Genomic DNA, 288,358 nt, shown 5'->3' on the forward strand with positions numbered 1-288,358 from the left:
CAGGGAGACCAGGCTCTTAACTGAGGAGGTGGAGCTTGCACTGGGGATATTCTGACGTACCCTAAAAGCAGAGGAAAGTCATTATGTGACTTTAATCAAGAGAGTCTAAGATGATTGTGGTTGAAGGCAGCTTTAAAACAATACCAAGGTACCAAGTGGGCTTAGAGGTCAGATTTTATATTATTTTGTATTTTATTTTATTATTTTATTTTGTGTTACTGGGGATTGAACTCAGGGGCATTCTACTTCTGAGCTATATCCCCAAGCCCTATTTTTTATTTTTTATTTTTTATTTTGAAACAGGGTCTCACCAAATTGCAGAGGGTCTCACTAAGTAGCTGAGGCTGGCCGTGAACCCTGATCCTTCTGTCTCAGCCTCCCAAGTACTGGAATTACAAGCATGTGTTACCACACCCAGCTTATTTTATTTTATTTTAATCCTCCTGTCTCTGCCTCCTAAATCCTAGGATTACAGTTGTGAGCCACCATGCCCAACTGTGATCAGATTTTAACACTTAAGACTTTTGTGTGTGTGTTTGTGTGATGTTGGGATGGAACCTACATTTTCTATTCCATTTTAGCCGAGAGCCTGTAACTTTTATTTCTAACAATTACATTCCAAGTGTACTGAACTTACATACTTTAGGTATAAGGGTTGGCCATCTGATAATGGTTGTGCATCTAAGCATGATTTCTACCACTGAGCTACACCCTCAGATACATATCTTAAAACTGTATTTTGAGATCAGACTTAACCATTTTGGTTAGGGGGATTAATTTCACTCTGCCACTTGGTTCCTGGGCTCTTGGATCCTTAAAAGTGTCTTTATTTTGGCTTAACTTTTTTTTCTAGTTTTAAAAGAAATTTTTTTTGTCTGTGTGTGTGGGTCTGGGGATGGAACCCAGGGGCATTTGACCTCTGAGCTACACCTCCTGCCCTATTTTTATTCTTTATTTTGAAACAGGGTCTCACTGAGTTGCAGAGGGCCTCACAGAGTAGCTCAGGCTGTCCGCGAGCCACAATCCTTCAGTCTCAGCCTCCCAAATGCTGGGATTACAAGCGTGCGCCACCATGCCCAGCTTAAAGGAAAGTTTAAATGATCAAGTTAATAAGCTTTTGGGGAAAACTATCATTCAGAAATCAGGGATTTTCTAATTTGTGGCAATAGATAATAATTTTATTTGAAGGCTATTTGTAATGTCTGTATATTTATATATGTACCTAATTAGTTTAAAAAGAAACCTGAAGGAATGCTCTGTGCATTCAATTAAAGAAAGATGCTTCCTTTGCTCTGTCTTAATTGTTGGTGACAGGTTGGCAGAAGCATTTGTTTGGTGTCTTGTGTTCAGAACCAGGATCTGTATAGTGGATTCAGAAACGTGTCAGATGCGGCGTCTCATCAGGTGTCCATGTGTGGGCTCTAGGTGGACAGGTCCTCTGCTCCTTCCTGGCATTGCTTCTCCTCCGATTCCTCTTCATCCATCCCTTGGCCTTTCCTCTCTGGTTGTGCAGGTATATGCGTTTCTTCTGAAGTGAGCCTTCCTGTGTCCCGAGGCCTTTCCCTCTCTTCTCCACATCAGTGTCTGAATGTGGTTTGTGTGCTCAGCTCACACACAGTGCCTTGAAGAATACACAAACTATCCCAAGTGCCCAACACTGGGGCTACATCTGGTAGAATATATGTGCTTTTCACTTTGTATAAGTTTTTTTTTTTTTTTTAAGAATGCTTACCAATCATATAAGTTGTTGATTTTAAAAGACAATTTTGGAAAAGAGGACCACAAAAGAAAGACTATTGTTTGTGGGGGAGTTATTTGAGGCTAAAAGATAAAAGTTACTTTGTCCATCAGTGATTCAAGGGTAATAGTTTTTAGTTTCTGGTTTCTGCTGTCTCGACCACCCATGCTATGGTAACCATGGCACCTTCTATTGTTCTGTGTGAATGTGTTTTATTTGCTTTGCTGTCTGGATCTAAATACATTAGTTTATTAATTTAATTTACTTTTAGTAATTTTGTTGTGGATGTGTCTTACCCAGTTCTAACTTGGTCACTTCTTGTTCTTTTAAGAGGTTTGCTGGTTCATATGCTCATTTTTCACACTTTTTGGTGATGGTGCGATAGGAGGACAAAAAGTCCAGCTGCCGTGTTTTATTTACTACTCTAGTACAGTGTCTTCAAAGGGAGTGAAGGTGAAGTCCATATTAAATTATGGTAGCATGCGCTTGTTTTGGGCATCTCTCCTGAACAGAGACATTATGAGATAATCATAATTATATTTCATTGTAATAGACATTCTGTTGATTTATCATTAATTTTTGTTCTATGTGTTAACGTATGTATACATGCATGCTGCAGATAAAACCCAGGGCCTTTTTCTTGCTAGATGTGCACTTTGCCACTGAGATACACTCTCAGCCCCTTATCAGTTACTTTTTCTATTCCATTTTAGCTGAGAGCCTGTGACTTTTATTTCTAACAATTACATTTCAAGTGTACTGAGCTTATGTGTTTTAAGGATAAGGATTGGTCAGATCTCTACCTTCAAGAAGCAAAGGTCTAGCTGGGCGTAGTGGCACACCCTTGTAATCCCAGCATTTGGGAGGCTGAGACAGGAGGATCTCGGTTCTCGGTTCTCAGACAGCTTCAGCTACTTAGTAAGGCTCTTTGCAACTCAGTGAGACCTTGTTTCAAAGTAAAAAATAAAAAATTGGGGCTGGGAGTGTAGCTCAGAGGTAGAATGCCCCTGGGTTCCATCCCCAGCATGCCCCCCCCACATACAAAAAAAACTACAAAAGGTGTGAATAGTGAGAAAAATCTCCACACATGTTTAGGTAGCCATAGCATTTCAATAAGTAGCAAAAGAGGGAGGTATTTTTAGAAAAGAGGGTGCCCTGGTGCAGAGAACATGGCCTAGGGTCAGACATAGTGGCCTAGAGCTGCCAGTGGCCCAGCCTCTTCTGGCTGCAGGGTCTCCTTTGTGGTCGTAGTGGGCACCTCCCTGTAGAGTGCACAGGGAGTGACTGAGATAGTGTGAGCCTGTGCACAGCTATGGTCCTGTCTGGTTACCACACACAGTGTGTCCTGCAGGCCAGCCTGGTGTCACAGACTAAGGACGTCAGGAATGAGGAAATCTGGTGTCACTTGTGAGCTTTCAACTTTTTTTTGGGGGGGGGGATTTATTTCTGGCCCCAAGATAATGCATGTGGAAAATAATAGGTTCCGACGAGGTCTTCTTTATAGCAGTTCCCAGTTTGAACCTCTGAGTGTTGGACTCTAGGCTCAGTCTCAGTGGTCTGGTAGAGCCTTATGGAAAGGCGGCTTGCAAGGCCGGCCTGTTTCCTTTTGTTGCGGCCAGACGGAAAGAGTTAGGAGGCAGGTCAGTTCAGATTCCTAAGAGACTGTAATCAGGTGGCAGTGGAGGGCACTTTTTAAAAATTAGTTGCCAGTTAATATTTTTCTCCCACAGGATGCCTTCCCTCTAGGTGTAGATATTGATGCCTGTGTTGAACTTCAGAAAAGATGCTCAACTGAGCACAGAGGTGCACACTTGTAATCCCGGCGACTCGGGAGGCTGAAGCAGCAGGATTGCAAGTTTGAGGTCAGCTTTGTCAACTTAGCAACACCCTGTTTCAAAAAAATAAGCCGGGCATGGTGGCACACGCTTGTAACCCCAGCATCCAGGAGGCTGAGACCAGAGGATCGTGGTTTGCAGACAGCCTCCGCTACTTAGTGAGACCCTGTTTCAAAATAATTTTTAAAAAAATTGGACAGGGGGTATAGCTCAGAGGTCAAATGCCCCCCCCAATTAAATAAATAATAAAAATAAAAATGAATATGTAAAATAAAATAAAAAAAAAACATAAGGGACTGGGGATATAGCTTGGGGGCAGAGTGTTTCTGGGCTCAATCCCCAGTACCAAAAAAATAAAAAAAAATGCTCAGGCTGTAAAGGGAGGTCTCATCTCTATAATATATTTTCAGAGTAGTTTTCTGCCATGAATTCTTTAATAATTGACTGAGAAAGAGCCCACTAATAGTGAGCGCTTTGTCATCCACAGTCTGTTTCACTCACTGTTATTTTATGTTATTTTATTTTATTTGCTCATAGGGATGCTCAGAGGATTTGAAAGACTGAGCCTATGTCCAAGAATGGCATGGGTGGCAGAGTCGTCAGGTTTATGCTTGGAAATAATGGTCTGATGAAACAGACAAACCATCTGCAGTGTGTTTTTCAGGAAATGCTAAGGCGCGGGGTGGGGGTGGGGCTATAGTCTATTTCCTTTCAGTTCTTGGGTAGTATTTTAAAATCTCATAAGTGGGATGCAGTTACTATCAATATTAGTCATGATTGCTTATGGTTTGGCTATTCGAGTTGTGATGGTAGCAACTTTATGCTTATCTCTTGTTCTAACTCAGGCTTTTGTCTGCTCTTTCTCTAAGCTAAATTCAGTGTTTTTTCAAGTGTGCTTTAAAATTTTTTTTTGGAACATAAATATTCAAATGAGGAAGCCATGATATCCTTAATAACACAGTTCGTCATGTTCCATCTCACTGGGCCCTCTGATTTCCCGCCGCCCCTCTTGTGAGTTTGCGTTGAGGGGGGGAAGCGTGTGCTCCCCGCGGCCGACGGGGACCCACTTTAGCCCCCTCTGGTGTGGTTGACCCTCCATCTGAGCAGGGCCAAGTCTCCGTGGTTTCTACAGAGCTCTGAGAATGCAGCTCAGTGGCAAGTTCATGCCTTAGTCTGAGCATATTTCTTCTTCTGCCCTCAGAGGAAAGTCAGTACCTGACTCTCCCTCCCAGCTTACACATGCAGTTTCCAGCCTCAGAGCCACATGACCTTGGGTTCTTAATCAAGTAAAGCTGGTCTAAGTCCAGAGTTCACTTTAATTTCTGCAGAAGGATGATTGTGAAGAGGATAGAATGTTTGTGGGAAAGTAGACACATCCAAGGAACGGGAACCAATAATGGCCTTACCTGGTTGTCTATGTTTTTTTGGTTTTTTGTTTGTTTTTTTGCGCAGATTTAGGGATGGAACCCAGGGGCATTTGACCTCCAAGCTACATCCCCTGGCCTATTTTTTTATTCTTTATTTTGAAACAGGGTCTCACTAAGTAGTGGAGGGCCTCCCTAAGTAGCTGAGGCTGTTCGAGAACCACGATCCTCCTGTCTCAGCCTCCCAAATGCTGGTATTACAAGCGTGCACCACCACACCCGCCTCTCCATGGTTATTGAAGCCTCAACAGGGGACAGAAGGCTGCTGGGCTCAGGTACTCTAAGGTCAACATTAAACACACGCTGGGTGTGGTAGCATACACCTGTAATCCCACTATTTAGGGGACTGAGACAGAAGGATCTTGGGTTCACAGCCAGCCTCAGCAATGTAGTGAAGCTCTCAGCAACTAGTAAGATACAGTTTCAAAATAAATAAAATAAATAAAATAGGACTGGTGGTGTAGCTCAGAGGTGGAATGTCCTTGGGTTCAATCCCCAGTATGGCTCTGTCTCTCTCCGTCTCTGTCTTTCTATCTCATACACACACACGCGCACACACACGCGCGCGCGCACACACACATACACACACCCAAAAAAATTAAATAGAAAGCATCTGTGAGGAAAAATAAGCAATGCTAATCACCTATATGAAGTCATTATTCAAGTACTACAAATACGTAAGTACTGCTAATCTTACAACCTTCAGTGCTCTCTATATATTCCTCTTTGATTTCATTTTAATTCAGGGATTTAGCAAGAGAACCTCGCACTGGAAGGGCCTGACACCTGCTAAACTGTGACTTGTTTGGTGATTTGAATGTGGGAGTTTAACATAGTAGACTATTTTATAATTATTATTCAAAGGCCTGTTCATCATATCACATTTCCACAATAGGTTTTGTTTTTGGCAACAAAATGGTGTTTTTTTCTCTTTAATTTTTGGTTTTGATTATGAAGGTAATATGTTCACTTAGGAAATAAGAAAATATAGACAGATACAAAAAATCTATCAGAAATTACTCCATGATACAACTATGTGAAGACAGATACTGTAAATCCTTTGGAGAACTTGTTTTGCCTACATGTATATATAAATAACTTTTTATAAAACAGCTAACTTGATAATGTATATACATTTTTGTGTATGTGTGTGTAATACTGAGGATTGAACCCAGAGGAATTCTTCCTCTGAGTTACACTCTCAGCCCTATTTTATTTATTTTATTTTTTACTTTATTATTATTATTATTATTATTATTATTATTATTATTTTTTTTTTTTTTTGGTGGTACTGGGGGTGGAACCCAGAGGCTTTCTACCTCCGGGATAGACTCTCAGACCCATCTTTATATTTTATTTGGAAACAGGGTCTCATTAAGTTTCCGAGAGCCTGAGTAGCTGAGGCTGGCTTGGAACCTGTGCGATCCTCCTGTCTCAGCCTCCCAAGAGCGGGGATAACAAGTGGGCACTACCATGCCTGGCCTTACTTTTAATTTGAAACAGAATCTTGCTAAGTTGCTGAGGCTGGCATCGAACCTATAATCCTCCTGTCTTAGTCTCCCAAGTACTAGGATTACAGGCCTGCACCACTATGTCTAGCTTACAGTTATGTTTATATCCTTCATTTTTCTCATACATGGACCTTGTTCTTAATGTTTAACAGGGTACATGGTATGAAGATGCTCCATTAAAAAAAAAGGGCGGGGGGAGACTAGGGTCAAGTCAGTTAAGAAATTTCTTAGTTTAGTCAAATTAGTTGTGGTGATGATTTTTAAACTGTGAGTTTTCATGCAGCTTTCACATACTAACATGTATTATGATATACTGAGAAACTGGTGGTTAGTGAGTCTGTGCATTACGGAATTATGGAACTCTGTTTTGTGGGTAAATAACTAGAAAATTTTGAGCATAGTTTGCCATTTCCTCCTGAGTATGATTTTGCTGTTGATTGGTTTGTTCTCCTGATGTTTGTTTTTTACATCCCATTCTAACTAGATTATATTTGGTAACAAGCTATTTAGTTCTGGATTGTATTTGACCATCAGCTCTTCAGTACATAAAGTTAGCAATATTGGTAGTTTTTCAAATGTATTTTGAGCTGAGTGTGGTGGCACACACTTGTAATCCTCGCATTTGGGAGGATGAGACCAGAGGATCGTGGTTCGTGGACAGCCTCAGCTACTTAAGCCCTCTGCAACTTAGAGACCCTGTTTCAAAATAAAGAATAAAAAATGGGTCAGGGGTATAGCTTGGAGGTCTAATGCCCCTGGGTTCCACCCCCAGACCTGCAAATAAATAAATAAATAAATAAATAAATAAATAAATAAGAAAAGACTAAAAAATAGGGCTGGAGGTGTAGCTTGGAGGTACCCTGGGCCCTGGGTTCCATCCCCTGTACCACAAAAAAATATATCTTGAGTGACTATTAAAGTATAAATTAGTACATTTAAAACACTCATTTTCTTTTCTAGTCTGGTCTGATTTAGTGATAACCTGATGTCAGCCATGTTAACTTTCAATGCTCTTGGTAATTGAACCAACCATCCCTTCCTTCCTTCCCTCCCTTCCTTCCTTCCTTCCTTCCTTCCTTCCTTCCTTCCTTCCTTCCTTCCTTCCTTCCTTCCTTCTGCTGGAACCCAAGGGTATTCTGCCCCTGAGTTATACCCCCTAGCCCTACTTTATTTTTTATTTTGAAATAGGGTCTTGCTAGGTTGCTGAGGCTGACCTTGGACCTGCAATCATCCTGTCTTAGCCATCATGCCCGGCTTGGTTTCTTTTCTTCAAAGTGTTCATTTTTTTGTACTCTGAACTCTTACTGTTTGCTCTAATTGATTCATGTTTACCTTTTACTTCTACTCTTTGCCCTTTTACTTTTAAACTTCTCAAGTCTAGGTATTTGGTATTTTATCGGTTGCTTATTTTATAAGTTTAGAAATATTTAAATGTAAGAAGTAGATATGCAGGTGTCTTTCTAGTCTCCTTTGTTTCTCCAGTCAACCATCCTGCATACTCATTAATAATTCCACCTGTAGCTTGCATCGTACCGTCTATTCTTTCTTCCCTCTTCTACCATTAAGCGTTCTGCCAAATTTTTATTTTCTTTATTTCACTCTATGCAAAGTATGTGCAAGCTTCGCTAAGCTTTTGACATGTAGCCTGCTTCACTGAACTTTAGTTAGGAGGATGGGAGGCCAGGAGGGAATCTCCCCCTAGATCCATTCTGTGGCCACGCTGGCACACGTTGAATTACTTCTTATCTCTGAATTCAAGTGTAGCTTTATCCTGTTATAAGTTTTGTACCCATAACTCCTTTGTTCACTTTGTCTCCATGATACCTTCTTTTTCTGATAGCGAGTACTCAGAGAGCAGGAACTAGATTTATCAACTGTTATTCTGAGTCCTTCCTGCTTTTTGCTGAAAGGAGAGAATGAAAAGAAGGAGGAAATTCCACTCTAAAAAGTTATGTGCTGATTCATTAATCTTAAGTTATCCATGTCTTGGACTGAGATATTTCATGTTTCAGGTCAATTTGAAGGAGGGAGAAGTCTTTTCTGTCTGAGATGTTACTTTTATGGAATGTGAGCAAAGTTCAGGAAATCAAGAAGGAATGTAAAGGAAAGAGTTTGCCTTTTTGAGTATTTTAGCTAATCTACTACTGAAGCACCGTGAACTTATGTTTCGGTTTTAAAATAAAGTGTCCTATAACATTCCCACATAACAATATTAGCTGGTAATTTCAGTCTATGTGTACAAGCTCAAAAGCTGTTTACACAGAAAATTTAAAAATAACTTTAATGATGACTATCTGTGGGTTATTAGGGTATTCACATCACCAGCAAAGGTCCTTTTACTGCCTTGAAACAGTGTGAGCTAGTCTTGTCTTTGGAACCGCATTATAATAATGAGTATCAGGAGACTGGATAACTCTAAGGAGACTGGGATCACCACAGTTGAGGATGAATTAGAGTAGGCAAGAAATTATTACAATTTTAGGAATAATCACTAATAATTTAAAACTTAAGAAACCTACAACATCTCATTTTGGAGTATAGAAGTAGAGTGTTTGCTGAGGAATGCTGCTGCGTCTTTTCGGTGAGTCCTCCACATGGCACTATGATTTTCTCAGGACAAGAGCTATGCCCTTGCCCCAGCCCCTTCCACATCTTGTTGTATAACCTTTAAACGGCTCTTTATGCCCTTGGCACAGAGAAAGTTTCCTGTGTTGTTCCTTTCATTCAGTTCCTTGAATTATTTATTGTACTCGCTCTGCTCATTCATTTTTTGAAAAGAAATTGATTTTTTCATTTTCCTTTCCAATTGTGTGCTAATTCATTGTAAGAAACTGATAAATAAGGATGGTATTAAATATGCACCTGCATGGACTTTACCAGGATTTAGGGGGGAGGGTTGTGAGCAGAGATTTGGAGGTAACAGCACAGAGATGGCATTTAAGGCTACAGGTGAGCCAGCTACCCTACCTGATAGGATGTTGCCAGAGCACTAGTTACCATGCAGATACCCGCTGCCCGGCAATGTCATTATTCTCCCTTTGTTTACTTGTAGGGAGGAATATGAACCAATGAAGTTAGGACCTGCTTTCCATAGTAAAATTTCAGTACTGTTGCACCCGTGTCTGCTGCCCCATCCTCAGGCACACAGTGCCCAAGCACATCTTAGTAGCAGTGCCCTTCACATTCTCTTCCAGAAACAGGAAAGTGGCAAGAGAAGTGGTCCAGGGCACAGCCTCTGGCACCTCTGCTTTTTTTTAATTTTTTAATTTTTTATTGGTGTGTTGTATTCATACATCTTAATGGGATGTAAGATGGTGGAGACATACATGTACACATCACCCATTTAGCCCTTACCCAGTTCCCACCCCATTTCCTCCCTCTCCCTCCTTCTCATGTTTGGCTTAGTACATTGATACGTTTGTTAAGGTACATCATGTGCATTGGAGAATTTCCTTCTTCCCTCCTCTGATCCCCTCAGTTACATTGCCTTATTTGCTCATCTATAGAATCTTCTTCTTCGTCCAGTTCCTCCTATGACCGATTTTCTCCCTAGCTTTTGCATATGAGGGGAAACATCCGATTTCTTATTTTTTGTGACTAACTAATCACACTTGGCATAATGTTTTCCAGTTCCATCCATTTCCCTGTAAATGATGTAATTGTGTTTTTTTTATGACTGAGTAAAATTCCATTGTGTACATATCCCACAGTTTTGTAATCTCTTCATCTGTTGATGGACATCTTGGCTGGTTCCATAGTTTGACAGTGGTGAACTGTGCAGCTATGAACATAGATACACATACATTAGTTTGGTAGTTTGGTTTCCATTCTTTTGGGTAGATACCCAGAGGTGGTATCGCTGGATCATATGGTATGTTTGTTCCCATTCTTGTGAGGATTCTCTATAGTTTTTTTAAAGGTGGTTGCACTAATTTGCAATCCCACCAACAATGTATTAGAGTTCCCAATTCGCCACACCCTCGTCAGCATTTGTTGTTGTGTTTTGAATGATTGGTATTCTAGATGAAATTAGGTGAAATCTCAGGGTAGTTTTGATTTGCATCTCTCTGATTGCTAATGATGTTGAACATTTTTTCATTTGAATTTCTTAGTGAGTTGTCTGTTTAGTTCACTTGCCCATTTTTTGATTGGGTTATTTGTTTTCTTAGTGCTAATTTTGGTAATTTAATGGGTATTGCATTGAATCTATAGATCACTTTTGGACGTGTGGTCATTTTGTTGAACATGGAAGATCTTTCCATCTTCTAAGGTCTTCTTCAATTTCTTTTTTCAATGTTTTATAATTTTCTTTGTAGAGGTATTTTACCTCCTTGGTTAAGTCTATTCTGAAGTATTTTATGTTTTTGTGGAAACTCCTGAGTAGAAGTGTTTCCTGAATATTTTTTTCAGTGGATTTATGATTGGCATACAGAAAACCTTCTGATTTTTTAAGATTGATTTTTGTATCCAGACACTGCTGAATTTGTTGATCAGTTCTATAAGCCTTTTGCTTGAGTTTATTAGGCATTCTAAGTATAGTATCATGTCTTCTGCAGATAGTAAAAGTTTGAGTTCTTTTCCTTTCTGTATTTTTTTATTTCCTTTTCTTGCTTTATTGATCTGGCTAGAGTCTCAAGTACTATATTGTAAAGAAGTGGTGATAATGGACATCCTTGTCTTGTTCCTCTTTTGAGGGAAAATTATCCAAGTTTTTCCTCATTTAATATGATGTTGGCTATGGGCCCATTGTAGATTGCCTTTATGATATTGAGATATGTTCCTTCTATTCCAATTCTCTGAAGTGCTTTTAGCATAAATGGATGTTAGATTTTGTCAAATGCTTTTTCAGCATTTATTGAAATGTTAGTGTGATTCTTGTCTTTGGTTCTGTTTATATGATGAATAACATGGAATGATTTTTATATTTTGAACCAGTCTTGCATCCCTGGGATTAACCCTACCTGGTCATGGTGTATGATTTTCTTGATGTGATTTTGAATGTGTATTGCTAGTATTTTGGTTAGCAGTTTTACATCCAAGTTCATCAAAGATATAGGCCTATAGTTTTTCTTCCTTGAGCTGTCTTTATTTGGTTTTGGTATTAATGTGATGTTGGCTTCATAGAATTTATTTGGGAGTCCCATTTTTTTTTCTATTTCACAAAATAGATTGAGGAATATTGGGATTAACTCTTCTATAACAGTTTTATAAAATTCACTTGGAAAACCTCTGTTCCTAGGCTTTTCTTTGATGGTAGGCTCTTTAAATTGCTGTTTCAATCTCTTTGATTGCTAATGGTTGGTTTAAATTTTCTATATCTTCTTGACTCAGTTTAGATAGGTTGTATTTATCTAGAAAGTTGTCGGGTTTTTTTTTTCCAGATTTTCCATTTTGTGGGAGTATAGTTTTTCAAAGCTGTTTCTGATAGTCCTCTGGAATCCTACACTGCCAGTAATATCTTATTTTTCATCTTTTATCCTCGTAATTTGGGTTAATTCTTTTTTTGGTTAGGTTGGCTAGTGGTTTATCTATCTTAATTTTTTTGAGAAACCAGCCTTTGGTTTTGTTGATTTTCTGTATTTTTTTCTCTACTTAATTGATTTCTGCTCTGATTTTAATAATTTTCTGTTCTTTTCCTGGCTTTGGGGTTAGATTGTTCCTGTTTTTCAAGGGCTTTGAGGTGTGTCATTAGGTTATTTATTTGGTGGTTTTTTTGTTCTTCTTATGTGAGCACTAAGTGCTATGAATTTTCCTCTTAATACTGCCTTGAAAGTGTTCCAGAGGTTTTGATATGTTGTATCTCTATTTTTTGTTTGTTTCTAGAAATTTCTTGATTTCACCCCTTACTTCTATGACCCATTCTTCATTCAGCAGTGTGGTGTTCAGTCTCCACATGTTTATGTGGTTTCTCTGGATCTTCTTAGAGTTGATTTCTAGTTTCATTCCATTATGGTCTGAAAAGACACGGGGAAGTATGTCACATTATTTCAATTTGCTAGTGCTCACTTTGTGGCCCAGGATGTGGTCTATTTTAGAGAAGGTTCTGTGAGCAGCTGAGCACCTCTGCTCTTAAATGGAGCCAGGTGAGAGTGAGTAGTGGGTAGAAAGAGGCAGGGGCACGTGGTGACCACAGGGGGCAAGAGAAGAGCTTTTGGGTGTGGGGTCAAAGTGCAAATGCCTTGAACAGTCAGAGCCACTAGGGCTGGTTTTGGCACAGAAAGGATCTCTAGAAGCTCTACTTTGGGCACTATCTGGACTTGGTATTTTGAGTGGCTGGCCTGAGAAAGTCCCTCTAGGACATCATGCCTGTTGTCCTTAGAGTCAGATTGGGAGGTGTTCAGGAAGGAGGCATGCGTACCCTGTCCCGACCTTCACCGCACTTCACCTTTACACCTGCCTATCTCTACCTGCTCCGTACCTGGGCTCCCTGCAAGGTATTCCCAGCTGCAGCTGTATGGCCCACACTTAGAATGTCTAGATATGGGGAGTGAAGGAAAAAAGAGGATGAAACACTTGCCCCAGAAGAATGGCATGGCATGAAGAAGGTGCTGGGGTAGGTTGGTCAACTGTGAATCCTGAGAGACTTTATTTAACTCACAGAATTGAACTCACTGAACAGAACTGTGGTTTCTCTCGAGAGGATTAGTGTTCTAGTTGCATGGATTCACTATGGGCTTCGATAGTATCTAGAGCTGTAAAATTAAACATAGAATAAAGATTTTTATGTAGCCTGCGCTTTCAACAGATGGAGGTGACATGCTGTAAGTTAATGCTGCTTTTCTGTTCAATTCTATTGCTTTTTGCCATTGTTAATGATGCTTAGGCAGATTTCCTGATATTTAAGGAGAATCGCTCATAATTGTCAACATATGTCTGCTATTTTCAATCAGCTCTAAGAAATAAGTTTTAAGGTGTTGTTGGTCTACCATCACATGGCACACTCAGATAGACATCTTACATTTTAGCTGCTGTTTTAATTAAGTGAAAAGCCTGTATATTTCTATATATGGTCGTTGGTGCCCAAAGTTGATATTGTAACTCAAAGGGGTCTGATGCTATAAATAAGGGTGGGGAAAGAGAGTGAGAGGGAACAGAAGGGGAGAAAGAAACGAAACACAGCAAAGAAAATCCTCTTGACTAAAAAGTGATCCAGGTATTTAACTTAGTCATTCACAAGTTTCAAACCTCTTTAGTTTTTACAGGTCATTAAATCTGATTTCTCTCTCTCCATATTTCCTCATCTGTATTTTAAAATGAAAAAAACATCCCCAACCCCACAAAATAAGAAAAAACAGAAAACATTGAGTTGTTATATTGAAAATGTTATAGGATTCGACATTTATTTTAAATTGCCTAAGAGACTTTTGTGTATAAAAATAAGGTTTTTGTTTTCTTTCTTTCTTTCTTTCTTTCTTTCTTTCTTTCTTTCTTTCTTTCTTTCTTTCTTTCTTTCTTTTGGTACTGGGGTTCCTGGAAGCCCTTCTACCTCCGGGCTATACTCCCAGACCTATTATATATATATATATATATATATATATATATATATATATATATATATATATATATATATATATATATAGGAAACAGGGTCTCTTAAGCCAGCGAGGCTGGCTTCGAACCAGCGCGATCCTCCTGTCCCCGCTTCCCCAAGCACGGGATTACAAGCGTGCACCACCATGCCCGGCATAAAAAATAAGGTTTTAAGAACCCATTAAAAATTAAGAGAAAGTTGCTGGGTATGGTGGTACACTTCTATGGTGGTACACTTGGAAGGCTGAAACAGGAGGATTACAGATTTGGGTTCAGCTCAACAATTTAGTAAGGTTCTCAGCACTTAGTGGACCTGTTTCCAAATAAAAAATAAAAGAAGAATGGGACCATAGCTTAATTATAGAGTGCCTCTGGATTCATTTCCCAGCACACCACACACACACACACACACACACACACACACACACACACACACACACACAGCAAACCAACTAAACAAAAAAAGTAAATAAAAAAAGTAAATAAGATGGTTTGGAAGAGAAATACAGAGTGAGGATTGGTATTATGTCTTAGTGCTGGCTTTCCCTTTTCACCGACAATGGATATAACTGATGCCTCCTACGATAAGGGAGTTCTACAGTAAGCCATTTTCCAAAGCAAATGAAATATGGCAAGATTGAGTTTTTACCATGATGGGGTTGGTGTGTTGGTCTCCTAAACAATGAATGTTCTGGTAATAAATAATTTGTTTGGATTTCTGTGAGGTTGTGGGATGTGTTGAAATCATCTGATTTCTCTAAGCATCTGCTTTGCTGACTCTTTATGCTATTTTATTCTTTCTTTGAAAGGTGGTTTATTGAAACAATCGGCTTTTGTTGTTGTTGAGATGGGCAGATGTTTGCGTTTTTTGCCCCGTTGATTGGTTTTCCTTCGGTGAGCACTTGCACCTAGCTTTGGCCACAAGTGCTGCTCCTCACTTCCACTGGTAGCAACAGTTAGCATGTTATTCCATCCAAGAGCTTGCAGTTGAAAGAGGAGTATGTAAAGTTCTGGAATGTAAAGGAAGTCATATCAGATCTGATGGTAGTAAGCTCAGAAGACAAGTTTAATTAGGTAGCAGTGCAAAACCATGATCTCTTTCCCAAAAGGAGGGGAAGAGGCTTGAGAGGAAAAACAATAGCATTTATCTGACTGGCTGCCCAGACCCGTCCAGTGCAGGCTCTGCGTTCTGCAGGCAGAGTGCATTTCTCTGAAACACCCCTAAATGTTCCAGCTTTAAATAGCAGCGAGTCTTCTAAAATGATGCTGCGTGCTGCAGGAGAAATGAAAGCGGCTGCCTTGGAGGCAGGAAGCCGACTGGCGAGATGCTTAATTACCGTGGAAGTAAGTGCTTGTTACCGTTGAGTGCAGCATGCAGTGAGCGGGTCCTCCTCTGTGTCAGAGCGTGATCTGTAGACAATGCTGCCCTGTCAGCTCAGTGCTGCTTCAGCAGCATCTTTCCAAACATGTATCTGGCAAGAATTTAAAGGCCACCTCTTGTGTAATTTGCAGAGTCTTGGAAAAGGATCCTCTGCCTTTCTTTTCAGGATGTACGCAACCGTGCAGGATTCTGTCCTTGGAATCCGTGCCTCCTGCCTCCTGCCTGACGTGTTCATGAGGAAGTTCGCTTTCCTGCCCGTCACCTGGAAGGACGCGGACGGTTCTCTGTGATCTGCTGGGGGCTGTGGAGAGGGCTGCCCGGAGCAGCATTTTGTTTCTGCCGTCGTCATAAATGAATGCCGATCGGGTGGAGTAGGTTGCACTGCTTAAGGAGATGTAGGCATTTTGTTAATTAGCAAAAGACTTCCAGCTTTAAGAATAGATGAAACTAAGGAGAGCTTGGGAAGAGGTCTCAGTGACTGCCGGATTCCTTCTGCAATATCCCTCGCCTGGGTAAGTAGTAAAGTAGAGGAAAATACAGAAGAGTGCTAATGGATATAATGGCTCCGGGAAAACCCTGTTTATTTTCTCTCTGCTGTATTTGCCCTTGCCAACTATGCTAAGCCTTTGTAAGGAAACAAGTGTCGATTTTGAAATGTAGGAGTTAAAAAGTGAGCATTGTGGCATATTTCATAACGTCATTTTTCAATTTTTAATTTTGTCAAAAACTGCGTTGCTCAGATTATCTGATTCGGTCTCAAACTTCTGGTCAGCACAGTAGCTTATGATGGTCTACATTATTACAGGTCACTGGAGCAAAAGTCTGTACTTGGGGTAGGAGCCCGGATGCCGTAGAAGATGATGTTACCCCTACCCCCAGTTTCAGTGTAGTCTTTTTAATATAAATGATGAATTTCATTAACAATTCTACTTTATTCTTTCTTTTAAACCTGCTTTACTAAAAATATATAGATCATGGAACTGTGGATCATAATCCAGTACTGAGTCTTTTATTTTCTTGTGCCTGATTTTGGCCACTGCATATTTATTTTTAGATGTGTTTATCAAACGCTAATTCAATTTTTTCTCTCTCCTTTAGAGAAAGCATGGGATTATGGCAACCACTGAGTCTCAGTAATACAAGTTCCATTCAGTTTTTCCTGAAAGAAAGCCGTGTATTGAAGTGAAGCAAAGGAACTATTGTGGATTACAATGTTTTGAAGATCGAGATGTTCAGTGATTTGAAAATAAGGCATCACTTATCGTTTTAAATGAAAAAGCTTAAGATCTTATGCGACTCTTGTGTTTTCTGGAAGCCATTCTCCAAAAGGGAGGTACACATTTAAAACCGATATGATGGTCCTTGCTGCAAGGATTTAAGTCCAATTGCTTTTACATCATGACCAGCTTGAAACGGTCGCAGACAGAAAGGCCTGTTGCCACTGACAGGTCCTCTGTTGTTGGCACAGATGGCACTCCCAAAGTCCACACTGATGACTTCTACATGCGCCGCTTCCGGTCCCAAAATGGCAGCTTAGGATCATCAGTCATGGCACCCGTAGGACCTCCTCGAAGTGAAGGTTCTCACCATATAACCTCAACCCCCGGTGTTCCCAAAATGGGGGTTAGGGCAAGGATTGCAGATTGGCCCCCAAGAAAGGAAAACATAAAGGAATCTAGTCGTTCGAGCCAGGAAATAGAAACCTCAAGTTGCCTTGAGAGCCTGTCCTCCAAAAGCAGTCCTGTGAGTCAGGGAAGTTCTGTTAGCCTCAATTCCAATGACTCAGCCATGCTGAAGAGCATACAGAACACGCTGAAAAACAAGACCAGACCCTCGGAGAACATGGACTCCAGATTTCTCATGCCTGAAGCCTATCCCAGCTCCCCCAGGAAAGCTCTGCGCAGAATACGGCAGCGGAGCAACAGCGATATCACCATAAGTGAACTTGACGCGGATAGTTTTGATGAATGTATCTCACCCACATACAAGACTGGGCCATCACTGCACAGGGAATATGGTAGCACATCCTCAATTGATAAGCAGGGAACGTCCGGAGAAAGCTTTTTCGATTTGCTAAAGGGCTACAAAGATGACAAATCGGACCGAGGTCCAACGCCGACCAAGCTCAGCGACTTTCTCATCTCCAGTGGGGGCAAGGGTTCTGGTTTCTCTTTGGACGTTATTGACGGGCCCATCTCACAGCGAGAGAGCCTCAGGCTTTTTAAGGAAAGGGAGAAACCACTGAAGCGACGCTCCAAGTCTGAAACTGGAGACTCATCCATTTTTCGGAAATTACGCAATGCCAAAGGTGAAGAGCTTGGGAAGTCATCCGACCTAGAAGACAACCGATCCGAAGACTCAGTCAGGCCCTGGACATGTCCAAAGTGCTTTGCTCACTACGATGTCCAGAGTATACTATTTGACTTGAACGAGGCGATTATGAACAGGCACAACGTCATTAAGAGGAGAAACACCACCACGGGAGCCTCGGCCGCTGCTGTGGCATCCTTGGTCTCTGGACCTTTGTCCCATTCAGCCAGTTTCAGCTCCCCAATGGGCAGCACAGAGGACCTGAACTCCAAAGGAAGCCTCGGCATGGACCAGGGAGATGATAAGAGCAACGAGCTGGTAATGAGCTGCCCGTATTTTCGGAATGAGATCGGTGGTGAAGGTGAGAGGAAAATCAGCCTGTCAAAATCAAATTCTGGCTCCTTGAGCGGCTGTGAAAGCGCCTCGTTGGAGTCCACCCTGAGCTCCCACTGCACAAACGCGGGGGTGGCAGTGCTCGAGGTGCCCAAGGAGAACTTGGTGCTGCATCTAGACAGAGTGAAGAGGTACATTGTGGAGCATGTGGACCTGGGCGCATACTATTACAGGAAGTTTTTCTACCAGAAGGGTGAGTCGAGATCCCTTATGTTTTAAACTTTCCTTTTGCTGTAGTCTCTGGGGAAAAAAAATATTGTATATTATATTTTTTTTAGCATTGTGACATAAGATTCACATGAATTCCTTATCTTTCTGAATGATAAACTATTTTATCATTATCATTTTATCCTTGTTGCAGTTTTTCATCTTTTGAGTTAATTTTGGGGCGTTGGTTTACAGATATCTTTATATATTGGATATTAGTTTTTTAAATTAACAGACTTTTTTGATGTAGAGGATGAAATTAGTCTTTGCTGTGTAGAACACTTGGCTGTGTCACCTTTAGGGATAATTGTATAAAGATGAAATTTTTTTTTTTTTGGTGTTATTGGGGTTCCTGGAAGTCCTTCTACCTCTGGGCTATACTCCCAGACCTATTTTTATATTTTTATTTGGAAACAGGGTCTCCTAAGCTAGCGCGCGCTGCTGGCTTCGAACCTGCGCGATCCTCCTGTCTCTGCCTCCTAAGCATGGGGATTACAAGCGTGCGCCACCATGCCCGGCCAAGATGAAAATATTTTAAATACACCTTTTTTCATTATAAAAAGTGGGATTTCTCTCTAGAGGTAGTTTTTCCTCTCAGGAGGCAGAATTGCAAAAGCAACTTTATAGTTCCTTTTCTTTTTTCCTTTCTAACACTTTTGCAGTTAGTACATGACTATTTCTTCATTGTCAGTGTTCTTATTAAGTAAATGGGAAATTTAATGTATTTCTATCCATTTTATAGGAACTTGGGTGAAAATTTTGACAAAAGTCACAAAGCTAATAACCCTCAGAGCCAAGAATTAAATTGGGCTTTCAATTTGATTAGAAATGTCACTGAAGAAAGAATTATCCCTAACATGTGGCTAGCTTCCTCTCTAGTCTTTTCAAGAGTGGTGGTGGCAAAAAAAAAAAAAAAAAAAAAATCATACACACACACACACACACACACACACACACACACATCCCCTCGTTATTTCCTACCATTAAGAATGGCATTCTAAAGTATTGAAAAGTAGTTCAGTGAATTCTTATGAAGTTTCTAGTAAAATTTGTTGAGTAGCAGTAGAGTGATCCAGTTACCCAAGCTAGAAACAGGATGTTGCCGAGGACATCAGGCCCCTGTGTCAGGTCAGAGCCCTTGGGGAGGGCCCCCTGTCTGCAAACTGAGTCAGCAATGGTTTAATGGTTTGACTTTCCACCTACTGCTACAGGATTTTGAATGTTATTTAGGTTTATTCTTCTGAATATGATTTAGCCTCAACTCTCATACTTGTAATAGTTTTATAGCATTGCTCACTTTGGGATAAAATTCATTGTACTTCTAATCCCAGTGCTTGGGAGGCTGAGATAGGAGGAGCTCAGTTTTGTGGACAAACCTCAGTTACTTAGGCCCTCCACAACTTAGTGAAACTCTGTCTCAAATTAAAGAATGAGAAATAGGCCTTGGAGTGCAGCTCAGAGGTAGAATGTCACTGAGTTTAATTCTCAGTAACAACACACACAACACACACACACACACACACACACAATTATTACATGTTGTATCCTATTCAAGAAGGTTTATTGACAGGAGGAACCTTGTTTCCTTACTAAATATCTATGTTATGGATTTTGAATCAATGAATGAAAATCCCAGTTTCATTTTTATACTATATTAGTTTTCTCAGGACAATTTTCCAGAATTCAGGTTTGGAAATCATATCCTTCTTTGACCTCTAGGATACAGAGTTTCTCAGCCTCACCTCCTTGGCCTTTGGGACTGGGTGCGTCTTTATCCAGGTGGGGATATCCTGTAATTTGTAGGGTTTTAGCAGCATCCTTGTCCACTATAATGTGGATGCCAAGAAATGTCTCCTCTCTCCCTGCTTGTGACATCATAAAGTATCTCAGGTGTTGCCAAATGTTCCTTAGAAGGTAAAATTGCCTCTAGAGAGAACTCCCACTTTATTCTGCCTGGGACATTTTTACAAGGACTCTGATTTGCTCAAATGGTTCTGAGGAGCCATCTCACCTCCATTTAGAATGGATACTGACACTGAGATAAACATAAAGAGAGAATGCATTGTTTTTATCTTATCTGTATAGCTGCTAGGCAATACGATATTAATAATGAAAATTTTTGAGCACCTAACTTTCTGTACATGATATATACTTCATTTCTCTGGATGTCCTTGAATTAGGTACTAATGTTAATCCCAGCATCCACATGAGAAAACTGGGGCTTAAATGATAAGCTGTCATGGAGCTAATATATGTTAGAGCCAGGATCCCACCGGTGTTATCTCTGAGCAGAGTCATGTTCTTAATCACTAGTCCTAGATATCTACTATGTTGGAATAAAGTGTGCAAATGGGGGGGGTCTTATTTAAAGTATTTTCTTTTTCTTTTTTTAAAATTTTTTATTGGAGCATTGTAGTCATACATCTTAATGGGATACAAGATGGTGGAGACATACATGCACACATCACCCAATTCCCGCCCCATTCCATCCCCCTCCCTCCTTTTCATGTTTGGCTTAGTGATTGACTTTGATATGTATGTTAAAGTACATCGTGTGCATTAGAGAATTTTCCTCTTCTTCCCTCCCATTCCCTCAGTTAGGTCACATTATTTGCTCATGTATAGATTTTCTTCATCTAGAGTTCCTCCTATGACCCATTTTCTCCCTAGCTTCCACATATTAGGGAGAGCATCCAATTTCTTATTAAGTATTTTATTTTTCAAAAGTGTGGAATAAAATTTTGTTTTGTTTTGTTTTTTTGTTTTTTTGTTTTTTATTTTTTATTTTTTATTGGTGGACAGTATTCATACATCATAGTGGGATACAAACTTTTGTAGACATACATGCACACATCGCCCAGTCAGCCCCCACCCGATCCCCACCCCATTCTCTCCCCATCCCTCCCTCCCATGCTTGGCTTAGTGGTTGACATCTAGTATTATAGCAATTTATCCAAAATTAAAAATGATAATCTCACATAATAGTTTTATTTGTCTGATACCAAGCTTTTGATGACTTAAAGATAACATTTCAATATTTCTTTTTTCTTTCTTACCAGAGAATATTTTTTTCTATATTTTTTTTTGGGTGAAACTATCATATATTTATATATTTATTTTTCAGGGAAAAAAAAATCTATCCTAGTATGGAATATGGACTCTAGATACCCAAAACGATCTTGAAAAAGAACAAAGCTAGAAGATATATATTTTCTGATTTCAAACCATATAAAGCTACAATAATTGAAACAGTGTAGTACTATTCTAAAGGCAAATATATAAACCATTGGAGTTAAATACAAGCCTAGAGCTAAATTCTTCCCTATATTGTCAAGTTATTTTTGACAAGGTTTCCACGAACATTTGGTGGTGGAAATAATCATCTTTTAACTAAATATTGTTGAAACATAATAATTACATGGAAAAGAATAAAGTTGGACCCTTACCTAATCCCATATACAAATATTAACTCAAAATAGATAAAAGACCTAAATATAAATCTTAAGACTATAAACTTTTAGGAGAAAATCTGGGTCATAAAACCTCACAACATTGAAATTGGCAGTGATTTCTTGGATATAATTTCAATGGCACAGGCAACAGAAGAGTATACAAGCTCCCTAAAAAATAAAAAAGATATTGTATATCCAAAGACAATGTAAACAGAGTTAACAGTTACTAATAGAATGGTATAAAATATTTCCAAATGCTATATCTGAAGGTATATTAATATTCCAACTAGAAATCCTAAAAATTAACAACAATAAAGGCAAATAATACCATTTAGAGATAGGTAAAAGACTAACATAAATAATGAATCTCCACAGATAATCAATCTTAATTGTCTGTTGGATGGAAACTCTTGTTTCTCTGGTTCTGGTGTGTGTTACCTATTTCTTCTTTGTAGTTAATCTGAGTATTTTCTTTAGTGCTGGTTTTGAAGACATAAATTCCTTCAGTTTCTGTTTGTCATGGAAGCTTCTTATTTCCCCATCTAATTTGATAGAAAGTTTTGCTGGGTAGGAAATTTTTGGCTGGAAGTTGTTTTCTTTCAGAGTTTGGAATATGTTACTCCAAGCCCTTCTGGCTCTCATGACTTGGTTTGGGAAGTCTGGAGTGATTCTAATTGGTTTGCCTCTGAATGTCACTTGGCATTTTGCTTTTGTTGCCTTTAAGATTCTCTGCTTGGCTTCCACATTGGTCATTTTGACAATTATGTGGCGTGGGGATCCTCTTCTCCGATCCTGTCTAAAGAGAGTTCTATACGTTTCCTGGACCTGTGTATGAACCTCTTGCTCTATGTTTGGAAAATTTTCTGCTATTACTTCCTTGAAGAGATTGTTGATCCCTTTGGTTTCACTTTCTTTTCCCTCCTCTATTCCAATTATTCTTAAGTTAGCTCTCTTAAAATGGGCCCATATGTCTTCAATATCAGATTCCTGCTGTCGGATATTTTTTCCTAGATTAGAAACTATGCGTTCATTTTTGGAATGATCATCTTCTAAGAGCGAGATTCTGTTCTCTATGTGGTCTAATCGGTTGTTCGTGCTTTGAATTGAGGCCTTTACTTCATTAATTGCATCTTTTATCTCTTTTTGGCTCTCTCTGAATTCTTTTCGAAGCACCTCTATTATTTCTACAGTTATTTTCCTGATTTGATCTTATAGAAATCTCTGATTTTCTGATTTATCGGGTTCTGATGTTGTGGGGTTGTGGGCATTCATTGCTCCAGTATTATTCCTCTTTCCCATGATTTCGGAAGTTTGTGCCTTCTCTGGGTTCTTCCCTTGGGTCACTATGACTTCACTTAAGGTGCTCTGGATCTCGAGTCAGTAGTATCTCAGACCCCACTACTCCTTTACTGGGTTTTATCACAGAGTCTCCGACCCAGAGAGTCGATAGAGGCTGCTTTAGACTGTGGGGGGTGCCAGGTTGCACGTTCTCCTATGGTGTGATATCTCTGCCACCGCCCCCCCCCACTGGGTCAAGTCCCAGGGAGTACAGTACTGGGATTTCTCCTCTGTGGCCCGCAATTTGACTCACTGTTCTTGAGAATGCAGATGTAGCTGTACTGGATTCGGTGAATTCGGTGCTGTTGCCGCCAGTGGCAATATGGCGCCGCTGCTACGCCCTCAGCCGTGATGCTGGCGTATTTCTTCTTGGTTTTGATTTCCACTCTGAATCCCTGCAGCGTGTGCTGAGCTCAGCCACTGGGAGCTTTAGATTTTACCTGTGGCGAGAAATCCCGCCTGGCTGTTCCGCAGCGGCTCACCTCGGCTTGCTGTAGCCGCCCGGTGAACTCGCCGCTGCCGCCGGCAGTATGGCGCTGCTGTCGCGTCCTCGGGTGTGAGTCCCGTGTATCTCCTCTGTGGCTCTGAGCTCTGTTCTCAGTCCTCTTTCTCTCTGGAGCGTGGTGATTTTTTTGTTTCTCTGGTGTTGGTGTTTTCTGGCTATGAAAGGCGCTGATTTTGTGGTAATGGAGATTGGTTGTTAGCAGGGCTCTTAAGCCCCGCTTTTCTTGGTCGCCATCTTCCCGGAAGTTGGAATAAAATTTTAAACACACATACTTCAGAACTATTCTGCTTACTCATTAATGCCTCATAAATTTAAAAGCAGTAAGCTAAATTAGAACTGCTTAGTTAAAGGTATTAGTTAAAAAACAGGAAATTTTGCATTCGGGAGGCTGAGACTGGAGGATCACGGTTTGAGGAGAGTCTCAGCTACTTAAGTAGTGAGGTCCTGTGCAACTCAATGAGACCCTGTTTAAAAAGACTAAAAAAATAGGGTTTGGGGTATGGTTCGGAGGTACAGTGCCCCTGGGTTCCATCCCTAGTTCCACCAAAAAAAAAAAAAAAAAAAAAAAAAATTTTAATAGGGAGGGGGAAAAGAATGGGGTAGAAAATGGGGAAGGGCTAAACGAGTGATGTGTGCGTCTACCATCATGTACCCCATTAAGTTGTATGACTACAATGCACCAATACAAAAAAGAAAAAAAGAGTATTCATATCTGAAATGTTTTATTTTTATTAAGACAAAAATATGTTTGCTAAACTCTTGAGAGTCCAGTGGCTTTTCTGTGACAACTATTCTGCTCTTCTGAACTGTATATTAACAGTATACACAAGAGCACGACCATACACCAGGAACGCCATCTCAAACAGAACCTGCTTCAGAGTTTTTCCCTTGTTTCTATAGTTCTTTCCCACATCTAACCCAACAGTTCTGTTTGCAGTGACTGCCTCTTAGTAAGTCTTCCCAAAGCCTTCAACTTGGCTTTTATAGAAACAATACTTATCTTTTGTACTCATATTTCATTAGCTTTCATAATAATTAAGTTTCATGAAGAAAATACCAAGTCAACTGCTATCGGGGGGTCTAGGAAGATGAATCCAACTTTGTTACATTGAGTCCAGCCGGTGGGAGCAGTATGTGTGTGCTGTGGTGGGGATGACCTCTGGTGCCACTCGGATTGCATCCAGCATGGTGTCCAGTGCCGTGAGCAGTGGTGCATCCAGGAGGCCGGTCCAGTGGGAGCAGTCACAGAGACCACTTGCCAAAACAGCTCTGCTTGGGCCACACAGCATAGGAACTTCTAGTCCTGAGCCTGGCATGGTGGCACACACCTCTTACCCCAGGATTTGGAGGCTGAGACAGGAGGATCACAGATTTGAGACCAGACTGAGCAACTCAGGGAAGCTTGCATCAACTTAGTGAGACCCTGTTTCAAAAAAAAAAAAAAAAAAAAAAAAAATATATATATATATATATATATATATATATATATGGCTGGGGGTATAGCTTGGAGGTAGAGTGCCTCTGGGATCAATCCCTAGCACCACGAGAGAGAGAGAGAAATTTCTAGTCAGATCATTCCTCACACAGTAATTAAGTTCTTTAATGTATAATAGTACATTAAGAGTTTATATGTTATCTATGCTTTTATTACAGTATCAAATAGTTAAACATTTTCTCATAGGTTTTATTATCCAGCTTTGACTCACTGAAATTGTGCGCCCACCCTCCCCATGAGAACCTTAAAGCAAGAGCTTTTGTGAGATGGCAGCGGCCAAGTGTACTGCACCACCCACAGGGCTGGGCCGCCTCCCCAGCCTCGCCCTCATCTCTGCTGGCCAGTGCTTTGTGGACTTCCTCATGGCCAAGTCTCAGGGAGAACCTCTTACTGAAGTACACTCGATAGCCAGCATCGTGTGTAAAATTGATCACACCCACTTGATGATCACTGTAGCAGAGTATCACTGTTGTGCACATGTAAACTTTTACAGGATATTTGACTCCAACATATAAACCAAGTCCACTGCTGGAAAAAGGCAGGACCAGTAGAGGAGCCTCGTTGTTTGGGCTTACTGAAATGAGGTCCTTCTCCTGCCATTTTTCCATCTTGCTCGCGTGCCTGTGGTTCTATAGACACTCACCCAAGATGAAATGATAGTAACAGTATAGCTAGCATTTATCATGTTCCTGCTCTGTGCCTTTGTAGACCTCAATCGGTGCTTGTAAGACACCAAATCGAACCTGTTCTTGTGACCAAAGTTCAAGTGCTGTGACCACGACCTTAGAGAGGCTCAGATCAGGCAGTAAGGGTAGCCTTCAGAATGATGTGGTTATCTTTTTTTGAGTATGTACATATTCTCTCTCTAGCTTTTATTTAATCGCCATGATTAAAGTAAGGAGATTTTTAAGTGGAAAATAATAAGTTTAAGAATAATCAAGCCGGGCGTGGTGGCGCACACTTGTAATCCCCGCGCTTGGGAGGTGGAGACAGGAGGATCGCGCTGGTTTGAAGCCAGCCTCGCTGGCTTAAGAGACTCTGTTTCCACATAAAAATGTTAAAAAATAGGTCTGGGAGTGTAGCCCGTGGGAGTGTATCCCGGAGGTAGAAGGGCTTCCAGGAACCCCAGTACCACCAAAAAAATAAACCAAAACAAAACAAAAAAAAAGAATAATCAAAAGTTGACTGTAAATCCAAGCATTTAGGAGGCAGAGACCAGAGGATCGCGGTTCGTGGACAGCCTCGGCTACTTAGCAAGGCCCTTCGCAACTCAGTGAGACCCTGTTAAATTAAAAAAAAAACAAAAACAAAAACAAAAAAAAAACGCTTTTAATCCCAGCATTTGGGAGGCTGAGACAGGAGGATGGTGTAGGTTCGAGGTCAGCCTCAGTTACTTAGTGAGGCCTTTGCAACTCAGTGAGACCCTGTTTCAAAATAAAGAATAAAAAATAGGGCTGGAGGTGTTGCTTGGAGGTAGAATGCCCCTGAGTTCCATGCCCAGTACCACACACACAAAAAAAAAATTAAAAAATAAAATGAATTATTAAAAAGACTAAAAAATATAGGGCTTGGGTTGTAGCTCAGAGGTACGGTGCTCCTGGATTCTATCTCCAGTACTACCCCCCCCCCCCAAAAAAAAAGTTGACTGTAGCTAGCGTGGCTTATTGAGGAAGCAGCTTTTTCTAGCCATTACTCACCTCCTTTTCCGTGGCTCCACTGCACTTTTCCAGTTGTTTACCGAGTGCAGTTGTCTGTGAAGCATAAGCTTGAACACCATTTGGAGGATGTCTTCCTCTGAAGAGAGCCCATTGCTGATAGGCCATCTGTGTCAGGGTGGGTGTGGCTCTCAAAGGCAGATGATTAAAGATGCTGTGGTTGGAAGGGCCTCACTGCTAGGGCAGACAGGGGCAAAGAAAACGTGGCCCCGCAGCAGGGAATGGGCTTTACTTAGGAATAAAACCTGGAAGGAGACATCTGACCAGGTACAGAGCCACAAGAGTCAGAAAGCCCGCCACTTTACAGGCTAGGGGCTTTTTATGTGGCAAGGGAGTGGGGGGAGGGTCAGGGATAGTCTCCTTGGTGTGCTACTGATCAGGTCGTCTTGGGGCAGGGCAGTAGTCGGGGGAGTTTCTCTTTATTTTTTCTTTGTTCTTAGTCTTCCTCTGGCATGACTTTATGGCCAGACCTCACAATGCCCACACTCACCCTGTTGCCCAGTGGCTGGGAGAAATCACAGTTATAATAAGTCCAAAACTCATCTAAGAATGTGTTTCTTTTTTTTTTTTTTTTTGGTGGTACTGGGGTTCCTGGAAGCCCTTCTACCTCCGGGCTACACTCCCAGACCTAATATATATATATATTAATTTGGAAACAGGGTCTCTTAAGCCAACGAGGCTGGCTCCGAACCAGCGCGATCCTCCCCTTGCCGCCTCCCAAGCATGGGGATTATAAGTGTGTGCCACCACGCCCAGCATGAAAGTGTTTCACTCTTAAAAAAAAAGAGGGGAAGCTAGCCAGGTATGGAATCATTCAGGTGGCTGAGACAGGAGGACTGCAGGTTTGAGACCAGCCTCAGCAACTTAGGGATACTCTCAGCAATCCATTAAGACGAAGGGCTGGGGGTGTAGCTAGGAGGTAGCCCCTGGGTTCAAGCTCCAGTACCAAAAATATTTTAAGAACACATACCTAAATAAATAATCATTGACGTTGACTTCATTTGGAGGTAATTCTCTATTCCTTCCCAGGGAGTTTTGGAACACTACATATGTTGTTGAGAAGTTAGCCTAGGAGTGTGTTTTCTGTCATCTTTTCATCTGCCAGGGCCTCAATAGCAAGGCGGCCCTTAGTAATTAAGGTTTTGTGTGTTTGCTGTGTCTTGGCTGTGATCTCCCTGTCCTAGCATTCTTCAGCCGCTCCCAAGACGCAGGCATTCGGGCTTTCCTGGCGCCTGAGCCAGTCTCAGTCAGAGGTTGTGGGAGGGGGCAAAAGGGGCACCTGCTTCAGCTGCCCCCCCATGTGCTTCATTCCAGAGTCCCACACCAGCTCCACTGCTTGATTTTATTCAAGGTTATATTCTTAAGATCTAGTTACAGAAAAAAAGAGAGTTGGTTTTATAATAAGACTGGTAATGAAGACATTGCCCTTGTAGAAAGTGCCATGTGAGAAATTTATTTTAGAATTTGGTGCCAGAAATTGTCTCTGGCAGCTACCAGACACCCACCTTTCCGATGACAGATGTATCTTTGTGTCTTTTGTTTTACTGAGTCTACCATTTGACCCAACTCCCAGGACCATATGTGATGATCAGTTATAGGACCTTCATTAGAGCACATTTTCTTCCTCATTCATCTTTTATTTTCCTGTTCTGCTTTATTAGCATGACTTGCATATGTCCTTTATAATAATTACCTCAGAAATTCTCTTTGAAAGAAGATGTGCAGTGTCTTCTTTTGCCTCAGTTCCAGCTGCATTTCCCTCCAGCTGTCACTTGCCTCCACCTGGATGGCTGTCAAACTGTCATCTCCAAGGCCTGGGCAGAAGCTGCAGGCTCACTATTTTTTTTTTTTTTCCCTCCTCTTTGCTCTCCTTCTCTAAGTACCACCGTTACCATCAGTTGCTGAGATTTGAACCGTCAAAGCTTCACTCACAGTTTCCCCTTCCGTGGGCAAGGCCTCTAGAGTCTTACTGTGAATTGCAGCCAACTTTTGTTTTTATTCCCTATTCCCAATTCTCTGTATAACTTCAGTTCCTTATTGCCTCTTTCCCAAATTCTAGCAACAGATTTTTCAGTCTCTCCGTCAGAGATCCAACCTCTTGTGTTCAACAGATAGTCTTTTATTTAGGCATATTAATGGATGCGGCATTGGGGCCCTCTCCGAAGCAGATGTTAAGACAGTGTAGGCCTGAACGTGATTGGCTGGGGTGTGGGGCAGCGCCTGTGAAGGATAAAAAGAGGAGGGAGCAGAATTCAGTGGAGAAAGACTTCAGCCCACCATGCAGATCTGACGGCAGAGGGAAAGGTGGGAAGGGAACAAGAATGGGCAGGGAGCGCCTCACACCAGGATCCTGATCTGACAACACCCTCAGCAGCTTGATGGAGCACCAGGAATGAGCATTGGTGGCCAGGCCCTACTAAACACCGCCCCCCATCCTTCCTGCTTACTTGTTGGTTCTGGGTTGCCAGGAACTTGTAGCTCAGCATAAAATCTGCAGCATATCCCAAAAGTGCTGCATCCAGAAACTTTTGACTAATTGTGCTGCTTGTGGCTGGACTGGTTCAGGGTGTTGAGCTTCCATGGCTCCCATATACAGACGAGTGCTCAACGTGCCTGTGTGGTTTGGGGCACTGGCAACCAAGACAGACAACCCTTGTTGAGCGAGCATTAAAGTGGGGAAACTGCAGAAAGAAAGCCCACTGTCTGTGACTGCAATATATCTTTTCTTATACATGCATGCAAATTTATTTTCCAATTTCCTTTTCTTTCTTTCTTTCTTTTTTTTTATTTTTGCGGTGCTGGAGATGGAACCCATGGGCATTGTATCTCTGAGCTATACCCCCAGCCCTATTTTTTTTTTTGGTCTTTTTATTTTTGAAGCAGGGTCTCACTGAGTTGCAAAGGGCTTTGCTAAGTAGCTGAGGCTGTCTGCAAACCAAGATCTTCTGGTCTCCACCTCCTGAATGCTGGGATTACAAGCACGCACCACCACACCCAGCAATTGTCTAATTTTCTGTTGATAAAGAATACCCTGAAAAGTTTTGCAATAGTTTTAAAAATTAAAATAACTGCATAGTCATTCAATTATGCATTTATGTAATCTTTCAAATAATATCTAGCATCTACTTTGTGCCAGGTATAGGGCCTAGGGAAAAACAAACGCTGATGCACCTCTATCTACCTTCATGGTACTTAGGCTGCAGTTAGTGCTATTAAGATGAAATAGAGGGCTGGAGTGCATTTTAGTGGTAGAATGCTTGCCTAGCTGGCCCAAGGCCCTGGATTCTGTTCCTAGTACCAACTTCCCTCCATCTCAAAAAAAGATAATTTTTTCTGATTAAAAATTGTTTTTCATCTACTATCTCTTTATTTCCTCTGCCTGGAACTTTATTTAGATAGATGGTAGAATTCTTGGATTTATCCTCTGCCTTTTCTGCTTGTAATTTCAATTTCTTAATTTCTTCTATTTGTGTTTTATAATCATTATTTTTATCTTCTGGACAAACAGTTGGTACATAGCTCAGCAGTGTTTTATTATTCTGTCTTTTCTCTAGATTTTAGCAGTCATGATTTTATTCCCCAAGAATTTGTTATTTTTGTTTTCTTGTAGTTGCTTTGTATAATAGCTTTTCCTTACTGCATAAACTCTCTGTTTATCCGTATTAATTTAGAAAACACCTTTTGCAATTCTCTTCCTAAAATGGTCTGCTTCTTTTTAGTTGTATGTTCTGCTTTTATCTTTTGTCCTCTGTGCTGTTGGTTTCCCCTGTATGTTGCGAGATTGGTCACATGTATAACTAGAGGCCTGGGTGGATGACACAGAGATGCCTTCCCTAGGTTAGGGGCTAATGCGAGGTGTCGCTGTGGAGTGAGGGAGCTTTGAGCAGGTGCACCATTTTGTCAGATGTGTGGGGCCTGACACGCTCCACTCAGGCTGCACTCCTGCACAGGGCTGTGCTTCCTTCCTGAGCCCGCCGTGTGCATTGGAACAAGTTAGTCCTCTTCCTGTGTTACACACCACAGCCTTTGCAGCCCTCCCCTTCTCAAAGGCCAGGCACTCTCCCTTCAGTTATTCCCAGTTGCTCCAACACACTCTCTAGGACATGTTAGTTCCCAGCACACCTGAGGGTTAGGAAATGAAGTAAACCTTTTACAAATGCATGAAATTTGGTGCTGATACAAAGTATAAGATTTATTGAGTTGAGGAGCCAGTGTGTACATATATCACCAGGTAGCAGCAGCAAGGGCGCTCTGTGTATTGGCCTTACTGATGCAAATCCTTTTCTGCTCTCTTCAGAAAATGAGACCACAGACAAGTTTGTATGTGGTCATGGTGGTTTTGTGGCTATTAACCAAGGCCACCAATTGATCCCTACAGACACAAAATGCCATTATTGGGACTAATTTTTACCATTGTAAACTTTAGAAGACACAACTGATACATGTTTAAGACTGTGTAGTCTAGCATTCTCTTGACTACTTTGAATATTTAAACTTTATTTTTGAACATTTGTTTTAGGTTCCCCAAAAAGATAGTTATTAGCCATTTGTCAAAGGCCATTATCAGTCTGCTAAAAATCTCTTAGGATTCTGCTATTTTTTATTTCCATTTATTTCAAATAAGGGTTACTTCGGGGATTTTTGGTTGTTTCGTTGTTTTTGCAATACTGGAGACTGAACCCAAGACTTCACACAAGCTAGGCAAGTGCTCTTCCACTGAGCCGCACCGCAGGTCTTTCCTTTGAGATACTGTTTTCATAAGTTGCTCATGCTGGTCTCCAACTTGCAGTCCTCCTGCTAGAGTTACAGGTGTGTGCTATTGTGCCAGGCTTCGTATTTTTTTTTTCTTTAACCATTTTAATGCAATTTATTATTGTCAACCTAATCTCATAATAAAATTTCCTTTTTCTTGGCAAGTTAGAAGCCTATTATGGACTGCTTAAGCAAATGTTGTGTTAAATCCTCAAACTTCATACAAGTTTACAAGTAGACAATCCCACTTTTTAAGAAAGAATTTGAACTTGAGTCCTGAGCACTTTGTAAGTATAGGCAGTTACTTTTATGCAACAGTAATTACAAGCTTCACTAAGTGCTTTGGGACAGGATTCTGGCATGTGGCCAATCCTGTGCAAATGTCCCCATCCATTACTCTGACTTGCTTTTGACTCTGATGCAAAGTCTTAGACTATTCAATTCTCATGAAACCTCTGACCTTATAATTAGGATGAGCCCTTTGGGGACCAGAGACTGAGAGTCCCTGAACGGTGCTGTTTCCCGAAACAAAGAATGTCTTTAAATGCTTGGTCCTTCTTACCTCCGCTTTGGCAAATCTAGGTTTCGTTTTAAAAACAGAATGTCTCTTACTCTGTGTGTGTGTGTGTGTGTGTGTGTGTGTGTGTGTGTGTGTGTGTTGCTAGGGATGGAACCCAGGGGCATTCTACCTCCGAGCTACACCCCCAGCCCTAGTTTTTACTCTTTATTTTGAAACAGGGCCTCACTGAGTTGCAAAGGGCATCACTAAGTAATAGCTGAGGCTGTCTGCGAACCTCGATCCTCCAGTCTCAGCCTCCCAAATGCTGGGATTACAAGCGTGCGCGACCACTCCTGAGCTGTCTCTTACTTTTTGTTATTTGTTTATTTAATTCTCTTAACTTTAAGTTTTATCATAGGGGGTGGTATTGGGGTTTGAACCAGGGGCATTCTACTTCTGAGATCTACCCCCGGCCCTTATTTTTTATTTTGCAACAGGATCTCACTAAATTTCTAAGGCTGGCCTTAAACTTGTGATCCTCCTGTCTCCTCCTCCCAAGTACTGGGATTAGAGATGTGTGCCACCACGCCTGGCTACATTTTAACTTCTCTAACATAGTTAATAGTCACAATGAGATGTAATAAGTTGTACAAAAGAACAAAATATCTGAACAGCCTAAACTCAATAGGCAGATAGTTTAATTGAAACCCATGATATAGTAAGTAGTCTTGTAGGTTTACTCAGATTACCTATTTACTGAAAATGTTTGGGGCCAGAGTTCCTATCTATGAACTAACAGTGACATACTTGTAGCTCAGCAAGCAGACTGTTGTACTAAAACTGAAATAGTAAAAATGGTGAAACAATTTTGATTCAAGGTAGTAAAGTCACTGGTCAGTATTTTGGTCTGCTGATAATGTAATGAGGCTCAAGGATATCTGTATACTCATTTAGCATTTTTAAAGAAAATTGAAGATCATTTATTTTTTCCTTCTGTACAGTCAGTTAAGATAATGCTAAAATTAGAAAGTGAATATTTTTGTGACTTTCAAATATATTACCATACTTCATTCTAAAATGGCTGAAATCAATCTGTAGTTCCGCCAGCAGTGTATGGATATGTTATAGCTCCACCAAGGCTGCTATTTATTTATTTATTTATTTATTTATTTCCTATTTTGGAAAAGTTGTTTCTAATTGTGTTAGGCATGAAAGATAGTAGCTAAGTGCTTCTTGGATTTGTGTTTATAATGTTTATTTTTTCAATTTAGAATTTTAAGTTAACAATTGTAAAGAATTGTCTTAAGCCGTAAATCATAATTGTATAAACTATTTATAGTCAATCTAGATTAGGCTGATGTTCCTAGAGAAATGTACAGCTAAAATATTAATACATGGTCTGTAGATGAGATGGAAACCAATATGAGCAATTCAAAATTTGCTGGCTGAAGCCTATAATGCTGTTACTGTATTTTTCTTTTCTCCTTTACAATTAAAATATTAGGATTGACTTTTTTTGCCTGTATATATGTGCCTGTGCACAGCTTATGAGCAGGTAATTTGATTGTATCTGATCTAATCATGTGGCACTTTGAACTACTCACTGTTTCTTTTAAGAATGTGAAGTTATTGTTATGAGTGCACCCACCCAAAATATGGCTATTTATGCAGAATGGTTTAGTGGCAGCAGAACTATTTATCACACTCTTTGTACCGTCCTTGTTAAAACTCAAAAAGCATAACTAATTAAAAAAAAAAAAAAGACTCGGTCTAAGTATGCTCAGTATTAGTTGTGAGCAAGGTCGGTAGAGGTGGTATTCGTGGATACAGCATTGGTATCTCTCCCTCTCTACCCGGAAGAACCGTGGCCATAGAGCACATGAGTGAAGAGAGCGTTCTGTGTGATCTGAGTGGATAAACAGGGTATCTCTTTAGGCACCACATTTTATTTAGCCAAGTTTTATTCTAAGATTTTAGAAACATCTGAGAACATAACATTATATGTAATTGCTAAGAAAATAAACTGTGAAGATAGTAGTTAATGTGTTTGAATTCTAGTTCTGCTATATACTACTTCTGACTTGGATTTTCTAAGTTATAGGTGCTTCATCTGTTACGACAGCATCTCTCTTTCTCGTGGCTGATGTGAATAGTAGAGTCCTTGCACGTTGGTTTTTGGTATTCCGGTGTGTCAGCTCTCAAATGTTATATCTGGTGGTATAATACCTATATTTCAGTTCACCTGTCAGCTTCATACCCTACTTGAATCTCAGTCTCTCTCACCTTCCCTTTGTATCCTCTGACTTTACTCAGCCCAAATTCCCTCATTAGAATCTTCCTTGCTTTTCTTTAACAGTCCTCATCTGTCATACCCTCTTCTTGTGTCCCTTTCCCTCTGGCCTTCTCACCCCAAAAGAAAGGCAGAGCTGATCTGGGGTCTATCTCCACTACCCAAGAATGGAGACAGATGGATGGTAGGGGAAAAATAAAACACGCTGCATCTAGGAGGGCCATGGGGCCGAGAGGAGGGACTGCTCTCAGTGAAGCTGAAGGGCAGGAGGGCCAAGTCACCAAAGGACCAGGCTGAGCACATAAAGTCCAGTGCATTCATCCTGAGACCAGAAGAATTCTCAAATTCAGCTGGGCAACTCAAACTGTGAACCCTCTATTGGAGGGTTTTGTACTGCATGAAGAGTTTTGAATTGTGTAAATTCATTTTCATGGGCAACACCCCCCCCCAATCTCTCTATAATCCTTGAGCAGAAAAAAATGAGCAGTGAACAAAATCATGACTTTTATCGTAAGAACAATTCTTAGTTGAAAGACTTTCTGGACAACTGGAGTCTTAATCATGGTAATAGTTTAACATTGGAAACTGGATCAGAATCTCCATTCATAACAGTGGAGCTGACATGAATGAAGACTGCCTGGAAATGCTCATTTGGAAACAGTAACTACCTCTCTTCAGTTAAAAATGGGGGGATGTTTATGTACAAACAGGCACATACATTCAAAAAGATTTTTCTAGTGTTATCAAACCAGAGATAGGTTTGTTTGAAGATAGAGTCTGATTAATGTGTTTGAAGTTAGTTTATAAGTTTATAATTATCTCATTACCATTCCCCAACTCAGAAATATACTACTTTACTGGAAAAATTAGACAAAAATATAGTCAGATTTTGATGATAACACCAAAGGGGAACAAACCCCTAAAATAATTTTAGAGTTTATATTATCAATATAGTATTCTTCATTTTTAGCCTTTAATTTTACTTCATTGTTTTATATATCCTATATAAAACCTTTTTAAAACCAATTTAAAACCTTTTTTAAATTGCAGTTTCAATTTTATATGCTAAGTTACACTAAAATGATTGTGTCTAATATTTATATTTTTATAAATTTATAATTTTGTAGTGTTTCTAATTTTTTATATTTGAAATATATTAAAATGCTTGGTCTCATTAATTTGTATTATGGATTCTTAACACTTCAGAATAAAGTCTAAGTAATATTATGCAAGGTAAACACTTTCCTATCGCTCTCGATATTTAGTTGCCCTTCTAGAAGATGCCTAAGGGGCACTTCAGATAAGACCTAAAAGATAGGAGGATATAGTCAAATGAAGAGGAGTTGTAGAAAGAATGTTCTAGGCAGTGTTTTTCAGATGGCAAAGAGTATAATGAATTTGCAAGCTCAAAGAGAAGTTGATTATGGTTGGTTCTCAGATTCTGAAAGGATGAGAGAAATGTCTGTTAAGGATGGAGTGATGAGCTGGTGACGGGTTATAAGGACCTTTAGGAAGCCATGAAGAGTGTTGAAGACCCTTTGGGAATCCAGAGGTGGGTGTTGAGTGTAGTGGTGGCCGGTCTCGTGAGCATTTTAGAGGGACCATTGGACTGTTGTGTGAAGGAGTTGAATAGAGGTAAACCAGTTATTATACTCAGGCAAAGAGTGAGCAGGGTAAGTAAGAGCAGTGCGATGAGGGGAGGTTGGTAGATTTGAGAGTTCCTTAGGCAGTAGCGTTCAGAGGCACTGCAGGAGAGATGTCCAGTATGGGTTTCTGTAGAAAGGCAGTGGGTTCACTTCTACAGATGCTCCTGGGACCGGCAGTTCATTAGGTAGACGCAGAGACAGGACTTGGATAAGTCCGGAGTGGACATACAGACTTTTTAATGTTGTGGGTACTGAGATGGCAGTTGAAGCTGAGCGTGGAGGAAATAGTCGAAGAAGAAAGAAAACTGAGCAAGGGCAACCAGAGTGGTAGAAGGAAAGTCAGAAGAGGGCGATGTCACAGAAACCAGGAAGTAAGCATGTTTCTAGGGGGAAAAAAATGCTGTCTGTGCTAGATGTCATGGAAAGTTGGAACAAGGTAAGGACCCAAAGTACCATTTGTTTTAACTTAAAGGCAGTTGTTGGCGACCCTTCCGGTTAGAGTAATTCTGAGGTGAGTGCGGAGGCGGCTCTCTCACAAGTGTCCAGTGGCGGCAGGAGGGACTCCTAAGTGAGGGGCATGATAAGGCCCCCACTGGAGCCTGGCGCTGTGGAGAGGACCAAGCTCAAGACAAAGGAGCATACCTAAGGCGCGCCTGGAGTGAGCCGAGGCCCGATGTAGGGAGATTAGGTTTGGGATTGGAGGGGAAAAGAGGAGTCTGGCCACAGGTAAATGTGTGTGCGTGATGGTAAATGATGAGGAAGTTTACTTGTGAAATGGCGTCTGTGTTTTCTTTGTGATGTTGACAGCATCGCCATTTGCCGAGACCGAGGAGGTGGGTGATGGGATGGCGACATTAAGGAGAGTGGAGGATGTTTGAAATGTTAGCCCTGCAGAAGCAGAGAGCAAGCTGACCGGGGAAAGCCTGAGGTCTGGGACGAGTGGAGGTCACTGGTGATGAACTGGCGGTGGCTGTGTGTGTGCGAGTTTCTCCAGCAGCAGAGAATAGCACTTACCCTTCCTGCAATGTGTGGGGCGTATTTAAAGGGTTTCTAGAGTCAGGTTTTGGCCGCATCTGCGAAGTGCAAGGAACAGACTAGAATGAAGACATGACTCCTACTCATCTTTTGACGCATCCACTGTTGTTGGGTGCTGCGCTATTAAGATGTCCTCTGAGATTATTGAGGTGTATTAATTGAAGCTCTCGGCTCCCTCAGGAAGTGGCCCCACACTGCTGTTGTGTTGTTCTTGAAGTTTTTGGTCCGCTTTTTTATACTGTTTCTGTCTCCTCCCTTTCTGTTTTCTTCCTTGTTGTCAGTTGTCTATCACATTGCTGTCTGCATGCAAGTTTCTATCCACCCTACACCCTGGACTTTGTCAACCTCTGGAATTATCACACCTCTGAAATAAAGCGGTGGGCTTGAAGACCAGACAACTACGCTTGTTAGAATTATGTGCAAAGTAAGAGTAAACAACCTCTGAGTGTGATTCTCTTGTGCTGTGACTTGAGGGTTTTGTACATGAATTTTGTGACATCTATCGGGTTGTTTCTCAGCTGTCCATAATATATGAGGTGTCTGTTGCCTGTATTTCCATTGTGATTTTCCTAATTTTGAATTTCCATGGATTATAATATTCCTAGAAAGCCCTTAGTATTTATGATCATATTTTTTGTAATTGTGCTTTAAAGTACTTGCAAAGTATTTCTGTGTTACCTAAATTTTAAGGCTAAATAATTAGATATCCAATGCTCTTGTTTCTTATTATTCTCATGGATTTTCAAATACTTATATACTTTTATGGCAAGAACACACATTTTTAAATATGTATGCATTTTTTGTATGCAAATAACTAATGCCATGTTACAACTTGGTCATTTCGCCATGGCACATGTAATAAAGTAGAAAAATGTAAAGCAAATATTTTGGAATTTTGAGCAAGTTATCTCCTCACACTTTTCATATACACCTGTGTTGTATGGACTTCCTCATCTGTGCACATCTCATATACATACCAACAATTTCCATTTTTAAAAGAAGCATGTAGTTAGATGCCCAGTAAAGTTCAGCATAGCGTTTTTCTATAAAATAACTTAATTTTGACCTCCATGGTCTCCACCTCTCTGGTCAGGAAGGTCAATTCCCCACCAGTCACCTGGAGACTCCCCCTGCCACCCAGGGCTGCGCTGAGGTGAGGCCCTGGCACTGAGCGCAGCGGAGGCCAGCCCCTGACCCACCAGCCCCTGCGGTGCCGGCCACACACCCTCCAGGTGCCGGCCTCACTGGGCACTGCCCCGCTTTGTGTTCACTGCATGGGAACCACTGGGACGCCCCAGAGCCCTGTGTTACACAGGCCCTGCCTCGGGACGCTCAGCAGCTCTTTCCTAGGAGTGCCTCTCTGCAACACAGCTACCTGGGAGCAGAAAACAGCTCAGGTCCTCCATCAGGAACCTCACTCCTCTTCAAAGAAAGCTTTTTAATTTGGAAGAATTCCCTTTCTTCTCAAACTCCTTTCTCGATAGGTTTAAGATGTATCTTTTTAAACAAAAACTAAAACATCCTGGCACAAACCTCCCCTTAAGCGGTGAAGTACATCCAAGGTAGTGTAGCCTATCAAAATGGTGAACAGAGGGAGGAAACACAAATTTCTTTAAAGAAATTACAATAGCGTATCTAGCCGGAGGGTAGCAAAAAACTCAAAGGCCATCTCTCTGTTCCATGTTTTCTCCTCTGGAAAGAAACCTAGGTAGCTTTTGTTTTTATGACTCGTTGAAAGATACTAAAATTTGTTAAATGTGCTTACATTTTAGTAATGAGAATAATTTCCCAAGGGGTGATCTTAAATGCCAAGTAGAATCTACCATTTTCAAGTGTTCCATGAAGTTTCTGATTTCCTTTTGTCTTATTTTACCTAAGAACACTGGAACTATTTTGGGGCTGATGAGAATCTTGGTCCGGTGGCTGTGAGCATTCGAAGGGAAAAACCAGAAGAAATGAAAGAAAATGGATCTCCATACAACTACCGAATAATTTTTAGAACTAGTGAGGTAAGTTCCAAGTGAGAGAAATGTGAGTCTTTAATTGAAGTGGGGGGAAATGAAGTAGTAGCAGTAGCAAAACGGTGTAGATTCAACAGCACATGGTCACAAATGTCCTTGGAATAAACTAAGCTCCTGTCTCTGTTCTGGTGGTGGTCGAGGTGTACAAGATGGTTGGGTCTGGATCCTTTCTTTCATTTTGACTTTAGGTAGATACATAAATGAATGGGAATTTGGATTCTGAGAAAGTTCTGTTCATGAAGTGTGGCATAAGAAATTGGAGCCCTCAGAATCCCAAATGGGATCTTGCATATCCTCCACAGGATAGCTGGAAATCACCCTCCCAGCTTGAGCGGTCAGCGTGCACCTGGATGAGAGGGGCCATGTACGGTGTAGCTCCAACCTACTGCTGAGAATTTTTTTTTTTTTTTGAGTCAAGAAAAGAGAAATTGATTTTGTTTCGCCTACCCTTGCTTTGCTGGTTTTTATTTTAGCAAAGAGTTTTGATGAATTTATCATTCCTGTGTGTAGACGGTTGAAATGTAAATGATGTTCACCAGTGAAGTACACTGTCATGTTGACTTTTGTATAAAAAGATGGCCCGCTGTTTCTGAATTTCTTAAAGTTGACTACTCCCGTTGTGTAATAGTCTTTTACTGTCTTCATTTATTCTTGGGCATTGGCAATATAGACATCTATTGACCTCTCCCACTTCTGATACTTTGTTTTTCTAATCTCTTTTTTTAATTGGTGCATTATAGTCTCACATTTTGAAATAAGGTTTTGATAAATTGCTGAGGCTGCCCTGAAACCTGTGCTCTTCCTGTCTCAGCCTCCCAAGTACTGGGGTTACAGGTGTGTGCCACGAGGCCCCACTAAGATTTTATTTTAAAATGAAGCTCAAGTTAAAAAAGACTAGCTGACAAAGCCTGGCATTGTGGTGCACGCTTGTGATCCCAGCATTCAGGAGGAGGAGACCAGAGATCACAAATAGCGTTTGCAGCCAGCCCCAGCTACTTAGCGAGGCCCTTTGGAACTCAGTGAGACCCTGTTTAAAAAAAAAAACACTAAAAAATAGGGCTGGGAGTGTAGCCTGGAGGTAGAATGCCCCTGGGTTCCATTTCCTGAACCATACACGCGTGCACACACACAAGCTGACCAAGCAATTTTTAAAAATTGTGACCATGTTTGAGACTATGGGATTCCTTTTTGTTTTCTTTCTAAACATATGTGTAATTGTTCTATCTATCAACTTACTGCTTCTCCGCTCCTAATTCACTTTAGAATTGTTCTTAGGCATTAATGATTTATGTCCCTTTGAGGTCTCTAGAAACACTGGGTTTGAAACTAGTTTAAATCGGGCATTTGGCTTCATATCCCCCGTTAATGCCAGGCAAGTTTAGGAGTTGGCTTCACTTAGTCATTGTTCCTAAGCTTGAAATCAGGGGAAATTAAAAATAGGATTTTTAAAGGCAACACGTTAATGTTGAATAATGTGCTGTCCAGGGAGACGTGAAGAGCTTACATGCTCTCCTGTGGTTCTGCATGTGCGCCCCTTCCTGGCTATGAGGGAGTGCACAGAGCATCGGGGTGGGGGGGGCAGGTGCTATCCCTCCAGATCACCAGGCTTCTGTGAGCACCTCACTTCCAGGTGTTTCTGTCTTTTTGTTCTTATCTTTTCCCCCTGCCAGGGCTACTCCAACTAAAACCCTGTTTTGCTCTTCCTTTTCCACATTGTCTTATCCATGTGCCCTGATCTTGCCTCTGTCCCAGCCTGTCCTTCCTGCCAGGGTGGGAGCTTCCTAGGTGGGCCTTTTCCTCCAATCCTGCCACTCTTCCTGTGAGCCATCCTGCCCCACTTGCCTGGCGGGCCCTCCTGGCTCCCAGGTTTGCTCTGTCCTGAGCTCTGCTGTGGTCTGAGCCCCTCTCCTGGTCACAGCAGCTCCTCAGGTGCTCCCCTCATCCCTGCCTGCACTGCTCTGGCCAGAGGCTCAGCCCTTTTCCTGCTGGCCCATGTAAGTGAGTTCTACCCCTTGGCTCCTTCCCCTTAGGCTTTGGTTAAAAGATCTAATGCTGTTCAAGAAACCATTTTCAGGCAGCTGTGATGCTGCACGCCTGTAATCACCTTACTTGGGAAGCTGAGGCAGGAGGATGGCAGGTTTGATGCCAGCCTCTGCAACCTAGCAAGACTTTGTTTCAAAATAACATGTAGTTCATAAGTAGAATGCCTCTGGGTTCAATCCTCAGTACCAAAAACAGAAGCAACAAAACATTGCACCCTGTTGCTTAAGTTCAAATTCATGTTCAGTTCCTGGCAACTTGGATTCCAGATGTTCAGGCCAGAACTTTGAAGTTACGATTTGACTCTTCTCTTCTCCTTCCTCCTATCCCCAACTGCCTTTCAGCAGCTGTGTCCATGTGTCTTCACAGTACGGTATGTCCATGTCTCATCCCCTTCTCCTCATCCTGGGCTGGGTCCCAGAGCCCTGCATCCTGCCTGCCCAGCAAGGACCTCTTGAGGGTAACACAGAGCTTCTTCCTTCTCTCCACACCCTTCTGAGTAAGCCAGGCCTTTGCAGCTTAGAGACCTCGCTCTTCTGCCTGCCTGGTCCCTTCCTGCCACCCAGCCATCTTTTGTTCTAGGTGGTCTTGGGACATCCTCTGGGGACTCTGCCCTCCCAGTTGTTCTCTATGGCAGCATCTTCCTGCCCCCTCCTGGTGCTCAGCACTTGTATTTCCAACCTGTGCTCACAAATCACAGGAGCACTGGGTGGGGTGGCTTATGCCTATTATCCCAGTACTTGGGAGGATCACAGGTTCAAGGACAGCCTCAGCAACACAGACTCTGGCAACCTAGCAAGACCTTGTTTCAAAACAAAAAATACAAGGGCTGGGGGCTTAACTCAGAGGTAGAATGCCCCTGGGTTCAATCCCCAGTACCACAAAAAAATCAATTGGCCAGTTGTTCACAGGGACCTGTCTTGGTCACTGGACCTAAAAGTTCTGCTCTCTCCTCGTGTTTTGTTTTGTTTCTGGGGGTGCTGAGGCTCTAGCCCAGGGGCTCCCACATGCTGGGCAGATGCTCCACCACTGAGCTACACTTATTTTATATAAAATTCCATGCTTTATTTTTTATTAATACTTATACTATCTTACCTATCATGCTTAGTTATTTTGTTTGCTTTCTTTTATTCCTGCTTGAATATAAGCCCCATAAGGGTGGAGACTTTTATATGAGTCGTTCATTACCTAATGCCTAAAATAGTCCCTTCCTGGGGCCAGAAGTGTAGTTCAATGGTCAGCGCTTTTCCAGCATGTTAAGGCCTTGAGTTACGTCCCCGGTGCCACAAGAAAAGAAAAAATAAAATAGTTTTGAGGCCGGGCGTGGTGGTGCACGCTTGTAATCCCCGCGCTTGCGAGGCGGAGACAGGAGGATCGCGCAGGTTCGAAGCCAGCCGTGCTGGCGTAAGAGACCCTGTTTCAAAAATATAAAATAGGTCTGGGAGTGTAGCCCGGAGGAAGAAGGGCTTCCAGGAACCCCAGTACCACCACCAAAAAAAAAATAATAATAATAATAATAATAAAATAGTTTTGTTTTTCTTCCTTTCTTCTCTATCCCTCTTCTCTTCCTCTTTCCTTCCCTTTTTCTCTCCTTGCTCATTTTCTTCTAACATTTATTCAGTTAATTGCCACTAGCTTTTGTGTAATTCTTTTCAACATAATAACCCTTAAATATGATTTGCTTATAATATCTTTATAAGATTTTTTTCTAGAAGTAAGGTGACTAAGGTCCTTTGGTAGATATATTTTTAAGTATTGATTCCTGTCCATACTTCTAGACTTTGTGGGACAGTCAGATCAATTGTATCATTGATGCAGCTTTGCTAGACCTGTAATGCCACTTAACTTGTATTAGGGACTTCTCATATTACTACTGTATCATGCCAGTAGATGTATCAAGGAAAAAAAGAGAACAAGGTCCTCGCCATGATGCCTGGTGGCTCAGTAAATGGCACCAAGATAATAGAACTGTGGGCTAATCTCTTTCCTCTGAGTAGACATCAGTCATGCAAAACAAAAACGGCCTTCTACATATACATACGCTCCCTGTTTATGAACAATCCTGTGGCATGTGTGTATTTTTAACATAGAAGTACAAGGGTTTATGAGGACTCTCTCCTTTTGTCTGGAAGTCATTAAGGAAAATATCAGTGCATAATGCTGGTGATTTGGATGTAAAAAATGAGTCATTCTTCCCTCGTCTGCTTTGATTTTAAAGTTAGCTGTTGTCTTTCTATGGTGCAGGGTGAATTGACGTGCATTTCTGTTCTCGGCTTCTAAACTGAAAATCTCCACGCGTTGTGGTCCCCCATCCAGGCACATATTGCCTAATGAAAGGAAGAACCCAGTAGTTACTGAGTTATCCAGCCATTTTTATATGCTTTAAAAACAAAGCAAAACAACAAAAGCGCTTCTTGTCAAGTTAGACATTAAGTAATGAGAAAATGATGATGTTGGTATGTGTTACTTGAAAAGAAGCCATTTATAAATGAAAGCAAAAAGGTACTCATCAAATGAATAGACTGTAGTACCGCTAGGATTTTTTAGGAGGGTTTGAGAATAAGATGTTGATAAATCTTGCGTTTCCTTCCCTCCGTCTCTTGCCTCTGTCATGTCCCCTTTTTAATGCCACCTCTTCTGCGAGGGCCGTGGCTTCTGCCTGAGCCTCTCTGGTGCCTTCTGCCTGTGGACCATCCCAAGACCTGCTCACTACACCTTTCTTAGTAAATTCATCTTTCCTGGATCCCACTGGCTGCTCTTCATACCTTCCCTCTTACATGCCACACCGATATCTTGACACATATGTTCTATTCCTATTGCTTGCAACCTACATGTTTTATGGGTATTTGTTTAGTTTGGTACTTTTTTTCTTAGGTCACCAAATAGTATTTAAATATGTTACCAGCTTTGTCACATGAACATTTTTAGATATTAAGTCTACTTTAGGCTTTATATCTGGTTAGCTTTTCCCCAACAAATCATTATTATGTAGAGAAATATCTTTGCTTATGTTTATATTGTATAGTTTGAAAGGTGTTTTAAGAAATAAGGGGAAATATAATTTCCGAAGCTGGGATTATATTGCTGTACTGTCATCCTTGATCTATGGTAGGAGCATTTGGGGATATGCACAGTTTATGCTTGCCAGTCATACCTTGTAAAAGCAAAGCTTTATATTACCTCTTACTTTTACAATTAAAAAATGTGTAATAGCCAGGCATGGTATTAGACACCTGTAATCCCAATACTTCGGAGTCTGAGACAAGAGGGTCACAGGTTTGAGGTCATCCTCAGCTACTTAGTGAGGCCTTGTTTCAAAATAAAAATTAAAACAGGGCTGTTAATGTAGCTTAGAGGTAGAATACCCCGAGTTCCATCCTCAGTACCAAAAGAAAAAAAGTAGCGTAACACCCAAATTCTAATATTTATTCTCAGGGTGTCTTCCTTGATTTCTTGGTTGTGTGTTTAGTGGCATTATATATCTGTATAGAAATCTTGATCTTAATGATCTCCTGAAGGGAACACTACATTTGGTGCCTAAGTAAGTATCCCCAGTATCATGAGTTCCTTTCAGCCTGCGTGGGTCCTGTTGAAAGTAGTGGTCTCAGTTTTCCTGTGTAAAGCATATCACATCCCTTTTCTCCTGCCTGCTCCCTCCCTGGCTTGCCCAGCCTCTGGGAGCCTACAGTCTAGTCCTCAGTGCATATGATGATTCCGCCATCGCCTTGCCCAGCGAGGCCTCACTACAGCACTCATCTCTCTTTCAGCTCATGACCCTGAGAGGTTCTGTCCTGGAAGATGCCATTCCCTCAACGGCCAAGCACTCAACAGCCAGGGGACTGCCGCTGAAGGAAGTGCTGGAGCACGTGGTCCCCGAGCTCAACGTGCAGTGCCTGCGCTTGGCCTTCAACACTCCCAAGGTCACAGAGCAGCTCATGAAGCTGGATGAGCAGGGGGTGAGTGGCTTTCAGGAGAGCACATTCCTGCCGCTTCAATTTCTTGGATTCCAGAATGTAGCCTATTTCGTTTTTGATGGGGAAAACTATACTATTTATTGAGAAGGATTATTTTTCTGTGATTACTCATTTTCTTTTTTCTTAAGTTTATAAACTGAATATTTCTTATCTGTTGAAATTCTCTATGCCAGAACTGAAACTGGGGTGTGTGTGTGTGTGTGTGTGTGTGTGTGTGTGTGTGTGTGTGTTGCTAGGGATTGAGCCCAGGGCATTCTGCCTCTGAGTTATACCCCAGCCCTATTTTATTTCTTGCTTTGAAACAGAGTCTCACTACGTTGTCGAGGGCCTCACGAGTTTGCTGAGGCTGGCTGCAAACCTGCCATCCTCCTGTCTCAGCCTCCCAGGTACTGGGAGGACAAGCGTGTCCCACCACACCCAGCTCGAAACTATGTTCTTAAGCTGCATTCAGCTTTTTGAATAGTCTTCTATATATGCAGTGAATGTTTAATGCCTTGAAATAAGTAATAATGGTAATAACAAGTATAATAATAGTATTACATTAATAATGATGAATGCAGTAATAATGATGGCTAACATTAATGAGCATTTTAAGCAGGCTGTGTTCTAAGTGCATTAAGGATGTTATCCTATTTCCTTTCCCAACCCTAAGAGAATGGTATGTCATCCCATCTTAGCGATGAGCAGTCTGGGGCACAGAGAGATTACATAACGAATCTACTTGCACACAGTTAATCAGCTCTGGAGCCAGAGTATGAACGCAGTTTGCCTCACAGTCTGTGCTGCTAGCCAGTGTTCATCTTTCTTGGATTCAAATGTCTATTAGAACCATGAAAGATGCATTTTAGCCACAATTTTTAAGTATATAACATTTTAAAATTTGGGTCCTAATCAGTAACAAAATTAAAATGTTCCTGATTTTTCTTCCTCCATACTTTCCATCCCTAAGTTTGGAGGCCCTTTGGTCAGGGTGCAAATGCATAATAGAATAATCCAGATAGAGGGTGAGAAGGGACCAGAAGGAGTCATGATCTGAAACCATCACTAACCAGAGAATGTTATCCACATTCTGCTTTTGTGGATAGAGTAATTTCAGCACAGGGTTAATTCTTTAGCTGTTGCATTTCTGGCCTTTCAGCCCTATCGTACCCCAGCAGCAGATAAAAGTAGTTTTAACATCATATTAAAAAAAATTCTTGAAAAGTATAATTGGACCAAATAATGTCAATTTGTAAGCAAATTTTGATATTTCTTTAATCTAAAATATTTTATTAAACAAAAATAAAGCTTCAGTGCCTATTTATTCCTTTAATTTATCCAGTGAGAATATAAAATGAGCCAGTAGTAGAATTTAGCTCTTAAACTTCTTGCTTTTTCTGCTTATTTCACTTTCATAATGCATAGCTAATGTCTATTCCATGTATGTATTTAGAAAGTATCCATGTTTAAAGCATGTAAAGTTGAAGCACTTTGAATATGTTAGAAGATAACTGGTACATATAACTTAACTATTATGAGCTCTGTTTTTCAGTAAATATTCTGGCCATTTATTCTAACAAAGAGTAGAAAAATGCTGATTAGATTCAACTTCATTGATTCCATTATTTCAGTTGCTATGCTTAGCAAGGAGAACAAACCTATTTACTCATTGATAATATAGCCACATACTTCATATTCTAAATTTATATTAGAACAGAATATTTTCTATAAAGAAGGTATTTATTATAATTTTCCCTTGTTTTAGTGGTTATACTAACTATAGATGTTTGGATTTCTGGCACATTTTGTGTCCTGCATTAGCAATGGCAAAATGTTGGACTGCAGATGGTGCTGATCTGTGATGAACATTTCTTCAATGCAGAGAAGATATGAACAGTATAATGAGTAAACTCAAATTTATTTAATTCACAAAATTGGCTGTCATTCTGTAATTGTGGCCATCCTATTCTTAGAGATATTAAAAATCCCTTCATAAGCTATAATGATAATATATGACAATTGTTTTTGCTTAATTAAAAATTAAAATTGAGCAATCAGTGATTCTTTCCAATTCTATTTGGGAGGGGAAAACAGTGCCTTAAATATGTTATCCCACTGAACAGGACTTTACTACCATGTAGTAGTTTTTGCCAGTTAGTAGGATCTAGAATTTTAATGTGCCATTATGTATAAGCAGCTCTTTCTCTGGACTAAAGGGCAGCACCATCTGGCCTGTCTTGTCTCTTCTGTCTCCATTCATAGGGTTCCCAGCCAGGATTGTCCTGGCATGTGGCAGACGACAGGTACACTTCAACTGGGAGCCCTGTCTTTCATAGGAAATCTCATTAATGCCTTGGAATGATTTTGAGAAACTGAATGTTTTAGTAGCTTTAGAAATACATATTTCAAAAAGAACTACATCTAAGTCAGTAGATTACACACATGAATCATTGCAGAACATTTTTATTTTCCACCTGTGTTGTCAGTGTTGGTGTAAAAAAATTAAGCTTTGTATATATCCTTGTATTTAAAGCAATTTATAGTATGATGATACCAGGAAAATACTCAAAGGAACTTTTAAGCCTTCCATTCATTTATTTATTTATTTATTTATTTATTTATTTATTTATTTATTTATTTAGCGGTACTGGGGATTGAACCCAGTTTACCTCTGAGCTACAGCCCTAGCTCTACTTTTATTCTTTATTTTGAAACAAGGTCTCACTAAGTTTTGGAGGGCCTCACTAAGTAGCTGAGACTGGCCTCGAACTTGTGATTCTCCTTTCTCAGCCTTCCAAGTACTGGGATTACAAGCTTGCACCATCACGCCTAGCTCCTTCCTTTATTTTGTTTGTTTGTTTGTTTGTTTGTTTGTTTGTTTGTTGCGACACTGGGAATGGAACGCAGGGGCATTCTACCTCTGAGCTACAACCCATTTTTTATTCATTTTTATTTTTGAAACAGGGTCTCACTGAGTTGCGAGTGGAAGTGGGCTTTTCATTCAGTGGTAAAAAATATCGTTTTAGAAAATGATGTGCTTTATGGCTTAAGTTTTCACATTCTCCTCTCAGGTACCTTCCTGGACCTTGTACTGTCCATTCTCATCATGCTATAAAATGAAAATAAGATAAAACTAATGTGGCAGTGTTTTTACCCTGGCTAGAGTTTTGAACACTTTGTGCATTATGTTCTTAGGTCTTCATTTTTTAGAAAGTAGGGAGCAGCTCATGATTTAAAAAAAAAAAATTATATAACCTGGGTATGGTGGCGCAGGCTTGCAGTCCCAGCATTCGGGATGCTGAGACCGGAAGATCGCGGTTCATGGACAGCCTCAGCTACTTAGTGAGGCCCTGTTTAAAAGTAAAGAATAAAAAATAAGGCAGGGGTGTAGCTCAGAGATAGAATACCCCTGGGTTCCATCCCCAGACTGGCAAAAAAAAAAAAAAGCTATAAATATGTGTTTCATTAGTACCACGTCCTTACGACATCTCATGCATTATCTGCGTTAGTCTGCACAGACCCTGAGCGGTTGGGCGCAGTGACAGGCCTGTCTCAAAGTCAAGGAGTCTGAGGCTTCCTCAGGCTGCTCTTCTTTGCTCTCATCCTTTAATGATCCAGAACACTGGATGCAAATTCATACAGTAGTACCTTTCATTAGTAAAATTAGCAGCTTTTCCTATTTTTTTTAATATTTTGAATTATTTTGGTCCTTAAAAATACTCCATAGCCAGGCGTAGTGGTGCATGGTTTTAATCCTAGCTACTTAGTGAGGACCTTCACAACTTAGTGAGACCCCGTTTCAAAATAAAGAATTAAAAAAAAATAAGGCTGGGGTGTAGCTCAGAGGTAGAACACCCCTGGGTTCAATTTCTACTAACACACACACACACACACACACACACACACACACACACACACACACTATAAATTATAAACTTAAGAATTATAAACTTTGATCGTGCTTGGCGTGGTGGCGCATGCTTGTAATCCCTGTGCTTGGGAGGCAGAGACAGGAGGATCGCACAGGTTCAAAGCCAGCCATGTTGGCTTAAGAGACCCTGTTTCCAAATTAAAAAAAAAAAAAAAAAACTATAAAAATAAGTCTGGGAGTGTAGCCCGGAGGTAGAAGGGCTTCCAAGAACCCCAGTACCACCAAAAAAAGAAAGAAAAAAAAAAAACACATACACAAAAAGAATTTCATTGTTAAAATCAGCTATTTTAATTATATGGCTAATTCATTTACTTTTTAAGTTTGAATTTACCATATTAGATTCATTTTTTCAGTTGTCATAAAAAAAATAATCTACTCAGTGCAAGAAAAATAAAAGCTTGACCTACCAAGCCCTGTTATAAGGAGTTTGCATGTGTGTAATACTTAAAACAATGCTGGGCACATAGTGAACATTTAAGACATTTTAGCTCTTGCTGATAAGTGACTAGCAACAACTTGCTAGTCAACCTTTACATGCATTATCTTATTTAATCTTCATAAACATCCTAGGAGCAAACTCCTATGATAGGTAATGTATTAGACTTTTACAAGTAAGCACGACTATTTCTTAAGTGTTTCTTAGGTACCACTGTTTGTAGCCTGTTAAATACTGCAGAGAATGAATAGGCTAGTAAGACACAGACCTCATCCATGAAGGAGACAAAGTGGTAAATTACTGTAATGAGTGTTGGGTTAATATAATGACTGTTGGTCTTAGCGTCACCAGAGAGCAGTGGGGACAGGATGTTGCAATTAGTTCAGTGGATCAGAACGAGATGCACCTTGGAGTCATCAGGCCAGAGAATAAACGAGGGTGGCTCAGACTCAGAACAGTAAGAGCAAAGCACCCTGGAACAAAAGCATGAGGTGTTCCTGGCATGCTCCAAACCAGGTGAGCAGGAGGCTGAGGCACCTGCAAGAAGTAATAAGAATAGATACTTTTGATTGAGCAATGACTAAGCCCAGTACGTCTGAGGCAATTTGCCTGAGTTATTTTAATTATTCCTCGGGACCCTTTTTGGAGGTGCTGTTCCTTTTCCTGCTTTATAGACGAGTGCACCGGGGCACAGAGAAGCCAATCACAGTTAGTCTGTGGGAGGCTGGGCTTGGGTGCAGACACACACCCTCCAGAGCCACATTACTTAACAATGCATTGTGCACCCATTTCCTTTTCCCTCCCATGAGTTGGGAAGAAACTGGAACAGAGGCTCCTTATTTCAGCAGGCTTTGATGCCCAATATTGGTTTTTGTGTGTGTGGTACTAGGGTAGAACACAAGAGCCTTGTACCTCCGAGCTATACCCCCAGCCCTATTTTTAAAATTTTTATTTTGATTCAGAGTCTGTCTGGGTTGATAGCAGTCTCACTACTTGCTGAGGTCCATGAACTTGCAATCCTTCTGTCTCAGTCTCCCAAGTACTAGGATTACAACCGTGTGCCACCATGCCCAGCACTTTCAATGCCCAATATTAAGTGCAATATGTTAAACCCAAGTAAAATTGGAGTACGCTGTCTTATAAATATTTAAAGCATAGTTGTTAGTTTGTAGTGAAGAAATTAGTAGGCCTGTTTTCATTAGGGAGGAAATGTCAGGTTTCATGTACATGATTGTGATTTTGTCTACATGACTACTTCCCTTGTTTGTCTAGATATTTATTAAAAATGCATCAAAATAAAAACATTTATTGAGTTCTCGGTGTTCTAAGTTACCCTTTAAATTACTGAAGTTAGACTAAAAGGAAAAGTAAGCATATTTAAGTCTGCAATTTATATCAAGAATGGATATAAGGAAAGAAGGAATATTTATTCCATAATAATTAATACTGATCTTTTGATTAAGGACATGAGTGAATTCTCTGCTGACTCAGTGTATTCATCGCCATGTTGTATTATTTCATTGTAAAGGTAAATAAATGTGACCAGCCACTTTTCTTTTTTGATTTGAGCAGCTGGTTTCGAAAATGACCCAGAGGGAAAACATTCTTTCCAAAGCCAATTTTCTGTGAGTGACACTATAGCAGAACAGTTGTCGGCCCTACAGTTTAAATCTTCTCCTAGACTGCCTCAATAGCTGATGTGTGCTTAACGAACATCCAGGTGACTACCAGATCATGTCCTGACAGCTCATGGACTTGTACGTGCAGCCTCAGGAAGGGAGCGGACCTGTGAGCCGTCAGGCCGGGGGAAGAAGGCAGAGGCAGCTGCAGCTTTCTTTGTCCCTTCTGTGTACAAGTAGTGGTGACTGTGTGCTGGCCTTCCTTGTTCCTATCCCTGTCAGGCTGGATTGGTTGACAGGATGGAGACCTTCTTAATGAAAAGACCCCCTGACTGGCTGACTGACAGCTGTAGCATGTGGGAGACGGGGGCAGTGTTACTCCTCGCAGAGATGGAGTGCAGCAAGCCTAAGAGGGACAGTGCACTTGAAGATAGAACAATAGAAATCACTAAATTTGAACAACAAAGAATAGATTGAAAATAAAAGGGATACTCAGGATTTGTGGGACTAAAACTTGTATCATGGAAGTCTTGGAAGTAGAAGAGAAGGAAGGTAGGCTGTGTAAGAGTATTCTAAAAAGTGATAGCTAAGCCGGGCGTGGTGGCGCACACTTGTAATCCCAACATTCGGGAGGCTGAGACCGGAGGATCGTGGTTCGCGGACAGCCTCAGCTACTTAGTGAGGCCCTCTGCAACTCGGTGAGACCCGGCTTCAAAATAAAGAATAAAAAATAGGTCAGGGGGTGTAGCTCGGAGGTCGAATGCCCCTGAGTTCCATCCCCAGACCCACAAAAAAAAAAAAAAAAAAAAAAAAGTGATAGCTAAAATTTTCCCAACTTCCATGAAAGAACTAAATCCACAGTTTGAAGAAGCCAAGTAAAAGCCGAACAGGGTAACTCAAAGAAGCCCATGGCAGGACATATCATAGTCAAGATTTGAACAGTAAAGACCATCCTGGAAGAAGCAAAAGAAAAATTCCACCATAGTTATAAGGAAAAACTATTTAAATGAGCAGTTTTTTATCAGGAACCATGGGGGATGGCAGGAAATGGCACAGCATTTTTAAATGCTGGAAGAAAAGAACTGTCAACCCTGAGATCTATATTCAGGGAAAATATCCTTCAAGAATGAAGATCACATAAAGATGTTGTCAGCTAAGGAAAACTAGGAATTTGTCACTAGCAGTTCTACCATAAAAATGTGAGTAAAAGAGAAGATCTGGAACTTCAGGAAGGAGGAAATAAAGTAAAATTACTAGTGCTTTTGCTTTTGAGTGAGTCTCTCCTACATTATTTTGGCAGTTGAAGCAAAAACAATAACAATGCCTAGGGTGTTTATCAATCAGCATGCAGAAATTAAGACATTATTTTATATAATGGGGAAAGTAAGGAGTCTAAACAGCAGACTCAAATCTCATTGGGTTTCTTCCAGAGATGCAAGACGGGTTCAGTGTTCGCAATAGGACAGAGTATGACCCACCGCACTAGCATGGAAATTATAGTAACCAGAGGAAGAAGGGCAGGCACACGATTGACAAAACTCAGACCAATCCATCATTGAACAGAAAAGAACTTCCCCTTGATTAAAAAAAAGTCTGCAGAAGTCTACAGTTTATTTGATAACATGGCAAAAGACTAACAGTAACAAAGGAAAAGTGTATTCTGTCACCACTATTAAGTCAGTATTGTGCTGGGAGTATTAGTTATTCCAGTCAGAAAAGGGAAAGAAAAGAAAGAAATGTAAAAATGGGAAAGGAAAGAATAAAGTGTCCCTATTTCAGGTAACAAAATAGTCTATATAAAACACAAAGAACTTACAAAAATTTCTAAGAACAGAAATGTGTGTTCAGCTAGATGTATGATTCAGAGTCAAATTACAAAAAGTTAAGTGCATTTATTCTATGAATATTTGTAACTGAAGATAAAATAGCTGTGGTGTGTGTGTGTGTGTGTGTGTGTGTGTGTGTGTACTGGGGCTTGAATCTAGGGCCATTCTCTGAACTACATCCTGAGCCCTATTTTATTTATTTACTTATTTATTTTGGGGCAAAGGGTCACACTTACTTGCTGAGACTGGCCACAAACCTGCTACCCTTCTGTCTCAGCCTCCCAAGTACTAAGTTTACAAGTGTGAGCCACCACACTTTTTAAAAATAAATCCACTTTTTAAAAAGAGAGAATCTCTGTCAAAAATTTTTAACTTACCTAGCATCTGTATGCCGTTTTGTTAGTAATTCCCAATGAAGATATAGCTAGCATTTTTTGCTCTTAATATTTCCCCCAGTATCTTGTCTTTTTTTTTTTTTTTTTTTGGAGGATAGCACAGAGACTTAGCTTTGGGAAGTAGTTAAGAGAGTTTTGTTTATGAAAACCAAACCAAAGTGGATGCTACTTCTGGTTAAGATTAAGTAAGAAGGGTTGGAATTTTTCTTCCATATGAAACAGCCTTGAAAATGAGACAAAACTAGGAAACAGTGGTTCTTATGAAATAGAACCTTAGCAACAAAGGTCAGTGAAATCTAAGAGTTTTGCAACAATTGAGGTGAATCCTAAAATCCTCGAGCAGTAGACTGCCTCTTTGCTGAGAGGTGAGTCCCCGGAGGCCAGAGGGCTGCAGCTTGCAGAACAGAGCCGCAGACGCCTCTCCTGTCTCCCTCAAGTTGGACACTTTTTGTTCTCCCGCCAACCAGACTCCGTACCTCATTAATTCACAGGGCATTCGGTGGAATCTCAGAATGCTTTTGCCTCAATAGTCAGGCCAGATTATCATTATATTAAATCCTGCCCAAGTACTACTACACAGTTTAAAGAAAGCACTTGAAAGGATCATACTATTTCTAAGTAATTTAACACATTCCAGAACAAAACTCAAGAGTACTCATAGGAAGAGAATGGCATCAGAAATGCTCCCTTCCAAATAGAATACTTGAGGAACACAACTATATCCAGCACCCAGAAAGATAATATTCACAATGGAAGACAGATGGTTCATGAATGGATCAAAAATTACAAGCAGAAAAATATGGCCCTTAGTAACGGAGAATCGGCTCACATCAAAACCAACTACAACAGTAACACAGATTTCTCTTCATATATTCAGGAACCTGGAGCAAAGTTTGGACTCGTTAGAGATCTGAGAGACTGTGTGTGGGGGGGGGGGGGCTATACTCCCAGCCATTTTTTTTATGTTCTTTGGAAACAGGGTCTCTCAAAGTTGCTGAGAGCCTCACTAAGTAACTGAGGCTGGCTTCCAACCTGTGAGATCCTCCTGTCTCAGCCTCCCAAGCTCAGGGATTAAAGTTACAAGTGGAATTATAGGTTCGAAAAGTACAACTCTAGATAGTAGTTTTCAACAAATTAGACATTGTGCAAGAATGGATTAGTGAACTTGAAGACAAAGCAGTAGGAATAATTAAATACAGAGCAATGAAGCAAAGCAACAAAAGAAGAGCATGAATGTGTTGTGAGACCACTTCACCTGGCCTGGCCACGCACAATAGAGTCCTCGGAGGAGCTACAGAGTGCCTAGAAATTATTGAGAAATAATATTTCTATATATAAAAAGAAATTAAAAACTCAGATTTAAGAATAAGAAATATGCAGAAAACTGTACCAAGATACACAATCAAATTATTTAAAATCAGTGACAAGCCAGGCACTCTTGTAATCTCAGTACTTGGGAGACTGAGACAGGAGGGTCACAAGTTCAAGGCAAGCCTCAGCTACTTAGTGAGGCCCTCCACAACTTACAACTTAGACCCTGTTTCAAAATAAAGAATAAAAAAAAAAATGCTGGGGGTGTAGCTCAGAGGTAGAATGCTCCTGGGTTCTATCCTCAATACCACCCCCCCACCAAAAAAAAAAAAAACCAGAAAAAGAAAAAAAAAATCACTGATAAAGAGAAACCCTTTTCTTTTTTCTTTTATTAGTAGTACCAGGAATAAACCCAGGGCTTTGTCATGCTAGGCAGTACTCTACCACTAAACTATATCCCTAACCTATTTTATTTGATTTTGAGGCAGCATCTCACTAAATTGCCCAGGTTGGCCTTAAACTTGTGATCCTCCTTTATTAGCCTCCTGTATAGCCAGATTACATACATGGGGTATGGACCCCAGGTAAAAGACTATCATAACTGTGGCCAAAGGGAAAATCTTAAATGGATCTTCAGAAAAGAGGATATCCAATAACCCAATAAATGTAGGGAAAGATACCCCACTTTCTCATTCAATAGAACAATAATCCAAAATAAAGTACAGTGATAACTTCCCAAAAATATTTTATCTTTATCCTTTTTATTGTTCTCAAACTTTTCAGTCTCAGAGTCCCCTTACTGTCTTAAAAGTTAGCAAGGAACTTGTGTTCATTTACCACACTAAAATCTAAGTAGATGTTTTAAAGTATTGAGCTATTATTCATTTAAAAATAGTAATGGTAAACCTATTACATATTAACATAAACATTTTTGAGAAAAAATCTAAAAAGAGAAATCCGTGAAAGAAGAGTACTGTTGCACATTTTTTGCAGATCCTGTACGGTGGCCTGAATTGAAGGCCGTTGGGCTCACATCTGCTCCCGCCATCACTGTTGCAGTCAGTTGTTTTAGTTGGAGTGGATGAAGAAAATCTGGCCTCACACAGATATGTACTCAGGAAAGGAAGGAAGGAGTAGCCAGGCGCAGGGGCACATGCTGTAATCCCAGCTACTCAGGAGGCCGAGGCAGGGAGGATTCACGGCCAGTCTGGGCAATTTAGCATGACCCTATCTCAAAAGAAGAAAATAAGGGCTGGTTATATAACTCAGTCCCCAGTATGGGAAGGAGTGTTTAATGGCCTTTCAGATCATTGTGGATTTTTTTTTTTAATGTAACACCAAAACAGCACAAATGGTAATTTCGTAAAGATAAATAACAATGTAAAAGCTGAAACCATAAACATACTGTGCACTTTGAACAAATCTTTCACTCATGCATGATTTTATAACTTCACATGTCAGTCGTTTGAAGAATATGGTTATCTTATGCAGATTTTTAAGTGTTAACTAAGTTTGCCATAATGAAAATATCCCACTTCAGCATAAACATTGATCTAGAAAAGTCTTCAAGAGTTGGTAATCTCTCAAGCTCTCCATAATAAGTACAAGTTTTCCAAAATTTAGTTTTTGCTATAAAGCTTGAATTTTATAATTGGTAAGAAGTATCATTAGTTGTTTCCCCTGAAGTAATAGGCTCCCTTTATTTTATTTTCAGGAAAGTATCTGCCAGATAGGCAAGTCTAAATAATCATAGTCTGTCTTTTGGAAGTTCTTTTGAATAAAAAACTTTTAATTATTTTGTTATTGCTGCTATAATAATTTATCCCCCATTAGTGCTTAAGAGGGAAGTCTGTGTTCTTGTTTTGTTGTTGGTGTTTTTTATAGCGCTGGGGAATGAACCCAGGGCATTTTACTTCTGAGATATACCCCAGCCTTATTTATTTATTTATTTATTTATTTATTTATTTATTTATTTATTTTGGTGGTGCTGGGGGTAGAACCTAAGGGCTTTTCTACCTCTGGGCTATACTCCAAGCCCTATTTTATACTTGATTTGGAAACAGGGTCTCACTAAGTTACTGAGAGCCTCACTCAGTAGCTGAGGCTGGCTTTGAAACTGTGCGAGCCTCCTGTCTCAGCCTCCCAAGCATTGGGATTACAAGCGTGCGCCACCATGCCCGGCTCTTTTATTTATTTTTGAAACATACTCTGAGTTGAAGAGGGCTTTGATAAATTGCCCAGGCTGGCATTGGACCTGCAATCCTCCTGTTCTCAGCCTCCCAAGCACTGGGATTACAGGCATGCAGCTCCACATCCAGCTGAGCCTTCATCTTTTTGCGGCTTCTAGATGCTTTCCACAGTTCTCTGTGTTTTGTTGTTTTTGTTTCATTTTGTTTGTGTGAGTGTTGTTTGCTTATTTGTTTGTTTTTTTCTTTTGGTACTGGGGGTCGAACCCAGAAAGAAGTGTTCTACCTCCAAGATACACCTCCAGCCCTTTTTATTTTTTATTTTGAAAGTGAGTCTCTAAGTTGTTGCATAGTTCTCTGCTCACAGCACCTCTCTCCCTTTACAAAACTGTAAATGCTGCATCCTGTGTACCCTGCTTCCGTTGTTACATCTCTTTTGTTAATAATCATCTATCATCTTCTGCCTCTGTCTTCCACTTAAAAGAACCTTTTTGTTACTGAGCCCACCTGGAGGATCCAGAATACACTCTCTAATCTGCTGATAAACAATCTTATTTACATCCTTAAACATAGTTCTCCTTTGCCAGGTAGCATTACCTAGTCACAGGATACAGGGATGATGATAGAGGTATCTTTAGCAGATGGTCATTCTGCCTGCACTGACTTCTCTAGTGAAGCTTGCAGCTCATTCAGAGGTGCTCCCTGCTTCAGAGGTGCTTCAGAGGTGTCCTACTTCATTGGGAACAAGTGCTTTTTATGTATACTCCCCATTTTATCATAGAATCTTAAAGAGAGTGTCACATGTCTGAGTTTAGTAAAAGCAGCATGTTATTGCTTCATCCTTAAGGAATGTTTGGGGGTGATGGTGAACAAGAATGCAGTGATCACTGGCATGATGAGGTTCTGCTGGCTCGACCCCTGTGTAGTGCCTGCAGCATGACGTGACTCACCATCAGTGAAAAGGCTAGGGGCCTCTTGATATTCCTAGGAAGAACGTTGGGGTATCACGGGCCTCCCCGTTGGAGTCTCAGAGGCCCCCAAGTCCATGGGCTGCACTTGGAGAACTGTTGCACGAGGCAGCACCTCTGGTGTTGCACACCTCTTACAGTTCTTAAACATTTAGTATTAGAGGGTTTGTAACAGGATTGTTCTCATGATCTGTATGGCCCACTGTCCTCCGCATGGTCATGCCACAGGTGAAGACAGGATCATGCAAGTCTTTTTGAGAGATCTCTGAGATCTTGGTTATTCAATTTTGTTCCAATCAATAAAAGGCTCTGACGTTTGCCATCTCTCTAGGAATTTCTGACTGTACAAGTCAGATTGCAAGTATAGGTCGACTGTCCCTTAATCAGAACACTTGGGACCTAGAAGTGTCTATAATTTCAGGGTCTTCACATATTGGAATGTTTGCAAATATTAATAAACATCACTAACCCACAAATTTGAAAATTGATTTGTCCAGAGATCTAAGACATTTTACATTCTACCTGACACTCAGAAACATTTCAGATTTTGCACAATTAGAGATGTTCAGATTAGGGATTCTTAATTTATACCTGCTTTGATTCTATATTGAAGAAAGAGCCACTTTATACAGTTGGTTTGCACTTGTGGTCATGCACATCGCTTTTGGTAGGTGTTTGCTGAGATTCAAGACCCTTAGATACAGCCTCTGTTCTATTGGACCGGCCACCATCATTTTTCACAAACAGAAATGTTCGGTTAGTGTCCAGACACTTATATTAGGCCTTCATAACAACAGCTGATCTCAAGCATGAGATTATAGTCACATTATTAAACGATCCAGAGATTATCCAGAGCACAGCCCAGCCTATTCCCACTGTTACTTTATTTTTAGCACCCCTTTAAGTATTCTTTATTCATATATACAAACCCACACAGACATACTTGTGTTTCTCCAAGAAAAAAATTACCATTTTACATATAAAGCCCCAGATCCCCTCCCAAGCCATGGCTGTCCTCCACTGGCATTCCCTCCTGGGCCTTGAATGCTTCTTGTGACATTTACAGGACTCCCCCTTCCCAATGTCTCCTGCTCTGGCAGGGAGTATGGTTACTAACGAAGGACTAAGGAGCCTGAGTTCAGAGAATGCCACCTATATTTGATTTAATTGGAGTGGAAATCAAGAATATAGTCATGTTGTCAGCCTAGGAGGACAGAGCAGGCGACATTTGGCACAGTTTCAAACTGGAAGAAGAAATGTGACATTCTAGCAAATTTCCTAATTTCCTTAAAAAGAAACATTCCTTTCAAACTAGCAGAACCAGTTTTTTTTTTTTTTTTTTTTTTTTTTTTTTCTTATCTGCAGGAGGAGCTCCACAGGGATGGGATAGTACAAACAAGGGCACAGTGTTTCCATGGCCTTGGAGTCTGCTGGTCCAGGCTCTGGGGAGGCTCCTTATCTTCTTTCTACTGTGAACTGTATTTTTTAATAGATTAATGGATCCTTTTGAATGTTGCACAGTGAAATCTTAGACCTTTATCTAAGGAGTTTTTAGAAGGCATCCACAAATCCAGTGTCACTGTAAGTCTTCCCACGGAGCTAGTTGTTGCCTGCACATCTGATCTGGAAGGCAGAGCCACACAGCATAGACCTCGAGCCCCGCCTCCTCCAGCTTTCTTTCTTTCTTTGATAGTTCTCCCTGCAGGGAGAAAGTCAGATGCTGCTTGGTCCTGAGATCTGTCTGCATTAAGACTTCCTTTGTAACAGACTTGCAGCCTACTGCTACCTCTTTGTTTGGAAAGCCTGAATAGGGTACTCAGCTGACTCTTAAGCCCAGAAAAAACCTTTACCTGTGGGAGTACCCCTCCCCCGGCCCCGAGCAGTACCCACATCCAGGCATTAGAAACAGGTTTTACTTGGCTTCCCTGTCCCTTAAGTGTAGTATCCAGAAATGTCCCAAATGTTTTCTCTTAATAATTAAAACGAAGTTGCAGTGATATCAATTTGTATGCTCATTTGATACCACTATATCCAGCTTTTTGCAAGTTCCAAAGACTAAACCCTACCCTTCACCCACAGAAGCAGGTAGAGAACAGTCAGTTCTCTGCCCTTATAGAACTCCCGGGAACTCCGGGCCCCGAAGGCTGAGTTGGGAAGGAAGGAGGGGACACAAGCGAAGGATCACCCCCGTGACATTTTCTGTGTGAGCACTATGCTGAACCATTGATTCAGAAAGGTGAAAAGGGAGTTTAAGTTCATTGTCCCTCCCTGTAAAATGACAGGGTCTGGGTATGTTTTAGAATTCGAATTTTTTTAAATTTTAGATGGGCAATAAAAGGTCATGTGCTCTTTTATTAATATTCCTAGTAGCATCTGAATAGCACCTCATAGAAAACACAGTAATATTTATGCAAGGGGAAATATGAATATTCTCACAAAGAAATAAAAAGGACTAACCCCAGCCCTTATCAAGTTTTGCTACCAAGTATGTTGGTTTAGATTTGCTTAAATTTACCTTCCAGCTTCAGAATTGCAAAGAAAGGCTCATGGACCTCCGTGTGCCCTGATAGAAGTAGATCAGGGCAACGGTGTTCTGGGTCTGCTGTTCTCTGACCTGCCCTTTGCTTATCTGTCGAACATGTAGCATCTGCTTGTGGGCTGTTGTGAGACAAGAAGGTAATGTGTATTGGACGCTGTTCATGGTATTTGGCACATAGTAGATAATCAGTAAACACCAGTTATTAAGATGTCATGTCATTAGATACAATGGTGTGCACCTACAATCGGAGCTACTTGGGAGACTGAGGGAAACCTCTTGAGTCCAAGAGTTTGGAACCAGTCTTGGCAAGCCAGTGAGACCTTGTTTCTTGAAAAAGAAAAAAATTCTAATTCTATCTTTTCCTTGTCCCCTTTCTTTTTACTAGATAAAAACATTGATGGAATAGTTGCAGTGCAACACTGAAAATAGGATTAAGTGCTAAGAATTCTCGATGCCACTAGAGAATCAAAAATCTAAAGTTTCATATTACAAACTAATTTCTTGTTAAATGCTTCGTGTGTGTGTGTGTGTGTGTGTGTGTGTGTGTGTGTGTGTGTTACAAGGTGAACCCTGAACTTCCAGCATTCTGAGCAACTATACTCTACCACTGAGCTATAGAGCCAGCCTTCCATGCTTCCCTTCCTTCTGTCTTTTCTTGTTAAACATTCTCTAAGCAATCCCCCCAGCAATTTTTATTTTGAAACAGATCTTGCTAGGTTCCCATGCACTGGCTTAGACCAGGCAATCTTCCTCTGTCAGCCTCCTAAGTACTGGTATTGTAGGAATACTCCAGTGCCTGGCAGCCCAATTGGTTAAATGTTATTTTATAACAGGGTCTTGGAGCCAGGCATGGTGGCTCATGCTTGTAATCCCAGTATTTGGGAGACTAAGATAGTACGATAGCAGGTTTGAAGCCAGCCTCAGCAGCTTAGTGAGGCTTTCAGCAACTTAGTGAGACCCTGTTTCCAAATAAAATATAAAGCAGGTCTGGAGGTGTAGCATGGAGGTAGAAGGCCCCTGGTTTCCATCTCCAGTACCACAAATAAATAAATAAAATTTAAGATTAAGTAAAATATTTAATTAAGGTATTTTAATTAAATATAATATTATAATTAAAATATATTTAATTAAAATAATTAAATAATTAAAACATATTAAATTAATTTAATTTAATTAATTTAATTAAATTAAAAATAATTAAAACATAGTCTTGAAAGTTGACTATGCTGGCCTCATATTTGCAGTCCTCCTGCCTCAGACTCCTGAGTATCTAGGATTATAGATGTGTGTCACCATGCCCAGTGTGACTAGACTTTTTGTGATGAGTAATTGTCTTGATTCATGATATATTTAAATCTCTTGCATGCTGAATTTTAACTGTATTTGAGCAAAAACTATTTACCACCAGTTCATTTGGCACTATGAAACCCCTTTCTCTCCAGGTATTTAGCTTTTAGAAAGATATCTGGGAAAGAAGTATCTCTAAGTACATTCTTTATGGTGCTAGTGTTCTAAAAGAGATATACCATGGCTTATAATTTAATATATTGGACAAATGATATCAGGTGACAAATCTAATATTACCAAAAAATCAAAACGAAGAAAGGGTATTAATGTACTTGTTAGTAGAAAACACTTTGTTTTATATTATGTTTTGTAAGCTTGGCATGGTGGCACATACCTATGATCCTAGTACTTGGGAAACTTAGACAGGAGGATCCTGGGTTAGAGGCCAACCTCAACAACTTAGTGAGACCCTGTTTCAAAGTAAAAAATTAAAAGGCTTGGGGTAATCTAGAGGTCAAATGCGTGTGTGTGTGTGTGTGTGTGTGTGTGTGTGTGTGTGTGTGTGTTTTATAAAGTATATCTCTGCTTTTAAATTCATAAAGGATTCATTTCTCATAAGGAAGAGATCACTGAAAAAGATTTTTTTGTTGTCAGCTTGTTTTTGCAGAGCCTCATTTTGTACTTTGTAATAATACATTAAACATCCTCAAATATCAACGTCTGTTCTCATGAAGTATAATCCTGACACACAGGGTATTATAATTTTGGGGGCCTTTTTTTTTAATTCATGAGGGCTATGCTTGCTCCATTATAATTTTGGAATCAGAAACAGAATTAAAATAAAAGTATTTCAAGAGAAGAAAGATGTTTGCTATTTGCTGGCCATGTGCCCTACAGGACTTATTAGCACCTCAGTGGGACAGAGCGTATCAGCCTGGATTTAAGTGTATTGTATTGTCGCCTCCACAGCTGAACTATCAGCAGAAAGTTGGCATCATGTACTGCAAAGCAGGACAGAGCACTGAGGAAGAGATGTACAACAATGAATCAGCAGGTCCTGCCTTCGAGGAGTTCCTTCAGCTCTTGGGAGAACGGGTTCGGCTAAAAGGATTTGAGAAATACCGCGCACAGCTTGACACCAAAAGTAAGAACTACTTATACCCTCCTTCCAACCTTGTTTCCTCCTGTCGTGCTGATGTGCGTCTGTAAAAATGTCCATAAAACGACATTGCCATTTATTTCAGGAAACTTGTCAATGGGGGAGAAAAAGCCAGAGTGGAAGGACACTGCAGCAGACTAGTTGAAGAACATAAGCAAAGTGGCTAGGATTGAACTCTGCAAACTCATGTCATCAGGCCTGTGCAGGGAATAAGGCAGTGGGCACACAGTCGCTGCAGGGTAACACTGCAGAGATTCATTACAGTTAGCTGAATGGTGGGGTGACTGAAAACCATAGAAATTTACAGCCATCTGTGGGAGCCCTAGAATTTCACTTTCAATAATTCATCTCATAATTTTCACGCTTAATCTGTATAGTCAGCTTTTATATGTTTCTATTTGTTTTTATATTCTTTTAATACCTAGGAGGTTCTCTGTTGTTTCATTGTTATTGTTGTTCATTGTCTGTATCTTCAAGAAAATAGGCTTTTTAGCTTTGCTCTTAATTTGGCTTCTAAAATATGTTGATTAAAAGCACAGTGATGAAGCAGTCTACTTCATACTGTGCGGGAGCTGATACACTTGTGCGCTCTGTTCCCCAGGTTGTCAGTAAAATAGTTAAATCCTCAGATATCTGTTTTGGTTAAAGTATGTTGACTTCTGCTTCATGTCTACGTTGAGGTTGTTTTAAATTTTATCTCAGAATCCATCCACAGACACCTGTGACCTGTTTTTCTTTGAAAGGGTCTTTGGATTAGGACATCTGTATCGCAGTCTATAGTAATCTCTCTGATTTTTTTGTACAGGAAATTAAATAAGGAGTTGAGTCATGAAAACAGAAAAGCATTCATAAACTCCACTGCAGGGAAGAATTTCCTGTTGCCATGGTTTTGCTGTTGCCAACTTGGAAACGACATGCAGGAGAGACTATTAAAACCCATAAATAGCCTACCCTCTTAAATATTATTTTAATGTTCTATACTCTGCTTGCAACTGCATAAAATGTTAAATCTCTATAGACCCTTTTATCTAAAATATTCTGATATTTACCCTGTACAGTTCATTCATATTGTCCCAATTTGTTGTGTGATATAAATTATCATCACAAAGACCAATTGGAAAGATCTGAGATAAAAAATATAAGCTTCCTGATTCTAAAACAAATGGTTAGATTGGGAGTTGATAAAAATGTGTATTATTAAGCTGGGTATGGTGGTGCACACTTGTAATCCCAGCATTTAGGAGGCTGAGACAGGAGGATCGAGGTTTGATGATAGCCTCAGCTACTTAGTGAGGCCCTTTGCAACTCAGTGAGACCCTGTTTCAAAATAAAAAAAAACAGGACTGGTGGTGTAGCTCGGAGGTAGAATGCCCTGGATTCCATTCTCAGTACCGAAAAGAAAAGAAAAGAAAAAAGGAATGTTTTTTTTTTTTTTTTTTGGTGGTGGTACTGGGGTTCCTGGAAGCCCTGCTACCTCTGGGCTACACTCTCAGACCTATTTTTACATTTTTATTTGGAAACAGGGTCTATTAAGCCAGTGCGCGCAGCTGGCTTCGAACCTGCGCGATCCTCCTGTCTCTGCCTCCCAAGCGCGGGGATTACAAGCGTGCGCCACCATGCCCGGCGTAAAAAAGGAATGTTTATTATTGTACATTTATTCATTCTCAGCCACCTCTTCTTGACGAAGGGAAATATAAGAAATGTATTGCTGGGATATAGTTAAGCAGTGTGGCATCTAGTAAGGTAGTGAAATAAGCAAAATAAGCACTTTGGACATATTCTGCCCCAGTATCCCAGTAACTCTGAAAGCTAAAAGGAGCTAAGCCTGGATTGGCGAACTGCCAGGAGCAGCACGATTTTAGAATTATATAATACATTCAGCAAAGAAGTGTTCTTTTTTTTTCTTTGAACCACTCTTTCTGGAAATTACTTCAGCTTTTCAAGACATATCTACTGAGGAGCTGTTTCCTTTCCTGCCCTTTCAGAGTATGTGTTAGTCCATTTACATACTCTATACAAAATACCTGAGGATGGATAACTACAAAGAAAAGAGGTTGCGTTAGGTCACAGTTCTGAAGGTCTGAGAGCGTAGTGTTGAGAGTGTGTGTGCAGCAGGTCACTTGATGAGACAGGAGGCCGGAGATGGGAGGTGCCAACCTTGCTTTTTTTTATAATAACCCGTTTTTGTGGAAACTAATTCACTCTACAAGACCAGCGCTTGTAGAGTGAATTACCTCCCAAGAACAGGGCCTCCGCTGAGCTCACCACCTTCCACTAGGTCCCATGTTTTAAAGGTCCACCACTACTTAATATTTTTTAAATTGTATTTATTTATTTATTTATTTATTTATTTTTATAGTACTGGGAAATGGAACCAGGGGCATTCTACCTCTGAGCTGCAACCCCAGCCCTATTTTTTATTCTTTATTTTGAAACCGGGTCTCCCTGAGTTGCAGAGGGCCTCACTAAGTAGCCGAGGCTGTCCATGAACCGCGATCCTCCAGTCTCAGCCTCCCGAATGCTGGGATTACAAGCGTGCACCACCACAAATGGCTTCCACCATTCCTTAATACATTTTAATTAAATAATTAAAACACTGGGACTAAGCCTCCAGCACAGGAACCCTTCAGGGACACACCCAAAACAAATCCAAACCAGAGCAGGTAACAAATTTCCTAAAGTGAACATACATGAGGAACTGTTTTTGCTTGGAAGTCCTACAGAAGTCAATACGCAAAATATCTCTCTTACTCCAGGCTTTAGGGATAAAAACTAGGGAGTCCAATGGTCTCACCCTTTAAACCTATGCTAAATGATAGTAGATCACCAGAGTAGGCGAAAGCCAGCCTCCACACCTCACAGCTTCTTGCTGGCTGCGATACCCCCGAAGATAAGACCTTGCTCTGCGTGCTTTGCGGCAGTCTCACATTTGGTCTAACTTTAAATTTTGTGTCCAAAAATTTTCTCCCACTATGATCTTTACACAGAAAAAATGCTTTCAAGAACAAATGCTCTTTTTTCCTTTTTTTTTTTTTTTGCGTGTCTGGGGATAGAACCCAGAGGCATTTGACCTCCGAGCTACACCCCCTGCCCTATTTTTTTACTCTTTATTTTGAAACCGGGTCTCACTGAGTTGCAGAGGGCCTCAGTAAGTAGCTGAGGCTGTCTGTGAACCGCGATCCTTCAGTCTCAGCCTCCTGAATGCTGGGATTACAAACGTGCGCCACCAAGCCTGGCTTGAACAAATGCTCTTAAAGAATTATTCCCACTGTAGATCTCACTTGAATCTTTAGAATTGTAATTTTCATCTAATTAAAATATTACTTGTCAGTATTTACTTATTTTTTGTTCTCCCTTCTTTTCTCTGAGTCTTCAGCTTGTGTTGTGTCCCACCAGTGTACCCCAGAGTAATTAGACCCTGTTTATTTGTTTTTTAACCTTTTCTTTCCCTCTGTGCTTCAGTGAATTTGGAAAATTCTATTAATGCATCTTCAAGCTCATTGTATTTTTTATATTGTCTTAATTTATTGTTAATTTACTATAATGAAATTTCTATTAAAATATTCTAATTATAGCCAGACGTAGTGGCGCATGCTGCAGGCTGAGACAGGAGGATCCGAGTTCATGGACAGCCTCAGCTACTTAGTGAGGCCCTTTGTAACCCAGTGAGACCCTGTTTCAAAATAAAGAATTTTTAAAAAGGGCTGGGGGTGTAGCTCAGAGATAGAATGCCTCTGGGTTTCATCCCCAGTTTTGAAAAAAGGAAAAAAAAGATATTCTAATTAGCAAAGCCAGAAGTTGCAATGTTTATCACACATTGGCCTTCCATTCTCTCCTCATTATATTCACTTTCTTTCTGTCTGTCTGTCTTTCTGTCTGTCTGTCTGTCTGTATGTGGTTGGAACCCAGTGGCACTCTACCTCCGAGCTATACCCCAACCCTATTTTTTATTCTTTATTTTGAGACAGGGTCTCACTGAGTTGCAAAGGGCCTCCCTAAGTAGCTGAGGCTGTCCACAAGCCAGGAGCCTCCTGTCTCAGTCTCCCAAATGCTCAGATTACAAGCGTGCACCACCAGGCTGGGGCTTTTTTCTTTTAATGAATGTTCTCTTGCTTTGGAGTACATTGTACTACTTCATATGTTTGGTTATTTGCTATTACGTATTGTGAATGTTTCATCATTTAGTGGGTGGATTTTGTCATTTTCTTGAAAGAGTCTAGTTTTAAAAATAAAAGGTAGGCAGTTAACTTATAGAACAGCTTAATCTTCATGAGTTTGTTTTTAAGTTTAGTTAACACATTACCAAGAGTAACCTTTAGTGTCTGGCTAATTTAGTATGAGGTCCAACTCTTTTTACATCTGGTTTGCTGTATAGTCAGTTAGGTGTCTCTACTGTGGCTGGTCAGAGAACAGATGTCTTTCAACTCTGTGAACCAGAATTGTTTGGATTGCAATTCTTTGATAGTTCCTTCCCTGATAGTTGTTGTCGTTTTTGTTGTTACTGTTATTGTCTCAGTGCTGGAGATTGAACACGCCCAGCCCTTTTAATTTTTTTTTTGAACCAGCATTGTTAGGTTACTGAGAGTTTCATCCATTGCTGCGTCAGGCCCGATCCTCATGTCTGAGCCCCCACGTACTGGGATTGCAGACACGGCCATCGTGTTCAGCTGCCCTAACAGTTCTTCTTTGCGCAGTTTGCCATTCATTTCGAGACTCAAGGGGCCTCTTAGTCAGTGTTCTGCACCTTTTTCACTCTGTGGTTTCCTCTGGATACTCTGCCTAGCAGGTCTCAGCCACCTCACACTTCCTCAGCTCCAGCCTGCCATAGCTTTCCCCTTCAAAGAAAGCCCTGCTCTGTACCATTGGCCTGGGTAGAAAACTGGGGGCATCATGGGCATCATCTTCTTTTCATTGTTTACTATCAAAGGCTGATTGAAAATAGTTTCCTTGGGTATTTTATCAAGGTTTTTGATTATTTACAATGAAAGAGCACGTCCTATGTCAAGCATTCTGTATGTCTGAAAGCAGAAATCCCAGTTGTTTGATATCCATATGTGTAATTATTTAATTCCCACATACTGCTAGCTACCAGTTATCCCCGTTACAGAATTGACTTCTTTTTGCTAACATGCCTGTGATTGGAAAGCTAGTAAGCTAGTAAGCATTAGGAAAGTACAGCAGGTCCTGGTGGTTTTTTAATGAAATGTTCAGTAAGAGCACAACAGTGACCCCCAGGCCTGGCCTTTTGGCTCTGTCTTCCCCAGCCTCAAGCCCTTAAACTAAAGGTACCCAAACCATCTCATGAGAGAGCTCAGCCTGTCATGTGTTATGATTATGTTTGGATTTTAGGACTTCTGTGGAAGAGGGAGAAGCCAAAAGAGTGAAGAGTTGGTGCGACTATTGAACCCTTTTTTTTCTTTTTCATAATTATCTGTACAAAGTCCATATCTTGCATCAGAAATGAGGACTTGTAGCAGATAAATAAGGTATTAATAAACATGTCACAGACTGGAACAGTTCTGCTCTGAAGAGATTTTCAGTCGTGGATTTTTTGCCTCCTATCTTATTTTCTAATTTGGATGGAATCTCTAGGTAATCAGCGTTCCCTCACACTACAGTAAATACAGAAATAAGCTTCTCCTCAAGCAGTGGATTATTGGCAGTCTGGAGGCCACCCTCATTTAAGCCGCGCACACGGACTCTTGTTTGGGGAGTCGTGTCCGCACTGAGTTTTGTCTGTCAGGTCAGCACTGCAGAGACATCCAAGCCTCTTACAAAATGCGCCCTCAGAGCCCGGTCCTCATTCACTTGCGGCTAAGCGCTGTTGTCCCCGCCCTTTTTCAGCAATGTTGTAAAGGCAGTTGGGATTCAGGGTCTTGGAATAGATTTAGTCAGTCTTTCATAAAGGAAATAAACTCTTCTTTATTAGGAATATTTAAAATCTGCTAGGGAAGGGATAACACCAGCACGGCTTAAATGCTTTACACATGTAAAGGGTTATTCAGCATTTTAAAGATTGCCAGTCAAAGAAAAGGATTCTTTCTTTGGAAACTACACTTGTAACTTTAACTGAGAAAAATTTTAAATTCTCTTTAGCATATTTACTTAGCTAATACTCCCAGATACTTTATTTCACTTAATCCTCACAACAGTGAGACTATTAAGGAGCATAGAAGTAAAGCGACTCGTTTCTGGTCATTTGACAAGGGTTACTGTTGGCATTCCAGTTCAGATCTTCCTGCTTCCAAGTGAAGGAGTCCATGTCATTGCAGGCATCTTGCAACATGGGCAGTGGGTAGGTGATAGCAGTAGCTGACTCTGAAGTACTAGCCCCAAGCCAGCTCTGTCCTTGCGTCCTGTCAACATTATCACTGCTGTATTCAAAAATCCTAGCCACACAACATAGAGAAAAGAAGATTGATTTGCTCATGGTTTTTTGGAGATTCCGAGTTCAGTCCATGTGGATCTCGGCATGGCAGCAATCAGCAGAGAGTTAGAGAGCAAGGCGTGCTCTCACGTCATGGAGGTCAGAAGCAAGAGGAAGCCAGCAAGCAAGGGGATTCAAAAACAAAAGCACAGTCCCTAAGGCCACACTCCCAAGGACCCCCTTTCTCCCACCTGCCTAGGTTACTGCCCTGTAACCCCCTGGATTTACATGAGATTATAGCCTTTGTGACTTAATTGTAATGACCTTGAATATACATGAGTTCTTCAGGGAACATCATATATCTAACCATAACACCCTGTCTCTTGACATGTTAGTCATCTTGAGAAGCCTTGAGTCCCAGGTAGCTTTCTCGAACTAGCAGGATGAATTGGCCTGCTGTAAGAAAGAGTAGTACTGCAAACTCTTCTTGATTCTGTCCTCCCTGAAGTAACCTATCTCCTGACAGGGCTAAAGATACGTTTTTAAAAATCAGTAAATATAGCCGGGCGTGGTGGTGCATGCTTGTAATCCCAGCATTCAGGAGGCTGAGACCAGAGGATCACGGTTCGTGGACAGCCTCAGCTACTTAGTGAGGCCCTCTGCAACTCAGGGAGACCCGGTTTCAAAATAAAGAATAAAAACTAGGGCAGGGGGTGTAGCTTGGAGGTCAAATGCCCCTGAGTTCTATCCCCAGACCCACAAAAAAAAAAAAAGAAAAAAAGAAAAATCAGCAAATATGTCAGATGCCAGGTGGAATTCTTGGCTTCCCCCAGATACATTATTCATAAGTTAGTGAAATAGTAGCCCAGGGACTGAAATATAAAACATGCCTCAAATACACGCCAGTGTTCCAGAAGTACTTACCTGGCTCCTGTTGTTCGTGTGCACATTGGCTTCTCTATCTCCATATCCTAAAGCAAGGTCTCACAGATGTGCGATCTGACACACCATAGGGTTCCTAAGTGAATGGGCCCCAACAGCCAGCTAACAGTTTACAGTTGTTTAAACCATGGATAACAGGCAGTCCCACTACCTAGCTGTGATTTTTGTCTTGTGTTTGTGTTCTCCTTTTCTCCTTGTGTTCTTACATATGTATGTATATATGTATTGTGCTGAGATTGAACCCAGAGTCTCATGCATGCTAGGCAAATGATCTACCACTGAGCTATACCTCCACTTCCATAGATTTAAAGCTAGGAACTTTCAAAACATCAGGTTACATAATCTTATTTTCCTTCATCTCGCTTTTCTTGTTTTGTTTTATTTTGCAGGTCTGGGGATGGAACTCAGAGGCATTTGACCTCTGAGCTACATCCTCTGCCCTATTTTTTATTCTTTATTTTGAAACAGGGTCTCACTAAGTTACAGAGAGCCTCACTAAGTAGCTGAGGCTGTCTGTAAACCCGGATCCTCCAGTCTCAGCCTCCCGAATGCTGGGATTACAAGCGTGCACCACCACGCCCGGCTTGCTTTTCTTAAACATATCCTTTAGTGACCAAGAAAGAGTTACATGAAAGTCTGCATACTTTTTCCTGATTCAGATTCATGCACATGTACCTTTATCATCCAGGCATTCAACTACCTAAAAGCAAAAGAGTCAAAAGAGAGTCAAGGATAGTTAGGACATAGACTGTACCTTAAAATTGCTATTAGAAGCTTGCTAATGTGTTTAATCCCATCTTCAAGTAGGAATGCTTAATGTATGACATGATCGCTTACCTCTCTCCTTCCCCCTTTGTGTGTGTGTGGTCCTGGGCATTGAACCCATGGCTTTTCTACCCTTGAGGTATAGCCCTTACTGTTTTTACTTTGAAGTAGGATTTTATTGTTTTAACCCTTGTTTCATCTGGAAAACTTTTTAACCTATTTCCAAAATGTTGGAAATTATTAGTAAAATACTAGGATTTCCAAAGATCCCCAGAAAAGGCTGGTCAGGTAGCATACTTTGTATGAAATGAGACATTAAGAAAAAAAACAGGACTAGAAACAGAAAAACAAATTATCTTCAGGGTTGTCTTTTATATTAGTTTTCCTCACTGGTAGTATTCCTTTTCAAATTAGACATAAAGCAAACAGTTATAAATGAATACTAGTGACAGTCTTTTTTTCTAGTTCGTTAATTTTGCTTAAAAATCCCCTTGAAACACATGTGAGTACACATCAAAACTGACACATTTGCCTCAAAGTTTTAAAGTGTACTGATCAGTTCTGCAGATATTTATAGCAGGGGGGTCCTTAGCAATAGGTTATTTCATCCTCAAGACTAATCTTAAGCAGTTCAGTTGAATGCTTTATTCTAGTAACATGCCTTTTTTTTTTTTTTTGGTTTTTTTTTTTTGTGATGGTGACTGTTAACATTTATAACTACTTTACTTAGGTAGTTATATGTTGGTTCATATTTTTTCATTGCTTTGAAAAGTAGTCTTTGTTCTATTTTTAGGTCGTTTTTAAGCCTTTGCCTTTTATACCAGCTTCAAAATTGAGATCCTCCAGTAAGTTCAACCTTGAAGCTCAAGACTCAAGAATGTGTTGCTAAAGCTGCCTGAAAGCCACAGCTGTAGCCTGCTTGGAGCACTACCTAGGATCAGTGGATCTACTGCAGTAGAATTACCTGGGTGTTAGTTAAAAATGGGCTCTTCTTTGAAGCGCCACGCCTACTCTGTGATGCTTCTGAGATGGGGGCCTGGGATTCTCCCATTCAGACTAGCTTCCCGGCTAATGCTGTGTGTGCCACCTATTGGGATCTACTGCCTTTGGTGTCTCCAACAGGCTATGTCTTACAGCACCATTTTCCAAATGCAAAAAAGTGCTTTGGTCCTCAAAAATACAGTCAGTGGAGGCTTGAGTTTGCCCAGAATGAATGAACTTCTGTTCCCTTTTTGGCCTGTTAAGTCCAGGTCTTTTGAGTTAAACAGATATTCCCTTTTAGTTGGGCTGTTAATAACTTTCATCAGAAGTTTCCAAGCATTTTTACATTGACTTTGAAACTCTAGTTTTGTTTAGGCAGTAGAAATTTCCTTTCTTTTTTTTTTTCTCCTAAAGAAAGAGTATAACACATAGTTATGTCTGTCTGTCTGTCTGTCTGTCTGTCTGTCTCTCTCTCTCTCTTTATTCTTTATTTTGAAACCAGGTCTCACTGAGTTGCATAGGGCCTCACTAAGTAGCTGAGGCTGTCCTTGAACCTCGATCTTCCAGGTCTCAGCCTCCTGAATGCTGGGATTACAAGCGTGCGCCACCACGCCCAGCTCATAGTTATGTCTTTTAAAAATTGTTGGACATTGCTATAATCCCTTTGTTTTTCCTTGTTTTGTTCTTCTTAAATTATTATGTGTTAAAAACAAAAGTTTTCTTGCTTGAATTAGAAGTATTAGAAAAAATTTTCTGAACTTGATATCTTTGGACAGAATTAAGGAGTAGGCGAACTTGGATGGGAAATAATTTTGTCTTTATTTTCACTAACCTTCGATTGAAATTTAGTGCTTCTTTCAATTATGAACCTAGGCACAAAATTTAGTAGAATAAACTCTACCTGTGGTTTCATTGACAATAGAAAACAGGTATTTCCAGATTACATTATTTGTTATCTCACATGTCTTAAAATATTACTTGTGCTCATCACTTCCTGAGAAATATATTAAATATTAGACCGATTGCTAAATCTTATATGAATTTTGTACATACTGTATTTTAAAATTATTTGATAATTTTATTTTTTTGTATACTTGATCTCTCTTTGAAATTATATACATTTTATTTTATGCATTCACAGGTATTATTCTGGAAGAATGTGTTTTTTGGGGGAGGAACAGCACCTCTAGTAGATTTTATTTAGGATCTTTTCTTTCCAAATAATTTTCTCCCTCCCTCCTTTCTTCTTTTTTTTTTTTGAGATTTTTTTAAAAATTATTTTTCCTATTCTTACAATCTTTTCATCATTGTGTTTTTGTTTTAACTCAGCTGACTCCACTGGAACCCATTCTCTGTACACAACATACAAAGACTATGAAATTATGTTCCATGTTTCTACCATGCTGCCATACACGCCTAATAACAAGCAACAGGTAAGAGCCTTGTGTCATCTCTGCCCCCACTTTATTTTGTTTCCCCCAGCAGCCTCAGTAGCAAGTTTGTAAAATCTGAAACCAGAATTTAGTGACGCACCTGTCACAGCAGCAGGAGGCTCTGGGCTTTGTGGAAGTAAGGAATAGCAAATGAGCTGAAAACAAATGAAGAGACACAAATTCTAGGTTAACAACCAGCTGGGTGGCTTTGTGAATTAATCATTTGCTTTTCAGCCACAGGGACGGAGTTTTTCATGAAATCTGAAGAGAACAAGTTGAAATCATGGTGATTAAATGACTCTACAGGGTTGCAAAGAACATACAGGAGTGGGTGAAGTTCCCTCTTGAGAGGCCAGTGCAGAACACAGGAAAGGGCTGGTGTGTCATTTAGACCTCAGAGGCGATCTAGTATACTGACCTTGAGCCAAAATAAGTGTCAGTGGAATCTCAGAGTAGTTTTGTCTTAATTTGTTCATCAGGAGATGGCAAAGGACATGAAGAACAATTGCACAGGTGATATGTCATATACAGCATCTCTTTTACAAAGCTCTAAAAGCATTCTCTTATTACTAAACTGTGAGAGAGCAAAATGCAGAAACTAGGAAGTGACAGATCGTTACAAAACAAAATAGAAATGGGCAGTGTTGCTTTTTAGAATATATGGTAGTCATGGGATGTTTTGTTGTTGTTTTCTGTGGAGGGTGTACTGGGAATTGAATTCAGGGGCATTCTACCTCTGAGTTACACTCTCAGCTCTGTTTTATTGTTTGTTGTGAAGTAGGATCTCATTAGGTTTCTGAGAGTCTCACTACTTGCTGAGGCTGTCCTTGAACCTGTAATCCCTCCTATTTTTGCCTCTCTTGAGTACTGCAACTACAAGCAATGCCACCATGCCCACCTGTAATGGTTGCTTTTTAAAAAGATATCTATAAGAGTCATCTCAAGATGGATCAAATATCTGGAAATTAGACCAGAGACTTTTTAAGTTACTAGAAGAGGGTATAGGTCCAACACTCCAGTACATAGGCAATAAGACCCCCAAAGTTCACAAAATTAAAATAAGGATTAATAAATTTGATGGCATTAAACTAAAAAGTTTTTGCTCATCTAAGGAAATAATGTAAGAATCTAGAAAGAGCCTACAGAATGGGAGAAGATCTTTGCCAGCTATTCCTCAGATGGAGGATTAATATTTAGAATTATACAAAGAACTTAAAAGACTTAATAGTTTTTTTAAAAACCAATCAAGAAATGGACAGTTGAACTAAATAAACACTTCACAAAAGAAAGATACAAATGGCCAATAAAGACATGAAAAGATGTTTATCATTATCATTAACCATCAGGGAGATGCAAATCAAAACTAAGATTCCATATAACTCCAATTAGAATGACAATCATCAAAAAGTTAAACAACAATAAATTCTGACAACGATGTGGGGAAATAGGAACTCTTCTACACTGTTGGTGGGATGGCAAATTAGTAAAGCGACTATGGATATCAGTGTTGAGATTCCTTAGAAAATTGGAAATGCATCTACCATATGACCTAGCTATACCACTCCTGAGACTGAAATCAGAATATTATAATAATATATGCATATTCATGTTTATAGCGGCACAGGTCACAATAGCCAAATTATGGAACCAACCCAGGTGTCCCAACAACAGATGAATGGATTACAAAATTGTGGTATATACACACAATAGAATTCTACTTAGTAATAAAGAAGAACAAAATTATGTTATTTGCAGGAAAACTGGTTATACATGGAGAGCATAATGTTAAGTGAGATTAGCCAGTTACAGAAAATGGTCATATGGTTTGTCTTATATGTGAAAGCTAGGCAATAGTTGGGATTCCAGAAGGACTTCAGATAATGCAGGAGAAACTCCAGTGGAGTGAGGGAGGAGGTCTAGGGAAAGGGGGCGGAGAGAGAGAGTTAGTTAAGGAAACACTTCCATGATGTTGTGAACATACATGAGAACACCAGTGCCAATCTCAATGCCCTGTATAGGGAAGGAGGGTAGGGGAGGGAGTCAGGGAAAGCTTCCAAGTTCTGTGCTGTGTCCATGTAGGTCACTGTCACTGAGCTACATTATCAGTGCGACTATAATGCACCAGTAAAAGTATTTAAAATTTATTTGAAAGAAATGATACAAACTAAAATTTAGAGGAACCAAAAGCTTTTATTTTCGTGGCCATTACAAACAGGAGCAGTCTGGTTTTACTTCTGACTTTAAAGTGGATGTAGGTTTTTATTATTGTCAGTTGTCTTACTAACATAGGCCAGCTGCAGATTGAACCACATTTTCTATCACAAATTTTAACCAAACACTGATTTAATCTAACATCTCACCGCTTTAGTTTTGATTAAGTCACAAATCTAAGTAATGAGATTTTACTTTTCATAATTACCAGAGAAATTAAAAATAGGAAGCAAAGCAATGAATCAACTATAAATCTGAAATAAACCTGTTTTAAGATAAACTCCTTGATCTGGGCATTGATGACAATTTGTTTTACAAGACCTCCAAGTTCTAGATTGCACCAAGGTAAACACACCATGCTAAAAAAGATACTAAGGTTCTTCTTTTGGGGGGTTGCGGCGGGTTCTGGGGATTGAACCCAGGGACATTCTACTTCTCAGCTCCATTTTTTAACTTATTTTGAAATAGGGTTTTGCCTCACACATTGGTCTCAAATTCAAATCTGTGACCCTCCTGTCTCAGCCTCTCAAGGACTGGGATTACAGGTGTGCACCACAGTGCCTGGCTGATAACTAGAGTTCTTATTCTGGCCAGTCAGTGGATTAAAAAATTTAAGAATATTAACAAATGGCCTTTTGTGTGTGTGTGGGGGGGGGTACTGGGGTTCCTGGAAGCCCTTCTACCTCCGGGCTACACTCCCAGGCCTATTTTACATTTTTATTTGGAAACAGGGTCTCCTAAGCCAGCGTGCGCAGCTGGCTTTGAACCTGCGCAATCCTCCTGTCTCTGCCTCCCAAGCGTGGGGATTACAAGCATGCGCCACCACGGCCAGCACAAATGACCTTTTAAGAAGAGGTAAAGGTTTACTCAGAAAGATGAGATTTGTGAGGGGGTAAAATAATTAATATTAGATTCAGTTATTTCTAAGTAAATGAGGTACAGAGTAGAATGAGTTGCCATATAAATGGGCAACTATCTTAATTATGTAATTTGAAATCTAATCAATACAAAAATATTATGGTCCTAAATCAGAATGAGAAGGTAATTGGTACTGCTACATATTAAAATGTTTTCAGAACCAGGTATGGTGGTACATGCCTGTAATCCCAGTACTTGGGAGGCTGATACAGGAGGATTGCAGGTTTGAGGTCAGCTTCAGCAATTTAGTGAGACCTTTAGCAGCTTAGTGAGACTGTTTCAAAATAAAAAATAACAAAAGGGATGGGGTGTAGCTCAGAGGTGGAATGCCCCTGGGTCCAATCCCAAGTACCAAAATAAATTTTATTAATTTTTATTTTCTAGCTAATAAATTCTTCTATGTAGATAACTATGCTCAGGAAAAAATAGGAAGAACCTATTTTGAAAAATTTCTGTTACTTTTTTATGAATATAATCTTTCATTATATAGAACATAAAAGGGATAAACAAGTTTGCTTCTGCTTGGGTTCTTTATTATGATACCAATTCCAGGTAACAAGACACATGTTAAAGAATGTCATTGCATGGAAAAATACAATATTTATGCAGGAAAGGTTTTAATAAACAGATAAATAGTATTTTGGTACTATAAGTTCTGGAGTGTATGAATTTTTTCTGTACTAGAGATTGAACCCCACCGTTAGAGAGAGAAAGAAAGAGAGAGAGAGGGAGGGAGGGAGGGAGGGAGATTGAGATTGAACCCAGGAGTGTTCTACCTCCAAGATACTCTTCAGGCCCTTTTTATTTTATTTATTTATTTATTTATTTATTTATTTATTTATTTATTTATTTATTTATGGGTCTGCAGATGGAACCCAGGGGCATTTGACCTCCGAGCTCCAACCCTTGCCCTACTTTTTATTCTTTATTTTGAAACCGGGTCTAACTGAGTTGCAGAGGGCCTCACTAAGTAGCTGAGGCTGTCTGAGAACCGCGATCTTCCAGGTCTCAGCCTCCCGAATGCTGGGATTACAAGTGTGTGCCACCACGCCTGGCTTATTTTTTATTTTGAAACAGACTCTCTCCTTAAGTTGCTGAGGCTGGCCATGAACCTGCAATCCTCCTGTCTCAGTCCTTCAAGTGCTGTGATTACAGGCATCCACCACCATGCCTAGCCTATATTAATAATTTTTAATTAATGATATATTTTGTGTAGCATTCAGTTTAGGCCTGTCTTTATTTCCATTACATCTGATTAAATATTTGTTTAGAAATTATGTAAATTGCCTCAATTGAAGCTAATTTGGGTTGTTTTCAAATTACTAAAGTTTTAACTTTAAGTACATTTTAATGTACTTTTAAGTACATTTTTTTTTCAAGAATTCTAATAACGCCCCTATTCTCAATCCTAATATAAAAGACTACTGTTTCTCCCACTTGTCAGCCAATACTAGATCATTTATTTTGCGGCATGTAATTTGTGTGCTCTAATATCACTAAAATTTTTTTAAAAGAACAAGTGTAAAATTTCACACTTAGTTGTTTTTCTCTCTAAGCGCTTCCATAAAATAAATATGAGCCGGGCGTGGTGGCACATGCTTGTAATCCCCGCACTTGGGGGGCGGAGACAGGAGGATCACGCAGGTTCAAAGCCAGCCTCACCGGCTTGAGGCCCTGTTTCCAAATAAAAATATAAAATAGGTCTGGGAGTGTAGCCCGGATGTAGAAGTGTTCTATCCCCAGTACTGCCAAAAATAAAAATAAAATTAAATAAATAAATAAATAAGTAAGAAAAATAGAAATTGAACTATGTTATAAACCTTCTAAAAACAGGCAGTAGCCTAGAATGATTTGGGCTGCCTGAATTTGAAAATCACATACATGCCGTGCGATTTAATGTACAACAGAAGGTGATCTGAAGCAGCTTTTACTGTAAGTAAGGAAGCTGTTTAAGCCTGAAGTTTAACCTGCCTTCAAACCGTCACTCCATTGTGGAATAGAATAGCATTCATTTCTGCACTCCCAGCCTGTGACACAAAAAGCCCATCTGAAAACACCTTGGCCACATTTTCTTCAAGTGCAGCCGATTAAACCAGGAAGTAAATTGCATTGTAATTACTTCAGCCATTCTCATGTCTCAAAATCTTCCCCATAGCAGGTTTCTTTTTTATATGAAAATGAATCAAAACTGTTGTTATAGAAACCGAGGATTTGTAATTGCTGGCACTTGGCATAATATGCCAGATCTTGGTTGGATATATATGACTGGCTGTGCCTTTTATGCAAATTTCAGAATATGCAGTTCCATATTCTTTAGAAGGAATGACAAGTGACAGGCTAAAATGCTGGCAATAACTGCATAGATTAGCTATCCTAGTCCATACTGATTAGTAATGAGTATTATAAATATGGTTACACAAGCGTATTAGAGAGGGAGGATCAGAGAGTTGTATTTTACGTGTTTTACGTTGGATGCTTGTTTTCTTGTAGCTCCTACGCAAGCGGCACATTGGAAATGACATCGTAACGATCGTTTTCCAAGAGCCTGGAGCACAGCCATTCAGTCCGAAAAACATCAGGTCCCACTTCCAGCATGTCTTCGTCGTTGTCAGGGCTCACAACCCCTGCACCGACAGTGTCTGTTACAGGTGGGTCTCAGTGCTACAGGGCTGCTGGTGGTCCTGCAGAGCCCCCGTCCGGCTCTGCTTCTGAAGTGGCAGTGGGAAGATTGTTGCTGTTTATTTTTTTCTTTAAATTGTGTGTGCAGTTGGCTGAATTCACATGATAGCATAACCTGTAGCATTAACATTCCCCGGACTTGGTAGACACCTGCTGTTTATATTTGCACCTCCTTCTTGGGCAGTGTCTTTCCTCCCATATCATCTGGTCACTAAATAACTAATTAATCATTTCTGCTAATTTTTATATACATGTATTGGCATGGCAAAAGCTGAGGAGAATGATAATAAATAAAAGAGAAAAGAGAAAAGATCATTTTTCAAAAATTGTTATTATTAAAAAACAAACTCTTGCTTAGGACTTCCTTGATTCATTCAAACATTTCTGTTTGTTTGTTTGTTTGGGATTTGTTGTTATTATTTGATACCGGGGATTGAACTTAGAGACATTTTACCTTCAAGCTACACCCCCAGCTCTTTTTTAACATTATGTTTTAAAACTGGGTCTCAGTAGTTTGCTAAGAGTCTTGGTACATGATGAGGCTGGCCTTGAACCTGTGATTCTTCTGTCTCTGCCTCCCAAGTACTGGGATTGCAGGTGTGCGCCACTGTGCTTGGCTTCACCCTAACTTCGCTAAGTATACTCTTAGGGGCATTTCTTTGTTTTCTTAAGCATCTGTTGAAATTGTCTCACTGTCGATTGTTGACTCACTTTCCTGAGTATCTGGGTCCAGGCAGCTGCCTGCGAAGGCCTTTACTGGAGGGATTGGGTGCTGAAGGGAATAGGAACCTCTGGTGCTGTCTTGATGTGGACAAAGTGCAGAGATCTCCTAGCAGTTTTATGATGTATCGTATGCATCACGTCTTTCACAATATAAAAGTTCAGCATATCTTCCCATCCCCTAAAATTTGGATTGCTAGGCTTTGTAATTTGGGGATTTATTTTGAAGTACTGTAACTACCTGCACAGAAAGTGACCAACACAGACAGTTGACTTATGAGATCTGCTGCTGTCTAATTCTAGCAGTTATTCAGGTTAATTCCAGGAGTAAATAGTTAAAGCAACAAAGCAGGTAAAGCTTACTCTGGGCAACTGCTGACTGTTGCCATCCTTGCTGATATTGTGGTAACTGTGCAAGTTGACTCTTGTTCTTGGCTCAGCACTATTCTATCTGCTTTATGTGTGTTACATCATTTCATCCTTAAAACCTGTGAGGGTACTTTATTTATCTTCATTTTCGGATGATGAAGTTTAAGCATACAGTGGCCAGATAACTCTACCTGAGGTCAGCTGGCAGAATTAGTAACTGTTTGTTTGTTTGTTTGTTTTTGACAGTGCTAGGGATTGCACCTAGGACCTCACACATTGTAGATAAGTGTTCTACCATTGAGCTACATCCTAACCCTTTTTATTTTAATTTTTTTTATTGGTGCATTATAGTCATACATTTTCATGGGGTAAAAGATGGTGGAGACAGACATGCACACATCATCCAATTAGCCCTTACCCAATTCTTGCCCGATTCCCTCCTCCTCCTTCCTCTTCATGTTTGACTTAATGGTTGGTTTTGATATGTTTGTTAATGTACTTCATGTACATTAGGAAATCTCCCTCTTCCCCACTTCTCTTCTCCTCAGGTCACCTTATTTGCTCATCTCTAGTATCTCCTTCTTTGTCTAGAGTTCCTCCTATGACCCATTTTCTTCCTAGCTTCCACATATTAGGGTGAGCATCCGATTTCTTATTTTTTGTAACTGACTAATCTCACTTGGCTTAATGTTCTCCAGCTCTATCCATTTATCTGTAAATGACGTAATTATGATTTTCTTTATGCCTGAGTAAAATTCCATTGTGTACATATTCCATGTTTTGTAATCAGTTCATCTGTTGATGGACATCTTTGCTGGTTCCATAGTCTGGCAATTGTGAATTGTGCAGCTATGAACATAGATACACATGGATTAGTTTAGCAATTTGTTTTCCATTCTTTTGGGTAGATACCCAGAAGTGGTATTGCTGGATTGTATGGTAATCCTATTCTTCAAATATCCTCCATACTGTTTTCCAAAGTGATTGCACTAATTTGCAATCTCACCAACAGTGTATTAGAGTTCCCACTTCTCCATATTTGTTGTTTTTTGCATTTTGAATGATTGCCATTCTAGTTGGAGTTAGGTGAAATCTCAGGGTAGTTTTGATTTGTATCTCTCTGATTGCTAATGATGTTGAACATTTTTTCTTACATTTATTGGCCATTTGAATTTCTTCTTTTGTTAAGTGTCTATTTAGTTCACTTGTCCATTTTGATTGGATTATTTGTTTTCTTAGTGCTGAGTTTCTTGAGTTCTCTGTATATTCTAGATATTAATCCTCTATCAAAGGAGTAGGTGGCAAAAATCTCCCATTCTGTTGGCTCTTGGTTGCTGTTCTTGATAATTTCCTTTGCTGTACAGAAGCTCTTCCATTTAATGCAATCCCACGTATTGATTCACCTTTTAGTTTCTTATAATCTTACGTCTTATTGGAATTCAGGGTGATAGAAGCATACGTGCACACAGTATTCATTGAGCCTTCCTCCAGTTCCCATCCTGTTCCCCCCTCTTCCCCTGCTCAGCAGTGATTGACTTTGATAAGTTTGTGTATCTACATCGTGTCCATAGAGGTGTTACCCTCTTCCCCCTCATCTTCCTCATTAGGTCCCCTTCTTTTTTTTTCCTTGTAATTTATTTTTTATTCTTTTTAAAAATGTTTTTATTGGTGCATTGTATTTATACATCATAATGGGGTAAAAAACTTATGTAGACATACATGCACACATCACCCAGCCAGTCCCCTCCCCATCCCTCCCTCCCATGCTTGTCTTAGTGGTTGATGGTCCCCTTCTTTACTCAACTAAAATTTCTCCTCCTTTGTCTGGAGTCCCTCTTATGTCCCATTTTCTCCCTAACTTCCTCATATGAGGGAGAACATCTAACCTTTCACCTTTTGTGACTGACTGATCTCACTTAGCATAATGTTCTCCAGTTCCATCCATTTTCCTAAAAATTAAATAATTTTGTTCTTCTTTATGGCTGAGTAGAATTCTATTGTGTATATATCCCGTAGTTTTTTTTTTTTTTTTAATCCATTGATCTGTTGATAGACATCTTGGCTGGTTTCATAGTCTGGCAATTGTGAATTGTGCCGCTATAAACATAGATATGCACGCATTATTTTGGTAGTTTGGTTTCCATTGTTTTGGATAGATGCCTGGGAGTGATAGATAGATGCCTAGGACATACCAGTTGGCTCATACAGTAGATTCACTCCCATTCTTCTGAGGATCCTCCATACCGCTTTCCAAAGTGGTTGCACTAATCTGCAGTTTCACCAACAGTCTATCAGAGTTCCTACTCCACATCTTTGCCAGTGTTGGTTGTTATTTGTGTTTTTAATGATTGCCATTTTAATTGGAGTTAGGTAAAATCTCAGGGGAGTTTTGATTAGAACCTCTCTGATTGCTAATGATGAAAATTTTTCACACATTTATTGGCTATTTGTATTTTTTTGTGAAGTGTCTATTTAATTTACTTGCCCATTTTTTATTGGGTTATTTATTTTTTTGGCAGTGAGTTTTTGAGTTCTCTTTATATTCTAGATACTAATCCTCTGTCAAAGGAGTAGCCCCCAAAAATCTTCTGTCATTCTATCTTCTCTCTCTTCAGGTCCTTGATAGTTTCCTTTGCTACATAGAAGCTCTTCAGTTTATTGCAATCCCCCCCTCAACAAGATCCCAAAGGCACAAGAAATTAAAATAAGGATTAATATGTGGGATTGCACTAACCTTTTATCTTATTTTGAAAAACGGCCTCATTAAGTTGCCTAGGCTGGCCTTGAACTGGAGATCCTCTTGCCTGAGCCTTCAAGTACCTGCAATTACAGGGGTGTGACACTGTGCCCAGCCAGAGTAGACTGGAGTGCACTCCATCTGCTAGAGCCCAGCCTGTTAACCACATTGCTGCTGCCCCTCTTGCATGCCATGGAAGCTGGGCCTCCATAGCAGCTTTGCAGGTACTTTTGCCTATGTGAATACCCAAGACCAGAGAGGTCGATTGTTTCCAAGGCTCCCAGGAGTGGAAACCCTGAAAGTGGAGAGCTGCATCTGAAGCCTCTTGGCAGGGGTCCAATCTTTGGGAGCCACTTGAGTAATCATAGAATAAACATGGATAAGCACAGAACATCAGCTATCACTGAGATGGATAACTTTTTATTTAGCAAATGCCCAAGCATTTGGAACATGCTATCTTCTGGATTCATGCAAAGGATTTCATATTACCTTGAGGTCGAAAGCTAAGCCTTTTTTGAATGGGCATGAGAAGTGGAAAAGTGTATAATTTATTTTAAAGAAAGTTTCTTCTTTTCAAGCCTTTGTTGTTAGTACTGTCCACTATAGATACAAAATAAGAGCCATATATTAATTCTATATATTTTTATTTTATTTATTTAGTGCTAGTGGAAATTAAACTTAAGGGCATTCTATCATTGAGCTCCATCCTGACTCTTGTTATTTTATTTTATTGTATTTATTTTATTTTATTTGAGACAAGGTATTGCTACATTACTGAGGTTGGCCTTAAACTTGAGGTCCTCCTGCCTCAGCCTCCTGAGTAGTTAGGATTACAGGTATGTGCCTTTTTACTTGGCTAATTTCAATTTATTTATCTTGCAGTACTAGGGATGAACCTAAGGATGCTCTACCCCTGAGCTGTATCACCTGCCTTTTCCAGTTTTATTCTGAGATGGGGTGTAGCTAAGTTGCCCAGGCTGGCCTCAAATTTGTACTCCTCCTGCCTCAGCTTCCTGAGTGACTTGGATTACAGACACAAGTCACAAGGAATTGATGGCATTAACTTTAACACAATGTTTTTGACTCTGTATTTTATTTACCAAATATATCTAAGTATTATCATTTCAACATTAGTTAAGAAGATTTTTAAATTTAAAAAATGATGGTAATGCTGGGCATGGTGGCACACACTTGAAGATCCAATACCTTAATTTGACCATAAATGGTCAAAATTCACAGCTATAAAGTAAGGTATTGGATCTTCAAAAGTGTGTGCCACCATGCCCAGCATTACAAGAGAACATACCAGTTGTAACATCACTGAAAGAAATCACAGACATTAGTGGGTAGAATGATAGAATAGTGGCCTTTTCCCACTGTAAACTTTAGGTATCACATTTTTCTACCGCCTTCTCAAATGAGATAGGCTATTAGGAGGTGTTTGGATGCCCAGAATAAATAAGGCATCTGTCTTACAACCTTTAATGTTGGAAGAGAGGATGAGGAAAAGCTTATTATTTTCAGGAAAATAAATGTATTATAAAGTAAAAAGGAATATTTGTATCAATTTTAAATAAAAACAGTCTTCAAAGCATTTCCACAGCTGTGGGTTGTCCCTAAACCCCAACCACTCCCAGACCACGAAGGATATGAATTTATAGGGCCTCTTTCACTGGAGGAACATTGGTGGAAGCATTTTCTGTTTTCATCTAATTTAATTTTATCTCTACATGATAGAGCTAGAGTAATTAAAATGCTTATCATTTAAAACCTCTTTACCCCAACACTCTCTGCTAAGAATGCTCCTGTACTGACTTCTCTGCTCCTGCAGCCTGAGGTGGGAAGGCAGAAACATCCTGTGCTTTGTGATAATGATGTAGAGAAATTCAGGGTCCATAAAGGCCAGTGTTATCACAAGATTTACGAAAATGGGACTCAGTGTGTGCACAGGTCGAGGGAATTCAGTGGGAACAAGAATAAAATCTAGGCATGGGGGGTATATATGCAAAAGTACAGAGCTAGGGAGGAAACACAGTCAGGTGGCTCTTGGCGAAGGATGGAGAGCTGGCAGCGAGGCCTTTGCGTTGCCGGCAGACAGAGCAACCCCGTGAGTGGAGTTAGGACAAGGTATCCAGTGTCACCAGGCACAGGAAAAAAAGCTTGGAGGTTGTGGTCATCCATTTATTTTTCACATTTCTTTTATCCAGGACTTACTCTGTGTGTGTTAAAGTAAACTATTCGAACCAAGAGAACAAAGAAAAATTTAGAGATTAGATCCTAAAATAATGTGACATCATTGTTAATAATGTGGCATAACCTTCCTGGAGAGTGTAAAGTTCAGGAAAAACTGGCTCATTCTAGAAGCTACCTAACCTTGATTTGCCATGACATAACCAAGGATCAGATATCATTAAGTTTGGATGTTAAACTTACTCTATAACTGACCAGAGTGCCCTCAAGTCTTTGTGATTTTATTTGTATCATGACAGTGATCTTAATTGCTTGGTCCCAGCTGATAGGGAAGATTAAAAACAACAAACTGATTATATGATGAGGGCATTAAAGGCAAGTATATCAATATGTGATTGTTATTAGAGGGGATGCAGGAAAACTGTTCACATCAAAGATACAAATTCAACAAGCACAGCAGTCTGGGGTCATTTGATTCAAAGGCAAACAATCAAATACACTTCACTCACCCCTGAGGGGTTGTTTTGCTTTTTTTTTTTTCTCTCTCTTTTTTGTGAAACACAGTGTAGAGTATCACCATTTTTCAACATCTAATGAATTAATGAATCTAGCATCATTCATCAAAGGCTGTAAAACATCACAAAAAAGCCTCATGAGGGAAGAATACTACAGCCTCATCTCTGAGTTAGTCTTGTCACTTCTCTCCCCACATCAAGTCTGAATTGGATCAAGTCTCTAGATAAGCCAGTTTATAGGAAATAAAGAGAAAGAAGAATATGTTTATAGTTGAGAAAATTCACTCTGGACACCCCTAGACAGCAAGTGGCCTGATTGCTCCAACAGATAAATTTAAGAAATAAAAGAGTGTAGGCAAATCTATCAATTCATATATATACATGTTTTTACATATAGGTATTTTATATATATGGATCTATCAATAACATGCATATATACATGTTATACATATGTATATAATATACATTATATACACACACATAACTTTAGAAATAAGTTCATTAATTGCAAGTATGCACTTTATTTGAATCCAAATTTAGACAAAAAGATTGTAAATAAAATCTTAAGACATCTTAAACACTTGGAAACAGGACCATTGACACCCTATTTTATGAAATTAAAGAATCATTAATTTAAATACTAGCATAGTAATAAGTAGTTACAAAAATGACCCTGAGTCTTCCAAATAAATGTTATTTGTGGTTCATGGCTACTTTTAGTAAGGCAGAAATATGTTACTCTCTCAAAAGTCTTCTATTTTTAGTGGTTACACTGTAATAAATGTTGAAGAGGCAGTATGAGGTATCTCAGAAGTACTTGCATTTAGACCAGATAGTGAGACCTCTTATTGCTTCCATGCAGTAGGAGATTGCTTGACATCTCTTTAAAATCCAGTGAGTATTGAGCATAGGCAAAGGAGCTTGGTATGCACACCTTCAATGCACTGTGTGTTCTCTTCTCTTAAAAAAAGTTTGCAAGGTTCACCTAAGAAGAAGAAAAAGCTAAAGTGGATCAAGTAGTTGAAATTTCTTTCTTAATCAGTTCACATCCTTATTGTCTAATGTAGTTAGGATCAGACCATTGGCTGGCCTTTCCCTCCCTCCCTTCCTCCTGAAATGGGGTTTCTTGAGAAGAAACCTGGCGTTTCCTTACCGGATTCTTGTCTGCAAGTGAGTGAAGAATGACACCCACAGACTGCAAGAAGGGGAGTAAAAGGTTTATTGGAAGCAGCAGGGAATAGGGAAAAGTGGCCAAACACTCCTAAGGGCTGTCGGAACTTTTGATGTCCAGCAGCTGCCTTCAGGTCACTACCCAAGTGTAGCCCGGGCCAAGTGCCTGCAGTTGCAAGCTGCTTTCTCCCAAAGTCTACGTGATCTGCCAGAAAGGAATAGGGAAAGTGGCAGAATATCCCTAAGGGCTATCGGAACTTTTGATGTCCAGCAGCTGCCTTCAGGTCACTACCTGAGTGTATCCCGGGCCAAATGCCTTCAGTTGCAAGCTGCTTTCTCCCAAAGTCCACGAGATCTGCCAGAAAGGAAGTGCAGGTCACTCCTAGAGGCCCTGGTCGGCCTTGATGTCCAGCAGAGGCCTTCAGGTCACTACCCAAGTGTAGCCTGGGCCAAGTGCCTTCAGTAGCACTCCTCCTTCTCTCAAAGCTAAAGTGACCTGCAAGAGAGAGAGAAGCTCCCCAACGGGGAGGGGTTCCCAGAGTAGGTAACCATCCTGGTGACTGTTCTCGGGGTTTATATATATCTGCATGTCTTCTATTGCTTGGAGTTTGGGAGTCAGTTCTTAAAATTTGCATAGGGTATTTGCATGTCCTTTGAGGGGTCTCCTTTCAGTAGGGGTGTTATTTGCATGTCCTTTGAGGAGTCTCCTTTCAGTAGGGGTGTCAGACTTGCTCCAGTGATATCTCCTGGGTTTGTTGATTAGTAAACAGATGGTTTTGTGAAGCTTTGGTTGTTCTTATCTCTGAACCTTGGAAGAGCTGGTCTCTTTTAGGAGCCTTGGAAGTTAAATAGTATTCATCACCCCTCAGGAAATTAAGTTTTTTTCTACTGAGGCCTCTTCCCTATCTGCCTACTTCCTTTCTACCTCCTCACTCCCTCCTTCCTTGCTTTCTTGCTCTGCCACTGAGCTACACCCCCATCTCTTTTTATCAGTGTGTGTGTGTGTGTGTGTGTGTGTGAGAGTGAGAGAGAGAGAGAGAGAGAGAGAGAGAGAGAGAGAGAGAGAGAGAGAGAGAGACTGGGGATTGAACCCAGGAGCATTCTACCTCTGAGCTATGTCCTCAGTCCTATTTTTATTTTTTAGTTCGAAATCAAGTCTTGCTGAGTTGCTAAAGCTGGCTTTGAACCTGTGATACTCCTGTCTCAGCCTCCCAAGTATGGGGATTGCAAGTGTGTGCCACCATGCCAGTGTCCTTTTTATCTTTGAAGACAGTATCTCACTAAGTTGTCAGGCAGGCCCGAAACCTGTGATCCTCCTTCCTTAACATCCCTAGTAGCTGGGATTGTAGGTGTGCGCCACCTTACCTGGCTTTGCAGCTGACCTTTCTAAGACAAAAATCTGAACATGTTATTCTTTCTTTGGGCATAAAACCATTAGGGAAAAGTTCAACCTCTTTGGCATAGCCTATTGCATGGGGCCCTTCAAGTGTGGCCTCACCTGCAACTAGTCAAGCCCTCTCCCACAGGTATCTCACTCATGTTGAGCTACTTAAATTCCCCAAAATGTATGTGCTGTGTCCCCTCCCGCACACAGACCTTCCTTTCCTTCATCTGATGAGCTCTTTTGCTTTTCACTGGAAGGCTCTCCTGCCCTCTGGGAGCTAAAGTGCTTTTTTACTGGGTACTGACAGTAGCACACTGCATTTCCCCAGCCTAGAATGCAAATCACTGGAAGTAGGCCCCAGCAGACTCTGGGTTTCTGGAAGACTCAGCCTACGACATACTCACCCTTGGTCCTCAGCATGAGTGTGGTGCCTCATGTGTGGGAGGAGCTCGGCGAGGTGCTGGGTGGAGGGCATCACTAGAAACCAGAAGCTTGCCAGAGAATGAGAGGCCTGTGTTTGTTCTGCCCCCCACCCCTGTCTTTTCTGTGTTGTGCCCACGCTCTGGGAGCCTCCCTCTACCATTTCCACGTGTCCTCTGTCACCTTCCTTTTACAGTTGGGTTGGCAATGTTCATTTGCTGTTTTTCTGCTTCCAAAGTTCAAATGTCTTATTCTTCTCTTTTTTTCATTAAGAGTTCTATTCAATGTCCCTAGAGCATTCCCATGTATCAACTTGAAATTGACTTCGGGTATCAAGACCTATTACTTCATCTAAAGGTCTGTGATGTCAGCATATTTTACATGGTCCCATTCAACTAGACACAGCCACATGGTGGTCTTGGGCCATGAGACTCATGTAAACCGTCCCCAAGCTTTTAGCAAGCACCTTGGGCAGGGAGGGGTGTCATTTCCTCAGAGGGAATCCTGAGGGCTGCTGAGAGCTTATCTTGCACCCTGAGGCACTCTGAGAAGTCTGTGTGAACTGTGTCAATTCTCTGCATCTGTTCCTAGAAGTGGAGAAATTGTAACAGCTATTCACATGGAGATAAACACAGGGCACCTTCCTGGTCTTTCTGTTGTTGGCAGAATATAAAATAGAGGTAAATTTTAAGATGAAACTCAGTATTTTTTTTTTTAAGAGTTTGAGGACTACTGACTTCTCCAAGTTTCCTCCCAGTGCTAACTTCCCCATCTGCTTCAGCATCTGAGCCGTCTGCCCATCATCTAGATAATTCTCTTGGGTAGAACACACTAGGCCTCAACAATTCTGAGTGAATAAGACATGGCCATAATTTTTAAAGAATGCATTATTTCTAGGATGCAAACTAGGCTAACAGAATTCCAAGCCAAGCAGAGACCCTTTGAAATCTGCTTTTAAAAGCAGCAAGACCATTTGTAATTAATGTCTTTAGTATCTATAAATAGCATACTGAAATTCTAGAACAGACTTCCTTTTATTGAGGCACAATATTCTGTTTAGCTTACACCAGGCCTTATTATCAAGAGTTCAGAATTTGTGGCATCTAAATGAATGAGCTTTTAACCTTCCAGAAACCTTGAAAGTTGGATGTATCTAAAACAAAACTATTTGAAAGGAGCATTCTAGGGTATCATCTTCCTCATCTTATAAGGATTCTGTTTCTAATAATGCAAAGCTGATTTTAGTATCTGTATCAGTTACTTTCTTACCATGGTGAATCATTGATAATTACATGTTAAGGATTCAGTACTTTTCCTCACAGTTCATTCCAGAGGCTCCTAATTATGGTGGGTCTTCAGTATGTGTTTGTCTAAAGTTCTGTCACTTAATAAATAGATTTGTAGAAAGCCTGTAAGTTTAGAGGGCAAGTCGATGGGTGGTGCTCATAATCACACTCCCTGCTAAGCATCTTCCTCTCCTTATTTAAAATAAAATCACAGCTGTTTCCTGAGAAAGAATGACTATTGGAGTGAAATTAGCAAGAGAAATAGTTGCCAGTTTTAAAATGCTTTCATTTTAAATATTAAATATTTCTGGATCCTTATAGGATTCCTCTTAGAAAATCTAGCAAATCTGGATTTCAGCATCCTTTGCTTGGCTTCAGAAGAAAAAAAAGCATGATCAAATTAAGTATACAGCTGTCAGCATTCAAGCCAGACAGTTCACAATAGACAAAAAAAAAAAAAAATGCCTTTCTAATACTAGGATAATTGGGCCATAATGCTTGCACACAGAGGGTTCTGTGAATCGCAACTCCAGTAAAAATAGAGTCCTTCTCCCCACCTTTCTCTGTCATAAAGTGAACAAGGTATTTTTTTTTATTGTGAAAAACAATAGGCAGACAATTCCATGTCATCTTCTAACAGTATAGCTTTCCCTTTCACCAAAATATAATTAGTATCCTAAGATTGCTGATTTTTATTTATTTATATGTTTTCACATGATGTGATCATTTTTCAAAAAGTAAAGTGGAATATCTTAAAGCAGGCTCTTAAAATCTGAAACAGATTTCTTCAGTTTTATTCGTAAGGTTGTATACTATGATTATGTCCTTTCTATTCTGGGAATTCAGATGAAACCAATTTCTGTATTGCTTTCCTAATACTCAGTGCAATTCCATACTTGACTCACTTTTAAGTAACTTGGAAAGAGTGCTGTTTGATGTGTCAAAATTCCAGCCATCTCAGACCTGGCTGGTGATGGCGTGCACAGTCTTAAACATGATATAACCATAGAATCTCTGTTTCTTTCCATTTCTTTTGTTCTCTTAGGAGAAATTTAAAATTTTCCCTTTTGAGACTAATGTTGATGGTTATTGTTAAGAATGTTTACAGGGTTTTTTCTAAGGCCCATTTTTAGCAATGCACATACAGAAAAACTTGACCAGAACAGGCTTGCTACATAAATCTTGCCTAAAGGAGTGGGGGAAATGAAGATGCATTCTTCACAAATAGATTGTGAGCATCACATACCAAAAGTAGAGAGTGTGGACCAAAGAATAGCTCAGCTTAAAAATATGGTTTTAAAGCACCATTGCTATTATATAAAGATCATAATCATGCTATTACTCATCATTTTTATTTTAAAATTACATTTTTAATCTGGTTGCATAATGCTTCACACATAGGCCAAAAGAATATTTATCTAATTTTATTAAAAATCTAATTTATTTCTTCTATGTCTTGCATCTTCTGACATTTTCGTTATAAGCTATCTGCTTATGCGCATCATACCTGAAATGGAGAATACATTTGTGTTCTTATGGAATCTATGCTTGTTCTAAACAGTTTTGTGATTTTCTTTTTTTTTTTTTTAATTTTTTTTGGTGGTACTGGAGATAGAACCCATCTACATCTGGGCTACACTCCAGACCTATTTTATATTTTATTTGGAAACAGGGGCTCTTAAATCAGTGAGGCTGACTTTGAACCTGTGTGATCCTCCTGTCTCCGCCTCCCAACTGCGGGGATTACAAGCGTGCGCCACCACACCTGGCAGTTTTGTGATTTTAATAGCAAGCCCCCATAACAGTCTGTTAAATTAGGTTTTATTATTTTTGCAGAATATTATAGTAATTTTTTTCATGGAGTTATGTGTAGTCTCCTATCATTAAAAAAATGAAAGTTTTTGCAGGGCGTGGTGGCGCATGCTTGTAATCCCCATACTAGGTAGGTAGAGACAGGAGGATCGCGCAGGTTCGAAGCCAGCCTCACTGGCTTAAGAGACTCTGTTTCCAAATAAAAGGATTAAAAAAAAAAAAAAGGTCTGGGAGTGTAGCCCGGAGGTAGAAGGGCTTCCAGGAACCCCAGTACCACCAAAAAAAAAAGATAAAGTTTTTAACTTTTAAGTTCTCGGGGGTTTTTGTTTTATTCTGGCCTAGGGGAAAAAATGTTTTATGATCTTTGAAGCCTAGATGTTGTTGAATGAAAAAGTATGCTCTATTGAACAGAATTGTGTATTGTTTCTTGTGGGCAAATGAACAATTATTTTGCTTTTGAGATGTGTCATTTTGTTGTGCTGGGGTCACAGCCAGGGCCTTGCACATGGTAGGCAAGTGTTCTGTCACTTACATACTCCTCTACCTCTGACCCGGTGAAATGTATTTCATTCTCATGTGAGACTGAGAAGTATTAACACATCTCTTTCCTTTTGATCTTTATCTCAGTGTGGCTGTCACCAGATCCAGAGACGTGCCTTCCTTTGGACCTCCCATCCCTAAAGGGGTAACTTTCCCCAAATCAAATGTATTCAGGGACTTCCTTTTGGCCAAAGTGATTAATGCAGAAAATGCTGCTCATAAATCAGAAAAGTTCCGGGCTATGGCAACTCGGACCCGCCAGGAATACCTGAAAGATCTGGCAGAAAAGAATGTCACCAACACCCCTATCGACCCTTCTGGCAAGTTTCCATTCATCTCTCTGGCCTCTAAGAAGAAGGAGAAGTCTAAGCCATATCCAGGAGCTGAGCTCAGCAGCATGGGGGCCATCGTGTGGGTAGTGCAGGCCAAGGACTACAACAAGGCTCTGGAGATAGACTGCCTTCTGGGGATCTCCAATGAGTTCATCGTCCTCATTGAGCAGGAAACCAAGAGCGTGGTTTTCAATTGTTCCTGCAGAGATGTGATAGGGTGGACGTCCACTGACACTAGCCTCAAAATCTTCTACGAGCGAGGGGAGTGTGTCTCAGTGGAGAGCTTCATTAGCACTGAAGAGATCAAAGAGATCGTCAGAAGGTTGCAGGTGAGTCTTTTCTTCTCCCCCACTCACTGTCTCGACAGTCACGCTGCTGTATCCTGGGAAACCTGACTACACAACTTAGAAGAAGGAAAATTTATTTGCTCATAGTTTTTTGGAGATTCCGGTTTCAGTCCCCACAAGGCCGGAGTCTTTGGATCTGAGGGCATGGTGACAGGAAGCTGAGAGAGGAGAGAGCAAGCAAGCAGGGACTCAATTCAGAGACTCAAGCACAGTCCCCAAGGCCACACCCCCGGGCCTCGCCTCCTCCAGTCACACCCCCAGCAGCCCAGGTCACACCCAGATAAATCTGTTACAGCTCATTTACCTACAGATGAGATTACAACCCCCACAACAGAACCCTATCAACCCTGAACATTAATACATGAGCTCTTCAGGGGGCACCCTGTATCTGACAGCAACACTCGCTCACATGCAATATCTCCTTAGTAAAGTTTTCAATATAGACTGGAGCCAGGTTACTTAAGCTTGTCCTGCTTCATTAGCTCCTCTAGAAATGCCTTGATGATGAGAAGCCACACAGAGTTAATCTCAGGCTTGTCTTTTCCATCACTTATTCAAAAAAGTAGCAGACCAAGAGGGGGAGGACACGTTTACTGTGTATTTGTGTTGGGAGCTCCTTTGCATGGGACCTGATCGCCCTTCCTTGGTGACTGATGTTGCACCCCAGCCAATTGGATGCAGTAGTCAAAAAAAGATTTGGTTGTTGATTATCTGTTGCCCTGAGTCTTATAAGGGCAAGTCCAATAGCAGAATAGTTTCCCTTTGCTGCCAACTCTCTGGAGGTATCTCTTCGAGGTTTTCTTGTCACTTCAGGGAGGCCATGGAGCTCTTTGGATGCAAGCTTGTTCCTCTTAGCCTGATGAATAGAGACAAGTGAAGGGGAAATCATCAGCCTGCTCTTCAGCTGGCAGAGGGGATTCAGAAATAATCCTGCTTGCATTGTTCTTCCAGTTCCATATCCATCACTTAATACCATGTGGCATTAAACCCCTGTGCCTTTGATTTTCTTGTATAGTTTGTTTCCAAAGGTTGTGAATCGGTGGAAATGACTCTGCGAAGAAATGGGCTAGGCCAGCTCGGCTTCCATGTCAACTACGAGGGCATTGTGGCAGATGTGGAGCCCTACGGTTATGCCTGGCAGGCGGGGCTGAGGCAGGGCAGCCGCCTGGTGGAGATCTGCAAGGTGGCGGTGGCCACCCTGAGCCATGAGCAGATGATCGATCTCCTAAGAACATCTGTCACTGTGAAAGTTGTCATCATTCCCCCCCATGACGACTGCACCCCGCGGAGGTAGGTCTGAGTTGGCAGCAGAGCCCAGGACTTGAGGGCAGGGTTTGTGTACCCTGTGAACACTTCAGGGCGGGTAGGGGAATAGAGTGTTACGAAAAGCAGTAGACTGCACGCCATGCTGAAAGTTCCTCCCATGGAAAGCCTGGCTCAAGACATGGCTCTGAGTTTTCAGCATGTGGTAGTAGCAGCTAGAAAGAGTACCTGGGGCCATCGCAGGGTTTACTTCTCTAGATTTATAAAGTTGCTGCTACAGACAGAGCAGTCTGGTAAGAGCTATCTTAAGCATCTTGGACCAGTAGCCAAGAAACACTGGGCACTGGATGTTAAAGGATGCTCCACATCTCAGATTGTCAGATGTTTTTCTTTCATGTTCTGTGATGCTCGTATTTTCTCTGTCCCATTTGTACCCAGTTGCTATTCAAAACTCAAAAGTATTGTTTGAATCGTGAGGAGCCTGGACAGCTGAACTTGACTTTCGGGTTTTCCCTGGCTGCATCTGCATGTGCTGGGATCTGGCTTCGGATGCATTGGTCCTGCTCATGGTGCTTTAGCAGTTTGGTCTCTAGCCCATTCCCAAAGGGAAAGCCTGGAGCTCCTGCTGCCAGCTCCTGCCAGGCCAGAAATGCTGAGAACATTTAATTTCTCCACCTCTGGGGACGTTCCTTGATGGAACAAATTTAATCAACTGTTTCTTTTTTCCTTTGAGCTTGCACATGTTATTTTTGCTGGTTTTTAAGAATCTGTTATTTATTTAGCCATTATTTTACAAGAATTTCTCATAAGCTTTGACAATTAATTCTTAGGCCTTCTAAAGCCAAGAAGTTTTTTACCCTATCTCCCCACCCCACAAATTACCAGTCCTGCACTTGAGCCCTCATCAATTTATGATTACTAGACAGTAGAATATAAACAGTTATGACGGATTATTTGTGTCCTTTAAAAAGTAAGCTACAGTGACAACCTAAATATACTTCAGTTACAACCAGACTTTGCTGAGAATACTGTTTCCTAATACTGCTTATCCCTCAGATGGCCCAGAGAATTTAGTGCCTTGTCAAAATATAATGAAATCCCTAAGTGTAAAAGTTTAAGAAATACTTTTTTGGATGACTAGCTTTCCCAAAACACCAAAACAAATATATGCATAAATATGAAATTGTCCTGCAAGCATGTTCTGTCTTGATTAACCAGGTGCCACAAACCCTGTTAGCCTGTTCTGGTTTCTTCAAGTACATTGTCATTAACATTAAATATATTCTTGGACGGAGGTTACAGAGCACTTGATTAGCATTCACGAAGCCCTGGCTTTGATACCCAGCACGCGCACACACACACACACACACACACACACACACACACACACAGGAAGATATAAGCGTTCTCTCAGCTAAGATTCAGAAGATCGCGGTGGCTCCAGGAGGCACTTGGCCTTTCCTCTGCGCTCCTCTGCTTGTTACCTCTTTGCTGTCCCTTGGTTTCTCAAAACAGGCTGTTACAAAATAGAGAAAATAACCAAGCTGTGAATTGTCAGCCTCAATTACACACAGTTAAGAGCCGTAGACACGAGCCTAAGGACTGTGTTCAAACAAGTGAAGCCCATAGACACTGTGACATCGCCTTGTATGCTCAGAGGCGTTTACTTTCTCTAGGCTCCCAGGTTTATATGGAAGGATGAACGATGGGAATAGGTTGTCATGTGATGGACAGAATGGGGCAGTGATATGGACACTGAAATCACATGTAGTCAATACTAGAAAGATGGATAGAACCGTGATAAGAGGTAGTTGATGTAAAGTAATGGACTAAATTAGATTTATCTTCCCTAATGTGTTGGTACAAATGACATTTATTAACTTGAGAAAAGAACCATTGTATGGATTAATCCATAAAGTCCTTAAAACAACGATGAGGTACTACTAATAATAATAATGTTGTTGTTTTGTTTTGTTTTAAAGGAAATTGATACTCAGAAAGGTTAGTAACTTTCTGAGCTCATTGGGTAAGGTTAGGTCTAACTGCAGAGGCTAAACTTTTAACTGCTGTTCTGTGTGCAATACAAACTTTTGTCTTCTTACACACTAGTTTAAGCAGTGATGTGCTGGTTAATTGGCTTTCTTTGTTGTTGTTGTTTTTTAATCATACTTTTTAATTGGGTTTCTATTGGGAAAAAATCTTCACTTGTAGTAGTACCCATTCCAGTGATATAAATATCCCCACTCTGGCCAGCATCAGGACATCTCTGAAAGCAGAGTTGGGGTGAGTGGGGCAAGCCATGCCTGCAAACCAGCGCTGTCTGGCTCCGGGGCACACTGAGCCAAGAGCCGTGCTTGCCTCCTTCGTGAAGCCTTGTGCTGTCCTCATAGCCAGCCCTCAGCCAGCACACATTGCCAGGGTGCTGGGCCCCGACGTGGGGTGAAGGATTGGCACTGCATAGACCTGCGACCACAGCCGTTTCCTAGCCTCTTGACTGTGGCTGCCATCAGAAGAGCCACTGTCAGATCCGCTGGGCAGGTGGGAAGCAGTGCAGGATGGCTTCAGAGCCTGGGAAGCCTGCTCCTCCTCTTTCCTTTAGGAAGGCTACAGAGGGAATGCTGAAGCATTAACACCTCGTTATAGTTTTCAACAAAATAAGATAATGCCCTTCTACTACTACTCCTCCACACTATACACTCCCACTGCTGTTTTCCTAGTAACTAATGACTGTTCTTTGACTAGTCACTGTCCTTCCTCTATCTTCATTCTTTTAAGGCAGCTCCAGAGAGGGGTGGCATAGGCCCCTGGAGGCTTCAGCCCAAAGATATCATCTTCTGGAGGACCCGAGGGGTCACAGGCACTGCAAGACAGCTGTAATCCAAACCCCTGAGCTTGTGTGTTCACTAGCGAGCTGTTTTTAAAAATATATAAAAACCAGCTGGGCATGGTGGTGCACCCTTGTAATCCCCATGCTTGGGAGGCGGAGACAGGAGGATTGCACAGGTTCAAAGCCAGCCTTACTGGCTTAAGAGACCCTGTTTCATATATATATATATATATATATATATATATATATATATATATATATATATATATATATATATATATATATATATATATTTAGGTGTCTGGGAATGTAGCCCAGAGGTAGAAGGGTTTCCAGGAACCCCAGTACCAACAACAACAACTCTGTGTGTGTGTGTGTGTGTGTGTGTGTGTGTGCATAAACAAAAAAAGATGGCTAAATAGCAAATTTAAAATAGGGTACTTTTCTCTGTCCTTAGAAAATTAGCAGACCCCTCTATGAATTGCTTCCAAACTGCCTTTTTTTTTTTTTTAAGAGGAAAAGGGACACAGAGAGTAAAGCTGAATTTCTGAGCTCCCTACTCTGTGCTGGACAATTTTGAAGCCCCTAGGGCAGCTTGATTTCCATTAAAATGATAGGGAGGAGGCTCGAGTGTGCAGTAGCCATCTAAAGAGTGCCCGGGTCCACCGGAAGGACAGCGGATGAGAATCCTGCAGGACTTTGCAAAGGCCCTCTCCCACCTGCAGCCCATGACCATCAGTGTCTATAACCTCCAAGTATTCAAAAACATTCTTTTGACAAGGGAAAATACTTGGCTAACAGATTAAGCTGAGATATCCTCAATAGTACTGCATGATCATAAGTGAGAAACCACCTTCGTTCTGCGAGGCCACTACCCTGCAGTTTTTAAAGAAAGCAATCAAGAGCCATTCAGGAGCTAAAAACAAACAACTTATATAAAAGACCAAATTACCTTTTTTTTTCCTTTATGGTGCTGTGGGTTTGAGAATCAAATTACTTTTTAAATAAGAATAGGTCTAGAGGGTTTTTATTTTGTTTGTTTGGAAGGACAGACGCATACTGCTTTAGAGCTAGCAGGGCTATTAGAATTCAATGTGCTCAAATTTTATTTTTCAGATGGAGATCTTTGGGCATAGAGAAGCCACATGTTTTGCCCAACTGAAGTCACGTGGCTTCTGGAGACCAAGCTGTCTTCAAAGCCTAAGAATTTTCTGATTCAAGAGTTCAGTGTTGAGATTTCTGTTCAGTATACTGCACAGCCAGTTTTTCATATTTCATTGTGCCTAGGGAAAAAAAGAGAGTAGTGAGAAATAATGAAAAGAGAAAGAATAAAAAGGCTGAAAAGAAATAAGGTAGAGTGGCTTTTCAATTAATTCATGGTTTCAGTGAATCACTGAACTTAAATTTCTGCTGGCCACAGCTCTTCCGTTTTAGTTTATAAAAGTTGTTGACTTTTCCATTTTGGCATAGACTGGACCTTGTTTAAGATGCGAGTCTATGCAGCAGTCAGTGTAGGTGAAGAGTATGTGGGAGCTGGAGTGACTACAGTAAGATTAGCCCACAGAGGGACTGATTCTGTGGGTTCAAAATCCCCCCCACCTCCTGAGTGTGTAAACTGAGGCAGGTTGGTCTCTCCAGGCCTCCTTACATTTCCTCATCTATGAAGTGAAAGTAAGGGCAGTGTCCACTAAAGGGAGTTGCTCTAATGTGGCTGGATTACTGCCCAGGCCGTTGTAAGTTACTTGTATTAGTACAGTCGCCATGCTTTCACAGTACATTTTACTTCTGATAATACGATGAAAATCCTTTCATGAACATGCATGCATGACATTAAAAACCAGCTTTCTGTCTTTTTTATTCAGTGCACTGACCACTTCCATATATCATTCTTACATTTTGCAGAGATAACTAAGAGACCAGGAAGCCAGTGGGTGGCTACCCTTGCCATGAAAGGAAATCAGAAATGCTCAGTGGGAAACGCATATCAGATTTAGAAGAACATACAATATCTCGATTTTTTTTTTTTTTTGCAGTACTGGAAATGGAACCCAGGGGCACTGTACCTCTTAACTACACCCCAGCCCTATATACTTTTAGTCTTTTTTTATTTTTGAAACAGGTCTCACTGAGTTGTGAAGGGCTTCACTAAGTAGCTGAGGCTGTCCACACTCTTCGGTCTCTGCCTCCAGAATGCTGGGATTACAAGCCTGCGCCACCACGCCTGGCCAGATATCTCAACTTTTCAGTAGTGATTACATGTTAAAATGATTCCATGTTGGAAAAATGAGGCTAATAAAACACATTAGTGCCGGGTGTGGTGGCGCACGCTTGTAATCCCTGCACTTGGGAGGCAGAGACAGGAGGATCGCGCAGGTTCATAGCCAGCCACGCACGCTGGCTTAGGAGACCCTATTTCCGAATAAAAATGTAAAAATAGGTCTGGGAGTGTGGCCCGGAGGTAGAAGGGCTTCTAGGAACCCCAGTACCACCAAAAAAAAAAAAAAAAAAAACGCATTAGTAAATAACTTTACCAATTTTGTTTTACTTTCCAACATGGCTCCTAGAAACTTAAATTACTTTTGTGGCCTGTGCTTGTAGCTCGCCTTCTGCTTGTCATGGATAGTGATGTTTGGGACTCTATTACCTCTGAGGTGCCTCATGAAGGGCTGTGTCATAACTGCTCCATTAACTCCTCCTGTCCAAGTCTTCCTTCCTACCTATTTTCTGCCCCCTGTGATTCCTTTAAGAAAGGAAATTCTGTTTGTACTTAGTGATGAAATTCACACATACAATTTGAGTTATTGCCTGAATGGGAATAGAATATGTCAGTCAAGTTGATAAGTGATAGTAGTTCCCCTCGTCGTTTGGATAAAGAATGGAGAGTGGGTTCTCAACTCCTTGAGGTTTCAGTTGGGAGCACAAAATAGGACTAAAGCAATAAAACATTTGTGTATGCCATTAATTTCACTCGGGCTGATGCTTGGGGACAGCCTTGCCATGAGACAGTTTTTCCTTAAAAAAAAAAAAACAATATCTAGACATGGTGGTACACACCTGTAATCCCAGTACTTGGGAGGCTGAAAGAGGATGGTTTCAGATTCAAGGACAGCCTCAGCAAGTAGCGAGACTCCCATCATCCTAGCAAGACATTGTTTCAAAAGAAAAATAGGGCTGGGGTGTAGCTTGGAGGTGGGTAGCCCTGGGTTTGATTCCCAGTACCACCCAAAGATAGGTCAATAAAGTCTGATTTCAGGTCATGCTTTGTCCTAATCACAGTGCGCCTATAATTGGAAGTTTGTCCTTCCTGTTCCTAAGCTAAATTTGGCTCTTGGTTTGGATTTTAAGATTTCTTCCCAACTAAGTTTCTTGACTCTGTGATCCCGACAAATTAAAATAGTGCTACCTGTTTGATCCCTGGTTTGAATGTGCCGTGGGGAGTGTGCAAAGCTGACTGCCCGCTTTCTTCCAGGCTGCATGCTTAGGGGCCTGCCTCCCTCCCTGGCTCCCCTTCCCTCCTCAGGTCTCCTGCAGCTCTGCCCTATGCATCTTTTTGGTTTTTAGACACTCAACTCCACACCTAAGAGTGGGCAGTCAGGACTGAGTTAAGGAAAGCACAGTTGTAATGCTGCCTGGGGCTCTGGCTTTTAAGAGGAAAATAATTACAGGACCCAAAGATTGAAAGAGAGTTAGAAATAGAAGATAGCATTTTTGGATCCATTTTAAGCGTTAATGGGAATCAGTATGGTTCCACCAACAGGAAGAAGCACTATTAATTGTTTTTCTCTCTATGACTTCTCCCCAATAGGGGTTGCTCAGAAACCTACCGCATGCCAGTGATGGAGTACAAAATGAATGAAGGCGTTTCATACGAGTTCAAGTTTCCCTTCCGAAATAATAACAAATGGCAGCGGAATGCCAACAAGGGGCCTCATGCACCTCAAGTCCCGTCCCAGGTGCAGAGTCCCATGACCTCACGGCTAAATGCTGGCAAAGGAGACGGGAAGATGCCTCCTCCGGAAAGAGCCGCCAACATTCCTCGCAGCATCTCCAGTGACGGGCGCCCGCTAGAAAGGCGGTGAGTGCACTTTCAAGGGTTTGCTCAAAATCTCTTGCCCCATAAGCAACAGCTTTTACGCTTTCTCTATTCTGTGAGAGATCAGGAATTAAAGCCAAGATGCATGTAGAAGTGACTTGCAAACCATGGTTGCATTCCAAAGCCATAAGGGTAGGGACGGGTTCCAGCTGAGAAATTGGCCCTGTGCGATGGTGTTGACTTTATGTTTTGCTATGTAATCATCAACAGAAGTCATCATTATGTACTGACTGGCCATATGGGTTAGAATTTAGCAGACTCCTGGGGTGTCTATAGTATCATCTTTGACAGTCTTCGTTCTTTGGGGCAGGAGATACAGTAGGAGCAACAGAAAGAAAGTTTTTGGTTCAATATCTGTGTTTCTGGCACTTCATTAATTAAGAATTCTTAGAAATGAAAATGGGAATTAGCATAGCATATTTTGCTCTGCTCTGGAAGTACAATAAAATAGTGGGAGAGGGGATAAGAATGGGTTAGAACACACATCCCTGAGTTACATAAGCAGAAGGGAGAGGGACTGGCCATCCTGGAATGTCGGGGCCAAGTTTTAGTGTTAAGTTAGAAGTCACAGTTGATTCCCTCAGAAAATGCTGTTTTTGCTTTCCCCAGGCACTTTTATCTGCAGTTAACTATAGGATGTAGCATCTTGAAGTAGACTCAAGGCCTAAAATTAAACAAGATTAAGTACTTTTAAAAAATGTGAATAACAGCTATAAAATTTGAAACAATTGCTCTGTAAGCTTAGTTAGCTGGAATATGTACACTAAGAAAAGGGAGAGTTTATCTGAATCATGCAGCCAGCTGCTGCTTCCTGCTCTTCCGCCATCCTCTCCCGATACTTCTTGCCTTGATCACTTCTCAGGAAGTTCTGTGGAAACTCTTAGAGCTGGGGAGAAGTCTGTGTCCCAGGAACTGTGCTGCATAGAACAGTGAGTCCCCGAAGAGGCCAAACCGTGATCCTGACCCATCCCAGCAGCCAGGTTCCTTGAGCAAGCACAGGGTGCTAAGGAGAATGTCCCCAGATGTACACAGATAGTCACTGGACCACCTCCAGAGCAGGAAGGCAGAATAAAACCACACCGTGAAGTCGTTTTTCTTAGTCTAGCTTTTCAGCTATTGCATGAAACATTGTCAGTTAATCATTTCAAAATATTAGGATACCATGTAGGTTTAATTTATAAACACATGCACACACACGCATAAACACATATATACAACTTGTCTTTAAAAAATTCTTCATTTAATCCTGGAGACTTATTTAAAGAGCCTTGCTATTTATCTCAGTAAAAGATTTCTCACCCAAAGTAGCCTTGTTGCCATCTCGACTCCTCCTGCTTTCATATTTTGAGGAGCAAGAGCATCCAAGAGGTCTCTGAATTGATTCTTTGTTCTAAGCATTTCGGACTTGGCTCTTTCTGAGGTGTGTGTTTACCGTAACTCACGATTTGCCCCATGTTTCAAACGATGAACCCAGAAAGCCATTGTTTCAAGAAGGACCTCTTTTTCCCTGTCAGTGCTGTTTTCTTCCTCTGCAGAATGAACTAGAAGCTTTCACAAGTGAAATTGAGTCATTTCTTTTATGCACTAGTCCATATGATAAAATAGTGGAATGCATTTTGGTCCCGTGTTGAATTTAATTTCTGCAACAGAAGATAAAAGCTGAACAGATGTTCAGCAAACTGACCTCCAGAAGTGAAAATAGGTTTTGTAGCTAATGGTCATCTCACGGCACAAGCAGCATTCAGGGCCAGGGAGCCCATGACTCTTTTTTTTTTTTTTTTTTTTCCAGTTGAGTTCCGTGATTCCTGCTGTGCGTGTATCTCTCTCGTTCATCTTTTCTCCATCCAGAGGTGTCTCCACCCAGAGGAAAGCGCATCTCAGTGAGCGCTCAAAGACTTTGAAGTAGCCCTGTGACTCTGGGTGGCAGATGTGAGTGTGGCCAAATTGAGGCCACCATTGGTCTGCGATATTTAACCACTCACTACTCACTGTTTCTGAAACGTGTTAGTTTCGCGTGCCCTTTGAGCCCACCAGACAGGATTTAGAGCTTAGAGTGGGGTCTTAGAGATGACTTATAGAATCTCAGCCCTACATTTTTAGGTTATTAGGGTTGTTTGAGTCATCTTCATTTTGAAGCATCTGGTAATTAGATGGATAGGCTGCTTCTGTGAAAATTTAGACTTCAGTTTCCTACTTCTTCATTCCAGTTTTTAGTAATTCTTTTACAACTTTAAACTCAGGATATAAATAGAAGGAAGAGTTTGAGAAAGTGTTTTGCTCTTATGCCAGAAGTATTGGGCTTAGAGTAGACTCATGGCATTCATTGGAGGGACTTCCTGAGTCCATGAATCCCCAGGTTCATAAAGTTCAATCCAGAGTATAATTTTCTATGGAATATAATAAAATATAACTGAAAAAATTTAAGTAGCCTTTTTATAGTCTTAAAAAAAAATACCTCACCTAAAATGTGGAGATGCGGCCCCTGGCTGGGGCATACTTTGTCTCTTTGATTCCCTGTAAGACATGCTTGCGCGTGCATTCTCATTCATTCTCTCTCTCTCTCTCTCTCTCTCTCTCTCTCTCTCTCTCTCTCTCTCTCTCTCACACACACACACACACACACACACACACACCAGTGCTGCCCTGCCATGGCTGGCTGCCATTTATATTTGTACCTGGGACATTTATGCAATATGATGTGGACATTTCAGATGAATACTGAATAGTGAAAACAAAGCCACTGTTCTGCCATACTGTGAATCTTGCCTTATAGTTGGTCCATCTATCCCCCCCCCCAAGAAAGTCATGTTTAGCTATAGAGAAACCCACTGTACTTAAGCTAAAGGCAACAGCTGTCTCAGGCCACCTGTGTTCAGCCATACTGCCTACCTGCTTCATTCACTTTGGCTGCATCCAGCACTATCCATTTTGGATGAAAATGTTCATTTACTGCTTGTTCAAAGCAGTTTTTTTTTTTTTTTTTTCATGGCATGCAAAATTTCAGACCTAAAGTTCAGTAGAAACTGTTTTGTTTTTTAAACTTGTTGATTATTTTCTTTTAATAATAAGGCCAATATTTTTATGGCAATATGATGGTGTTTTGAGTTTTTACTAAGAAATTTTCAGTTGGACTTTGTCCTCTGTTTTTAAGAGAAACTAATACATCAGTACCAATGGCCCATTTGCCATCTAAATTTAATTCTGTTTGTTTGAATACAAGACATTTATAAAAGCTCCTCGGGTGGCCTTCTGGTTTCAGAATTTTATAGTACTTTTAACATAATTAACATTTATTCAACAGAAATAGGTAATGTGATATGATTGCTGTTTTGGCCTCAAGCTTATATAGAGTTTAAGGGTAGGATTGGAATAGAAATAACTGCCTATAGTACACTGACCTTGATACATTACTGTGCTTAAACATAATGTGGATTAGTGATAAAGTCCTGATTTGTGTTAAAATCCCCAGAAAGTATAACCATTTTACTGTCTTGTGGTAAACTGCAGGAATCTTAGCATACAGAAGAATTTTCCTTTCTCCTTTTTCTTATTTTTTTACTATCTATTTTTTGTAGTACTGAGCATTGAACCCAAGAACATTCTAACTTCAAACTGTACTCCAGCCCTTTTTTATTTTTTGTTCTGAAACAAAGTCTTGCTAGTTTGCTTAGAATCTTGCTAATTTGCTAAGACTGTTCTCAAACCTGTTATCCTCCCATTTCAGCCTCCCTAATTCTGGAATTACAGGTGTGTGCCACCATGCTGGGCTTTTCCTTTTTTTTATTTAAATATTGGATGCTAGGTCTCATTGAACCATTGATACCTCAAACAATGCCTACTGGCATGCCAACTATATGACTTGGCTTGAGGATCATAAATCATGGAACTTGAGAGCTTTCTGGGTTTGCTCCAGCTAGGTCCACATTGACATCCATATTTTTTAATTTACTGGGTATTTTTCAGTATAGTTTATTTGATATCATTCTCTATCCCCTCTTTCTTCAGACTCTGTTTCCTTATTGTTATGGTTTGGATGAGTATCTCCCAAAGGCCCATTTGTAAAATCTTGGTTCCCAGAGTAGTGATAGCAGAGGGTGGGGTCTAGTGGGAGGTCCTTCTTTGACTGGGGCATGCCTTCAAAGGGAATCAGCTGTGGGACCTGCCTGTCCCTCCTGTCTTCCTTCTTTCTGGCCTGAGATGTGAGCACTGGCTCTGGCATGGGCTGCTGCCATGATATGCCATGCTCACCCTCAAACCAGTGGAGCTACCTGACCTTGGACTTGAAACTCCAGAACTGTGAGTTAAACAGAACTTTTCTTCATAAGTAGCCTATCTCAAGTATTACATTGCAGTAATGCAAAACTGAAAAATACACTTCCAAAATTTATTTCAGTTATTTTGTGTCTTCAGCTATTTGTATGTGTCTCATCACCCTGAAATCTTACATTATCTGTGATTCTTTTCTGTTTTCTTTGAATATCTCACTGTATAGTATCTTGGTCACCTGCTTCAGTGACCTCGGCCACCTTTAGTCTCTTTTTTTGTCTTGGCCTCTTTTCACTGTTTGCTATAGACCAGCTCAGTCGGCACTGAATCTGCTTGGGACCAGCGATCCTGGAAGGTGGGCAAAAGGCGTCAGCTGTCTCCTGCAGAGGCTTCTCTGCAGCGATTTTTCTCTTTTTATGAAATAAACTCCTTCAAGTTTCTGTTTAAGACGCTAAAAGCGGAGATTCCTCTCCGGGAAAAATCTGAAATGACTGACACGGACAATTGCCTCCTTCTCATGCATCTGACGGGTTTATTTCCAAAAACCAGCAAATTTGTAATTTTTCCCCAATGCTTCCCTAGTGGAAAAGTGTAAACACCAAAAAACAATAGTGAAGTATAGAGTGAAGGACATGTAAATCACCAAACATAAACAAGACAAATGTAAGGCCTGTGACAACACAGGTCTTTTGTGATTGAGATCAGCCCCCTGACCTTGCAGGTGGGTCTTTATTAGGATTAGCCCCCTAACCCTGCAGGTGGGTCTTAGGGGACAAATTCTGGGAAAGAATAAGGGTTACACCCAGGGTTTTTGGAGAATCTGGCTTTTAGAAACTCCTTTAACCCTTTCCATTTCTTAGGCTCTGTCCATCCTCCTCTATCTAGTAACTTCTTTGATCTGGATGGGGGACGAAGTTGGAGGCTCCAGCTTTCATACATGTAGTTGGCATGGGGGAATCCGTGTCCTGTACGTCTATGATGATCCAGAGGATTGCGATGAATGTCTGCCGGATTTTGTCTGCAATACCATCTGATGTCTGAACGCTTCAACCCTATTAAACACTTAAAATATATTTTAGCAAACAGGGCCCAAAAAGCAACATGAAGTTTTTAGATTTAATTGTCAGATGTACTCCTTTAGCCTCTGCCATCCTTTTAGGATAAACTTTACTTCATACAAAATGCTTTCTTATTCTCACAAGATTTCCTTTCTTTATAACCACCAAAACTTCATACCTGCACGTTTATTATATCTGTCTTTTGTTCTGTCATAACTATTTCTTAACCAGGTGGTGCCTTGCTGTCTCCGGGCAGCGCACATACTAAGTGCAAGGGTCAAGATTCTTCCTGGCCCTCGGCTCTATTGTAATGATTAGAATGAAGGTCAAAGATAGGGAGGAACTTTGCACCCCCTTCCGTACCTAAATTCTTTCACAGCACCTAAGTTCTGACTATACCAGCATGTTACTGACACATTTTCCCTTCTGTCTTTTTTAGTCAATTTTATTATAGCTTGGAGCAAGGCAGGGAAAGTCTGAGGGCTCAGACACATTTTACCAGAAAATTTATCCCAAAGTTCTGGTTTTTGAACTCGTTTTACGCCATTGGAGCCATAAGTATAGAATCATTACCAAAAGAACAATAGCTTATAATAGAATATCTAAGAGCAAGGAGTACTATGGCCAGGGACAACGCCCCCTCGGGGCTGCTTCCTTTAAGCATTGCCACATCATGCGTGCAGGGTGACACACGCAGACGCCGAGGAAGACAAGGCAGTGGCAACTTTTCACATGCACTGGCCTGCCTGTCTACACTGCACTTGAATGTCACCCAGGTTCACACTCACAAGTCCAGACCGCCTTCGCCTTCACCCAGCCCTCCTTCCACCTCTCATTCTCACGTGTTTCCCGCCTTGGTGAATGGCTCCACCAGTATCTAGGGTTTCTACTCAATTTCCGCTGCGCTCTCACTCTCATCTCCACGCCCCACACCCAGGAACCTTCCAGGTCCCAGCTTCTATTGAGCTCCTCTTTTCAAGCTTCCACCTCATCCTGGCCTCAGAAGCTCTCATTTCACAGTAAGAATTTTCTCTTACCTGAACTGTTGCTGAAAGCCTCCGGATAATGATGAGCAGCCTCCTCCTGAAAGGGTGACCTAAGGGAAGTGGAGATGATCCTCACACTTTGCCTTCCCTAAGCCCTCCAGGATTCTGCATGGCATGAGGCCAAGTCCACCTCCTTGGCTGTGATGTAGTGACCCTGCGAGGCCTTCCCTTCCGTTTTCCCACACACGTCCCCGTCTGGAGGCATGTGAGTGACTGATCTCCAGAAGCCCACGTTGTCCTCAGTGCCTTCCAGTGCCGTGGCCTTCGTCCCTCTCCCACTCTCTCTCTCCGCAGCTGAACTCCCGAGCCGCCTCTGAGGAGTCACTTCTAATTTCTTCAAAACAGTCTCCTCCCATCTCTACCTCAGTTGCCCCTCTGGGAATGCTGACCTCCATCCAACTTCTTCATTCACAGAATTTATTGTACTTCATTTTTATCCTATTTGTTCATTTTTCCAACTCAGCCTGTCTTACTTATCTTTGGATTCCAAGAGCCAAGTACTCTGGCCTTTAATCAGCTCCTAATGAATAACTAAGGGCAGAAATTAATCAATTCAGGAACAAATAAATGGGTTTTTTTGATAAAAATTAAAGCATAGTTAAATGCTTTGTAGCTTGATAAAACTATAATACTAAAGCTAGGTTTAAGTAGAACCTCTTTAATTCTTTATTGGTTAATAGTATGTAGCTGGTAAAGCTTGTTAAAATTGACTCCACATGAAATGCAAATTCTTGGTTGAATCTTCTGTGTAAGCTTTTATATGGAACTGAATTACAATGTTTGTTATCAAGTAAGGTAGAAAAGCAGAGGGCCATCTTGACATGGCGTCACCAAGTTCTGATACATCCTCCCCCTCTTCCTGGGAGCTCTGGTACTCTGGCATTCAAATTGGGACAGGAACTGTTAGATGACTTTCCCAACTAGATCTGACTGCTGACCTGCCAGGGGCCTTTGCAGTCCACTTGTACTTCTTTGTGTCTGTTACATTTTACTCTTACTTTTACTCTTACTTTTCGGCAGCTATTACAGAGTTCATATTCTGTGCCAGGCTCTGTTCAAAGTCTTTTGTGTGAGCTTTCATAGTTAATGTGATGGCCCATTAAGTTGGCTGTTGTTCACTCCCTTTATGGATAAGGACACCCAGGAATTTCTGATTTTGTACAAAATCATTGCTTGTTAGTGGTGGAGTTGAGGTTAGCATCAGACGATCTGACTCCTAAGCTCCCATCGCAGTCAGCACACTTCGTGAACACACAGACAGCGCCCAGTAAATGCTAGCAAGCTGGCCATGGGGCGCATTATGGCCTGTAATCCCAGTACTTGGGAGAGTGAGTCGGGAGGATTGTAAGTTTGAGGCCAGCCTCAGCAACTTAGCAAGACCTTGTTTCAAAACAAAAAGGTAAAAATGGGTATAGCTTAGAGGTAGAATGTCTCTGGGATCACTGCCTAGTACCAAAATAAATAATAAATTCACATATTTTAGCAGAGTGAGCATGTGCATATTTGTATGCCGAGGGGCCTGCAGCCTGAGTGGGGCAGGCCTCGCACTTCGGAGGCCTCGTGCTTGGCATAAAGCTCTGCCACCATCTTGGAATTTGGAGCGTTGTTCAAATAAGGGACCCACATTTTCATTATGTACTGAGTTCTGAAGTGAAGTAGCTGGTCTGGCCTCCAGTCAGTTTGTTATCCATCCTTCAGAATCCCCCTTAGGTGTGAACTTGAGTCAGGACGTGCATTCTCAAAAGGGTCCATTATCTCATGGTGAGAAGCATCTCTCTGTATCATCGCATTGATCCAGAGCATTCTTCCTGTTGTGAATCCAGCCCTGTTGTTGTAAGAAGCTTGTCAAAACAGGACTTCAGATCCAGGCTGAGCATCTGATACATGGTGGGGTCAGAAGGTTTGCGACGGCTCTGTTCACAGAGCGTACACAGGAAGACATGAAGGTGGGGGGGGAGGCGCTGCCTGAACACAACATGCTTAAACACTAGTCTAGATAGAGCACTCACGTTCCATGGCACTGAATCACTTTAGAGTGAGAAAATTCAACGTAATTCTGGTTGACAAACCTTGAGGAAGATAGAGCTGTAGCTTGTCCCATTCCCCAGGCGGATAGTGTCTTAATTGCTAGGTTGTGCTGGGATGCTGTGCCTAACCGTGGACTTGGGCATCTCATTTGTCCGTCACTGCTGCCCTTTGAGACCCTGGATTGACTTTGCTCTCACCCACCATTGACGCCACATCCATGTCACACACATCCACGCAAAATTGTCGCCTTGGTGTAAAAAGTAGGAAACAAGTGTAATTAAGCCTAAATACTTAGGAAACGGTTTTGCCATGTACCCTGAGCATTCCTTACCCATTGATTAATAAATTGTAATCTGTCGCAGTCTGGAGCCGTGGGTTTTAGTAAGTCTACTACTGTGAATTCTATCTCTGGAATCCTGTGGATTGATTCATGGGCGGGCTGGAGGGGCCAGGGTTATTTTAGTACAAATATGAGATATTTTTGGCCGTTCTCTTTTTTGTCCTGGTGTGAGAATACTTGTGGGAAAATGAGCTGACATTGTTCTTGGACCTGCCCTTTGTAATGTCCAGTGCCTTCGACTCTGCGTTCGTGACATTGACATGCGTCACCTGTGATTGAAAAGCTGGCACCCAAGTGCGGTCCCCCAGCCAGCGGACGGGTTGTCTTCAGTGCTGAAGACTGTAACGCTTTCCGTTGCTTCCTTCCTGGTTCAGTCAAAAGTCCTGGTGTTTATTTCTGCAGAGGAAAGTAATAGGGAGCCCCAGAGGATGTATAAATATCAGTTATTTTAAAACCATCTCCCCATATCTTAACTGAAAATTTGAGAATGTAGGGAAGAAACTCATCTGAAATTAATGCTAAAAGGTTTTAAAAATTCCTTTGCGACAGCCACTAGAGTATTCTTTAAAAAGTTGGAGTTTTTTTGTTTTGTTTTGTTTTTGTTGTTGTTTTCGCTGGTACTAAAGCTTGAACCCAGGGTATTCTACCTCTGAGCTATACCCCCAGCCCTGTTTTACTTTTTATTTGGATCTTAGGGTCTTGCTAGGTTGCTAAGGCTGGCCTCAAGCCTGCTGTTTCCTGTCTCAGCCTCCCCAGTGCTGGGTTTACCATCACACCCAGCTCAAAAAGCAGCATTTCTCATATTCCACAGAGTTGAAAGATCTCATAGAAATTGAAAGAGGAATTAATCTTCATTCTCTAAACTTGCTTGGGGTTTAGAGAAACATCTAAACATAAGATGTTTGGGGCCCTTTAAGACTAAAGCTGAGATCTTGATTTACCTCAAAAGAAAAGACTCTTGACCTTTCTCTAAATTCACCGGATACAGAAACCCTTAGAACAGATTACACTTGGGAGGTGGGAGGAGTGGGGCAGACAGGTTCAGGAGGTCAGTGGCCTCCTGTGGAGCCAGTGACTGGAATGCTCCCGGCTCTCACCTCTTGCATGTGGCAGGGTAGCAGCCAGTCCAGCTTCCAGCAATAGCTGACCTCTACAGAGGAGCTTAGAAGTGGACTGGCAGCGCCCAGGTAGGTGGTGCCTCTTCTCCCTGATTAGGTCCATTCGCACATCTTGTGTGATGGCATCAATTTCAGAGTATTTGGAGAGAATAGTAAAGTAGTAAGTCACAAGAATAAGAGTTAATTCTGAGTTTTTCTTTGTCCACCCTACATGCACGTAAAGCAGTAAGAACATTTGGGTGGCATTCCATCAATTGTATGTGTGTTCTGTGTGTGTGAACAGTCAGGAAACAAAGACACTGTTGAGTTATACAAATGCAAAAAAGGGGTGGGAATGAATGTGGGCCTTCTGGAAATGCTATTTTTTCACTTTGGGACAATTCCAGTAACCAAATAGAATTTTCTGATACATTTGCCAAATAAAAGAGCTGAGGTTGAGAATTAGCATGAGATAGCTTAGCATAATGGATGCTCTGGAGACAAGCAACCTAAAAGACAAATATAAGAATCCCACCTTGACTTTTCCTAAGGAACCAGGTTGTCACTTCCTCATGGAGGCATAACCATCTTACCATGCGCTGTAAATATCATTCGTTGGCATTACTTGTTTACCTGGAAGAGACTAAAGATCACCAGGCCCCAAACGTCCTCACATTACTGCCGTCTACCCCTGCCCCCACTAGTCCTAATAAATACCTCCTCCTCTTTGTAGTAGGAAATCAAAACAGCTAGAAAATGGAACTCTATCTGAAGGTTTTCTCTATTAGGTGCATATGAAAGGCAAATCCTTAGGCCAGAAAGGAGTGTCATATCTTGTTACATCTGGATTTATGCCATTCCTCAGTCCTTAGTCTCCTTTTTTTGTAATTTGCTTTCCCATCCTCCTCCGCTCCAATCTCCTTCCAGTTACTTTAGAATAAATTGTGAGAAATTTGGGGAATTTCTTAGAGGAGTATAAGGATATTCATCTTGTGGTGCCCAGATAATGTCTTGATGTTTTTCTCATCAAAACATGTTAGCCAAAGCCGGGATGAGCCAGCGTCCCACTAGTCTTTGACACACACACCTCCTACCCTGCCTCAGGGCCTGGCCTCCCAGGCCCTCACTAGCAGGCTCAGCACTTCTCAGGGTCTGCGCAGCAGGATCAAGATTGGTGGAGATGAAAGAAGCAGAGAGACACAGTGTAGAACACTCTGCTCACACGAGTGAAGGGACACACACGTGAGTATCTCACGGACATATGTGACCATTAGCGCTTCCCCACTGCACAAGAATAACTAGAAACGAACTACAAAAAGATGATTGGTGGCATGGTGGTTCTCGAGAAGCCTAGAAGCTCTGCCTCTTCTAGCTTCTCACCACATTCCCCGAAGGCCAGTATCCCAAAGGGTTCTTGCTTGTCCTGCTTCACAGCACGCAGTGCAGGCATTGTCAGGAAGTTCTCTCACCATAGTCCTACCACCTGTAACTCTATCTTGACTCTTTTTTCTTTTCTTTTTTTTTTTTTTTTTAATTTATTTTCTACTGGCTATTGAACCCTGGGGCATTTGACCTCTGAGTTATACCCCCAGCCCTATTTTATTTCTTAGATTGAAACAGGGTCTTACTAAGTTGCTGAGGCTGACCTCGGAAGTATAATCCTCCTGTTTCAGCCTCCCAAGTACTGGGATTTTAAGCATGTGCTACCACACCTGGCTCTATCTTTTATTCTTACAATTACAAAAGCATATTTAAGTTGTTGTAATTGTTATTAGCAAATTACAAATTTTAAAACTTTATTATTAATGACCAACCATTATTTTTAAACTGCTCTAAGACTCACCATAGTTGAGAATCCCTGGTTTGGGGTATCTGATATAATTATGGCCCTGTCCTCAACCCCTTTCTCTGCCTCATTTTATATACTGTGGATAGAGCTGCTCCTTCATTCAGAAAGTATGGGTGAAGTACCCAAAGATGTCAAGATGAACAAGGCTCAGTCCTCTCTCTTTATAAAGTCCAGAATCTCCTGGGGAGAGAGAGAGACAGACAGACAGACAGACAGACAGACAGACACATTCTGTTGGATGTGCTGTGGTAGTACAAAGGACAGTCTTAGAGTTGGGCCTTGGAAAAAAAGGGTTTTTGTGTGAGTAGGAAAGGGGGAAAGGGGAGGGCATTCCAGGAGGAGGCAATGACACTGTTACACCCTCAGCCTGTCCAGCATGCAGAGCGTATATGTCTGTCAAAGGAGTTGGGGCCAGGTCAGTGGCTCAAGGCCTTAAAGAGGGTGCTAAGGATTTGTCCTCTACTCTGTAAACACAGGGAAGCTTTGGGGAAACATTTAGCCGTTGGATGACTTGGAGGAGGAATGGCAGGGTGTTGGGAGAATGAAGAGAGCCTGGAAGTCAGGAGACTGTGGTTCTGAGCCTGGAAGCCAAGAGACCAGTAAGCGGACTGTTGACAGGATGGAGGGAGAGAGCTTGAACTTAATTAGGCCAGCTGACTCTGGAAGATGAAGGGTAAAATGGCTTCAGTGTATTTATCTTGATATAATAAGTATAGGAGGTATGGGTTTTGGTTATTAGGGCACTAGAATAAGAGGAAACAGAAAAAAATGTTAGCTTTTAAGAGATTTGAATTACTTTTGTATGTGTTTGGTGGAGATACAGAGGGAGAAGCTGGAGAGAACTCTGGCTCTCAATTCAGATTTGCCTCTTGGGCATAGAGGAGCTCGGGGATTATACTTAGAATCTATCCTTACTCCGTTTCTTTCAGAATAGCTTCTGAATGTGGTTCCTTTATCCCACCCATCTGCTTCCTATGCCTAAACCTGGCCTTGCCTCCCCCTGTTGAGCCAAGGTCTGTCCCAAGGTTCCCAGCCTGGCTTTACCTTAAGATAGATTTATGGGCAAAGTCACCTGACTCTGCAGACCCACAGCAACCAATTTTACTAAGAAAAAGAAACTCACCGGGCATGGTGGCACGCTTGTAATCCCCGCACTTGGGAGGCTGAGACAGGAGGATCGCACAGGTTTGAAGCCAGCCTCAGCTACTTAGTGAGAATCTAAGCAACTTAGTGTGACCCTGTTTCCAAATAAAGTATAAAATAAATCTAGGAGTATGGCCCAGAGGTAGAAAAACCCCTGGGTTCCACCCCCAGTACCACAAAAAAGAAAAAGAAACTCAGCCTCTCTAAGAGACAGCAGTAGTTCAGCATAGAATAGAGTGAACTTAGAAGAAACAAGAAACTTGGCTTTTGGTGACCAGCTATCAAATGGAGCTGAGCTGCCCTGCCCTGCCTGAGAGTAAAGGGCTTTGTGCCGGCATTTGCATTTGTAATGAAGAGCCTTTGTTACCGAGGGTTGGTTTCACTTGGCCACAACTGTCAGCCTCGCTTACTGATGATATCCCTGGAGTTGCTTGGTTGCCTACAGGAACAGAGAAAGGAAAAGGAGAAAAATCTGTTCCCTAATCACAAAGCCCCATTTTCTGCCACTTGGCGGGGCAAGTGATTCTTAACTTTAGAAAATATTTATTAGGGACAAGGGTGCAGCACTTATTCTACTGTGAAATGATATAAGTTCAGCAATTCTAATTCAAAAACTACAATTCAAGGCTTTTTTTTTTTTCATGGAACTTCTTATGTGGTCATGCCACTATAAACCCAAAATTATAAATACTAAATAACAAATATTCTCTCCAGATTTTGAGTAGCAAAATTGGAAAACAAAGAAGCATACAAAGAATGTGCTGGTCTCTGCGGTCATACACTCCGGGAGGACTGTTTGAGAAATTGGAATTGATTGCTGTGTGAATGTCACTTGGGTTCAATTATCCTATGCTCTGTCATACCAGAGACTGCAGAAGGGGCTGAGCCAATTGAATTCTGGCAGCTTTTGGAAGCATACATGTTTTGTGCTTCTTTTTCCCTCATTGTCTTTTGACACCACCCCCCTCCCCCCAGGCAGTTTTCCAGCTGTTCCTGAGGGAGTAGCTTTATGGGGAATTTTTTTTTTTTTTTTTTTTTTTTGTAAGCTTCCAGCTGGCTTCATTTCCACTATCTTCATGAAGTTGTTGCCTTTGTTGCATTTATATAATATTATCCGTCATGCGTGGCCTCGCAATTTTTCCCTTTGAATTGTTGACTTCATGTTTTTGGTTTGCACATGCAGGTTGTCTCCTGGTTCAGACATCTATGTGACAGTCTCATCCATGGCCTTAGCAAGATCCCAGTGTCGTAACTCCCCTAGCAACCTGTCTTCATCCAGCGAGACTGGCTCTGGGGGGGGCACTTACAGACAAAAATCCATGCCCGAAGGGTAGGTATACCATTTGTCCCATTGTGCATGGTATTCATCAACAGCACTGTCTTTCATCTTTTCTCACATGTAAAATGATTCTTATTCAGCCAGCCATATCAATTTGCAAACAATAAGGAAAATATAGCTAATGTTTGAGTTTTTTATATGTGGTATTAAGGATTGAACCCATGAGCATTCTTCCTCTGAGCTATACCCCCCCTGCGCAACATTTATTTATTTATTTATTCATTTATTTATTCATTCATTCATTTATTGTAACAAGGTATTACTAAGTTGCTGAAGCTGGCTTTGAACCTGTGATCTTCCTGTCTCAACCTCCCAAGTACTGGGATTACAGTATTACCAAGAGGAAAATATTATACATATTTTAATGTCTGGGTCAAAGCACTTTCACTCTGTCTCAGTGGCAGAGAAATCAGATTGTATCAGTCTCTTCATTACCTATAGTGTTTAGTGCCAGAGTGAGGATTTTGTCAACTCAGCAGAACACTTACGTATACTGGAGTTGATATCCTTGTTCAAAGTAGGGAAAATGCTAATCACATCAAAGCTTAAAATTATTTGTCCCAGATTTTAAGTCTTTTGTCATTGTGTTCTATACTTCTTTTTCTAAAACAACCATTTGCTTTGGACAAAAACTTAACAAAGTGTCCTGGGAATATAGCTCAGTGGTTAGACCACTTGTCTATCATGAGCAAGCCCTGGGTCAGTGATACCCAACACTCTCAAAAAAGAAAAGAAAAATGTGCTAAGTAAAAAGTGAAATTATATGATTTTAGAGATTTTTAAAGGACACTATAAGGGAAAAAAGTTTGGAATATCTGAAGCTGGAAAGTAATTAGCAGCAAAACAGGACACAGCACACATAAACTGCCTTTGCCCAGAGGAAGAATGAAAAAACATCAAAGACTTCCTGCTGGGCGGCCTCCCTGGGGAACTTGACAAAGAACTTGAACCACTGAAAAATCAAATGTGAGGTGTTTATAAAACCTGGTGTTTCCAGTCTACATTTTCCCAAAATATATCTTTAACAGATAGACACATGATTTGGTTACTTTCTTGAGATTTTTCCATATCTAGAAATAAGCATGCTTAAATAAAATGCTTACAATGGGTATTTCTCATGTATGATATTTTGTTGGTTTACAGCCATTAAGTATGGTTTTGTTGTTGCTAAATGTTTATGTTAGCAGAAAGTATGTAATAAAACCGCTATTAAATACACTTTCTACGTCCCGTTTTCTCCCCCATGAGTCCTTTAGTAACTTGTATAAAATGCACATTTTTAATTGTTTCGGTGACAATTAGAAAAAATTCAGCTTTTATTCATGACCCTGCAAAAGGTTTATGAAATACATATTATTGTACTGCTCCTTAAGCCCAACTAGTTATTTCTTGTTTTAACTAGATTTTAAACACTCTGGTTTGTCTTCAAAACTAAGAATTCACCACAACTTCAGCACTAAAATATAAATAAGACAACAAAAAAGAGTATTCCTGGAATTCTTTAAGTGTATGCCAAAAGCCTCACATGAATGTTTGGTGCACTTCGATGTTGACAGCGAGGCACCCAGTGCCCATGCTCCTCAGATGTTTGTTAAATAAGCTGGTGGTTTTTCAGTTGGATGTTTAATAACAAAACCTCTGCTGTAGCTGGTATTAAGGGCTTTCCTGTTGTTGGTGCGATCACCTGGCATGGGTGACTATGCTGCCTGTTTTCCCCAGATCCCAAACAATTTTTGTCTGTCATTGAGGCCAGAGATAGCGCTTCTCAGTCAGATCATCCTCTTTGTGGCTCCTGGGTTAGATTTGATCCTAAAATTAACCCTTAACATCTACTCTGAAACTTACCAGTAAGATATGTACAAGGTGAAGCAAAGATGGAGTGTATGCACTCTGACAGATTCATTTATGTTAAACTTGCAGAATGTCCTAACAGTAAGCCAGTACAGCACACATCAGATGTCCATAAACGTAGTATGCTACCTGCATGTGCAGGACATGTGCCCACCTCTTCCCTGGTGCACACATGTTGAGGATATCCAACTTAGTTGAGACATACAGTTTAGTAGGAGATGAATAATACCTGCTCTGTTTGAATGGAGAGGAGATACCTGGACACGGTTGGGATAGGAATGACAGGTAGTGAAAAGCAATAGTGTTTAAGGACATCCCGCCTGTCCTCCCCTCCTTGAGCTCTGTTTCTGGGCCACACACAGAGAGGCACTGAGGAGGCAGGGCCTGGCCATAGGGAGCCTTGCCGAGGTGGGCTTTGAAAACCTGGTGTGAGCAGCATCACTGGGCTGTATAAGCTGAAGATGAGGATGGCCGAGGCGAGGGCCCATGACAGCCTTCTCCCAACGCTCCTAGAAGAGGAAACAGACCGGTCTGTGAGGGAAACTGAGGCCAGTAAGTGAAAGCAAGAGAAACTGTTTCTAGCCCCTGGCGAGGAGGACATCTCAGCCAGCTGTCAGCCCTCCTGGAGAGGAGGGAACTGTCTCATGAGGCCCAGCGCTTTGGCCAGGAACATGTGTCGGCCACACAACAGCTTTAAACCTCATTCCTATCTGGCCTGTGACCCTTAAACTATCAAGGGCCCCTCCAAACAGAGGCATAATTAAGCCTTCAAAAAGAGATGCATTGTAAGCTGGTCCTGGTGGTCTACACTTGTAATCCCAGTACTTGGAGGCTGAGATAAGAGGATCAAGATTCGCTACTTAGCCTCAGCTACTTAGTGAGGACCTTCCCAACTTAGTGAGACTCTGTTTAAAAATAAAGAATAAAAAATAGGGCTGGGGGTATAGCTCAGAGGTAGAATGCCCCTCCTTTCAATTTTCAATACCACATACAAAAAAGGACACAATATCAAGTTTAGAACAAATTTTGTCTGAACTCAAGATCAAGATCGATGTATCCTTAATGCCCCAGCACACAAACAGGCCATGCATGTGAAATTAAAAGGTCATGGGTGAACATGTTTTATAAGGCGATGTTTAGTGCCAGCCTTCCCCTGTCATTTATTTAAAAGCTGCTAGAAAAATGTTTAGCTTTAAATTCTGATTCAATTTTAGTTTCCACTGCTACAAAAAAGTAAAAGTAAGATTAGAATCCATCTTTAACCCAAATTTCCATGCCTTTTTCAAAGTCTTCACTTAGTGCAGATTTAGGTCTTATAATCATTCCAAGGATATTTGTTTTTCTAAACTTAATAATAACTCTACTAAGGGAGAGAAGAAAGCATGATTGTAAGTCCTCCCCCTCTACACCTCTCTCTCTCTCTCTCTCTCTCAGCACTTACACTGAAATCTGTAGATCAAGGTTTTGTTTTTAATAATGGCTATGTCCATATGTAAGGTAACTTTGTGAGCCTCATGATTGGGCATGTAAATGTGCAGCATTTATGCTAAAGCAACTGGGGAGGTGATAAAATAAGTATTTTACTGAAGTAAATATTTGAGTAGCTTTCTCTGCTTTGCATGGAGCCTTGTAATGGAATTGCCATGTTCAGCGACTTTGTTCATTTGCACTGGGTGGTAAAAGTTGGAACTTGGCTCCAAGTCTTTCTCCTCCTAATCTCCCACTCTTCCCAGTGGTCCTGTGCGTGTGACTATCAGTTTATAGCAAGCAAGACACCCATCACATGATCAACTGGCACAGGCTCTGTTTTGTCTTGTACTATGTAAGTTACTTAGAAGTTCATTAGTAACCACAAATGCATTGGTGAGTTTCCATAATGAATGTTTGCATTCTGCACGCTGGCCCTTTTCTGGGTCCAGTATCTACTTTGCTGCTATTGCTCTATCGAGGCATATGCTTTAATTAAGCATATATTATTATTTTACCCCTGGGAAAATAAAACTGGCTCGCCAAATAGCAGAATTGCTTTTCAGAAATAGTTGCCTTTATACATTGCCAGTTTACCTACTTCCAAATTGCCTTTATCAACGGCAACTTAAAATTTATACATTTGGAGAGTGGATTCTATATAACATAAATGATAGCAATCTTTGTCTTTCAGGCCACAGAGCAAGTACTCAGAAAATACTTGTTCCAAGAATGAGTATCTTAATAATTTAGTAAATTACTGAGTTAAGAGAAGACAACCCCTAAAATGTGCCATTTGGAAGATATATATAGATATTTAGATTGTGAACTTTAGGCTGTGAGTTTGGCTGGAGGAGGGCTGAAAGATTTTTGGTTTCTTACCACACATATTTTACATTAGCTCAGTCACAATGGCTCCTACCCTTGTTAACCATTGAAGATACGTAGTTTACATACCTTTCTGAGCTATGATATATACTGACCACAGTCTATACGTTTCTGGGCCTGTGCACACATGACCAAGTATGTGTATACACATGTACATATATTTAAGCCTGCCCTTAGACTGAAGTTCATCATCTGAGGGCCACCTTCCCCTCCTGATGAGGTCCCTGACGTCGCTTTGCCCTTTCTTGGGGGGATCACCACAGGTTTGGAGTGAGCCGCAGATCCCCAGCCTCCATGGACAGGCAGAACACCCAGTCTGATATCGGAGGCAGTGGAAAGTCCACCCCCAGCTGGCAGAGGAGCGAGGATGGCATCGCCGACCAGATGGGTGAGTATTGATTTCTACAAAAACAAATGCTTTTGCAACAAGGTGACTCTGACCATCTCTTGATGTTATAAAATCATTGCATTCTAAAAGACAGCCCTAGTTAATACATGTGCATTAGAATTAAGTTGCTGTTAGACTGTGTATAAGTGAAAATAACAAAGAGGATCTAAGAGAAGTCAAGGAACTCTAAGTGACCTCAAATTTAGACATGAAAAGGACTTAGGAATTATATTCAGCACCAAGATTGAAAGACCAGGCTAACAAGCCACATGAAGCCCAAGAACCTACTTCTCATTGTGTGTTTGTGTGCGCATGCGCTCACGTGTGTTTGCCTGATGTCTTGAGAGAATTCCTTGGTATTCCTAATGTCAAAACCATAACAAAAAACTATTTGTGGGGAGTGGGAAGAAATACAATGATTTAGTCACATCTGTAGCTTGGGGAGAAGCCTTTTTCCCTTTTTTATGTGCATTCCTTTTTAATTCTTTCCACTCCGCTCTTAAGTTGCCAGCCAAGAAGATGTCTTAGCAGTATAAAACAACTAGATGGAAAGGATTTATATTAGCGATCCCTCATTTGAATTTCTGGTGCATAGGCTTCTGTGTGTGTGTTCTTGTTGTTCTACAATGACGCCATATCACCAGTTAATGCAATAAAATTTTGCCATGAAACAAGATCATTTCAACACAGTAGCATCTATGATTTGGGATCAGCATAGTTGATACTTCAAAGACTTGAATCTAGACTACTAGGTGGTTATTTTGTTTTTGTTTTTTTCTCATGTCTAGAAGCATTACCATCAATATGAGATCAAGAGATTTAAATTTCAGGGCCAAAAAAATAATTGTGTGTGTGTGGAGGGGTACTGGAAATGGAACCTAGGAGCACTGTGCCATGGAGCCGCATGTTAGCCTTTTTAATATTATTTTGAGACAGGGTCTCACTGTTACCTCAGGTGATTCTCAAACTTGAGACTCTCTTGCCTTAGCCCCCAGTAGCTAGGATTGAAGACATGCACCACCACACCCAACTGAAAAATATAAACTCTGAAGCACATTCATGCTTTTGTTCTATTTTACTGGCCGTGCCCAAGTAAATGTATTAACCATGAACATAGAAAAGAAGAGAAACATCTTCAGCTAAGACAGGAATTGAGGAAGTATAATTTTCCGGTTCTGAAGATATGCTTTGTAGCAGTAACTTCAGTGAGATGTGCCTTGTTATTGAAGCCATCTGTCATTCCCACTCTTATCCCACCCACCCCAACACAAAAACCTGAGCATATTCTGATCAGCATCTCTGCTTTTGACAGAATGTTTTTAATCCCATATGTTTTGATCTTGTTGGGACAGTAACGACATACATGGAAAGGATCCCTTCTTCAGCATCCCTTTCTTAGACTCATAGTACAGGATTTGAACAAGGCCAACAGCAAGCCCTCTCTGAGCACAATGTAATAATCCCCACTCATGGGAAGGCACATGGGATGAGCCAGTATCCTGGGACTAGAAAGGGTACTTGTAAGGTTCATCCTAGACCCACATTCATTCTCTAACACAAACCTCCTCTCACCTTTCTCCTTTCCATCTACTTTAGTTTAGAAGCATTCCACTTGTAGTAAGACTCTTAAGATTAATATGGACACATCTTTTTAATACATTGTTCATCCTTTAATGTACCTCTTGTTTTTTAATAATAAGATACTCCTAGAACCTGCCAGGGAAGCCTTTTTCACTACAGATTGTGAGGCCTGTGGGTGGCCTTTCTCTATTTGAAATTCAAGGCTTTGAATAAAATTTTTAAGAATTTCATTGTCCCTGAATTCCAAGAGAATAACCAGCCTTTCATAATTGGACATCAGAAAGAATCCAGGGCTTAATTGTTGTAAGTCATTCTAGGGAGAATTCCAGGAAAGTGATTTTTATACTTTTATTACTCAGTATATGACATTGAATGTATACAGGGCTGACCTTCCTGCAATGACTTCCTTCTTTAATGACTTGCACTTTAATGACTTGAACAAATAATTTCTTTAATGACTTGCACTGATGCTTAGGAGATGTGATTCAGTCAGGCACGTGCACATATCTTTGTATATCGCTGAGTTATAAATTGGTACCCCACTGCCAGTGCAGACAGGAATTTAGCTGGTTGAATTGGCTCACTCATCTTCATCGCAGTTTGTTTTTCTGCCTCTCTGCCCTTGGAAATAAGGTTGTGAGACCCAAAGAGTAGGGAGGCTGCCTGGACCTCTGTCAGGAACTGTTGAGAAGTCAAGAGTTCCTGCTGTTAGCTATAGGAGTATTAGAGGATAAATCCCTTATCTCTCACTTTGGAACCCCGTTTTGAACACCAGCTTGGAGTCCAAAAGGAAGCAATTGTTATAAGTAAACTAGTTGCTGTGTGTCTTTTCTGTTGTGCTCAGCTTACAGTTATAGAGGATCTCAGGATTTCAATTCTTATGTCCTCGAGCAGCATGAATATACAGGTAAAATATTTCCAAAGTGTCATGGTAAGTAATACGTGATTGCATCCATGCCTGTCTAGGTAATGTAGACTGAGCTAGGTTAGCCACACTTTGCAATGAATGAATTTCATAAATTTAATCCTCCATATATTTTAAACTTCCTCCCAAACCAAAAGTTAATTTCGAACTTTGCTGCATCGTTCATGGCCTTTGGTTTGGTGGTACTTGGCTATGCTAATGTGTATGATGTGACACGTTGTCACCAGCTGCAAGCTTTATCCATCAGTCACCTAGTTCCTGACATGCTGTTTATTGTGTAGACTCCTAACAAGCTTCCCGCTGAGGTTCAGAGTTGGCTGGTCAGTGAACTGAAAGATGCAATGGCAAGCCGTCTCCATGTGTCAACACGTGCTCATATATGTTTAGTACCTGCACCGTAATGTTCTATGCTGTATTCCAGAGCCTACATGTCATCTCCCAGCAGTATCAAAGGTACTGCCAGCATTCCGAGAGAGCCCCAGCGGGAGACTGATGCGGCAGGATCCGGTGGTCCATTTGTCTCCAAACAAACAAGGGCATGTAAGTTAACTATTGCCTTAGAGAAACAGGAGAGCCCTAGCCGTCTACCCCCCAGCAGTGTGAAAGTGGAACAAGTCTCTCCTTTGCCCCCTATGGTCTAAGAGGAAGTCATGGGGGGAGGAGAGGGGAAGCATTTGCTGCCTGGCCTTGGGATTTCTGCTGCTGTGAGGTAAACACAATGTCATTGGTATGCCCTGCAGCCTCCAGGTCTGAGTGCAAGATCTCCTGGTTCAATCATAAGCAGTCCTCAAATGTTAGGAACAGAAATGTGTAATGAAGAGATTCTCTTTGCTTACACCGTTGCAGGAGATGTACTTGGAGCATCAGTCAAGGGCTCAGACAGCTGCCCTCCCAAGTCCCCTGCTCCTCTTATCTTCCACAGCTGCACACAGCGTCCTTCTACTATAGTAACACATAATTTCTTTGTCACTTATCGATACACTTAGGAACAGAGGTAATCAGGGTCTCTTCCCCTTGGTAATACAGTTGACTTTCTTGGTCTGTCTCTTCACTGAAATGTGTGTTTATGTTCATGTCATATGATAGGATGGGAAAATAGCCCATTTCATGCTCAATAAATTATAAGATGCTCGAAGACTTTTAATGATAAAGCTCACTTAATGATAAAGCTTTGTTCTGAGAAATGAGTATTGAATCTAGGAAAACGAGAGGACACACTGCCCACTGCTCTGTGGGGAGAGATTTACTGAGGAAGTGTGGTATCACTGTTGTGCTTAGAAGTGATAGACTACCCCAATAGATCTGTGGATTTCCTTTCCTCTCTAATAATTTTTATACAGACCACATAGGTATATCTTGGACAGATTTGGTTAGATAAACTATATTACTAAAATTAATTCCACCTGTTTCTTTTTACATTTTGGGTACTGGAGAATTTGAATTACCTTAGTGGTTCACTTTCTATCTCCACAGAAGTCCCCACCTTTCTTTGCATTCTCCATCTGTCTCTATTTGGACCAGCCACATTTAAAGCACTCAGTAGCCACACGTGGCTGGAGGCACCAAATTGACAGCATGTGGGCAGAACTGGAGAAGTTCAGCCCTGTTGGAAGTGAAGAGGGCTTCGTAAGACCACTTTATAAATTGTTCCTGAGAAAAATTAGTTACAGCAATAAAGTGACTGGGTCTGATTGTTTTATTAGGGGATGTTTCCCCCTATATATAAAAGAATGTTTCACTTTGAGGTGAAACTGTTGAACCCTCCTCCTGCCCCTAGTGTGGCCAGTGAGGAACCGGGTCCCTTCCTCTCCACCAGAGGGTGTGCCTGCTACATGCCTTCTCTTCATAGCCAGCAAGTGTCTGGGCTGCCTGCCTCCCTCTAATTTAAAATTGTACTCTAGATGCCTTCTAAAATACTACTTTTTTTTGTTAACTCTGAAATGTTCTAAGCAGTAAACCACTGTATAGAAAAGGATTTTGTGTGCATTTTTCTTCTTGAGATATAAGTCACATACCATAATACCCATTTAAAGTGTATAATTTAGTGGGTGTTAGTATTTCCACAGAATTTTACATTCAGCACCACAATCTAATTCCAGAATATTTTCTTTACCCCTAAAAAAAAAAAAAATCTATATATCCTGTAGCAGGTACCTCTGACTCTTCCTAAGACCTGTACAGCTACTACTGTACTTTATGTCTCAGGTTGTGCCTGTTCTACACATTTTACATGAATGAAATCATGCAACTTGGTGACCTTTTGTGTCTGGCCTCTGTCACCAAACATGTTTTCAAGAATTATCCACATTATAGGATGCAACTGTAACACGTCTCCTTTTTGTGCCTGAATAATATTTCATCACATGGATACCCTATTTTTAATCATTTCATCAGTTGATGGTTATTTGGCTTGTTCCACTTTGGGGTTGTTGTGGTTGATGCTGCTATACACGTTGATGTACACGTTTTTGTGTGAACATATGCATTAGTTTTTTCAGTTCTATACTAACAGTAGAATTGCACATGTTTTTCCATAGTGGCTGCCCCTGGTACATTCCCAACTATGATGACCCTCTTCTTTGTATACCATTTTGCTTTAGCCATTCTGGTTTATATCAAGTGGCATTTCATGGTGGTTTTCATTTAGATTTTTTCGAATGACTAATGATACTGAACATCTTTTTGTTGGAAATTTGTATATCTTCTTTAAAGAAAAGTCTATTCAGATCTATGGCTATTTTTAATTAGTTTATTTGAAACACAAACCTTTTTAATTTTGATAAGGTCCAATTTGTTTTTTGTCTTTAGTTTCTTGTGCTTTTGATGTTATATCTAAGAAGCCATTTTATAACCCAAGGTCACCTTACATCTATATTTTTGCTGAGAGTTTTAGATCTTCCATATAATTATTCTTTGGTTCTTTTTGAGTTTATTTTTCTATATAGTACAGATCCAAATTCATTCTTTTTTACATGTGAATATCCTGTTATCTCAGCACCATTTGTTAAGAGTAATTTTTCCCCACTGAATTATCTTGGCACTGCGGTGTAAATTTTCCCTCTGAGCACTCCTTGAAAGCTGTCTCCTAAGTAGATGCTAATTGTGGAAGGAAAGGAGAGTCTTCAGACTTGATATGTCTTATATTCAGCCCTCCCTCTCCCCTGAGCAGTATGGCTTTTAGAATCAAGGATGCTTTCTAATTTTAAGCCCTTTAGAAATGTCATTTCCTTTCTATTTTAAGGCACTAAAGACTTCTATGACAATTTAGTTTTTTTTTCTGATGAAAATGATCCTCAATACTATTGGTATTTCATGAGTCAAATAATGAAAAATGGGATGTTCTAAAATAGTTTCCAGCTCTCTCTGCCTGGACACTGCTGGATGGCCAGGGTCACAGAGGTTCCCCGGGCCCCTCTTACTGTGCCTTTAGAACTCTAACGAGAACACGAGTTGCAGTGTGCTGCTCCCTGTCGTCTGTCTGGTGTTCAGGAAGCAGAACCGTGCACTGACGCCGAGCATGCTTGCCTTGCAGTCTGACAACCACTACTCCAGCCACTCCAGCAGCAATACCCTCTCCAGCAATGCGTCCAGCGCCCACAGCGATGACAAGTGGTACGACGGGGACCGCACGGAATCGGAGCTCAACAGCTACAACTACCTGCAGGGCACCTCCGCCGACAGCGGCATCGACACCACCTCCTATGGCCCCAGCCACGGCAGCACGGCCTCCCTGGGGGCCGCCACCTCGTCACCTCGCTCGGGGCCAGGCAAGGAGAAGGTGGCCCCCCTGTGGCACAGCTCCAGCGAGGTGCTCTCCTTGGCAGATCGGAGTTTAGAGACAGAGAGCCATGGCATGGACCGGAAAGCAGAGTCCTCCCTGAGCCTGGATCTCCACAGCAAGGCCCAGGGTGGCTCGAGCCCTCTGACGAGGGAGAACAGCACCTTCAGCATAAATGAAGCTGCTTCCCACACCAGGTACCTGCCCTCCACGCGGCCCTCTGGCCTGCTCTGGTGTCCTGGCGCGGCCCGCTTTGCTCAGCTGCGTGCACAGGACGATGTGTGGATGGTGATGTCCTCAGATGGAGAGATGGTGAATTTTACATAGTTCTTTAAAGCACTGTATTTTTACACATTTTATGCCATTTATTTGCCAGCAAAGTACTTTAATCCTACAATCCTAATGCATTGTTTTAAACTGAGGGAAAAATTGCATTTTTTTTTTTTTGTACTGTGAATTGAACCCAGGGACAGTCTATCTTCAAGCTGCACTCCCAGCCCTATTTTGTTTTTCATTTTGAAATAGAGCCTCACTGTTACTAAGGGTGTTGATAATTTGCTAAGGCTGTCCTTGAACCTGTCATCCTACTGTCTCACCCTCCCAGGTATTGGCATTACAGGCATGTGCCACCATGCCTGGCTCAGATCTGTTCTTTATAAAGTTGGATTTTTCTTATTTATTTTTCCTGACCACAGTTCAGAAGTAGCAAAGAATTTTTTGTTGTTTTTGGTTTTGCTTTGTTTTACGGTGCTAACAATTAGAACCTAGGGACATTTTACCTCCGAACTGTATGCCCAGCCCTCTTTTAGTTTTATTTAAAACCTTGGTTTATTTGGAAACAGAGTCTCACTGAGTTGAGAGCCTCGATAAGTTGCTACAGCTGACTTTGAACCTGTGATCCTCCTGTCTCATGGATTCCTTTGGTCTTAGCCTGTCAAGTACTGGAATTAAAGATGTGCACCACCATGCCTGCTTGTGAGGAGTTTTGTGCTTTGTAATTTTCATTTCAGCAAGCAATAGAGAATATAGACTGGGACAGCCTTTTGAAGATTTTTTTTTTTTTTAATATTGACCACATTTGTAAAAGAAAGGGGTCTTTTCTAAGACTAACAGAACTTTTTTTTTTCTTTGTTTGAACAATGTTAAGCACATCCTTTCCAAAGCCTCTGTCTGAGAACATCACTTACCTGGTGCTCACATGGTAATTTTTTCAGTAATTGGCTCTGACAGTGATGTGTTGAGGGTGGGAGGTGTCCAATCGAAAAGTATAGCTAAAATTAGACACATTCCCGTCTAGCTCTCAGAACAGAAAGGTGCACATTCCCCAGTTTTCTTGGCAATCACTCCACTAAGGAAAATAAATACTATTTTTTAATTTTCTCTAAACCCCAAAATATGACAACACTCTTTCTTTCAGGGGGAGAGCATCCTTTGCTACCTTTTCAGGCCTCTTCCTTGCTCTTGTGGTTTCTCCTACTCTCCTAGTTCTCAGTCACTCATCATCTGGTGTGACAGCATCTCTCTAATCTCGCTGTCTCCTGGGTCTCTTTTGTTCCTGTGCTCTATAGAAAAATGTTAGAGAAGCTTAATTTAGTTTCTTATTTTTCAAGTGGGAAGCCAGGTACATACTGTATGAGTTAACCCCAGATAACCTTAATGAGAGAAGACATCCTCTGCTTGGTTTGGCTTTAACTTGGTCAGTTGAATATTCAGTTTTATCTTTATGTCTCTATTCTTACTGATAAAATGTTTAAGCTTTCATTCTCTTAAAATTCCAGACACGATGATAGGAGGCATTTCACAGGTTCTCTTTCTGTTTATCACACCCACATTCTAGATTTTAAAATGATTTTGTTTGATCTGGAAACTCCATGGCCTCCAGGCAGTAATGAAGTTGGGAAAGTGTTCTCAGTATCTAGAATACCCAGCATTCCAAACACCTTTCCACGGTTTAGAAAGTAGAGTGTGACTCAAATGGATAAGGGTTGATTCAGTCAGCATTCTCACTGCTGAGACCAAAAAACACCTGACCACCGCATCTTAGAGGAAGGAAGATTTATTGTCTCACTATTGTGGAGATTTCAGGAGTTCAGTTCATGTTGGGCCAGGTTACATTGACAGAGCTTAGGGCATGGTGCAGGAGCAGAGAAAGAGACCAAAAGAGCTCTGCTTTTACATGGCAGCCCTAAGCAGAGAGGAGCAAGTGGATTTAAGGAAACAAGCACAGTCCCCAATGACACACCCCCAGTGACTACCTCCTTCAGCCATACCCACCTTTCTAGGTTACCACCCAATAAACCCATTACAATGGATTTATTCACTGATAAGATTACAACCCTCAGTATATCAACACTGAACATCAGAACATGAACTTTTCAGGACACATTCTATATGTAAACTGTAACAGTGGAATTGAAGGCTGGACATCAAATGCCTTAATACTCTAGATGTATAATCACGGACAAATAATTATGACACTCACCATTTTGACACATCCATCATCTCTTTACCATAGACTGTGCACACAACATTGTTCATATCAGTGATCTCTCTGTTATATGTAGGTTTAGCTGGACCTCTCTCTTTGGTTCTCAGTTCTTCAGTCTGAAAAGAAGGCACCTTTTCTGAAGAATAGGATACCATCTCAAGAAGTATCCTGCCCTAATGTGACAGCAGCAGAAACTCAGTTATAGGGGTCTTGTCTAGAATAGTGTCACTGTGGAGGAAGGCATGGAGCCATGTCATTATCTGACAAATCCAGAGGATCTACAAAGCCTCCCAAATGGTAGGCACCTGGGTTTGCTTTGTTCTAATGTGCCGACTGGAGCTGCCCAAGGGCCTCAAAGGATTATCCAAATTTTCTGCTTCAAATGGATCATGCAGAATCATTGAATCATCACTTAGAAGTAATCCTTCTATTGAAAGTCAAACTTACTAGAGAAGAGAAGAATGTGGCCTTTCAGGGAGGGTGGCAGGGCCTCCCACCCACCGAAGGGTTGAGTCACATTCCTCTAGACTCTGGTAAACAGGGGTGCTTTGTAGCTAAGTCTGTTGATCTTGGCAGAATGAGTTGGATAATCAGAGCCTTAGCAACCCTCCTTTTCTGGAGGAAAAGGGGACTTAGCTACCCAATGCACATGGCTAGAGACACTAAAATCACAGCAAATTAGAGTGTCTGTGTCCTCAGAAGACAGGAACAGCAATTAATGTGCAGATCTCTTGACAGTACATAAAAGCTTGTACCTGGGACTCGGTGACAAAAATCTAAATTACAGTGATTAAGTCCTACTGCATATTTCTGGCTGGGCTGTTTCTACCCTCTCTGTCCTCCAGTCTCCCTGTTGATGACTGTGCAAGTTTTTTGTGGTACCTTGTGAGAACTGCATTAAAGCAGGTTGGTAATTACATAGGGTTGTTGTATTTGACTGTCATTAAGAGAAGCCATACATACTGATAACTTTCTGCAATTAAAAAGTCTATTGATTACTATAAGGTGTTGGTGCCTAGACTATTGTGTATTTTCTATGAGGCTTGGGAATCCAGGGGGAGATTTTAACTTTTTTTATTTTTGTAATGGCTATTTCACTTTTGGGTCTTGAACTACTTAAAAAAGGTTTGTATGGAGCATAAGAGAGATGAAGATAATTCTAATTGTAATATATTCATAATAGCTAATTTTTTCCTCCTTTTCTTTCTCCTCCTCCTCCTTCCTCCATAGACAAGGCCAGTTTACATGGCAACCACGCCCTCTCTTCAGTTAGTATAAAGTGTAGCCGTCCTATGGGGAGCCTGATGCTGGAACTAGACTGCAGCTAACCCCCTTGTACTTTCACATTCCCATCTCTTTCATAACATGCTGACCTGACTTGGGGTGTCCGGACCTCTGTGTCCACCCCGGTTAGCCAGCCATTCTGTGTGTCTCAAAACTCTTTCTTTTCTTCTCTTAGGCCCCCTCAGAACCCTGAAGCCAGCTAGTACCATTTATGTCCATGTTCACTGCCATTTCGTGGGGGTAGGTTTCTCAGCCTCTCTGTGCATCCTGAGTGCCTTTGTATCACACACACCACCAGGATATAATTGGCAGGTGTTCCTGATGAGCAAACAGGAGTATTTCCCCTTAAATTTCCCACTCTACCTGATAACTCAAGGTCCCTACTAATAAATCAGTTCAAAAGTCACATAAGTCCTCAACACCTGACCCTTCTGAAAAGCCATTTCTACGTTACAAAGCTTGACACATCAGTTTGTACAGATCTATGATGCTTTTATGATAGGGTTTGTATAAAAGTGTACTTAAGTCCTTCATGTGGAGCACGAACCCTTAGATAAGTCATTTCTACTTAAGTTTTGAAAATCTGCAAAATAGAACAATGAAGAATTTTATACTACTTGCATGCAGGTGTCAATCAATCAAAATATCCATGAATACTGGTTAATAAATGATATACTACAGAGGCTAAAGGCCAAGAGAAATGTCTGCCTGTGGTTTGTCAGTGCAGTCAATTTCATGAGTCAGCATTTTCTGGTTGACCTAACAAGTTAACTGCTCATGCCAGAAAAGCTGTATGTTTCTTGGCAGTAGAAGAAGGGCTTCTAGTGTGTGGCTTACACTGAGGGTTGAGGAATGCCTCGGGCTTAGCACACTGGGCTGCCTGCGTGTGTATTAGAGCTGCTGTGTTTATATGTTGTTCTCTCTTCCCTCTTTGGCATCTTATGTACACTAAAAATATGCCTTCCTTCTTTATTTAGAAATTATTTAGTTGTCTTTATCTGTAACATTTCCCTTCTGAGTTTTTTCTGCCTGGATTTTTTTTTTCAATTATTAACAATTAATTGCCTCAATGCCACATTTTTGTTAAGAGGATATTATTTTTCTAAGTATTATAAACTAATTCAGAATCTAAGAGGGCAGCCTCTAAAATTCCAAACCTGGAACTTCTCTTAAAAGATGTAATTATGTCTGTTGCTTCAACCTAGTTGCTAATTTATTTTGTTTTTATACAACAAAACTCCAGATGATTTGGCTTACGCTGTGTTTCTGAATTTCCTCCAAGTTTACAGGGGTGGGTGGGTTGTTACTTCATCTGAAACTTTAGTTACTATTAGTGACCACCAAGTGCTGTTCAATCAGAAAGCCAAAAGAAATTCACAAAAGCAGGTCCATTCTTTGTCATAATTAAAGTGTCCTACTGCATGAGAATTTATCCAGTTGCTTTGGGAAAGGAGGGAAGCGGGAGGGGGGAAGGAGAAAGGTGAGTCGTTTCAGGAAGGGAGTCTCTACATCCTTTTCTGTGACTTCAGTTTATGGTAGAGTTAGTCCTCTCCCTGCCTTCTGTCCCATACCTCCAGGTGCAACTGAAACATGTAATTAAGAATCAATGGATTTTCCTGAACTGAGTCTTTTTAAACATGATTCTTGTCCTCTAAGGTTATGAAAAGATGTGATTGATTCGATTCCTACTGTCTTAACCTAATTGTTGGATATGGATCTATGACTATGAGGTGGTCATTTATATATATATTTTTTCGGGTCTGGGGTTAGAACCCATGGGCATTCGACCTCCGATCTACACCCCCAGCCCTATTTTTTATTCTTTATTTTGAAACAGGGTTTCACCATGTTGCAGAGGGCATCACTAAATAGCTGAGGCTGTCCACGAACCGCGATCCTCCAGTCACAGCCTCCCAAATGCTGGGATTACAAGCGTGCCCCACCACGCCCGGCTTGAGGTGGTCATTTAAAGGAAAGGAAAGTCATCAATTCAATATTGTTATACTCCTTAACCTCCAGGCAAGATCATAGAAAAGCTTATGAAAAGTAGATTTGCGCCTGGGATCGTTTCAGGTCTTGGTTCTCCTGGTGACTGCCTGTGACCTTAGGCCAGTCACCAGTTTCACCAGACTGGTCGGTCCCTTACCTGCAATCTGATACCTGCTCCACTTGCTACGTGGCTGTTTCTCCGTGTTTTTGTTGTTGTTGTTGTTTTGAGAGTGAAGGTTGTCAAGTGCATCGCAGGCTCGTTTCCTGCTTGAAGCTCTCCATCACTGTTGGCAGGTGTCTGGCCTCCTCCATCCCAAGCCTGTGTCTCTCACCTCCTTTCCCTGCCCTCCGTGTGTTATGCTGTCATCGTGTGTGTGTGTGTGTGTGTGTGTGTGTGTGTGTGTGTGTGTGTGTTTAAGCTTCCTGCTTTGTTTTCTTTATCCTTGGTAGACACCAGGCATGGGTATGACACTTGTCTCCGCTGTGCCAAATAAAATGAAAATATTCATGGTGTTTTGGTAGCTCCTTATTTTAAATAGCTTGATGTTACAAATTCACTCATCTCGTGGTCCACAGTGGTCCCTCAGGCTGCTGCTTCTGCACACGCCTGGCCGCTCTTTTCCTGTGCCTGGGTATGAGTATACCTTTATACTTACTAAATACCTGCTCCTTGTTGATGGGGCGCTTTCCTTACTGTGATCACATGAGTGTGGATATCCCCATGCTAATGCAGTCATCCCTACTTCACTTGGTTTCCCCTGGTGCTTTGGAAGTAGTGTCTTCTGAAGCCCTCCTACATTGTGGAGCCTGTGTTGGATATAGGACAGAATTGGCTAGTGCTGAGCACAGTGGGAGGAGACCTCCTTAATCATTGTCCTCTACATTATCTGTCACCAAAAACCTTGTTATTTGTACAAGCAGTCATAGGAAACCCGATTAGGCCCCCCCCCTTGGTATTAAGCCAACATTCAGCCTTTGCCCACATTTTGCCAGACATTTGACAGGTGACTAATTGCTGCTTTCCCCCTCCGGAAAATACCATCCTTAGCAGGCCCAGCCTGTCTCAAACCCATCCTTCGTGCCATGCCTGAATAGCCGTTGACTCCAAGTGTTCCCTTTGGCAGCTTTCAACAGCACAGTGGCCAGCAGCTGTTTTTCCATAGGAAGGGGTGGTCCCAGTTGTGAGGCACAAATTAACAACAGTTTCCCAGCTCTCATAGGGCTGGTATTTGCGGCTTTGATGGGTGACAGTCATGCTTCCCTGTCCCCGGTGGTTCATCTCTTTGCCTAGGGTCAGCAGGCTGATGTGGCCAGTGCCCACTTGGAACAGCATGCTTTCTGCAGATAGGTCATCCCCTTCTGTAAAGTGCCACCACAGCCAGGAATGAAAAATAGCCAGGCTGCAGCACACGAGGCTCACGGTTTCCTTTGAGCATCAGGTCAAGGTGAGACGTTTGGGTAGATTCAGACTGTCCCAAATTCTCAGCTACCCTGTCTCCCCCTTCCCTTTTATATGTAGTATTATGTGTACATGTATGTCCTGTCTTCTCTTGCAAAATTCATGTCCTAAGATGGCCAAACAAAATTCATGGTTGTTCCATTTTTAGGAAAGAGGATGTATCTTTAGCATTTATATAAAAAGTGATGTTGTGGTCTCTTCATGTACTATATCCAGAGATACCCCACTGAATTCTTAGTGATCTGGTTTGGCCATAGTCACAGTTAAACTCACCTTTAGGGGGAGGGATTGGACAGGAGTGTTCTCCCTCCAAGCCTATACTCCAAGCCCTATTTTACATTTTACTTAGAAACAGGGTCTCACTAGGTTGTTGAGACTGTCCTAGAACCTCTTGCCTCAGCCTCCCAAGTACTGGGATTACAAGTGTGTGCCACCATGCCCAGATAAACTCATTCTGTATACAGCAAGAAAAGGGACTGATGTTGCTGTTCTCTCTTCCAGTATACCTACTGCTCTGTTCACTCCATGTTACTATCTCAATCTCTTACACAATTCCATGAAAGCCACCATGGGTAAAAGAGAAGTGTAGCATATTGAGTTAACATGAAATCTCCAGGTAATGAAACAGCCCAGTCACATAGGCACCTTAAAAAGCATGAAGCTGTCCACTTCATGCTAGCTGTAGAGTAATTGAACCCATATCAGAGGTTCTTAGGTGAAGTACGCGGGTACACATGCTCAGGGTTGTTGGCTTCAAGGAGCCCACCCACAGCCAGCCTCTGATGGAACCACAAAAGGAGAAGACAGACCTGATGTAGAGTGTGAGAGGTTTATAGGATAATGGAGTCTTTTTTGGGGGGTGGGAGGTTGTTCATTTGTTTGTATATTAGGTGTTGAACCCAGGGGCATTCTACCTCCAAGCTGTACCATTGTCTGCGGGGGGGGGGGGGGTACTGGGGGTGGAACCCAGGGGCTTTTCTACCTCCGGGCTGTACTCCCAGACCTATTTTATACTTTATTTGGAAACAGGGTCTCACTAAGTTGCTGAGAGCCTCACTAAGTAGCTGAGGCTGGCTTCAAACCTGTGCGATCCTCCTGTCTCAGCCTCCCAAATGCTGGAATTACAAGCGTGCGTCACCACGCCCAACTCACCATTTTTTTTTTTTTTTAAACAGGGTCTTGCTAGGTTGCTGAGTCTCACTACTTGCTGAGGCTAAGGCTGTCTTCAAACCTATAATCCCCCTGTCTTAGCCTCCAAAGTATTGGGATTACAGGTGTGTGCCACCATTCCCAGCATAGTAGTTCTTAAATGCTAGGAAACATGAGAATCCTTCAGAAATGTTGTCAAATACAGATTTCTGGGGCTGTAGACAATCTGTTATGAACCCAGGACTCTGTTGGCTCCACCTTCTGGGCTGGGCAGATCAGAAGCTAGACTTTGACCCATTCCTAACAGAATGAAGAGTCCAGTTGGTCTGAGCAGTAGTCTGGGTTGGTGCATACCTGGGGAGAGATTGCTTAATCTGCAGGCACCCTCGCTGGCTCTTGAAGTGAGCATCTTTGGGGTTAGGACACACAAGTGTGTGGTTTAGAACCCCCAGGTGCTGCTCACCCACCACTGAACACCCATATCAGCTGAATCGCGTGCCTTCAAGAAGAAGGCATGCCAGTGAACTCTTTTTCCATGTACCTCTTGTTTCCAAATTTAACCATTTCTTACATAGTGCTTTCTGATTATAAACATCAGTGAACAAAAATGTGCTGGCAGTCAATACCTAGGAGCTGGTATCAGCCATCATGTTCACAGATAAAAACAATAATCAAGTTCATTGGTCTTATTTAAGCAATTATCCTTATGAGGATACTCTTGTAAACAAAAGCATCACTTGTAGATTTAGTCATTTCTTTCCATAAAAATAAAGCATCGTCTAGTTTTAAACATAGTTAGGAGTAAAATATACACGTGTACTTAGTTTTGCCATCATATATATTGAATGCCTACAATTGCCAGGGGCCTCTCTAGGCATGGGGTAAAAAAAATCTCAGCCCTCATGAAACTTACATTTAAACAAGAGAGAAAGATTGTAAACAAGATAAAGAAATTAAACCTATGATGTGTTATGTAATGACAGTGCTGGGGAGAATCACATAGCTCAACAAATATTTCAGCAGGACTCTCTTGTATTCCTGGCATTGTTAGTTATACAATGATAAATTCCTTCTAAGAGTTTATAATCAAGTACAAATACATCTTGGATGCCTTTTAGGGAAATAATGGTAATAATTAAACTTATATAGAACAGAAAAAGCTCCCCCAAAGTGTAGAATAAGTTCCTGGCTCTTTTGGCACGTTTAAGTCTCTTAACTTTCCCTTTGTGTGTTACATATGAACATGGAGAAAATATTTGTAAATTAATGGACTATGCAATTGACTTTCAATTCTCCAGGCTAATTGTTTCTGCTTTAACCAACCATTTTATCTTTGAAAGCCTCAAGGTTTTTGAACAAGATTTTTGATTCAGTATATCAAGATACTGAATGTTGATAAATATAAAATGTGGCAATTCAGATGTAGCCAAAGTATGGATCATGGGCTACAGCACTCCCTGGGGGTGAATTAGAAGTGTGGATCCTTATGCCACCCAATCCCATCCCACCTACTAAATAGGAGTCTCTGGGGAGGGAGTACTGGTCTGTATTTTAAGATGCTATAAAGTTTAAGGACTGGCTCCCATAATTCAAACACACCTGCACTCCCGGATAGGCAGTGAGTGTATCAAGCACATGATTATCCAGGCTGAGCGATGTGAAAGGTCCAGAGTCACTGTCTTTCGGTTTAGCAGGATCTGCTTCAAACGCCAACCAGGGTTGAGGCTGGAGACATCTCATCATATATAAGAATATGTGAAGTGGAGATAGTAAAGAGAAAACATAACTTTGAGCCAAAGGCTAGATTTTGTCTCTTAAGTAATGACAAAGAGCCACGGCCAGCCGTGCTGTTTGAAAGCTTGCCAAAGGCTGCGCTCCTGTCTTGGAAGCAGCTCTCGGTCTACACTCCCTCGTTGGTGTGTGCTGCTGGGAGTCTGCTCAGCAGCACCGCGCTCTGCGAGCTTGTCAGCCCCTGCCTTTCCTCACTGCCTGTTTGCTTTTTGTTCACCTTTTTACTTTAATCTCTTGTCCATAACAGAGATCTAGTCTTACTTTGTTCAACTTAATGTACTGCACTTATGAAAGTTCTGCATTTTCTCTTCTAAATTTTTTTCTTTTCTTTTTTTTCTTTTTTTGTGGTACTGGGGATGGAACCCAGGGGCATCCTACCTCCGAGCTATACCCCCAGCCTCATTTTTTATTCTTTGTGGGGGGATACTGGAGGTGGAACCCAGGGGCTTTTCTACCTCTGGGCTATCCTCCCAGACCTATTTTATATTTTATTTGGAAACAGGGTCTCACTAAGTTGCTGAGCGCCTGAGTAGATGAGGCTGGCTTTGAACCTGTGCACTCCTCCTCTCAGCCTACCGAGTGCTGGCATTGCAAGTATGTGCCACCGTGGCCAGCTTTTTTTTTTTTTTAAGATTTAAAGAAGTTTATTAAAAAGATAGAAATACAGAAGACAGTTAAAGCCCCATGCCATTCAGAAGTAACGAAGAGAGGGGGTGGTTCAAACGAATTCACCCTGGCCGGCTTTTTTTATTCTTTATTTTGAAACAGGGTCTTGCTGAGTTGCAAAGAGCCACACTAAGTAGCTGAGGCTGTCCTCAAAACACAATCCTTTCGTCTCAGCCTCCCAAACTCTGGAATTACAAGCGTGTGCTTGTTTGTTAGCAAAAGGTAATGTTGCACTGCTCTTCGATTTACATTTCTCTTGAGGTTTTGTAAAGGTTTCTTCTATTCTATAGCTGGAAAAATATTTAGGGGGATTGTTAGAAGTGCTAGAGTGAGACTAGTTTCTATTATATTTTTGCAAAGTTTGAGCCCATTTCGTTCTTGTTAGTTATAAAGAGATGGTTATATTTGGTCTGAAATACTAAGATCCAGCGAGTAGACAAAGCCCTCTAGGGGTATCAGTATGTGTCCCAATCTTTCCCTCGCATCTTGTCCCCCTCTGTTGGCTTTTGTGTGTGTATATGTGTGGGTATATTTTCATGGAAGGATTACATTCATACAGAAAAGGACGGGGCATAGGTATATATCCAGTTGAATTTTTATAACGTGTACATACCCACGTAGTCACTGCACACATCAAAAACAAGAACTTCACCAACTTCCACTGGCCACGTTCTGCCCCCATTCCTTCCTAGTTCCTCTCAAGCAAGGTAAACAGAATCCTGAATCAGAAACCACAGACTCATTGGCCTTTTCTTTTTTTTTTTTTGGACTTGACCCAAATAGAATATTACCAGATATATTGTTCTGTGTCTGGTGTCTTGGCGCTGACATTATGTTGATGATGTTTGCCCCTGTGTCTCAGGCATCATTAGTGTATTTCCTTTTGCTTTTTTAAAATTTTCATTATGAGGGCATTCTGCAACTCATCCATTCTACTGCTGATGAATATCTGAACCGTTTCCAGGTTGATGGCATTGCGCTTGAGTTTGTGGTAGAACAATCGCTTTGTTACAGGCTATACATACTTTTAGCTTTAGCAGAGGCTGTGAACCGGTTTGCCAAAGTGTCTGTAGCAAGGAGCATTCCATCCAACAGCAGAGAAGAGTCTACTCACCTCACATTATAGCCCTCTGTAATCTGGCCACTCTCCTGGGTGTGTTGTGGGCCCTCATGATTTTAATTCACATCTCTCTGTAAGTGATGTTACACAGGATTTGCAGGTCTTTTAGATAGCCTTTCTTGACGTTGCTATTCAAGTTGTTGCCCGTTTTTCTCCTAGCTTGTCTTGTTGCTTCTTAGGAGAGTAGTTATGTATTTTGGATAGGATCCTATTGTTGGATATGTTTTGCATAGATTCTCCTCTTTTGTGTCTTTTGATGAATAGAAGTTTTTTATTTTAATGGGCTTGTCTTTCCCTTTATGATTCTATTTAAAGAAACCTCTGTCTATCCTAAAGATGTTCTTATGAATTATAGTTCAGAATCTTTAGATCTACATTTTAAATATACAATGCAGCTGGAATTGAATTTTTGTAAAGTTAGAGGTGGGAGTATCAAGATTCACCTTAACCAAAATACATTCTCAGGACCTTTAGGATCTAGGGTTGGTGTTTTTTTTTTTTTGTTTTTTTTGTTTGTTTGTTTGTTTGTTTTTACAATGAACTTTTAAATATTAGAATAGCATCAGGTTTGCAGAAAAGTTGCAAAGACAACATGGAGTTCCCAGGCACCTCTCATGCGGCTGACCTTTGTGGTCCTCTCACATCACTGTCAGTGCGATGCAACACTAAGGTCATATTTAGTCAGGCTGGGAACATCAGCCTTTGACAACTGAAAGTGCCACAGAGGAAGGCTGTGTGACCTCGGGCTGAAAATTCAGCCTGGAGCAGCTGAGAGTCCATTGTAGTGAAGGTCACCTTTCCTGGGTCTCCTAAGCTGGAGAACTTGGCATGGCTCAAATAGTATAAACCGGGGTCCTGTGAGACTGCTGGGAAGGAAGTGTGGGAATCCTACAGGTAACAGCCCTGCAACTTATATCCCCAGTATTGAACATTCTGCCTTGAAATTCAGTTTTGAAGCTCCTTTGGAAGTTCTCGTTTTGGGACGGCTTTATTCCTGTAGATTTTAGTTTTGTAAGGTTAACCGGTTTTTAAATCCATTGGTGAAGAGCAGCTTTTTGCAGGCGAGGTTAACATCCGATACCTGGGCAGGAGAGCCCAGTGTGCCCAGGCCGAGCCCCTGGTTCGTTCCCCTTCTCCTCCTCAGCCTGGCACTGGGAGCAGCACCACAGCCCTGTTCCAAGGCAGGCAAGACAGACAGCGCTGAGATTGTGCGGCCTTCGCTGCTGCTCCTCTTGCTGGCCACTTCTGGACCTTACTGTGACAACACGTGGTGCTGATGTGTGTGACAGTGTCCCCGATGGTCCTGACTATTTTTATTAAGTACATACCAAGCCCCAGTAACCATTTGTCATTTTGAGAGCAGACATCTAAATTCCAATGAGAAAGAAGGCCAGCCAGCCATCCTTTCTATTGTATGAAATACTCGCTGTTGTTGAATGCGGCCATCACCCCTCCCCCGACAGCACCTCTGTGGCTGACGTGTGACCCTGGGTGGCATAGTGCCCATGAGCCGTTTGTCTCTGTCCTGCTCCTCAGTACCATGAGCTCCCGACACTCTGCCAGCCCAGTCGTCTTCTCCAGCGCCCGAAGTTCCCCGAAGGAGGAGCTCCATCCCACCACCGCACAGCTGGCGCCTTCCTTCTCTTCGTCCTCCTCGTCCTCCTCGGGTCCCAGGACGTTCTACCCTCGCCAGGGTGCTACCAGCAAGTACTTGATTGGATGGAAAAAACCCGAAGGAACCATTAACTCCGTGGGATTCATGGACACAAGAAAGTAAGACCTGGTTAGACTTGTTTTGCTTCTCTTGCTGAATGGTTTACTTTCCACAAGGCAGAGAACAGAAAAGGTTGGCTTGGTTTCTCACATCTGAGGAGTCCCAGCTGCGGAGTTCAGAGAGCTTAGTTTGGTGGGGGATTTTTTTTCCTAAGTAAAGTATTTCTCAAATTATTTTTCTGTCTTACTCCTTTTTTTTTTTTTTTTTTTTTTTTTTGGTGGTACTGGGGTTCCTGGAAGCCCTTCTACCTCCGGGCTACACTCCCAGACCTATTTTATATTTTTGAAACAGGGTCTCTTAGGCCAGCGCCAGCGCGGCTGGCTTCGAACCTGCGCGATCCTCCTGTCTCCGCCTCCCAAGCGTGGGGATTACAAGCGTGCGCCACCACGCCCGGCCTGTCTTACTCCTTGAATAAGGTGTGCCACAGAACATTCTCTGGATTCGAGAATCTTAATCCTCCTAGGAAAGAGTGCGTCTGTGGGATAGGTTTCCGGTCAGCTGTGTCTGGTGCTAAGGCCACTCCTGACCTTAGTGGTTCCTGTGACATTTCTCACAGCTGGGCAGAGCGTGTCCTAGAGAGTGAGCGAGCACCCTGAGAGGAAAGGAGTTTTTGACTCGGTAGCACAGCAAAAAAATCAAATGGTTCCTTCAGTGTTGTCATGTTCGTGTAAAGATTACATCTGGGATTCACGCCCTGCGGCCTTTCAGTGAGTCGATCGCTAATTTCCACATAGTAGAACTAATAGGTTCCTGTAAAAGTGTGATTTATTCATCAGACTTGAATTTGTGTTTCAAATTGGTTTTGCACTTATCTGAGCAGATTGTGGTGTCAACAGGCTGGAGAGTCTGTTCCCTTTCGTCTCCTTTAATCTTCCTCCGTTGATGCTCATCGGGGCCGGCGCTGCCTGAGGCCCCCTCACCGCCTCGGTTGCCACCATCTCTTCCTTTCTCCCCAGGCGTCATCAGAGTGACGGCAGCGAGATAGCCCACACCAGGCTGCGCGCCTCCACCAGGGACCTCCGGGCGTCCCCCAAGCCCACCTCCAAGTCCACCATTGAGGAGGACCTGAAGAAACTGATCGACCTTGAAAGCCCAACTCCAGAATCACAGAAGAATTTCAAGGTACAAGTGGGCAGCAGCTAGGGGGAGCTGGACGCGAGGGGGCTGTGAGCCATGGGCCCCCTTCCAGAAAGTCTCAGTCACAGGCTCCACTCGCTATCAGTGCCCGGGTTTCCCTGGGGGTCATCCCAGTTCTCTACTGTGCTGTCCTCATGGCAGCATCTCTTCAGTGGTGTTGCTGTTAGCCTGTCCCTGCCCCACAGCTGTTTCTTCTGCTGCGTCCCACTCATGACTCCATGGTCCTCATGTGATGCCTCTTCATAGAACTATGTGGATACCCAGGGCTCCCTTGTCAGCTAGAAAGTTCTCCACAGGACTTCAGTGCCTCTGCCTGGGGGTTTCTCCTCCACTCCCTGGTGCCCCCACTATCCAGCTGGCCACGCACAGTGCCAGGGGAACCCGGGGGCACTCCCTGGGCCTCTTTCATCACCCCCCAAAAGTGAACACCAGCCACCTCTTGAGTCCAGCAAATGCAGTCTACACTCAGAACTTTGCAGAGTAAGAGTTTAGTAAACTCTTACTTCTCTCTCAGAGTTCCAGACTCCTCATGCCTCCCCCAGTGCACAGTCTCCCTCTCCGCCAGCCCCGAGGACTCTCCCAGCTTGTATGTTTATGCCAGTGGGCCAGGACAGGCAGGGGTCCTCTGCTCCTTGTCCTCTGAAGCCTGCAGACTCATTCTCTGTAGTTCAGAGCTGGCGCGTCAGGAAGCCCCTAGCCCCCAGGTTGTGGCAGTAAACTTTGAAATTTTTGTTTTGGGTGTGTGTATGTATGGTACTAGGGATCGACTAAAGGACATTCTACCTCTGAGCCACACCCTCAGCCTTTTTTAATTTTTGAAACAGGATCTCACTAACTTGCTGAGGGTCTGGCTAAGTTGCTGAGGCTGTCCTTGAACCTGTAATCCTCTTGTCTCATCCTCCCAAGTACTAGGATGATAGGCGTGGACTACCAGCAGCCAGCAAGGTGTCTATTCTTGATGTTCCAGTTCCATGACTTGTAGCCAGTTTGGAGTGACTAGAACACTCTTGTTTCAGAAGAACTTAGAGAATGGGTTGAGATGAAAGCTAGACTATATCCCTACCCACTCACCAGCTCCGCACAGTGAGCCAAGTGCAGGAGGCGGGAGGGGGGGGGCATGCTCTCTACCACCTCCAGCCTTGCCCATCACTGCCGTGTGTGTGTGTGTGTGTGTGTGTGTGTGTGTGTGTGTGTGTGTGTGTAGACACCTGCATACATTTCTCCCCAGATAGGCTAGAGAGACCTTTTAATATAAAGATCAGCATGTATAGGAATTAAGTGTACCCCAAAGACCACTCAAGTTCTGCAGAGAAGTGATTTATTAACGTGATTTATCCTGCTAATAAGTTGTTCCATAGATGTAACCATTTTGACTTCTGTCATTTATGTTTCAGAAATCAGCACTTAGCAATTCTGACTCATCATCCAGGGTACAAATGGTTTCCTTAGCAACCTTGCAAAAGATAGTGCTTGAAACTTCCTTCTTTATCCATCAAAACCCAAAGAAGTATGTTAAAATTTTTAAGTACCAGTTTCAAAATAAGAAGTGTTTCAGAATTTTTCTTTGAGGGCAGAAGAAAATAAAACCTGCTTTGAAAGGACTCATTCCTCTAATTCCTAGTTTTCCATTTGGGGCAGGGAGTAAGCTCAGAGAATTCATTCTTTTTATTTACTCCTGCAGTGGAAATAATTGAAGGCAAATGTCTCTTTTGCCCTTATTCCAGGTCTTGGCTTTTACTTCCAAAATAAATTACTTTAACATTCCTATTGGAGACAGGGGTGCACTTTCTTTGTGTTGGTACAGTGTTAATGTGAGACCCTTTGCACAGGAAGTCTTTCTGCTGGTCCTAACGCAGCCAGGAGAGGGCTGGGCAGGAACTGGGGGGTCTGCTGAGTTCTCTCCCAGTTCATGCTCTGTGAGCTGGCTTGGCTGAGATTTCAGCTAAGGGGTTCCATGTATCTTCACATGGAGAAGAGAGTCATTGTCTGAATGGCTGTGGCCCTGCTTTACCAGTGAGGCCAGCATGCCCTGGACAAGTCTTCCAAGGCTCTGAGCCCTGCGCAGGCCTCGGGAGCCTAGAAGAGGCCAGCTCTGGGCCATGAGCTATGCTGGGCTCCTCCTCCTGCAGAGCAGGGGGACGCCTACTGTGGGCTGTGACAGCGCTCTGCCAGGCAGGCTGCTGCTGAGAGCTCCCACGCAGCTCCCCAGCTTTCTCCTCAAAAGCAGTGAGCTCCTGCTTAAGAACAATGGCAGAGCTGCAGCAGTCTAGCAGACCTCACCTGCAAGCCAGGGTGGGACAGACTTACCTTTCTGGGGGTGCCTCGTGGTCTGCCATGTGAACGGACAGCAGTGCAAGCCACCAGTCCCACTTTACAGCCAGCGCTCAGGTGTAGACCAAAGTGAGGGGCTTCGTGTGGAGCCAATATGTAGGGTGAGTTTATTGTGAGTACAGATGGCCCGTGTCACTGACAACCAGGGGGACAGGAAAGAGAGAGAGAGGGGAGACCTGGAGGCTGATAGGAGGCCAGATGCTATGGAATAGGGGACCAGATTTGGGGATCCGTGGTCTCCAAATGGTTTTTAAACTCAGGAGCTTCTTTTAAATTGAAGCCACATAGGGAAGGCCAGTGTGTAGTTGTGAGTTTCTGGTAGGAGAGGTGGCTTGGGAACCCCTCTGAAATCCCTTCCATCTCTCACCGCATCTCCTCTGGGATTCTTTCCCAGGGGCTGGCAGCGACAGGCAGAGGCCCTGGGCCGTCCTGGGTATCGCCCACAAAAGCAGGTAGGGCACTCCTGGAAACTGGTCCATAGGTTTATACACCACTAAGAGGGAGCCGAAGAGGAATGGGCTAAGGGACCATCCTAACATTTTTGGACAAAACTAGGTACCACTACCTTTTTGTTTTGTTTGTGGTGCTGGGATTCAAACTCAGGGGCAGTCTACCTCCAGGCTTAGCACACCCTTAGCACTGTTTTCTTTTGTAATTTGCAAACAGGTCTTGCTAAATTGTTGAGGCTGGCTTTGAACCTGCAAGCCTCCTATCTCAGCCTCCCAAGTGCTGAGATCACAGGTGTGCACCTCCATGCCCAGCTGGTTCTGTTCCCTTTCAGAACAGAGAGCATCTTCCCTGGTTGCTAGTTGTTTTCTTCCTTTTCCTGCCCTGATTCCCTTGGTTCAGGACACTATAACTTTTAATAAAGTGTGCTGCCTGGAGGACCTTGGAGTATATTGATTTTTCCCAAAGAGACTAAAACTAGAATTGGTGGAGAAATTCTCTCCTTTAAAAACCCTCAGGGTGGAGACAGTAGCTAGAAAAGGAAATTCTTTTGCTAAAAGGGCTAAAAAAGATTAGAGCAGTGACTTTTGAATACTGAGGTCTGAGGTCTGGCCTGGTAGGCAAAGACCTTATGTAACAGTCCTACATCCTTGAAGACAGAGACATGATTTGATTTTTAAAAGAACAAAAAAAAAAATAGCCAACCATTAACCTCTAAGGCCGCCTCTTCCCCCTGAAGAGGGAGAGGAGCTGTCCCCATGCCTCTCATTTTCCTAGGCAAGTGTCAAGGTACCTTGAATATTTTTAAAGTGAACACCACTTTTCCCCAATTGGTCGCATCTTGGGCTTTTTCAGTGTGTTTGATTACCTGATTTATCTGGCAGCTGCTCATGGTACACTGGAGTAGCTTCAATGAGATGAGCCCTTGGCCTATTGAACAGAAGTATGCTAGGCCCCAGAGCACACGAATAAGCCTGAGAGTCCACTCTGTGTTCCCAGGTCTGTAATATCAGCCGCTTAGGTGGAACTGTGGCTGAATCATTCTCTCTGCCCTCTCCAAGTGTAACAGAGAGTCCCAGGATGGCTTCTGTCAGCAGTGGCTCGGCCCTGCCCCTCACAGCTCTACTCCATGTTGTCCCTTGTCGAGGTGAACAGCGTCCCAGGAGGAACTGTCAAGGATGGCTTGATGTTAGCCGGCCAAGTGTGCCCTTGGCTCCTGGGCTGCTGGAATCTGAATGTTGTTCATGAGCAAGCTGTTTCTCAGTAGAGAGGATTCTCAGAATTGTTGCTGTTAGGAGGAAAATCTCAAGTAAAATCAAATGTGGTTACTAAAGCAAAAGGCACCCATAAGAGACACATCCATGGAACTCTTTGTCATTTATGTATAAATATTTGTTATTATAAAGCCAACATCCCCTATTATTTCATAAACAGAAACACGTCTTTAAAAAGGAATATCTAAAACTCATGAAATCCATCTACTTTGGGAGATTCAACTAGTGTAACTTGTTAATGTTTATTTCAAGTAATATTTAAAATTTTGGTGATTGTGTCAATAGACAAGCTTCTGCCACTGCACTTCCTGGCAGTGTCTCTGTTCCTGAGAGACCTTACCATCCTTTCATAACACCGCGGATTTGTACCACTGCGATCCGCCCAGTGCCTTGTCCAGTGCTTACCGTCATCCTGGCAGGTGCTGTGCTCCGTGTTAGAGATGAGGGACGGGGCTCAGGAGAATACGTGATGATCAGAGAAACAGGATGCAAGTAAAGTTCTATCTTATGTCTGATCCTAAAGTCTTGTTTTTATCCACCACACGACATTGGTAAATCTACTTAGTCACAGGTGCAAGGTATATTTTGAATGCTCATGTGCTGCAGGCAGCATTCTGGGCTATGAGAAAAAAACAACTGGGAACTCTTTTTACCTTCTTGAGGACGTATAAATCAGTGGGGCTCCGGGACTGGATGAGAGCACATCCAGAGCAGTGACCTCATCACCTCACCCGCCCTGCCTGAACCCGGGGTGACTTACCCTGTCTTGACTGTCTTGCAGTTCCACGCGCTGTCCTCCCCCCAGTCTCCTTTCCCCACCACCCCCACCTCGCGGCGGGCCTTGCACAGAACACTGTCAGACGAGAGCATTTACAGTGGCCAGAGGGAGCACTTTTTCACCTCAAGGGTGTCGCTTCTGGACCAAGCCCTGCCCAACGACGTCCTCTTCAGCAGCACGTACCCTTCTCTCCCCAAGTCTCTCCCGCTGCGGAGGCCTTCTTACACCTTAGGAATGAAGTCGCTGCATGGTAAGTGCTCCTCCAGCGGCAGCTGGACAGCCTTGGGGGGATGGCCAGGGTCCAGGGCACAGCTACCACTGCTTGGTGTGCCGGGGACGGTCACTGGAGGACATCCTGCCGCCACGCTCAGCTTCTCACCGTCTTCTATATCCCAGACCACAAGAATCAGAGGATGCTTGCTAAAAGCACAGGTTCCTAGGCTTTCCCCAAGACCCCATGGATCTGAATCTGCAGAGGAGTAGGCTCACATTAGATTAGTTACTTGTTGAGAGTTGTATTCCCTGCTTCCTGCAGCCACCACAAGAACCCAGCCTTGCGGCGGCGGCCCTCTGTCTTTCACAGGCTGTAAGGGCCTGTGATGTCAGCCACCCATTTGCTGACGTGGTCCCGCACCCCCATGCAGCGAGTGAGGATTACTAATGAAAAGGACACTGCCCGTGGGCACCTCCACGTCCCTGCCCTCGGTTCCTGTAAGCCATGTTTGCTCGGCAGCCTGACCAGATCCCAGTTTTATTAAGGGCAATATTCTGGATTATTGGATTTAAATGCAGTCCTTTCCTTTCCCCTCTCTGTCCAAATCCACTCCAGAGCTCTGTGCCTTCCCTGACAGTCATGGGTCAGCCTAGCACACACCTGTCACGGGCCCCTGTGCTCCGGACTGTGTGTGGTGCACACTGCTGCAACCCCAAGCCCCTCGTTTCCTTTCCTCCTTCAGCTTTTATATCTCTGGCGCATTCGTGCCACATTTCTTCTGCATTGGAGCTATGTTCTGAGCTGCTTGCCCTGCATCATTCCATACTCACTCGAATGCTCCTCCTGTCTCTGTCCTGCTCAGCGACTCATTCCTGCTCTCCCCCGTAGCATGGCAGACAAAGACTGTGCCCACTCCCCTGCTCCCTCCTTTACCCACCTGCAGCATTTAAAATGTGGTTTTTCTGTGCTCAGGAAGTCACCCCCAGTGAACCAAAGCTGACGCGTGAAATGATCCCTTTCTGCCGTCAGACTCTAGGATGGAGCTCTTGGTAGTAACTTAACACACCCCTCACCTTTCTTGCTTCTTCTCTCCCCATGTTGGGGCAACTCTCCCCTGAGCTACATTAATCCTGCAATTTCCTGCCCACCTTAAATGCTTCTTTTACTTCCCTACACTTCTTTTCTGACCATTGCAGTAATAAAAAGAGCCTTCCACACGCCCTGTTTGCACGTGCATGGCAAAGTAGGCCCTCCTTCCAGAGAAGCCCAGGAATCTGGCCCCCGCACGTGGCCATTGCCCAGGCGAGGCAGCCTGGTGGTCAAGGCCAAGCCCACGGCAGTGTCAAGGGCAGGGGAGACACAGGCTGCCTTCTGCGCACCTCCCTGTCAGCCCTTCTGCTTTTGTGACAGTCAGGCAGCTGTGGTGATCTCACATCCTGAACCCAGCGGCACGTGTCGGGCCGACCCCTCAGCCCGCGCCGCATGCAGCATCTACCACCACGTGTTTGGGAGACAGAGAAGGGGTGTCCCCTGCACGGAAGCTTGAGCCTCAGATAGAAGGGCAGAAGGGTTGTGAGTGACACAGACTCTCCTTCCCACCTGCGTAGCAAGCTTTTTAAGATCTCGCAGTTTTGTTGACTTCATTTACTCATAATTTTGCTAATTTTAAGCACATTAATAACTAGCAGCTGCGCTTCAGAGCAGTTCTTTACGTAATTTGAAAGGAAAACAAGCACTAAATATACTCTGGCTTACCAGGCTAACATCATAGGCGAAACTTTTTAACCCCTTGTAAGCAGGCATTTCTAGAGTTACATAGATTTTTTTTTTTTTTTCATGGTACCAGGGATGGAACCCAGGGGCTTTCTACCTCTGGGCTATACTCCCAGACCTACTTTATACTTTATTTGGAAACAAGGTCTCACTAAGTTGCTGAGAGCCTCACTAAGTAGCTGAGGCTGGCTTAGAACCTGTGCGATCCTCCTGTCTCAGCCTCCCAAGCGCAGGGATTACAAGCGTGCGCCACCACGCCCCGCTCTAGAGTTACAACAATTTTTAAGGGAGAGGTTTACCTTCGCTCTGCATGAGTGTGGACTCTGCTGCAGTCACACTCTGAGGTGCACTGCCCCGTTCACTCCTGTGCTCTCCCCACTCCGCCTGCCCTCCTATTCTCTTGTCCGCCTCTGGGAACTTGAGCAGGAGGGCTGCTCTCAGTGGCACCGAGTGGCTTATGGTGCTCGTCCCTCCTGCCCCAGACTCAGCAAGGCTGAAGATGTCAGCTCTTAACAGTGGTTCAGTAGTTGTATTCCACAAATTGTCATCATAGAAAGAGCTGGATATTAGATGGCACTAGCCAAAGCTGATCAGAGGAACCACCCCCGTGATGACCTGGGTCTGCAGGAAGGAGAATACCGCACAGGCTGGCTCCCTGTGCGTGACCCTGCAGCCTCACATTATCTGATCTGCTTCTCAAACGACTGGTCACATCCACCTGGGGTTCTCTGGGATGCCTCTGCCCTTTACCAGTCCCAGGAATGGAGTGCAGATCTCATCTTCTAGTCCAAATGAAACGATATTTCCTCTAACAGAAATAAACCTCCCTGGGCCATCCTCACAGTCTAGCTCTCCGTTGAGTAGGCCTCTCCTTCACAGCCTGAGTCGTCTGACTCCAGAGGGAAACTGAACCCAGAGCCACCTGGGCCAACTGTAGACAGCGGCTCCCCAAAAGCAGACCTATTGCCTCAGTACACAACAAACTGTTCTGTGACTCACACTGCTAAGAGAGCAATAGTGGGACGTTATTTAGAAAATGCAGAGCTGGGAGTAGTGGCATGTGCCTGTAATTCCAAGCTGAGGATGGAGGAACACAAGTACAAGACCAGCCTGGGAAACTTAGCAAGAGACTCTCACAATAAAGTAGAGCAGGATGGGATAGGATGGGATAGGATAGGATAGGATAGGATAGCCTGGGATTAGCTCAGTAGCAGGGTGCCCCTGCATCCAGTCCCCAGGTCTGCAGAAAAAAAGAGAAAGAAAATGAAGAAAGCCAGTTTCTGTTTGATGTCCGCTTTAGAATGGTCCCCTGTAGCCTGTGAGGCTAGAAATTGATTCTGGCAAGGAATACCTTCCGTATTTATTGTGGTGACAGGAAACGGGTGAGTTTGTGAGTGACAGCACTGCCTTGTCCCGTGCCCCTCCTGCAGGAGAGTTCTCGGCCTCAGACAGCTCCCTCACTGACATCCAGGAGACCCGAAGGCAGCCCATGCCCGACCCTGGCCTGATGCCCCTGCCGGACACTGCTGCGGATCTAGACTGGTCCAACTTGGTAGATGCTGCCAAAGCCTATGAGGGTGAGTCCACCGGTGATCCAAGCAGGACAGCTCAGGGTCCTGCAGGACCACACCACACCATGCGTGTGGGACCAGGTCTCTCCACTTGGCTGTCCTAGACACGGGCACTCCTCCTGCACGGCCGCTGCCCAGGCAGCTCGCGGTTATTGAGCACCAAGGATGCATGGCGACCGGCCATGCCTGGTCCCCTCCAGTGCCGGTGCTCCTCTGCCTGCGGTGCCCTGCAGTGTCACACCTGTGGTCCTGCTTTTCCTTGCTGGCTACGTGCTTGCTCTAGGCTGGTGGGTCTTAAATGCAGCTCCTCGTGCACGGACTGCTCTGGTGAGAAAACAGAAGTGATACAGTGGATGTTGGCAAAAGATCGTCAACTGTTCTTTTTTTGAGGAAAGACTGGTTTTATTTTAAAAATATCACTCCAAAGTTTTGGGTACTAAAACATTCTTTATAAAATTATGATAGCAAATGATTGCTCTTTGTTTTTATTGATCTTATTTGGGAGAATTGAAAGTTGCTATTCCCTCAAGTTTCAGTTTGGAGAAGAAAGTTACTAGGCTCAGAATTCAGAAGCCAAGCCACTGCGGAGCAGTCAACAGCTAATTCCCGTTGCCACCTTTGTGTTTATTTAGCAGCTGGAAATTCCCCAGTACTTTCAATTTATTGGTTAATCTTTTTCATATAAATTTTTAATTTGGGATATTTTAAAAAATGGGTGGTGTGGATTTAAGTTAATGACCCCCCCCCCCAATAGCCAGGCATCTTATGGAAAACATACTTCAGGACGTTTCAAAAATCTTAACTGTGTGGTGGCGCACGCTTGTAATCCCTGCACTTGGGAGACAGAGACAGGAGGACCGTGCAGGTTCGAAGCCAGCCTCACTGGCTTAAGAGACCCTGTTTCCAAATTAAAACATAAAAATATAGGTCTGGGAGTGTAGACCGGAGAAAGCCAGGGTCTGGAAATTTGGCGCAGGTCCTCTTGCCACAGGAACACTTAATTGAATACTACTTTGATGAGCAGGAAAAGGAGGGACCAGAAATTGGTCCATAGCTGCTGTTTCTATTTTTCATTGTGATAATAAGACATCGTGTGCGTTCCTGTGCATTGATTGATTGGGCCTGACTGCCCTTGCGGGCCATCTGTTAATTTGCTAGACGGCCCAGGCACGTGGTCCACAATACTCAATGATTTCTCATCTCCCTCCAGTCCAGAGAGCCTCATTCTTTGCTGCTAGTGATGAAAACCATCGCCCCTTGAGTGCGGCATCCAACAGCGAGCAGCTGGAGGAGCAGGCCCTGGCCCAGATGAAGTCATACAGCAGGTTGGTCACCAGTGGCAAGGACAACACCTGCACCACGCGTCACCCCTCAGAGTGCCAGGTGTGGCGAAGGAAAGGAGGAGACCGCGGGGATCAGCTGAAGGAAGCTCATCACTACGGTGCTAGACATCTCTTAGCTAGGACACTTTATAACTAAGTGCTGGAAACACAATTAAACTTCTTGATTGCTCAAGGTCCCAATTATGAATGTTCATTATTATATAATACTACATACATGTATGCCCCAAGGACTTGGTAGACAAGAGAAATCAGTAGCATTAACCATCCCAGGCCTGTGCTACTTAGCCCTGGAGTCTGGCTTTTCAGTCCCTTCCCTGGCTGTCACGGTGTTGTACGAGTGTCTCAACCACTCCTGAGGCGCTGCCTTGGGGATCCTGTGTTAGGGAGCCAGATGAGCAGGTGGTTAAGAAAATGAGGAGTACAAAAGCCCAGGTCCAGAGGGTCTCTTCTGAGGCGAAAGCATAGAGTTTATGACTTCTGTTTAACTGTGTTCCTCTTGGGTTCAAAGGGTGAGGTTGTTGGGTAGATGTGTGGTCTTTCTACACATTAAGGCCCCTATCAGTCAGCTATAGAACACGCAGTAAGCACTTCCTGAGGCAGAATAATCTCATCAGTTTGAAATCGCTTTCCGTAAAATCTTTTGAGGATGATTAAGAATCTGAGTGTCTGGGAAACGCAGTCAGAGTGGACAGTCTCAAGAAGAGTGAGGCCAGTGGGGCACTGGGTGTTGGGACCTGCTCTCAGCAGACAAAGCAGAGTGAGCGGTCCTGCGTGTGACATGCCACTGTCCCTCCTCTCGTTGGGACAGCTGGGGTAAGCTGAGCAGCTACTGAGAACTTTTATTTAAAACAGTTGAAGGAGAACCCAAAGTGGGCCTTCTTAGCATGAAGTCTCCAACTAAGAGAAACCTATTAGTCTGTTTGCCCAAAAAGATCACTGTCATAGACTCAGAGGTGGAGGGTTAGGATTGGCTTGCGCTTTGTTTAGCATGGACTGAACGAATGCAGATAGAGGTGAATATTTAGTATTAATCTGAGTGTTTAATATTATCAATGTACTCATAGACACATAAATGCACTTTAAAGACTCTTTAGAGCCGGGCATGGTGGCGCATGCTTATAATCCTAGTGCTTGGGAGGCTGAAACAGGAGGATTGCATGGGTTCAAAGCCAGCCTCAGCTACTCAGGCTTTCAGCAACTTAGTGAGACCCTGTTTCCAAATAAAATATAAAATAGGTCTGGGAGTATAGCCCGGAGGTAGAAAGCCTCTGGATTTCATCCCCAGCACCACAAAAAACAAAAAAACTCTTTAGCTGTCAAGATGGGCTCCTGAGAGCTGTGTCCATCCTGACAGCTTGTGGTGGCTTCATGAAGGACACCACACCCTTCCCCCAGCCTAGTTGTTTCTTCTTGACACCACCCCACTCTGCCTCATCTGTGGCCTCGGTCCATCCCAGTCTGGCGCGCCTGTTGTACCACACTGCCGTGGTGGATCACAGCTGGCCACTTACCTTTAAAGTCCACTCACGGTCGGCCTTGGTTGGTTGTCCTGGCCTGGAGGACATCACGCCCTTTCATCAGCAGCCCTGCCACCCCCCATGCAGCCCTGGGCTTGCCTCCAAGCCTGTCCTAGACCTAGAATGAGAAGAACACACCAACGCCGTTCATTTTAGGTCAGGAATGCGAACTTTAACTTTGATTTCTGTCTTAAATACCTTCTACGTACATATATATATATATATATATATATATATATGTATATATTTTATTGGTACATTGTAATTATGTATTGTAGTGAGATTCAGAGTGGTACATTAATACATACATACATCAGAATAGCTTTTATTACTGGGCACAATGGCAGACACTTACAATCCCAGCAAGTCAGGAGGCTGAGATAGGAGGGTCACAGCCAGCATGGGCAACTTAATGAGATAGTCTCAAGAGGGGATGTATCTCAGTGATAGAAAACTCCTGGGTTCTGTTCCCAGTACCGTGGGTGGTATGGGGGGGAGAATGCCTTTTATTTTGTGACTAAGAAAATTCAGTCACTACCTCTTCCTTCTTGGCCTCTGGAAAGAGGAGCTGCGTGTCTTCACAGCCTGCTTCAGGTTCAGGTTCTGGCAGGTGACTCTGAGGTTGGCCACCTTGGCTAGAATCCACCTAGGAACCTGGGAAGCTTGGATTGAGGGGGAGAGCAATGGACAGAGGTCCTCTGATCATAATGGTACAGAAGCTGAGGAATTAAAGTTAGACTGACAAGCGTTTGCAAACACGTAGTCTTATTTTTTAAATATCTTAAGGCAGGTAGATTAGTGTTGAAGACGTGGGCACATTAACTTATGGAGCTGCACAAATGTCTACAGCCCATGTCCTTGGCAACCAGAGGACTCACCCGACCTGGTGGCCCCAGACAGGTCCTGCACCGCTGCCCCCCCCACACACACACACATACACAGGAGCAGCTCTCCTCTTTAGGCTGTTCTTGTGCTGCCAAACACCTGTCTCAGTTGTCCTCACGTACATCTCTAACAAAGCAAGCTGCTGATTGACTGAAATTCAATCCTGCATCACTTTTTGTTAAGATCACCGTTTTTGCCAGGTGTGGTGGCACATACCTGTAATCTCTGTACTTGGGAGGCTGAGACAGGAGGATCACAGGTTCTAAGACAGCCTCAGCAAGTAGTAAGACTCATCAATCTAGTGAAACCCTGTTTCCAAATAAACAAAATCGAGATGGGGTATAGTAGAATGCCTCTGGGTTCAATCCCCAGTACTAAAGAAAAAGATCATTTTTTAAAGTCAAAATACACACTGGGTTGCCATACTGAGTAATTTGACATTAGAAACCATCTTTATTTTTGTGTGTGTGTGGTACCAGGGATTGAACCCAGAGGCATTTTATCTCTTGTGCTAAACCCTCAGCCCATTTTTATTATTTGGAAACAGGATCTCACTACATTGTAAAGGGCCTTGCTAAGTTTTTGAGGCTGGTTTTGAACCTGCAGTCCTCCTGTCTCAGCCTCCCAAATACTGGGATTACAAGTGTGTACCACCATGCCCGGCTTGAAACCATCTTTTTTTCCCTACAAATACAGCCTTCTCAGATTTGGTGAGGCCAACCTCCCCGGCCCCGGAGGTTCCTGCCAATGTGGCCTTTTGTTTCTTGTTCCCAGCAGTAAGGATTCCTCTCCCACTCTGGCTTCTAAAGTGGACCAGCTGGAAGGCATGCTGAAGATGCTTCGTGAAGACTTGAAGAAGGTAAACATACTCTCAGCAAATCGCCCAGTCTGTGAGAGCAGACTGCCTTTCAACTGGGAGAGCCCCTACCTGGTATTAGTGGAAGCTTAGTTCCCACTGACACACATAGTACATGAGGTCCTTCATTATCACATGTACAGAAAAATGGTTACCTTTTGGGGGAAAGCCTCTGAACTTTAGCCAGGCCCCCTGGGCCCTCTCCCAGCCTCCCCACTGGTTGTATAATGAGTCAATAACCCAGACCCTCATGGAGTCCTTGTTGTAAGGGCTTTTACACTAGGAGAACTAAATGTTGTTTAGCTTCTTGGCTTTAACTTTATTAAGGCAGTAGCCACAACAACAGTGGCCTAAACTTCAAGACACTCCTTATTAAGGACTATAAAATAAACATTAATACATTTGCATTCCAACCTAATCTGGTAGAGTTGAGTCTCCAGAAACCCTGTTCCCCAGGCTTAGCATGTCCTCATCCCAGAACTAGGCCATGAATACAGGTGATTAGTGGAATGAAAAACAGAAATGGGCCAATCACAAGGGGGCCCTAGCCACTCCTCCTCCCAGGCCCCGGCCAGCAGGCCGCCCCTCCTAGTTCTTCTGTGCTTGCTCGACCTCCAGGAAAAGGAAGACAAGGCGCACCTGCAGGCAGAGGTTCAGCACTTACGAGAGGACAACCTGCGGCTGCAGGAGGAGTCCCAGCACGCCTCGGATAAGCTGAAGAAGTTCACCGAGTGGGTCTTCAACACCATAGACATGAGCTAGGGGCTCACGCCACTCGGAGCGTTCACAGAGCATCTTCCGGCCCCCACGACGTCCCCCTTCAGAGAGTGCACAACAGTTGCAGATCAGCAATCATTATCTGCCTTTTGTAGAAAAGAAAAAACAAGTAAATAAAAATTTTAAAAAGTAAAAGTTTAACTGCTAAAATGTGAATGTCTTTATTTTTTTGCACAATATCTATCTGTTATGTATTTAAAAAGAAACTGGGCTTCGGGCCAGGGTGCTCCCTAGCCCATCTGCCTCTCTTTCCATCAGCTTTCTTATCTCTTCAGGTAACCCAAGCTCTCCCTGTTATCCTAAGAAATGTCATTGTTCCTAGGAAAATAGTTCTTTTAACTTGTTTATTTGGGGAGTGGAGAGGGGTATTTCCTTACCTATTTTCCTAAACTGCCTGGAGAAGGAGCTTTGAGAAAAGGCCCACCTCCGGGGAACTATCTTCCAGAGACCAGCAGGATGGGGTCACTCTACAACAGCAAGCCAGGAAACCAAGACCGCCAGGCCTGCAGGCTCGCCCTGTCCCGGCCCTGCAGTGTGAAGTCCCTTCCTCCCCCTTCCCTTCCCCAGGGAGATGGTCCCAGGTGTGCTCCTCTGAGCTCCTGCTCTTTTTTGTTTGACTTAAGTGAGCCCCGCTCATTTGGAATCAACCTCTCTACTGCTTCCTGGCTCCAAACATTAATTGGTTTCCAAATTATCCCCAACTCAAATCTGATCTGAATGCATTTTGGTCAAAAGTATATATAGTTTTCGTTTGAGGTTTATAAAGATGTACAAAAATTTTTAAGCTTGCTCAAAATGACTATATTAATGAATTAACAAAAAACTTCTCTCCAAAGCAAGACTTTACCAGTGTTTGTGATAAGGAAAAGCTAACAGTGAATGTTAAATCATGAATTTTAATCCTTGCTTGTTAGGAGCAATGACTATAATAGAATGGGCTTTTGAAACCTGCATGTCCCAGTGTGAAATTTAAGCACGGCACTTTCTGCATCCTTTCGTGGCCATCTAAAGGATTCTGCTGCAGAAATCATTAATGTGCTACTTTTCCTGTCTAGTGATACAGGCTGCTTTGGGTCTCTGGGTCCTCACTACTCCAGAGCAGAGCCATGGGGCCAGTCAGTGTTGACTGACCTGTGGAGACCCCCTTGTTTCTTGCCTTCGTAATTGTCACTGAACTGACCCCCTGGGCCCTTTCCATGGCAACTCTGGTCAAAGGGGACATTCAGCAATTCAGTGGCATGTGCTTGGAAGTTCCCTACCCTAAGTGATTTCAACTTGTTCCTCCCTCCATCCCTAAGAGAATCACAGGATGGATTCTCCCTCCCCACCACCACACCACACCCACTACCATATTTTTATGCTACCTGTTTCATTCATGGTTGTGATTTCTCCTTGGAATTTTTTCCCCCTAACATTTCTATCATGAAAATAGGAAGATTTCGGAGTGCTTTGTAAAGATTTTAATGGTCTCTTTCCCTTTAACTTGTATAAAGGAGATTGTACATTGCCTGATACCTCTTTGTAAATGAGAAACATTGCTAACATCCAAGCATTCTGAAGTCTTGCTTATCCTTCTGAGTTTTGTTTTCATTTCGTTTTCCATTTCCTTTGGGGACTTGGGGCAAGCTATTTATTAGAGTTTTGCAACAGAGTTCTTGTTTAAAGCCTCTAAAGACTACTTGTAAAATTCAAACAATAAAATTCATTTTAAACGCTCTTTTAAAATGCGTTGTTGTTATTGCTTGAGGTTTTACTTGAAGGATAAACTTGTTGACCCTCCTCGCATCTTAATATTTTCATCAAAGAGTAAATATAATTCTTGAACGTTGCCACCTTTTTTAGAATTTTAGTAAGCTCTTTGCCTTTCTAGAAGTTCACATGTCCATAGAGAATTCCCATTTTGCCTTTTCTGCTCATGACTTGGTAGTTAAAGAACTTTTTATCATTAGTAGCCATTCTGTGGTCCATATGTGGGTTTTCCATAACAAAAGTGTCATTCCCTGAGACCAGCACATTTCTGAACAGCCTCCTGCATCTCCCAACTCTTAGCATCAGATGTTGTGCGCTCAGGGAATACAAACGCCTGTTAATATTAGACTCTGCAAAATATAATTAGAAAAGTTAATCTACTAAAAAACACCCAATACATTCTAAAGTCAAACAGCCTTTTTTTTTTTTTTAATCTGCCACGTCACTGTTCTTCTCCAGTGATGCAGCTAATTGAGAGCTGATGAGGTTTCTTCCATTTATTTGGTTCAACAGTTCTACAGATTCTAAAAACACAAGACTGGAAAAGAGTGGATGCCACGAGATACTCTGATTGATAAGGAGGTCTGTTTAGACAACGATGTTAACACTTTGGAGGACTTACAGGTTGTTTCCAAGTGTGGCACAGGTGCTGGAGTCTCGTGGGGAAGGTGCTCTTGGCCTGCCTTGATGGAGGCTGTTCATCTGTGAGCAGATCCAAGTGTGTTGTAGGTGATAAGCTGGGCGGAGTTACTAACTCCTTAGGCAGGGATGAAAACAATGGTTCAGAACAAAAGAAGTAGGCCTGCTAGAAACATGTTACCTCTAGCTAAATGTACAATAGTGATCTGAGCTCAGATTCCAATCTCACAGTGCAGTGTTCTGGCAACTATCAGTTGCTGCTTCTCTGCAGTGAACAAAATTGAGATTCAAGTGTAGGATGGCACACCTCGGTCAGAAACAGCCAGGCGTGGTGGCGCACCCTTGTAATCCCAGCATTTGGGAGGCTGAGACAGGAGGATCACAGTTTGAGGACAGCCTCAACTACTACTTAGTGACGCCCTTTGCAACTCAGTGAGTCCCTGTTTCAAAATAAAGAATAAAAAATAGAGCTGGAGGTGTAGCCCAGAAGTAGAATGCCCCTGGGTTCTATCCCAAGTACCTCCAAAAAAAATGAGTATCATCATACTTTGATGAAAAGTGCATTTGACGTTTCAAATCATGTCCATTAGCACAGCATCAATATCCTTACGAAAACTCTAATCACTATGAGTGTGGTTTCCTCACCTAGTTAAATAGTGATAGCTTCTTTGTTGCAAGGATGCAGTGGGACCATCTATGTAAAGCCAGGGACTACCAAACCACTAGTGCTTTTAACCCTGTGAACAGCAACTCCCAAACTCGGAACTAACTGGGAATTTATTAAACCCAAGTCAGTTGGCTATGCCCCAGGAGCTGTGATTTAACCAAATGTCTATCTACTGGATAAAATCCAGCTCCCTTTTCAAAACTGTAGTTGGTTTGGGAGGGTTCTCTAGTTCAGCACCAACATCCCTCTGCCCTAAGTTCCCCCAGCTCACTGCACACATTTAGGCAACTGGCCTGAAAAGCAGACTAGAGCTGGTGTCCTCTGGATCCTATCACCAACCCCCAGGAAGCCATTTCCGCCCCAAACAACCCCCACATCAACACACACCCACACACAGGTCTTCCGTGAGTGTTACTGTGAGTGAAAGCTCTTAGGGAAGAGACTCAAGGGAGTTTTACTCACATTCAAATAGCAAGCTAAAAGTGACTAAAAGTCGCCTGGAGGTGGTCCTTTTGTCACTTGTCTTAGGCAAGAGGTAGGATGGATTTGTAACTGATCTGGTAATTTTCCTAAAGTGCTTAAGGGTATGTGAAAACAGTTACTTCCCATAAGCCGCTTAAACATGGCTCTGCAACCTTAGACAATGAATATGCTTAGCAAGCTCTTCTTTTAGTTGGTGCAAAGCTAAACTCAGCCCAGTGTAGGCACATTTCAGATTAATGAGGCTTTGCCTATTAAAACATGCACCGCAAATGCCGTCTAGCTTAATATAAAAGAGACCAGCTGCAAGGAGAGGCATTGGAAACCAGCAGTTTTGGGGGTGGGGGTAGGAAGAATGGAGTTGCTGCTCAGTGTCTTTCAGTATTTGATAAACCATAGCAAAAGAAGCTTTGATCTTTGTGGCCCTACTAGCAAAATTAGGATTCATGGATGCAAGTTACAGGGAACAGATTTTGTTTCCAAAGACGGTGGTGGTTGGGTAGTCAGTCTCAAGTCAGTAACCAGCCCAGGAGCTACACTGCAATGATGTCATTGCTTCTCCTTTCCTGAGTGAAGCTCTGGCTCTCTCTAAATACAATACCCTTGGAGTCATGAATCACAGACTCAAGGGATTTTTTTTTTTTTTTTTTTTTTTTTTTTTTTTTTTTTTTTTTTTTTTTTTTTTTTGTGCTGGGGATGGAACCCAGAGGCTTTCTACCTTCGGATTATACTCCCAGAGCTATTTTCTATTTTATTTGGAAACAGGATCTCACCAAGTTGCTGAGAGCCTCACCAAGTAACTGAGGCTGGCTTTGAACCTGCGCAATCCTCCAAGCGTGCGCCCGGCTGAAAGGGATCTTTTAAGGACATGGTTCTGCCTCCCGGCCCGAGATGCCTGACCCTATGTCTTGCCACCTGAGCTTGTACATGTCCAAGCACAGTTTCTGGGGCTACATGGTTTACCTTTCATCTTCTAAATCCTTCCTTTTATTCAAGGAAAACCCACTTCCCACTAGCTTTTGCATCTACTTCCATTCCTCTGGTTTCAAATCATACAAACAAATCTAAATTTGTCTTTCCAGGTAAAAACAATTACTATGTTGGAAAATTTCAGGTCTTTCCAGTGCTGTTTCTTCCCCAGGACAAAAATTCTCTGTTCTCTCAACCTTTTCCTTTTGTGCCCTGGTTTCTAACCCATCCCCCATCAGAACATAATCATATTTAACATGGGCTAGGCATACAGTTGCCTGTGTGCATTACCCGATCGAGTCTTCACACTATCCTTGTGAGACGGGTTCTATAAGTGTCCCCATTTTTAAGAAACGGAGGCCTGAAGAGATCAAATAATTTGCAGCAATATGGCTGGTGAGGGGTGGACCTGAGATTCCAGGCCAGGCCTCCAATTCCAGGGCCAGTATGTAATTGCATTCTCAGTCTCTGGTTCCCTGCACATCCTGGTTGTGAGGAGCCTGGCCCAAGGAGCCTAGACAGTGAGCATCAGTGGCACTGGGTGGTAAGCAGGGTGGGTGTCAGGGGTGGGAAAAACAGATGTGAGTACACCTGAGGAGAGAGCAGGAGGAAACCACCTCTGCTGGGCCCCTCGGAGGAGGGCTGCAAGTGCTTCCACATTCTCGGCATATAACACAGATACTCTCCCCGTGAATTCCAGTCCAAGGAAGCATCATCCTGCCCCACTCCAAACCAGATCTGGAAGTCAAAGAGATTTCAAGAAGCCCAAGCCAATGGATCCTCACCTGGAGAAGCTGTTGACAGTCGAACACCTGGGCTCTAGGCTCAGAGATTCAGTATTACTAGGTCCATGCTGGAGCCACAGAGCTTCATTTTAATGACCACCCAATGTTTAAGGCATGGGTGGTCCTGAGCCACTCTTAGGCTAGCTCTCTGAGCCAGGGAGCAGCATGCTCAAGATGGCGTGACAGGTGAGGTGGTCAGCCTGAGACGCCCGATAGCCATCACTCCTCAACAGGTGGGAGCCATTCTCCCAAGAGAAGGGCAGAGTGATCTTTTGAGCAGTCATTTACTCAGTGCTCGATAATTCTCAGTTCCACCCAAATGACACCAGCTTCTCCTTTCTTAAAAACGCAGAAGTTTTGCCCAGTGGAAGCCAATTAAAACCTTAGTTTCAAAACCAACTTCTAAGTTTGAGGGAGTCTTTGTGGCCTCCAAGAGACCACCTAAGGGCTAGGAGAGGGGCAGAAGCAAGGAGGACAGTCAGGAGTGGCCACTGGGAGTGATACTGGACGCAAGAGCCAGTACAGCTGTGAAGGAGTGTCCCAGAGCCGCCTCCCCTGCAGCACCAAGAGCTGTTCTTCCATTGCCAGGGAAGCAGTGTGGCAGGATTTGTAGGGCCCTGACACCCTCTGCCTGTGGCCTGGAGGCTCTGGGAGGAAGCCTGTCTGCCCTCCTTCTGCACCTGGAGGCTGGGGAGGTGCCAGCCAAGTCCCCTCTGCGTCTCCTGAGGCTGGCACTCAGCTGCATGCGCCCTCCGCTGGCCAGAGGACTGGCCACCAGGACCAGCAGGAAGGGGGAATAAGTCATCAGCTGGGGGACAGTACGGCAGTCGTCTAAGAAAGATGGTGTTCGGAGGCAGGAGGGACATCCGCCCCGGCTCGTTCTGGAATGCTGTCAGCCCTGCAGCCGCATCCAGACGCTCTCTGCTCCCGTGACCTCTGCACTGTTGAGCCTCACTTGCGGGGGTGATGTTAGCCACTGACTCCTGTTAGAGACAGCCTCCCTCTGTCCAGCTGTTGCACCTCACTCCTCTTTTTTGACTGGCCATCCAGCAGTGCAGTGGTGGGAAGGGTCTGCATCCCACAGGGGCAAGATAGAAAGGCCATACTCCTCAAACTCCCCCTCAAGGCAAAGGGAAACTTGTGATCTGGTCCACCCAGCCAGCGTGGCAAAGTACACAGGCAGGGTTTTCAGTGTTACACTCTCCTGTTCATTGCTGGTCAAAACTGCACTGGGTTGTAGGGTCATTCCAAGTGTTAGAAAGCTCACCTGAAATCGGCCTCCCTATGATTTCTCCCTAATGGTCGCAGAGGACATTTTATTAAAGCCTTCAGATGCTTTTGGCACTCTGCAAAGATGACCTGTGTGTCATTCTCCCCAAGGTGACTCTGGGAGCTTGGGCATCCCTACACCCCTGGTGTAGTTCAGAAGGGCTAAGGGGATTCCAACTCTCTCCACTGGGTTTGTGCCAGGTTTGTTGGATTCCAACACCATGAGCCCAGTCTGCTGGCCCTTAGCCCATCCTCAGAAACCCCAGAGAAAAGTTCTACTCTCTCCCCTCCACATCCCAGATGCTCCTGCACCAACACCCTCGGGCCTCCCTGCTGCGCTCGCCTGCCTGGCCCGTCTCCTCGGCATCCTGGCAGTGCTCGCCTCCGTCCCTTTAGAAGAGTAACAGGCAGAGATGAAAAATATTCCAGGCCTGGTAGTCGCCACTCCAGTTCTGGGCCCAGGGCCCCTAGGAGTGAGCCTAAGTTTTCCCTATTCATCAGGCCTGAGCTCAGAGGCACCCAACACTGCAACTGTTTCCCCATGTGATGTTTTAGGGTTTTCCATTCTCTTTCAAACAAGGGGCTTTGTGTCAGGTAAATTTTGTCTGTTTAGACTTGACTGTTTCCATCTGTTGAAGAGTTTTGACGATGCGGATTCACGTAGGGCCATGCCTATTCCTCAGCACCTGCTATACTGACTTTCACAAATGCCTCCCAGAGGGAGCCGCTCACGCTGCTGCTAACGGGGACTAAGCACAGCACCTGTGGCCACCAAACTCAACAATGCAGTTGTGATTCCAATCCGCTGCTTTCAACAGGGCTTTCTGGGAAGCATCATTCAGCTGGCGAATCCAACACTTCATCCAAAGCCCTCTACTCACACTTTTCTCCGATGGTGTGGAGCCAGGTAAAGACTGACTTTGGCTCCCTTGATACGCACGGTCACGTTGGGACCCATCCAGCCGACAAGGGTCTTATGTGGAGTCTCCTGGCAAAAGTGAGGCTGAGACTTGGTGATGCCCCAGAGAGGGTAAGTGTGCGGGGGCCTCTCTCACACGCCTTTCCTCTCTCTAGTTTCTTTAAACAATGTGAGAGAAAAGCAGCACGTCTGGTCTGCGGTTCACTTGGCTCGAGGGGCACTTCATTCCAGGTCTGGGGTCATGGCTGTGATTGGGCTCAGCTCCTCTTTGGAAATCCTGCTGTAGCACAGAGTGGAGGAGAACTCACTCTGAGAATCTTTCTCTCTAAAAAATTTTAATTATTATTGTTTGCAGTGCTGGGGATTTTAGCTTCATTTCCAGAAAGTTCTTCTTAAGACCATTTCCTCCCTTGGGCCCCTCAAAAACCAGGTTCCTCCCTTTTTTTTTTAAGTATGACTACAGATTAACTCTGTAGTAGAGGGTACCAGGGGAAGAGGCAATAAGGTAAGTTTCAGCAGAAAGGAGACTATCTACAGAAAAAAAAAAATCAGAAATGAAGTTCAAGTCCCTCTGATATTAATTATGCTGTAAGTCTCTGAAGCAAAAAAAAACCCTGGGCTTCTATGGAAAAGAGCTGAGTTTCCACCTGCTTATTAGGAACATAGCCACCAACATCTGAGAGCTACACAGGGCATGAAACTGGAAGAAATCCACAGTGGGGGCCCAAGGAAACAGGACCCTTGGAGGCATTAGCTTACAGAAAGCTGAATTTTCAGTGAGCCCCACTTCCACCAGGAGGAGCCAACAAGCCCTTAGAACGGTTGTTACAGCGCCGCAGGCCCAGCCTGAGCCCCAATGGCAGGCTGCTGGCGCCCTCTGCTGTCTGATTCTTGACTTGCTTCTGATTGAGGAGAGCTTTTTCCTGTGGAATGGGCTGGAGGAATTCTGCAGGCAAGAAGACAGGGCTCAGAACCAGGGGCTCTCCGGGACTTGTGCCAGCCTGGGTTTTGATCTGAGCAGGCTCTGTGGCTCTGCCAGCATCGGCAGGAATGAGTGGGGCTGGGAGTAAGCATTCATTGACTCAGAAAACCCCTTACCCCCACCAAGCTTTGTTTCTTCGAAACTTTCCCCATACCTTGGGTGAGGGGTGAAGTCAAGGGATTTTCTGGAGAAGGGGGCAAACAAAGAAAGAGCCTCACAGGGCTGAGCAGATGACTCTTCCACGAGGCTCTGGTACATCCCTGGGATGCTGTGCAGTACCTGCCTCTCCCCTTCCTGAGCTGGGAAGCTCTCAAATCTCTTCCTAGTCTTCCTGCTTCTCCAAACCCAGCCCAGCCCAGCCCAGCCAGGCTTCTGTGGAAGAGATGGCCCCTCGCTCAGAGCCATACACCAGGTCTGGAGGCTGCGGGGCTCTGCAGGGCTGGCTGATCACCCACGCAAGCCATGTGCGTGCAGGGGGACACCTGGCTCTAACAGCCTGGCCGTGGCCTCCGGTGCTGGCGCAGTCACTGTACCCTGGGCAGCTGACCTCAGGGACCTGCCTCTGTGTCTTCACAGAGGTGACTGTGACAGGCGCTGCAGTCCTGGGTGTCGGAGCCGGGCGCTGTGCTAAGTGTAGGAAGGATTTGAACACGGGGGGTGCCTAGGGCAGAGAAAAGAAATTCACCTGGGATACTACCTCTTGGCACCAAAGCAAGAGCTTGGGCCCCATAAAGTGCCGTTTGCCTGCAGGGCTTGCTTTCTTGCTTCTCTTTGTCTTCAGTTAATGTTTCAATTATTTGATAATCACGGTGGTGCATGGGGTGGCTAAGGGGTGTTTCACAATAGTAAACAATTTGCAGCGCCTCCTGTGTGTGGGAAAAGCTCTAGAGGTAACATTTGAAGTCAAGTATTGATTCTTTTCATTGGCAGCTATATAGCCAATGACCCTAGAATTTTAATCGTTCACATTTATTAAAATGTTTAATAAGATTTAATCTAAAACTTAAAAATGTTAGCTTCTTAAAATAGTTTTAAATTACTTGTTTATTTAAATATAGTCTTTTAAGAAACAATATGAATGGTGGCTGTTTTAGAGAAAATTAACTTTAAAAATTATAATCGAGCTAGAAATCGTGGTTCAGGCTTGTAATCCCAGTACTTGGAAGGCTGAGATGGGAGGATCGAGGTTCGTGGACAGCCTCAGCTACTTAGGTCCTTTGCAACTCAGCGAGACCCTGTTTCAAAATAAAGAATAAAAAATGGGCTGGAGGTGTACCTTGGAGGTAGAATGCCCCTGGGTTCCATCCACAATACCATACACACAAAAAAAATTTATGATCCATTTCAATATTTAATGTGGGGGAGTATTTGGGGATTGAAACCAGGGGCATTTTGCCTCTGAGTTATACCCCAGCCCAATTTTTTTTTAATTATTATTATTATTATTATTATTATTATTATTATTATTATTATTGGTGGTGGTACTGGAGTAGAACCCAGGGGCTTTATACCTCCAGGATATACTCCCAGACCTATTTTATATTTTTTATTTGGAAACAGGGTCTCACTAAGTTGCCGAGAGCCTCACTAAGTAGCTGAGGCTGGCTTCGAACCTGTGTGATCCTCCTGTCTCAGCTTCCCAAGTGGGAGAATTACAAGCGTGCGCCACCACGCCAGGCTTTTTTTTTTTTTTAATTTTTGAGACAGGATCTCACTAACTTGCTGAGAGCCTCATTAAACTGCGGAGGCTGGCTGGATAACAGGTGTGTGCCACATACCCAGATCAATATTTTAATTTTTACATTGTAATAATTTAAATTTTTATAAGTCGCCGGGCATGGTGGCGCACGCTTGTAATCCCCGTGCTTGGGAGGCAGAGACAGGAGGATCGCGCAGGTTCGAAGCTAGACGCGTGCGCTGGCTTAGGAGACCCTGTTTCCAAATAAAAAATGTAAAAATAGGTCTGGGAGCATAGCCCGGAGATAGAAGGGTTTCCAGGAACCCCAGTACCACCAAAAAAAAAAAAAAAAAAAAATTTTATAAGTCTATATTAAAATGGTATTTGCCAGGCATGGTGCCACATGCTTGTAATCCCAGTATTTGGGAGTCTGAGACAGGCGGATTGTGCAGGTTCAAAGCCAGCCTCACCTACTTAGTGAGGCTCTCAGCAACTTAGTGAGACCCTGTTTCCAAACAAAATATAAAATAAGGCTGGGAGTGTAGCCCGATGGTAGAAAGCCCCTGGGTTCCATCCCCAGTACTACACACACACACACACACACACACACACACACACACACACACACACAAAATGGTATGCATTTGAACTACAATTATATTTTACTCTATTTTAGATCCTTGAAAATATGAGCCAGGAAATGATAAAAATAGAAAGGATATCTGGGCATGATGGCACATGCTTGTAATCTCTGCGCTTGGGAGGCTGAGACAGAAGGATGGCACAGGTTCAAAGCCAGCCTCAGCTACTTAGTGAGGCTCTCAGCAACTTAGTGAGACCCTGATTCCAAATAAAATATAAAATAGGGCTGGGAGTATAGCCCGGAGATAGAAAGCCTCTGGGTTCCACCGCTAGTACCACAAAAAAAAAAAAAAAAAAAAGAAAAGAAAAGAAAAGAAAAGAAAAGATGACAGTGAAATTCCGAAAAGAAAAAGCAAAAAGAAATAGTCTTCAGAGAAATGGACTGCATAAACTTTTAACAACTGAACACACCTGAGTGCGTAGGTTTGCACATCAAAAAGCATGTGCAAAGACTGACAGAGATGGAGGGACTAGGTAACAGTTAATGACTTTAAGGAAGTCAGGGAAATAGATGTGGAGGTTTGAAATAGTAATGCTGTGCTTTACTATCTAGCCAAGTAAAATGTGATTTTTTTGATAGCAATAACAATATGAGATTTACAAAAAATGAATTGTAAAATTTATCAGGGCTGATTTCAAAATTTTATGCTAGTATGGCCAAAATATGTAATCTGGATAAAAATTAAAGAATCCCTCTCTAGGATAGAAATTTAAAATAAAATTGTTAGCTTATGAGTACTAAAGTGAGAAAATTAATAATACACATACCCAAATCAACTAGATTGCTAGGCTTCCATATTGAATATATATGTTATATATATATGAACTAACAGAAAACAAAGAAGTTGAAATTAATCAGTGTCTTTAATTGATTTTACAAATATTGAAAATTATATATAATATATCATTATATATTAATTATATTATTTTTTGTTTTTGATGAAGAACTAAAACAAAAAAAAAACCCTCAATCTTGGGCATGAGTTTAAAGCAGGGGTTTTTAGAAAAGGGATAGATAAGAATATTTCATTCCGCCGGGCGTGATGGCGCACGCTTGTAATCCCCGCGCTTGGGAGGCAGAGACAGGAGGATCGCGCAGGTTCGAAGCCAGCCCCGCGGGCTGGCTTAGGAGACCCTGTTTCCAAATAAAAATGTAAAAATAGGTCTGGGCGTGTAGCCCGGAGGTAGAAGGGCTTCCAGGAACCCCAGTACCACCAAAAAAGTTTTAAAAATAAAAAAAATAAAAAATAAAAGAATATTTCATTCCTCGCCAGTCTCCAGCCCCACTAGCTGTTCCCAGCATAAAGGCGGGGAGACCCCAGGATAATAGCGGAGTTGGCATGTTTCATACATAAAGCACCAAAGGAGATCGCAGGATCCCCAGCCCAGGATGGCAGGGGGATCCCCACTTACAGATGTCCAGTGTTCAGGGGTCTTTGTGGACCTAGACACCCTGACCTCATTTTCTCAACATTCTGCCACTAGAAGATCAAACTTAGGCCTGCTTGCAGCATGTGATGTGTAATAATTTCTTATTGGTATTGCATATTTTCTTTGTGAATAGTTTAGGACTTTTATCATTTCATTAAATTCCTATGTCTTCTAAGAGATCCGCGCTGTTTGACCAAGGCTTTACATTGCAATCTCAGTGTAGAAGAATTTCCTGGTTCTTACATATTTTATATATATGTATATTTTGGGTTTCTATCTGTGGTCCAGCCTGTCACCTCCGTATTTATAGAGGAAGGAAGAAGGAACATGAAAAGAAAAAAAAAAAAATAAAGAGCCCTCACAACTTTGTTAGGCGTTCCTATGCCAGCACATCAATTCTGGTACACCAAAGGAAGCAGATAGCAGTGTTGACAAGGGAAGAGTTGAAATGTGGGCTACATTTTACTGTAAGTTCAAAAACAGTTTTGCTATTTCTTTAATAACACATACCAAGTCTCCCTTGAAGTTATAGTGTGTGTGTATGTGTGTGTGTGTGGGGGGTCTCTCTTTCTTTTTTTAAATGTCCTGACACCCGGCTGGGCCGGGCACTAGGCTTCGGTGGAGAACTTCAGAAAGAACAGGCAGGGGTGTGCATCTCTTCAAGTTTGCCTGCTGGTCTCCTAGCAACCGCATCCTTGTTGGAGTCACAGCTGAGCTGGGTGAGAACAGGGAATATGGCGAAGTGGCCCACATTCCCTTTCCTACTGGATAGTAAAGTTGTTTTTAATTAATATAAACTCTTCATTTCAGCAGCTGGGAAGGAAAGCAGCAATCACCAGAAGGAGCTTTCCTGAGTTATTGTACCTGCAGCTGTGACCAGGGAAGCAGGTGGGTGTGTGGCTGGCTGCAGGCTGTGGCCGCTCAGGACCGAGCTGCCCATCTCGCCCCGTCAGTGCCCACAGGGGCCAGGTGGACGGCGTAAATGAGGAAGGTGGATGGGTGCGGCACTGGGGCCAGGACTGGGGCTGGAGGGAGGTGTCTGGGTTGAAGATTAGAGGGGCATTCATTCCTCGGGAGGCACCACGGCTGCCATTGCACCTCCGTGACCCTGAGAGCCAGCACCTCCAGCACCTCCACTTCGACCCCAGGAGCCTCACCACCTAGTCCTGTGGGAGGGGGGGGGGGTGTCCCACCAAGGGGATATCTGCTCCTGAGTGTTGTGAATCCTGATACCAGTCATTTGATTTTTTAAAGAAGCCACAGAAATCTAGATTTTATGTTTTCTTTTTTTGGTGGTGGTAAACTTAAATCTGCCAGTTATTTATTTTTATTATTTTATTAATTGGGCCAAATTTGGACCATGACTCTCTGCTCACATAATTTCTAGGCAATCTATGGCTTAATATTCTCATATTTCCTCCCCTCTTTTTCTCAGTAAGGCCCACAGGAACCCAGAGCCTTGCCATGCTAATCAAGCACTCCACCACTGAGTGGCATCACGGACTCTTATATCTTAGAAGTGAGAAAGATTGCTTCCCCACCCCCAGGCCCGAGCCTTGTTCTGTCATCCAGCTCTACAGGCAATATTTTAGCCCCTGTTCTCTTCCACGTGCCAAGGATGCTATGGTCTGAACATTTGTGCGTCCCCCAGATCCATATGTTGAAAATGAGTTCCCACTGTGACCCTCTTGTCTCAAGATGTGAGTGAGGCCCTGGGGAGCTGATTAGGTCCTGAGGGCCCCACCCTCCTCAGTGGGATTGCTGGATTGCTGTCCTTTTGAAAGAGGCCTGTCACTGGCGGGAGCCTCTCTGCATGTGAGGACACACAGGGGACCTCATCCATGTGGCATGAGCCCTCACGAGACCTGGAATCTTCTGGAACCTTGATGGTGGACTTGTCGCTCCAGAACAATGAACACAGACATTTCTGTTGTTTACAAGAGACCCAGTCTCAGGTATTTCCCAAACAGACTAGGACAAAGGGATCAGAGGACGTGTGTCACCTTTAATCTCCAACTAGACACACCTTGGAGGTGACATCTTCTCTGAAGCGTCTCTCACTCCTTTCAAGGAGAAACTGCTCCTCTCAGCGGCTCTGAAACGCTTTATTAGAGCCCCATATTGTGTGGCGATTATTTCATAATCTTGACATCTCAGCCACCAGCCCAGGCTCTTTGAGGACAAGCACTGCATCTGATTTATTTTTGTTTTCATGTCACCAAATACAGGACCCGCCACATCCTACGTGAGCAATGTTTGTTGAAGGCAGAGTTTCTGGAATTTGACTGAATATCCACTGTGTAAAATCAACTGATGTTTGCAAATAATTCTGCACTCTGCAGTTGTTTTCTAACCCAGCTTCACCTTTATTAACTTAGAGTAACTAGAAATGGTCTGTTCAAAAAGTTTAATTCATGCATAACAAAATTTTCTTCTCTAAGTGTCAATAATTTAAACATTTTTTGACCTTTCTCCCACCCCCCCCCCCCCAGTACTGGAGATTGAACCCAGGGTCATTCTATCTCTGAGCTACACCACCAGGCCTATTTTATTCTGAAGCAGGGTATCACTAAGTTGCCGAAGGTCTTGCAAAGTTGCCGAGGCTGGCTATGAACCTGTGACCCTCCTGTCTGAGCCTCCCAAGCACTGTGATTATAGGTATGCACCACCATCCCTGGCTGAAATTTGACACTTTCTGAATGAAAAATTTCCACACATGTGTAAGTACATGACTTTATTATATATATATGAATTATGTTTTTCAATTATCTTTTATTATTCTGTGTATATCATTTTTAGGTGGTGCTTTAGGTAACTGTAGCACCAACCATCACCTTGACTGCAGTTAGAATCACCCAGAGACTATAATTCCATTCATTTGAAATCTCCAGAATAGGCAGGTCCATAGAGACAGAGGATTAGAGGTCCCCTAGGGCTGGGGGCTGAGGGATGAGAACTAAAGGCATGGGAGCTGGTTTTGAGGTGAAGAGAATGTTCTAAAGTTGACTGTGGCAATGGTTGTACATACCTCTGAGTATACTCAAAGTGAAAGATTGTACACTTTAAATGGATGAATTGTGTGTGTGGTATGTGAATTATATCTTAAAATTATTTAAGCATGAAAGAAAGGAAGGAAGGAGGGAAGGGAAGGATTATAGAATATAATATAAAAATACTAGAATTAATAAACAAGCTCCACAGGTTGCAAGATATAAGGTCAACATACAATAGCATTGGAAAGAATAAGATATTTAAGAATAAATTTCACAAAAGGAGTGTACAAAATTAAAAGAAGACCTAAATTATCAGAAAGACATTCCATATTTATGGTAAAAATTTAAATATGTTTAAGTTTGAAACATTCCCCAAGTAGATCTACAGATTCAAGGTAATCCCTATTAAAGTCTCAGCTGGATCCTTTGCAGAAATTGACAAGCGGATCCCAAAATTTGTATGGAAATTCAAGGGACCTCCCCCCAATAGCCAAACAAACTTGAAAAAAGAGAACAAAGTTGGATGTTTTTTATTTTAAAACTTACCACAAAGCTGCAATAGTCAAGACAATGAAGTGCTGGTAAAGATAGAGGTGGATGGATATACAGAATAAAATTGAGTGATAAATTGTCACCTTTGTAATCAATTGATTTCTGACAAAGGTAGCAAGAAAACTCCAGGAGTAGATATCAATCTTTTCAATAAAAATGGAACAGTTGAATATTTACATGCAAAATAGCAATTAGGATCCTTACATCATGCCATATACAAGATATAACTCCAAATGGAACAAGACCTGAATAAAAAAGCTAAAACTATACAATTCGTGGAAGAAAACATAGGCATAATTCTTTGTTGCCTTGGATTAGGTGATCATTTTTCTAGGTATGATACCAAAGGCACAAGTAACAGAATAAAAATATCATCAAAATGAAAAGCTTTTGTGTATCAAAGAAAACTATCAAGAAATTGAGTCTCGGAAAAGCGGAATCCTTTTAGCCAGGCATGGTGGCGCACGCTTGTAATCCCTGCGATTGGGAGGCTGAGACAGAAGGATTGCACAGGTTCAAAGCCAGCCTCAGCTACTTAGTGAGGCTCTCAGCAATTTAGTGAGAACTTGTTTCCAAATAAAGTATAAAATAGGTCTGGGAGTATAGCCCGGAGGTAGAAAAGCCCCTGGGTTCCACCCCCAGTACTACACACAAAAATCAATCAATCAATCAATAAATAAATAAAATAAAAAGAAGAAAGAAATTGAGAATCTATAGAATAAAACTTTTACAAGTAATCTATTCCATGAGAGATTTGTGTCCAGAATATATAAAAGAACTCTTATAATTCAATAATAACTCAATTTAAAAATTGGATGAAGTTTATCAGCAGACAATTCTTCAAAGAAGATACACAGTCAGTAAGCACATGAGCAGATGTTGAACAACACTAATGCACACCAGGGAAATGCAAATCAAAACTAGAGTTAGGTGGTCAGACAATGATATACGCTAAGAGGGATGTGCAGAGATGAGAATGCTGATCCACTGCTAACAGGAATGCAGAGTCGTACAGCCATTTTGGAAAACAATCTAGCAATTTCTTAAAAAGTGAAATGCAAATTTACCATATGGCCTGCCAATTCTGTTCCTAGGTATTTACTTATGAGAAATGAAACATATGTCCATGCAAAGACCCGTAAGGTGAATTTGTAGAGATAGAAAGCAGATCGGTGCTTGCCTGGGGCTTGAAGTGGGAACAGATCTTGTCTACAAGTAGAACCAGTGAATGTTTCATGATGGTGAAAATTGTATTAAAATGTATTTTTGTGATGTTACATAGATATATAAATTTTCCTAAAGGCATTGACCTACAAACTTACACTGGATGAGTTTCATTATATGTAAATTATATCTCAACCAAACTGTTTTTTTTTTTTTTTTAAAAAAACCCAGCATGAAGAAAGGGCTGTGAGAGTATAAAGTAAGATTGGCTGTACAGCTGTTGCTCAGTGTCCTCAGGGGACTGGTTCTAAGACATCTCTTTCAGGTACCCAAATTGGTAGATATTCAAGTCCTATATATAAAGTGGTGCGATCTAGGCATGGTGGCACATGCCTATAATTCCAGTCCTTGGGAGGCTGAGACAGAAGGATTACAGGTTCAAGGTCAACCTCAGCAACTTGGCAAGGCCCTCAGCGACTTAGTGAAACCCTGTTTCAAAAAAAAAAATATCTGGGTATGGTGGCACACACGTGTAATCCCAGTACTTGGAAGGGTAAGACAGGAGGATTGCAGGCTCAAAGCCAGCCTCAGTTACTTAGTGAGACCCTCTGCAACTTATGAGACCCTGTTTCAAAATAAAGAATAAAAAATAGGGCTTTGGTGTAGCTCAGAGGTATAATGCCCCTAGGTTTAATCTTCAGTACTGCAAAAAGTAAAAATAAAAATAAAATAGGGTTGGGAGTGTAGCTTGAAGAAAGAAAACTCATGGATTCAATCCCTGGTGGTAGTAGTAGTAGTAGTAGTAGTAGTAGTAGTAGTAAAATAATAAAGAGGGTGGCGGGTATAGCTCGGATATAGAATATCCCTGGGTTTAATCCCCAGTACCCCTCCTCAAAATAGTGTAGCCCACTCACATCTTCTGGTATACTTTAATTTGTAGGTTACTTATAATAGGTAAGACAATGTAAATGCTAATGTAAATAGTTGTTATTCTGTATTGTGTAGAAAAAAATGACAAAAAATCTCTAAATGTTCAATACATATGCAACTGTTTTCTTTCTGATCCACAATTGGTTGAATGTACAGTCGTGGAACTGGCAGATATGGGGATTCTATGTGGATAATTGTTGAAGCTCAGTGATTGATAATGGGGGCTCATTATACTCTTCCTTCTACTTTTGTATATTTGACAATTTTTATGATAAAAGTTAAATAAGCCAGCAATATTCTAGGGGTTCTTTGTGTGTGTGTGTGTGTGTGTGTGTGTAGAGCTAAGGATCAAACCTAGGGCCTCTTGCATGGTAGGCAAGCACACAATCCCTAAGCTACACGCCCAGCCCTTTAGAAAAATCTGTAGCCAAAAAACCATGTGGTAGAAAGATTATTCAATGGTAAGAATATTAAGCATTTGCACAGAGACTAATTGCACACATCTCTATTTGTAAATTCAAACTATATATTTGAGTTATCTTTAGTTAACTACTATTTGAAAAAAAAAGATAAATTTTCAAATCCAAATTATAACAGCCATAGGTCTGTGTCCTAGTTCCCAAACCCTAGTGTTGCTGGTACGCAGCATCCCTTCCTCTGGAGAAGCAAACAAGCATGTCCACTGGATGACCCCAGACACTCTCTGCAGGTTGCCTGGCAACAAGCCATCTGGGACCAGTGACTCTCCCTCCATCTGTGTAAAAGACTACACATAGTCCTGACTTCCCATGAGGCCTTTAGGTGCTATCGGCTCTAGCCTGCTGTCTCCCTGGGTAGGGAGACTTTATATACCAGCTCTTTTCTCCTGTGAGTCAGCTTTCCTGGACACATTATACAAATGCAGAGCAACAAATAGGAAGTTCCCAGATGGAGCACAGGACAGGAGTATCCAGATGTGCCCTGACTCCTGACCTCTCCTTGGGATGAGGGGGCATATCATATTAACTTTCTGCTTGAAAGTTCCCTCCTGCCGGGCATGGTAGTGCACCCTTGTAATCCCAGCATTTGGGAGGCTGAGACCAGAGGATTGCAGTTTGCAGATAGCCCTTGGCAACTCAGTGAGGCCTTGTTTCAGGAAATAAAAAAATAGGGCTGGTAGTGTAGCTTGGAAGTAGAATGCCCCTGGATTCCATCCCCAGTACCACAAAAAAAAAAAAAAGAAAAGAAAATAAAAGAAAAATGAAAAAAGTTTTTTCCCCAAATCTGCTCTGCTTTGTAATCTATACCAATCACATGTAAAGTGCTCCTTCACCCACTTTCCACAGGTGACACCCAGCCAGGAGCACATGCAGCTTGCTCTGATTATTGCCTTTTGGAAACAAAGTGGTCAGTTAGGTCATTCTCTGTGTGAGAGACACAGCCCTCAGGAGTTGTGGAGGAACTCCTGGCTGAGTGGGGATGGTCAGTCACCATGCGCTCATGAGATTTATGCCCATGGACCATAAGAGCCCTAGAGTGGTGGCTTTACCCTAAGAATGAAGTTACAGAAGATAAGGCTGCCCACAATTCTACTCCTTTGCTTTTCTGAAAATTATTCTCAAGCTCTAAGGACAAGACGGAAGAGACCAACGAAGCCTTTAGGCCACCATCAGAATGGCTGAGTCATTCCCACCCCGTAAAGCTGAAATCTGCAAGGATGCAATGGGGCATATTTGTGGAGTCATTTTGTGAAGAATTGATAACAGGGAGAAGTGCAAATTGTTTTATCATTACCATCAGCAGCCATGGGAGCGGTAAGAAGTGTGTGGAGGTGTGGAGGGGCTGCATTAGGAAACTTCAGTGAAATCAGAGACAGGTAATAAGTTAGGAAGTTGATGCAACATCCTCTGCTGCTAAGTGGATGGTTTGGACCTATGTAATTCTTGAATTAGGTGACAGGGTGCTCATGTCTAGATACCTGTATGAAGAAGACCTCTCAGAAACCTTGGATATAATATGGGATTCTACTGACACTGTGGTCATTGGAGACAAGTTGACCTTTTATTATTGTTGCACAGGATAATCCTGAGCGTGGTGAGGAATTCCCAACAATATGTCCCTGATTCAGAGTCTGCTGGATAAATTAACACAGAGACTTCTGAGTAGAGGACACTGATTACCTGGTCTCAAGTGTAGAGAGTGGAGGGTGAAGGGTGATTAATATCACAAGATGTGGGTTAATAGTCCTAGCTGATATATACCATGCCTCAAGGATAAAGATGGAGATAAGGGGCCAAAGAAGGACCATCTGTTTGGGAGTGACAGAAAGAAGAACAGCATGAAGAATAAGAAAAGAGAGGAACCCAAGAACCACGCTGCTATAGAACAGTATAAAAATCAATCCTAGGGGCTGTTACCAAGGCAGCAAAAACACTGGCTACCTTGTTCTAGTCTGTGACAAGAGACAAGCAGGTCTGTGAAGTTGAGGCTGCTGTGGGCTCTGGGATCCCTCTTCCTGCCTGGCCTAGGCCTGATCTTGGGTTAAGGGTTTAGGAGTATCTTGAAGGTATCAGTCTCAGTGCTGACCCTGGAACAGAGGCCTGGGCCTCTCTTGGGCTGGAGCTCAACTATAATTTGTGGATTAAAAAGAAAGGACTAAATGAATAGGGGAACACTTAGTCCTAATATCCCAGACTCTCCCAACTAAGGTTGTCAGCTGAACTCACCTGGACTTACTGAAATTAACAAGCCAACCGACCTAGGTGCTTACCCCACTGCTGTTGACTTTCCATGCTAGGCAGATGATAAATACTTTTCTAACACACGTGGTCTAGGAAAGAACCAGTCATCCTCAGCCTGACTCATGGGACCCAAGGCTTGCCCAAGAAGCAAATCTGCCCCTACTGCCACTGTGCTGACCTTGCCAGGTGGAAGGGAAGAAAGCTCAAGCTGTGAAGACTTGCAAGGCACCGAAGGGATCCACGAAGTTGACACTGGATTATTTTGGTAAAAAAGGGGGGGGGTGTTGATTCCTAGGCAAAAAGGTCTTCATTATATTAGAGCCAAAGAGATGAAATGCATGGAAATAAATGCACACTTTATGATTTTTTTCATAAACACATAAGATATTTTCATGTAAGGAAAATTTAAATATTAAAGCTACCAATTTTACCTAAGATGAGTTATGCCATAATCCTAATACATCTTAATACAGACATATTAATGGGATATCACTGGGCAATGGGCATGTTGGTGATACAGTTCACATGGAAAAATGCATGGGCAGTGCTAGCTAGGTGACCTCCCCACCCAGCGCCCCAATGTCAAGTAGAAAAAGCATAAGAAAGTTGCTCGTAAGTCTCAGCTGTGACTCAAGCCATCCGTGCTTCCCCCCATTAACAAGAGCGAGTCTCCTGGCCAGATGTAGCCTCTAGGGGCTGGGGTGGAGGGGCTTTTGTAGCAATAAGGCTATGGAAGGAACTAACTTGCATTACTTATTCCATAGCTGACCAAGATGAGGCTTCTTATTGTTCCTATTTTAGAGACTTCCCTAAACCTCAAGGAGGGCAGTTTCCCCCAATTGACAATTCCTATTGACCAGAGTTGAGAATCAAACTGGGTTGTTCTCGAAGAAATGAATCCTGAGCCTGAACTCTCTTTTCTGCTGCAGGTTAAATTTGAGAGCCAGAAGAAAACTTAGAGGTGACCCAGTTGTACCGTGGACTGTAAACACCCATGCAGACCCCTTTGGAGACCTCACTGGCAATATTTGTTTGGTGTCTGACTGGTGGATGGGCTCATCCTCCTACTCCTGAACAAAGTGAGCTTCCGGGCCCGTGTCCTCCACTATGAATGGAAGAACTGGCATGAGACCCCAGTTGGGTCACCCCGTCTCCTTTTCATGCCACACTGCCATGATTCCCCTCTCCTTTCCAAAAGAACTCAATCTAATCAGTCAAGCCCCTCTGTTAACCGTAAATCCTTGATTCTTCAACAGGAGGACTAACATTCTTCCAGGCAGGCACAGGCACAGGCACAGGAACAGGCACATAGCTCTTTGTTAGTGATGGTATGAGAACCTCGCAGGGAAGCCTGGCTTCTCATCTGCTTCCTGCTTCAGGAACCATGGCCAGCCACACTCCTCTCTTGCTGACCCCAGGTCTAGAAGAAAATGAAGTGCTTTCTGGCTTTCCCCACTCTTTGAACTTGGCTTGGGAAGTGCCCCCTTCTCACATCTGGTGTCCCTGTCACTGCTTCTCTCCAAATTCTAAAGCTGGTGCTGCTCCTCTGAGGCCAGACCCACCTGTGGATTAATTCCAATGACCTTCCACCTAATAATTAACCTTCACCATCCCAGGCAAACACAGGGAACAATCTCCCCTTGGTCTCACTCTCTCCCATGTGTCTGTCTTGGGTCACATCTCCTGCCCATCCCACAAAAATCACTTTACCACCCTGCTCAGTCACCTACAAGTAACTTTCTGACCCATTACTAGTTTCTAGTTGTAACACACACACACACACACACACACACACACACACACACACACACACACTGTTTATATGGGCTTGTTTTCTTTTCTTTTTTTGTGGTACTGGGGTTCCTGGAAGCCCTTCTACCTCCAGGCTACACTCCCAGACCTATTTTTATATTTTTTATTTGGAAACAGGATCTCACTAAGTAGCTGAGGCTGGCTTTGAACCTGCGCGATCCTCCTGTCTCCGCCTCCCAAGTGCGGGGATTACAAGCATGTGCTACCACGCCCGGCGTATGGGCTTGTTCTTAACCACAATTAAACACCCTCGGAATCTGAGTGCTATTCACACTGCAGGCTGAGAGATTCAGCTTTGCTCCTGGAGTTGACGTCAAGGTTTTCTTTTGGAGTAATTCTTCTGATGTCAGGAAAGAGCAGGTTGTTATCAATCATTTAGGTGCAAAAAAACAAACAAAGCCAAACAAAACCAATCGGTGACTGGAGGAACTGGAGAATTATGAAAAAGTTTTTTAAAGAGGATTAAGGAGGGCAGTAGGTAGCTTGCTAACGAATCTCTATTTAAGGTTGTCTCCTCCAGAGTAGGAATTTTTTTTTTGTCTAAATATGCCAAGGTGCTTTAGGTTTCATTTGGATGGAAAAAAAAAAAACACCTGTCAGAGCATATAAGAGAAATGACTAAAAGTGGTTCCTCCAACTCATTTATTTGACACTGAGAATAATAGCTTCCATTACAAGTAATATTATGTGGTATGTTGAGCCTACAGAGTTGGACATTTGGTTATCTAATTGTCACTGTTCATCTGCCTTCACCTTTAGTGTGTTCAAATCTTATTTCAGAGAAAAATAATACAAATGCCAAGAATCACATAATCTTCATAATGATTATAATCATAATGTAGATCAACATCTACACTACCGCTATTGCCCTCCAAAGATCAAATCTTTAATTCATTTTGTCCCATCATCCCAGACAGGGAACACCTATAAAAACCTGTAGTATATAATATAAAATACAATTATATAACAGTAAGAATGTAATTCTAAAATAATGCTATCGATTAATGTTAATATAATATATAAATTATAGATCATTACTTCCAACCTATTTTAATGTACTTATATCAGTTTCATTGAAATATTCACAGAATTAGAAACTCGAGACTTAATAGGGTAGGCTAAGTCCTGAGGACAAATGGTGAGGCTCAGAGAACTCTGCCCCGTTAAAGATACCAGAGCTCTTTCTACCTGTTATGGCTTGGGATGGCAATACAAAAATATCCAGAAGTGAAATAACTGAATCAGGGCTCTAATCTCATTAATGGATAAACCCATTTAAGGAATGATAACTTGAATGGATTTACTGGATGGCTGGATGGCAACTTGGGCGAAGACACGTGGGTTGAGGAGGTAGGTCCCTGTGGATGTAGCCTTGGGGGCTCTGTCTGTCCCTGGTCACTTCCCTCTCCTCTCCTCTCCTCTCCTCTCCTCTCCTCTCCTCTCCTCTCCTCTCCTCTCCTCTCCTCTCCTCTTCTCTCTCTCTCTCTCTCTCTCTCTCTCTCTCTCTCTCTCCAAGCTGCCTAAAACACCGAGGAAAGATATCGGGGGCCATGCAGTCTCCTGGCAGCCAAATCGAAGAGCTTTGAATCCCTTCTTCACTTCCTAACCCTCCTGACAACTCCTCAGCAGGCAAAGCAAGCCAACGGTTCCCAGGAGGGGAGGTGGAAGTGTGATCTTGATCACTGGTTGGCTGGTCAGCCAGGGAGGTTCTATGGGGACTAGAGCAGGACAGGCAGGGCAGGCAGCTGTGCCAACCACCTGCCTCTCCCTGGAGGCAGCCCCAGGGCCGTGGCTCAGGGTGCCAGGGCCCGAGGAGAAGAGGTAGAGGAGAGAAGGGGGCTTGGGGCTGAAGCTTGGCTTGGGGACAGTGGCCCCTGCAGTGGAGGAGGCAAAGACCACCTGTGTGGGGCCAGTTTTGAGTGCAGCAGCCAGGACCACAGAGAACCACAGGGACATAGCTCATGGGGTGTCTCAGAGACAGAAGGAATGCAGCAGCCAAGAGCAGGACCCGGAGCAGGCCAGCCTGCTGGAGCAGGGTAAAACATCCCCGTCCCAGTAAAAGAATGCTGGAGAAGCTTTTTATTTTTATTTATTATTATTATTATTATTATTATTATTATTATTATTATTATTATTGTTTTGGTACTAGGGATGGAATCTAGGGCATTCTACCTCTGGGGTACACCCCCAGCCCTATTTTTATTCTTTATTTTGAAACAGGGTCTCACTGAGTTGCAAAGGGCCTCACTAATTAGCTGAGGTTGGCCGCGAACCGCGATCTTTCTGTTTCAGCCTCCCAAATGCTGGGATTACAATCCCACCGCGCCCAGCTTTCTGGAGAGGCTTTTTATAAAAGGCAGTGGAGTGTATGGATTTCCAGAAGCTTTGTTGATAAGCAAGTATGGTGAGGGCCTTAGTTTGATGTTGACTAGTTTGTGTTTCATTCCCAGAAAATCTTGTTCCCTTGCCCGGACATCAGCACCAGTCAGATGCTCTCTGGGGAAATGTTCGAGTGCTGTGCAAAGGCAGAGTGGAAGTTTTGGGGCTTGGGGTTTCCAAGTGGACTCTTACATTTCCAGCTGGGAGACAGACTGACGTTTACATACCAAAGCCAAAGTATGTGCCCTACATGGTAGTTCTGGAAGAAAGCCTGCGGCCTGACGGCCTGACTGCCTAATGGCTTGCCCTACACTTAGTCAAGAGTCTGCTGGCTGATGGCATATGTCACACACACACAGGCTGGCTGGGGAGACGAGACCTGATGCTACCACCCCAGAATCTGGGAGATGGATCCCCTCTACGTTCGGGGAGGCAGGGGTACAACAGACACACGCCTTGTTATCCACCTGGTACTCCGAGGTCCTCACAGGTGTGTGGAGACAGGTGGCTGAGATGGTGCAGGGGAGGGAAGGCTGAATGCTGGCCAGCCTCCGAGTACCCCCTGAGTCTCTGGAGGCCAGAGGGGCAGCCAGCTGCCCCGTGCACCTGCGGAAGCTCACAGGTGAGCTTAGGTATCTGAGAGCGAGGTGGAGGGACGGAGGGATGTGGTGGTAAGATGCCTGAAGTTCATCTATGTAAGAGTCTCACTGTGGAGGACAAATGATGAAAACCCATTGGGATTTATGGTTTTCAACTGTTTCTCCTCCTAGGATTAGGAATTCCACAAATTTGTGTTTCATTAGCTTGGTTACTATTTCAAACATGTATTCATTTCAATTAGTTTTTAGCACCTACTCCATTTCTAAGTTTAACTCTTGTTTTTGCTACCAAACCAGCTCCTTCTTCTAGCTTTAAGAGATGTTCCGACTTCCGGGAAGATGGCGACGGAGGAAAGTGGCACTTACAAGTCCCGCTAACAATCCAACTCTACTACCTCAAAACCAGCGCCTTTCAGAGCCAGAAAACACCACAGCAAAGAAATAAAAACGGTAAATACAAGGGACAGAGAAAAAGGGCTGGAAAAACAAGTCACCGGAAAAAAACCAGCCCGAAGTGCCGCGCCCGCGCGGCGCGGAGTGGCCGGAGCAGCCGGAGCAGCCAGAGCCGCAGCGCGGATTGGGGGGAGCCGCTGAGCGGAGCGGCCTGAGCAGCCGGAGCAGCCAGAGCCGCGGTGCGGAACGGCCGGAGCGGCCAGAGTGGCCAGACCCGCGGTACAGAGCAGCTGGAGTCGCGGTTCCGAGCAGCTGAGCAGAGCGGCCAGAGCAGCCGAGCGGAGCGGCCAGAACAGCCGGAGCAGTCAGAGCTGCAGCGCGGATTGGCTGGAGCGGCGGCGCGAAGTGGCCGGAGCCGCGGAGTGGAGCGGCCGGAGCAGCCGGAGCAGAGTGCCCAGAACAGCTGAGCGGAGCTGCCAGAGCAGCCGGAGCAGAGCGGCCAGAACAGCCGGAGCAGCCAGAGCCGCGTCGCGGAACGGCCGGAGCGGCCGGAGTGGCCAGACCCACGGTGCAGAGCAGCCAGAGCCGCAGTGCAGAGCGGCCGGAGCAGCCGGAGCGGCCAGAACCGTGGTGCGGAGCAGCCAGAGCCGCGGCGCAGAGCGGCCGGAGCGGCGCGGCCTACATCTCCCCTAGCAACACCAGGCTCCAGAGAGGAGGGAGACTCAAAACAGAGCTCAAATCCAGAGAGGAGGTACTCTGGCCTCGCGGCTTAGGATGCAGAAGCAGCGTCTTACTGCTGGCGGCAGCGGCGAGTTCACCGGACAGCCCTAGACCAACCCACTCAACCAGCCACCAGTTGCCTGAGAGGAGGGGTGGACAGCGAGCCGAGGTGAGCAGGTGCTGAACAGCCGGGCGGCAGTCAGCAGTTTTGTTGGTGCAGGGAACATCTAAAGCTCCCAAGGGCTGGGCGCAGCACAACTGGCAAGGACTCAGAGCAGAGACCAAAACCAGAGAAGAAATACGCCGCATCACGGCCGAGGGTGTGGCAGTGGTGCCATATTGCCAGTGGCGGCAGCAGCGAATCCACCGAGTTCACTACAGCTCCATCAGCACACTCAACAACCGTGAGTCAAATTGCGGCCCGTAGGGGAGAAATCCCAGTACTGCACTCCCAGGGACTTGCGCAGATAGTCTCCCTGGGTCGGAGATTTTAGCAGTGCAGCCCAGTGGGGGAGTGGCAGTGGCAGAGATATCATACCATAGTCACAACTCCCCACTGGAGAACGCCCAACTTGGCACCCCCCACGGTCTAAGCAGCCTTGATTGACTCCCTGGGTCTGAGACTTTGTGATACAACACAGTAAAGGAGTAGTGGTGACTGAGATACCATAGACTAGAGATCCAGAGCATCTTAAGTGAACTTGTAGTGACTCAGGGAAGAACCCAGAGAAGGCACAAACTTCCAAAATCATGGGAAAGAGAAATAACAATGGAGCAGTGAATGCCAACAACACCACAACATCAGAATCTGATAACACAGAAACCCAAAGATCTCTAGAAGATCAAATTAGGAAAATAACTTTAGAAATAATAGAGGACTTTCGAAAAGAATTTAGAGAGAGTCAAAAAGAGATAAAGGATGCAATTAATGAAGTAAAGGCCTCAATTCAAAGTATAAACAACAGATTGGACCACATGGAGAATAGAATCTCGCTTCTTGAAGATGATCATTCTAAAAATGAACGCATAGTTTCTAATTTAGAAAAAAAAACCCGACAGCAGGAATCTGACATTGAAGAAATATGGGCCCATTTCAAGAGAGCTAACCTAAGAATAATTGGAATAGAGGAGGGAAAAGAAGGTGAAACCAAAGGGATCAACAATCTCTTCAGGGAAGTAATAGCAGAAAATTTTCCAAACATAGAGCAAGAGGTCGATACACAGGTCCAGGAAACTTATAGAACTCCCTTTAGACAGGATCAGAGAAGAGGATCCCCACGCCACATAATTGTCAAAATGACTAATGTGGAAGCCAAGGAGAGAATCTTAAAGGCAACAAAAACAAAAGGCCATGTGACATACAGAGGCAAACCAATTAGAATCACTCCAGACTTCCCAAACCAAGTTATGAAAGCCAGAAGGGCTTGGAGTAACATATTCCAAACTCTGAAAGAAAACAACTTCCAGCCAAAAATTTCCTACCCAGCAAAACTATCCATCAAATTAGATGGGGAAATAAGAAGCTTCCATGACAAACAGCAACTGAAGGAATTTATGTCTTCAAAACCAGCGCTAGAGAAAATACTCAAGGAGATTAACTGCAAAGAGGAAATGGGTAATTCACGCCAGAACCAAAGAAACAAGAATTCCCATCCAGCAGACAACTAAGCAAAGAAGAATAAACAGTATCTCAAACAGAAATAAGATCTTAACATGTTGGGAATTAAAAATTATCTCTCTATAATCACACTGAATGTAAACGGCCTCAACTCCCCAATAAAAAGACATAAAGTGGCAAAATGGATTAAAAGCCAGAATCCATCCATCTGCTGCTTACAAGAAACACACCTCACAAGTAAAGATAGGAACAAACTCAAGGTAAAGGGCTGGAGCAAGGTAATCCATGCTAATGGTACTCGAAGACAAGCAGGAGTAGCAACTATGATATCAGACAAGTTAGACTTCAAACCCAAACTTATTAGAAGAGACAAAGAAGGTCACATTTTACTGGTAAAAGGAATAGTCCAGCAAGAGGAAATAACAATAATCAACATCTATGCCCCAAACATAGGGGCAGCTACTTTCATAAATCAAACTCTTTGTGACATGAAGCCACACATAAATCCCAACACAATAATACTGGGAGACTTCAACACACCACTCACAATACTAGACCGATCTTCCAGACAAAGGGTCAGTAAAGATGTCTCAGAACTAAAGAACACCATTAACCAAATGGACCTTTTGGACACATATAGAATATTTCACCCAACTACAGCAGAGTTTACATTTTTCTCAGCTGCTCATGGAACCTTCTCCAAAATAGATCACATCCTGGGACACAAAATGAGCACTAGCAAATTTAAAAAATGTTACATACTTCCCTGTGTCATTTCAGACCATAATGGAATGAAACTAGAAATCAACTATAAGAAGACCCAGAGAAACAACATAAACATGTGGAGACTGAACACCACACTTCTGAATGAAGAATGGGTCATAGAAGATGTAAGAGGTGAAATCAAGAAATTTCTAGAAACAAATGAAAATAAAGAAACAACATATCAAAACCTCTGGGACACTTTGAAGGCAGTATTAAGAGGAAAATTTATAGCACTGAGTGCTCACATAAGAAAAACAGAAAATCTTCAAATAAATAGCCTTATGACACACCTCAAAGCCCTTGAAAAGCAGGAACAATTGAACCCCAAAGCCAGCAGAAGACGGGAAATTATTAAAATTAGAGCAGAAATTAATGAAATAGAGAATAAAAAAACAATACAGAAAATCAACAAAACCAAAAGCTGGTTTCTTGAAAAAATTAACAAGATTGATAAACCACTAGCCAACCTAACTAAAAAAAAGAGAGAATCAACTCAAATTATGAAGATAAGGGATGAAAAAGGAGACATTACTACTGACAGCGTAGAAATCCAGAGGATTATCAGAAACTACTTTGAAAAACTATACTCCAACAAAATGGAAAATCTGGAGGAAATCGACAACTTCCTAGATAAATACAACCTTCCTAAACTGAGTCAAGAAGATATAGAACACTTAAACCAACCAATAACAATCAAAGAGATTGAAATAGCAATAAAGAGCTTACCATCAAAGAAAAGCCCAGGACCAGATGGTTTCCCAAGTGAATTCTATAAAACCTTTATAGGAGAACTAATCCCAATACTACTCAAACTATTTCGGGAAATAGAAAAAACCGGGACTCTCCCAAATACATTCTATGAAGCCAACATCACACTAATACCCAAACCGAATAAAGACAGTTCAAGGAAGGAAAACTACAGGCCTATATCTCTGATGAACTTGGATGCAAAACTATTAAACAAAATACTAGCAACACGCATTCAAAACCACATCAAGAAAATCATTCACCATGACCAGGTAGGGTTCATCCCAGGGATGCAAGGCTGGTTCAATATACGAAAAACAATCCATGTAATTCATCATATAAACAGAATCAAAGACAAAAACCACATGATCATCTCAATAGATGCTGAAAAAGCATTTGATAAAATTCAACATCCATTTATGATAAAAACACTGCAGAGAATTGGAATAGAAGGAACATATCTCAACATTATTAAGGCAATCTACAATAAGCCCACTGCCAACATCATATTAAATGGGGAAAAACTTCAAGAATTTCCCCTAAAAACTGGAACGAGACAAGGATGTCCACTATCACCACTTCTCTTCAATATAGTACTAGAGACTCTAGCCAGAGCAATAAGGCAAGAAAAGGAAATCAAAGGAGTACAAATAGGAAAAGAAGAACTTAAGCTTTCACTATTTGCAGATGACATGATACTATATTTAGAAAACCCAACAAACTCAACCAAAAGGCTTATAGAACTGATCAACAAATTCAGCAAGGTATCTGGATACAAAATCAATCTTAAAAAGTCAGAAGCTTTCCTGTACACCAACCATAAATCCACTGAAAAAGAAATTCAGAAAACACTTCCACTCAGGATCTCCCACAAAAAAATAAAATACCTAGGAATAAACTTGACCAAGGAAGTAAAAGATCTCTACAAAGAAAATTATAAAACACTGAAAAAAGAAATCGAAGAAGATCTTAGAAGATGGAAAGACCTTCCATGTTCATGGATTGGCAGAATTAATATCATTAAAATGGCCATCCTCCCAAAAGTGATCTACAGATTTAATACAATGCCCATTAAACTACCAAGATCATTCCTCACAGACATAGAAAAATCAGTCCTTAAATTTATCTGGAATAACAAAAAGCCCAGAATAGCCAAGGTAGTTCTCAGCAACAAAAACCACGCAGGAGGAATCACAATACCTGACTTTAAACTATACTACAAAGCCATTGTAATAAAAACAGCATGGTACTGGCAAAAGAACAGATATATAGACCAATGGAGCAGAATAGAAGACCCAGAAACAAGTCCACACACTTTCAGCCAATTGATTTTTGACAAAGGGGCCAAAAACATACACTGGAAAAAAGATAGCCTCTTCAACAAATGGTGTTGGCAAAACTGGTTAACCATATGCAGAAAATTGGATGTTAATCCCACTTTTTCACCCTGTACAAAAGTCAACTCACGATGGATCAAAGACTTGGAAATTAAACCAGAGACCTTGAAGCTCCTTGAAGAGGGCATAGGTCCAACACTACAACACATAGGCACAGACAAACATTTCCTCAACAAGACCCCAAAGGCACAACAAATTAAAAGGAGAATCAATACATGGGATTGCATGAAACTGAAGAGCTTCTGTTCAGCAAAGGAAACTATCAAGAACCTCAATCGAGAGCCAACAGAATGGGAGAAGATTTTTGCCACCTACACCACTGATAGAGGACTAATATCTAGAATATACAGAGAACTCAAGAAACTCAACACTAAGAAAACAAAGCATCCAATAACAAAATGGGCAAATGAACTAAATAGACACTTCACAAAAGAAGAAATTCAAATGGCCAATAAATGCATGAAAAAATGCTCAACATCACTGGCAATCAGAGAGATGCAAATCAAAACCACCCTGAGATATCACCTAACTCCAACTAGAATGGCCATCATTCAAAACACAAACAACAACAGATGCTGGCGAGGATGTGGAGAAGTGGGAACTCTAAGACATTGTTGGTGGGATTGCAAATTAGTGCAACCACTTTGGAAAACAGTATGGAGAATCCTCAGAAGAATGGGAACAAATCTTCCATTTGATCCAGCAATACCACTGTTGGGTATCTACCCAAAAGAAAAGAAACCAAACTACCAAACTAATGCATGTGTGTCTATGTTCATAGCTGCACAATTCACCATAGCCAAACTATGGAACCAGCCAAGATGTCCATCAACAGATGAATGGATTACAAAACTGTGGGATATGTACACAATGGAATTTTACTCAGCCATCAAAAAAAACTCAATTACATCATTTTCAGGGAAATGGATGGAACTGGAGGACATTATGCTAAGTGAGATTAGTCAGGCACAAAAAATAAGAAATCAGATGCTTTCCCTAATATGTGAGAGTTAGGGAGAAATGGGTCATAGGAGGAACTCTTGGAAGAGGATCAGTAACTTTTAACTCTGTTTACATTGTCTTTGGATATACAATATTTTTTTTTTATTTTTTAGGGAGTTTATTTACTCTTTTGTTGCCTGTGCCATTGAAATCATATCCAAGAAATCACTTCCAATTTCAATGTTGTGAGGTTTTATGACCCAGATTTTCTTCTAAAAGCTTATAGTATTAAGATTTATATTTAGGTCTTTTATCTATTTTGAGTTAATATTTGTATATGTGTTAGATAAGGGTCCAATTTTATTCTTTTTCATTTATTATTATTTTTCAACAATATTTAGTTAAAAGACTAGTATTTCCTCCACCAAAAGTTCATGGAAACCTTGTCAAAAATAACTTGACAATGTATGGAAGAATTTATCTCTAGGCTTTTATTTAGCTCCAATGGTTTATATATCTGCCTTTAGAACAGTACTACATTGTTTCAATTATTGTAGCTTTATATGGTTTGAAATCAGAAAACATACATCTTCTAGCTTTGTTCTCCTTTGAGACTGTTTTGGGTATCTAGAGTCCATATTCCATATCAGGATAGATTTTTTCTGAAAAATAAATAAATAAATGTATGATAGTTTCACCTAAAAAAAAAAAAAGAAAAAATATTCTCTGGTAAGAAAGAAAGCAAAAAGAAATATTGAAATGTTATCTTTAAGTCATCAAAAGTTTGGTACCAGACAAATGAAACTGTTATGTGAGATTATCAATGTTAATATTGTATAAATTGTTATAATACTAGATGTCAACCAGTAAGCCAAGCGTGGGAAGGAGGGATGGGGAGGGAATGGGGTGGGGATCGTGGTAGGGGCTAACTGGGCGAGATGTGCATGTATGTCTACAAAAGTATTTTCTTTATACCACTATGATGTGTAAATACACTGCACCAATAAAAAATAAATAAAAAAAAAAAAAAAAAAAAAAGAGATGTTCCCATTCTTTCTCTCTCCTCTCTTTTTGGGGTGCTGGGGATGGAACCCAGGGCCTCACACATACCAGGCAAGTGCTCTACTGTTGAGCTACTCCACCCACCCTACCCCAACCCCTCCCTCTGCTTTGAATACTCTGATTGGAATCACTTTCAGCTGGAAAGGTAAGGTTCCAGAAATTTAAAACCCTGGAACAGGAAGAACCTTTTGGTGGATGCTTTGAAGAGAAGGGAAACCCACACTGTTCCTCTTCAGAGTTTTCTGCAGCTGTGACATGCCTTAAGAAAAGGTGTGAAGGAGCATCTATCTAGTTTTCAGAAGTCAAAGGCACCGCAACTCTTTCCTTTCAGGTGAGTGGACATTTAACTTCCTTTCAGATCTCAAGGTCAGAAGGGCTCCGAGAGAAGTTCTACGTTCCTTTTAACTCCAAGTCCCCCGACTTAAGGTCCCGCCTCTTGGTCCTGAGCCCTTTGAGCAAACGCAGTGCTGGCTGTGCCCCAAGCATTGCTGAGGAGCAGAGACGCCACAGGTGGAAACTCAGGAAGCAGCCGTAGAAATTTAAGCAGTCTAAGAACAAAAGAGTGCAGGTTCTCCAGGCTGCCAGGAGCTGCGTTCCTCCAACCCTTCTTATTCTTGGGTTTCTCTAGGAGGATAGGTGGTAAACAGATTTATAAATCACTGTACTTTGGAATGACTGATAATCAACCCGGACATTTTCAGAATAATCCGTTAACATAGCAGTAGATGCTGTAGACACTCCTGCCTGCTACATGGAGGATACAGGTTTTCTACACATCCCCAAAGGAGTATATTGTTTTTAATATCTTCTGTATATTTTGTCTGGGAGTGTGAAGTTATGTTTGGACTAGTTACCGCGGTGGTTGGAGCCCAGGATTTAGTCTACTCCTAAACCTGCTGGCTTCAGTGTCAGATCACAAATGATCCCCCTACAGTGACCTGCAAATGCCAGCCCTGGTGGTGAGAACCGTTGAGAGGTGCAGATGGCTGGGTGCACATCTATCACCCCTGGGGATGCGATGCCCGGCGCATGCTGATAGCTCATTCTCAGGGGCAACAAATGGCTTCCTCTCTGGTGGTGTTGAAAGCAGGTTTTTCTTGTTACCAAAAAGATGCTATTTAAATTATTGTTTGCTTTTGCTCTGATGTGAGAAGAGAGAAGAGAAAGTGTGTCTTGTAAAGCCCCTTTCCCGCCGAGATGAAGAGAGAGGCTGGGTGCACGCTGAGAGGGCATCTGTGGGTTTCCTCTCGCCACCGCTCCCTGGGTAGCAGAAAGACACCTTCATTCCATTACAGGGGCAGGAAAGGAAGCGCGACAGCCGCCAAGGTCACGGGGCTTTTTTTCTGAGAGGGGAAAAGAGCTAATGAAGGCAGCCGCAAAGAGAACCCGGCAGGAATGAGTCTGTCAATAGCAATTTTCTATTGGCCTTTCTTACGCACACAGCGATTAGGCGACCCTGAAGGCTGAGTTCTTCAAGGACAGTCCTAAGCAAGCCCAGCTTTTTTCAAGCATCTGCAGTGGATTCATAGATTAGCTGGGCCATTGTTTCATTTGCAACTCAGCAGGTGAATGTTCTCCCTGTCCTTCCGAAATCATTGCTCTTAGGGCTTTGAGGAATCCACAGAGATAATTCGGAAGCTGAAGAGTGCTATTCAGAGGATAGTCAGTGTCAGCCAGGCTGGACTTCTCTGGGGAGTCAGGCAGAGCTGGAGGCTCCCCCGCCGCCAGCAGGTACATAACATTTGATTTAGGTTTGCCTGTTCAGAAGGGAGGCGGCAGCTCAAGGGAAGGATTCACATTTACCAAAGCCATAAAGGGCAGGCGCTCAAGCCTGAGTAGCAGTTCACAAACTTGCAGCAAGAAACAATGGTCAGCATATTCTGTCAGGTAGTCACCGTGATGGCTGTCCTCCTTTTTTATGGTGCTGGGGATTGTATCTCTGAGCTACAACCTCAGCCCTATTTTATTTTTTATTTCGAAACAGGGTCTCACCAAATTGTTGAGTGCCTCCTCTCTAAGTTGCTGAGGTTGGCTTCAAACCTGTGACCCTCCTGTCTCAGCCTCCCCAATACCGGTCTTACAGATGTGTGCCACCATACCTGGTTAGTATGATGGCTTTCTGGAGGGTATAGACTGTTCTTATGTCTATAAAGCCAGGTAGAAAAGAGAATGAATTGTCCATGTGTCAGGTGAAAGTAAAATCCTCGTGATTCCCTTACTAAAAGCACAACCCTGCTGGGCGTGGTGGTGCACGCTTGTAATCCCTGCGCTTGGGAGGCAGAGATAGGAGGATCGTGAAGGTTCGAAGCCAGCCGTGCTGCTGGCCTAAGCCTGGAGGTAGAAGGGTTTCCAGGAACCCCAGTACCACCAAAAAAAAAAAAAAAAAAGCACAACCCTTATGATCCCTCCCCCAATTTCACTTTTCAGGATTTGGGGTACCCAGAGCTTCTGATTTTTTGGAAGTTGGAGATTCAGATTGATATGAGAAGTATCCTGGTTTGTAAATACAGCCATGTGTTGCATGCTGATGCTCGGGTTAACAATGGCGCACACATAGCATGATGGTCTCAGAAGACTGTATCACCCAGTGATTTCACAGCCATCTGGGTGGGTGAGTTCCCTCTAGCACATTTGTGTAAGGACGTGGAATGTATCTCATTGTTAAGTGACACAACTCTCGTCGCAACCAATTTGAACAATGGTTCAAAAATTATGCCGGCAAATATGCCAGTTATGCCTGCACCCTTCTCATTTGCGATCACCAATTAAAATATAACCAGAAGGCTGCTTAGCGAGTCATGTTCAGGACAAGGGGAGTTCACTGGTTGACCTCAGTGATTACTGTCATCAAACTGTGAGAGGATGGAATACATTTCCATACTGCACACACATCCAGAGGAACAGTTGATGCCTCCTCTGTCATTTATTTGTTTATTTATTTATTTAGGTCCCGAGATTGAACCCAGGACCTTTTATTTCCAAGCAAAACCCCTGGCCCTATTTATTTTGGAACAAGTTCTTCCTAGGTTTCTGAGTGTCTTGCTAAGTTGCTGAGGCTGGTCTTGAACCTGTGATCCTCCTCTCTTTGGGAATGCAGGTGTGGGCCGCCATGCCTGGCTTCCTCTGTGTTAGTTGCCTGTAGCTTTCTCACTTTCACTGAAAGCAACGATCTCTCTACTCGCACTCTCTTTGTTTACTTTGTGATGTTGGCCGTGGAAAGACCCCCCTTTCTGTACATCTTCTGGGTCTGCATTCAGTCCCAGGGTTACTTGGCAAATCCTCTGCTTCTTCCTTTGGATTCAAGAGCATTGTTCACGCAGAAACAATCTTCTCCATTAGGAGTTGATTTTGCTTTTGGCTTAATTTTTCAAAAGTAACAACAACAATAATATTTACTCATTGAGCAGCTCCCTGGTGCCAGCGCCACCCTGGGAAAATGTGAGAAGACAAGCAGAACCCAAGGGCCACCTGAGTTGTCATCACCATTGATTAAGCTCGTTCAGCATACCAGGGGCTATGCAAAACATTCTATGGGCTGGGCGTGGTGGCACACACTTATAATCCCAGCATTCAGGAGCTGAGACCGGAGTATCATGATTCACGGACAGCCTCAGCTACTTAGTGAGGCCCTTTGCAACTCAATTGAGACCCTGTTTCAAAATAAAGAATAAAAAATAGGGCAGCAGGTGCAGCTCAGAGGTAGAATGACCATGGGTTCCATCCCCAGTACTGCAAAAAAAAAAAAAAAAAAAAAGTAATTGTCTCATTTGACCTTCAAGCTAACTCTACAAAGGCAGAATTATAAAGATTTTTGTTTTAGGTTAGAAAAACTGTGGCTTATCAACATCAAATAGCCCTACCTTCATTTCCTGTGGGCTTCATGGATTTTGTCCATTTTAGGAGTGGACTTGGTGGGTAGCAAATGAGTGTGTGTGTGTGTGTGTGTGTGTTACTGGGGATTGAACCCAGAGGCATTCTACCTCTGAGCTACAGCCCTAGTCCTATTTTGTATTTATTTATTTATTTATTTATTTATTTATTTATTTATTTATTTATTTATTTATTTATCTGTGGTACTGGGGTTCCTGGAAACCCTTCTACCTCTGGGCTACACTCCCAGATCTATTTTATATTTTTATTTGGAAACGGGGTCTCTTAAGCCAGCAAAGCTGGCTTTGAACCAGTGCAATCATCCTGTCTCAGCCTCCCAAGCACGGGGATTACAAGCGTGCGCCACCATGCCCGGCTTATTTTGTTTTTATTTTAAAACAGGGTCTTGCTAGGTTGATTAGAGTCTCACTACTTGCTGAGACTGTCCTCAAGCCTGCAATCTCCTGCCTTAGCCTTCCAAATACTGGTATTACAGGAGTGAGACACTACACCTGGCATGACTATTTCTTTTAAATGGAAATTCTACATATGTGTTGAGGCTATTTTAAATTTAAGAGTTACTAATAACAATTACTGAAAGATGCCATTTATTGAGGTTTTTTTCAGTACTGGGGATTTAACCCAGGGCCATTCTGCCCCTGATCCCCACTCCAACCCTATTTTTATTCTTTCTTTCTTTATTTATTTTGGTGGTACTGGGGTTCCTGGAAGCCCTTCTACCTCCGGGATACACTCCCACGGGCTACACTCCCAGACCTATTTTTTAACATTTTTATGTGGAAACAGAGTCTCTTAAGCCAGCGAGGCTGGCTTCGAACCAGCGCGATCCTCCTGTCTCCGCCTCCCAAGCGCGGGGATTACAAGCGTGCGCCACCACGCCCGGCTATTCTTTATTTTGAAACAGTGTCTTACTAAGTTGCAGAGGGTCTCACTAAGTAGCTGAGACTGGCTGCAAATCATCTGCTATCCTCCTGTCTCAGTCGTGTGTGTGTGTGTGTGTGTGTGTGTGTGTGTGCACGCACGCACGCACGCACGCGCCATGAGTATGTGCTAGGCTCCATGCTCAGTTTTCATATGCATTGTCAAAGTCATACATTTTATATACATTGTCAAAGTTAACTTGTCCAAGGTTACATAGAAAGTCACTAACCAGCCTGTCCGGTGGCGCATGTCTGTAAATCCAGGAATTGAAGGGCTAAGTCAGAAGGATCATGGGTTTGAAGTCAGCCTCAGCAACTTAGTGGGCTCTCATCAATTTAACGAGTAAAAAATAAAAATAGGGCTAGGGGTATAGCCCAGAGGTAGAAGGCACCTAGGTCCCCTCCCCAGACACACACACACACACACACACACACACACACACACTACCCATCTGTGGGGGCATTGGCTTTGTTGACGTATTGACCTTGTAAACCGTGGGGTGAGACAGTACAAGATCTATTTCGTTGTTGCTGAGTTAACACCTGGTGGCACTGAGAACTGACCCAGGCCAAAATTAATGCAGCTGGGACATAGGTAAAGGGACCATTAATGGGAAAGAAACTGGAAAGGATAGATTTGAGTGACATGCTCAGAGAACAAGAGGGGTCCCCAGCACACAGGAATAACCTCTCCACCATCGAGATTTTGCTCACGCCCAGTCCCACCCATCAGTAGAACTGCTTCAGCTCTGGACAAAATGGCATCGGATCGCTTCACCTGTAAGGTAGTAAGAGTCTTGTCTCGCCATGCAACGCATTCCATTTCTTTGATTTGACTTAGTTGGAAGTGGAATTGACTGTCTTAACTAGACATTTTAACATGGTGTGGACAAGGTGAAATAAACCAAGATGTGGCTCTTGAACTCCGTGGGGTTAAGAAGAATGGGAATGTCTTATAGATCAGGAGGCTTTCCCTGCTTGTGACCTAGCCTATTGTCCTAGCTGGGGTTGGGGAAGGAAGAATTTTCTTAAGGCTTAAAAATAAACAAGTAAGTAGGATGCTATCGAAAGCCATAAACTAAAAGAGTCCCTGGAGAACAGCCAACTGGGATTCTTATCTAGGTGGGACAGGCTTCCTGAGAGACCTGTCAAATCAGCAGTATGTCAGAAGTAGTCTTTAAAGGGCTGGGAGTATAGCTTGGGAGTAGAATGCCCCAGGTTCAGTCCTCAGTACCCCAAAATAAAATAAGCCAGATGTGGTGGCGCATGCCTGTAATCCCAGTACTTGGGAGGCTGAGACAGGAGAATTGTAGGTTCAAGGTCAGTCTCCACAACTTAAGGATCTTGAATAATTCAGAATGTAAGATCTGGAAGGAGCTTTAGGTACCAGATAAGCCACCTCATTTATTTATTTATTTATTTATTTATTTATTTATTTATTTATTTATCTATCTGTTTATTTTGGTACTAGGGATTGAACCCAGGGGCACTCTCCTCTGAGATATGTCCCCAGCCCTTTTTTATCTTTTAATTTTGAAACAAGGTCTCTCTAAATTACTGAGGCTGGTCTCCCACCTGTGATACTCATGTCTCAGCCTCCCAAGTAGTGGGATTATGGGTATGCACTACCATGCCCCACTCTAAATCTATTCTTCAGAGGAAAATATTAATTCTGTGGGTTTGGAGCACTGCGTCCTCTCCTGAGGTGAATCTCAAGCCTTCCCAGGGCTTTAGGCAGCTGGGACATGAGCCCCAGATCTCAGCCGTCATCACAGTGATCAGAGGTTACTGATCGAGGATCACAGGAGGATGTGGCTGTGTTGAGCAGTCAGCCTCAGCCCCCCAGGGACTTTCCCATGATGCACTACACCTTGCACCCTTTAAAATCGTCACTCCAACTGGGTGGTCCTGCAGCCCAGCCTCTCTGGTTCAACATCGCGCATTTGTTGTTATGACTTACACCTTCGTTCCCCTCCCATGCAGCCAAGTGTGCTTTGCAGTTTGATTGGATTCTGCTTGTCTACCTCCCGTCTCTTTGTCTTCTGAAGTTTACCCTCCTGTTCCTTTGCCCAGACCACAACTCTCATAGACATGTGAGTGACATCTATTTGGACTCTGCGTGGCTATCTCTGCACTTGGTCAGGTTCTGTGGTCACTTCAGCCAATGATACCCTGAAGATCTTTCAGTGACACAGTTGTTCCCTTTGATGTGATGTGCTGGCCAACCTCTGGGCCGCTTCCTGGAGTAGCTGGTAATGGCAGCCCTCTTGTCCCCTTCTGCCAGAAAAATCCCCTTAAATTGCTGATTGCTAACTGGGCGTGGTGGCACACGCTTGTAATTCCAGTACTTGGGAGGCTGAGACAGGAGGATCTGGGTTCACAGACAGCCTCAGCTACTTAGTGAGGCCCTCTGCAACTTAGTGAGACCCTGTTTCAAAATAAAGAATAAAAAATCGGACTGGGTGTGTAGCTCAGAAATAGAATTCCCCTGGGTTCAATCCCTAGGACTAACAACAACAACAACAAAAAAATGCTGATTGCTTTATGGGCCTCTGAGGCAATGCCCAGCTGCCCCCAGAGAGCTAGTTCCTAAAAGTGAAAGGCAGCCAGCCTTATGATACTGTTCTTACATGGGTTTTAATAAAAAAATAAACTTTTTGAAGATAGCTAGATGTCTGGCATATTTTAACATTTACTATTAGTATAAAGTTTAGAGGGTATGCTTGAGTGGACTTAAAAGTGATTTTATGTGCCCAAATTTTATTTTTGAAGGGTCAGTTTCACATATAAAGTTTTCATACGTCAAACAGATTGGGAATCACCCTTCCTAGAAGCAGTGGCTCACCTGTAACAGGAAGTCTTGCAGTTAGAAGCAGCCTAGTACAGAATATTGTACTAAGAAGCTATGAACAAAGAAGCCAAACAATGGCTTGAAATATGAATTCCAGGCCAGGAGTGGTGACACACGCCCATAATCCCAGTACTTGGGAGGTTGAGACAGGAGGATTGCAGGCTTGAGGCCAGCTTTAGCAAGTAGTGAGACTCTCAGCAACCTAGTGGGGCCCTGTTTCAAAATAAAAAACGAAGCCGGGCGTGGTGGCGCACGCTTGTAATCCCCGCGCTTGGGAGGCGGAGACAGGAGGATCGCGCAGGTTCAAAGCCAGCCTCAGCTGGCTTAAAAGACCCTGTTTCCAAATAAAATATAAAATAGGTCTGGAAGTGTAGCCCAGAGGTAGAAGGCCCCTGTGTTCCATTCCCACTACCACACACACACACACACACACACACAAACAAAAAAAAACAAAAACAAAATAAAAAACAATAAAATAGGACTGGGAGTGTAACTCAGATATAGAATGTCCCTGAGTTCAGTCCCCTAAATCCCTAGTACCACACACACAAAATAAAAGATGAATTCCCAATCAAGACTCACCTTGAATTATAGATGTTGATTTGCAATTGAGCTACTTTGAGTACTCGTGGATATAAGCAGCTGGGAATTAGTGAGTCTCCTGCACAAAACTGGGTCAGTCTGCATTTATTGTATATACATAATTGATACATATATATGTATGTTCATATATATATGTACGCATACACACACACACACACACACACACACACACACACATATATATATATATATATATCAGACTATTTTTTAGTCTTTTTAAAATTTTTTGAAAGAGGGTCTCACTGAGTTGTGAAAGGCCTCACTAAGTAGCTGGGCTGTCTGTGAACCGTGATCGTCCAGTCTCAGCCTCTCGAATGCTGGGATTACAAGTGTGTGTCACCACATCTAGCTTGGTTATATATTTTAAATTAAAAGAATTAAATAGTTTTTAGCTACTTTATTTGTTTACATAAATGTTCAGCTGAGCTTGACAAAATTCTGATTGGGTGCAGCAGATATTATAAACGGATATGACTCTGCTCAAATCTAATTTGTGGATAGAGTTGGTCTAGCCTGTTAGTATGGGTATATATAATGTTAAAAACAAAGCTGGTGATGTGGTGCACTCTTATAACCCTAGTACTTGGGAGGCTAGGACAGGAGGATCATAGTTTCAAGACCAGAATGTGGTAACTTAGCAAAATCCTGTTTCACACAGTGTAAATGTACACCACTCTCAATATGTTCCACTTAAAAAAATATAAAAATTAAATTAAAAAAATAAAAATAATATAGAGCTGGGAGTGTAGCTCAGAGGTAGAATGTCCCTGGGTTTAATCCCTAGTGCCACACACAAACAAATAACAAAAACAAAAAGAGCAGAGCGTGGTGGTCCTCACCTGTAATCCCATCCACTCAGAAGCCACAGGCAGGAGGAGCCCAAGTTTGTGGATGTTTATATAGCTCTCAGTGGTAGAGCGTGTGCCTAGCCTGCATGAGCCTGGTACTGGAGGGGGAAAAAAAAAAGAATATTTAGGAGCAGGATGCAGGCAGATAGACACATGGATCTACTGACAATAGAAATACCTGGCCATAGGAGCCAGGGTTCCCACTGTGCTGGTGCTGGGTGGCAGCTGTCCCCACTAGATGGGGCTTGTGCTCCCTAGTCCTTCAGGCTCCATCACTCTAATTTTCCCCTGATATCAGTGTCACTGCTGTTTATCATTATACTTACCCTGTTTCTTACAGTAGAATTAAGAGAAAAGAGCATAATTCCATCAAAAGTAGAAAAACACCAAAGGGACTATGTGTTTTAAGAAATAAGAGAGAGCATGTTCCTTTGTTGAAGACCATTTCCGATGTTTTTAACATGTAGTGTTTTCTTGGATCTGGCCAGCTCTCTATGCACTGATGTGGCCTCTGGGCTTCCTGTTAGCATGTCAGTATGTAACCCCCTGGTAAACTTTGCTTAGGATTAGATTCTTATCTTCGGCTTCCTGACAATAATCACCAACTTGCTATAATTTACTGCAGTCCCCATGGCATAAAAGAGGGGGGAGTAGGCTTTAGGAAGCCCCCAACCCCCGTTTAGTTTCCATTTCTTGTACTCCCAAGAGTAAGCTCTCTTTTCACACAAAACTTTGAAGCCCGTTGCATGAACTCCACTTCAGATAAACATAATTGTCTTTGCCGGTAGCTTTTCCTTCTCCAGTCTCCCTTGAAATAATTGAGTTATTGCAGAAGAAGTGTTCCTGGTGAAGGAAGACTTTAAAAGCTAATAGAGATATGAATGCAGAAGACTCAGCATTCCCTTAGGAAATTACTGGGGAATCTAGTTGAAAGGGAAGATATTCAAACCACGATAATGTGGACTGGGATTGAAAAGGAAGCACTGTAATTGGGGATGGGGAACAGAAAGTAGTTGCAGAGATTTCTTGATTTTTAAATTCACTCTATTAAAGGGATATTATCAGTATAAAAAAGGCCCTACTCTAAGCTTTTGATTAAAAGGTCAGAAGAAGAATTGATTAGTTCATATTTTCAGTATGAGCAAAAATAGCATTGTGGATCACTCATTGTAAAAGCAAACGTTTCCTTGCAAGGGTAGAAAGAGTGCAGAAAGAGAGCCGCATCTTTCAGACAATGAATCTCATCTACCTAAATCCAGGATCCAAGCAGCGTGGAAACAACACTCGAGAGAGTCATTGTATTAGTTCATAGCTGTAATATTTGAGGCATGCCAGCTTTATAAAGAAGGTTACGTGGCTCACAATTCTGGAGAGTTAAGGGCATGGCAGCAGCGTCGGCTCAGCTCTGAGCGCAGGGCAGGGGGCAGAAATACATGGGGCCCAGAGAGCACATTGTTGGACAGAAAGCAGAGACACCAGGGTCTCACAATGGGCACGCCTCTGCTCCCCTATGGCTTTCCTACTGGGCCCCACATTTTTGGAGGGTACTGGGAGTTGATCTCAGAAGTGTTCTACCTCTGAGCTACATCCCCAGACCTATTTTATTTTATATTTATTTTTATTTTGACACAGGGTCTCACTGAGTTGCTGAGGCTGGCCTTGCACCTGTGATCCTCCTGCCTCAGCCTCCCAAGTGCTGGGATTACAGGTATATACCGCCACTGTTTGGCTGTACTAGGCCCTACCTGCCTCTTAAAGGTACTATCACCTCTCAACACTGCCACACAGGAATCAAATTTCAAGCACATGAACTTTCAGGGGGTACTTTGAAACCTATCTCAACGGTGGCATTACTATAATCACGTCCTTTGTTTATAGAAGACTGCCTTACGGAGTGGCGCCTTGCATAATCAATGCAGTGAACAAAATCCCTAAGGGCACATCCTGTCAACATGATATATGACTGTTAATATTGACCTTGATTACTGCTTAAGGCGGCTTTCGTTAGATTTCTCCACTGTGATGCCATTCTTTAAAACAATTCTCTAGCCAGGCGTGGTGGCTCATGCTTGTAATCCCAGCATTTAGGAGGCTGAGACTGGAGGATCGCGATTCACAGACAGCCTCGGCTACTTAGTGAGGCCCTCCGCAACTTAGTGAAACCCTGTTTCAAAAATAAAGAATTAAAAAAAAAATAGGGCAGGGGCTGTAGCTTGGAGGTCGAATGCCCCTGGGTTCCATCCCCAGACCCTCCCCCACAGTTCTCTGCTTATACTGTATTGTTTGAAGTAAATCATTATGTGAGTGAAGCCACACCTAAGAAGCAGGGAGTTATAGCCTGGCACAAAGGTATACCCCTGTAATTTCAGTACTTAGGAGGCTGAGATGGGAGGATTGCAAGTTTGAGGCCAGTGTGGTAACCTAGCAAGACCCTGTTTCAAAATTTTAAAAAATGGGGTTGGGAATATAGCTCACAGGTAAAACTGCCCTGGTTTCAATCCCCAGTAACAACAGCAACATCAAATACAAAAGGGGGGTTACTCTCCACCTCCTTCAGTGCAGAATATCTATGTAATTTATTTGTAAATTTTCTACATAAGAAATTTATCCCTTGTTAATTTATTAAGTAATTAATTTATACCAGATGAGCTCATGAATATTTTATTGTTTTTTCTTTTTAAGTGTATTTATAACTATGGCATTCCCTTAAAGCTCTCCTTAGCTGCATTCCATCAGTGTTAGACTGGTATTTAATTCCTGAGCAAGTATTTGCTAACAGTGTCCTGGGGCTGACTCAAAACTTAGATCAGTGCCATTTTAGCATCTAGCATCTTACAATAAGATCCTTCAGAATTTTACTGACAAAACTCTGTCTTGGAAGGTTGACAGTAAATTTGCCTTCACTTCATACTTACACAATATTAAGCAGACTGTCCAGGCAGAAAGCATAGGTGGCTGGGAATTGATAGAGTGGCAAGTTGGATTTCTAGTCTCACAGTGGCCACTCTTATTTTAATGTAGGTATACTCATGTGCCAGCTGTATAGCTATGATACAGTTAAATAAAGTACTTAAATGTGTCTGTATCAGTCTGTTTTCTGCTGCTATAATATCACAGAAAGACCAGCGAGTACACATGGGGCAGAGAGAAAGATCACACTGCATGTCCCCTTTTACCAGGAGCGCGCTCCTGGTATAGCTGACCCATTTTTTTGTAAAAATGGCCATAATTCATTCATGAGGGGTGGTGCCCATGAATGATCTACCTACCTTTTAAAGATCCCTTAAGTTCTTAATGCTATTTCAATAGCAATAAATTTCAAAACAAGTGTTGGAGGGGGTATTCAAACCATAGCACATTCTAGATTTTCTGGTCAATTTATATAAGCATGTGTGTCTGTATGTGAGGAAGTGTGGAGGGAGAGAGGGGATGGGAAGTGGACAGATGGAGATTGTAAATATTTGTAATAGTCGAGGCCTGGCTCATAATTCGGAAGGAAGCCAAGACGACCACCAAAGGACAAAACTCTCAGGAAGTCACAGTGACTTCAAAAGTCTGTTTGACAATTCTCATTGGTACAAAACCCAAAGTAACTTATTTTAAACAGGATGTGCCCTGGTCTACTTCCTTGTTTCTTGGTTCTAAAGTAAATGGAAGTTACTCTTGAAAGACTGACTGTTCACATCAACTTCTGGGGAAGTCGGTGTCCATTGGGAGAAGATGCTGCCTCCCAGGCTCCCTGGGCTGTGTTCCACTAACTTCTTGTATGACCCTGGGCCTCAGCTTCCTTGTCTAAAAAATTAGGCGAAAATGGATTGAGAACCAATCTGTAGAGACCCTCACACTCTAGCCTTCTATATCAGATTTCCTGTATGGTTTTATTCCCTCTCCATTATTAAACAACCCTGAGAGAAATAGAAATGTAGAGTACTAGTTTGATGTTTCCTTCTCCTCTTCCTCCTCCTCCTCCTCCTCCTCCTCCTCCTCCTCCTCCTCTTCCTCCTCCCCTACCCTTTCCTGGATTCAACCCATGGTGCTCTATATCCAAGATACAACCCAGCCCTTTATAATTTTTAAAATATTTAAACAGGGTCTCAATAAGTTGCTGAGAGCCAGGCATGGTGGCACACACTTGCAATCTTGTAATCCCAGCATTTGGGAGGATGAGACCAGAGGATTGCAGTTTATGGACAGCCTCAGCTACTTAGTGGGGCCCTTCACAACTCAGTGAGACCCTGTTTCAAAAAAATAAAAAATAAAAAGACTTAAAAATAGGGCTTGGGTTATAGCTCAGAAGTAGAATGCTCCTGGGTTTCATCCCCAGTACTGCAAAAAAAAAAAAAAAAAAAATAGTTGCTGAGGTTCTTGCTAAGTTGTTGAGGCTGTCCTCAAACCTGTAATCTTCTGAAGATGGCGACCGAGAAAAGCGGGGCTTAAGAGCCCCGCTAACAACAAATATCCATTACCACAAAATCAGCGCCTTTCAAAGCCAGAAAACAACATCACCAGAGAAACAAAAAAAATCACCAGGCTCCAGAGAGAAAGCGGACTGAGAACAGAGCCACAGAGGAGATCCTCACGCCTGAGGACGCGGCAGACGCGGCAGCAGCGCCATACTGCCGGAGGCACCGGCGAATTCACGGGATGGCCACAGCAAGCTGTGCAGAACAGCCAGGCAGGATTTCTCGGCGCAGAGGACATCTAAAGCTCCCAATGTCTGAGCTCAGCACACGCTGCAGGGATTCAGAGTGGAAATCAAAACCAAGAAAAAAAAAAACGCCAGCCCAACAGCCGAGGGCGTAGCAGCGGTGCCATATTGCCACCGGTGGCAGCAGCAGCGAATTCACTACAGCTACATCTGCGTACTCAAGAACATTGAGTCAAATTACGGGCCACAGCGGAGAAATCCCAGTACTGTACTCACTGGGACTTGACCCAGTGGGAGAGGGGCGGTGGCAGTGATATCACACCATAGGTGAACGTGCAACCTGGCACCCCCCACAGTCTAAAGCAGCCTCTATCGACTCTCTGGGTCAGAGACTCTGTGATAAAACCCAGTAAAGGAGTAGTGGGGTCTGAGATACTACTGACTCGAGATCCAGAGCACCTTAAGTGAAGTCATAGTGACCCAAGGGAAGAACCCAGAGAAGGCACAAACTTCCGAAATCATGGGAAAGAGGAATAACACTGGAGCAATGAATGCTCACAACCCCACAACATCAGAACCCGATAAAACAGAAAATCAGAGATTTCTAGAAGATCAAATCAGGAAAATAACTGTAGAAATAATAGAGGTGCTTCGAAAAGAACTCAGAGAGAGCCAAAAAGAGATAAAGGATGCAATTAATGAAGTAAAGGCCTCAATTCAAAGCACAAACAACCGATTAGAACACATGGAGAACAGAATCTCGCTCTTAGAAGATGATCATTCTAAAAATGAACGCATAGTTTCTAATCTAGGAAAAAATATCCGACAGCAGGAATCTGATATTGAAGACATATGGGCCCATTTTAAGAGAGCTAACCTAAGAATAATTGGAATAGAGGAGGGAAAAGAAAGTGAAACCAAAGGGATCAACAAGCTCTTCAAGGAAGTAATAGCAGAAAATTTTCCAGACATAGAGCAAGAGGTCGATACGCAGGTCCAGGAAACTTATAGAACTCCCTTTAGACAAGATCGGAGAAGAGGATCCCCACGCCACATAATTGTCAAAATGACCAATGTGGAAGCCAAGCAGGGAATCTTAAAGGCAACAAAAGCAAAGGGCCAAGTGACATTCAGAGGCAAACCAATTAGAATCACTCCAGACTTCCCAAACCAAGTCATGAGAGCCAGAAGGGCTTGGAGTAACATATTCCCAATTTTGAAAGAAAACAACTTCCAGCCAAAAATTTCCTACCCAGCAAAACTTTCTATCAAATTAGATGGAGAAATAAGAAGCTTCCATGACAAACAGAAACTGAAGGAATTTATGTCTTCAAAACCAGCACTAGAGAAAATACTCAAAGAGATTAACTACAAAGAAGAAATAGGTAACACACATCAGAACTAGAGAAACAAGATTTTCCATCCAACAGACAACTAAGATTGGTTATCTGTGGAGATTCATTATTTATGTTAGTCTGTTACCTATCTCTAAAGGGTATTGTTTGCCTTTATTGTTGTTAATTTTTAGGATTTCTAGTTGGAATATTAATATACCTTCAGATATAGCATTTGGAAATATTTTATCCCATTCTATTAGTAACTGTTAACTCTGTTTACATTGTCTTTGGATATACAATATGTTTTTTATTTTTTAGGGAGTTTGTATACTCTTCTGTTGCCTGTGCCATTGAAATCATAACCAAAAAATCACTGCCAATTTCAATGTTGTGAGGTTTTATGACCCATATTTTCTCCTAAAAGTTTATAGTCTTAAGATTTATATTTAGGTCTTTTATCTATTTTGAGTTAATATTTATATATGGGATTAGGTAAGGGTCCAATTTTATTCTTTTCCATGTAATTATTATTTTTCAACAATATTTAGTTAAAAGATTATTATTTCCCCCACCAAATGTTCGTGGAAACCTTGTCAAAAATAACTTGACAATATAGGGAAGAATTTAGGTCTAGGCTTTTATTTAACTCCAATGGTTTATATATCTGCCTTTAGAATAGTACTACACTGTTTCAATTATTGTAGCTTTATATGGTTTGAAATCAGAAAATATATATCTTCTAGCTTTGTTCTTTTTCAAGATCGTTGTGGGTACCTAGAGTCCATATTCCATATTAGGATAGATTTTTTTTTCTGAAAAATAAATATATAAATATATGATAGTTTCACCTAAAAAATAGAAAAAAATAGATTCTCTGGTAAGAAAGAAAGCACAAAGAAATATTGAAATGTTATCTTTAAGTCATCAAAAGCTTGGTATCAGACAAATGAAACTGTTATGTGAGATTATCATTTTTAATTTTGGATAAATTGCTATAATACTAGATGTCAACTACTAAGCCAAGCATAGGAGGGGGGGATAGGGAGAGAACGGGGTGGGGATCGGGTGGGGGCTGACTGGGCAATGTGTGCATGTATGTCTACAAAAGTATGTATCCCACTATGATGTATGAATACAGTGCACCAATTAAAAATAAATATGAAAAAAAACCTGTAATCTTCTGGTCTCAGCCTCCCAAGTACTGGAATTACAGACATGCACCATTGCATCAGGGTTTTCCTCTTTTCCCTCTTTTATTTTTTCTCTCTCTCTCTCTCTCTCTCGCTCTCTCGCTCTCTCTTTCTCTCTCTCCTCATTCTTGATTCTTGCCTTAGATATTCAACTGGAATAGCATTGGAAAAGACACAAGGCTTTCCATATACCTCTAATAAAGCAGAATGACTGTCTTAATCAGGAGGGGAGACCTCTGCAAACCCAGCACAGGAAACATAATTCCTGAGGTCATGCCTCCATGATGCGTTCATCTAGGGCTTTTGCAGTTAACAAAACACAGTCACACTGAAATAGAAGCAAAGAAAATCCGTTTGTACACATTTGCATTTTCTTTGCAGGGCACGGTGTAATTCTGGAAGCAATGGTAAAAGAAAAGACGACAAAGAAGTCTGTTGTGATTCAGCTGGTAAATAGTGCTGCAGTTCTTTTCAATATGCAGAAGGTTGGGGAAGTGGTCAAATATTATGAGATCACACAAGCCTTGTTTGGAAAAAGCTCCCTGGAGTTTTCATTTGTGTTCCCTCTGCTGGAATCTACTACAATATATTTTCTGCTGTGTTTCAGAGAATGATTTTTGGGGCTCAGAGAAGGAGGAGAGAAAAACAGAGGAATAATGTTTCTGATAGGTCCTGCAGTCTCATTTGTGCTTGAAAAAAATCTAGTATTTGGCTGTGTATGGCAGTGCATGCTTGTCATCCCAGTACTTGGGAGGCTGAGGCAGGAAGATCACAGATTTGAGGGGAGCATTAGCCATTTAGTGAGATCCTGTTTCAAAAATAAAAATAAAAAGGATTGGGGTCTAGCTCTGAGGTAGAATACCTTAAGGTTCAATCCCTAGTACAAAAATCTTCCCCTCCCCTCCCCCTCCCCCCTCCCCCCCTCTCCTCCTCCTCCTCCTCCTCCTCCTCCTCCTCCTCCTCCTCCTCCTCCTTCTTTCCTCCTCCTCCTCCTCCTCCTCCTCCTCCTCCTCCTCCTCCTCCTCCTCCTCCTCCTCCTCCTCCTCCTCCTCCTCCTCCTCCTTCTTCTTCTTCTTCTTCTTCTTCTTCTTCTTCTTCTTCTTCTTCTTCTTCTTCTTCTTTTTCTTCTTCTTGTATTTAAGGCCAGGTATGGCAGTGCATACTTGTAATCCCAATGACTTGGGAGGCTGAGGCAGGAGAATCACAAATTTGAGGCCAGCCTGGGAAATATAAGAGACTTGTCTCAAAAAATAAAAAAATGGCTGGGGTGTAGCTCACTGGCAGAGAGTGCTTGCCGGGCATGGGTGAGGCCCTGGGTTCACTCCCAGAACTTGGGAGAAAAAGCCGAGTGTTAGCTATTTCTCAAGAATAATAGGTAGGACAGTGTCATGGGAAATACACTGGATGTGGAATCAAAGGTCTTGTGCCCCCGCCAACCCCACCCTCTGAATCTGAATCTTCGTTCCCTGAACTGTGGCCCAGAACGACAAAGAGCACTCACCTCACACGATTGCTGTAAGCATCAGGAAAAGGTTTGTTAAAATGCTTAGGAAGCAGGAGCCGCCCGTTCTGTACTGTCCTGCAGACACTTGATCCTTGGAACAAATGTATTTCAACAAAGCAGAGGTGGTGTGGAGGGGCTGTATCTGGGGATGGGTAGGCCTTCGGGGATCTGTACCCTGTCTTTTCCTCCTCCTGTAACAACATACTGGTAACCAGAGAGGCAGGGCCCTGGGGGCGACCGCTGCAGGGAGGCAAAGGGGCCCAGCCTCGGGACTCAGGCTGGTGGGTTATCGGAGGAGCTTGTCATGTCCTGGGGAAGGGCTGGTGTACCACAGCTGCTCCAGATGTATGAGCCTGCTGACCAGCTCAGCCCTCCTTCCTAACCAGAAGGTGTGCTGAAGCTGGATGGCTATTTATTTTTTTATTTTTTGTGGTACTGGGGGTGGAACCCAGGGGCTTTTCTACCTCTAGGCTATACTCCCAGACCTATTTTATACTTTATTTGGAAACAGGGTCTCACTAAATTGCTGAGAGCCTCACTCAGTAGCTGAGCTTGGCTTCGAACCTGTGCGATCCTCCTGTCTGGCTATTTAAACCATCCCTCTCTGAAGACTCAAATAAACATCCCAGAGAACTGTAGAGTCAGAGGTCTAGGGGTTGTTCTGAGTTAACTCACTTCCTCCTACTATATGAAGGAGAACATGGGTTTGTTCTTAGGCTCCCAGAGAACCTAACTCCTCCCAGTATTCCTCCTTCCTTTGGCGCCCCGCTCCTGCCCCATCCCACCGTCTTCCCTCTTTGGTTCTCTTATAGCCTCCGGAGACCTTATTTATTTGTTTATTTATTTATAATTATAATGAATTCATGGTACTTGAAAATTGAACTCAGGGACATTTTACCTTCAGAGAAACATCCCCAGCCCTATTTTACTTTTTGTTTTGAAACAGGGCCTTACTAAGTTGCTGAAGCTGGCCTTGAAACCTGTGATCTTCCTGTCTCAGCCTCCCAAGTACTAAGACTACAGGCATGCACCACTATGTCCATCACCTTCACTTTTCCCCTATATAATAAAGAAGTCACATCCTCATATTCCTGTGTACTAACAAACTTTGGCCCTTCAGTTCTCAGTATGATGGTGAGATTTTCATTTGTTGATTCTCAGTGGAGGCCGTACCACCTGGGCAGTGGAGGGGTAACTGGTTATGGAAGAAAAACATCATTGTGACTTAGGATAATTTAATAATTTAGGCAAGTTTCTTTCTAAATTATTCTATAGGGAAATATATCTCATGTGTGTTCTGGACAAGATAAGGATGATAAATTCTGTGTGTGTATGTTTGTGTGTGTGTGGAGAGAGAGAAAAGAAGAAGAAGGAGAAGAAGAAGGAGAAGAAGAAGGAGAAGAAAAAGGAGAAGAAGGAGGAGGAGGAGGAAGAAGAAGGAGAAGGAGGAGGAGGAAGAAGAAGGAGGAGGATGAGGAGGAGGAAGAAAAGGAGGAGAGAGGGAGAGGAGGAGGAGAAGGGAGGGATCTTATTGGTACTAGGGATGGAACCCAGGAACAGACATTCTACCTCCAAGCTACAACCCCAGCCATATTTTATTTTTTAATTTAAAACAGGGTCTTGCTAAGTTGCTGAAGGCCTTTGAACCCATGTTCTCCTTGTCTCAGCCTCCCAAGTAGTGAGGTTACAATCGTGCACCACCATGCTCTCCTCTCTCTCTTTTGGGGGGGCACTGGGGATGAAACCTGGGAGCATTCTACTTCTGAGCTACACTCCCAGCCCTATTTTTTAGTCTTTTATTTTTGACACAGGGTCTCACTGAGTTGCAAATGGCCTCACTAATTAGCCGAGGCTGTCCTCGATCCTCCAGTCTCTGCCTCCCGAATGCTGGGATTACAAGCGTGTGGCACCACACCCGGCCCTCTCATTCTACTTTTAAGTGGATAACTTTACATTTTAAAGTTTCAACGGGGAGCAAGGATAGACGGTTGAAAACCACTTAAAGTATAAATGTTAATGTGCACGTGACAAGGAGGAACATTCAGAACACACTGAAGGAGGTGATGCTTACAGCTGCCTCAGAGTGGACTTGTGGCTGCGTGATGCGTCTCCATGATGGGCAGCAAAGGGGGCACCGTCAAACCCCAGAGAGGGGAATCGCAGGCCCGATGGAGAATGCCCTGGGCTTGACCAAGAGCAGTTGACAGATGCACATATTTTCACCCACACACCATTTAAAATGAAGCAAACCAAGCAGAATAAAGCACCAAATTCATTAATGATTTTCATCTAAGCAGAAGGTAAGAACGAGGTAGACTTGATTCCCTCACTCAGAGTTCAAGTCTTTTAACCATGCAAAATGCTTCGTTTCAGTGCGGTTGTCCCTGCTTGAGTCTAAGCATGTGTGGGCAGACCCACAGCAAAGGGCTCGGTCTAGTGTTCTATTAAGTGATTCTCCCCCCCCCCCCAAGGTGCTGGGATTGAACCAGGGGTGCTCTACCACTGAGATACCTCTCCATTCCTTTTTAAATGTTATTTTGAGACAGGGTCTTGCTAGTTTCCCAGGCTGGCCCTAAACTTACGATCCTCCTGCCTTGGCCTCCCCAGTCACCGGGATTACCAGCATGCACCACTGCACCCAACTTCACGTGATTCTTAAACAATCTTTGAAAGAAGCTTCAAGCAATTCTATTTTGCTTTTCGTGGTATTATTTCAAGCCCACACATCATTCTTGTTAGCCATAAGATTTTCTGAAGGCTATTCAATATTTGCATAATTGATTTGCAAATGTGACTGTTGGATGATCAGTTCATCACACAAAACTTAAAAAGTTTAGTATCATTTACTTCTTCACAATAGTAAAGCCATTGGGTTTTTAAACATACTTTTAGCTGGGCGTGGTGGCGCACACTTGTAATCCCCACTCTTGGGAGGCTGAGACAGGAGGATCGCACAGGTTTGAAGCCAGCCTCAGCTACTGAGTGAGGCTCTCAGCAACTTAGTGAGACCCTGTTTCCAAATAAAATATAAAATAGGTCTGGGAGTATAGCCCGGAGGTAGAAAGCCTCTGGGTTTCACCCCAAGTACCACCAAAAAAACAAAAAAAAACCCCAAAACATACTTTTCTTGGTGCATTATAGTCTCACATCATAATGTAAATCAGTGATAGTGACGTACATGCACACAGCACTTGGTAGGCTTTCCCCTGTAAAGCCCACATTTTAAAGAAGCATCTTAGCACGTGCTATACTTTTAAAATTGCTCAGAGTTCCCTACTACTACTTCACTTGTTTTGGAAGAGCTGTCTAATGAGCATGCATTCAGTTAGCGTGAGCATATGCCCATACACACAGGTGGGTGGAGCTCAGGAGTGGCGCACGCCAAAGCCTTTGCTGTGGGCACACACCAGCAGCCACACCAGGATTACTTAGATCACCTTTCCGCAGAGAGTTGAGTTTTGATCTCAGGAAGCTTCAGTGTCTCAGTTTGTTCGGTGGCAAAAAATAGCACAGAACCCATGGAGAGACATGGTTTGAATGCTGACCTTTCTAGAGGAAGCTGAAAGCTAGCACATACCTGCAAGCCAGTCCAGCTGGGAGAAGACACTCAAGTTTTATTTCTCTCTCTTTCTTCCTTCTTTCCTTCCTTCCTTCCTTCCTCTTTCTTCTTTCTCTCTCTCTTTCTTCCTTTCTTTCTTTCTTTCTTTCTTTCTTTCTTTCTTTCTTTCTTTCTTTCTTTCTTTCTTTCTTTCTTTCCAGTACTGAGGATGGAACCCAGCGGTATTCTACCTCCTTAGTGACACACCCAGTGCCATTTTTTAATTCTTTATTTTGAAACAGGATCTCATGAAGTAGCCAGGGCTGTCTTCGAACTGTGATCTTCCTGTCTCAGCCTCCCAAATGCTGGGATTACAAGCATGCACCACAACTTTTCAGGCAAATAATTAAAATGTTGTTTTTCCTCGCTGAGAAAACTTAGGAACTAAGCCGGGCATGGCAGTGCACGCTCCCCGCACCTGGGAGGCTGAGACAGGAGGATCGCACAGGTTCAAAGCCAGCCTCAGCTACTTAGTGAGGCTCTCAGCAACTTAGTGAGAGCCTGTTTCTAAATAAAATGTAAAATAGGTCTGGGAGTATAGCCCAGAGGTAGAAAGCCCCTGTGTTCCACCCCGGGTACCACAAAAACTTAGGAACTGATGGCACAGGTAAAGGCCTCAAAGGGTGAATGATTTCCTCACTGACCTTGATGATAACAAGCAGCTCATTATGACACCTTTCACCACACTGTCCTTCTCAAGGCTGAATGCTCTCATTTAACACAAAAGCAAATATATATATATATATATATTTAAGTTGCACTTGATTTGATTCTAAGTAAAAATAACTTAGAGTTGGCTAGAGACAGTGAGTGGTGGGGACTGTGAGCCATTTCAGAGTCTCTATCTACCATCCCAGTTATGGGATGGATAGCTAAACAAAGAACATTGCCAGTCATCTTTTATCATGGAAAAAAGTCTCCTTCAAATTATCATGTGGCCTGAGTGACTTGATGTCTTAATCAGGACCCATTTGTTGAGTTTGCATGGACTGAGATTCAGTAGCCTGGAAACATTGTTCAGCCATACCTGTCAGGGATCATTCTGGCTTTTCTCCTCAATACTTACAGTGACATTGGTTAGGCTGTTGAAAACACACACACACACACACACACACACACACACACACACACGCCAGTTGTAGCCATATATTTTGCATCTATACTTATTATGATAAAAAGAGAAAAGAAATGGCTTCAGTGTCAATACACTTTCATGTGCCCCCTTCATGCCCAGCAGCTTCTGGTCACCCAAGCCCCCGCTCTCTGACCCGCCCAAGCAGCCCGGGGTCTTTGCCACTCACTCCATTTCTCCTACTGCTCCCTGTTCTGTTCCATCTGGAGTGAGCAGGCCCCACAGTGACCTTCTGGAGACAGTTAATGCTCTTCCTTCTGACCCAGGAGTCCTCTGCAAAGGGCTCCTCCAAGTCTCCTGGGCTGCTCCCAGTTTATACCGCACGGGAAGTGTGAGCCGTTCCTGGTGGGATGGTCACTCTCCTGTTCAGGGTACGTGGGATCTCATTCCAGTTTTTGGAAAGTGCTCTTTTCATTGTGGTAGTCTCTTTGACTTTGCTGGTTTCGAGTGCCTGGTATTTTTGGCTTTGGGCACATTCTTTTTCCTGGGTTTCCAATAAGTGGCCATTTAAATGTTTTCTAGGCTTCCTGTGGGTTTCTTCTTCTTTTTAAAAAACCTTATCACGTATCTCTTGTTTTTTCTTTCTTTCTTTCTCTCTAACTAGTGTCCAAGCAGTGTCAAATTTCCCTTTTCTAAGATGAATATCTATGTTCTTCCCCCTCCCTGTGGACAGTGGGGAGGAGGTCCAGCGGGGCTGAATGGAGAGAACATTTATTATGCGCACATTCTAGACTTTACATGTGATTATATTTAATCCTTGCAGATGCTGATGCCCAGGATTGTAATAACAGTCAATATTTATTGAACATTTTCCATCTAACTTAAGACCAGGCTTTTTGCTAAGCGATTTGTGTGCACCGTCTCTCTTGATGTTCAAAACAACTCTAGGAGGTAGATTACATTTATTTCTCTGCTTTATTTTTAATTTTTCAAAATATTTAAATTCTCTTTGGCAGGCAGGATTGAACCCTGGTCTACCACGGAGTTACGCCCCTAGTCCTATTCTCTATTTTACATAATAGGAAGCTGAGTTCCCGAGTGGCCAAGTGACCTGCACGAGGTCATAAGGCTACCAAGTGGCAGACATAGGCTTCACACTCTGTCCGAGGCTTTGGCAGCTCTGCACTTGAGCACTCTGTTAAGAAGCCTTGTGGCTGTGGTCCACACCAGTGGGCCTGGCTGTGGTGCCTGGGCTCCTTCTCTACCGCATCCCTCCCTCCCTCACATCATCTGCTATTACAATAAACTCCAGAATGTGTAATCTAGTAGTCTTGTGATTAGTGGTCCATGTGAAGAGGTAATATTCCTGCATTGCCTCTAAAGATGTTTAAAACCATGAGATGGTTGGATAACTGCTGGTAAAAAATGGTATTAAAAGAGACAGTCAAATGATCTGGTGTAGATTGAACTTTGAATACCCAGCCCCCTGTTTTGGGGTCCTCAGTCACATCCTGTCTGCGAAAGCATCCTGAGCAATCCCCAGAGAGTTTACCAGACAAGGCTTGACAAAGGAAGGTCTAAATCCTGGGAAGGGGAAGCACAAGGTTCTTGGTACTCACGAAAGCACAAGGCCCGGGTAAGGGTAGGAGTTCCCGACAGATCCCGACAGGGCTTCTGCTCTACTTGAGCAAGTCTTTTTCAGGATCATTTAGGAGTGTTTAAATATCTTCTTCATATTTCTGTATATACTTTGTATTAAGATTATTGCTAGGTATTTTATCCCTTTTGTTGCTGCTTTAAAATTTCACAATGCCTGCTGATAGTTGTTTTAAAAATATGAAAACTATATTTTTTGTGTATTTATTACTATATCCAGCTAGGGTACTGAACTCTTATTGCTAGCAGGGAATTTTCATGGTGTTACAGATATAGAGTAATATCTTCAAGTAATGGTAATTTTAGCTTCTCCTTTTTAATTTTTTTTTTTTTTTTTTTTTTTTTTTTTGGTGGTACTGGGGTTCCTGGAAACCCTTCTACCTCCGGTTACACTCACAGACCTATTTTTTAAAATATTTTTTATTTGGAAACAGGGTCTCTTAAGCCAGCGCGGCTGGCTTCAAACCTGCGCGATCCTCCTGTCTCCGCCTCCCAAGCGCGGGGATTACAAGTGTGTGCCACCATGTCCGGCCTTTTTAATGTTTTATAGTCTTAATTTCTTATTCTCTTTTGACTGTCTTCGCTAGTAACTCTGGGATAATATTATAATAGTGATAGCAAGCATACTTTTTCCTTTTTTTAAGTGAAACTCTTCTACCCTATTTAACTCTATTTCAGAAATAAAACAGATATAATATTAAGAAGTATCCATATATTCCTATTTTCCTGTGTGTTTTTATAAAGATGGGTTTATTGATTTTTTTGTTAAATGGCACTTCAGCTGTTATGACATGATTAGATAATTTTCTCTTTACAACTATTGCTGTGATAAATTGTGTTGTTTTTCTAATATTGAATCATATGAGCATTCTTGGAATAAACCCTACCCACTTGGTCATGATGCATTAGTTTTAAGTAAACTGTTGAAATTAGAATTGATAATTACCTGAGATTGGGCTTATATGAGCTTTGACATATTTTGTTATCATGATTCTACGGGTTTTATAATAAGAACTAGAACACTTTTCTTCTTTTCCCTTATTCTGAAATATTAGAATTCTGTTCTGTGAGGGTTTGGTAGAATTTCTCTAGGAACTTTTTGATGCCATTGAGAAGCACTACCAAAGAAGTTCTTTGGCTCTTTTTCCTACAGGATTGACCCATTTTGATTTTCTTTCTTTTGGGATTAGGTTCATTAAGTTATAGTGTCCTAGAAAGTTTGCATTCATGAGGCTATGATGCAATTCTCTTAATTTCCTCTGTATCTGTGGTTGTTGTCTGTTGTGATTTATTTTCTGTGTGTGGGCTTATGTCCTTTCCTCGCCGGGCCAGTTGGTGGTTGGCTGCAGGTTGGGTTCCCAAGGGAGAGGACTCCGGATAGAATGAGTACACAAGACATTTATTAGGGAGGGCCCCTGGAATGCACACCTGTAAGAAGGAGGGAAGGAAGGAGGGAAGGCAGAGGGAGCAGTCACACTGCAGTGCAGCTCTGGAACAAGAACAGCCTTCAAAGTATTCCCCCATGGGCCACAATGGCCAGGCCTCTAGTCCTATTCCTACTTTGAGCAGGAACACAGTTCCTGGAGGGGTACACCACTCCAGAAAGGTGTGTGGCTCTGAAAGAGGGGCCCTGCAGCCTAGGCAGCCCTGGACTGCGGACTGCTTTCAGCCTGGCACTTTGAGAGCCCTGCAAGAAGCAGCTTCCCTGGCTGGGTGCGTGGGGGACTGGAGTGGCCATCTCAGTGTCCCAACATGCTTATAGATTTTTTTAACTTTTTAAAGATCCTACTCTTTGATGGATTTATTGCTGTGATTTTTAACACTAACTTATGATTTTATTTGTATTAATCCTTTCTGTTTCTTTTCATTTATTTTGTTTATTTCTTAACTTTTTGAGCCAGATGTCTAATATAGTTTTCTTTCATGGTTATTTTTATCATTTCAAAGGTTATTTTCTTATGACTGTATTTTTACTCCCTTGGTTCTGAAGCATCTTCCTTATTATTTTCTCCCCTACAAAGTCTTTATTTCTGTTTGTATTTTTTTTTTTACCCTGAAGTTATTTAAGAGTTTTGTTTGTTTTAGTCCTGAGGATTGAACCCAGAGCCTCAGGCATGCTGGACAAGTGCTCTAGTATTTAAGTTTTTTAAATTTTCATGATGAAAGAACTTTTCAGATCATTTTTAATTTTTACTTTTATTGCTTTTTAGTGGAAAATTATTTTTGTATTACTTCTACTATTTGAACTTTACTGAGGATTTTTGTGTGTGAGCTTAATCTATGGTTTATTTTGTAAAAGTTCCATGGGTGCTTGAAAAGAATGCATATTTTTATGTTTTAGGATATAGTTTGATATATCACAATTCAGATGTACCTTATTAATTATTTAAGTATTCCATATCTTATTTATTCTTTACTTCACTTAATGCTTTTTGGCCTAAATTCTAGCTTACCTTGTATATAAGAAATGACCTCTGCTTTTTTTCTTTGCATCTGCCCAGTATACCTCAGCACAAACTTCTATTTTCAACCTTGATGTGTCAATTTATTTTTTTTCAGGTGTGTATTTTGTTTGCTTGCATAGACATAGGTTTTGCTTTATGATCCAAACTGAAATTATCTTTATTTTAATGAATAAGATATTTATACTAATGATGGGACAGGTATGTTTGGCTTCAATGTTATTTTTATTATGTTTTCATTAGCTAGAGGAGTCTTTTTACCATATAGTCTTTTCTTCTTTACATTAGTTCTGTAGTTACTTCTGATATTTTGAAAAATATCTAAAAATGAATTATAATTATAATTTCATTTAATTACCTTAATCTTTTTTATTTTTAAGAAAATACCAGCTAGGTGTGGTGGTGCACGCTTGTAATCCCAGCATTCAGGGGACTGAGACTGGAGGATTGTTGTTTGCGGACAGCCTCAGCTAATGAGTAAGGCCCTCCACAACATAGTGAGACCCTGTTTCAAAATAAAGAATAAAAAAATAGGGCAGGGGGGTGTAGCTCGGAGGTCAAATGCCCCTGGGTTCCATCCCTAGACCTGCAAAAAGAAGAAAATACCTATTAATTTCATAACATGAGACATGATAAAGTTAACATTTTTCCTTTCACTTTCTCTTTCCTTCTTCCTCATCTCTTGTTTTTTATCAGTATTAATTATTCTTAGCATTTGTTTTGAACTGTTATATATGCTTAGACTTCCATTACTTGTTTATTTAAGAATATATAATATTCTTAAATAATATATGTATATTCTTAAATACATATAAATAAATATAATTTGTGGAAGCCATCTTAATTACATAAATTTTCTTTTGCATTGCTAGGGATTAAACCCAAGGCCTCACACATATTAAGCAAGTGTTCTATCTGAGTTATGTCTCTAGCTCTGATTTAAGTTTTAAGCAACATTTTAAATTCTCATTTTTATAGTTAAGGCTTCCTAGATTGTGTGTGTGTGTGTGTGTGTGTGTGTGTGTGTGTGTGTGTTTAACTGGGGATTTAAGCCAGGGGGAGGGGTGTCTACTTTTGAATTACACCCCAAGCCCTAATTTTTGTTTTTAAACAGGGCAGGGCCTCACTAAGTTGCTGAGGCTGGCCTAACCTGCAATCCTCCTGTCTCAGCCTTCCAAGTGCTGAGCTCATAGGCCTGCGCCACCATTCCTGGCTAGATAAAGCCTTCTGTGAACTTAGTCATACCCCCTAACTTCTTTCTCTCCCATTCTTTATTGTATGATTTTTACATTGTTAGAAACAATACATTTAATATTCCATTCTGTAGCATTTCCCCTGACGTGAGGTATGCCATTTTAATATATAAGAACAGTCTCTTGAATTTTGCCTTGAAATAGTCTTGTGTTTCATCTTGATATTCTTCCAATTAAAAGTACTTGGCTTTTCTTCATCTTCTATGTCAATCACTGTTTTCTCTAATAGATTTATGCCTCTGTTTCTATTTCATTCCACTCTGAAATGAAATATTTAAATATTCTTCTGATTCATCTTCTTGCTATTCTTCCAATTAGAAGCACTTAGGTTTCCTTCATCTCTTCTCTATGTCTATCACTGTTTTCTCGAATGATTTTGATTCCTTTGTTTTGGTTTCATTTCACTCTGAAATACCTATCTTCTCCACTTTTTTTCAGATTTTGCTCTCTTTGCCTCTGGCATTTCCCCGAGTCTTACAAGCTCAGATTTAACCTGCTCCTGAAGTCTTGCCATTTCTTTCTCTTTTTTTTTTTATAGTTGTGCATTATAGATTTTTCTTTATAGAAACAATTACTTCATTAAGTTATGTTGTAACCATAAGGGAAAGGAAGGAGGTATCTCTAGAGGCATAGGAGACCTCTGCTTGGGTTTACTGGGCTCTTGACATATCACAGAAAATAATTTAAGAATATACCAGGGTTTGGCAAAGAGGGAGAGCTTTATTAGAAAGTGAAGACATGCATTCCCAGAGGAGAATGTGGCCCATCTTGAGAGGGAGAAGTGCTTTTGGGGTCTCAGGCTCTTCTTTTTTTTTTTTTTTAAAATTTGAACAATTTTTTTTATTGAACGTAAATAGTATACATTTACACTATATTTGATGCCCTCCCCCCTCACCCCCGTTTTCCTTTCCCCCCTCCCACCAATGGCTGTCCAGGTTAACCATGACTTATTCATAATTTTATACATGTTCAGGTGTAGACCCTCGTTAATCAAGACCGACCTTCCTCCTCTCCTATCTTACCATCCAAACTTAGCTAGTATTTCCCCTTCAATAACTGGAGTCCCACTGGTATTCTTTGTGTTTCCTAGTTTGGGCATATTAGAGGAAACATATGTATCTTCTTCTTTTGTGCTTGGCTGATCTTACTTAACATAATGTTCTCCAGGGTTTTCCATCTCCTTGCAAATGACATAATTTTGTTCTTCTTTATGGCTGAATAGAATTCCATTGTGTGTATTTCCCACAGTTTTGCTATCCATTCATCTGTTGATGGTGATCTGGGTTGGTTCCATATTTTGGCTATTACAAATTGTGCTGCTATGAACATAGGTATGCATATGTTGCTATATTTCTCTGAATTCAACCCCTTTGGAAAGATACCCAGGAGTGGTATAGCTGGATCATATGGTGGATCTATTCCCACCTTTCTTAGGAATCTCCACACAGATCTCCATAGTGGTTGAACTAGTTTGCATTCCCACCAACAGTGTAAAAGAGTTCCTCTTTCCCCACATCCTCACCAGCATTTGTTGTTGTTTGATTTCTCTATGCTTGCTACTCTGACTGGGGTTAGATGGAATCTCAGTGTAGTTTTGATTTGCATCTCCCTGATGGCCAGTGATGAAGAACATCTTTTCATGTATCTATTAGCCCCTTGTATCTCTTCTTTTGTGAAGTGTCTATTTAGTTCATTTGCCCATTTCTTGATTGGGTTGTTTGTTTTGCCAGTGTAGAGTCTTTTGAGCTCTTTGTATACTCTGGATATTAGCCCCCTATCAGAATGGTGGCTAGTAAAGATCCTTTCCCATTCTGTGGGCTTCCTCTTAAGGTTATTGATAGTATCCTTTGATGAGAAGAAACTTTTTAGTTTGATGTTATCCCACTTGTTTATTCTTGCTTTAATTTCCTGAGCTTTGGGGGTTTTGTTGAGAAAGTTACTGCCTGTACCAATATGTTGTAGTGTTGAACCTATGCTCTCCTCTACTAACTTCACAGTCTCAGGTCTAATTTCTAAGTCTTTGATCCATCTTGAGTTGATTCCTGTGTTTGGTGAGATATAGGGGTTTAGATTCATCTTTTTACAAATGGTTATCAGGCTCTTCTTTTAAATGAAATGTTGTGACAGGGTTGGCATGGGAAAGCATGTGAGGGGGACAGAGTCAGCCTGGTGAACTCAGTTTCTTTTTTTGTGTGTGTGTGGTATTGAGGATTGAACCCGGGGTTATTCTACCTATGAGCTATACATCCACACCTATTTTATGTTTTATTTTAAAAGAGTCTCACTAAGTTGCTGAGGCTAGCCTCAAATCTGGGATCCTCTCTCAGCCTCCTAAGTACCAGGATTACAGGCATATGCCACCATACCCAGCTTGAGCTCAGTTTTTGTTCGTGGATCAGGAGATAGTTATGTTCTGACCTTCTTCCAGGCTCTTCAGATTGACATTGTCTCTTTTATCTAGCTAATGTTTGGAATGTGTCTGTATAATAAGTTTTTTAAAAAATATATCTCCCTTTGCTTTATTTAATCTGTAAATATACTGTACAGGCTAACAGTGCAAGCTTTGACCAAAATGAGGCAATTTTCATAGATGAAGTAACTTAATATTTATAGATTTCTCAAGAATTTGGGAGTAGTAGCCAAGAAGGACAGGCATGAACATTCTGATCATGGACTTTTAGATTTAAAGCAGCAGTCTCTTTTTCTTTACTTCTTGTTTCTTTCCTATTTATCTCTTATTTTCTTCCTAACCTACCTTAATTTTAATCCTTAGCAAGATATTTATGATTCCCACCTACTTGATTACAGTAATTTTTGGGTAGTGATCATATCTGTTGGGCTTTCACATTTTCTCCTTAGAGTCTCTATTAGTGTTGTGCCCATTTCTTTTTTATTAGTCAGTCACCTTTGACGGAGATGAATTTCTTTGGAAGCTGTTTGTAGGAGATCCCTTTGGAGCAGAACAGCAAGGATTTAAAATCCAGGCACTCTCTACAATCTGCAGCCTCTCGGTAGACAGGCTGCTTTTTGAAAAAGTAGCTACAATGGGAAATCTTTTGTGCAGTCCATCTCCACTGGAGTCAGAGACCCAAGCCAGACCCAGGAGATTATCTGTTACCAGCCCTGCTCATCTCCATCCCCATATTTCTGTTGCAAATAAGAGATAAGAGTTCTGTGCTTTGGGGAGCCCTTCACTTTTAGGAAGAATATTTTATGCCACTTTCTTAGATCTGATACTTCTGAACTCTTGCAAAACTCTGTTCTCTGTCTTTACTTTCTGTCTTATTTTATCTGCTTTAAGTGTCTCTTTTAGCATATTTTGGGGCCTGTCAATTATATTTGTCTCATGGTCTAGCAAAAATCAGATTCGTGTTTTTTCTTGTCCCCATCCTCTTTATTGCATCTGTGTAATATTCAGGAGAAGAGGAAAGATAGTGGTTTGCATAACTGTGTTTATATCAGAAGTTCTGAAGACTGATCTTAAAATAAAAAGTGGATGACCATCTCATTCTTACCTTAAAATCTTCTAGTGAGCTGGGCGTGGTGGCACACGCTTGTAATCCCAGCATTTGGGAGGCTGAGACAGGAGGATCACGGTTCAAGGACAGCCTCAGCTACTTAGTGAGGCCCTTTGTAACTCAGTGAGACCCTGTTTCAAAATAAAGAATAAAAAATAGGGCTGGGGGTGTAACTTGGAGGTAGAATGCCCTTAGGTTCTATCCCCAGTCCTAAAAAAAAAAAAAAAAAAAAAAAAAAAAGAAAGAAAGAAAGAAAAGAAAAAAGAAAAAAAACTTATAGTGACTTCAAGCTTCATATAGAATAAAATACAAATTTGTTTTTAGTGTGAATTATCTCTTGTGCTTTTCATCTCTGTCTTGCCAACCTCACCTTAGGTCTCTCCCCTGTACTCCATGCTCCAGCTATACTGGCATTCCTGGGGCTTCTGGGACCTGCCAGTTTCTTGTGTACTTTAGGCTTTTTGCTCTTTAAACCACTGGCTTTGTCCTTCTTCCCAGCATTCTTTACAGTATTAGCTCCTTCATATCTTTTAGGTCTGAACTTAAATAATAACTTTTTAGAAGTGCCTTCCCTGACCACCCTGTCCCAGTCCTCTTCTTTCATAGCACGTAATTTATGCTTCTTTCTTTCTCTTTATTTTCTCCTTCTTTCCTTTTCCCCTCCCTACCTCTCCCTTCTCTTTTCCCTCCCTTCTTTTTTTTCTCTCTCTGCTCTAGGAATACAGTTTAGAAACTGTGATTACCTTATTCTTTATTTATTTCCAACACTTTACATGATGACTCTCAATGCTAGGTACTGAATAGGCATTTTAAATAATAACGAATATGTTAATGAATGAATAAAGCAAGCTTGTTTTCAGCTATGGCTGTCATATTTCAACAGGGAACTCTATGGGTCCCATTTGCATTAGAGAACAAACAGCTTGGGAGGGGGTCTGGAGACCATTTCTTAGAAGAGTGTGTTATGGGAACAAAGAATATTTCTTTGTAGTAGGAAAAAGCAAAGATAGATATTAATAGCTTTCAAACATAGAAAATTTAATCTTGTAGAAAAGTGTTTTTTTCCACAAAAATGATGTAAAGATCTTGTGAAAAATGTGGAATCGCAGGCTCTTCCTGATATTTGATTTGTAGGGTTTGGATTAGGACTAGAGAATATGTTTTTGTTCATTTATTTGCTTTGTTCTTTGACAAGCACCACAGGTAATTCATTTTATTAGAAAATGTTGGGAAATCCCATTTTATAAGAGGTAATGCTGCTGTGGGGAAACCTAGGACTCCTGGGCTAAAGTCATAGAAAGGCAGACTTTAACTCCATGTAAGGAAAATGTCTCAGTCTAGCAGGGCATCACAGAACATGAGACTGCCTTCCTGACTGGATTCCTATGGAGTTCATCACCCCCCAGGGCCTCGTCTTATAGCGGGTAACTGAGACTCAGGCTGAAATCTTGGGTTCAAGGAAATGCAGTCTTATAATCACTTGGGCTAGCGGTTTCTGTGAGAGTAAGAAAAGGCAGCACATAATCATAAGAAACAAACAAGCAAACAAGCAAAAACACCCCTCCTACCAACACCAATATCAACAAGCCTCAAGGGTATAATTAAACCCTTAAAGGCCTTGAAGAGCAAAGGAAGCCTGACATTTTTAATACACATGTACACAGAGCCACAGGACAACCAAGATTGATAAAGTGAACTGCAATCTCAGTTATTAACTAGATTAATTTAAAACATGAGAGCCTCACCAATTAATATGCAGAATCATCTTGCATTTGCGAATAGAAAATTAAGAGGAAATGGACTATTGAAGCGGCTGTCTCAAGCCTACAGGGAGATGGACTGGCAGGAGAATATTCATCTGCAGCCAGTAATCTCCTGGCAGCCTTGGAGGAGGATGGAGGCCTGTGCCCGTTTTGGTCCCCAAGCGACGAGTCAGAAGCAAAAGGTCTGGTTTGCTTCTGGATCCTAGTGGAGGATGCTATGGAGACAGAGATTCTGGAAGCTCATTGTAGACTGGCCTGAGAGAGGTTTGGAAAGGTAGGCATAATCACCATTACTGTTTCTTAACATGTATTGGGGTAATTCCAATGGGTGATGTGTGCATGTATGTCTCTACCATCTTGTACTCCATTAAGATATATGACTACAATACACCAATAAAATAAAGAAAAAAGAAAAAAAATACTTAATGCTCACAAATATCCCGATAGTTTTAACCATCTCCATTTTAAAAGGGGGAAGCTGAACCTCTCAGAAACTGTATAACTTGCCCAAAGGAACAGAGCTAGATTCCCTTAACCAATGCTTACTATTTTCCAAGTGTTAGTTAGTGAACGGTTTCAGGTTGGAACCTATATTTGACTCTAAAGTGCACAGTTTTTTCCTTTATTAACCAAGGGCCAACTTTAATAATAACTAAAGTACTATTATAACCCCTTAAAATTTCAGTAATCTAAAGAAAAAATTAGCCAAGGGCATGAATGGGCAGGTCACCAAAATAAAATTAATACAAGGTAGTTTAAAGGGCACAAATGGGTTGTAAGATTTTATAGATGTCACAATAAAAGGGATGAAAGGAACAAGCAGGGCGCACTCATTGGGGACACGGGAATGAGTGCAACCTCTCTGAAAAACAACTTGGCAATATCCATGAGAATTTAAAACCTCATTCTATTTGCCCAGAAATTCTACTCTAGAGTTTTATTTCTTCTATATATACATACACGCACACATCCACATCCACAAGGATGTAAACAAAGCTGTATATCTGAATACATTTCATTGTTGTTTGTAAGAGCCAAAGACTAGAAGCAACACAAATGACCTTCAACTGACCTATTAAATAAGTCATGGTACAACATAAAACAAGCCGGGCATGGTGGCACATGCTTGTAATGCCCGCGCTTGGGAGGTGGAGACAGGAGGATCACTCAGGTTTGAAGCCAGCCGCGCTGGTTTAGGAGACCCTGTTTCCAAATAAAAAAGTATAAAAATAGGTCTGGGAGCGTAGCCCGGAGGTAGAAGGGTTTCCAGGAACCCCAGTACCACACACACACACACACACACACACACACACACACACACACACAAAAAAAAAAAAAAAAAAAAAAAAAAGAACATAAAATGAAAATAAGTTTCCTTTCTTTCTTTCTTTCTTTCTTTCTTTCTTTCTTTCTTTCTTTCTTTCTTTCTTTCTTTCTTTCTTTCCTTTCTTCTTCTTTTTTTGGTGGTACTGGGGTTCCTGAAAGCCCTTCTACCTCCGGGCTACACTCCCAGACCTATATTTGGAAACAGGGTCTTCTAAGCCAGCACAGCTGGCTTAGAAACTGCACGATCCTCCTTCCTCCGCCTTCCAAACGCGGGGATTACAAGAGTGCGCCATCACGCCCGGCTAGAAATAAAATTTCAAAGCCCACACTTAATTACTGAATGATCCTACCCCCGAACGGCCTTTGCACCTAATAAAGAAATATAAAGCTTTGAACTATTTATTGATCATTTGCAAATGGACAATTTATTTGGAGTCTTTCTACAACCCTGAGAAGCAGAGAAAGTCTTATGCTGTCTAGAGACAGACAGGGAGCAGCCCAGAAGCAGAGCCTCTATGAGGCTGAGTGAGCTTCCAGATACATGGTGGGAGATGGCAAAGGCCTGGGGAAGCTTTGTGGACTTTGCCCAGGGCTTTGCATGGCAGCCAATATTTGGGAACCAGCACAAGTGGATGTGGTGACATGTTCCACTGGAGAAGGGACAAGATCAAGAAGCTATTAAGTTGATAAAAAGAGGATCCCTTGGTGTGGAGTGGCTAGCAGAATGGTTTCTCTGTCTCTCATGAGCCTTCGTTCCCATCCCACCTAGGGCAGGCAACGCTCTGGCCGAAAGACACTAGACACTCACCATTGTTATGAGGTGTCCAAAATAAAGGCAATTCTTCTTGGCAGATACCCAGAACGTGACACTTGTCCCTTTGAATGTTTATAGAGGCTTATGTGTGACTTTTAAAAATCTTAAATCCAGATTGTGGGAGTAGAGGAGAATAAAGCTGATCCAACCTTGGAGTAGAGCATCCTGTGGTTTCAGGCCTCAGAGGAATGGAATCTTCTGTTTCATCCGTGGAAGGGCTTCCAATCCTTCATGCCCATTGGACTTATCTGGGAGGAGTGGTGTTCTGGAGCCAGGTCGTACCAATTATGAAGTGTTAAGACATTTGTGAATCAGTATACATTTTTATATTAAGTAATAAATAGTCAAAACTCAAAACCCTTCACTTTCTAATTATTTTACTTTTATCTATGTTCTTGAGATCATGTGTATCTACTGTGTATATAATTCTACCCCTCAGTAATGATGATGAGACCCAGGAACGATCATAGCACTTTATCGAGAGATGTAAGGCTTTGAGCTACTTATTGATCATTCGCCAATGGACTGTTTATTTGAAGCCTTTCTGCAAACCTGAGAAACAGATAAAGCAGGCATTATCCTTTTCTATAGAGAGTCAAGGAGGCAGAGCCTATGCACAGTGGAGTGAGCTGTTGGACACAATAAATATCTATATCTATCTAATCTTCATATCTAATATATCTGCCACATATATGTGTGTAGGAGAAATATGATGAAATGGTAACCAACTCTTCATCTCCTCTCACTTCCTATGTGCAGTGATGTTACATTGTGAAGATCAATGGTGGGAATATTTATACTATAAAAATTGGCAAACCACAATTAAGTCTTGAATTATCATATTGTTGATTGCCTAGACTTAAGAAAATGATGGAAAAATGTCAATAATGCAGAATAAATTTAAAAGTGTATCTTGTCTTTACCCTTTAATTGTGAATAACATAAAAAGCTGAGGAAATAGTTTCCCAGCATTTCAAATTGTTATCTGATTTGACAAAGGGTTATTCCTACTATTGACAATCAGGTAAACTTCTGTAAGATATTCTATGTGTTTTATTTTCATTTTCTTCATAAATACAAACAAAAATAGCAGCCAACATTCATATCTAAGCCACAATTGTAATTTTATGTTAACTATAGGTGCAAGAGTTCAGTAAAGGGCAATGAGAACATTCAGCAATCAGCTGGATAACGAGAACTTACAATAAAGAGTATTGATTTCACTTTTATATGTAAATTATATGCCACACATCTTTTATGTCATTGCACTTAAACGTATGTCGCTGGGCATAGTGGCATATGCTATAATCCCAGTAGTTGGGAGGCTGAGACAGAAAGGTTATAGATTTGATGCCAGCCTCATATACTTAGCAAAATCCTCTTTCTTATTTTTTAAAAATTTTTTCTTGTGGTAGTGGAGATAGAACCCATAGGCCTTCTACCTCTGGGCTATGCTCCCAAATCCCAGACCTATTTTATATTTTATTTGGAAACAGGATCTCACTAAGTTGCTGAGAGCCTCACTAAGTAGCTGAGGCTGGTTTCGAACCTGTACGGTTCTCCTGTATCAGACTCTTAAGTACTGGGATTACAAACGAGGGCCACCACACCCGGCAAGATCCTCTTTCAAAAAACAAAAGACAAGCAGGGTGTGGTGGTGCAGGCTTGTAATCCCTGTGCTTGGGAGGCAGAGACAGGAGGATCGCGCTGGTTTGAAGCCAGTTTAAGAGACCCTGTTTCCAAATAAAAAATATAAAATATGTCTGGGAGTGTAGCCCTGAGGTAGAAGGGTTTCCAGGAACCCCTGTACCACCAAAAAACCCCAAACCCCCAAACCAAAATAAAACAATAACAAAAATGCCAAGTATGGCGGTGCATGCCTGTAATTCTAGTACTTGGAAGGTTGAGATAGGAGGATTTCAGGTTCAAAGCCAGTCTCAGCAATTTAGGCCCTCTGTAACTTAGATACTGTTTTCAAATAAATAATAAAATAGAGATGGGGGTGTAGCTCAGAGGTAGAACACCCCTGGATTCAATTTCTAGCACCAAAAATAAAATAAGTAAATACATACATATGTAATACATACATAATACATACATAATACACACACACATACATACATACATACATACATTATAGGGCCAGGGGTATAGCTCAGTGGTAGAGTGCCCCTAGATTTAGTCCCTAGTACCACAATAAATAAATAAATAAACAGATAAACTTATGTATATGTGAGCATACAGATTTTTTTTTCTATTTGAGGGTTGATTATTAAATATTGCCCACTCTACCACTGCTGCCTGGGAATTTAAAAATCACTAATGCCGGGCGTGGTGGCGCACACTTGTAATCCCTGAGCTTGGGAGGAGGAGACCGGAGGATCGCGCTGGTTCGAAGCCAGCCCCGCTGGCTTAAGAGACACTGTTTCCAAATAAAAAGTATAAAATAGTTCTGGGAGTGTAGCCCGGAGGTAGAAAGGCTTCCAGGAACCCCAGTACCTCCCCTGCAAAAAATCACTAATACCTGAATCCCACCCTTTAAGTTTCTAAAATATCAATTATACCAGTCTGACTTGCAGCACAGCCAAGGCTGAGAAATGGTGCTCCAGGGATTTCCAAAATGGACTTTCACGAGGTCTAGGTTGGGCCCTTGGGCCAGGTCTGTCTGCTCGGGGGACATAGCTCTCCTTCCTCGGCAGAGATGTCTGTGGGGAGCTTTGCCCTCTCGGGTGCAGTCAGCTCCTCTTTGAGTGAGGACCCGCAAGCTCCCTTCTCTCAGCCAGATTCCAGCCGAGGCAGGGAGGGGTCGGCACAAATAACATGACACATACAAAACCAAGCTACAGATTATAGGAAGGGGAGGAGGAGAGCGTGAGGATAGGCTTGTTCCAGACGACTAGCTGGGCACAGGCTGGCAACAGTCTACAAGATGGCTTGAAGAGGGCCAGAATAACTCAGGGCCTCACTTAAGGAGATCACATTTCTAACAACGAATGGGCACATTAAGCTGCCTACATATTGAGTCATTTCCGATTTTCCTGAAGGAGTGAATGTACAGTGGAGAGGGAAAAAAATTTTAAAAAGCAAGGGAAGGGGAGAGAAATGTGCACATGCATTCGTGCATGCATACACACACACACACACACACACACACACACACACACACACACACACACACACAGTCCCAGTGAATAAGTGAACTTGAGAAGTGAAAATACAGATCTTTTAAGGGCAATGTCTCTCTAAATCAGTAGGTTAGTCTTTCTCTTATTTTTCCCCTTTGGTTTTAAATTATTCTCCTGTTATAATCTATTTTTCCTATCTTCTTCTTGGCCTCTTATTTGTTGGGGACAAAAGTCAGAGTGACTACCAGGTTCTTCCAAGTCTCCTCAGAGCCAGCAGAACATCCAAAGGCTGGCCTGGAACCCAAGGCCGAGTGGCCTGGAAGGTGGAGAGCCAGAGCGGGAGGCTTCAGGGAGACATCAGGGCAGGAGAGTAGTTGAAGGGTGGCTTGCTCTTCTTATCAGATGCAGGTGGAATCCAGACTGCTGCAGGGGACGGGTGGCAGGGCTGCCAAGGTACTCCCGTCTAATCCACAAGTCTCAGCTGCCTGGAGTCCCTCGCAGGGTACAGCAGGGCACGAGAGAAATATCCAGAGCAGCCTGGACATTCTCCAACATTCCTTGACCTTCTGGAACATATTGAGACTGGCCACCTTCAGTTCCAGACGAGCTGTGGGTTTTTAGTTGTTGTTGTTTTGTAGTGTTGGGGACCAAGCCCAGGACCTCGCACATGTTAAGCAACTTCTCTACCACTGAGCCATATCGCCAGAAGTTTGGATATTTTTAAGAGCTGAGAATTAGATCAAGAGAAACTCAAAGGAGCAGAAACCTAAAATTTATGACAGAGGATGCTACTTATTCCCCCACATATTAATTTCTTTATTCATTGTTAATAAGCCCTTCCCTCTTTCCTCCTCCTCCTCCTCCTCCTCCTCCTCCTCCTCCTCCTCCTTCCTCCTTCCTTCTCTCCGTCTCTCTCTCTCTCTCTCTCTCTCTCTCTCTCTCTCTCTCTCTCTCCCTCCCTCCCTCCCTCCCTCCCTCTCTCTCTCTCTCTCTCCTCTCTCTCTCCTCTCTTTCTCTCTTTGTACCAGAGCTTGAGCCCAGGAGCACTATGCCTCCAAGTTATACCCCCAGACCAATTTTGTTTTTTTTACTTTTAAACAGGGTCTTGCTAAGTTGTGAAGGGCTGCTGAGTTGGTGAGGCTGGCCTCAAACCTGTGATCCTCCTGTCTCAGCCTCCCAAGTACTAGGATTACAGGCATGTGCCACCATGCCCAGATAACCCACCATTCCTTAATGGAGCAATGATTAGCTAGAATGAAGCTCCTCTGTAGTTTCTTGAGGCCTTTTGGATAAATTCTGTCTGATTGGATGGAAGAGGAAAAGCTATGTGAGATTTCTAGGAAGTATCCATAAATGAAAGGGATGCTTTACTTATCTCTTTTCCTTGAATCAGGACAAAATGTTGACATAAAAGCTGGAATGTTGAAATTACTTTGGGCCATTGAGGATGGGGAGGAGCAAATCGAAAGGAGCCAGTGTTCCAGTTCCAAGTAAGAAGGCAACACACTATACCCTGTCTTACCAGCTACGAAACCTGGACAGAATACTTGAAAGTGATGTATTAGGACTCTGAAAACTAAATGACAGCAGGCCTATTGGGGAAGAAGACCAGAATTGAAAGTACCAGAAAATTGATGATGAGCACTCTCTCTATCTCATCACTCACTAGCTTGGACTACTCAAGGTAGCCCAAACCAAAAAGATGGGGACACAAGTCCAGATGTGGACACAGCTCCAGAGAAAAGAAAACCACCCAAGGTATTTTAAATGGAGGGGATTTAATATAGGAGATTTGTTATAAATGTATTACAAGGGCTAAAAAAAGTAAAAAGAAAGAGATGAGTAATCTCAGAAAGCAATTAGTATTACCTTTTCCAGAAGAAACACTAACATGGCTTTATTCAGATCCCAGGATCGCTGCACAGCTCAGGGCACTATCTCTTGTTCTGCTGCTATAAGAACTACTATTGCTGTCGGGCATAAAACCAGGATCCTGTGAACTGACGGATACTGTGGGAGCTTAGCCACCTGAAGACGCCCACCTGTCACTGCTGCTCCAGAGCTCAGAAGAACCAAGGATGCACCAGGGCTTTTGGTACATCCACTGTTGTTCCTGGGCCAGACCCGTGAGAGCCATCCATGGAGGTAGCCAGAAGACAAACACCTCTACTTTCTTGGAACCTCATCTTGTCAGCAGGAAACAGGAATCTCAGGACTATGGTGCTATTGCTGAATGTGCCATTAGAAAGAGGAGCATGGGGAGGAAAAGGACTTCTGTCTTCCTTCTGCTTTATAATCTCTGGCCAGTGCCTCCTACTGGCAGGTTATAAACTGAAGTTAGCTGAGAAAGATGTGAAATGTGCTTTGTAGGACTGAAGCCTGTTTGAGACAAAGAAGTGTTCAGAATGCCCAGAGTGAAGCAAGAACAGAAGCCAAGTGACCAACTAAGATATGTTGTTTTAATCTTCTATAACCCTATTGATTTTTCTTGTTCTGCTTGTTTTATCAATTATTGAGAGAGGAGGTTGATACATTTCTCCTTATAGTCCTGTTAATATTTTCCTTAAATATTTTGAGGCTATATTATTGGATGCATACAATTTTAATATTTTTAGAGCTTCCTGGTATATTGAACCTTTTAAAAAAGATTAAGGAGTGTCCCTCTTTATAAGAAGTAAGCACTTTTGCCTAAAAGTCTATTAATAGGATGTTAGAGTTTGTCTTGGATTGGGTTCTCGGAAAGCAGAGGCAAGGATTCTGATACAGAAGATGTCTAGAAGGCTCTCTCTCTCTCTCTCTCTCTCTCTCTCTCTCTCTCTCTCTCTCTCTCTCTCTCTCTCTCTCTCTCTCAGAGAGCAAGCAAGAGAAACAGGAAAGGACAGGGGAGGAAGAGGCTTCTGAGCAAATAACTTTGGCATCATCTCATGGGAATGTTCTGGAACACGAATTGCACTAGAGTAGATGGAACCTGGAAGAATGAGGGTTAGCTGGCAACCAAAGAAGTTGGTGTTTGGCCAAAGGTAAAGGGGTTGTGAGTCGTCGGCAGGTATTTGACCTAGCTTTATAAAGAGCATATGGTGGGAGCAGGCAGGGTACCCAACAGCATAAATAGAATTTGTCTAATATAGCTTCCCAGGTTTTCACTTTTATCCTTCTTAAATTTCTATGTTTTAGCCAGGCATGGTGGTGCATACCTGTAATCCCAATACTTTGGAGGCTGAGACAGGAGTGTAGGTTCAATACCAACCTTAGCAGTTTAGTGAGGCCCTGTTTCAAAAATAAGAACTAGAAAAGGGTTGGGGATGTTACTCAGCAGTAGAATGCCCTTGGGTTCTATGCCCAGCACACCCTCCCCCAAATTCTGTTTTAGATGTATCTTTTGTAATCAGCATGTAGTTTTATTTTTGTTTCATTTTCTTACTTTTTAATTTTTTGCAATTATTTATCTTTTAAGCAAAAAAAATTTTTTTTGTGTATGTGGTACTGGGGTTTGAACCCAGGGACATTCTACTTCTGAGCTACATTCCTAACTCTATTTTATTTTGAAACAGGGTCTCACTAAGTTGCAGCATTTCATTTATAAACACATCATGATTTGTGTATCCATTCACCTATTTATGGCTATTTAAATTGTTTCATTATCAGCGGTTATGAATGAGGTTGCTGTAAAAATTCTTATTAAAAGCTTTTGTCAAATGCTCTTCTTTCCCTTGAGCAGATATCTAGAATAAGAATTGCTGGACCATGACGAAGGCGTGTATTTAACTATAGAAGGAATGACAAACTATTTTCCAAAGTGGTTATAACATTTTGAAGCCCACCTGAAATGCAAGAGGCTCTAGTTGCTTCTCATTTTTGTCAACACTGTTATCATCAGTCTTTTCTAGTTTATCCATTGTAATGGGCATGTGGTTAGTGGTAGCTAATGGTGATTTTATTGTATTATATTTAATTTTTTAATTTTATTTTATTGGTGCACTATAGTCTCACATCATGATGTGGATCATGTTGACAATGGTGTATATTCACACAGTACTTGGTGCCCTCCCCAGCCCCCGCTTCCCCCGTTTCCCTCCCTCCCAATACTGAATGTCTAGGTTAGCTATGTTATATTCACATATATACACATATTCAAATGAAGCTTTTCCATTAATTAACCTCAGCCTTTTTCCTTCCCCACCCCTCCTATCTGGCTTTGCTGAGGTTTCCTCTCCATTATCTGGAGTCCCTCTGGTATCCCTAATACTCCCTAGTTTGGGCATATTAGAGAAAACATATGTCCCTTCTCTTTCTGTGCTTGGCTAATCTCAATTAACATAATGTTCTCCAGGTCTTTCCATCTTCTTGTGAATGACATGATTTTGTACTTCTTTACTGCTGAGTAGAATTCCATTGTGGGTATTTCCCATAATTTTGCAATCCATTCATCTGTTGATGGAGACCTAGGTTGGTTCTATATTTTAGCTATTGTGAATTGTGCTACTATGAACATGGGTATGCATATGTTACTGTGATTCTCTAATTCCAACCCCTTTGGAAAGATACCCAGAAGTGGTGTAGCCAGATCATATGGTGGATCTATTCCCAGTTTTCTGAGAAATCTCCACACTGATCTCCATAGCAGCTGAATTAGTTTGCACTTCCACCAACAATGTAAAAGAGTTATTATTTCCTCACAAGCTCACCATCATATGTTGTTATTTGAATTATTTATGCTTGGGGTTAGATGGAATCTCAGTATAGTTTGATTTGCATCTCCCTGAAGGCTAATGATGTTGAACATTTTTTTTTTTTTTTTAGTATTTAATTAATTAATTTATTTTTTTTTAAATTTTATTTTATTGGTGCACTGTATTCATACATCATAGTGGGATACAAACTTTTGTAGACATACATGCACACATCGCCCAGTCAGCCCCCACCCGATCCCCACCCCATTCTCTCCCCATCCCTCCCTCCCATGCTTGGCTTAGTGGTTGACATCTAGTATTATAGCAATTTATCCAAAATTAAAAATGATAATCTCACATAACTGTTTCATTTGTCTGATACCAAGCTTTTGATGACTTAAAGATAACATTTCAATATTTCTTTTTGCTTTCTTTCTTACCAGAGAATATTTTTTTCTTTTTTTTAGGTGAAACTATCATATATTTATTTTTCAGAAAAAAATCTATCCTGATATGGAATATGGACTCTAGATACCCAAAACAATCTCGAAGCAAAAACAAATCTAGAAGATGTATATTTTCTGATTTCAAACCATATAAAGCTACAATAATTGAAACAGTGTAGTACTGTTCTAAAGGCAGATATATAGACCATTGGAGTTAAATACAAGGCTAGAGCTAACTTCTTCCCTATATTGTCAAGTTATTTTTGACAAGGTTTCCACGAAGATTTGGTGGTGGAAATAATAATCTTTTAACTAAATATTGTTGAAAAATAATAATTACATGGAAAAGAATAAAATTGGACCCTTACCTAATCCCACATACAAGTATTAACTCAAAATAGATAAAAGACCTAAATATAAATCTTAATACTATAAACTTTTAGAAGAAAATCTGGGTCATAAAACCTCACAACATTGAAATTGGCAGTGATTTCTTGGATATGATTTCAATGGCACAGGCAACAGAAGAATATACAAACTCCCTAAAAAATAAAAGAAAATATTGTATATCCAAAGACAATGTAAACAGAGTTAAAAGTTACTAATAGAATTGGATAAAATATTTCCAAATGCTATATCTGAAGGTATATTAATATTCCAACTAGAAATCCTAAAAATTAACAACAATAAAGGCAAACAATACAATTTAGAGATAGGTAAAAGACTAACATAAATAATGAATCTCCACAGATAACCAATCTTAGTTGTCTGTTGGATGGAAACTCTTGTTTCTCTGGTTCTGGTGAGTGTTACCTATTTCTTCTTTGTAGTTAATCTCTTTGAGTATTTTCTCTAGCGCTGGTTTTGAAGACATAAATTCCTTCAGTTTCTGTTTGTCATGGAAGCTTCTTATTTCTCCATCTAATTTGATAGAAAGTTTTGCTGGATAGGAAATTTTTGACTGGAAGTTGTTTTCTTTCAGAGTTTGGAATATGTTACTCCAAGCCCTTCTGGCTCTCATGACTTGGTTTGGGAAGTCTGGAGTGATTCTAATTGGTTTGCCTCTGAATGTCACTTGGCCCTTTGTTTTTGTTGCCTTTAAGATTCTCTGCTTGGCTTCCACATTGGTCATTTTGACAATTATGTGGCATGGGGATCCTCTTCTCCGATCCTGTCTAAAGGGAGTTCTATAAGTTTCCTGGATCTGTGTATCAACCTCTTGCTCTATATTTGGAAAATTTTCTGCTATTACTTCCTTGAAGAGATTGTTGATCCCTTTGGTATCACTTTCTTTTCCCTCCTCTATTCCAATTATTCTTAGGTTAGCTCTCTTAAGATGGGCCCATATTTCTTCAATGTCAGATTCCTGCTGTTGGATATCTTTTTCTAGATTAGAAACTATGCATTCATTTTTGGATTGCTCATCTTCTAAGAGCGAGATTCTGTTCTCCATGTGGTCTAATCGGTTGTTTGTGCTTTGAATTGAGGCCTTTACTTCATTAATTGCATCCTTTATCTCTTTTTGGCTCTCTCTGAGTTCTTTTCGAAGCACCTCTATTATTTCTACAGTTATTTTCCTGATTTGATCTTCTAGAAATCTCTGATTTTCTGTTTTGTCAGGTTCTGATGTTGTGGGGTTGTGCACATTCATTACTTCAGTGTTATTCCTCTTTCCCATGATTTCGGAGGTTTGTGCCTTCTCTGGGTTCTTCCCTTGGGTCACTATGGCTTCACTTAAGGTGCTCTGGATCTCGAGTCTGTATTATCTCAGACCCTACTACTCCTTTACTGGGTTGTATCACAGAGTCTCCGACCCAGGGAGTCGATAGAGGCTGCTTTAAACTATGGGGGGTGCCAGGTTGCACGCTCTCCTATGGTGTGATATCTCTGCCACCACCACTCCCTCACTGGGTCAAGTCCCAGGAGGCACAATACTGGGATTTCTCCTCTGTGGCCCGCAATTTGACTCACTGTTCTTGAGTACGCAGATGTAGCTGTACTGGACTCGGTGAATTCACTGCTGCTGCTTCCGCCGGTGGCAATATGGCGCCTCTGCCACGCCCTCGGCCATGAGGCTGGCGTATTTTTTCTTCTCTGGTTTTGATTTCCACTCTGAATCCCTGCAGCGTGTGCTGAGCTCGGCCACTGGGAGCTTTAAATGCTGTCTGCGCCGAAAGATCCCGCCTGGCTGTTCCGCATTGGCTCACCTCGGCTTGCTGTAGCCGTCCGCTGAGTTCGCCGCTGCCGCCGGCAGTATGGCGCTGCTGCCGCGTCCTCGGGCGCGTGTGTCTCCTCTGTGGCCCTGAGCTCTGTTCTCAGTCCGCTTTCTCTCTGGAGCCTGGTGGTTTTTTTGTTTTTCTGGTGATGGTGTTTTCTGGCTATGAAAGGCGCTCTTTTTGTGGTAATGGAGATTGGTTGTTAGCGGGACTCTTAAGCCCCGCTTTTCTCGGTCGCCATCTTCCCGGAAGTCCTCTGTTGAACATTTTTTCATGTATCTATTGGGAATTTGTATCTCTTCTTTTGTGAAGTGTCTATTCAATTCAGTTGCCCATTTCTTGATTGGGTTGTTTGTTTTGCTAGTGTAGAGTCTTTAGAACTCTCTGTATATTCTGGGTATTAGCCCTCTATCAGAATGGTAGCTGGTAAAGATCTTCTCTTTAGGTTATTGATAGTGTCCTTTGATGAGCAGAAACTTTTTAGTTTGATGCCATCCCACTTGTTAATTCTTATTTTAATTTTCTATGCTTTGGAGGTCTTGTTGAGGAAGTTACTACTTGTGCCTAATATGTTAGAGTGTTGAACCTATGCCTTCCTCTAATAGCTTCAAAGTCTCTGGTCTGATTTCCAGGTCTTTGATCCATCTTGAGTTGATTCCTGTCCACAGTGAGAAATAAGGATTTAATTCCATCTTCCTATGAATAAATAACCAGTTCTCCCAGCACCATTTGTTGAAAAGGCTGCTTTTCTCCAGTGTATGAATTTGGCCCCTTTGTCAAAGGTCAATTGACTATAAGTATGTGGGTTCATTTTTGTATATTCTACTCTATTCCATTGGTCTGTGTGCCTGTTTATTTATTCTGCCCACCCATGAGCAAGGGAGATATTTCCATCTTCCAAGGTCTTCTTCAATTTCTTTCTTTAATGTTTTATAGTTTTCATTGTAGAAGTCTTTTATGTCTTTGGTTAGGTTTATTCCTAAGTATTTTATTGGTTTTGAGGTTACTGTGAATGAAATTATTTTCTCTATTTCTTTCTTCATGGATTCATTGTTGGCTTACAGAAAAGCAATTGATTTTTTTTAGGTTGATTTTGACTTTGGTTAATCAGGTCCAATAGTCTTTCAGATGAGTTTTTTGGGTCTTCTAGATATAGGGTAATTTTAATTCTTCTTTTCCTATTTGAATTCCTTTGACATCCTTCTCTTTTCTTATTGTTATGGCAAGAGTCTTGAGGACTATATTTAACATGAGTGGTGATAGTGGACGTCCCTGTCTTGTTCCTGATTTTAGGGGGAATTCTTGCAGTTTTTCCCCATTCAATATGTTAGCTTTGGGTTTATTGTATATTGCCGTACTGATATTGAAATACATTCCTTCAATTCTAATTATTTGCAGTGTTTTTTTTAACATGAATGAGTGTTGGATTTTTTCAAATGCTTTTTCAACATATATTGATATGATCATGTGGTTTTTGTTCTCAGTTCTATTTATGTGGTGAATAACATGTATTGGTTTGTATATGTTGAACCAGCCTTGCTTTCCTGGGATGAAACCAACTTGGTCATGGTGTTCAATTCTCTTAATGTGGTTTTGAATATGTATAGCTAGTATTTTCTTTAGAATTTTTGCATCTATGTTCATCAAAGATATTGAGCTATAATTTTCTTTTCCTGAGGTATCATTATTTGGTTTTGGCATTAATGTAATACTGGCCATGTAGAAGGAGTTTGAGAGAATTCCATCTTTTTCAATTTCTCAGAACAAGTTGTGAAGTATTTGGATTAGGTCTTCTCTGAAAGTTTTGTAGAATTCAGCTGGAGACCCATTTGGGCCTGGGCTTTTCTAATGATGGCAGAATTTTAATGTTGTTTCTATTTGTTTGGTTGCTATTGCTTGGTGTAGGCTTGCTGTGTCTTCTTGGTTCGATTTAGGTAGGTTATATGTGCTTAGAAATCTATCAATTCTTCCATATTTTCCAGTCTATTGGAGTATAAATTTTTAAAATAGTTTCTTACAATCCTTTGAATTTCCCTACTATCTGTGGTGATGTCTCCTTTTTCATTTCTGATTTTAATGGTTTGAGTTGATTCTTTCTTTCTTTTGGTTAGGTTGACCAGGGGTTTGCCAATCTTGTTACTCTTTTCAAAGAACCAGATTTTTGTTTTGTTGATCCTTTGTATTGTTTTTTATTCTCTATTTCATTTATTTCTGCTCTGATTTTAATTATTTCCTGACTTCTGCTGGTTTTGGGATTAGACTATTGCTGTTTTTCTAGGTTCTTGAGATGTGTCATTAAGTTGTTTACTTGACAACTCTCTGTTTTTCTTATGTGGGCACTCAATGCTATGAACTTTCCTTTTAACACTGCCTTCAAATTGTCCCATAGATTTTGATATGTTGTGTCTCTATTTTCATTTAATTCCAGGCATTTATTTTTTTCCCTTATTTCTGATCTTACCCATTATTCATTCAATATTATATCATTCATTCTCCAAGTATTTACATAGTTTCTTCTAGTCTTTCTGTTGTTGATTTCTACTTTCATTCTATTGTGATCTGAAAAGATGCAGGACATTATATTACATCTTTTAAATTTGCTGGTGCGTGCTATGTGGCCCAGGATGTGATCTATTTTGGAGAAGGTTCCATGAGCTGCTGAGAAGAATGTATATTCTGCTGTTCCTCATTGAAATATTCTGTATATGTCTTTTAGGTCCATTTGGTTTGTAGTTTTCTTTAGTGTTAAAGAGTCTTTACTGATATTTGTCTTGAAGATTGATATAGTAGCATGAGTGGTGTGTTGAAGTCTCCTAGTATTATTGTATTTTGGTCTATTTGAGATCTGATGTCCTGAAGAGTTTCTTTTACAAATGTGGGTGCACCCACATTTGGGGAATAAACATTTACTATCCTTATATCTTATTGCTGAATTGTTTCTTTTAATAATAGGAAGTGCCCTGCTTTGTCTTTCTGATGTATTTTAGCTTAGTCTATTTTATTGGATACCAGCATTGCTACCCCTGCTTGTTTTTGGTCTCCATTAGCATGATATATATTTTTCCATCCTTTCACTTTTAGTCTATGAATATCTTTGGCTGTAAGGTGAGATTCTCACAAGCAGCATATATTTGGATTATGTTTTTTAAACATTAAAAAAAATCCACATTGCCAGTCTATGTCTTTTAAGACCTTTGATGCCGGGCATGGTGGCACATGCTTGTAATCCCCGTGCTTGGGAGGCAGAGACAGGAGGATCATTCAGGTTTGAAGCCAGCCTGCTGGCTTAAGAGAGCCTGTTTAAAAAAAAAAAATATATATATATATACATACATATATATATATATATATATATATATATATATATATATATATATATATATATATTAGGTCTGGGAGTGTAGCCAGGAGGTAGAAGGGTCTCCAGGAACTCTAGTACCACCAAAAGAAAAAAAAGACCTTTGACATTCAGTGTTATTATTGGGATTATTATTATGATTTTTGTTTCCTATCATTTATTTTGTGTTCTATATTCTGTATGATATAATCTTATTTCTTCTTTGCTTAGTTGCCCAACTGGTTAAATTAATCTCTTCTCTGATTCTGAAATTTGCTTCTTTTTTTTTCTTCTTTATGAAGAAATATTTTCTCTAGCATTGGCTTAGTATTCATGAATTTTTTGAGATTCTGCTTATCTTAAAACAGTTTTATTTCTCCATCAATTTTGAATAATAACCTTGCTTGAAATAGCAGTTTTGGTTGGAAGTTGTTTTCTTCCAGTGTTGCCGACTAATCTCAGTTGGGTCGTTATTGTCAGCTCCCGGTCAAATCCTCAGAAAGATGGGGCAAAAGGCAGGTGATGTCCTGCAGAAACTATCTGCAGCGATTCCTTTCCCTCTATGAATTCCCTAAGTTTTTGGGTACGACGCTTGGGAAAGAAATCTGAGGTGGACAAAGGCTTCTTGAACCAATGACACTTTATTACAAAAACTCCAAGAAATTTATACCTTTCACCAGTAAAGTTAATAGTAAGAGGAGAGGGAGGTGGGTGTAATCATTGTGAAGTAATAATGAATGACATGTAAACAAAGGTAATAAAACTAGTCCTTCAGCTGGCTGTTGATCTTCGAGAGAGATTGACTTCTGACTCCTGATTCTTTTCCAAGGTCTTTGCAGATAAGCAGTCCCAGGGGGCCACTTCCCAAAATAAACAAGCATGGCCAAGGCTTGGGGGTTTCTCGGGGAATCTTCTTTGGCTTTCTTGGAACTTTCCATCTTTTGGGCTCAGTTCATATAGCAAGTGTGGGGAGACGTGGTGATTCAGGTGGATGTGATAAAGTTTCTCCAGGTGTTGGCATTTTATCTCCTAAATCTGAAAGCTTAAGCAAACTCACAACACAGTTTTGCAGACAAAATACCACAAACAACACCACAAAGTTCTTGGTTTTAATTGTCAGATATATTTTCTTAACTGCTGAACACTCTTCTTTAGACAATAAGCCTATTAAAAGTCTAACCATCTTTAATAACCCATTTCTCTGTCACAAACCCTCTGCAACTTGCTTCTAACTTTCTAATTCCTTTCTTTCCCAGTTGGGACTTTCTTATGATAAGCTCTTCTTCATGCAAAAATGCTTTTCTTACTCTTACGGTATTTCCTTTCCTTCATACATATATATTTAGAACGTCTGTCCTTTATTTTGTCATATTCATTAACCATGCGATCAGCCTCTCTGTCTTCAGGAATATTTACACTGGGCGTAAAAGTCACCAATCTTTCTCCTTGAGTCTATTGTATTTGGGCAACTAAGTTGTTTATCAACTAAATTGCTTTAAGGTCACACACAAGGTTTTTATCTCTTCTGTCTCTAGGCAGGATCTTAAGGGTAAACAAAGTTTCCTTAAACTGAACTACCTTACCTGAGTTAATAGCTTAACCTAAGTTAGTGATAGTGAGGGTCAGAGACCCTTTGTAATTGCTGCAGCTGGAATGCTTATCACAGCATCTGAATTCTGGCCAGTTTTTATTATTATTGAACAAAGCCAAGGACGTTTATTTCCACGGACTCAGTTTCTAATTATAGTCCTAATTTCACATCACTGGAGCAATTCGTGTAGAAAGTTAAAAGAATACCAAGAGAATAAAAGTTATGAAGGATATCTAAAAGTGGGGGATATTTTTTTGCCAGAGACGATACCTCTTTCTCGGGGCGTTCTTGCCAGATTACCTATGTGGAGTGGGGTCTTCAACACATAGATGCCGAGGCAGCAGGATGTCTTGGCATTCCAGGATCTGGATTACTTCATACCAGTCTCTCCTGGCATTCATGACTTGGGTTGTAAAGTCTGGAGTGATTTTAATTGTTTTGCTCCTGAATGTCACTCGTTGTTTTGTTCTCACTGCTTTTAAGATTTTTCCTTAGCCTCTATGTTAGTCATTTTGACTATTACATGGCATGGGGAGGTCCTTCTTTGATCTTGTCTTAAAGGTGTTCTCTATGTCTCTTGTACCTGGATGTCCAAGTCTTTTTCCATATTTGGAAAATTCTCTGAAATTATTTCTCAAAAGAGATTATGGGTACCGGTGGTCTGTATCTCTATCCCTCCTTCAGTGCCTTTTATCTGTAAATTAGGATGTTTCATATTGTTCCACAGTCATTGTATATTTAGGTTTTGTTGTTGTAATGTTTTCTGTATACTGTCGATTTTACTTTCAATTTTGAATGAATTATCTTCTAACAATGATGTTAGAAGATTAAATGAATGTTTTACATTTCATTTAATCTTCCAGAATTTCTTTCTGTTGCTGTCTTCATTTCATTTATTGAGTTTCATTCCAAGCCTCTTTCTGATTCTTTCTTAACACCTCAATTTCCTCTTTCATTTTCTTTACACTTACTGTGAGGCCTTTCATCATATTGAAGATCAGGATTCAGAATTCTCCTTCTTGCTTTTCTTGAAGGTCATATTCATGATTTCTCTTATTTTTTTCACTGCTCTTTGTTCTCATATTTTCAAAATTCTTGGGTTTGTACTTCTGTTGTTTTGGCATTTTCTTTCTTTTTATTTGGAAGTCTATGGATAACCTGTCTTATCCAATCTTAGCAGAAGGGATTTAGAGGTATCAGCATGGTCATGCACATGTAAGTAGTGTTGTTTTTCAATGGTGAGGGTTAGATGAGGGGGGAGGAGCTGAGGTGATGGGTACATGAGTAGGGTAAAGTAGAGGATATGATTAAGTTGAGTAAAAATTAAAGTTTAATAAGGTACTTTTTGGTTGAGAATGAGAGATGGTACTATATTAGGGTTCTTGTAGTTAGTATAGAGTATTTATTTATTTATTTATTTATTTATTTATTTGGTGGTACTGGGGTTCCTGGAAGCTGTTCTACTTCTGGGCTACACTCCCAGACCTATTATATATATATTTTTATTGTGAAACAGGGTCTCTTAAGCCAGATGGCTTCAAACCTGTGTGATCCTCTTGTCTCTGCCTCCCAAGCATGGGGATTACAAGTGTGCGCCACCATGCCGGGCAGTATAGAGTATTTAGATATGGAGATATGAAATAACTTGCATATAAAACAAGGAGATACAGTAAGGGAAAAAGTTTTGAGGGGAGAAAAGATAGGATAGAGGGAGGAAGCTTGTAAAAGGAATGGAGGAGGGATCAAACAAATGTGCATATAATAACAAAGCAAGTAACAAAAACTAACAGTTGTAAGAATAAATCAAAGACAAAATTCTCCCCAAAAGCAGTACTACTAATTAACATATACAGGCCCCTTAAAATGTCAATTCACTGTAGTAGATTCTGGAGTATGTTCCAATATCTCTCATTTGCTCTATAACCTATTGTCAGCTTTTGGGCCCACTTTATGAGTGTTTGAGCTCCTCTCTCACCTCTGACAGCTTTGTGCTAAGGTGTCAAGGCAGTGGTTGTCACTGTAAATTAGTTCCGTGTAGGCGCAGCGTTCTGTGCTTTTTGGGCCTGGGTTCTGAACTTTCAGACCCTCAGCTCTGTGCTTTCCAGGAGCTCTGGGACTGCACCTCCCTACCCACACTGGGGAGAGTATCCAGTGTAATCTCGGAGTGACCCCCTGTAGCCCTGTTGTGGGTACTGTGACCTGGGCACTATGGACCTTTCCTGTGTCTGTACAGTATAATCTGGCTTCTCAGGGGTGGATTGCCAGATCTTAGCCTTCTGGGATCCCTGCAGCTGCTCTGTGCGGTCATCCACTGAGGAGCGCAATTACCTTATTCTCCTGTGGGCCAGGTCCTGGAGGGCACAGCATACTGCTGCAGGTGCCAGCTTCTGGTGAGTGCACAGGCTTTTGGATCTTTTCTTCCATCCCTGAAGCATGGTGCTGGTTGCTTAAGATGTTGGATCTCTGCCGCCATTTTCTGCACTTCAAATCCTTGGTTTACTTGCTGGAATTTTTATTATTGTGCAATCAGTCTCTAGAACTTTTTCATTTTCAGAACTGAAACTCTCTTAAACAATTCTTTATTCCAAACTCCAAACTTCAGCCTCTGACAACCATTATTCTACTTTCTGTCTGTAAATTTGACTATTCTAAATACCTTTCTATGAATGAAATCTTAAAATATTTTGTCTTTTTGTGACTATCTTATTTTGTTTAATATTATGCCCTCAAGAGTAACTCATGTTATAGCATGTGTCAGAATTTTCTTATTTTGGAAAGCTGAATAATATTTCATTGTGGTATATGCTACATTTTGTTTATCTATCTTTGGACAATTAAGTTGCTTCTATCTTTTAATTGTTGTGAATAAAGATCTTATAAATGCGAGTGAATGTCTCTTTGAGATCTTTCTTTTAGTCCCAAGAGATGAATTATTTTTATTTGCCTTGTTGTTTTATTGTCCTGGCAAAGACTTCTGGTTTATTGTTGAACAGAAAGTAGTAAGACAGGACATATCAGAATACTTTTTTTCTACTTTTTTTTCAATGTTAGGGACAGAACCTGGGACCTCAAGCATGTTATACAAGCACTCTATACTGAACAATATCTCTAGATACCTATTTCAGAATCTTAAGGAAAGCACATTTGATATTTTATTATAAAACATTAATTTGCTGTAGGTTTCTTTCATCTTTTCTCTGTATTAAAAATTATAAGCAGGGTGTAGTGGTGCACACCTGTTATCCTAGTTCTTGGGAGGTTGAGGCAGGAGGATCACAGTTTTGAGGAGAGAGAGCCTCAAGAACTTAGTGAGACTCTCAGCAACCAGTAAGATCCTGTTTTAAAAAATAAAAATAAAAAATAAAAATAGGACTGGGACTATAGCTTGGAGGTAGAATGCCCTTGGTTGGTCTCCTCTTCTCTTCTCTTTCCTTCCCTTCCCTTCTCTTCCCTTCCCTTCCCTACACACACACACACACATACACACACACACACACACACACACACACACAATTGTGGTAAAATATATGGAACATAAACTTTACCATTTGGACCATTTAAAATATATAGTTTGGTAGCCCTAGGTATAACCATGTCACCATTACAATCATAATTGCTATTGATATTTCCATTTCCCCTAGTTTGCTGAGAGTTGTTACCATAAATGCAAGTTGAATTTTCATCAAAACTCTTTTCTGCCAAAATGGCTATATGCTTTTTAATTTAAAAAACAAAATTAATAAATTTTGTTAATTTAATAAAACAAAATTGATCTGAGAGACTGAGACAGGAGGATTGTGGTTCTTGGCTAGCCTCAGCTACTTAGTGAGGCCCTTTGCAACTCAGTGATACTCTGTTTCAAAATAAAGAATAAAAAATATGGCTGGGGGTATAGTTTCTGAGGTAGAATGCCCCTGGGTTTCATCTCAGTACCACAAAAACAAAAAACAAAAAACAAAAGAAAACAAAGAAAACCAAAATTGATTTGTTTAATTTGGTCAAACTATTCTCAGATTAAAACCCACCTATGCATGACAGGTTACCATTTTTATATGTTTGTAAATTCATTTTATATTTTGTTAATGATTTTTAAGTTTATGTTCATGAGTGGTATTGGTTGTAATTTCTCTTTTTGAAAACATCTTCATCAGTTTTGGTATCATAGCTTTTCTGCTCTCAAAAAACAATTTGGGAAATTTTTTTTTCTATTTTTTGAAAGCATTTTTGTAGGGTTGGCATTATTTCTTCCTTAGATGTTTAATACAACTAATTAGTGAATCCATCTGGCCCTGGAGATTTCTTTGTGGAAAGGCCTTTACCAATTTAGCTACCTTTAGTTACTGAGTCAGTTTCCTTGACAGGTTTTTATTATTAGCATAAAAATTGTTTCTAATATTCATTTATTATCTTTTTTGCATCTGTAGCAGTGATAATTATATTTTATTCCTGATATTGTGTTTTTTCTTTCTCTTTCTTTTTATATCAATATTGCTAGTGTTTATAAATTTTATAGCTTTTCCAAAAAGACAATTTCTGACATTAAAAATTTTGTCTTTAAATTTTTTTCCATTTAATAGTGTTCTTGCCCTAATTATTTCCTTCCTGTTACCTATTTAGGGCTTAGTTTGTTCTTTATCTAGCTTTTTTTTTTTTTCAGTACTGGGGATGGAACCCAGGGGCATTCTACCTCCGAGCTACGCTCCCAGCCCCATTTTTTATTATTTTATTTTGAAACAGGGTCTCACTGAGTTGCAAAAAGCCTCACTAAGTATTAGCTGAGGCTGTCCGCAAACCGTGATCCTCCTGTCTCAGCCTCCCAAATTCTGGGATTACAAGTGTGCACCACCATGTCCTGCTTTGTGATCCATTTTTATTTAATTTTTATGTATAAAGTATGAGGATTTAATCTAAGTTCAGTATTTTAGTTGATCAGAAATCCACTGAGACACCACCACCCTGGCTTCTGTCTAGCTTTTTTATTTTCCCCTCCCTCCCTCCCTTCTTTTCTTCCTTCCCTTCTGAGATACTGGGGATTGAACTCACGGGCATTCTGCCAGTGAGCTCTACCCTCAAGGCTTTAAATTTTTTTTTTTTTTTTAATTTTGCTGGGTGTTGTGGCGCACGCTTGTAATCCCAGCACTTGGGAGGCTGAGACAGGAGGATGGTGGTTTGAGGACAGCCTCAGGTACTTAGTGAGGCCCTTTGCAACTCAGTGAGACCCTGTCTCAAAATAAAGAATAAAATATAGGGCTGGGAGTATAGCTCAGAGGTAGAATGCCCCTGGGTTCCATCCACAATACCACACCAAAAATAAATAAATAAATAAATAAATAAATAAATAAATAAGGTCTTCCTAAGTCACAGAGGTCCTCGCTAAGTTCTTGAGGCTGTCTTTGAACCTGTGATTCTCCTGTCTCAGCCTCCTAAGTACTAGCATTACAAGTGTGTGCCACCATGCCTGGCTAGATAATTATTTTCAGTCTTCCTCAGTTTTATTTTTATTTTCTGTCAGCTCAGAATTTCCTTTAAGCAGTGCTTCAGTTGCTTTTCACAAATTTTATGTACTTTCCGTATCATTCAATTTAAAATACTTTTTAGTTTATGATTTTTCTTTGATTCATGGGTTATAAAAAGCATATTTAATTTTATAAAATGTGTAGCTTTTATATAGATGTTTGATTGTCAATGATACTTAGTTTAACTCATTGCAGTTGGAAGATAAATTCTATATGATCACAATGCTTTACAAATTTTGAGATTTATTTTCTGGCACAGCACATAGTCTACTTTGAGGACTGTTCCATATGCATCTGAGAGTATATCCTGACATTTTTGGTGTTGCATTCACTAAATGTTAATTAGGTTGAGTTAGTTGACAGTATTCATATCCTCTGTATTTTTACTGATTTTTTTTTAAAAAAGCTACTTGATCTATCATTAAAGGAGGAGTGTTAAAATTTCCAAAGATTATTATGGATTTGCTTCTTTTTTTAGTTCTGTCAAATTTGCTTCCTGCACTTTAAAACTCTATTATGATGTACATAATAATTTAGGATTATTATGTCTTCTTAATGAACTAACCATTTTATCTTCATGAAACTTCATCTTTACCTCTGGTCACTTGTGATTTTTTCTCTCCCCTCTACTTAGTACCTACTTAGAAGTTCAAGACATTTGATTTTCCTTTTGTTCTCCTGATTATGAGGGGCCAAGATGTGGTTCACCTCAACACTAATGATGTGGTTGTTTGGGGTTCTGGCTCTACAAATGGCATGTGGGGTGAGTGTGTGTGTGTGTGTGTGTGTGTGTGTGTGTGTGTGTGCTGGAAACAGCTAAAAGAGGAAAAGAATCGGCAAGGATGAATCAGAGCTCAGCCGTAGACATGTTATGTTTGAGATTCTCAAGAACTATGTAAATGGGAATTATTTTCCAGCCTTTTCTAGATGACAAGCGCAATCCCAGCTCCGTTGCATGTCCTAACAGATTCAATGCTTGTAGCAGCCATGCGAGGAGGAGGGACCATTACTGTTCTCTTTGGTGGATAAGGAAAGGGACTTGGAGGTCAAACCACCTGCAGAGCCAGCAGAGGAGGGAGGAGGGCGGTGGAGCTCAGGACCGCTCAGAAGCACCCTGGGCCAACGTGACCTGGGGAGTTCCAGTCCGCAGCTGCATGCTCAATCTGAAATGACATCTGGTCGCAGTATTTCACTTCCCAGGTCCTTTCAACATCTTTTTTTTTTCAGTACTGGGGATTGAACCCAAAGGCATTCTACCTCAGAGCTACACCCCTGGCCCTACTTTTTATTCTTTATTTTGAAACAGGGTCTCACTAAATTGCGGAGGGCCTCTCTCAGTAGCTGAAGCTGTCCGCGCACCTGTGATACTCCTGTCTCGGACTCCCAAGTACTGAGGTTACAGGTGCGCGCCACCACACCTGGCTTTCATCATCTTTTAGATCTCAAATATGATCTCCTGGAGGGTGGGCTCTTCGACCCCCCTCCCTGCAGGTGTTCTAGCCCCGCATGCGCAGAACAACCTCTTCGTCACCACACTGGAACTTCTTGTTGGGCTCATGTCTTCTCTGTAAACATTAAACTCATGGGGCCAGGGATGTGCTGGTCTTATTCTCACCTTTGTCCCCTCTGCTAAACAAAGGATGGGCATAGAACAGCCCTATGATACATACATTTTAACTGTTAAATCTCAGAGGCAAAACTGGTGTTTGAGACTTTTCTCCCTATCCTTCCTTCCTTCCTTCCTTCCTTCCTTCCTTCCTTCCTTCCTTCCTTCCTTCCTTCCTTCCCTGCCTCTGTCCAAACCTTCCTTCCTTCCTTTCTTTTTTGTGGTACTGGAGATGGAACCCAGGAGCATTCTTCCTCCAAGATACACCCCCAGCACTCTTATTTATTTTTATACAGAGTCTCACTAGGTTGCTGAGGTTGGCCTCAAATCTGAGATCCTCCTGTCTCAGCCTTCCAAGTACTGGGATGACAAGCGTGCGCCACCACCCCCTGCTTGACTTTTGCTTCTTTCTAGGCCTGTGGCCTCTGAGATTTTGGGTGTCTTATAAAAACCTTTGATACTTTCTAGGACTCACACCCAGGACTTAGTTCACTCTCTGAAATTAAGTTAGCATTCTCCTGGGAACAACCCTCAGGAGACAAAGTTTCTGGAATTTTTACTTCATAAAAACTAGAGAAGACAGAAATACACCAAGTGATGTCTGCATGTGTGGGCGTGTCTCTGAGTTTCACCAGGATGTGTAATTACAAGGCACTAACATAAGTGTGTGTGTGTGTGTGTGTGTGTGTGTGTGTGTAGAAACATTTCTTCTGGTATTTGGCCTCATAGATTGCAGTCCCCATTTGAACCAAAAATACAAAAGTCATGTGTGTTTATGAAGAATAAAAGTGGCCAAAGCTGGCCACTTCCTCAAATAAATAATCCTCTTTTACAGATTCCATATAAGTTTGCTGTCACCAATGGGAAGGGAGTACAGGTTATTTTAATGTGCGCATGTGTGTACATATATGTGCATACACACATACTGATTGCATAGCTGCTTGTAAACTCCGGGCCTCACGCATGCTAGGCAAGTGCTCGGTCTCTGAGCTACACCCCAGCCTTTTAAAACAATATTTTATTTGGGGACAGAGTTTTGTTCAGTTGCCTAGGCTGGCCTCAGACTAGCAACCTTCCAGTTATAGCTCCCTGGCAGGGAATACTATTTAAACAAAGACTGATTAAAAGCAGAAGATTGAAGCCAGCGAATCCTCTGTGGCCCACAGGCCTTCCTTGACGTTGCCTAAGATTCCTTCAGTACCATTTGTTGATTTTGGGTAAAGCAATCACCTCTTTTAAACTTCAGGGATCATGGAGGGAGGGGCAGCGCTGGAGTGGGGGATGTGATGACCTGCTTTCGATGTTCACTGGTTGCTGGTTTATCTTAATTTCCTGTGAATTAGGAAATCATCTCCCATCCACTCTGACGGGAGGAGGTTGCCTGAGAAGGAAAAGAATAAGAGAAGGAAACTGTGCCAGGACGACCCTTACCAGGAATGGGATGGAGAACCCCAAGAACCGGGTGAGCAGGAGATGCCCCAGAATTCCAGGGCGGGAGGAAGACCTCACAGACACCACGTCCCCTTCACAGTGCAGCCAGCGACAGACTATCTTGTCTATTAGTCTTTGCCTGGCACCACATGCTGCCACCTGAGCTTTGTTCATTTGTAGAAAGTAATTTTTTTCCAAGCATCAGATTTATTGAAGCATACTTGACCTATAATGGAACTACACAGCTTTAAAATGTGTAAATAACACACGTATCTGTGAAATGATCCATACGGTCAAGAGAATAAACACCCCCAAAAGTTTCTTTCACTTTCTTATAAATCCTACCTCTGGCCCCATACCACCCTGTAGCTCGAATGCCACCGCTAACTGGCTTTCCACCACTGCGATTTTGGCATTTTCTTGAATTTTACACAAATGGGATCAAACTGTATTCCTTTCACCAGCAAAATTGTTTTGCAACCTGCCTATGCCATCTGTATTAGGAGCTCATCGCTTTTTGATTGCTGAGTATTATTGCATTGTATGGGTATGGTGAGCTTGATCCATTCATCCGCACATACATGCACTTTTGCACTGTCTTCAGTGTGGGTGCCGCAAATAAAACTGTGCTGGAGATGTGTGTGTCCATCTCTGGACACGGGCTTTTAGTTCTCTTGGGTAAACGCCAGTGTCTAAAATGGCTGGGTCACGTGGAAGGTTGACTTCTTCAGAGACTGGCGAGCTTTGTCAAGACGACTGGGCCAGTTTACACTCCCTCTGAAGTGTAAGAGAGCTCCAGCTTCTAGACATCTTAGCCAACAGGTGGTATGGTAGCACTCTTACATTTTGTCCTTTCTGGTAAGTGTGTGGTGGCATGTCCTGGGATTTTTACTTGCATTTCCCTAATGACTGATGGTCTTGAGCATTTTTCCATGTGTTTATTTGTCTTCTATGGAACTTCTATGGTGAAATGTCTGTTCAAATCTTTTGCCCATTTTAAGAAAACTGTTTCCATGAATATATTTTTATGTGTGTTTGTGGTACTGGAGATTTAACCCAGAGGCATTCTACCCCAGAGATATACCGCCACCCCCCAGCCCTATTGTTTTTGAAATAGGGTCTTGCCAGGTTACTGAGAGTCTTGCTACATTGCTGTCCTTCAATCTGGAATCCTCCTGTCTCAGTCTCCCAAATACTGGGATTGCAGGCGCATGCCACCATGCCTGCAAGAGTTCTTCATTTATTACTAGCTATAAGTTCTTTATCAGATATAAGATTTGTGAACATTTTTTCTCAGCCTCTTAGTAGTTATTTTTTCTTCTTAATAATGTCTTCCAAGGAGCAGAAGTTTTAAACTTTGATGAAATGCAGTTTATCCACTTTTTCTTTTATGGTCTAGATTTTTGGTAGCACGGTTAAGAAAACTTTGCCTAACTCAAGATTACAAAGTTTTCCTTCTAAAAATGTAATAGTTTTGTGTTTAGGTTCGTGATCCTTTGTTTTTTCTTTTATTTGTGTGTGGTACTGGGGATGGAACCCAGGGGCATTATACCTCTGAGCTACACCCCCAGCCCTATTTTTAGTCCTTACTGTTGAAACAGGGTCTCACTGAGTTGTGAATGGCTTCTGTAAGTAGCTGAGGCTATCTGTGAACCATTATCCTCTGGTCTCAGCCTCCCAAATGCTGGAATTACAAGCATGCGCCACCACACCCGGCTTTGTGATTCATTTTATTTAATTTTTATGTATAGTATGAGGATTTAATCTAAGTTCAGTATTTTAGCTGATTGGAAACCCACTTTTTCCACATCAGTTTTTGAAAAGACTATATTTTCTTTACTGAGTTTTCTTTGCAACTTTATCAAAACACAGTTTTTCATACACGTTTGGGTCTATTTCTGAACTCTATTGTATACCGCTAAACTATTTATCATTATGCAAATATTATTTTCTCTTGATTGTGGTAGCCTGACAATAAGTCTTGGAATCAGTAATATCAGGCTTCCAACTTTGTTTTTCTAAAGTTGTTCTGGCTAGTCTGGGTCCTTTGCATTTCCAGATGAAGTTTAAAGTCAGCTTGTGAAGTTCTAAAGCAAAATAAAGCAAAAATCTGTTGTGATTTTGACGGGGATTTTATTCAATCCATAGAATAGAGGAAATTTGCCGTTTTAACAATTTTTAATCCTTTAACCCATGAAAAAGGGCTATATTCCCATTTGTTTAGGTCTTGTTTAATTTTCCTGAGCTATTTTTGTAGCTTTCCATATACATGTTTAAACATCTTTTGTCTGATTTATTCCCAGGCATTCCATTTGTTTGGCACTAGAAATAGTAATTTTTTTTGTGTGTGTGGTACTGGGGATAGAACCCAGGGGCTTTCTACCTCCGGGCTATACTCCCAGACCTATTTATTGCTGAGAGCCTCACTAAGTAGCTGAGGCTGGTTTCAAACCTGTGCTATCCTCCTGTCTCAGCCTCCCAAGCGTTGACATTACAAATGTGTTCCACCACACCTGGTTTAGAAATGATAATTTTAAAAAATGTAAATGTTCACCGGGCGTGGTGGTGGATGCTTATAATCCCTGCACTTGGGAGCTGGAGACAGGAGGAGGATCGCGCAGGTTCGAAGCCAGCCGCGCTGGCTTAAGAGACCCTGTTTCCACCTAAAAAAGTATAAAATAGGTCTGGGAGTGTAGCCCAAAGTCAGAGGGCTTCCAGGAACCCCAGTACCACCAATAAATAAATAAATTAAAAAATGTAAATGTTCAATTGTTCTTTGTTAGTAAATAGAAGTATTGCTCATTTTAATATTGATATATAGTATCTTATATATAATATATAATATACATCTTATATATAATATATCTTATATACTGCTAAATTAGTTAATACTAATAGCTTTTTCTTTTATACATTCTAGCAGACTTTCTATATGGATAATCATATGAAGTATTATCTACAATGACAACTTCTTTTTTTCCAGTATGGATGCCTTTTACCTCTTACTTGTCCCTATCACACTGTCTAGAGTAGAAGTTTGGAGGTCAGGCGTCCTTGTCTTGTTCCAGGTCTTAGGGGAAGACTATGATGTTAGTAGCAGTAGGGTTTTATAGGGGACCTTTTTCTAGTTGAGGATGTTCTCTTCTATTACCCATTTGATGACGGTTTAATTGAGATTGGATCTTGAATTTTGTCAGCATTTTTTATGCATGGACTAAAACAATCATATCATTTTTCTTTTTTCAGTGTGTGTGCGCACACACTGGGCACTGAACCCAGGGCCTTGCACATGCTAGGCAAGTACTCTTTTACTGAGCTATAAAAAGTTTGTTAATAAGGCAAAGTATACTGATTAATTTCCCAACATTTAACCAGTCTTGCATTCTTGAGCTAAATCCGTCTTGGTTATGATGTATTAGACTTCTTATATATTGTTGGATCCAATTTGTTAAAATTTTGTTTAGAATGTATGTATATTCACATAAATTCTATACTAGTTTGTAGTTTTCTTTTACTGTAATCTCTCTTGTTGAAGTGCATTTTTTCCTTTTCAATTTTCTGGAAGAATTTGTTGGTATTACTTTCTCTTAAATATATATTTTTTGGTGGTACTGGGGTTCTTGGAAGCCCTTCTACCTCTGGGCTACACTCCCAGACCTATTTTTTTTAATATATATATTTTGAAACAGGGTCTCTCAAGCTAGCGTGGCTGGCTTTGAACCTACGATCCTCCTGTCTCCGCCTCCCAAGTGCGGGGATTACAAGCGTGTGCCACCATGCCCGGCTTCCCTTAAATATTTAAAAGAACCCCCTACTGAAGCCATCTGGGACTGGGCTTTTCTTTGTGAGAAGATTTTAAGCTACCAAGTCATGTTTGCTCATAGAGCTATTGAGTTATCTCTTCTTCAGTGAAATTTGATATTTTATGTACCTTGTTAAATTTAGTATCCTAAAATTAATCATAATATTTTCTAATAGAATGGGTAATGAAGTAGCCACTCTTGATACAGGTAATTTTTTTTGTTTGCTTTCTTGAATTTTCTTTGATTAGCCTGGCCTAGTGGCTTAACTAATTTTTATTGACTTATTCATATAATTAAGTTTTAGATTTACTGATCTTTCTCTCTTGTTTGTTTTTATTTCACTTTTTTTGCTTTAATCTTTATTATTTCAATTCTTCCACTTTTATTTGGTTAAATTTCCTCTTATTTTTCTAGTTTCTTAAGGCAAAAACTGAAGTGTGAGCCAATGCTCTGTGGTTTGGGTGGTGGTGTATGGGCAGCTCTCTGAAGACGCGGGTCCTCGGAGCCTCTCTAGGGTTGGGTTGTGGTTGTGGCCGTAGGCCGCAGGCAACTCAGCGGCAGTGGCAGAACTGAACAGGCCCAGGACAGTATTCATTGACAGGCAGGGCTGAGAGATGCTGGCTACACATCTCACAAGGGCCTCACCTCCTAGGAGACCAAGTACTTCCACGTGGCACAAGTACGCCACAAACTAAAGCTGCAGAGTGGAGCGATAACAAGAGAAGGGAAGCAGCTGCACCCACCCAGTCTACCCCTAGCAGCACCCCTCACTCTTCCCTGAAGCAGAGGCCCAAGGCTGACTCACTTTGGTTCCTCTAGAGCCTTCCCTGGCCCAAATCTTAGCACCATGGATCCTGGAAGTGGGGATAAGGATAGAGACTCATCAGGGAAATAGAACCTCTTTGGACCAAGACCCCTTCAGAAGTATCATTCTGGAGGTTTTGCCATCCCGGCCTACAAAGTAGTCCGGAAGCCCTCACCCATGGAGCCATCTGTGGCCAGGCCACCAGAATGGTGAAGATCCAACAGCTTCCAAACCTCCCAAGATGGATGTCCCAGGGAGAGAAACTACAGCCAGGACCCAAACTCTCAAACCCTGAGGCTTTCCATCCCTGGGATTCTGGCTGGAGGGTTTCTTGCACCCCACTCCCCCTTCACTTTGGCTTTGACATAGGAATGACGTGTTAAAAAAAAGTTTATGAGGCTAGTGCTGGACACATAATTGATTTTGAGAAACAGTAGCACAAAGCTTGTCTTTGTGTGGAAGAAACCATTTTGTACTGTTTTAAGGTCAGACGAAAGCCCTGGGAGCATTGACATGTCTTGGCGTAGAGCTGCCTGCTGACAAGTTTGTTGAGTGACTGTGCTCGTGCTGTGTTCCAGCTCTGTCAGGACTACCTAAGACTTGTCTGAGATCTGAGCATAGTCAACAGCTGGACTGAGCGGGGCTCCCATCTTTCTAGGCTGAAACTGGAACCTTTGAGCTCTTTGCTCTACCCAATGGAGCGCTTGCTCTGTCCTGCAGCCAGTTCCTCTTGGGCCACTACTGTTGGAGGGATGCTTCTCTTTTACATATCACAGAACAAGTACTAGGCTTGCATATCCCTTCTTGTACTTTAAAGTGAGATTAGTTTAATTCCAATTTGGTTGAAAATTTCCTAAGGGAGAAAATTGAGTATACTGATGAATGAATATTAAGCTCTCTTTTTAAGCGGGTCTGGGAATGAAAACCAGGGGCATTCAACCTCTGAGATACACCCCCTGCCCTATTTTTTATTCTTTATTTTGAAACCAGGTCTCACTGAGTTGCAGAGGGCCTCACTAAGTAGCTGAGGCTGTCTGCGAACTGCAATCCTCCAATCTCAGCCTACGGAATGCAGGGATTATAAGTGTGTGCAGCTCTATAAAAAAGTTTTTTTCCCCTTTTTCCCACAGTGCAGTGCTGGGACTCAAACTCGAGGACTTGCATATGCCAGGCAAAAATGTACCACTGAGTTACACCCCCAGCTTTTTTAAAGTTAAGAAAATGTTAAATTTTCTCAGAGTTAAAAGAGATAGTATTACATTTCGATCACAGAGTTGAGGTGCATGTGAAATTAGTGTCATCTTATTTTGATCTGTGTAGGTCAGGGCCTGAAAATTTTTTTTTTTTTTTGAGGGAAGGTGAAAGAGTTTAAAATTTCTATCATAAAAGCTTATTTCACCAAAATAAGCCTCATACCATTCTACAGCTTACATCTTACTGAGGAAAGAAAATAGAGAAACTGCCTTTTATTTCTTATCACTGTATACATGTTGCTTGTCTTGAACACTGGCTGTTTTTGTTTTGGGTAGTATTGTGTTTACACATGGAGCTGATCTGCTCATAGAGAAGTCCTCAGGTCTAAAATTGTCAAAACACCTAGTTTGTCTTCTGTTGTGATCTCTTTTTTTGTATGTGGTACCAGGGATGGAACCCAGGAGCATTCTACCTCTGAGCTACACCCACAGCCCTATTTTTTTTTTATTCTTTATTTTGAAACAGGGTCTCACTAAGTTGCAGAAGGCCTCACCAAGTAGCTGAGGTTGTCTGCGAGTTGCAGTCCTCCCGTCTTAGCCTCTCAAGTACTGGGTTTACAAGCAAGGACCACCACATCTGGCTAATAATTTCTTGCTTTGATAATAAAAATCCTGACCACTAGGGGAAGAAAAAAACCAAAGTGTTTGGTATAATATCTTCTTTATTTTTTCCTATTTGGGCATTTAAAGCTATAGTAATACTTTTATAGCATCCCCCATATTTCAATGAATTGTGTTTTCATTTTTTGTTTAGTCCAAAGTACTTTTAAATTTCTCTTTTAATTTCTTTTTCTGACTCATGAATTATTTGAAAGTGTGTTATTGTTATTTAATTTTGAAACAATGGGAGATTTCTAGAGATCTTGCTAATTGATTCAACTGTGGTCAGATACTGTATTTTGTTATTATTTGGATCATTGTTGGAGAGAGTGTTGATTAAGTCAAGTTAGTTATTAGTGCTGGCTAGGTCCTTTCTATGTTTACACTTATTGGTTCTATTGTTATTGAGAGAGGGGCATTAAACTTGGCTATATTTATAGATTTATCTATCTACTTACTCAGGTATCTTGGAACTCTCTTAGTACATGCGTAAACTTTTATTATGATGTCCTCTGGGTGAACTGATCCCTTCATCATTACAGAATGACCCTTTTAGCACTGGTAATACGCTTTGCTTTGAATATCAGCAATACTGGCCTGCTCACTCCAGCTTTCTTTTGATTAGTACGGAATGGTGTGTCTTTTTACTTTTGAACTACTTGTGTCTTTAAAGTGAATGTGTTTCTTGTAGTTATATCTTCTTATTTTCATCTATCTGATAATCTTAACTTTTGACTTCAAATTATGTACTTATTAGTAACTCAGAGTTGTCTCATAATTCATTTTTTCTGTTTCATTTGATAGTTTCTACTCTTATGTCTTCAATTTCAATAATATTTTCTTCTTAAATGTCTGATCTGGCCAGGCCTGGTGGCGCATGCCTATAATTTCAGTACTTGGGAGCCCAAGACAGGAGGATCAAAGGTTTGAGGCCAACCTTAGCAATGTAGTAAGACTCTCAGCAACCTTGTGAAACCATGTTTCAAAACAAACAAAATAAAAAAAAATAAAAATAAAAAGGGCTGGGGGTATAGAGGTAGACTCTCCTGTCTCAACCTTCTAAGAACTAGAATTACAGGTGTGTGCCACTGCACCTGGCTTGGATTCTTTTGTAAATAATAAAATTATATAATCATACTTACATCCTCTCCGAATCCCTAGAGAACAGACTGGATGCAGTAATTCCATCAGAAGCAGGCCTCTACACAAGATTACATACCTTGGATTTCTGCTAGAAATGAACAGTTGGAGCCACAGAACAGAGCACGCTGGAGGCCAGAGAATGCTCTGAACAAAGGGCATTTCTGAGAGTAGTCAGTATAGTCTTCAGGCTAAACACAGGAGTAATGATTATTTTTCCAGGATAACTGAAGATATTCTTATCCTTTTCTTTTCTTTTCTTTTCTTTCTTTTTTTTTTTTTTTGGTACTGGGGATGGAACCTGGGGGCATTCTACCTCTGAGCTACACCTCCAGTTCTATTTTTTATCCTTTATTTTGAAACAGGGTCTCCCTGAGTTGCACAGGGCTTCACTAAGTAGCTGAGGCTGTCTGTGAAGCTGGGTCCTCCTGTCTCAGCCTCCCAGATGCTGGGATTACAAGCATGCGTCACCACGCCTGGCTGAAGATATTCTTAAATATATACCCGTTTCTTCATAGAACCCAAAGCTCTTAATACTTTAATCAAAATGCAGATTAGGAGCATAACTATGGTGTTTTCCTTCTCATACCTATCTCTCACTCCTGCTTCTGGGCCCCCCTGTTCTCTGGCCAGCTGCTCTGTATCTTGCATATGTTTTTCTCCTTTCCACCATTTTCTCTCTCGCGCTCATACTTTCTTTTCTTTTTTTATGGTACTAGGGGTAGAACCCAGGGGCTTCTCTACCTCTGGGTTATACTTCCAGGCCTATTTTATACTTTATTTGGAAACAGGTCTCACTAAGTTGCTGAGAGCCTCACTAAGTAGCTGAAGCTGGCTTCGAATCTGCGTGATCCTCCTGTCTCAGCCTCCCAAGCGCGGGGATTGTAAGTGTGTGCCACCACTCCTGGCCGCTCTCTCTCATACTTTCTGTCTCCCATTTTCACTTCTTTACTACATTGGAATAAAGGACATATAGTATTGTGCTCCTACAGTTCTTACTATGCCCATAAAACACTGGACAAGCCTCTTCGATACCCTTTGACTGTGTGTGTGTGTGTGTGTGTGTGTGTGTGTGTGTGTGTACTGAACTTAGGGGCATTTACCTGAGTCATACCCCACCCCCTATTTTATTTTTTATTTTGAAACAACTTCTCACTAAGCCATTGAGGACCTCGCTAAGTTGCTGAGGCTGGCCTCACACCTGTGATTCTCCTGTCTCAGACTCCCAAGTCCTAGGAATACAGGTGTGCATCACCCTGCCTCGCTCCTTTAGCTTTTAATGGAATAATAATAAGGGTTAAACTGGTTACCGCCTCGCCTTGTCTGCCTGGAATCCTGGTCCTAGGAAATGGAGTAGGCAGGTCAAGTTTTCTCAAGGTCAACAGATTTTGTCTGTGTCATTCTTCATTGTAGGCTATCTGTCATTAAGTGTCTGCAGTGGCTTAGGGCTGAGTAACAGACTACCCTGGTATATACAGGGGAGGAAAGAACTGAGGAGAAGGAGCCCTTAGGTGGCTGATGACCTTTTAATGCTGTTCTCTTAAGTACAGTTCCTGCTTTGGGCTCCAAAGAAGAGTGGCCGGGCCCATTGTAATTGGATAATATCTACCACAAAGAAAGTGCTTTCTCTGAATGTGTATGTTCAACTAACTCAACATCTTTGGATTTAAACACTAAGATTGTTTTGAATTTTATCCATGTCCCATGGATGGTCATTTTCATAGAGACAATGACTCTACTTCAAATGGGTCAGGTTAAACAGGCTTGACCTGGCTTTCCAGAGCCACCATTTTACATCTTTAAAGTGCAGTGGAGTGGGTTTATTAGTTCTTTAAATGTGGGCATAAAAGGGACCTCTAAGCCTCTGTTGCTTTACCTGAAGCATAAGAACACTCTGTCTCCCCCATGGAAGTAGTGTGGGGATCAAATGCGATGCTGCGTGTGAAACACTGTACTGAGGCTGGCGTGTAACGTGCTCAATTATGGTCAGCGACGGTCATTCATCATCCAGCAACTACTCTCTGAGTTTCTACCATGTGTGAGGCCTTGGATTGAGTTCTGAGATAACACTTGTGAAAGTTCCCTTTGAACTCAGGGGATCTACACGTATTTTACATGTATTTTTCTTTTATTGGAAAGAGCAGAAAAACAAGGGCTGTATGGTAGTCTACGAATTAAAACTATTATCCTTGAGCTACAGTCTAGAGCAAAGGGTGGTGAGCTTTTTCCATTGAGGGCCAGATGATAAATTTTTAGGCTGTGTGGGTCATATGGTCTCTCTCACAACCAGAACACTTAATCTTAGAGCTTGAAAGTTGTACCCAGTGGTTCCAATGGCTGGCCAACCTCTGGCCTAGAGGGAAGACAGATGTTCCAGGAGGCCATTATGATACGGTGCTGAGGGTTATAATAGAAGCATCGGGGAATGATCTAGCCCCTCATACTCAAGGTATGATCCTCAGGCCATGTCACATCTGTCTAGAACTATGGGATGAGAGCTAGCATCTAATAAGGAATGCTGTAATAGAGGGACAACGCTTTAGAAGGAAGAAAAGCTCTTCTGAAAGCTCAAGGACCGGTTTGGGATTTCATAGTCATGTGTGACCAGGCACATCTCTCAGGCCAAAGGGACAGCAAGTAGAGAAAGCTGGAGGTGAGAGAGAGAGCACACCTGAGGGCCTAAAGGAGTGAGGGCCTTGTAGAGATTGTCGAAGTGTTACTACTGTAAGCCAGAAGGGACTCGAGGGACTTAAGGGTCAAAGGCGACTACCTGATTTTGCTTAGGTCCGATTTTGAAGACATCAATTACAAAAAGGCATTTGTGAGATTATTGAAAATCTAAATAGCGAGAGGGTGTTGATAACACTGGTTGGGATGATGGTCTTGTGTTTAAATACATATGGAAGGGTTTAGATGTGAAATGACCTGGTGATGGGAACTTGCCTGAAGAAGTAGCCACGAGAAGGGAAGACCAACAAAGAGGAAGCGATGGGGCAACTAGGCCATGGCTCTTGGCTCAGGGGATGCACTGGGTTCATTCAGTTACTGGCAGCCAACCCAGGGAACCTGCCTGGATCTTCCTGTCCAGAGGTGGCCACCTGCCTGTGCAAGAAATAAGCAAACAATATCAAAAGGAAAAATGAATGTGAAGCAGTTTGATCTAAGCAGAGAGAAGCAGCTAGAGTGTTTCTCTGCAGGTCTTCGGAAGCCGTCGCCTAGCACAGACATAAAAGCCGGATGTACGTATGCAGATTTAGCTAGGCCATACTCAGCCAGAGAATATATCAGTTTTAATATCCTTGGCACTTGGCCAGGCCAGGGGGTAGTTTTGCAGTTTTCCTTCTCAGCAGGGAGAGACTTGAGATGCTCAAAAGCAGTTATAAGAAAGTGGCTTTTAATTTTAAAGGGGGCTCTGTCTCAATTATAACTCTTTGGTGCACTCTGGAAAATCTTCATAATAAAAAAGTTAAAAAGAATTTGGTCCTGCATCGAATTTCTTCTCTATGACTTTATGTAAAGTTTGGCTCATGACTGAACTATCCTGAGACCTGTGCAGGAAACAACGTGCTGTGCTCCTTCTTTGAGGCCAGTGGGAAGCTTCGGCAGGCTGGCACTTTGAGCCCAGTGGGTCCACCTGCATTTCCTCTCACCAGAAAGAAGCAGAAAAATGGCTCACTCCTTACCTCTTTCCTCCCTCCATCCCTTTCTTCTTTTTTCCTTCCTTCCTTTTTGCGATACCAGGTTCTACCTCTGAGCTACTCCTACAGCCCTAGTTTTTAAAAATTTGAAACAGGGTCTAGCTAAGTAGCTGAGGCTGACCTTGAACTTGTGATCCTTCTATCTCAGCCTCCCAAGTACTAGATTACAAGCATGTATCACCACACTTGGATCTTACTCCATTTCTTAGAGTAGATGTGTTGGCACCCGGAGCTCCGAGGCAGCGCAGATCCTCACACAGGGGTCCCTGGGGGCAAAGGCACAGCTGGGGTGCAGCTGGCTGGGTGGTGTTCTGCATTGGACACAAAATTGTGTGCATGTGTGCTCTTGAGTTTGGAATCAAGTACATACAATTAGTGGCCTTTGTTGGTGAGGGGTATGGATTTTTTTAAAAAAAATTTGTTTTGGGGATTGGGGGTTGAACCTAGGAGTATTCTATCTCTGAGCTATATATACTCTCAATACTTTTTATTTTGAAACAGAGTCTCACTAAGTTGCTGAGGGCCTAGATAGATTGCTGAGACTGGCCCCAGACGTGCGATCCTCCTGTCTCAGCCTCTCAAACACTGGGATTACAGGTGTACACCAATATATCTGGCTGAGGGATATGGATATGTAAGTGAGGAACTGTAATGAGGAAATGTATCCTCATGAGGTTCATGAATAAGAAAATAAGGATAATGGAGGAGACAGCTTCGCACCTGCCTTCTGTTTCCCCTGGGTTCTTGGGAAAGCGACCAGGTCTCTTGAGGTCCCATCCAATCATCTGCAGAGTTATTTGCCCTACTCAGGTGGTTTGCTGTGAGGATTTAATAAGATAATGTGCATAGTTTCACTGAGAGCTGCAAGAAGTGGTAAATTTCTTTGTTCTGAGTTAGACTTCCAAGAATCCTCTCCTATTTCTTAGGTGGCCTGGTAACCTAATCTTTCTTAAGCCCTTCACATACATCAGTACTGAATTAGAACTGCCCAGTGGTGGATCCCAAATTATACAATTCCCTCCGTACCCTGTCTTCATCTCTTCTGCAGAGAGTGGCTCTTGATAACATGAGCCTTTTCTCTTGGGTCTTCCTTTCTCCTGCCTGGAGTGTTGATGTGATTCCTAGAGCTGCAGCAACTTCTTGGTGCCGTGAGGATTTGCTTGCTTCCTATGAGTTTTAGAGAGGAAAAGAAAGACAGGAATCCAAGTCCTCAGTAGCAGCGTGGGACTCTATAATCGAGGTAGATTGTCCACTGAATCTTACCTTTGCAAAACAGACTTTAGAATTTACAGTTGTCTCTAAAACGAGAAAGAAAATAGGTGTAGGTGAGGCAGTGTGGTAGAATATTAACCAGCAATGAATCAGGGGAATAAATACACAGACTTACATATTTTTCTGTATGTGCGTGAACATTTTTGTAACAAAGAGTTGGAAGAATTTTGAACTTCAACAAATTTCTGGTCTTGAACATCAGGCAAAGCTCCAAGCTCCTAATTATGCTCTTTCAGGAGCAGAGAGCACAGCCCTTCCCTGTTGGCCCTTTCTGCAGGCCACGTGCACCCCTGCCTCAGCGTTCCTGCAGCGCTGCTGCCCCCTGCTGGCAAATGAGGCCATGTGCATGCGAGATTAATTGTTCAGGGTGCCAGAGTCCCTCCCACCACTGAAGGTTTTTTTGGGGAAAGTTTAGTCTCTTGATTTTAGGTGATGTTTAATACATGAATGTCCCTTCTGTTCTAAAATTCTTAATCCATTTTTTTTAAAGAGCACCATGGGCATGCGGAGTGATCAAGAGGCATGAAAGCTTCTGCCTTTGAGGCCCATTTTGTAGGAACAGGGATTGATGAAATCCACTCTTCTCAGCCGGTGCTTCACTTTTCCTTTGAGGCTTTTCCATCTGATTTCTTCAGTTCTCTGCTCATGGATGTGTTCTGGGTTATATTTCCTAAATCCCATTCTTTCTGTTTTTATTTCATCTTAGGCGTCATGGGTATGAAGCTGGTGGAATATTTGAAAAGAGAATGACAATTTAAGATGAACCAGAGAGAGTGGTGGGGCTGAGTGCAGGTTGCTGGAGTGCTGAGTTCTGTTTGCAGGTGTGCCCAGTCTGCTGGCCCTGTGGGACTAAAGCATGTAGTACACTTGGCTGGCGTCTGGAGGAGCCAGAAGCAGCCTCACTGGGCCAGCAGAAACCTAGAGGGTTGTCATTTTGTCAAAGAGATTATGGGACCACTTCTGGAGTTCCAGACCAGAACAGAAACTATCCCACTAAGGACAGTTAGCAAAAGACTGAAGAAGTTGCAGGGCCTCTTCAAGTTCAGAAAAAGTGAACACATCCATATCATTCTTTCTTAATAGATTATCAGAGGTAGGCACAGTTAAGCACACCTGCAATCCCAGTACTGGGAGACAGGAAGATCATAGGTTCAAGGCCAACTGCAGCAACTTGGTGAGGCTCTGTTTCAAATAAAAAATAAATAAGGCTGAGATATAGCTTAGAAGTCGAACACCCCTGGGTTCAGTCCCAAGTACCCAAGACAAACAAAAAACAAAAAGAAGTAAACAAAATAGGAGTAGGTTATCATAGAACGCCTTGTAGAAAAAAGTCTATGCTTTGTAAGCAGTCTCTCAAAGTGTCTGTGGCTTCTGGGTAACTAAAGGCAAGTTATTGGCATCTTTTTTGTCCATCCATTCAGATAACATTGTTTTGTTATGGTGGCAGGGAGAGAAGCAAGGCATGGCCTCATTTTGTGTATTAATACAGGGAGGTGGTATTAAAGGTGGAAGAGAATATATAGAGGTTGTCTAACTAACTCTCCTTAGTTTATAGACTTGGAAACTTAGCCTGTTTCTCAGCCAACCATAGGGGGGGCACTGAAGCTTGAATATCTTTTCAAATGCACTTAGAACATTCACCAAGATATACCATATCTTGGATCATAAGAAAAACCTTAGCAATCTGGGCACAGTTGCACATACCTCTAATCCCAGTACTTAGGAGGCTGAGACAGGAGGATCACAATTTGAGGCCAGACTCAGCAACTTAGCAAGTTCCTTAGCAACTTAGTGAGCCCTGTTTCAATATAAGTTGAAAAAGGGCTGGGGGTTTTTCTCGGAGGTAGAATGCTCTGTCTTCAATCCCTAGTACAAAAAAGGAAGTAAAGATAAAAGCAAAATTTAATGAAATTGGAAATAAAAAATAAATAAAATGAAAACAAAAAGCTGGTTCTTGAAAAAGACAATAATTTAGTAAACCTATAGCAAGACTGAGAGAAAGGAAGGAAAGGCAAAGAAGAGAAGAAGGAAGGGAGGGAGAAAAAGAAAAGAAAGAAGAATCCAACTTGTCTTGGTTTGCTTAAGACTTTCCAATTTTAGCATTGAGAGTCTCACTTCCCAGGAATCCTCTGTCCTGAGCAAGGAGGGAGGTTGGTGTCCTACAACAAAGCACCAAGAGATGAAAGGAGTTTCACTACAGACTCTGCAGACATTTAAAGTATGAAAGGAAATATTACAAATAACTCTACACACACAAAACTCAACAATTTAGATGGATGGACTAATTGCTCAAAAACTAAAAACTGCCAAAACTCACCTATGGTGAAATAGATAAACTGAATAGTCTTATAAGTACAAAAAAAAAAAAGAAAACTGAATTTATAGTTATCTATTGGTTTTACTAGAAATATGTCCCAATCAGTTTAAAAAGAAATAACACCAATTCTACATAATCTCTTTCAGAAAATGGAATAGAAATATCATATCTTCCAACTTATGAATAATGAATTACTCTGACAACAAAATCCAGTAAGAAATTATAAGAAAACTACAATCCAATATTTCTCACTAACATACATACAAAAGTTTGAACAAATATTAATTCAATACAGTATTCTCTTTTCTTACTCATGTTTTCTCTCCCTATATATGAATATGTATTTACACATAAAACATGTATATACACATATAAAATACATACATATACTCACACATACATAAAAAGCCAAGACCAAATGGAGTTCATTCTGGAAATTTAAGAAGTCTGTTTCAACTCTCAAATAATAATAAATATAGTCTACCATGTTAACAATCTAAAGAAGAAAAACACATTATTTTACCAAGTAGTGCAGATAAAAAAGCTTTTGACAATATTAAGTATTCAATATCATAAATGTTTTCAATGAAGAACTGATGGTATAGCTGGTAACACTCTCAATTTGATAAAAACATCTAAAACAAATGTACATCTAACATCATATTTTACAGTGAAAGAACAAATGTTTTTGTCCTAAGATTAGAAACAAGAGTAGTCAACATCATACAGAAAGTACTAGCTAGTGCAACAAGGTAAGAAAATACAAAGGCATAAATATTGAGAAGTAAGTAATAAGTCTGTCCTTATTCATAAATGACATGATTACAAAAATCCCAAGGAACTGATAAAAAATAAAAACCAAAAGACCCTCCTGGAGTTAAGTGAGCTGGGTGACACAGATGCATAGTCAATTCACAATATTACTCACATTTTGATACTAAGAATGAGCTATTGAAACTCAATATTTAATATAACTTATGAAATAGAGGAACAAAGCTACAAATCCAATAAAATATGTACAAATTTCATACCCTGAAAACTACAAAACTCTTATGAAAGAAGTCAATGCCAAAACAAACAAAAGACATACCATGTACATAGATTGTAAGTCTCAACATAGCAAAATCTCAATTTCCACCAAATTGATCTATAAATTTAATATAATTTTAATACAAATCCAAGAACTTTTAGAGATGTAAACAAACTTATTCTAAAACTTGTATGGAATTATAAGGAAACTAACAGCCAAAGCAAGAAGGTTTTAAAAAAGTTATCACACTAAACAATTTTAAGACTAACTGTAAAACTACAGAAATCAAAATGTGGTGTTGGTGAAAAACAGAATATAGAACAACTAGAATAGGGAGTCCAGAAATAGACCTGCACAAATATAACAAATCGATTCTGAATGGAGCTTCAAAGGCAAATCAATAGAAAAGGGATATTTTTAACAAATGATGTTGAAAAATTGGATATTTATTTGCAAAAAAGGAAACTTAAACTTTGTACCTATAAATGATATACTTAAGAGGGCCATATATCTAAAAAGTAAAACATAACATAGTAAAAGTTTTATTTATTTTTACTTTTTGGTGGTACTGGGGTTCCTGGAAGCCCTTCTACCTCCGGGCTACACTCCCAGACCTATTTTATATTTTTATTTGGGAACAGGGTCTCTGAAGTCAGCATGGCTGGCTTCGAACCTGCGCGATCCTCCTGTCTCCACCTCCCAGGAATTACAAGCTTGCGCTACCACGCCTGGCTTATTTTTTAAAATTTATTTATTTTTGGTGGTACTAGGGGTAGAACCCAGGGGCCTTCTACCCCTGGGCTATCCTCCCAGACCTATTTTATACTTTATTTGGAAACAGGGTCTTACTAAGTTGCTGAGCGCATCACTAAGTAGCTGAGGCTGGCTTCGAACCTGTGTGATCGCCTGTCTCAACCTCCCAAATGCTGGGATTAAAAGTGATAGTTGTAAAAGTTTTAAAGGAAGAAATAGAAAATCTTCATGACCTAGAGTTAAGCAGAGTTCTTTGATGTGGCACCAAAACTATAATACACAATAGAAACTATTGCTAAATTATACGTCAAGATGCACTGCTTTTGCTCTGATAAAAATATTGTTAAGAGAATTAAATACTATAAAGTATGGGAAAATATTTAAAAATTACATATCTATCAAGGTATGCTGAATATATAAAGAGCTTTCAATACTTAACAGGCATAAGCCAAATAATGCAATTTAAAATAAAAAATGGGCAAATAACTTGAATAAACACTTCACCAAATAGGATATAGAGAGGGCAAATAGGTACATGAAACAATGTTCAACATCACCAGCCAGTAGGAAAGTACAAATTAAAACTATGATGTGAGCCGGGCGTGGTGGTGCACGCTTATGATCCCTACGCTTGGGAGGCTGAGACAGGGGGATCTCTCAGGTTCGAAGCCAGCTTCAGCTACTTAGTGAGGCTCGCAGCAACTTAGTTGTGACGGGCCCCGCCCATCAGCCAGTAAGTCCGAGAGCTAAGATGGCGCTGAGCGGAAATCTTCCCCAGAGCACTTAGGTGGTAAACAGCTTTCAGGAAGTGACGACAAGAGCATGAGATACACGGGAACACCGCATGCCATAGGGCAACAGCCAATGGACTGGCTGTTGCCATGAGTTGTGCACGTGAACAGTCTGCTGATTGGCTGTTGGGCTCTATATAAGGGGAAGATTTCTGGGGGGGAAAAATCTACGGGAGGATCGACGGGAGAAGATTTACGGGAAGAAGATTTACGGGAACTGTACAAGAACCTGGGGTAATAAAACTGCTTGAGGAAGATCGTGTAAGAGTCGTCACTGCGCACGACAAGTGGTTGGCCCGTACGGGGACCTTCGCTTTGATCAGAACCTCGGCAGTCCAGGGCAGCCGGCTGGTAAGTACTCCTTGACTCCGGAAAGGGAGGAGGAGGCTCCGTTTACGGAGGGTTATTTTCCCCGATCAAAGGGGGCTCCATTAAGGAGGATATTTAGTAAATAAGGCTCGCGGATAAGCGAGGCTCGCGGAAAAGCGAGGGACAGCGCTGTATTTTCCCCGATCAAAGGGGGCTCCATTAAGGAGGTAAATAAGGCTCGCGGATAAGCGAGGCTCGCGGAAAAGCGAGGGACAGCGCTGTATTTTCCCCGATCAAAGGGGGCTCCATTAAGGAGGGCAGCTGGCTGGTAAGTACTCCTTGACTCCGGAAAGGGAGGAGGAGGCTCCGTTTACGGAGGGTTATTTTCCCCGATCAAAGGGGGCTCCATTAAGGAGGATATTTTTTAGTGTAAGCAAGTTAGAGAATCGGGCTGGTCCTGATTCGACAAGATGGGAAATAGTCCATCTCACCCATTGCATAAAGCATTGAAAGCTTTGTTGAAAAGTAGAGGCCTAAAGCTTAGGGACAAGACAATACAAGATTTTCTCGAACAAATAGATAGGGTAGCGCCATGGTTTACAGTATCAGGGAATCTTTCTTTAGCAAGCTGGGATAAATTGGGAAGAGACGTAGAACGCGCCGAAGAACAAGGTATTGTCACAGGAGGGACTCGGCCGCTTTGTCGGCTGATTCGTGCCTGTTTGGAAGAAAGGCGCTTTAGAAAATTTGTGCAGGAGGGCCAGGCAGCTTTAGACGGTGTAAAAGAGGAACGTTCAACTTCCTCTAAAGTGGCCAGTGAGGAGGATTCAGAGTCAGAGGGGGAGGATGACTCTGAGGAGGAATTAGAGGCCATTGGTAAACAAGTGAAAGCTTTTGAACTGATTAAAGAGGAAATTTCGCCTCCTCCGTATAACCCTTCTGCGCCCGGAGCAGGAGAAGGTGTCTCTTTTAGTAGTCAGATGTGGAGAGATGCGGGAATTTTTCTAGCAAATCAAGCTTTCCCAGTTTTCCAGCTGCAGGAGGGGGGAAATCGTTATCATGAGCCTTTGGACTTTAAAACAGTTAAGCATCTCGCAGAGTCAGTTCGCACATATGGGTCGTCAGCTGCTTTCACTATAGCAATAATAGAGAGTTTACATCGCTATGCCATGACCCCAGGAGACTGGCAAAATTTAGTTAGGGCCACCTTAAATCCTGGCCAATACTTGGATTGGAAAGCTTATTATATAGAATATGCCACTGAACAAGCTGCACGTAATCGAGCAGCAGGAAATTCAGCCTGGGATATAGACATGCTGATGGGCCAAGGACGATTTGCTAATCAACAGCTTGGGTATCCACAACAGGTATATGAACAAATCAACAGACTCGCTACCCAGGCCTGGAAGGCCCTCCCTAACAAAGGAGAGGTATCTGGTAACCTTACAAAGATTACTCAAGGATTGACTGAACCCTTTTCAGACTTCGTTGCCCGTCTAGTAGAGGCTGCGGGAAGAATTTTTGGGGATTCTGACGCGGCCATGCCGCTCATTCTACTCGTAGGCAATCCTCAATTAGATTCTCCTCGCGTCCTTACCGATGAGGCCCGCAATGCGTTACAATTAGTAGAACAAGCACTTACGAAAGCGTCTCTCCGTCGAGTGACCCCTGGACAGCCATTATGGGCTTGTATCCTGGCCACTGAAAAACAGCCTACTAGTGTTCTTTGGCAACAAGGACCCCTTCTTTGGATTCACCCCAAAGTCTCCCCTCAAAAGGTAGTTGAATATTATCCCACCAGTGTAGCAAGCCTTGCCCTTAAAGCCATTCAGCAGTGCATCCAACATTTTGGCAGAATGCCCGATAAGTTGGTGGTACCGTACACTGCTCTGCAAGTACAAACGCTGGTAGCCACTATTGATGATTGGGCTATACTTATGTGCTCTTTCAGTGGTGAAATAGACAATCATCTTCCCAAAGATCCATTGTTACATTTTGTTCTGGAACATCCTCTCATTTTCCCATTGGTCACTAAAAACAAACCTGTAGCTAATGCAATTAACATTTTTACTGATGGATCCAAAACTGGTGTGGGGGCCTACCTAATAGAGGGAAGCAATCCTGTTGTCATCCAATATTCACATACCTCTCCACAACTGGTTGAATTAAATATTGTTTTAGAAATTTTTAAGAGAGTTTCTTCTCCTTTCAATTTATTATCAGATTCACAATATGTGGTTAATCTGGTTAGATCGCTTGAATGCGCGGGTCAACTCTCTTTACATACTCCTATTCATTCTATGGCTAGCCAAATCCAGATTTATATACATTTAAGAAAGACACCATTCTTTATCCAGCACGTTAGGGCACATACTGGATTACCTGGCCCTATTACATATGGAAATGATCTAGTAGATAAACTCACCAAGATACATATGATTTTTTCTCTTACTCAAATGCAACAGGCACAGGCATTTCACCGTCAATATCATGTAAATTCTAAAACATTACAACAGCGATTTAAAATCCCTCGACATCAGGCTCGGGAAATTGTAAAAACCTGTAATGCCTGTGCCCCTTTTTTACACCCCCCACATGTGGGCATTTGCCCACGAGGCTTGCTCCCTCTACATCTCTGGCAAATGGATGTAACTCACATATCTGAATTTGGAAAATTGAAATATATCCATGTTTCCATAGATACTGTCTCTGGAATTATTCATGCATCTGCTCATGCCGGGGAAAAGGCACATGACGTCGTCAATCATTGCCTTGAGGCCTGGGCAGCATGGAATATGCCTAAAGAAATAAAAACTGATAATGGCCCGGCTTATACTTCCCAAAAATTCACATCCTTTTGTTCACAGATGGGAATAACTCTAAAGCATGGCCTTCCGTACAACCCTCAGGGACAGGGTATTGTGGAACGCGCCCATCGTACTCTTAAAGAATGCTTGATAAAACAAAAAGAGGGAATTGGAACCAATATGAAACCGAAGCAGCGCCTATCCTTAGCCCTTTTTACTTTGAATTTTTTGCAATTAGATGTCAATGGCAAGACTGCTGCCGATCGTCATTTTGCCCCCTCGGGTACGAGCCAGGGTTTCGTGCATTGGAAGGATGCCCTCACAGGGCAATGGAGGGGACCTGACCCAGTGCTCACATGGGCCAGAGGCTCTGTTTGTGTGTTTCCACAGAACGGCGCCGATCCTGTCTGGGTTCCAGAGCGGCTGACTCGTCTGGTGAAACAAAAGGATGATGAGCCATCGACTGATTCTTTTGGGGACCATGATACTGTGGAATTCCAAGGATAGGAAGTGATCCACAATGGGGGCTTCTGACTGCTTTTCCTTTTCCATTGCCTTTGAGTCATTCTGCTCAAGTTTTTCCCCGCTTAATCCTTTTACCTTTTTCCCCTAAAATTGGCACAGGAGCAAATTCTACTTTTGCAGGTTATAATTTTACTTATCAGAGCCTGACCATGGCCTTTCATTCTAACCCATTTGATCTGTGGTTTCTTTGTGGGATAAATGGCAGTTGCACGGATTTAGCTCCCCTTGTCATGATTAATGATAACGCGTCTATTGCCGCTAATCTTTCTTGCGAGCTTTCTGCATATCCTACAGATAACTGGTCATCGAAATTTGACAATTTGACAAGACGGTTGCGGTTGGAGATCATCAAAACCAATACTACTCAAGTTGACCCGGTGATGGCCCGCACCTTGATGTCCTGGATCCAACAAGCAGCTCGTCATTTAAAAGAGTGGGCTGGACTGGGTGCTCTTGGTCTTTGTCTGGTCTTACTGTGTATCTTATGTCTCTATTGTCTTAGAAAACTAATCCGTCAGCGCGCTACAGATCAAGTGCTCATAGCTCAGGCATTTGCAGCCATGGAGTTGGGACAATCCCCTCAAATATGGCTTGCGGCGATGGGAAAGTCTTAATGACAGGATGCCAGCTAGGACTGCACTCGGGACCCCGGGAGGGTGCATCCCGAGGAGGGCATGCTCAACTGCATACGGGTTGCCACTGATTCTTGTCCCGTCCCTGGCAAAAGGTGGTGGGCCTAGAAGCCCCTTCCAAACATACAGGGGTTGAGTCCTCTGTCCTCTCCTGTCTGAAAAAACAAAAAAGGGGGAACTGTGACGGGCCCCGCCCATCAGCCAGTAAGTCCGAGAGCTAAGATGGCGCTGAGCGGAAATCTTCCCCAGAGCACTTAGGTGGTAAACAGCTTTCAGGAAGTGACGACAAGAGCATGAGATACACGGGAACACCGCATGCCATAGGGCAACAGCCAATGGACTGGCTGTTGCCATGAGTTGTGCACGTGAACAGTCTGCTGATTGGCTGTTGGGCTCTATATAAGGGGAAGATTTCTGGGGGGGAAAAATCTACGGGAGGATCGACGGGAGAAGATTTACGGGAAGAAGATTTACGGGAACTGTACAAGAACCTGGGGTAATAAAACTGCTTGAGGAAGATCGTGTAAGAGTCGTCACTGCGCACGACACTTAGTGAGACCCTGTTTCCAAATAAAATATGAAATAGGTCTGGGAGGTACCCTCAGTACCCCCCAATATATTATATATACACACACACAAACATATACATATATATGTATATATATATATAATAAAATAAAATAAAACTATGATGTGATACCAGTACACACCTATGACTAAAATAAAAATATTGGCAATAAAATATTCTGAAAACGATGTGGAGCAACTGGAATTTTTATACATTGCTAGTAGATACGCAAAATGGTACAACCACTATAGAAAGTGATTTGTTAGTCTCTTGTAAAACTAAAACACACTTAACCCTGTGATCCAACAACCCCACTCCTCGGTAGTTACCCAGAGAAATGAAAGTTTTGATTATTATGGCTCTATTTGGTATCTCTCTAAAATGGAAATGATCAAAATGTGTCTCAAAAGGAAAAAAATAACAAACCGTGGTTTGTTCATAAAAAGGATTTTATTAAATTGAAAGGCCATTCTAAAAGGTTATACATTTTATTCCATTTACATGACATTCTTGAAAATACAAATGAGTAGTGACAACAGTAGAAGTGGGTTGTAGGCGAGATTATAAAAATAATAGAAGACACTTTTAGGGGGTATGATGGTATTACAGTTAGACATTAAATGTCCCCTAAAAAGCTCATGTATTAATGTTTGGAGCTGACGTAATTGAACCAGGGGGCTGTGATCCCAGCAGTGGATACATTCATTGTATTGGATTTATCTGAAGTGTGGCCTGGGCCCAGTATGGTGTGGCTGGTCCATGGAGGTGTGGACTGGGGATTATATAAATGGTTTCTCCTCCACCCTGCTCTCTCTCTCCTGCTTCTGGCCTCCATGATGTGAGCACAGCCCACGTGCTCTCCCTCTTTCCACTTCCTGCCGCCATGCTCTGAGATCTGTGGTCCCTAGCTTCACATGGACTAAACCCCAAATTATAAGACAATAAATCTTTCTTCTAAGTTACATGGCCACTCTTTTAGATATAGCTGCAAGAATGCTAACTGGAACAGATGGAATTCTGTATCCTGACTGGTGGCAGTTATGGACATGTATATGTGTGCTAAAATTCATAGAGTATGGATGTTAATTCAAATAAGAAAACATTCAAGTCTTAATAATATTTACTTTTCAGAAGTACTCTCTGAACAAGAGACTAGACTTATTGATACCTGAAGATTCTTTTAATTCCATGCCTGTGTTTTATGAAGCATTTTCTTTGGATAGTAGAGAAAATCATTTAGATTCAATCGATTGCTTACAGTACTGTAATTTTGGGGCAAACGTGTCAATTACCAGAAAGATTATAGGAAAGTAGGATGAAAAGAAGTGGGTATATTATATTTATCATTGGGACAGTCATTTTCTTTACCGCGAGAGGTAAGAAGATGAAAAGGAAAATAAGGAGTCATTCTAACCTGATTAGAATGTATTTCAGTTGGGAACTGTCTTTGGCTGTAGTGGCTTATACACAATGGAGACCCAACCTTCTTCTAGTTTTCTCCCACTCCGTTTTTAGCAGATAGCTCCTACATGCTCAGTGTCATCTAGCGGTCCACAGATGAACTGGTTATGACCATGAGGTCCAGTCTTCCCAGGCAACAACAAAGATGCGTGGGAAGACTTGCCGAAGGGCGCAGCTTCCAGTGAATCTGCTCCCTTTAAGGAGTGCCTTCAGAGTTCCACAGACACCTTCTCTCATTAGCCAGACCTTAGCCACATGTTCATACCAATCTGCAAGGGTGACTGGGAAATACAGCCTTTGGACTAGGCCCTTTGTATTCCAGGATGAGATCAAGATTTTGTGACTAAGAAGTGGGTGTTGGGTATTTGATTGGTGGCCTCTGCTCCAGGGTGACAGTAAGTTCTCCCCTGGAAGAGATAATTTGATTTTAGGAAGAAGGCTGTCAGAAAAGCAGTTCACAATACCCTAGAGGAGAGTTTGTTTTTTTACATGGGTTGCCTGTTGAAAAAGCTATGGAGAATGATTCAGCCTTGGTAATAATTCCCTTATTAAAAGGTTTCCAGTCTGGCCAGGTGAAGACCCTCTCCCACTCGTCAGGATTTTAGAATAAAGAGTATCTTCTGTATTCATAATATGTTAGGGCAGAAAAATTACTCACACATACATGCCATTACATTTGTCCAAATCTACGGGATATAGGACACCAAGAATGAACTACAGTGTAAATTCTAGACTTTGGGTGATTATGATACGTCGTGTAGATTAATCAGTTGTAACCAATGTGCTACTCTGACGGGGATGTTGATAAGCGGGCGTTGGGAACCAAACGTGTAGGGGCCAAGAAATTGCTGTATCTTCTCAATTTGTGTAAATTTAAAACTACTCTAAGAAATGGTATCTTTATTTAAAAAGTACCTTCTGTTCCAGGAAGATTTAAAAGTTACAGTGACAGCTCCATATCAACTAGGTCTTGCTTAAGATGAAGATCAGTGTGTTAACCAGCAGCAGTTAACCAGTGTTAACAGGTGTGGTGGTGCGTGCTTTTAACCCCAGCATTCAGGAGGTGGAGACTGGAGGATCATGGTTTGCAGACAGCCTTAGCTACTTGGCGAGGCCCCTTGCAATTCAGTGAGACCCTGTTTCAAAAATAAAGAGACTAAAAAATAGGGCTGGGAGTGTAACTTGGAGGTACAATGTCCCTGGATTCCATCCCCAGTACTGAAAAAAAAAAAGAAAAAGAAAGAAAAAAAGAGAAAAAGAAAAAGAAAGATAACAAGCTTGTGAAAACCATAAAAAGGAGCATAGGAGCATTCTCTAAATTCTCTTCAAGGTATTTTCATCAGATCTAGAAGGTGCAATTATACAATGACATTTCTTATATACTTTATGATAGCTCTGTCCGATACTTCAAAAAATAGTGACTGTTGCCGACAATTTTATGTCTGATTTATTGGGTATAAAGACCATCAGTACCTGTAATGTGTTCTTGCTGGGAAGAGCTTAGAAAAGGAGTCTGAAATCTTTTCCAAATTCATCACATAGAAGTAAACATAAATGTTTCAAAAATAAACCAGTTGATTTTTTTTTAATGGCAAAGGCAAGCATTCCAACATTAGGTCAGGAAAACAGTTACAATCTATTTTTGCTACTGTAAAAAGTAGTTGAAATCATTCTATATTAGGTGTGTTCAATCTCAAAACACACCCACAATACAAGATGTTAATGTTAAATGCATTGGTTGAGAAACCATGCCTTTTCTTACATACTTAATTAAGGTAAATTAAGGACCATATGTTGCTTATTAAAGGGAACAAAATTGTATTTTAAAGCAAATATTATTAAAGATTTTATTACAAAGTGAAACTTGTAAGATAATCTGTAAAATACTAATCTAAAAATATTTCACACTCAAAACCACATTTAAGTGGCATTAAAGTTTTTAAGTTTTTAAAGTATGTCCACAGGCTTGTGTATTACCTCTTTGTGAATGGACATTGGAGTCATAGTCAGACCCTTCAGCAGACATGTCAACTTTTCTGAGACTTGGTTCAAATTCCTGCCATTCACCAATATACAATACAATCCATCTATCCCCAACTATTGGAAGTTCCCCTAAACATGTCCTCAATAACTTGGGGTTCCTACAGGTATTTCTCTTGAACTGGAATGGTCTCCCATCATCCACAACATTTTTGAACTAAAGTATTTTTTACTTAACCCTTGATATTGATTTCTCTCTAAGCACTTCCCTTTGTGAAAGTCACAGAGAGTTCGATGTGACTTTCTAGGTTTTCTAGTAATTCATCCTTTTCATGACTCATTTAGTTATTAGGATATTTTGTAACTAATAGCTCAGTTCTCTGTTTCTCCCACCAAATTGTGAATTCTTTGTCACGTATTCATATTTGTGTCCCCTTAGCATAGTATCTGGTACAAAACTTGCCTATCAAGAAACTTGTAGGACTTCTGGGAAGATGGCGACAGAGAAAAGTGGGGCTTATGAGCCCCGCTAACAACCAATCTCTATTACCACAAAATCAGCGCCTTTCATAGCCAGAAAATGCCATCAGCAGAGAAACAAAGAATGTAAATACAAGGGACAGAGAAAAAGAGGGCTGGAAAAACGAGACACCAGAAAGAAACCAGACCGCAGTGCTGTGGCCCTAGCCGCGGAGTGGCGTGGTGCAGGCGCCATCTTCATTACAGCACCAGGCACCAGAGAGGAGGGGGACTCAGAACAGAGCTCAGAACCAGAGAGGAGATATGCCGGCCTCATGGCTGAGGACACAGCAGCAGTGCCATACTGCCAACGGCAGCAGCTAGCTCAACGGACGGCACCAGACCAATGCACTCAACAGCCCAGCAGGCTCCAGAGAGGAGCGGTGGACAGCGAGCTGAGGTGAGCAGCTGTGGATCAGCCGGGTGGAATTTGGCAGATTTCTCAGCACAGGGAGCGTCTAAAGCTCCCAGGGCTGGGCTCAGCATACCCTGCAGGGACTCAGAGCGGAGCTCAAACCAGAGAACAAATACGCCAGTCTCACGGCCGAGGGTGTGTCAGTGGCACCATATTGTCACCGGCGGCGGCAGCAGCGAATTCACCAAGTCCACTACAGCTCCATCAGCACACTCAACAACAGTGAGTCAAATTGCGGCCCCTAGGGGAGAAATCCCAGTACTGCACTCCCAGGGACTTGACCCAGTGGGGGAGTGGTGGTGGCAGAGATATCACACCATAGTCACAACTCCCAGCAGGAGAATGCCCAACCTGGCACCCCCCATGGTCTAAAGCAGCCTCGATTGACTCCCTGGGTCTGAGACTTTGTGATACAACCCAGTAAAGGAGTAGTGGTGACTGAAATACCACAGACTCGAGATCTAGAGCACCTTAAGTGAAGTCGTAGTGACCCAGGGAAGAACCCAGAGAAGGCACAAACTTCTGAAATCATGGGAAAGAGGAATAACAATGGAGCAATGAATGCCCATAACCCCACAACATCAGAACCTGATAAAACAGAAATTCAGAGATTTCTAGAAGATCAAATCAGGAAAATAACTGTAGAAATAATAGAGGTGTTTCGAAAAGAATTCAGAGAGAGCCAAAGAGAGATAAAGGATGCAATTAATGAAGTAAAGGTCTCAATTCAAAGCACAAACAACCGATTAGAACACATGGAGAACAGAATCTCGCTCTTAGAAGATGATCATTCCAAAAATGAACGCATAGTTTCTAATCTAGAAAAAAATATCCAACAGCAGGAATCTGATATTGAAGAAATATGGGCCCATTTTAAGAGAGCTAACCTAAGAATAATTGGAATAGAGGAGGGAAAAGAAGGTGAAACCAAAGGGATCAACAATCTCTTTAAGGAAGTAATAGCAGAAAATTTTCCAGACATAGAGCAAGAGGTCGATACGCAGGTCCAGGAAACTTATAGAACTCCCTTTAGACAAGATCGGAGAAGAGGATCCCCATGCCACATAATTGTCAAAATGACCAATGTGGAAGCCAAGCAGAGAATCTTAAAGGCAACAAAAGCAAAATGCCAAGTGACATTCAGAGGCAAACCAATTAGAATCACTCCAGACTTCCCAAACCAAGTCATGAGAGCCAAAAGGGCTTGGAGTAACATATTCCAAACTCTGAAAGAAAACAACTTCCAGCCAAAAATTTCCTACCCAGCAAAACTTTCTATCAAATTAAATGGGGAAATAAGAAGCTTCCATAACAAACAGAAACTGAAGGAATTTATGTCTTTAAAACCAGTGCTAGAGAAAATACTCAAAGAGATTAACTATAAAGAAGAAATAGGTAACACACACAAGAACCAGAGAAACAAGATTCTCCATCCAACAGACAACTAAGATTGGTTATCTTTGGAGATTCATTATTTATGTTAGTCTTTTACCTATTTCTAAATTGTATTGTTTGCTTTTATTGTTGCTAATTTTTAGGATTTCTATTTGAAATATTAATATACCTTCAGATATAGCATTTGGAAATATTTTATCCCATTCTATCAGTAACTTTTAACTCTGTTTACATTGTCTTTGGATATACAATATTTTTTATTTTTTAGGGAGTTTGTTTACCCTTCTGTTGCCTATGCCATTGAAATCATATCCAAGAAATCACTGCCAATTTCAATGTTGTGAGGTTTTATGACCCAGATTTTCTTCTAAAAGTTTATAGTCTTAAGATTTATATTTAGGTCCTTTATCTATCTTGAGTTAATATTTGTATATGTGTTAGGTATGGGTCCAATTTTATTCTTTTTTATGTAATTATTATTTTTCAACAATATTTAGTTAAAAATTATTATTTCCTCCACCAAATGTTTGTGGAAGCCTTGTCAAAAATAACTTGATAATATATGAAAGAATGTATCTCTAGGCTTTTATTTAACTCCAATGGTTTATATATCTGCCTTTATAACAGTACTACACTGTTTCAATTATTGTAGTGTTATAAGGTTTGAAATCAGAAAATATACATCTTCTAGCTTTGTTCTTTTTTGAGATTGTTTTGGATATCTAGAGTCCATATTTTATATTAGGATAGATTTTTTTTTCTGAAAAATAAATAAATGTATGATAGTTTCACCTAAAAAAATATTCTCTGGTAAGAAAGAAAGCAAAAAGAAATATTGAAATGTTATCTTTAAGTCATCAAAAGCTTGGTATCAGACAAATGAAACTGTTATGTGAGATTATCATTTTTAATTTTTGATAAATTGCTATAATACTAGATGTCAACCACTAAGCCAAGCATGGGAAGGAGGGTTGGGAAGGGAACAGGGTGGGGATTGGGTAGGGGCTAACTGGACGATGTGTGCATGTATGTCTACAAAAGTTTTTTTTTTATCCCAATATGATGTATGAACACAGTGCACCAATAAAAAAATTAAAAAAGAAACTTGTAAATGATTTTCTTTTAAGATGATTCTCATCAAGAAAAGTCTCAATTATATTTAATATGTTTTATTTAAGAAGCCAGAAAGTAAGAAATGTAGTTTGAAAAAGATTACCATCTCAAATGACTAAAATAAAAATCTTAATGTTTAAAAATCTTGATACCTACCATGTATTGTAACACATTCCTGTAATTCCAGTACTTGGGAGGTTGAAATAGGAGAATTGTAGATTCAGGGCCAACTTCAGCAACTTAATGAGACTTTCAGCAGCCTAGTGAGATCCTGTTTCAAGACAAAAAGTAGAAAGATCTAGAGGTGTAGCTTGGAAGTAGAATGCCCTTGGGTTCAATCTCCAATTACCCTCTGCCTTCCACACACACACACTTTGATGCCCTTTATTTTTTAAAAAATTTTATTGGTGCATTGTAGTCATACATCTTAATGAGGTACAAATGGTGGAGGCATACATGCACACATCACCCAATTAGCCCTTACCCAATTCCTGACACATACCCTCCCCCTCCCTCCTTCTCATATTTGACTTAGTGATTGACATTGGTATGTTTGTTAATGTACATCATGTGCATTAGAGAATTTCCCTCCTCCTTTCTCCCATTCCCTTAGTTAGGTTGCCTTATTTTCTCATCTCTAGTATCTCCTTCTTCATCTAGAGTTCCTCCTATAACTCATTTTCTCCCTAGCTTCCACATATTGGGCAGACCATCTGATAATTTCTTATTTTTTTGTGACTGACTAATCTCACTTAGCATAATGTTTTCCAGTTCCATCCATTTCCCTGTAAATGACATAACTGTGTTTTTCTTTATAGCTGCATAAAATTCTATTGTCTACATATCTTATAGTTTTTTAATCCATTCATCTGTTGATGGACATCTTGGCTGGTTCCAAAGTTTGGCTATGGTGAATTGTGCAGCTATGAATATAGATACACATGCATTAGTTTGGTAGTTTGGTTTCCATTCTTTTGGATAGATATCCAGAAGTGGTATTGCTGGATCATATGGTAAGTTTGCTCTCATTCTTCTGAGGATCCTCCATACTGTTGTCCAAAGTGGTTGCACTAATTTACAATCCTACAACAATGTTTTAGAGTTCCCACTTCTCCACATCCTTGCCAGCATTTGTTGTTGTTTGTGTTTTGAATGATTGCCATTCTAGTTGGAGTTAGGTGAAATCTCAGGGTAGTTTTGATTTGCACCTCTCTGATTGCCAGTGATGTTTAGCATTTTTTCATGCATTTATTGGGTATTTGAATTTCTTCCTTTGTGAAGTGCCTATTTAGTTCACTTGTTCATTTTTTGATCGAGTTATTTTCTTAGTGCTGATTTTCTGGAGTTCTCTGTATATTCTAGTTATTAGTCCTCTATTGGAGGTGAAGGTGGCAAAAATCTTCTCTCATTCTGTTGGCTCTTGGTTGAGGTTCTTGATAGTTTCCTTTGCTGTGCAGAACCTCTTCAGTTTAATGCAGTCCCATGTATTAATTTGTCTTTTTTTCTTATGCCTTTGGGGTCTTGTTGAGAAAGTTTTTACCTGTGTCTATGTGTTGTAGTGTTGAACCTATGCCCTCTTCAAGGAGCCTCAGGGTTTCTGGTATAATTTTCAATTCTTTGATTCATCTTGAATTGACTCTTGTGCAAGATGAAAAAGTGGGATTTATTTCCATTTTTCTGCATATGGTTAACCAATGTTGCCAACACCATTTGTTGAAGAGGCTTTTTTCCTGTGTATATGCTTGGCTTCTATGTCAAAAATCAATTGGCTGTAAGTGTGCGGATTTGTTTCTGAGTCTTCTCTTCTGCTCCATTGGTCTATGTATCTGTTTTTGTGCCAGTACCATGCTGTTTTTATTACCATGGCTTTGTAATATAGTTTAAAGTCAGGTATTGTAATTCCTCCTGCATGGTTTTTGTTGCTGAGAACTACTTTGGCTATTCTTGATTTTTTTTTTATTTGAAATGAATTTAAAGACTGATTTTTTCTATGTCTGTGAGGAATGATCCTGGTAATTTAATGGATATTGTGTTGAATCTGTAGATTACTTTTGGAAGTATGGCCATTTTGATTATATTTATTCTACCTATCCATGAACATGGAAGGTTTTTCCATCTTCTGATCTTCTTCAATTTCTTTGTTCAATGTTTTATAATCTTCTTTGTAGAGATATTTTACCCCCTTAAGTTTATTTCTAAATATTTTACTTTTTTGTGGGATATTCTGAGTGGAAGTGTTTTCTGAATTTCTTTTTCAGTGGATTTATGGTTGGTGTACAGAAAAGCTTCTGATTTTTTTTAAGATTGGTTTTGTATCTAGACACTTTGCTGAATTTGTTGATCAGTTCTATAAGCCTTTTGGTTGAGTTTGTTGTGTTTTTTTTTTTTGTGGTACTGGGGATGGAACCCTTCTACCTCCGGGCTATACTCCCAGACCTATTTTATATTTTTATTTGGAAACGGTCTCTGAAGCCAGCAAGGCTAGCTTTGAACCTGCGCAATCCTCCTGTATCCGCCTCCTAAGCATGGGGAGTACAAGCGTGCACCACCACACCTGGCAGAGTTTGTTGGGTCTTGTATAGTATAGTATAGTATAGTATAGTATAGTATAGTATAGTATCATGTCATCTGCAAATAGTGAAAGTTTGAGTTCTTCTTTTCCTATGTGTACTCCTTTGATTTCCTTTTCTTGCCTTATTGCTCTGGCTAGAGTCTCAAGTACTATATTGAAGAAAAGTGGTGATAATGGACATCCTTGTCTTGTTCCTGATTTGGGGGGAAATTCTCGCAGTTTTTCCCATTTAATATGATGTTGGCTGTGGGCCTATTGTAGATGGCCTTTTTGGTGTTAAAGTATGTTCTTTCTATTCTGATTCTCTGCAGTGCTTTTATCATAAATGGATGTTGGATATTGTCAAATGCTTTTTCAGTGTCTATTGAAATAATCATGTGATTTTGGTCATTGGTTCTGTTTATGTGATGAATTACATGGATTGATTTTTGTATGTTGAACCAGCCTTGCATCCCTTTGGTGAACCCTACTTAGTCATGGTGTATGATTTTCTTGATGTGGTTTTGAATGGGTGTTGCTAGAGAAGATGGTGACTGAGGGAAGCACCACATACCAGTCCTGCTGACACCCGATCTCCACTGCCTTAAAAACAGTGTTCTTACAAAAGTCAGAAAACACCACAACTTTATTATTATTATTATTATTATTATTATTATTATTATTATTATTTGGTGGTACTGGGGGTGAAACCCAGAGGCCTTCTACCTCTGGGCTATACTCCCAGACCTATTTTTATATTTTTATTTGGAAACAGGGTCTCATTAAGTAGCTGAGGCTGGCTTTGAACCTGTGCAATCCTCCTGTCTCAGCCTCCCAAGCGCGGGGATTACAAGCATGCGCCATCATGCCCGGCCAGCACCACAACTTTAAAGAGAACAAAGGCAGCAGGAAAAAAAGGCTAGAAAACCAATCAGAGAGCAGAAAGAAACCTGCCCGCCTCACAGACCTGGGCGCTGAGGCGGTGCCATCTTGCCTTACTGGACCCGACTCCAGAGATGAACAGAAAAACAATTGGTGCCCTTTCTAATATCCATAGCTTTCCTGCAGAACCTAGTTCCTAAGGGAACCTCGATAGATGGGCTGGCTCAGCCTAGAATTGTCCTCAAGTTTCCTCTTCACTGCACCAATTGATGGGACTCAGGTTGGTCCACTTACCCCCAGTACTAACTCTTGATTTTCTTTGGGAAGGACATAATGGTGATAGTTAAGATAAAGGCAAAAAAGGACAAACTGGGCTTGTTGTCTCAAAATGTTATTTAGTGCCCTGCAAAAAAAAAAAAGAGACCCTTGGAGAAATTAATCTGTGCACATGAACATAAGAAGTTGCACTTGTTTTAGCTTCTGAGAAATTCTGAAATAAGCAGCAGCTCTTTCTCTCTTTCTTGCCTGGGAGTCAAAGGGTGTGAGTCCTGAGTACCTCCTCCTAATAACTCAGGCTATGTCTACTTGCATGATCCCTTTACATCTGAGAAATGTCAGAAAAATCCTATTGAATCTGGATAAACTCCTGTTTGAACAAAACCCAAGGCAGGAGGAAGGAGAAAGATGAGTCTTAATGTATACTTTTTCTTTTCTGATTAAAAGGCGCTAGTATATTCTACCAATTTCACCCTAAACACTTCTCTAAAGGAAAGATACAAGTTGCCCTAAATGCCTTCCAAGAGAATTTAATTATTTAACTCAGCTCCAGGTGATTTGGCTGAAAGCAATTTAAGCAAACATAAGTTGGCCAATAAGATAATTTTGATAAAAAAGAATGTTTTTCAGTTATTGATTTTTTTCACTTGCTAATCATTTTGGCAGACCACCAGGGAGGTTTCGCAATTCTTAATGCATTTGTTTGGTACTTTTTGTCTCCTCTGTCTTTTTAGAATGCAGTGAGTTTTTTCCTTATTCTTCTCACATTTTACACTTGAAATTAATTTCAAATGATTATTACAGCTCTACACTGTGTATTGCAATAAAAAATTGGAAACATTCTAATGCTTGGCAAAAGAGATTTAGTTGAAATAATTCCATATCCAACAATAGGTAGATTGCATTAATTACAGGACGCTTCAAAGGAGTATTAAAATCCTCAACTCTGTCTTCAAATTAGCTGTTTATCAAGACTCAAACTTACAGGTTATAAATGTGTATACTATTCTTACAGAAAAGACATATGTATGCACAGAAAAAAATCTGGGGAATGTGTACCTTAATAATTTGTTCTAAAGGTGGGCCCAAGGGAGTTTCTTATGGTTGCCTTTGCTTGTATATTTTCTTCCTTCTAACAAATATCTATTGCTCTTTTAGATAAGAAAATAATTTGAGAAATTTTTATGGTATAATGAACTATAAAAGAGAATAATCTGGAATGCTCATGCTTTGGGGATGCGATGGAGACCTCCAGTTGCCTCCATCACTATCTTGGTCCTGGAGGCAGCAGTGGGATGAGCCAGAATCTTCCTCTTTGCACCTCCCCTATGGCTGAAGGGCCTTGGAATTGGGTTCTGACCTTGGCAGAGGGGTTCTATGGTCCTTCTAGTACATATCCTGAAAAGAGGTGTCGTGGCCCCATCCCATCTTTTATCCTGCTGCTTGGGACTTGGATGTTATGGCTGAGACTCCAACAGGGAAGGCCTGGGAAAAGTAGCTGAAGACAAGCTAAACACTGAAGGAACAAGCAGCAAATCTCCCTCACCAACACATTAGAATGCTGAGGAAAACAGACAACAATTCACACAGGCTACAAAGCCAACCCCAAAGGCACAAGAGCTGCTAATACCTCGGAGAAAAAAGATAATTGACCACAGATATTTTTCAGACAAGATGAAGAATAGTATACCAGGTGGGAGTATTGGAACTGATGTTTACTGCTGAAAACAAAATCACTCCTTTCCTATGGCATAAGCACAGACGATGGCCAGCTTTGGGGATAGCAACATCCCCCCAACATTTGCTGTTTTCATCAGCATTCTCATTGCTATGATCCAAAAAGAACCCAACAAAGACAACTCAGAGGAAGGGAGAGATATTTTCTCACAGTTCTCGAGAGTTCAGGTGTTTAGTCCATATTAGGTGTTAGGTCAGATGACATTGGCAGAACTCAGAGGATGGTGGAGGAAGGTAGGTTTATGAAGAGGGTTCAAGGACACAAGCATAGTCCCTAAGGCCACACCCCCAGTGACCCCTCTCCATCAACCAGGCCCCTCTTCCAACATGTCTGCCTTGTATCCATGAAGTCTGGGGGACATTCTAAACCCAAAACATCACACCTGCTGAGAGGCAACACTTCAGCAAGTCCCACAGCACCACCAGCACCAGCTCTCAGTACCCCCTCTAACTTCCAACCCCACCCTCACCTCCAACCCTTCTCATACCTAACAGAATACTGGGAGGGAGTGTTTTCTTAAAAGTAGAAGTATGAAAAAGCAGCCATGTCTTACCTTTCTTGCCTTCCTGGCAGGATGGGGAATGAGCTCCAAAAAAAGTAGAAAGAATTACTTGTACACCCCTTGTTGTATTCAGAGGGAAGACTGACATCTGAGGTTTTGGTTGGGGCTTGAGAAAGATCCCTGGGAGAGATGATGAAGAGAGACAACCAGGAAAAAGGGGAACATGAACCGTCCCTTTCAAATTTGCATTCTGGGAGACATGGAAAATAGAGTCCGCTTGGGCTAGTGGATTCCAGGAGTATGGACCTTCTAGGGTTGGGACACATGGTTTCACTGAGAACCAGCAACAAGGAGCAAACAGCCAAGACCTTCCCTGTGTATGAGGTCCTTAAGATGTGGTCACTCCTTCTGTGGGCCCCAGACATCCTGTAATCAGCTTAAGAGTAAGCGGCACATCCATGAGGCCGGCTGAGACCATCACCCATCCATAGCCAGACCATAGAAAAGATTCAGAAAAGTGGTTAAGACCAACCAAGATGAAAACCACATGTTCAGTAGGCCTTTATGGAGCTGGTCCGTTTTCCTGCTTTCTTCTCCTGGACCAGTACCAGAGGGAAGAACACAGAGAGGGCTGACCATGGACCATAACACTCCAGTCTCATGTGGGCTTGGTGGGGGGTGCGGAGTGGGGAGTTTTGCATTGAATTCTCAATTTTAAGTTTCAAATAAACAGGAATGAGCAGGATGCTATCATCCATAACTTTAATCCCAGTACTAGGGAGGCTGAGACAGGAGGACCAGAGGTTTAAGGCTTGCCTAGTAGTGAGACTCTCAGAAATTTAGCAAGACTCTGTTCCAAAATAAAAAAATAAATCTGAGGGTATTGCTTGGAGGTAGAATGTCCTTGGGTTCAATCCCCAGTACCAAAATAAATAAACTAATAAAAAAATAAACAGGATGGAACTTTAAGAGATGAAATGAGCTGAGTTTGATAACATCAAGTGATAGAGTATCCTTTGGGAAACTCACTCCTCTTCCAATAGGAACGAGAACTCAGCGGAGCCTATGGGGAGAGGTCCTCGGGTATCAGCTCTCTTTTACCTTTACATTCCTACATGGGCTTTCTCCTTGTTCAGAGGTCCTGAGGTATCAGCTCTCTTTTACCTTTACACTCCTACATGGGCTTTCTCCTTGTTCAAGCAATTATATTTCTTTCCAAAAAATACTATCCAGTTGGCCATACTGTTTTGCACCAAAAATACACTCCTCTGAAAGCTTGGCAGGACATTGCAATGAGGATATTACATAACACACATATGAAAGAAAGTTCCAGAAAGCCAGTTTGTGGTATGTCATTGTCTTGCAGACCTTTCACAGACCATCCAGGCCCTCTCCATCTCATGAGTCCTCAGGACCTTTACCCCTCGATCTGCTCAGAAATCAGTTCTCAAGGGCTCTTGTTGACCCTAGCAGGGCACCCTTCCACAACCCGGGGCTTCTGGGCCCCTTGGACTGCCTTGGCTCCTGCTGACTGGGGCCATGACTCTGCTGGGACCCAGATATTTCATGTGCCCAGCACAATCCCAAAGTGCAGGGGGTTTGTACCCTGTGGGGGTGAACCTTCTACCAGGGAGAGATGGAACTCACATGCTCATGGTCCCGTCTGCTAGGGACCAACTGCCTTGAGGTGCCGTCTGCGGTGTCCCCTGCCACAGAGCAGAGTGTCATGCTGCAACCAGTGCCTTCTTCTTTTGGGTTCACCCCTCTGTTCTCTCCTTTCTGCTTCCTGGGGATTGTACTCCTTAATAAGGAGCAGCACATCAGCCTTTGCCTCGGGCTCTGCTCTTGGGGAATGCAGGCTGGCACAGGTGTGCAAAATGGCCTTGCATTTTCAAAGCATTATACCACTGCTTCTGTGCCAGATTTCCCTTTAAAACCAGCCTGTAGATTGTGTGTTAGTGCTGGTGGCTGGACGAGCAACCGAGCTTCTTATCTGCGCTAGAACTACAAGTGTCCACTTATCTGCCAGGAGAAAGTGGAACTAGGAAGTCTATAAGACCACAACCCCACAGCGACTACCAGGGCTGTGATTCCGGGATCATTCACCAGGTGGGAGAAGAGGGATTGTCCTTTGCTTTGCGAAGAGAATTATGTTGAAATGACAGCAATTGGGGAAACAAAAGTACTCTCAAGATGTTGTTGCTATAGTCACTGCTGAGACGAGAACGAAACCTAACAAGCTTTCCCAGCTAAGCAAAATGACTTATTCTTCAACAGGCTAAATTAAAAGTAAAATATCCATCTTAAAAGACAGAACCTTGTTCTAGCTATAACATGCCTGTCAAGGAAATGAGGTGACAGCTTTGAGAACATCCCTCAACTCCTTGATGGGCATATCAAAATTCAACACAACACAATTGCTATGATTTAAATGTGAAACTTAATTGCCATGGTAGCAGTATTACCTTTCAAAGAGGACCAGGCAGCCGGGCGTGGTGGCACACACCTGTAATCCCAGTACTTAGGAGGCTGAGACAGGAGGAGTGCAGGTTTGAGGATAGCCTCAGCAACTTAGCAATGCCCTGTTTCACAAAATAAAAAGGGTTGGGGTGTATCTCAAAGGCAGAAGGCTCCTAGGTTTAACCTCCATTCTAAAAAAAAAAAAAAAAAAAAAAAAAAAGAAGAAGAAAGGGAGAGAAAAGGAGAAGATTAGGCCAGAAGGGCTCCACTCCTTATAGCATGCATGCTACTATAAAAAAGAGAATTGGCTTCCCCTTTGCTCTCTCTCACCCTCTCAACTTCTGCCACATGATAAGGAAATAATGCAGACGCCAGTTCCTTGTATACTGGCCTTCCCAGCCTTCAGAGCCAATACTTCACTGATTGTTATGAGTGACCCAGTGTTGAGTATTCTGTTACAGCAACAAAGACAAATGTTTACCAGAGGGACAAGCCGCTGGATCCCAGGCAAAGTCTTCTAAGTGTGACCCAATCAGCATCTTTTACAATCACACAATGGCAGATTCTGTAGGACCAGAAAACTAAACCACCTCTTCCAAGCTTTTCTTTTTTTTTTTTTCATTTTGTTCAACTATTAGGACCTTTGCAACTCAGCTAAAGAAAGCAGAGTAAAGTTAGGATAACCATTTATCTGGATCCGATTATCCTGGAGTGTGGGGGGGACATTGAACAGAAGCGCCTTTAGATCAGCAAGGCCAGGCCCACCCTGCCCCCCATGAGTCAGCTCTCCAAGGCTGCTGGTGGGAGGTGCAGGTGAACATGGATGTGGGGGTGATGCTTGTGTACAGCCCACGGGCACCAGCCAAGGAGTCACTGCTCAGGAAGTGGGAGTCTAGGGTTCATCCAGAGGGACTGTCTGTCTCCGACAGTGAGGAGTGGGGCACTTCCATGAGCCATACCGGCGCACACTAGGACTCCAGATGTCCCCTGTGAACGTGTGCTCTGTCACAGGAGGCCGTCGGCAGCCATGAGGTTCTCAGGAGCTAACCTGTCTTCTAAAGACATCGCAAACTCCTCATGGCCAGTTCCTGGCTCATCTTTATGGATTTTCTTCTCATCTCGGATGACTCTTTCCTCTCCTCACACACATTGCAGATTCCCAGGGTTTGGTCTTTACCTCTTTGCTCTGATTTTTTTTCCTCTTTTGAAAGCGAATTCCCATGAAGCCCACTCCCAGATGTCACCTCTGTGGATTCCTCTAAACCCACCTCCTCTCCTGCATATAGATTTCTTCCCCTGACTGTTACTGTCTTCCGAGTGTCACCATCATGAACCCATGAGCTCGACATCCTCCTGGAACACTTTGTCTTCTTCACGCACTAAATTAGCATGGCCACCACATTAGGTGACTTCCTTCTGACCTTCCTTTCTTGGTATTCTCATGGCTGTTAGTCAGTCTGTCTATTTATCTTCCTGATCTCAGTAATTTGTTTTCGTTTGTTTTGTGCTGATATTCTAGAATCCCACGGACAAATTTATAAGCCAGGGACATTTATTTATCTTAGGATCCCAGAGGCCAGTCAACTCAAGGTTGATTGGCTGTTCATGGTGAAGGTCTTCTTACTGTACCAGAACATGGCGGAGAGCCTCACACAATGAGAGGTGAGAGAAAGGCTGAAAAGGGTTGAACTTGCAGCCTGAAACCGTTTCATAACGGGCATCCCTGTGACCTAACCACCTCCTCTCTGGCCCCAGCTCCCAACACTGTCTGTCCCACCCACTGGGATTAAGTTTCCAGCACCTGCCTTTGGTAGCCGGGGACATCCTCATCTCACACAGGAGTTGTGTCAGGGATGCGGTAGCTGCTGCTCCCCCCACCCTCCCCGGCTCATTCCACACCTGATTGTAGGCTGAATCTTCCATGAGCATCTGTCACTGGGTCCTGCCGCCCACGGGCATCCAAACCTCCAACGTCTATTTCCTGGTGCACTGACTTCGAGCTCCACCTGGCTGGAGGCGGAGGGGGTGGTTGGGATGAGAGGGGAGGGAAAGGGGCGAGGCAGCCTCCCTCCTTGACAGCTTCTCAGCCTGGGAGCAGGCTGTGGGCAGCCGCCCGCGGGGCTCGGGCTCTGCCTTAGACTGAGGCTTATTTCCTTCTAATTACAAGCGAACACAGGACCACCCCCACTCCTTAGCCACTAACTCCTGTTACTCTCACCAAGATGAAGCTGAGAAATGAGCAGTTTCCCACACTTCCGCCCACCAGATGGGATAAAAGAAGAATCAATTCGGTGACTCAGGGCTTGCTCCTCCGGCTAGCTCCAGGCCCCACTCTTGCCCGGGGGCACAGGTTCTGGGATCAGGCTGGCTGCGTCCAGGTGCTCGTGGCCAGCTGGGTGCGCTGATCACTGGTCAGGTGGAGGTGGGAAAGCTCGACAAACTGCTTTCTTTTTTCCCCTCGGAGCACACAACTTGAGGGGCACTGACATGCTATGGCGAGCAAGCCTATCCATCCCTTTGGGTGCAAGCCCCAGGGCTCTGCTGGTGTTAAAGAGAGTTTTAAATCAAATACAACAGTTGGCTAGAGCCTAGCAAAACTGAGGAGTATGTGTAAAGATAGAAAATACATTCCCTGGACTAATAGGACCGAGTTCTAAAATTCTGCGGTTGTCTTCACTCTGCCGTGGTGGCCTTTCTTTGGGGATGCTGTTTGTCAGTGTCCTTCCAACCCTTGCGGCTGTTTCAGGCCACTTATCAGACACACTCGCCATCTTTGTTTCCCAGTTTGTCCTCTTTGGTCTTCCTCCTCACATGCTCTTTGTCTAGGTTCTCAAGCCTGCGATAGGCTGAAACTGAGGTTTTTGAAAGGAAAGGAAGTCGGGTGTGGTGGTGTGTGTCTGTAATCCCAGTATTTGGGAGGCTAAGACAGGAGGATGGCAGGTTTGATGACAGCCTCAGCTACTTAGTGAGGCTCTCGGCAACCTAGTGAGCCCCTGCTTAAAACAAACAAACAAACAAACAAACAAACAATTTTTATTATTTTTATTATTTTTAGTTTTTATTTTTTGGTGGTACTAGGGGTGGAACCCAGAGGCTTTCTACTTCCGGGCTATACTCCTAGACCCATTTTATATTTTATTTGGAAACAGGGTCTCACTAAGTAGCTGAGGCTGGCTTCAAACCTGCGCGATCCTCCTGTCTCAGCCTCCCAAGCGCGGGGATTACAAGCGTGCGCCACCACACCCGGCCAAACAATTTTTAAAAAAAGAGTTGAGGCTGTATCTTGGAGGTAGAATGCCCCTGGGTTCAGTCCCTAGTAAAATACACACACACACACACACACACACACACACACACACACATACCACAAGAAAAAAGAAAAAGAAAAACTCACTAAAACTGGATCCTTTAAAACTTGGCAGGGAGAAAAGACTCAGTGTGGGTTTATGAAGAAAGTCTTTTTCGTTGCCCATCCTTGGACATACAAATGAAAGATCTCGAAGTTATACCCATAATGCTGACATTCGTTTTATTCAGAAATGACAGATTTGGCCAGAACAAAGACCAGTGGTGAGGCAGGAGACAGCTGTGTCCTTGAAGACCACGCTTGGCCAAGAGCCTTGGGACAAGATAGGAGAATAAAGCTCTCTCCACAGGACTCCTGAGGTGAACCAAGGAGGGCCTCTCCTGGTGGCTGAGTCCACCCAGAAGGTGCCGCCCAGTCCCAGCCGCGTGGACACCAATACAGGAAATCTAGCTCAGGAGGCAGAAACGATCCCTGATCCGAGCTCTGTGTTGGAGTCTCTGCCTGTTATCGATCCAATCAAAACTGGCCTTGCTGGAGCTATATAAGCCCCACGATGATGCCATTTG

The 288,358-nt window shown here is 41.8% G+C and overlaps 1 protein-coding gene across 7 annotated transcripts; it reads left to right on the forward strand.

Moving 5' to 3' along the window:
• Positions 1 to 16,817: 16,817 nt before the first annotated feature.
• Positions 16,818 to 154,680, forward strand: SIPA1L1 (signal induced proliferation associated 1 like 1; the record flags this gene model as incomplete). 7 transcript variants are annotated; one of them, XM_080706880.1, is made up of 21 exons in its annotated part: positions 16,818 to 18,315; positions 38,935 to 39,065; positions 44,885 to 45,073; positions 62,538 to 62,712; positions 73,112 to 73,215; positions 78,835 to 78,992; positions 92,254 to 92,827; positions 93,861 to 94,135; positions 100,741 to 101,010; positions 115,039 to 115,185; positions 119,664 to 119,788; positions 122,214 to 122,276; positions 122,716 to 122,834; positions 125,827 to 126,269; positions 139,555 to 139,791; positions 140,749 to 140,914; positions 145,763 to 146,009; positions 149,177 to 149,323; positions 150,528 to 150,642; positions 153,837 to 153,921; positions 154,537 to 154,680. In XM_080706880.1, 21 exons carry the CDS (start codon positions 16,818 to 16,820, stop codon positions 154,678 to 154,680), a joined length of 5,412 nt encoding a protein of 1,803 aa, XP_080563006.1. The 7 variants fall into 7 exon arrangements, with proteins under 7 accessions (XP_080563006.1, XP_080563007.1, XP_080563005.1 ...); XM_080706881.1 differs by having other exon boundaries at positions 153,840 to 153,921; XM_080706879.1 differs by lacking the exon at positions 122,214 to 122,276 and having other exon boundaries at positions 153,768 to 153,921.
• Positions 154,681 to 288,358: the final 133,678 nt, after the last annotated feature.

This window comes from Muscardinus avellanarius, assembly GCF_963383645.1.
Source record: "Muscardinus avellanarius genome assembly, chromosome: 12".
NCBI classification, from domain to species: Eukaryota; Metazoa; Chordata; class Mammalia; order Rodentia; family Gliridae; genus Muscardinus; species Muscardinus avellanarius.